At 38.3% G+C, this 288,358-nt stretch overlaps 1 protein-coding gene and 1 pseudogene across 7 annotated transcripts; one reads left to right on the top strand and one right to left on the bottom strand.

Moving 5' to 3' along the window:
• Nucleotides 1-19,886: 19,886 nt before the first annotated feature.
• On the bottom strand, nucleotides 19,887-214,643 carry PRR16 (proline rich 16). 7 transcript variants are annotated; one of them, XM_059175788.1, is made up of 3 exons: nucleotides 213,780-213,886; nucleotides 170,667-170,774; nucleotides 19,887-25,930 (listed from the first exon to the last, which is right to left on the bottom strand). In XM_059175788.1, exon 3 carries the CDS (start codon nucleotides 25,877-25,879, stop codon nucleotides 25,175-25,177), a length of 705 nt encoding a protein of 234 aa, XP_059031771.1. In that variant the 5' UTR covers nucleotides 25,880-25,930; nucleotides 170,667-170,774; nucleotides 213,780-213,886; the 3' UTR covers nucleotides 19,887-25,174. The 7 variants fall into 7 exon arrangements, with proteins under 7 accessions (XP_059031771.1, XP_059031770.1, XP_059031773.1 ...); XM_059175787.1 differs by lacking the exon at nucleotides 170,667-170,774 and adding an exon at nucleotides 41,371-41,478 and having other exon boundaries at nucleotides 213,780-213,836; XM_059175784.1 differs by lacking the exon at nucleotides 170,667-170,774 and adding an exon at nucleotides 214,533-214,643 and having other exon boundaries at nucleotides 19,902-25,930; nucleotides 213,780-213,941.
• On the top strand, nucleotides 188,797-190,224 carry LOC131831498 (small ribosomal subunit protein eS27-like; annotated as a pseudogene).
• Nucleotides 214,644-288,358: the final 73,715 nt, after the last annotated feature.

Here is a 288,358-nt window from a genome sequence, read left to right on the forward strand (position 1 = left end):
AAGGTGAAAAATTTACAAAAATATCTAATGCATAAGACTTTATAGGATTTCTGAAATAGTAATGGCAGTATCAACTCCCAGTGTTCAAGGTTCTAGCAAGTCTAATGTATTACAAAGATGATGGGTTGAATCCACAGGGCATTTATCTTTTGTCTTATTAGCAACAAATTTCTAGACTAAAGAAGGAAAAAAGCAGAATATTCAATCTCTGCTGCTTCATATTTGCAGTACTGAATGTAAGGCACAAGTTAAATATAAAAAGAAATCTAACTTACCATTTCTATCTTGATTTAGATATGAAAGGATAAAACATTAAAAGTTGCCTATAAAGTTCCCTCCCTGACATTCAAATTTAATGAATACTCTCTTGATTCTTAATAGTGTGGTTCAATTTTCAAATGAAGAGCCCAGAGTCGCGGAGAGCACCAGGTGAGGAAGGATATTACACCAAGTTCTTCACAAAGGAAGTACTGCACACTGCTCATTTCAGGTTCTTTTCCTGTCAAATATTATCATCTTTCTCGATTATTACGAAGCAGAAAAAGCCTATTTATGTGACAGACAGCATTGAAATTTTGTTTGTAGCCAGAGGCTAACTAGAAAATTGAAAATACACAGGTGTAAGAAACAGCTTTCTGATTTCTATGCAAATATATCTGTCCCACATGAGTTTATTAATCAAATCATTATTTTTGTCAGGTTCCCTCAGAATCCATGAGTTCCCTCAGAAGTTTTCAAAATAAATGATCAAAGATAACCAGAAAAAAAAAAAGTCAGGAAGAATGATTTGACCAGAAATAAAATATACAAAACTACACTATTCCCCTCAAGAAAACATTTTCCTCCAGCTAAAAATATAAACAAGAATCTGTCAATAGTTATAACTCTCTTATTTTACCTGAAAAGGGAAGGAGCTAACAAATAATTAAAACCTGACTCACTGATTCTATGACAGGAAAGCTATTCAAAATTATTGGTGCAGAAAAACCACTTTTAGTAAGGTATTCATTACTGCATTATAATAAAACACTTTACTATCAGAAAAATTGTCAAACGATGAGGGATATGGCACAGAAATTGCTGGTAGACTGTAAATTTGCTGAGGACATGAACCACACTCATCTTCCTCAACTTCAGTTCTTATCATGTTGCCTGATAATAAAGAACTTTCTCAGGAATCTTGACTCATTAACTCACTTGTCTATTGTCCTTATTCATCCAACAATCAAGTATCAAGCCTTATATCCTCCCACAAATCATGCTCTGCCGTTGGTGATTCAAGGGACCATGAGAAGGAATTTTGTCTTCAAGAAGTTATCATTGGTGCTGCAGTTGGGGAAGGAAGGAGGAAAAAGACACAAATGGTAAGATGAAGTGTTCATGGTCTTCAGGTAACTGACGGTGGTTTATGGAGTAGACAGTGAAAACCAGGTTGTCGTTGTTTTGCCGATGGAAATAAAGAGAACAATAATAAAAGTTAAGAGCAAAAATGGTGGAATTCACTTAGATTCAACCATCAAAAGGAAGTCGATGATGATGATGCCTGAGAAGACTGGTCGCACAGAGGGGAAGACAAACTCCTGCCCGTCGCAAAGCTAGGAAAGGGGAGGGATTCGAGGAGCTGGATGAAAAAGGGGCCCAAGAAATATCTGAACAAATGTTGCAAGGATGTGAGAAAACATGAAGGCTTCTAAGTGTTACCATTTGTGATGGGCATTTCTTCATGCTGGAATACTTCCAGAGTTGCTTTTTTTTTTTTTTTCTTTTTCCCAGATTTGATTTTTACTAGGTTCTCCTGCTCTTTCTTTTTGATTTGTGGTAGAGATGCAGATGAAAGGTTGTGGAGGCTGACTGATTGCCACTGCTAAGACCTAGAGTCAGCTCAATGTTTGGAACACCATGCAGGAAGTTCTCATGGTGCACTGTGGCTGGAGGGGAGCAAGATGGCAGTGGGCTCTGCTCTCCAGAGAGAAAGAAGGCCTGTGTCAATCAAGCAGCACTTGAGAAACACTTCCTTGTTATCCTATTTACTTTTTATCTGAAAATGGCTTGGAAGGGGCAACAGGAGTCAATTTCAAAAAATAGTGCATTTTCTGGAATGGTGACAGGCAAAGAATCGTAAAGAGAAAACCAACATGTTTGATTCACTTTGATTTTCATACACTTTTTTGTTTTTTTTTGCTTTGGTATATTTTTAACACGATAAGAAGAATATGGTAGCATGCAATGACCTGGTATTTGCTCAGAAATGAAAATTGCAGAACATGTCTATAAAGGGTTTATGAATATACAACATTCCTCAATAGCAATCATATTAAATATTCTATGCAATATTATCATAAATATGAATATATTCATTTAATTTTCACTTATGAATGCATTTGAGAAACATTCATTTATAGTTTAGTCATTACCCAATTATGTCATAAATGGAGTTACATGCATGTGGAGGTTTCTGTATTTTTCAGTGAGTCACAAAGGACATAAATATGAAATATTGAAACCAAAGCAGCTTCTAAGGGCTCTTCCTCAGAGCTTTGTGTACTTACAATAAAGTCCTATAATTTCTTTTAAAGGCAGGGCATGTGGAGTTCAAAAGTTTAACAAGACTGTAGCTTTCAGAATGTTAGACACAGCAAACCAATATAATTCCTATACCCCACAGCCTAAGTCAATTCAGACAAAAAATAAATATTTTTATCAGACCATTTCGTTTCTCAGAGACTAAATCAGTTTCAATTACGTATTTTACAGTCTGTACTGCTGTGTTTGACTTTAATAAAAATTCTAACAAGTTGTTCAATATTCTTCATCAAGTATAATAATGACACATACCATTTATTTCTTGGGCCATTTTTTTAGTGGATTGAATATTGGGATTTAATATAATATTAGACATATTTAGCACAAAGAAAAAAACTGATTGCCTGAAAAAGCAAGACATTCAGTCAGAAAATTACTCTTTATAATTGTGTTGTAATCATAATATATGTGAACCAAGTCCTTGGGGCACTAGGAAGATTCATGGATCTTGAAAATGTATCAAATTTTTAGCCCAAAGGCAGTTTTTGCATGGAATTTGGGCTTTTGTATAGGACAACTGCTTAGGAAAAGCCTAGTTGTTAAAGTCAAGGTATGTTCAAGTGCTTTTATATCACTCTAAATACATTCCTACGTCTTCTAGTATTATATATATACTTACATGTTACAATTTTCATATTATCCGTATCTTAGGAATTCAATTATTTATCTCCAAATTATATCACATGAAGAAAAGAGAAAGAAAGAAAGAAAGAAAGAAAGAAAGAAAGAAAGAAAGAGAGGGAAGGAGGAGGGAGGGAGGGAAGGAAGGAAAAGAAAGGGGATGCACCATCAGTACGGTTGAGAGGAGAAAAAGCTACTGAATAGAAAGCCCAGCAACAAGCTCTGACTCACTGTAGGGCTGTGGCAATGTGAGTAAACCACTGAATGTCTTCTGGATTCTGATTTTCCATCCATAATATCAAAGGTGTAATTATATGGGTTTTAAGTTCAGAAATTCAAAGATTTAAGATTCTGAATTCCCATTTCCCACTTATATCACTCAGTTGATACTGAGGTGGGAGGAAACAGATAAAAACAAGGAAGCAGAGAAGTAAAATAGTTGTAACTATGGAAGGCAGAAGAGTATCTCCCCAAAGATGTCCGCATCCTGATTCCAGGACTATATTACATCATTATATCATATTATTATATTACACCATATTGCTTTTATACTTTTTTAAATGGAGAGCTACAAAGATTATGAAATTAATGCTGAGTCTTTTTATATTTAATATTTCTTGCTTATGTTATAAAAGGATAATTACTCTATATATCTGAAAGCATATGTAGGTGGGTCAGGACATTCTTTCTCTAGCTCATGAAAGCCAAGTTGTAATGTATGGAGTATGTATAGGTTGTAGGTACCTTTATGTAATGAGGTTAAATAATGTATTTTAAGAGGGAAGCTGAGTGGCTCAGTCAAGTTTGTGCCTGACTCTTGATTTCAGTTCAAGTCATGATCTCAGTGTCAAGAGATTAAGCCCACCATCAAGCTTCTAGCTCAGTGTGGAGTCAGCTTAGATTTCTCTCTCCTTTTTTATTTATTTTCAGCATAACAGTATTCATTATTTTTTCACCACACCCCAGTGCTCCATGCAGTCTGTGCCCTCTATAATACCCACCACCTGGTAGCTCAACCTCCCACCCCACGCCACTTCAAACCCCTCAGATTGTTTTTTAGAGTCCATTGTCTCTCATGGTTCATGTCTCCTTCCAATTTCCCCCAACTCCCTTCTCCTAACTCCCCATGTCCTCCATGCTCTTTGTTATGCTCTCTCTATCCCTCTCTCAAATAAATATTTTTTAAAAAGAAGAAGGTATTTTCAAGAGCCTGGAAATAGCCCAACCAGGACTAATCCATGGAACACTGACATAGAGTCAAAAGCTCATCATTATGGTAAAAGAAAGGAAAAGAAGGGGTGCCTGGGTAGCTCAATCAATTGGGCATCTGCCTTTGGCTCAGGTCATGATCCCAGGGTCCTGGGATAGAGCTCCTTGTCAGGCTCCCTGCTCAGTAGGAATTCTGCTTCTCCCCCTCACTATTTTTCTGTGCTCTCTCTCTCAAATAAAAATAAGTCAAGCAGAGAGAGTCAATTATATGGTTTCACTTATTTGTGGAGCATAACAAATAGCATGAAGGACATGGGGAGATAGAGAGGAGAAGGGAGTTGGGGGAAATTGGAAGGGGAGGTGAACCATGAGAGACTATGGACTCTGAAAAACAATCTGAGAGTTTTGAAGGGGCGGAGGGTGGGAGGTTGGGGTAGCAGGTGGTGGGTATTAGAGAGGGCACGGATTGCATGGAGCACTGGGTGTGGTGCAAAAATAATGAATACTGTTATGCTGAAAATAAATTTTAAAAAAATCTTAAAGAAAAAAGAAAAGAAGCAACAGTGGAATGTACATGTGGGTGAATGAAGGTTGACAATTTAGCAAGTTTTCTCTCACTTCAGCCACAAGAGGGACTCCATGGAGTGATACCCCTGACCTCAGTCTACAAGTCCCTCATTTTTCCATAAGCAAAGAAACTTGAATGGTCTTCAGGTGAATTTGGAAGAGGGAATGATCACACTCAGGTCAGCTCCCTCCTCTTTTAAGGTACGTCTCCTCAGAGCAGGTATTCTTATGCCCTGGGTCCTGAGCGCTACAGAATCTGCACCTGAAACAGAAGCAGGCCTTTGTCCCAACTGCTTCAGACTTGGGAGCTGAGTTTTTGCAATCCCAAAGAGATAAATCTATGGGACCACAGGTCCAGACCTCCACTCTAGCTTTGATTAGTAATAAACGTAACCTACTGATATCTTTACACTGGACCTTTGCATATATCTCACATGGTTCCTAACACAAGTAAGAGGAGCAGTATTCATCGTGTACCCTAAACCCTAACAAACAGCACTTTTCCTTTCTCCATGCATGTACTCAGTCTTCATTCAACCAGAATGGGAGCACTTGCAAGAGACAGACATCCCAGTGAGAGCAAACAGTGAGAAACAGGTTAGCAAGTAAGTAAAATAATTGTTGTTGTGGTAGGCAGGATAACGGCCCTCCAAAAATATTGACATCCTGATTGCAGGCATCTATGAATATGTCAGGTTACATGGAAAAAGGGGAATCAAGATGGCAGCTGAAATAGAAATTGCTCATCAACCCCCTTGAGATGGGAAATCATTCTAGATTAACCAGGTGGGCCCAATGTAATCACGTGACCCCACTAAATAAAAAAGAAGAGAAGAGATGAGAAAAGAGTCAGGGTCAAATTTGTACTACGTGAGAGACTTACCCAGCCATTGCTGGCTTGGACGATGAAGGGGTCATGAACCAAGGAATGTAGGCCACCTCTTAAACTTGGGAAGGACCTAGGAATTTGTCTCTGGAGCATCCACAAAGGAGTACAGCCCTGCTGACTTCTTGACTTTAGACCAATGAAACCCACTTCAGATTTCTGAGTACAGGAGTTATAATTCCTTTGTGTTTTAAGCCACTGAGTTTGTATGTGCTCGGGCAGCAATGGAAAATGAATACAGTAGTCACTAATGCTGTGGATATATCTGTTCTTTTCATGAGATTGGACATCCTGGGAGGTGGGCAATGTTTCCTGCACTTCATGTGATTATGACATTGGTATGATTATGAAGATATGGGGACAGATGAAAACCATGTGGATTTTGGAGCAGATGGGCTAGTGAGGAGTCAACCCAAGGAAGTGATATATATCCAAGGAAGTGATATCCCATCCCTCTGTAGTTCATCAAATGGCAGTCTGTTTACTTTTGAAAGTTTATTCTTGAAAATTCTGAAATCCTATAGTTCATTTGAGGGAATCCTTGCAAAGAATAAAGCTATACAAGGAAATGTAAACCATAAATCTTCCTTCCAAAACACACACTGCAAAACTTCATTGGAAAGATCTTGTTATTTATCTATCATTATGTCTGGAAGAACCTGCAATTCAGACTCTACTATTGCAAGAGAAACAGTGTTCTTATTTCAAGATAACTGTGATATTTCTAAATTTCTATTTGCTTTCAGCAGGACAAACATTTTATAAGTTCAAAACCCTTCAGTATATCAACTTATAGCAAAGTATTGAATTTGAGAACAAGCCACTACCAAAATGCAGGCTGCTTAAAGTAGGCTACTCTCCTTTTGAAACATCAAGCTAAAATCAAAGGGCTCTACTTCGAAATTTTGTGTTAATAATTAATTTAAGGTTAATTTAAAGTTGCTTATTTGTAGTAAAACCTTTGTCAGAAAGAGATAGTCATATATAATGAGATACCATTATGAGGATTTTTTAAAGGAACACCAAAGGCTCAAAATAAATGTGAAAGATATTTGGAACAATGATCAAATTTTTCCCCCAAAAATCTCACTGGAAATACTAACATCATTTGCAAATGATCAGTTAAGGATAGCCTGAGGATACCATTACAACTACAGGATAATTTAAACTAAATGTGTTTGATAATGTCCCTGTCCCTTCCTTAATTCTGCATTCTATTTCCCCAAACTTTAAAAAAAATTTTAATTGTGCTTGTTCATTTCATCTAATTCTGGGGTTCTTTTGAAATAGACATGCTTCATATAAACCCACAATCATCTTCCTCTAGGGGTTTACAGTCCTTGAAAATGGCTCTTTGTACCTCATAAAATTACAAGTGTCCCCTTTACACTTCCCATTTTATCTGCTCAACAACAGTAATAGCATTTTTTGAAATAATAGCATTTTTAATTTCTTTTATCTGAGGGTTACCAGAACACTGGCAATATTCAAGTAAAGATGTTTTTAAGATAATGTCACTCCAAGTATCCTAAGGAAACCATTTCTTCATAATTAAAATCCAACCAGGAGTTCATTAGTACTATTATAAAAGAAAATGACTCTTTTTCATAGAAGAAACCATGTCATCACCGTTCTATGGGAAAGGTGAAATAACTGATAGCCATGATGAGAGCACTTGATTGGAATTTTCTAAGCTTTTGATGCATTTATTGTCCAAAATGCAGGGGTGGTATTTTTGTCTTCCATCTAAGATTGAAACCAAGGAAGAATGGACACTTTTTGCTATGGTACACTCATGACCAGAAAAGGTGAAGGTATGAGAGATTTCACTGAGGGGAAAAGAGCTGTCTTCCACTGTCACCCAAAACCCTGACAAAATAGATAGCTGTCATTGGATAAATTGTAAATCAAGACTAAAGTTATTAAGTGAAAATATTAAATATTCTCAGGGATGCTGATCCCATGCAGAGAAACTGCAGTGTTTTCTTTCATTCAAGCTAAAAACACATCAGTAGGCTACTGGGAAGAAGACGTGAGTCTCTCTGGGCCATTGGTTTATGACCTGCCATGAGAATCGGAGCCTAGGGACGATTTCCGGGCCACCAAGCCTTATCGGGAAATGCCACAGAACGGCCCCTTTACCCTTGGGAGCCCCTGAAAAACAGTTTCTTACTTGTTTCTCTCAAGATTTGAGTGAAAACAACTCCCTTTATTAAGAGTTGTTTCCTTTCATTTCCTTCCTTTTTCCTCCTTATCGAGAAAGGTGTTTACTCCTAAGTATTACCCATGGTTTTCAAAGTAAGAGGCAAAACTAGAAATTTCCGCAAGCTCTTTCACAAACATCCTAAGAGAATTACTTGCAGCCCTTAAGAAGCCTTTATTAGAAACGCAGAACAACAGGCAGGCATATGAAGAGGATTTTCCTTAAAGTCACGGCTGCTTTCAGCCCATAAGATGCTCAGACTGGTGAAAACAATAGAACATGAGCATACAATAGTTTAGATGAACAAACCTCTCAGAGATCAGTATTTCCCTATAGGAGTTGGGGATCATCAGGTAATTATTTAAGAATGCACTTTTGGGAAATTCCTACCTGCCCAGTGTTCTCTTGCCTGGCACTCTGACAAGGCTGAACAGTGTGCTGGGAAATACACAGGTTTTCGTGGAGATGAGAATTAGGGTCGAGTCACAGGTCTTAATGCTTAACACCTGGGAGACCCAAGGCAAATAAACAAGCTCCACTCTCTTGTTGCAATAACAAGAGAAATAAACATTTACCTTAAAGGCAATCAAGATGGCCATAACTTCCCCTCAGCCTGAGGAAACTTTTGACAGGTTTCTTCCTGACTACCAGATTCCCAACCCCTCTTCGGAGAGCTTTCACTTTAGACAGCTTTCAGTTATAAAATAAGCTCATTCTCTGCCCTTCAAGATGGGAATCTTCTTTCAGTCTCCTGCCAGTATTTGTTTTTTTTAAGATTTTATTTATTTATTTGACAAAGAGAGATCTCAAGTAGGTGGAGAAGCAGGCGGAGAGAGAGGAGGAAGCAGGCTCCCTACTGAGCGGAGAGCCCAACCTGGGACTCCATCCTAGAACCCTGGGATCATGACCTGAGCAAAAGTCAGAGGCTTTAACCCACTGAGCCACACGGGTGTCTCAGGCTCCAGTCTTACCATTCAGGCATGTCTTTCTCAAATTGGAGCCATCCTCAGGAATCATGACCAAGAATGATGCCACCTGTGCCCTTTTCTTTGCATCTCTGGAGGCAGGGAGTGGGGAGTCTAATTTCAATAAGCACCAAACAGCCAAAACAGACAGTCTGATCATATCAACCATCATCCCCAGGTGAAGGTCCCCCGCCAGCTCACCACAGCAATGAACACTCTTCTGCCTTTTCAGTTGGGGCGAGTTCAGTCTTTTCCCTTATTGCTAGAGTCTTGACCCTAACTGCACTTGTCTTGAACAAAGTCACTCATGCCTACTGAACCTATCTGGTGCAGTATTTCTTTGATAAGAGTCATTATAAAGATGAAATAATACAGCATATGTAAAATACCCAATGTGGTTGCTTAGTAGATGTTACCTTTTCCCTCTCCCTTTCAAATCACACAAACCTGAGGAGAGGTCCCTGAAAATCCCAAATGTCTCCTTTCAGAGATTAGTATACTGTTACGATAGTGTAAAAAACTAAAAAAAAAAAAAAAAAAAAAAAAAAGAAAAAAAAGAAAAAAAATCCCGTGTGTGTGTTTTAATGGAAGTTAGACTCAAGTCATCTAACAGCAACTTCTATTTCCAGCGTTTGCCCAATGGCTCGAATGGCCCACAGTTTAGCACCAATAACAAAGATGGGGCCTTGACAGGTACATACTGGTCAGAGGACTGGAAAGGTCTCCAGTCTCAACACAGAGCCATTAACACCCCATGTAGAAAGGGCACATCAGTTTCCAAAGCCAAACCTCAAGTTTTGTCTTCAGGAACGAATAAAATCATGAAGCGAGAACACTGAAGTGTCATCACATCAGAAGGCCTGCTGACGACATGCTCAGCGATATCAAATGTAACTTCAAAGTATATTTTACTCTAAATGTGCTCCCAAGTTAAACCGAAGAGCTCTTTATTCCAAGTTGCTGAGTTAGAAAAGAATAAAATACGAGTCACTTTTGGTTCGATTTTCAAAAATAGGAAAATGGTCTTCTCTCTTTTGATTCTTCACTGGGATCATCACTCCTAAGACTGCTGAGAGCAATTTTTTATACTCACTTTAATTAATCACATTCCTCTGAACTTTGCTACATCACTGTTAAAGGGGAATACTAAAAGAAACAGTGTATATTTTTAAATGAAAGTGCTTTCTCAAAGATGCTTCTTCTGTTATGTAATAAGCAATCAAGGACATACCGAGATCTTCTCTGTTGGAATACTTCTCTCTGTTGGAATAATAATTTAGTATTTTTAGATTGAGATGTTTTACAACTGTTTTCTATCCACATCAACCTATCCAGGCTTCAGTTCAAATTTATTAATGGCAATATTAATTTCTAGGAGTAATTCATTATCAGAGGAGCAGAAAAGAACATTGTGAATTATTTATAGTTATGGATATCTTATTTATCATTTTTTAAAAGATTTATTTATTTGAGAGAGAGAAAGCAAATGAGTGGAAGGGGAGGGGCAGAAGGAGAGGTAGAGAATCTCAAGCAGACTCCCTACTGAGCACGGAACCCAACACAGGGTTCGATCCCACGACCCTGAGATCATGACCTGAGCTGAAATCAAGAGCCAGATGCTCCACTGACTGAACCACCCAGGCATTTCGATATCTTTAATATTTAATATACAATTTGAGTACTTCTAATGATATGGTCTTACTTATGTCCTGAACATTAAAAAGAAAAAAAAATTAATCTTTACTTCCTTAGCCAAAGAGCACAAAAAGGAAAAAAGAAAAATTTCTAATTTGTTCAAACTAGTCTGGAAAATAGAAGCAGATGATAAAAGATGAACACAATTAATAGAATATATAATTTACAAAGAAGTTATAAAGAATATTTTCTAAACGTTGAAGATTGACTCCTACTTCCTTCACATAAAAATGAAATAGACACTTGACATTTGTTTAATGTATGTGTGGAAAGTATTAAAATAATTTATTACAATTGATGTGTACTGTAGAGAAATAGAAATGAGGGAGGTCATAAGAGTATAAGATTTCAGGCAATGTCAGAATATTTGATACTTTATCTTAAAGATACCATCAGCAATCTGAATAACAGCTGGCCAATAATGAATTATTGTCCTAAAATTAGAGTAATATTCTATATTTGTAAATAGTTGAGCATTATTGGCCTAAGCATGTTACCAACACTTAAGCAATATTCTTAAAATGCACACAAATCAACTTTTGGTTTTTGTCACAATTTAATATAAAATTAACTTTTCACTTCTTTAAATAGATGTTGACCCAGGGAATCACAGAAACTTGGAGAGGTAAGCTAATACACAAAACACACATATTCCCCACTTTAAATTTACCTTTAAGGAATCTCTAGCTCAGGAATTAATTACCTTTTTTTTAATGCCAATTAACTGAAACAAGATTTTAATGCTCCACTTAAGCTCTCTAAAATGGAGCACTGGGTGTGGTGCATAAACAATGAATTTTGGAACACTGAAAAAAAATTAAATAAAAAAATAATAAAGTGTAGAATTCTAAATATATTCCTGTCTCTTGTTCATATGGTAAAGAGAATCTGTAAGTACTGATTTCATACTATTGCCATTAGGATGAAATAAGGAATACCAGATGTAGCAATTTTGGTACCATTTTTTTTTGTTGTTTACTATGATTCAGTGGTTTTTAACTATACGGAAATCCTAGAGTTACCTGAGTAGTTTTTAATATCTGATGTTTGGGCCTCCGATGGGGAGATTCTGATTTCATTGGTCCAGGATGGGCCTCAGCATCTGAACCTTCCCAGGGGACTCTGATGTCTCGTCAGCACAGACAGCCACACTCGCACATCTAGCCAAGCGAGGGAATATCCTGAGTTCTAAAATATTCCTCTGCACAGTGGTGCTCTACTTTCCATACCATAAAATGCTAAGAATTTTTAGAACATATATTCTCAGATTTCATCATCACTCCATCTGGAAAAGAAAACCAGGTTCTCCTTGGTGCAATTAGCACACCTCTTTTACAGGAACCTTGCACTCTTTCAGATTTGCAACATGTCCCTAGGCCAAAGCAGGAGAGGAAAAAAACAAAACCCAAAAAACAAAAAAACCTCAAGCCACTGAAGCCCATTTCCTGTCTTCATCGAAATCTTGCCCCCGTGACTATCCATTTCCAAGATCCAAGATCAGGTGAAAACTTCTCACAGTGCTATCTCCCCCAGAATCGATGAGTCTCTTACCCTTTTCCACCACCTCCCTTAGGTTTTGCTTCTCTTTGTTAAGAAACTTTTCTCCTAGGAAGTTCAGAAAGGTCTATTAGAGCCTATGTTCCTATATTACTTCTGTGCTTAAATTTTGGTGGGAAAAAAAATTTCTGTTTGCTTAAACTTTGATATATTGTCAGTATCTAAGTCATTATAGGAAAGTTCCATGACAACTTCAGGTAATATTTATGTGGAATCTTAACAAACAAACAAAAACACCCAAATTCATGGATACAGAGAACAGATTTGTGTTTTCTATAGACCGGGGCTGAGGAGAAATGAGTGAAGGGGTCAAAAGGTAAAATAATAATAATAAATTATAAAAGTTATTTTTTAATAAAAGGGAGAAATAAATGAAGGGAAAAGGAAAGTAAAGAAAAGGAAGGAAGGGCAGGGAGGTAGGAAGAGAGGAAGGAAGGAAGGAAAGAAAGAGAAAGGAATGAAGGGAGGGAAAGAAAGACAATTAGATTATGGTCCAAGTCCTAGAGAGAGTCACACCCTAGTACAGCAAAGAGCCATATAAAAACTAATTGTTAAAATAACAGAGTATTCATAACAATATAATTTAAAGATTTATTTATTTGACAGACAGCAGTTACAAGTAGGCAGAGAGGCAGGCAGAGAGAGGAGGAAGCAGGCTCCCCGCTGAGCAGAGAGCCCGATGTGGGGCTCGATCCCAGGACCCCGACATCATGACTTGAGCCGAAGGCAGAGGCCTAACCCACTGAGCCACCCAGGCGCCCCTCATAACAATATAATTAAAAAAAAAAAAAAAAAACCCTCTGAGGGAATAAACAATACTGAAAAAAAAGAAAAGGAAAGAAAAGTTTCTAAGATACCTTGAGGTAATATATACTGCCAAATCCAACCCCATTGCCCTGTTCTCTAAAAGATGAGTGTGTATAAAGTAATCAGCAGCTTTTTATAACCGCCCATAGGTTACAAGAACTACAAGAGTATCTTCCCTCATTTCATAGGTTAGGAAATTTATTATGACTAACCTTTATAACTGTAAGCTCAGTAAATGTCACACTTTAAAACTATCAATGAGGAACCTCACACAACTGAACCAAGAATATAAAAATAGCCTTTTCAGATATCTCTTCAATCTGCCCAAACACTGTAAGGGACAATGCAATAGAAGAAGCTGTGAGACTAGGACATAATCAATACAACACTTCACACCTTAGTGTGAAGTTCAATCAGTGAATTCAGTCCACAGATACATATTGAGATGGCTGTTTCTTTATCATAGGAATTTAATCAAGCGCTGGGGAAAGAATGTTGCCTACTCCTGGTTCACATCATAAGTAACTCTCCCAGAAATAAAACCTCAGGTTTAGGTTAGCTAGTCTTGGGAAACACACTTGATGTAAGTACTGGACTAAACCAGGGCACCTTGGCAGCTCAGCTGGTTGAGCACCAGACCTTTGGGTTTTGACTCAGGTCGTGATCTCAGGGTCCTGAAACAAAGTTCCATTTCTGGCTAGAGGCTCAGCAGGGAGTCGCTTGAAATGCCCCCCGCCCCTCCCCCACGTGTGTGCATTCTCTCTCTCTCTCTCTCTCGAATAATTAAATAAACCTTCAAAAAAGAAAGAAGATGAGAATACTGGGCAAAACCATGAAACAACAAAATTTCTGAATTTTCTCAATGGAAATAAAAGTCATGTTAACTTTGTATCTTGAATCCAGTAAGTAGAGACGATTTAGGGTGGTTTAAGGACAATATCCTGGACAGAATTCGAGATGCAAACGGTGATTTGCCTCTTTTGTCTTTGAATCTGGCACTGCGGTCCTTGCCAGCAGGGAGCATTCATTCCTGTCCCCATTGCATCATCCTAGCGACTTGGAGTGAGCTTGGGGCGAGGTGGATCTTAAATGCGTGTAATTGAAAGACTAAATATAAACCCAACTGAAAGCCTCATTCTCATGGGAACATTTATAGGCAGCATTGCCTCTCCCAAATCCGTCTTTTCAGCTATCTACATCTTGAGAGGGAAAAGTGGCTTTTCCTGATGCTGTTAGTCAAAGTAGAGTGTACCTTCAAATTAAAAAAATAAAAATGGGTGGGGGGTCGATCTCAAGCAGACTCCCTGCTGAGCCTCTAGCCAGTAATGGAGCTTTGTTTCAGGATCCTGAGTTCATGAATTGAGTCAAAACCCAAGGGTCTGGTGCTCAACCAGCTGAGCTGCCCACGTGCCCTGGTTTTGTCCAGTATTTACATGAAATAGACAAGTGGTGCGTTATACAATCTTTGTTGAAATGCTAAAAAGGACAACTAAACCTTCACGAATTCACTTAAGGGCATAACCTTCATTTTCTCCCTTGTATGCATGCCTTCATTTAAGTTCAAGATTTTGATTGCTCTTCATTTCAATTTCCTTTTCATTTCCCTTCCTTCCTGCTGCCTAGCGCTTTCTGCATATGTGACAGTACTTCACGTATTACCTCACATTTTCTTGGTTGTTCTTCTCTGCCAAGACTCTGATTCTCACACACCAATATGCACCAATCTGTCTTCTCCTGGAAACTGCTTGTTTTAAGTTAATGGGAATAAATTTTAGGGGTGCCTGGGTGGCTCAGTCGGTTAAGCATCTGACTCTTGATTTTGACTCAGGTCATGATCTCACTGTTGTGGGATCAAGCCAGCTTCCAGCTCTGTGCTTAGCACGAAGTCTGCTCGCCCTTCTTCCTCTCCCTCCACCCTACCCTGCTCCCACTCACTCCTGTGCTCTTACACTTTCTCTCTCTCTCTCTCTCTCTCTCTCTCTCGCTTAAATAAATAAATAAATAAAATCTTTTAAAAAAGGAATACATCTTGTATCAAAAGATATAACTTACATTTCTGTAAGTTAAAAAGAGAAAACTTACATTTCTGTACATGAGTTTATTTGTCTTACTGAGAGGTCAATTTCCTAACCTAATCAGTGATGGGTCTTTAAGTTTCTTCTATTTTAATACTGTACGTTATTTTTTTGCCAGTGAGAGCAGATACCATAACTACCTTTGCATAATTCTGTTAATTTAAGAGAAGACATACACTTGATATTTATTTACTAGTTAATTACTAATTTAATTCCTATTTTTTTCATATATATCTTTCTGTTTTCCTTTTTGGATTTTTACCTATGTTGTACCCATTCTACCATTGCGGTGGTGTTAAAATTTTTATTTTTTTTTTTTTATTTGATGAATTGATTGGCTGATTGATGAGGAAAGGATTCAGCTAAATGGTGGGAATCTATGGAGCAAGATTTATAAAACCAAAATAGCAAGGAGCAATTATTTCAGGCTCAGGGTACACGGCAAGGAGAAGGTGTGGCAATAGGAAATGAGTAATTCATGTCAGGGTTCCAGTCCTGGAGACCTCTTAGTTGGAGCAGTCCTATCAGTGTTGGGCTCCCTGGACTGCGAGGTTGTAAAAGTAGCCTTAGAAAGGTTTTTGCTAGAACTGCCAGGCCCACTTAGCAATTTTAAATGGCAGGTTGTCCCGGGCTTTCGCAATTTCTGGGCTGAGATGAAATGATGAAAAAAAAATCTTTCTGTTGGATATCTGCCAAATCAAGTGGACATTCAGGTGAAATGTCAAGTGACCAGGAAGGTAACAAATGAAACATTGAAACTGAGGTGCTAACAGCCTCTCTGAATAGAGTGTCACTGGGAATAAATTACTAAAGGAAAAAAAAAAAAAGACAGCTGGCAAAAGATCCAAATTACTTAGATAAAAGGAACAATGGAGAAGCAGAAGTTAAATACAGCTGAAAATTGGAGATATGATGCTCCGATTTATTGGGAAGTGATATAGAGGAGCTATTTTTAGTATTCTCTGTAATGCTAACTAAGTCTACTTAGAAATCTATTTAAAAAAAGAATGTCAAATCTATAAATAACTTATCAAACTCACCACTCAAAGAAAAAATAATCCAATTAAGAAATGGGCAGAAGACATGAATAGACTTTCTGCAAAGATATCCAAATGGCCAACAGTTACCAGGAAAAGTGCTCCACATCACACAGCATCAGGAAAAACAAATCAAAACCACAATGAGATATCACCTCACACCAGTCAGAATGGCTAAAATTAACCACTCAGGAAATGACAGATGTTGGTGAGGATGCAGAGAAAGGGGACCCCTCCTACACTGTTGGAGGGAATGCAAGCTGGTGCAGCCACTCTGAAGAATAGTATGGACCTCCCTCAAAAAATTGAAAATAGAGCTACCCTATGACTCAGTAATTGCACTACTGGGTATTTACCCCAAAGATACAAATGTAGTGATCCGAAGGGACACTTGCACCCAAAAGTTTATAGCAGCAATGTCCACAATAGCCAAACTATAGAAAGAGCCCAGATGTCCATCGACTGATGAATGGATAAAGAAGATGTGGTATGTACACACACACACACACACACACACACACACACACACACACTATGCAGCCATCAAAAATGAAATTTTGCTGTTCTGCATTGACCTGGATGGAACTAGAGGGTATTAAGTTGAATGAAATAAGTTAATCAGAGAAAGACAATTATCCTGTGATCTCACTTTTATGCGGAGCACTGAGTATAAGACACTGACCTTTAACTCTGAAACTAATAATACATTATATGTTAATTAATTGAATTAATTGAATCTAAATTTAAAAAATAAAAATTAAAAAAAAAAAACAACTTGAGAAGAAAAAGGCAAACCAAGTTTGGCTCTGTCAAATAAATAAATAAATAGAAAAAAATTTTAAAAACCAGAATGGTAGCAGTGTATTTCAAATATCAATCGGAATACAGTCATCATTATTTGTCTCCGTACAACTATGAAGTTTTAAAAAGGAGGTAAAGTACATCCAACTATCTTGTTTTTGTCCTGAAGAGTTTGAATTGGTAGAAGTTCCAGATGATAATTGTGGACTTTTATTAGCAATATTTTTTTATTTATACTTAATCCATTAATTGCTATGATCAAAAACTTTGGTTCTTAGTCATTCTGAAAGGTATACCTCATCGAAACACGCACTCTAATACATCAGACTTCGTTTAAGGAAAAACAAAAGTTAATGCTTTCTCAGATTTTAATAATATTGATAAATGATATGTTTAACCACAAACATACCTTCTCTTTTTAAGCAAAAGCCTGATGATTTAATATCCTAGTCGAACAAACATTTTTCAAAGATTTATAAAGGCCTAATGGTATTAGACTTTAATTAGCTTGACAAATTATATTCTAAATGAATTTACTCATGTGCTATTAAATATTATCATAAAAAATTAAAACAAAGCTACACTTGTCAAAACAATTTAATAAAATGTGCTTTCTGTTGTAGTCACCTAGGATTTCCGTCATGTTCAGTTTCTGACTTGCTAATTCACAAAACTTAATAAATCAAAAATGAGACTTCTACATATGAACTGGCAAAGTTCTAAGAAAATCATTAGTTTCCTTGATCACAGTAAACATGAAATCATCTAAGTAGAATAATTACTGTATAAATGACCTGACTAAAATATCATTAGCATGAATGCAGGCAAATACAAATCAGTCTACCAGCTTAACAAGGAGCAGAGGAATTAGACAAGAAGTATCACAAGGACAGACATTTGTTTGAGGTTTTACTGTTCGTAAGGTACTTTCACATTTGTTCAGTTAGGAGGGCCTTAGGACGGCAGGTTGGAAGGTGGGATTCTTTAGAGGAGAAACAGAGAAAGATATTCGAGAATGGGGACGTCGTGGGGGATGGTCAGGCGTGTCAATGTGACTACAGCAGAAAGGAATTGTGTGAAAGGAGCAATGTGGGCAACGAGTAGAGCTCCAGGACCACGTGAAGGGACGGACGAAAGAAAGCAAGGAAAAGGCACATCCCTTCTATTTGGGGGACTGCAAGAGAGACAGGAACTAAGGAGTTGGAGTTGAGACAAATAAATGACATTTGCAAAGAAGGAGGTCGAACACTTTGGTAACTCTGCCTATTCTGTAGCTTTTCACAACCTGAAGCCACCTGTCGGTGGGGCTTTGTCTGTTTTACATTTCAGCCTTGCTGCCTATCAAAGAGCTTAAGAATGTGGTCCTGTTGTCTTACAAGTTCATTTGCAAATGGCGGTATCCTCTTGTTGATATTATCATCCTTGCCCCTCAGAAGTAAAAACAGGATTAGGTGAGCCCCTAAGATCCAAAGAAAAGAGGATAAAGATTCAAGAGCCCTGGGGCATCGAAAAGAGGGACACCATTATCTCCATTTGAAAGCAAGCCCGAGACCCAGCTTTGCAATTTGACCCAGACCGCTTGGGAGCGGGGGGGGGGGGGGGGGGGGGGGGGGGGGGGGCGGGGATTGAGACTCCAATCCAGACGTTCTGCCTTCGAGTTTACATTTTTATCCTAAACGAATAGTATGAATTCGGCATAAATGAATAGTATACATATTGTCGTAATTTATACCATCAGTGACCTAAATTTCTGTAGTACAGTTTTCCTATTTCTTTAACCTGTCTTGGATGACTAAGTGTCTTCAGATTAGGTTTATCTATTCTCCTAGGGATAATTATTCATATAGCCACCTAATTTACTAAGAAAAGATCTTTAGAAATTTGACTACTGAAAAGTCAGTGCGTGATCTAAAAGGCTCCACTACAAACTGTAAGTAGATGAGCAGCCTCAGATAGAGCGCAGATGCGGTAGCTGAAGACAATAGGGCTCACTTACCTCTCATCTCAGAAAATGTTGTCAATTCCCTCCACTAAGGCTTTAGTTGTTAAATTCACTTCTTTTCTCTCCATCTTTGTTTAAAATCAGATGTCATCCTAATTTATGAGGACACTAAATGAACATCAAGTGATTCGAAAGGAAAAGGAGTGTCTATAATAATCTGTAATCTATTCAAATTAGACACCAAAAAATTACCTCTTAGGAATGGTGGTAAGCATGACTTGTACCCATGGATAGGCAGCTCTCCTTTCCTTTCTAGGGCACATGGGGACTTGACCAATGACATGTACAGCGGCTAAGGTAAACGCACAGGGAAGACTCCAGTAACCCCATCCTCTGTTGACCAGATGGTGGTTCTACACATCCAGCACAGCCCATATTGCCAAATGACTACCTGGAGAGTCTCCTGGACTCAAGATGAACTTAGAGTGAACAAGAAATAATTCAGGTCCCTCTAAGATACTAGAGTTTTTTGCTCCCACGCCATGGCCTACACTATCTTGACTTATACAGAAATACACTTGTGTTTTTCTCATGGGCCACCTTTTGACAGCTTCAGACTAGTTCCAGTGACATGGTGACCTTCACCTGCACAGGTGACCCATGCACAATGCAAGGCTTATGCTCTAGGCAGTTCTGAAAGGTGGTGGAGAACTGGGCCATGGGGGCTAAGTGCCTGCTTTACAATTCTGTCTTGGCCACTTCTCGGCTCTACCATGTTGGGCAGCCCCTTTCTGGTACCACAGTTTCATTTGCAAAATGTAGTTTATAACAGTGTCTGTGACATTGGGTTGCTATGGGGGAAAAGGGCGGTATGAAGGAAAAATAATATACACAAAACACAGAAGAATGGCACAAAGTCAGTCCTTGACAAGGATTAGATAGGATGTATCTTGTCAAGATCAACCCTAAACCACCGCAGGGCCCATGATTGTTTTATTTAGCCGGTCCAAAATTCCCTGTGGGGGTCAGGAGAATTGACAACTACATTATCAAACAGTGGAAAATCATATTTTTAGTATAGTAACAAGAGGATGGAAAGTCTTTTACTAAAGAGAGCTCTAATGCACTGGTCCTTTAGTGGTTCTCCAGAATGGATCAATTGCTATTTTTAGCTTAGGGGTCAATATTAATAGATGAAATTCACAAAAGAAATACCAGTAATGAAAGTGACACATTCAGGGTCAAAAGGCATTAATACTATGGAATCAGAACCTCTTAGGCAAAGAAACTAAAATAATAGACAGCCTTTGAACTTAAAGGGGGAAAAAAACCCCCTGAAAGGTGAAGTTGCTGGTATAATCCATAAGAAAATGAGACTGGCATTATTCAGCAGCTCATTCACTTTAGATGGTTCCTAAATTGCCTGAAATCCCTTTTATATTCTGCAAAGATCAAACATATTAAGAATGCCAAAATAACGTTAGGTAACCCCTTTCAGACGTCAAAATAACTACTCAGAATAAAAGAAAGATTTGCAAAGTTCAGGACTATGAAGAACACAATTAAGTAGCAACTTTACGGGGGAAAATTATGGGGAGTCAAGGTGTTTAAAAAAAAAAAACATAAAACAAAACAAAACAAAACAAAAACCACAAATGCCAGCCCAGTCACTTACCCAGGGGTTGATTTTGATTTTGGCAAAATACTGAAACTGAGGTCCTGGATTCCTTCACTTGTAGATCAGGGTAATATCTATTTTTTACATTCATAGGGGAACTTGGAGGAACTCTAACATATGCAGAGTTTCAGAAAAATAGTTAATAATATTAGCTTACCTATCCTTGATCAATCTAGAAGTCAATGTGATAAGCAAGATTTCCACCTTGTTTTCCCATGGCCTGTGCACAAGTCTATACCACATGTTGATTTAACAGGGAGGGTTATTTGCAGGGCTTATGTTCCACTTTAGTTTTCCCCAAAAGACTGGAATGATAGATCCAAGGGCTTCACAAAAATGACACCCTTCATCATTGCTGCTCCAAGACGAGGTGGCTAACAGTGGTTTTATGTTCCACACTGTTGTGTACCCTAATGGGCATCACATCTGCCATTATTTCAGAATTGAGCAACTTGAAGGATTCTAAAACTCCCACATGCTTAGCCGAAACATTTAAATGCACCATCCCACTTATGGACTGACCTGGAAAATGTCATGTGATTCAGTGATAGCGTCTAGTAAGTGTCAGATTCTGTGCACTTTATCTAATTTCGTGATGTGTTTTTTTTTTTTTTTTTTTCGTGATGTAGGTTTTTAATGCAACTTTATTCTCGTAAATCATTTCCTCACTTAGAAATCATCAGTACATACCAAAGTACATTACACTGCAAACTCCTGCTACAGATGTGGGTGTACTTTAGAGCAAAAGGTGCTACCAACAGAGTCAGGAGAAAGAACGGAACTGGGACAAGTAGAAGACTTGACGTTGCAGTCGTGCATGTATTCCACGGAAAAAGTTCAGTCCAGACAGTGACTCATGACTTGATTACATCATTCCCAGCGCGAATGCATGTGAACCTACTCAGGCTTTTCTTCACAGAGCATCCAAAAAGAACTACATAATTAGAATCTGTAGATAAAAGGTCTTGCATAGTTTCAAAGACGGTGCATAGCTACTGCTCTTGGTAATGCTAAAGGCAACTATTGGTCTGTCCAAAGAAAGTCCTATAATACAGTGCCCTATTCCTTTATTCATTAAATAATTAGATGCAGACATAATTCAAACACAAGAATTTTTAGGTTAATTAAACCACTTCAGTTAATACCACTCATTTTTTCCCCTAGAATGATGTTAAGCTAATGAGGGAAGGTATGAATATAATAACAACAAATTGAAAGAGTGGGGATTTTTTCTTTCTGCATGCCCAGTATTTCTGAGCAGATACTTTAAATTTAACTTAAGCATATCCTAAAAAGAATATCAGTTTTATCTCCTTCTATAACTGCTGTCACTGCTAGGGGACGGAAGAAAACTTTGGTCAGTTTTTCTTTTCTTTTCGCCTTTCAACAGACAAGATACAATAACCTCCCATTCCCCAAATGGGATCATCGTTGTTTAAACTAGCAAGAGAAATGCTTTCCTTTTCCAATTTAATTAAGAGATGCTACTCAAAAAAAAAAAAAGTCCACGTTCTACCTTTCACTCAAATGAATGTTGCCACAGGCAGCCTTATCCTTGAACATTTTGTAGGAACATTTTGGACATTTTGTAGGAACATCACCTTCCAAAGAGGATAGAGGCTAACTCAGTGGTGCTCACTCTGCTTGGTCATGTAAGTCTTCAAATGCACAGTGGGAAAAAGAACTGTCCCAAAGGGTTTGCTTTGGGATATTTGGGAAGAGCAACCATGAACCATGTTTTACAATAATTTAATGGCCGATGTACAGAGCCTGCATTAGATAATTAGAATTTTGAAAGCCATGTTGGCTGATGACAGAAGTGGCAAGGCCACCTGCAACACTTTAATTTTAAAGTTTATTATGTTGCCCTCAGTTAGTTGCATTCCCTGTTTTACAAGTTTATGTCTATTTAAAAACATACGTTCCGGTGAATGTTTCAAAGTGATCTGCCAGGGAAAAAGAAAGCAAAATGAAAAGAACCTTATTGACCCAATGTATTTCAAACCTTAATGGAAGAAGAAAAAAATGAAATAATGGAATAAATAAACTTAAAAGAAAGTCCCAACACTGATATAATCTAACATTGAATCTGAGTATTTAATAAACCAATAAGAGAAGTTCATCCCCTCTTAATTCTTTTAGGTTAGGATTTAACTTGGCCTTTTAGGCCAAAAGCTGCTTGGACAAGTATTGAATGAGAACAGGTACTGCCATTTTTAGCAATGTCAACAATGACGCTTAAAAAGATGGTTGTTCGTGGGGCACCTTTGACTCTACTTTGAGAATGGGAGATGAATTTGAGCCTCACAGGTTGTGACTAAGCACCTGGTTCAAGGTCCTTCTTCCGTCGGCTTGAATTAGTCAGCTTATTCAACCCACTTCATTGTAATTGAGTTACTTGCTCTGTGAGTGATTTGTGGTCGCTAGGAAGTTCTTACCTTGAGATCCAGACTGGCTCCCCGACATTGACAGGGGTCAACATTTCAAACGAAAAGCTAATTATTAGGTCATGGTAACTTGCTGTGAAAGGAAGATGAGATGAAGGGAGAAAGCTGCGTGTCTTCCAAGACTGTTCGTGATACCATATGGTCTGACACTGGCTGCACATTTGAATGAAAGTCATTACTAAAATCTAGAAAATGATGAAAGTTTGGGTTTCTTAATAAGTCTAAATGAATGCATGAAAAAATTAAGAATATATTAGCTTGGTATTAGGAAAGTCAATTCTGTGTTTACTTGGGTCAGATTTATTAAATATGGTTATCACATAATTAATATATTTGAGATTGTGGCTCTTCTCTATTATTGGTCTTATTCTGTAACTTTCTGAAAAAAAAAAAAAGGATTTATAGTGCTTGCGTTATCTTCACAGCCAATACACACAGGAACGAAATCATGCTGAGTAAATTTGTAACATGACATCTCTGTTTTTTCACTCTTTTAATTATTCCTTCAAAAAGTCATTTTCCCTCTGTTATTCTGCCTAAAGGACATTACCATTTTTTAATAAGAAGTTGTTGAAAAACAGTATTCCAGATTACCATCATATGGCTTGAAAAAGGCAACAAAGAAACAAGACAGCCTCCTTGTAGCAACAAAAATTAAACTTTTGAGATCAAAAGCCAAATAGTCCCAAAATTATAGTATCTTTTTTTTATTAAGCTGTTCAATAAACCAAATTTCACCAAAGAGAACTCCCTCTCCTCTTGCCAATTAATGAACAACTTTTGTTCAGTATGCACTTGTCATCACGATTCTAGGACAGATGAACTCCTCTCTAGTTCCAAAACAAAATACGCAATCTGTCCAAATCACAGTAGTTGGGAAGTGAACTTGATCCACGGGTGGGTAAGTGACATAAGCTGGCAAGTTAGCCTTAAGAGAAGGACCTTTGTAAGATGTTAGGAGGAAAGGATGTCTTCTCTTGCTTCTATACAATAACAAAGATCCCTGGCATATTTCAACTGTGAGGGGAAACAGCGTTAAGGCTGATACTAAGAATGTCCTATTCCAGAAGCATCTTTATTTTCCGCTATGATTCTCTTATAAATGGGAATTCCCTTGGGGAGGCAGAGAACTTGCTGTTGAAGGAGGCAGATCATCCCACTGCTTCAGTGTTCTGGTTTATGGTGTGACTGGGGGGGACGCGGAGTGTGAGGAGGATCTCAAGGGTTTGGCCATGTATTGGGTCAATGAGACCTTCAATATATGGCCTTGGCGTACCACAAGGCATAACATGATAATGTGGAAATACTACTTATGACCTGATAATGATATTTGATTTAGAAACTGCTGCTGGATACTCACTGTAATCTTCTCCAAACTTTTTCAGAGTAGCTACCCATTTTGATGAATATTCACACAGGATTCAATGAACCACTGCTTCATTTCCGCTCTGAGGAACGCGTGCTTTTGCCATTAGGTACTGTCGTTTATTGACGTATGATATTTCCACAGACAAAAATCTTTCATTACATATATAGGGGAAACATATAATCATTATTGGATAGTATAGAAAATAAACTTTTTGGTACTGTTCTCGGCATTTCATAATGTAAAACTAGTGACAAACATCTTTAGAAAAAATAATAAAATAGTCCTTCGGTATTAAAATTTCTTCCTAAAAAGCATCAGGCCAAAGTTAGGAGGGTGACATGTTATTAGTGCATAGATGAGTTAGGCATGAATAAAATGAATCTAATTCCACCTCTGATGGTAAATCAAACCATTTGAAATCTACAGGCCACTGTTTCTCCGAGGTCGGGTGCAAGAAACAAAAAACGCAGCTTTTTCATGGTTCTGTGGTTTCTGATGTTGCAACTGTTTTAAACACCGTGTACCCGGGATATAAATGACATAGTGCATACTTACCAGGTGGTTTTTATGCCACTTTGCTGAATGCAGGATTAATATATTTGGGCTTTTTATTGCTTGAGTAGAAAGTGCTCATTACTTATTATTTTATGTTTATAGTATAGAAATTAAAAAACAAAAACAAAAACAAACAAACAAACAAAAAAAACGAAAAGGTTTTGGAAATGGCATACATCACACTGTTGTAGTGGTTGATTTCCTCAAGATCGTCTTCTGTGGTTTTGGTGCAGTGGGAGGAGGCACAGTTGCAGGTCTGAGAGGGGGGAAGCTGTTACTGTGGCTTATTCCCAGCCCCCCGTTTTCCAGCGGAAAAGGAGGGAGGTGGGGCGGAGGAGGGAGGGGAGGGCCTGGGTGAGGAAACTTCCCCGGTGGGTGGACAGGTTCGCTGTGTAAATGGACCTCCCTGTTTTTTATGTTATACCGGGCGTCACAGTCGGGACAATAGCCATGGTACTGCACTTTTTCATTAAACCGAACTCGTTCCCGAGGCCCTGCCTGGGGACACCTGTCTTTGTCAGGTCTGTGCGTCAGAGGCTGCACGGGAGCCTTGTCCAAGGTACTGGGGGGTAGGCAGCAGATGTCTCCGTTTGGAATTTTGTTCGGTGCCCCGGGGAAGCCTCCGTTTCGCAGGAGAGTGCCATTGGTCTTCAGGGTATTGGCCACAGGCACCCCTCTCGGGGGGTCTTCACACTTGACCGGGGTCAACCGCGGGGGAGGCGGCGGAGGGTTTGGCTTTCTCAGGACGGTGAGGATCGCAGACGGGTGCGCTGGGGGTTTGATGAGGGGTGCGTTGGCCTGCACTTTGATCTTCTCGATGCTGGAGGCGGTCGTGCCACTGGAGCTACTGTTCAGGGTGTCTGTTTTGGAGCTGTCGGTCATCTCATCCTCCAGCTGGAGGTCGGAGGTCAGGGTATCAATCTGGTCAACCACCTGGTGGAAAGGACAAGGTAACTGCGTTAACAATGACCCAGAGCCAAACAGACCAGGAACAATGTCTCCCTGTTGAGCTGGAAATCTGCTCAGGGAACCTTGACTCACACTACATCCTTGACTCCATGGTTGGAAAGTGTTTCCATTCCATACATTGACAGAATGGCCTCGAGAGGTGTGTGGACTATTTGATAACCTAATGTTGTCATGTACCTAGATCATAATATACGAATTACATATACCTTCTCTTTCTGGCTCTGCTGAACCCACCAAAGATAAGACCCTGATACAGAAACAGAAATGATTTTTTAAAAACAAGGGGTGGTGGCTTTCCCTAGGGGCTCAGCCTGTAGAAAACTACAAGAGAACATTAATCTCACGTGAAAAATGAGAAAAGCCAAATACTCTGCAACACCCTAACTTTTCTTTCTTTTTTTTTAATTAAGATTTTATTTATTTATTTGACAGAAATCACTACAGAAAGGCAGGCAGAAAGAGAGAGGAGAAAGCAGGCTCCCCGCTGAGCAGAAAGCCCGATGTGGGGCTCAATTACAGGACCCTGGGATCATGACTTGAGCCAAAGGCAGAGGTTTTAACCCACTACTGAGCTACCCAGGCACCCCAACTCTAACTTTTCTTGAGATGATCAGAGAATGGAGAATCGCAAGGATACCCACCCAGCTGAGCTGCAAAAAGTCTCCAGGCCTCTGAGGATAGAAAGGGCACATGACTTGCACCTTTGGCAAGTCATAGGGAATAGACAGCCTCCACCAAAGTGAGGAAACAGCTAGAACTTTAATCAATAAATATGACAATTTAGAATTCCCAGGAGCCTAGGCACAATGCTGTCTGTCCTCACTCATGTTTCTGTTCCGTGAGCCTCTGCTGTTGGGTGCTGAGGAGTGCAGGGCAGAGAATGGAATGAATAAGTCTGGGGGAGACTCCACCCTCCACCCCACCCCATCCCTGGGCACATAGGCATAAAACCCCAGGGACTTCCCAGATCTTCATCCTTTATAAAACACAACGTGTAAGCTTTAAGGGAATGGCAACAGTCTCCTGCTTCTGAGAAAGGGGAGAAGCCGCAGCTGTCTGATTTTGGGGAAAGGGGCAGAAAATTCTCTTGGCCCCAAGAACTTGCACAGCAGATGTCTGCCATCACTTGGGAGAGGGATCCGAGTCACAGCATCTCAAGATCTGTTGCAGACACCAGGCAGAGGCGGGGAATCCAGTGTGGCTGGCCCTAATGAAGGAGAATAGATGAGAAGGAGGGAGATAGGACTGAAGAGTCATGATGCTAAAGCTGCTCATGGAAGGACGCTGGCATCACCCCTAACAGGCTTGCCTGAGGGTCTCTGTCCTGTTCATCATGGCCAGGAGGCAGCTTGCTGGAAGGAAGCAAGCCTCAGCTCAAATGCTGGATATCAGAACACACTCATTCACCCTCCCTCAGGCAGAGATCTTGCAGACCATGCTCAAGGTTGCCAAAAAGTCACGATTACCCATATACAAAGAAGGGAAAGTAACAGATCATTTTAAAACAGTTTATTTATCTATAGTCCTTTCATTTCACGTTTCCATATGCAGATTTGTCTCTCCGTCTTCAGGTCTCAGTGTGTTCCACTGTGAAGCTGGCTCTTTGACACATGGTGGCAGAATTGGACTCAAAATGAAAACATTATCGGCATCCAGAATGGTAGGGAGGATGGAGAGATTTTACTTCTTGCTCATGAGGGTCTTAAGGGATTGCTTCTTGCTACTGTCACCAGAGCTCAGCCTTCTAATTTCAGCATTATATATATATAAAACCCACTTCTCTGCATTTCTTTGAGCCACCATTATTTACCACAGGGTCCCTCTTTCAATTCTGTTGTGTCAGTGATTTTCTAAAACAGAAATGTGCTCTTGGCATCAACTCCCTGCTCAAAACCTTTCAGTGCCTGTTCATTTCTCCTGTGATAAAGATCAATTCTTAACACCGTCTCCAAAGTCGTGTATAGTTTCCCTCAGTGTTGAGCTGGTAAATGTTTAAAACTGGTTCTTAGAGGTGTAAGGGAGTTTTGATTCAAAAAGTTTGCCAATTTCTTTGGTGTAAACTCCCACGGTGATCAATTTCAAGTTAGCGAATATGACATCACTGCATTTGAGATTGAGAAGAAATGTTCACTGACATAGCAGCAGAGATGCTTCTACAGGCCAGTAGAATCAGTAAAAATAAACTCAGGGGCACAGATAATGGTAGAATGTAGTAAAATGATTAAGAATGACTGAGAACAATTAGAAAGCCTTGTATTTAATGTAATTTACTTAATATGAGTATATATATATATATATATATATATACACACACACACACACATATATATATACAAATTTAATTTTTTTCAATTCAATTAACATACAGCAAATCATTGGTTTCAGAAGTAGAGTTCAGTGATTCTATAGTTTGGTTTTTGATAATGGTTATTTAGCAGCAGGCTCACACAAAATTTCTGAAAATAGAACAATTGGCCCTTTTTAGCCAGACCCAGTCAGCACATTACTTTCTCTCCTCAAATGACTCTCCATCCTCAGCTCTAATAAATTTCCCTTTGCTCTTCTGTTCTCAAACTTCCTGGTTCTTCTTATAGACCCTCAGAATTGTCAATCTGTTTCCTGCCATAGGACATTTTCACATACCAATTTTTCTTCTTGAAATGCTTTGACGCCTCCTCTTTGTTGACTTAAAGCCTTAGCTCAGGAGTCCCTCATGACCTCAGCCTTCCCTGTTCTCCAGCAATTTCCCATGTGGGTCAGGTGAAATTGTTAAATATTCACAGGGAACTTTATTTCTTTCACTGAAAGCATTTGCATACGTTGTGATTGTTTAGAGAGTAGGAAAAGTCCTGGAATAGTCTTTCCCCTCTATACTCTCATTTCGGTGAGATCAGAGACCATGTTTGTTGGTACTACTGTGACATAAAGTCCTAAAGTGGTGAATGACAATTAAAAGGGGCTCAATAAATATTTGTTAAATAAATGCACTGAAGGCTACTTTTTTAGTTTGAGAGTGAACAACAAAAAAAACACAAACAAAAAAGAATGAATGAAAACGTGTTCTTTCTCATTTGAGTTTTGAAGTTGTTACTTTGCAAAGTCACATCTGATCAGTTATTCTAGAATAAAATAGGGAGAAAGAGATTTATCCAGAAATGATCTAGTCTGATGGAACAGTCTAGAGCTCTAGCCCAGACATCCTAGAAATTAAAGTGGGAGGACACAGGAAGAATGTGAGAGATGGGGGATGGTCCAGGCTCACCTTACTGTGCACGATCTCACCTGGAGAGACTCTTTACCCTGAGCCTTATATCACATTACATATCTACAGGGAAGAAGAGAAAGCTGGTCCACTCTCAAGGGAGGGAGGCTGCTGCTCAGAGACGAATCAGTATTGCCTGGACCTCCCATGCAGTTCTATAGCTGCTGGTGGGTTTTAGTCTCCTTGTTGTTATTTCCCAAGTGCCTAGTAAATGAAAAACTAAAACAGACAAAATACAGTTGACCCTTACATGACACAATGCTTAGGGGTGCTGCTTCTACTATGCAAAGCTATATCTCTGTTGAACCCCCAAAACTTAACCACTAACTGTTCACTGGACTGTTCACTGATAATAGAAAGAGTTGACGAACATCAATTGTGTATGCTGTATGCATTATCTCCTGTACTATTACCATAAAGAAAACTAAAGAAAAGAAAATGCTATTAAGGAAATCATAAGGAAGAGAAAGTACCTTACAGTATTGTATTTTTAGAAAGATATCTGCATATAAGTGGACCTCCAGAGTTCAGACTTGTGGACTTTATAAAGGTCAACTGAAAAGTCCTCGTGGAGGAGGGAATCCAGTGGAAGGACCTGGTATGAATTAGATACTCAAACCAATAACTGTAAAAGTACACATTTTCTAGGAGCTCTGAATAACAGACCGAGATACTGTAAGAGGAGAATAAAAACAGCCCATCAAAAAGTCAGCAAAAATCATACTAAAGATTTATACACAAAACTACAACTTTTGGAAAGCTGTAATTTGGTAGAATGTTGCTAAGAAAACATCATGGAAAACCAAAAACCATTAAAAGTATAAAAATTTCACCAAACCACCATCCAACTAATGAAAGAGGATATAGTTACTTTTATTCCTGAAAATAATCAATTTAATCAGAGCCTTTCAGTATGCCCATTAGTTTCTTTGGATGGGCATTTGTTTCTTTTGATATTTCACGGATACTAGTCAGGCATATAAAAATTATGAAATTTACAAAATCATTTGGGATAACCACAAAAAACAATTATTCATAACAGACAAATAAAGACTTTATAGAAAGAAAAAAAAAGTCAGCAAAACCTCTCTGAAGTATGAATGGCTCTTAAATGGTAGAAGAGGAGTGATTCCAAAGGCTGCTCAGGGAAGGGCCTGATAAAGTTCTTCTGACAGAAGACAGAGCCTGAGCACAAGCCACAGGAAGGTGACTCTGGGCTGAAGGGCACCGTGAGAGGTCAGGCTGTGAGACGGTCCTGCTAAGTGCTGATCAAGTACCACAGAGTCCTAGAGAGTTCCAGAAGGGAGAGAAGCCCTGTTCAAAGAGATGATAAATTGCTATTTTTCAGAATGGAAGCATCATCTAATGAGAGAAGCACACAGAGCTCCAAACAGGAAAATATAAATAAACACACACCCAGACATGCTGTCATAAGAGCACAGAACAAGAAAAAGTGTAGATGCCCCAAACGTACCAAAATGGCATGTTAATGATTTCTTGTTAAAGTTACATGGGACCCAGCTGGTGCAAGGACACTCACACCCTCCTGAGCCTCCTAGAAGCACAAAATAAATATTTTGTATGAAAAGTACCCTCCATGCACTAAGGAAGATAAAGGTGATGTTATCACCAGAGATAGGAATTTTAAAGCCAAGAAAACTATAGGAACAAAACTTGTTCTTTTTAAAAATACATATATTTTATTTATTTAAGAGAGAGAAAGAGACAGAGATCGTGAGAGAGACCATGAGCAGGAAGGAGAGGGAGAAGCAGGCTCCCAGCTGAGCAGGGAGCCTGATACGGGGCTTGATCTCAGAACCCCAGGATCATGACCTAAGCCAAAGGCAGATGCCCAACTGACTGAGTCATCCAGGAGCCCTCTTGTTACTTTTTTACTCATCTACTACCTCAGCCCAAATTCTGCTTAGAATTCCTTACTAATTAGAGTTCCCAAGCCTTTGTTTTCTTTATCCTGTCAATTCCTCACTAATTTATTTTCTCTTTGTCTAAAATGTACAAAAACTGCCTGCCTTGGTCATTGGTTTGGATCTCAGTTACATTATTGGACCTCCATGCATAGATAATAAAACTTTGGGTTTTTTCTCCTGTTACTCTGTCCCATGTCAATTTAATTCCTCAACCAGCTAGAAGAACCCCGGGAAAAAAAGAAGGAATGTCTCCTTCTCCTACAAAAGTAATGATAGGAGTTTTACAGCAATAAAACAAGGGACACCAAGTGTGTATTGAGCAACAAAAATTAGGATGACAGATTTGCAAACAAGCAATATAAGTCTGAAGAAAATTTAAGAGTATGTTTCATAATGAAAGAAATTAACAAAATATAATCGAATTCTTCTGTAAATGTGAGGGTGAAATCAACATTGTCATATATAAAGACTGGGAGAGTGTACTTTTTACAGCTAAGTGTTGAAGGTACGGATAAATGACAAATCAGAAAAAGGTAAAAAACCAGAAGAAAGGGCTAGCATACAAGGAGCATAGATGAGCAAAGAAATCATAAAATAATAAAAATGTGTATTGGTTACAAAACAATAATGTACTGATGACTAATTGGAGAGATGAGAAAAACATGAAAGTCAGATAGTAGGAAAAATGACATCTGATTGGGAAACAATCAGAGTTAAAACATTTTAAGGTCACTGTATTTTTTTGTGTGTAAAAAATCAGTAGCAATGTGATATTGATTATGGCTCATTAAGTCAAGAATGCATGTGAAAAAATTTTAGGGCCATTACTGAATTAAGAGACAAACTTATAATTTCCAAAATAATATAAAGTTTAAAGACTGAGTAAGAAAAATTTGGTAAGGGGCGCCTGGGTGGCTCAGTGGGTTAAAGCCTCTGCCTTCGGCTCAGGTCATGATCCCAGGGTTCTGGGATTGAGCCCCACATTGGGCTCTCTGCTTGGCGGGGAGCCTGCTTCCTCCTCTCTCTCTGCCGGACTCTCTGCTGCTTGTGACCTCTGTCTGTCAAATAAATAAATAAAATCTTTAAAAAAAAAGGGGGGGGGGAGAGTGGGGTTATGGACAGTGGGGAGGGTATGTGCTTTGGTGAGTGCTGTGAAGTGTGTAAACCTGGTGATTCACAGACCTGTACCCCTGGGGATAAAAATATATTATATGTTTATAAAAAATAAAAAGTAAAAAAATTTAAAAAAAAAGAAAAAAAGAAAAATTTGGCAACTTTTAAATTTTAAAAAGGCAGAAAATAAGAAAAAACAAAACAAAAATATCATAGCAAACAGAAAAGAAACTACATAAGAGAAAAAATAACCCCAAATATATTAGTAATCACAACAAACATGATTACAATACTTTATTCAAAAAAGGACACTGAAACATTCATATAAATGGACACAAATAAGATACAGCAGGCAAATATTCTAATGAAACCTGATGCAGCTCCATAAACACTAAGCAAAAAGGTCTACCTAAATTTTTCTTCATCAAAACAGTATTGTTTCTGTACTAATGGAGGCAAAATACAAAGACTGAGACAGGGACGCCTGAGTGACTCAGTCAGTTAAGTGTCTGCCTTTGGCTCAGGGCACGATCCCAGGGTTCTGGAATTGAGTCCCACATCAGGCTCCCTGCTCAGTGGGGAGTCTGCTTGTCCTTCTGCCTGCTGTTCCCCCTGGTTGTGCTCTCTCTCTCTTTTGCTTGCATTCTCTCTCTCAAAAATCTTTAAAACAACGAATGAAACAAAATTTGGAGATTACACACACACACACACACACACACACACTCAGAAGAATGTTGTAAAAAAGTAACTGACACAAGCAGAATGCCTCATTTCCACTCAATCTCATGAGTAATCAAGGAAGGGCAAAGTGAAGACAGATGCAATAGCATTTCATTCTAAAAAGTGATTCAAAACAAGACAGTCTGATCATTCCAACTGATGATGATGATGTGGATAATTGGGGAGTATGTACATTGCTAAAGGCAATATACACTCAGTCTATTAGAAAAGTTCTGACAATGTCCTATAAAGTAGACAGGGGACATTCTCTATGGTACAGGTATTTTAGGAAAAAAGCCTACCCTACTCTAGAGAAACTCAAACAGATGTGCACAGGGTTGAAAAAGCATAGGAATGTTCTTTGCAGGTTGTTTGTTATCTCATAGCAAAAAACTGGAACCCTAAATATCGGTTGGTAAGTACTTGGGTATGCAAAACAAAAAGTAGTTCAAAGGAAGTAACCAGAACTACATGTATCAATAGGGATAAATCTAAAAAAACCGAAAGTTGAGTATAACAAAGTTAAAACACAACTACTCAGTTTGCCTTTACTGTTGATATATAGAAACAAGGGTACTTTATGTTACAGAATATGGAAATAAATAATACACATCAAATTTAGGCAAGAAGGAAGGGGAGTGGATGTTGAAAGGCAGCTACCGTATGGCTAAGATACTTTATTTCTTTTTAAAATTGATGCAAAGTAATTAGGAGAAAAGGTTGACATTGGTTAAGTCTGGGTTATAGTTTTACATTAGTTTATTTATTTTCTGTCCTGTGTGAATCATTTTATAACTTGAAAATAAAATAAATATTTAACACTAGTTAAATAAAGTTAGAAAGAAAGGAAAGAAGTGATTCTTGCAGCTGCCATGTGGAGAACATATTGAAAGGTGCTGAAGTTTATTTACTTGGCTAGTTAGACTCTATCTCAGCCAAGTGAGAGATGAATAAATTAGCCAGACAAGGAATACACTGTGTCCTTATAATTACATTTCAGTGTTTAGCTGAAACTCTTTCAAAGTACCATGTTGCAACTAAAGGAATCATAACCACAGTCAAGATGGAATTAAATGGAAAACAAAATGAAAGAAAATAGGTCTAGGGGGACAGAGTGTTTGCAGATATCTGGGGGTGAGAAGAAGCATGACATTAATCCTAAGTCTGAGAACATGCACACCTAACATTAGAAGCAAGGGAGAAATGTATCTCTCGAATATGAAACTGAGCCATCTGTCTAATTGTGGCTGCTCATGTCTAGAGGGGAATCTGCTCATGGAATGCAAGCAAAGAGAGATTTAAAGAAAGGACAAGAACAGGAGATGTGTTTGATGATTTTCAGAGGTTTTTGTTAGGATCACATACAAGGGAGCTGTGGATCAACTGTGAAATAATTAAGAATAATAATTGTGATTTAGGAATCACACGAGCTCCAGGTTTTCATACCTGGGGAGTATCCTTCAAAATTTTCATAAAAGAGAGGCAGATTTGGCAGAAATGACATGGTTTTATGATCTAAGCTGTTTGTGGAAATCCAAAATTCATTATTAATTCTATAAATATTAAACTATAAAGAACAAAAAACAGAGACAATGTAGGGTTATCATTAGAGTGAAAGTCAGGTCAAACAGACTGACCTAGAATTAAAAAAATAATAATAAATAAGAGCTCTTTGTCCTATGTTCTCATGTGGCAATGTCTATTTTATTATTACAATCGCCTTAATATGTTGGAATTATCTATTTATACGTGTTCCCCTCAGACCAGGATCATGGATTTTCACCTTAGTTTCCTGGACGGAAGCAGTGATTGCAAGAGTACATGCTCTAATAGGTTGAGAGAGCCAAGTGGACAAAAGTAGACTTTGAGAGAAAAGACGTATCTCAACCTCACTTCCATCCCTCCCCAGCTTTTCCAACTCGGGTCTGATTTTCAAAGTGTTCACACTCACCAATTCCAGGTGGTGCAGAAAGGCACAAAGGAATGGATGAAATAGAGAAAGGGCAGGTGGAAATAAGGCATGGGTGACACCTGGTAAGCTCTCCCCCCATGTTCTTGACTTTTTGAGCCTAGCTCCACAGCTTGGGGTAGAGAACATTTCAGACACTCTCCAAAACAGGGAAGCCAGTTTAAGTCTATATTTATCTTCCACTATTTGTCTATGTCAACAGCTGTACATGTATTTAGAATGTTCCTAAACCCTGATGATCTTGTTTAAGTAAAAACCACACAATATATATAGTTCAATTGCCTTAAAAACAAAGAAAACTCTCTCTCTGCTTGAGGGAATCTTCCTCTAGAGTCTCCTTAGTAATAATTTGCAACTATAAGAACGGCAGCTTCAAACTTAGTGGAAGGAAAGAAAGAATTTAGCCCTGACTTACATCTGTATAAAAAAAGTTTGTGAAATCTTCTAAGGTCTTTAATATTGATTTATCAGAGCCACCACCTTTTGAATATGTGGAATCAACTATAAAGATCTAAGAAGAGAAATGAATGGGAGCCATAGGAATTTTTCCCAAGAGAGAGAGCTGAGAACACCCCCTCCTCATAGCTCCCAGACTATGGTTAGTGGCTGAGCCCCAGTGCGGGCAGACCCAAGAGCTCTGGCTAGCAGCAGCACAGTATACAGGACAGCAACTGGCAGACCCAGCCAGATCCTCCCTGAAAGACATGAATCAGAGAGGAGCGGAGTCACCAGTGGGGCTCTTCCAGCATGAGGACAAGTGGCCAATATCCTTGGCCTTCTGTTCATAACTCACATACTTCCTATCTATTTTGGATATTATACCAATTTTTGAAGACCTAATTTATACTCATCTATGTATCTATTACGTATGCTACCGACCTATTGGTAGCATTAAAGTAAGTAGTTCATCATAGATCATACAACTTTCTGTCCCATTGCTAGAATACAGGGTTTGTTATACACTGCCTCTGAATGGCTCTGCACAAATAATTCTTGTAATCATTTTGTGAATGTGCTTGTATTAAAAAAATAATAATAATATGTGGAAACACTGAGATCATTCCACAAATTTGGTTAACTCTGCTTTGGAACTTGTTTATCTTGAAAAAAAAAAAATCTGTAAGAGCTTTAAAAAAAAAAATCTCAGGAGTTACTCAGGCTTCTCTTGATATTTGAAAACACCCAAAGACCAGTATGGAACAGTTGCTCAGGGGGTAAACACTAAATGCTTGCTTCCCAAGAGATGACTAGAATAGTCTTGGGTTCCAGAAGCTGTCTCTGTATTTCTACACCAACTGTTCATCCTTAACGTTATTTCTTACAGACCTAGCCAACTGGCTGCTGCTTTAGTTCCCTGATATCCCAAACACCATACTAATATTTTTGTATTAGCTCATGCTTCTGCATTCTCCTTGTCCTTGGTGCATCTGAGAGAGTACCATGCTGGCCCTGGAATATTCTAGGACAGATAAGGCCGTACCTTGAAGCCATCAGAGACTCAAGCTCTGCTTAGATTTCTGCTCTGCTGTGCCAAGTGTGTGACTTACATTTCATGTCCAACTTCAGAGCTGGACTTCTAGCTATCACATAAGCATTTCAAGGGGAAGAACAGAAAAGGTGAGCAAAGGCATATAACTATGGCTGTTTAGCAGTCCATCGCCTTAACCACTCGGCCACCTCGTCCCAGATTAACTATGGCTGTTTAAAGAGGTGTTTCGGGAGCGATGCATTTGGTTTGCTTACATTTCACCAGCCAAAATTAAGTTTCCTAGAGGCAAGGAGGCTGGGGAATGGAGGCTTTTATATGGGGCTCAATGCACCTAGTGAATAGCAATGATTCTATAGAGCAAAAAGGGAGGAAAAATATTTCAAGTCAAATAGTAACCTCTGAAACACATACACACACCACACAAACAAACAAAATCATATGCATCTAACTATTCTTGTTAGGAAGTACATGGGAACAATAAACTTCCTTAAAAATGTTTAATTTTTTGAAACTTTTTAAAGTACTGGGGTTGATTTCATGACCAATCATGACCTGAGACAAAGCCCAAAGCAAGAAGCTTAACTGACTGAGCCACCCAGGCATTACTTTTGAAACTTTTGCAGACAGCACACAGTATATTTTGGGGAAGTATTGTGTTGTTTGCTTTTGTCATATACATAAAAGAGGCAATGGATATTCTGTTCTCTGGAAGCAACCAAGATGAAAAAGAAAAACAAACAGCACCATCATTCATGTCAAGCCTCATCAACAGAATAGCAAGATAAAGCTATACTGTAATCTGTCTTGCTTTCTGTGTATTCAACTGGTTTTGACAAATATCTCTTGTGCAAATACTATTCATCTGTTATTACAGGAGACAGTGAGAATTACAAAAAATGTTTCTAGTTTAATAGGGACTGATCACACGTACTTAGTGTCTTCCTCTCCAAATCATAGTTAAATGACAGTAAAGGGGAACGACAGTAATAAATTCTGAAAATTTTCCCAAAGTGGGGCATACATGGATCAGAGATTTTATAAATACTGGGATGAATTAATAAAAAGGTGGAAAAAGCACTGATGGAATCCCAGAAGGATTTCAAACTTGAAAGTGGGATACAGAGAGGGTGGGAGTGAGAATCAATGCAAAAAATAGAGTGTGAAGTTGTTGATTGACTATAATTCACAGTGGAAAACACTGTGTCAAATGGCCTCATGTTCTCTGAAGGGCAGCAAGATTAGCAGCATGGCAGAAAAAGTGAGATTTTACCTATAAGGAAATTGAACAACTGAGATTATAGCTATAAGGGAACTCAACAATATTTCTGGATAAATAGAAGGCTGAGTCAATCGTGAAGATGAAGCTGCCATTATTGGTGAACCAAAGAGACCTTTGCAATAAATCTAATTAGTGTATTACAGAGGGTTGAGAATGTCTTACAGTTATAAAATAAGACCATACAGCTATTTACTTTTAAAAGTAGAGGATGTCAGAGAAATATTTGGAATATAAAGCATAAGTATTAAATTAAAAGAAAAATAATAGGAAGGCTGGAAGATACAATCTAAGAAAGATTCCCAACCATAAAGCAAGATTTTCTCTTAAAGGAAAATACAAGAGAAAAGTTAGGACACAGAGAGCAAGACGATCAGCCCTGGACCTCCAACTGATTGAGGAGTTCCAGAACAATGGAGGGGAAATGTAGGATGGCAATGTTCAAAGAAACAATAAAAGAAAAAATTTCATAGTTGATAATACAAAGGGAGCTTCAGATGGAAAACACCATCTGAGGTCTAATCAGGGAAAAACAAAGTCAATCACCCACCAGATAAACCCAAGACACCCAGAAAGAAGTGAAAATCAAATAAACATCACAGTTTCTCCAGGACAAATGAATAACCAAAAACATTTTTACCAGTAACTTCAATGGTTCTGGCTAAAGTGATTTCAATCCCATTCCTACACTTGGCTAAATTACCATCTCAATGTAAATGAAAATTGAAATATTTTTGGATATTAGGGACAAGAACAGTGTATATATCCCTTGTAGCTGTTCTTCGAAAGTGAAGGACATACTGTAACACAGTAAAATGGAATCCGAGACAGGAAGAATTAGAGCCAAGAAACATTGTAACACAGAAGTGTGAAAGCAAATAAAAGAACTTATGAATAACACTCATATCACAGACCTACAAAGCAATTCTTCTTCTTTTTTTTTTTTTTTTAAAGATTTTATTTATTTATTTGACAGAGAGAGATTACATGTAGGCAGAGAGGCAGGCAGAGAGAGAGAGGAGGAAGCAGGCTCCCCGCTGAGCAGACAGCCCGATGCGGGACTCGATCCCAGGACCGTGAGACCATGACCTGAGCCGAAGGCAGCGGCTTAACCCACTGAGCCACCCAGGCGCCCCTTCTTTTTTTTTTTAAAGATTTATTTATTTATTTATTTTAGGGAGCTGAGGGGCAGAGGGAGGGAGAGTCTTAAGCAGACTCTGTGTTAAGCATCCAGCCTGGCCTGGAGCTGGATCCACAATCCTGAAATCATGACCTGAGCTGAAACCAAGAGTCCAAGGCTTAACAGACTGTACCACCCTGGTGTCGCTAAAAAGCAATTACTTTAAAGTAACACAGGGAATCAGAAAGCTCCAAGAAAAAAATAATAATGAGTTCCATTCAACAGGTCATATAACTGGAAATTTGTAACACAGTACTGAACCGGGGAAGAAATAAACTTGACAGTGTGGTTGATAACAATGGTGTGCGAGATGAGAATTCACTCATATCTTCAATTGAATTCATTTCTGGGAGGTTCGGGTTTAGAGACACACGTTTAAATTCATTTCTTTATGAGTTCGTTAACATTGTTTCATTCTATTTTTACTATTGAGATACTTGTTATTGATGGATCTCTTCAACGTATGGAAAAAGACAAAAGATTAATTCTTCATCTTCCATAAATATGAGTCAAATGACGTGAGGTGAAGTTTTAAAAAAGGTGTTGGGGATATTACTTAGATAGCTGACTAATGAGAAAATAAAGACAAGAAGGGACATCTGGGTGGCTCAGTCGGTTAAGCACCCCACTCTTGATTTTGCACCAGGTCATGATTGCACGGTCATGAGATCGAGCCCCACATCGAAGTCCATGCTCAGTGCTGAGTCTACTTGATAATCTCTTTTTTCTTCTCCTCTGCCCCTTCCCTGCTTGCACACATGTGCCTTCTCTCTTTCACTCAAATACATAAATAAGATCTTAAAAACAAAAGAAGAACATAAAGATGAGTAGCTAAAAGGGGTTTTGTCTTGAGAAAGGACTAGACACTGGAGAGAGATGATAAAGAAGGAAGGGCCACCAAGGGCTCAGCTGGTGAAGCGCCTGACATCTCAGCTCAGGTCTTAAGCTCAGGGTCCTGAGTTCAAGCCTGGAGCTGGGCTCTGTGCTGGGTATGGAAGCTAGTTTGAAAAGAAAAAAAGGATAGAGGAATGAGAATCATACTGGTATGTCCTTATAAAGAATGTGATTTGGAGATGGGAACAAAAGTATGTATAACTAGCTTGATGATGGTTAAAATAATACCCAAGAAAATCAGAGATAAAGGATGAGCTGGACCTTATTTATTCGCATGTAGGCTAATAATTACGGTACATTGTGTGTGTGTGTGTGTGTGTGTGTGTGTGTGTGTGGTGGTAAAAGGATCTGCAAGTCCAGGAAAGCAGGAGTGATCTACTCTTTCCAAGCGGGTTGGTTGGTAGCATTGGTCAGAGATCATTTCAAGCCAGGTGACACCTGAGAGAAGTGTTGAATGGTAAAATAAAATAAGGAGGAAAAGTCATTTCTGGCAGAGGCATGAAATTATGAAACACTTTTATTTTTAATGTGTTTGTAAAGAATAAAGTAGGAATGGGCGAGCAGGTGGCTCAGTTCATTAAGCCTCTGCCTTCGGTTCAGGTCATGATCCCAGGGTCCTGGGATTGAGCCCCAGGGTGGGTGGCCCACTCCCTGCTCTGCTTCTCCCTCTCCCTCTGCTTGTGCGCTCTCTCTCTGACAAATAAATAAATAAATCTTAAAAAAAAAATGTAGGAAATGACGAGTGAATAGGACAGAAGGCTGAAAATAGATAAAGACCAGGTTCTGGGTAGGGGGGGTGCCCAGTAGGCCATGTTAAGAAGTTTAGATGCTGTAAATTGCAATTTTTAAACATGAGTCATCGGAAGGGTGAGATTTAAGGCATCACCAAAAAAGTGCATGAAGTTAGTGCTTTGACAGAGAGGTGCAGATGGGACACTCATGTTATACTAGGTTCATTTCCTTTAAGTCATAGTACTTAATAGTACTTTATAGTCATAGTACTGATAGTATACAGATAGCCTCGGTCTAGCTATAAAATTTAACTCCAGATACGATTTGTCCAAAATGTTAATGGGCCCTGGCGGCTTTGGAAAATCACAAAAGTTTCAACAGGTTATGTTACTTGAAGCACTAAACAATCCAAAATTTTTAACTCCACACTTTGCAAAATCAAGACGTTTCAATTTTTTTTTTAAACTCGTAACACGAAACTACCTGGTTTCATTGAAATCAATTCCACATAGAATCCTGAGCATTTCTGAGATGCTCCTGAAGGAAGTAGAAATTCCTGAAATTATTATACAGGCATACTTTGTTTTATTATTTTGATCTGCTTTATTGCAGAGTCTAGATGCCATTAGGAGGGAAAGAGCGAGAGAACTAGCATTAGGAGTGGAGCCTGAATGTGGGACTGAATTGTTACCATTTTGGGATAAAACTTGAGTGGATGAGGCATTGCTTCTTAGGGATGAGCGGAGAAAGTGGTTCCTTGAGATGGAATCTGCTCCTGGGAAAGATGGCATGGAGATTGTTGAAATGACGACAAATGAGTTAGAATATGACACACACTTACTTGATAGGGCAACGGCAGGGTCTGAGAGGATTGTGTCCAATTTGGAAAGAAGTCCTGGTGTGGGGAAAAGGCTATCAAACAGCATCACGTGCTGCAGAAGAAGCATTTCTGAAAGGAAGAGGCAATCTATGTGGCAAACATCATTGCTGTCTTATGAAAGGAACTGCCACAGTCACCCCAGACTTCAGCTGTCACCACCCTGAGCAGCCATCCCCATGGAGGCAGGACCCTCCAACAGCAAAGAGATGATGATTCACTGAAAGCATTTTTTAGCAATAAAATATTTTTTAATTAAGGCATATGAACATTGTTTTTTTAAAGACATCATGCTATTGAACATTTCAGAGACTATAGTAGAGTGTCAACGTAACTTTTATAAGCACTAGGAAACCAAAAAATTCATTTGACTCACTTTATGGGGACAGTTGCCTTATTATTGTGGTCTGGAAAGGAGCCCACAATATCTCCGAGGTGTACACAGTTTCTAATGGTCACACACCATCTAAATGCTTATTCTTTAGAATGAACATAAAACAATTATGAACGAAGGGAGAAAGTACCATTAAAGCACAGCTTAGCTTCCTATAATTGAAATGTACTATGTGGGCTCCAAGTCCCACATTGACATGTCTATCAGTTTTTTACTCACCTATCAGGTGTGGTGTTTACAACTTTTCTTTCCCCTGTAGCAAACATTACCCACAGATTATAACACCTGAAATGCCTCTGCTCACTTTAATTTCTGTTTTTTATAAGGTATCTTGGTATTTTAACAGGCAACATGCTTCTACTGAGGCTGCTTGTAAAGTGTGGAAAAGGAAACATTCCTCATCATTGTTGCTTTAGTGGCTTAATAGTTGTAAAAGACTCATCTGTACACTTTCTAAGGACACACTTCAATATGATTCCATTACGTTAATAATATTCGGAGGGGGGCTGTAGCTCATGATAATGCAAGTGCAACTTCAACACCAGCTTACACTTCTCAATCCCTCTCTCTTTTTGTATTTGTAGAAGTGTAAATGAAATAAACCTCTAGTTGTGCATTATATTCCCTACTGATGTTAAAGCAGCTCAATAAAATTATATATATATATATATATATATATTTTTTTTTTTTTTTTTTTTTTTTTTTTTCCTGTCAGCATCATGAGTAAGATTGTACAAACAAAACTGCCCGAGTCAATTCATTCTTCTATTTAATCTATTCTCTGCATTGCGGTCAGACAGAGCTTTTGAAAAATATGTATACATTTGTTACATGTATTTACATGACATGAATGATTAAGCCTTAATTGTTCTTAAGATCGAGGTCAGATAATTTACAAGGCCATAATATCCCTCAGATCTGGGTCCTGTTTTCCACACCTGCAGGCTCCTATGTCACTTTCCTCTCTGTGCTCTTTTTATTTATTCCAGTGCTTCAAAGAAGCTAAGCTCCTATCTCTGGGTCTTTTTTTATTTTGGGGGAGACAGAGATGGGGGATGGGAAGGGGCAGAGGGAGATAGAGAGAATCTAAAGCAGGTTCCATGCCCAGCATGGAGCCTGACGAGGGCTTGATGTCACAACCCTGAGATCATGACCTGAACTGAAACTAAGAGTCGGATGCTACCCAGAAGCCCCTCTCTGGGTCTTTGTAGAAGTCATTCATAGAGAATCCATAAATCTACATAGAAGTCTACCTAGACATGGTCATTCTTCACTGTTTCCTCCCATAACACAAACACAATCACATGTACACACGCTCTGTTTCACACACAGCGCCTATCCTTCAAACACCAGTCCCCATATCTCCTCTTCCAAGAATTCTTCCAGAATGTTCTCATGGTCCCTACCAAAGCCCAAGAGCACCTCCACGTATGTGTCACAGCACATATCACACTAATATAGTGACTGAATGCAATCAGCCCTTTCATGTCTGTCTCCTTGGTGAGATTTTAAGCTCCCAGGGGGCAGGGTATCCTGTGTCTTTGTCTGGGACTGACATATATGTTGAATTAAAAAATAATAAACATTTTAAAAATCAAATGAAAAATACTGTAACAAAACATTTTTAAGTTAGTTACCTATTGCTTACAGTTTGGTGCTTGTTTATAAACTTTGGGGGTAATGAATTTTGGTTGTAAATAAACTGTATTCATGAGATTCCTAATTTCCCTCTCTCTAATATATACATTATTATATTAAATATATTTAATAATAATAGAATAACATATGTAACATATATTACATGTCCATATAATATATATGCACAACATATACATGCATGGTTTAAAAATATACTTTCAGACATAGCTCTCGTGGAGAGAAGGCACCACAATGATACATTAAAATAAACTTGTAAGATTTCTAAAGCATTTCATTTATCAAGACCTCTTAAGAAATACTGACATATACATTAAAGTGGCATTCTGACATAGGTGTTTACTTTATACATCTCAGATATTGAGCTAAACGTTTGGTAAATAACATAAAGGAAGAAGAAATCAGTGAATTAGATTTTTATTTAATCTAAATTACCTTAGAATCCATGGAGAATATGAAATTACTTGTCAAAAACATCAGAAAAAAAAACTCTGTTACTCCTTTCCATGATATCTCAAGAATATACTTACACTATAAAAATAAGAACATGTATCAAACACTCAATATAATAGTACTAGAAATATTGATATTGATAATACTATTTGATTTGAAGATGAGATATTTGGATGTCATTTTAATGTGGACTCTTACTAGTTATACAACAGTGAAAGCGAGTCTTTCCTTTCTGGCATTAGTTCTCAACTTTGTCAATTAAGAAAAAAAAAAAAGAAGAAGAAGAAAGAGAGAGAGAGAGAGAGATAGAAACTGTCTGTGGCATCTGTGATACATGCTATAACATAGGTATGTATAAAATATTTTGACAGCAGATAGGAAAGAACAATTAATTCCACCATGGAGGGAGGGAGAAACAATGTCAGGGAGGGTCCTGGTGGTAGGAAACATTTAAGATGGACCTTGAAGGATAAGGTAAAAAAAAAAAAAAAAGTGGAAGAGCATTTAAAGAACAATAAAATGCAATTTAAGGAAGGAGGGATGCATGCTCGCTTCAGCAGCACATATACTAAGGAAGGAGGGATGGTTTGAAAAATAAATGGAGATTTCCAAGATCAGAACATCATCCAATTTTCCCCCCTCTCTCTTTTTTCTTCTGGAAAACAGCATGGAGTTTCCTCAGAGAGTTGAAAATAGAGCTATCCTACGACCCACCAACTGCACTACTGGGTATTTACCCTAAAGATACAAACATAGTGATCCGAAAGGGCATCTGCACCCAAATGTTTATAGCAGCAATGTCCACAATAGCCAAACTATGGAAAGAACCTAGATGTTCATCAACAGATGAATGGATCAAGAAGATGTGGTGTATATAAACACAATGGAATACTATGCGGCCATCAAAATACCCCAAATCTTGCCATTTGCAACGATGTGCATGGAACTAGAGGGTGTTACGATAAGCAAAATAAGTCAACCAGAGAAAGACAATTATCATATGATCTCTCTGATATGAGGAATTTGAAAGGCAGGGTCGGGGGTCATTGGGGTAAGGGAAGGATAAATGAAACAAGATGGGATCAGGAGGGAGATAAACCATAAGAGACTCTTGATCTCAGGAAACAAACTGAGGGTTGCTGGAGGGAAGAGGGGGTGGGAGGGAGAGGGTGGCTGGGTGATGGACATCGGGTTGGGTATGTGCTATGGTGAGTGCTGTGAATTGTGTAAGACTGATGATTCACAGACCTGTGCCCCTGAAACAAATAATATATTATATGTTAATTTAAAAAAAAAAACTAAAGAAAGAAAGTCATATAGCAGACTACAAAGGGTATATGGGATGGATGAGTGTGTGTGTGTGTGTGTGTGTGTGTACATGTGCTCCCTGGGGGTCCATGAAGGGGCAGTTTAAGAAGGGAGAACATGTGTAAAGACAGAAAAGGAAAAAGAAAAAGATGAAAAAGTGCTAGAATGCTTAACCATCTTCACTATCATGCTAAATACTGTGAGTCTGACTTGTGTCTGGAAAAAAAAAATTGGCAAGGTTTGAACAGAAAAGTGATGTGAGCATCTATGATTTTATGGAGCCTTGAGGAAGTAGAAAGATGCTTCCATAAAGCAAGTCATTAAAAAAGATGATTCTTGTCCTAAGCAAACTTAGGGATAATTACAGAAAACGATGCAAATGGGAAGGTTATATTACATTATTTTTGCATTAGTGAAAACATGTGAAAATCTCTACAGCTCATCTTTTTAGAATATCTTTCCCAACTTGAAAATAGCCAGTCTAACTCAATTAGGATGAGAGCATGCTTAGCACAAACATACGGAGGGACATTATCCTCAGTTTAATAAAGGTATGCAAGCATTATGATATCTCCCTCTGTGCCTAAGTTCCAAAAATCTTAATGGAGTAAGGCGAGTTGTATTTTACAATATAATACCTGCGTGTCTGATTTAATGGAATCAGAATACATGAAATGAAAGAGAAAGACGGAATTTAAAATTTGGGATTCTTTTCGAATTGGCTTCCCAAGCATCTGTCTTTATTGTCACAGGGCCCCAGAGATATTTTAGAAAAATAAATTACATATAATTTGAAAAACAATGAAGATTTTCACCAAGGTGAGATAGCAGCCTCTTAAATGTGCTAGGTCTTTGAAAATTGATCTTTCATGGCTCTCACTCTGTTGAAAATTCCCTGAAAGACTTCAGAATGATTTTTTTTTCTTTATGAGAACAGAGATTTCAGAACATTTGTAGCTAAAGTTATTCCTATGGGTTAGTTAGTTCTAACAAAACTGTTGGCAAAGGTAATATAAATATACAAGTTCTACATATGGTATTTGGATAAGCAAAATGTAGAATATTTTTCTAGCACTTGTAGAATGTTAAGGCACTGAGCACAGGAAAACTGTAAATCTTTTCTCACCTGTGAATTTGCATTATTGACTACTCTTCACTTATTAAAATATGAAACATTGCCTTTTCTGCAGTTTCAAATATTACATATTTTACTTACAGGATAAGATAAGATATCAGGATATCAGATATCAGATAAGATATTAGGATAAAATTTCTGCATACTATGCATATCATTATGATATATATTATATAGTATATACACATTTGAAACTTTGTAATTATACAGTTAAAATCTGGAAGCCATAAAAACTTGTTTATCCTCACAATAATCTTACTGATTGAAAAAAAAAAAAAAAAAGCAAAGCCCTCTAGTGGTGAAAACTACACACAGTTCCATGACAAGTCCTCAAATTCTCTATTACTATTTTAAAAAATAATTAATTAACGTATTTGTTACATTGTTAGTATAAAACCCACTTTTTTTCAAAGTAAGACTTTTTCTTTTCCCGAGGTCTAACTGAATCAAAAAGTGGAACAACTGTGCCATTTAATTTAATTTCTTTCTTTTTGTTAAAAATTAATTTATTTAAGATTTTATTTATTTATTTGACAGGCAGAGAGAGAGAGGAGGAAGCAGGCTCCCTGCTGAGCACAGAACCAAATGCGGGGGTCGATCCCTGAGATCATGACCTGGGCTGAAGGCAGAGGCTTTAACCCACTGAGGCACCCAGGTGCCCCCATTCAAGTTAATTTCATTAAGAAAGGGATTTTTAAAAATATTCTAAATAACATGAAAATTATGAGTGTATAAACCACATGTTCTGAAATGTCAAGATCTAATATGTGGAGGATGATGTGTGTGGATTTTAGAATATATGATTAATATATGATTTTCATATATGTGAACCAATAATTAGGGAATGATGACTAAATCTTTTGGGTAACTTGTAATATCTAGCCATTCAACTTTTTTTTTTCTTCAGAAGACTAGGGCTAAACATTAACAGAACTATACAAGGAATGTTCATGAAGTAACAGAGCAAAAGCAGGCATGTATATGTACTACAATAAAGAGGGAAATATGGTGGATAGTGGCAGATACCACCGTATAAAGGGGACAGGCAAAGAAGGCCTTGTATTGGCCTTTTCTTCTCCTTTCTTTCTTTCTTTCCTTCTTTCTTCCTTTCTTTCAGATTTTATTTATTTGAGAGAGACAGCATGAGTCGGGTTGGGGGGAAGAGGGAGGGAAGGCAGAAGGGGGAAAGGTGAAGAGAGATGGAGAAGCAAGACTCCGCAGGGACACGGAGCTGGATCCCAGGACCCTGCGATCATGACCTGACCTAAAGTCAGATGCTTAACCCACTGAGTTACCCCTGCTTTGTCCTTTTCTAAAGACTTCTAGAGAAGCTAGAAAGACTGATTTATATGTGAAATTTACAGATTTTTCAAGCATTGGTGCCATTAAAAAGAAAAAAAAAATGACCATGCAGGTTGAGCCAAATCTGTACACAGGCATAATTCACCACACACATCACCATTTTGAGACCTCGGGCTCAACAGACCCCATGTTCTTACATGAACGCACCACAGGGTTACGCTCCTTTCATACAAATGAAAAAAATATTTTGGACAAATCTTCCTCAAAATTAAAATACCCGAATTAGCCTTTCTCAAATAATAAATAAACACAGGGCATCCTACTTGCCTGACGGTCATTGTCTCTCTTAAAATATTTTTTCTCAACCCTGTCCTGCCTCCTCACATGTAGTAAGATGTGCCCAGAGAGTCACACTTGCCAGGACTGTGGCATCAATATCTTACCATACAAGGATTTGTCTAGTTTCTGATATATGCGCTGTTCTAACAGATACACTACTGAATATTGTTACTGTTTAAAGCGAGTTAATTTCCCAACATCCATATTTACTAGTGGTAAACCAAAATTACCCTCAGTCCACCTCAGAATAAGATGTGACACTGAGGTGTCACTGCATGTTCCAAGAAACTTTCCTATTACAAGCTGCTTTAAACAATTGCTTAACAAACAGGGTCGGTGTGGGGCTAGTTAGCTTTGACTCAACCGTCAAAAACAACAGTCATTATCTGATTCTCCAAAGTAGACTGGGTATACACTACAGTTATGTGAATGCAGGTGTAAAAGAGAGCTGAGTTTCTGAGCTAGGAGAAGAGTGAGGTTTTAATGCTGAAAAGTCAGAAAATACTGATTTTCTAATCAGTGTTTTTCTTCCTAAGCTCCTCAGAGCACTCCTTTCCCTTAAACTCCAAATGCTCTGGCATGAGCCCTTGAGGTCAAGAACAAAACCTACTACTTAAGACAGCATGATAGATAGGATCTCCAGGAAGCAATTCAAAGGAAAAGTTTCTGGGTAATAACACCAAATGATGGTAGGAGGTGTGCCTTGAATGAAAATGTAAATGAAATGACTTCTCATTGTTTTACTTTTTATACCCTGATCAACTTTTTCCATCTTTTTAGCCGGCATGTGTGCATTCCTTTTATTCATAAAATTGGAGGCCGCCGTGAAAAGTGAGCTAAGTAGACTCTCCTTCCGCAGTCTCAGATAAAACAATGAACAGCAAAAAGCACTGAAGAGCCGAAACAGGAGAACAAAAGCGGTGCCCTTCACAGTCCCAAATTGGAAAGGCATCAGAGAAAGAAAAAGAGGGTTTTACCTTGGGTCCTTACGGATCCTTAGATTTGCAGTCCTGCCTTGGGATGAAGTAACAAAGCGAAGTAAAAAAAGTCCTCATATTTTCATAAATAAATTTGAAAGCATTATGTGGACAGGGACTGAGGGAGGGCTCCAAAGTATGGGGAGGACTGCAGAAGAGCAGACGATAGAACAAGGGAAGTGAACAAGGGGCTGGGGGGTGGGGGTGGAGGCAGAAGCCCTGGGACCATGTGCAACTGAAGCATCAGCAGGACACAGAAACACCTTTCCCACAGGCCTGTGATAACCCTGAATGCGGCAGGAGAGTGAACTGGAACATAACATCATGGATCCTAAAAAAGGAAAGCAGTAAATCCTGATTCCTCTCCATCCCCACCTCTGCTGCATCTCCCCCATGCCTTCAAGCTATGGAATTGTGGTGAGGATATGAAAGAAGCTCGCCTTCCCACCTCGGGGCTTGCCTGAGAAAATAAGTCGGACTGAGACATGACAGGAACACTGCGGAGGGGTTTGGTGGGGAGGAGTCACCCACATTGCTTGAAGCCCAAGGCAAGTTCCAAACAGAGCTGTTCAAGCTAAGCAAGATGAAAAAAAAAAAAAAAATTGGCATGGAAACCCTGTAAACGCTATTGTGGCAAGGGCTGGGGGAAGAGAAGAAACACGGAACACTCGCAGAAAAAGGTAATGAATTCCACTGGGAGGAAATAGAAGAAAATGTGTCCTGAATGTTTTGTGCTAAAGAAATACCTCATAAGATAAACCTACTCCATTATCTAGAGCAAGATCTCTGTCTACCTCTACAGATACATAGCAACCAATGTGAAGACATAGAGATGTAGATACATACAGAATAAAAGAGAAGAGAAATTGAAGCCAAAGAAACAAACTGAGTTCTGAAATACCATCGTGACCAAATTCATAAATGAAATGGAAACAGAAAGAGAAAAGATGTTACTGAAACTAAATTACTGACCAGGATAAAAAGACTTGGAAGTCCAAGTTTAAATACAGAATTTTTGGACTACTCAGCATTCTTCATCAGGGTGTGGCAGTGAAGAAGGACAAGCTTCTGGCCCCCAAACTCCAACCATGGCCCATCATTCTCCTTTTCCCATTTCAGTCTTCCTTACACCATGAGGGGCCTCAAAAGCATTTAATGTTGATACCCTAACCCATACTTCCAAGCTTTGGCTCTTTATAGTCTCTGCAAACAGTCACTTTTGGCCATTCCTTGGGCCCCAATGTACCAGGGATCTGGTCTTCTCTCAGAAAGAAAGATCATGACTGGAAGCTACCACAAGTCTTCAGACATTTTGGAGTTGATAGCTGGGAATGGCAAGTTCTAGGGTCCTGGGGTGTGATCTAGATACAGGATATGATCTAGATACATACACAAGCTGGACTTGGATGCTGGGTCCCAAAAGGCAGCAAGGGGAGGCTGAACAGGTGCCCTCAAACACAATGTCCAAAGCAAGCACCTCACTTGATGAGTTCTGAAGTCAGTATTGATTGCAGAAATTAGAGAGGAAACAATAGTAATAGAGAGGGGGAAAATGCAAAGTGGATATCCATCGTAGGGAATGTTGGTTTTCCTAATAGGCTTCACTATTATAAAACAGAAAAAACCCAATGTATTCAAAAGGCTAATTTCTCTGACAGAAAGGAGCTAGTTTGTTTAAACCACACAATGTGCATCCGTAATACCTGTTGGTTAGCAATTGCCACTAAGAAATAACCAGCACTTCAAGGACAGGCAGCCGGGCAGAAGGGGCAAGTTAAGTTCAAGTGAGAAAAATCAAGCTGGTATCAGAACTTCCCCAGATCAATATCAAATGATGGAAGACGGAACAGCAATGTGTATAAAGTTCTGGGAGGGACAAAGTGTCACCCACGAACCTCCTCCCCAGCCGAACTGCTGCGTGGTATGAGGACAACAGACTGAACTTCTTTACCCTCAAGAACCAAAATATCAAACAGCAAAATTCACCAACCCAGAAGATGACAGGAAAAGACATGAGAAAAGGATCAGAGCAATACTCGGCGGCCAGGTCCACACATCCTGAAGGAGAAAATACATTACCAGAGCATTTGTAAAATTATCCGTCAAGTAGAGAGACAACAGAGTGGCAAGCAGCTAAGAACACAAAGACCACAGGATCTCTTGAACACTTCTTTAAAAGCAAACATACAAATAAAAACAAGCAAAAATTGCTTGACAATATACTTGACAACACAGGATCTCATTAAACATGGAAAAGGATTTCAAGTCCACTTTTGTTTTTTATTTTTTATTTTTTTAATTTTGAAGATTTTATTTATTTGTTTATTTATTTATTTATTTGAGAGAGCACAAGTCAGGGGTGCTGGCAGAGGGGAAGGGAGAAGCACACTCTCTGCTGAGCAGGAAGCCTGACACAGGGTTTGATCCCAGAACTCTGGGATCATGATCCAAGTCGAAGATAGTTGCTCAAAACTGACAGAGACACCCAGGCGCCCCCACTTTTGCTTTTTATATTTCCTAATCATCAAGCAACAACATTAGAATTTAAACTAAATTCGTTAATTATGCCACTTATGTGAATTTTAAAATATGCACGTGAGACTATGTATCGTCATGAGGATCCACGCAGGAAAAGTTCCAAAGCATGCACAGGGAGATAGGTAGCAACTTCAAGAGGAAAGAGGAGGTTCGGTTGGGAGCAAGGGACTCAGAGGTTTTGTGGTTCCTTTGCAGTTTAAACAGGGAAAAGCAAATTCCAAGGCAGACAGAGCAAACCAGAATATCTATTAAATCTGTTTCACTGGTACTATGCGTTTTATTGTTTTCTGTAGTCTTCCATATGTTTCGAAGTGTTCAAAATTAAAAATGTTTTCAAATGCAAAGCCTACAAAGTATTTTAATTTGCCTTACCATGTAGCAGCTCTGAACATTTTTAATATATACTATGTGATGTTATCAATACATGCGTTCTATGTCAAGAAAACAAAGAAACAGAAAGAGAATCATGGCAACCTTCTTTAGCAATGATGCCTGTCAGTCAAAGAGTTGTAAAATATGTTTCCACTAAATCATGTTATTTAAAATGTGTTGCAAACAACAAATACTATTCATAAAGACACACGGTTTCAAATTCAGAAATAACTACAATAAATATATTTGGGAATCAGAAGAAAGTTGATGCATTTACTCTAAAATGTTTATTTTGTCTAAAGCAATGGACATATTTATACTGTCCTTAAGTAGAGCTTCATAATTTGAAGTTAAGTCTCGTAATGGGGGAACTCATCCAGGATCTAGGCTTTACATTTGAGATTGCTAAGGAGACATTCTATGACATGAATAAGTAGAATCTGACTTGGGAATATGTTTGACAACACGGATGTAGTGACAGGGAGACATGTGTGTTACCTCAGCTCCTTGACTGACTAAGAGCCTGTGAAGATGCACTGGGTAGGAAATCTGTCATCTGCTTAACATCGAATGATCTGTCTGTTAAATTGCAAAGCTTCTGCTAGACAATGTGGTTGGACGTCTTGTGAGATGAGAAAGAGACCAGCAAATACATCTTCAGATTGAATATGAAAAGTTTTTGAAATTGATTTAATTATTGTACTCATCTGAACAATTCTAGTACTTTTGGAAGACAGTGGAGTGGTGGACATAGGTATTTCTGCTTTCCCTCATCTTTAACTGGTGCTTTCTGGGCTTTGCACACGTTATGGGCTCCATGGAGAATGCAACTTCAGAGCATGTCTTTGGCCATCCTTGGAAAACTGTTACAACAGCTTCAGAAATACCCAAATCCTATAAGCCTAGGTGTGGCTAAAGTTGCTAAACTATGCTAAACTACACAGCCACTGATTTCTCAGCAGGGCACAGGGAATGCCTTCCATTCTGAAATCACATATTGTTCCAGAAAACAAAAATGTGTAAGGGAATTCTGTAGTTGAATCTATAGAGAGAAAAATGGAATTTAAATCTATTAATATCTCAATTTCATAGGAGGGCCCATAGGTCGAGAATTTTTGGAGACAAAAAATAATGGATGACCAGTATTTCCAGGAGGGTACTCAAAGAAACAATGGTTGGTATTGAGGTAGCATGCTGATAGAGGCAAGAAGAAAACTCTCCTAATGAAATCCAAATTTCCTCCCCATAGAGAACAATATTATTCCTTAATAGTTAATTCTTAGTGGCTAAATCCAATAGACAAAAGAGCAAAAAGCAGAGGAATTGGGGGGAATTTATTAAGGGTGAAGGAACATTAACACCTGTCCTGTTTCCCTCCTAGCAGAGTCCTAGATGTTCATCTCCTCCTTCCTCTCTTGGGAATGTGAAATGAATGGAAGAGTTTGGAAAGACCAAATATACAGTTGTTCCTTTTGGCTTTCTCCAGCGAGTTAGTTACATGCAGAGTGTGTTCTCTGCATGTAACTAACACACTTGTTCAGCTCCAAGTGCAAGGAAGGCATCTCCTGGCCTCCACTGTGTGGGGTAGAGCTGGTAAGTACAGGGATTCAGGACTCGGACTAATGGATGCTTTCAGGCAGTGGTGCACTGTTAAATGGTTAACAACCAGATCTTCAGGAGGAAAATGGTCCCCGCTATATGTCATTAACTAAATTCTGTGGTGTGCATCCTTCCACCACAGGTCTTTGTAAGCTACCAACATGATGTCCCTGAGCATGGAACTGGGAAGGTATGTGAACAACGAACTCTCACAGCTCCTAGGAGTTGGCTCTGGCACACCACTGCACTGAAGTCTCATTCTTCAAGCGGCCTTTTATCAGTAACTGAAGTATTTTAGCTTCAAACTGCTTACGCTGAATTTCTCAATTGGTTTAAAGCCTGGGTTGGCAAGAGGAGTGCTAAGTATTTGTCTCCCTCAAACAGTAAAATATACAGAGGTCTCATACAGGGACCATTTCTAATGTACCTTTCAGCTCTGTGAGTAATAGAATAATTGAACCCTGGGAAATAGCAAATGAAAATGTATGAATACAATTGATTTGATGATGGTGCGGAGATATTTCCTTATACATAAAATAGTCTACATATGCAATCTTTATTCAAGTAATAATACAGGCTCTTTGTTTCAAAAAATCATTTGGCTACTACAAAGGTAAATGTAGATTGTTCTCATAGAACAAAAATATAAAGTCCTTCTATTATTAATCTCAAATATTTCTACTGAAATTTTTTGGATGTGCTTTCTTCACAAACATATGGTAAACTCATAATAAAGACTTAATGAAATAAATTCCCAAATAGTTTAGTATTGAAACATCAAGCACAAAAATATCTCATATGTATGATATGTCAACAACTGACTATTTAAGTTGATTCTATTTATTTATATTAGACACATATTAGACACAAAAATTACCTAAGTGGTTATTTTCAAAATGATAAAAAGCTACTTTGGTAAGGTATATATAAAAGTCAACCTAAACATGTCCCTTTTAGATCTTATTTGTAGTCACAGTTAATTACTGGATTTCAGATGTTGAGTTCTGTACTCACAATTATTTTTTCCCCTATTCTGGTGTATTTGATATATAAACTCCCCCCCTTTCCACCCCCAAATCATTACTACCATTAGAAATTCTTCTACTTTCTTTGGAGCTCAATGTGATGAGAAGGTATTAAAAACAAAACAAAACAAAACACAGTTGTTGTTTTTTTTCATATAATTGCTACCACCATTCAACTTCACATCTATTAAGGGCGGCTATAAGAAGTGAACAGATAATTGAGCCAGACGAACAAACACATAACTTTTAGTTACACAATTAAGTTTCCTCAGGTGACTTCTTCTTCCATGATGCAGAGGTAGTATAGTAGGAGATTTCCAGTCAGCAGAAATTAAAGTACAATAAAACTGTAATTGTGTGGTAAGTAAGATCCAAGAGTTCATTCCTGTAGGAGTTGGTCATGATACTAGAAGGACAGCCACACAAAATCATGAAGTGCCAGTTGAAGGTTGGTGCCCCCTGGGGGCAGCTGTGCCCTCTGTCTCAACTGTGGACTGGGGGCAGAGGCTGGATTTCAAGACTTGTTGGGACTTCCTAGATAACAACAGTAATTTGGGAATCTCCTGATTAGCAGGCACCTGTGTCATCCCTCATCCACAGAGTTGGTAAGGATGAATACTAAGGCCATGAGGACTTCCCTTGACTTGCCTGGTTCCCCAAGTGAGGGTCTCATTCTTCTTTCCATCTTCAGCCTCCTCCTCATTTGATCACCTTCATTTAAATATATGCATTGGGCTGACGATGAAAACCAACTTTCAATCACTATCATCCAAATTTGCATTATCATGGGGCATGTAACTGCATGGTTTTATTGCATTATGTTTGATTCTAGGGTATTCTAATAGATAATCTCACAGACCATTTCCCTGAGTTTTCAGATTATAAATTAAATTAAGAAGTGCTAGGGGGGAAAATGAAGCATTAAATGGATCCTCAAGTATTTCTAAACTACTTCTTCTACCTTCCTTCCTCTAATTTTTTTTTTTTTTTTTGCTAATTTGTGTGAAAGTGTCTATGTATGTCCACCTCCTTCCATACTTTCTTTACACACTAAACTATTATTCAGTACCATAAAAATCTTTTTTAAGAATTTCAATTTCGGAACTCAAGAAAAACCATCCATTGAAAATTCCTGTCAACAAAATTAATTTCTCATCCTCTGATAATGGGTACAATTCAATTTTATGGACTTAATGTCAACAGGCCAGCATATACAATCATTAGTAGAAACTGAACATTTTTGTCATTAAGTATCACATTATTAAACACTCATCATTGCCACAGCCCAAAGTTACCATGAGCAATAAATGAGCAAGTTAAGGGGAAATGCTGGTAGATTGTATATTGATGAAAAATAAAGGAAAATGTGAACAATAAGAAGCACATCTCTTTTGCTTTTTGAAGTTTCTGAAATTTTCCTGTCCTTCTATCAGCCTTTTGTCTATGTTTAGGCTCCACTGATGGATGGCTCAATATATTTTGGTATGTTTTTCACCTTTTATTTTTTTACTGGCAGTGGCATCTTCAACACCTGTGCCTTCATCATCATGGGTCTCAAAGGGAATGCAAAAGTTCACAAACAAAGGCAGGCACCTTGCTTATAAATATAAATATTACTCAAACTTATCATTAAAATACCATTTTTCACTGAGAAAATAGCAAAAGTGAAATTTTTTTTTTTTTTTAACAAGATGGCCTTGGCAAGCATGTAACCTAAATGAGCTATTCGATTTAGATAGTTTGGTGGACAATGTTTTATCTTCTTAAATTTTTTTAAAGATTTTATTTAAAATCTTTAAATTTTATCACAGAGAGAGGGAGAGCACAGAGGAAGAGAGACTAAGAGAAGCAGACTCCCCACTGAGCAGGGAGCCCAATATGGGGCTCAATCCTAGGACTCTGGGATCCAGTGGCTTAACCCACTGAGCCAGCCGGGTGCCCTTGGTGAACAATGTTTTAAGAGAATATAGAGAGGCTGCTTGGTCTCAGGATGAACAACTTACACACAGACTTCTGCGTGCATTTATGTTACCTACCTGGGGCACCATAAAAACCTTTGTGGGGAGCATATAATAGGCTACTTCCAGTGGATAACTGGGTAATTTTAAATTAATCAAAGTGAAAAGTAAACACACCATTCGCCCTCAACACTATAACTGGGACTCACATTAACTGTCCGTATGTATCTATATACACATTTTCTTTCTCATGTTCACTAAAGTACTATTTGTAATATAGGTACATACATGTCAACAGAGATACACTCCCATCAGGAATATAAGAATGCTAATCTACATATCATTTGTTAAAACACTGTGCATAAAAGGCAGGAAAAAACAAAAACAAATTCTCACCAACTAAAACAAAATAAGATGAAAATACCAAACAAAATAGAATGCTCATCAATAGGGAACTGGAGTATACGTAGCACAGCTCTTTAAAAAAACTAATAAAGGAAGGTTTGCATGTGCTGATAAGCCTGACATAAAAAATTAAGAACCTGTATTATTAAACAAGAACAAAAATATGGGACAGTGTATACAGTGAGATCACGGTTCTTCTGAAAAGCCTTTAGGAATATTCTAAGTTGGAGACTAATGTATCCTTTTTACAATTCAAATGCAGTGAGCTTTTCCTTTAGCCTTTGGATGGATTCACTATGATTGAACACCAGATGAAGTAACTAGCTTGCATTTAAATTCCATGCTATATACATATATACATATATAGACATATATATGAGAATAATAATGCAAATGTGTACATTTATAAATACTAGAATCACACTCAATTCAAAGGGATTCTTATACAACTTTGGGGAGCACAGGGATCACTGGGACTTGATTCTTATCAATAGACAAGAATTTTTTCCCCTATTCTTGAACCCCTTGACAGTGAGCCGACACAATAGTTACACCCGCTGCCTAATATCCTTTGTTATGCTAAATCTACATACCTAGTTAAATTCCATTAAGTTGAAGAACTTACATTGGAAATCCTCTGCAAATAATACTCCCGTGTTTTAAAAAAAGAAGGGGTGTGTATGTGTATGTGTGTGTATGCAGGGAGGTTTTGGAGAAGAATACGCAATTCCTCAGAGACAGTAGGACTTACCACATTCTCAGATTTGGGAATATAAAGAAAAGTATACTTTTTTGGTATATCTTTTTGTATGTAAATGTGTACCATGTGTATGTGCCATTTAAATTAAAAAAAAAAAAAAAACCATAGTATACACCCTTAGAGAAACAAAGCTTCTCTACCAATCTCAGAGGACCAAATTCCTCTAAGATTATGGAGCCGTGTCTCATGTCAAGAGTACTGCTCACCATCTATCTGACTCAGGCCTTGATGTAGGGTGACCGCATTCCACAAATAATTATAAATCAAATGTACAACCCTGCGGATAAAAGCCCAAAATCAATTCAGTCATTTAATGTCACTGGTACGGATGTCCTCTCTTCAGCCTTTCTAGACCCCTGGGACATGTCAGACTCCTCATACTTAGGTGCTTCTCCTGGTTGCTGAATCACTCAGATAGTTGCTAATTTCATGTCACTTTATCCTTGATGTCACAGCTAGAGTGACCTTTCTGAAATGGGGACTTCCTGGCTTAAACCTCCTCAGGGGCCCTCCCCCACAGTCTAGATAAAATCTAAACTCTTAAACGAGACTGTGAATTGTCCCCTAACAAACCCCCTTCTCTTCCTCAGCAAAAGAATACTGAACTAAGAAAATAAGCAGGACACGGGCCACCCTCTCCCAAAAGTCTGCATTTCCTAGGCTCTTGTGTAACCAGTAGATGCGATGTACAATGAAGGTCTAGCCGATGGAAGGTAAAGTGTACAACTTCCGGGAAACATCCTTAGGGGAGGAGATTTTGATTTTACTCTCCCGTATGCTCCCTGGAATGCTGACATGATGGTGGGCTGGCCATCTTGGATCACAGAGTAGCAGGTGTGCTGGACCACCTACCTCACATGAGAGAAAAGTAGACTTCCAACTCATTTAAACTCCTGCTATTTTGATAATGAATCCCTCAGAGTTGAATCCTAATTTGAATGAATATAAAACACGTTATATGATCTGATCTTTCAACTTCCTCTTTTACTACTCCTACGATTGCCTCTATACAGTGGCTATGTCTAATTGGCACTTCCCAGAGCACATCATGCTATTTGTTACTTCTGTGTATTAGTATATGATGGCTCATTTGTCTGAGAGAGTCTGCTCCTACCTCTACCCCTTTGCATGGAAACTGGAAAATGGACGTATTAGAAGACCAAAATAGTCTTTTTATCCCCCCAGTACCTAACACATTGTAGTATGGCTGTAGAAAAGATCAGAACAAATTTAGAGCTGAAGAAAATCTCCTTAACCTTCTCCTACCCGCACTGGCCCAGGAGGGGAAAAAGAGAGAAAATGGACTTAGAAAGAATACAATGCAGAGAAAAAGTAACCTCACATATAAGTATCTTCAGAGAGAGACAGAGAATATACTGCATCCACTAAAAAAGAATGCTGTCCTATGAAAATATGTAATAAAAAATAAGAAAGAGCTTCCACGTAGTTAACATTTTATTACCCTATTTAAAACTCCAGTAAAAGGGACAGAGGATAAAGCCCAGAAAGCAGGACAGAATGACTGAAAATGGAAAATAGGAAAGAGAAAGATGAAAATATTGGTATATTAACCTAAAACACCCCATAGTTCATTTCTAGAAAGGTAGATTTCAGAAAGAGAGAAGAAAGGAATGAGGAGAATTATCAGAAACATTATACACGAACACATCTCAAAAAGTCAATGATCTTTAGTGTGAACTTACTGGATTATACATGTATTCATTCTTTAACTCATGAGTACCAGTCATCTTTACTGACCACATACCTCCTCTGAGAACATAGGCCAGCCACTGGAGAGCAAAAGATGAGTAAGATAATGTTTCTGCCTCCATGACCTTATTCTATAGAAGAAAACAGGCATATAAAATGGTAGTTGCATACAATGACAGTAAGAACAACCACAAAAGTCTGTGAGAGCTCTGCACGGGGACGAGAGAAGTCCCTAATCCATCCCAGACTCAGTTTGGAATTTCACAAAGTGATACTTCCATGTGACCATTTATGGGTTAATACTACATTTTTTTAACTTTTGATATTCTTTTAAATCATTCCCATAAAGTGAATTTTGGTGTTTAAGACTAAAAAAAAAAAAAAACTTCGATAATCTATGTATCCCAAAAGCCATTGGGCAAAACCAAATAACACCACTGCTTTTTAATTTTTATTGAAGGATAACATATGTAGAGAGACAAGCATAAAAATCCTAAGAAAAGCTCAACGAATGGTTTCCAAGGTAAACACACCCATGTGACCCACACGGAGACCAAGGATCTAATACTGCTCCCACTCGGGGAGATGCCTCAGGGTCCCTTCTAGTCACTTTCTTCTCCCAAGTGAAACTATCTTCAGGACTCCTAATAGCAGAGATTAGTTCTATCCTTGAACTTATTAAAATTGAAATCTTATCTCATATGCACTCTGTGTCTTACATCTTCAGCTGAATATTTAGTATGAGAAGCGTCTTTTTTAAAGACTTAAAAACATTTAAACATTTTTTAAATTAAATATTTTAATAAAATGTCAGTTTTATTTTAAATAAACTTTTTTTAAGGAAAATTTTTAAAATGACTGAATTTTTGTAAAAACAATAGTACAAAGAGTTGCCATATAACCTCACACTCAGTTACCCCTATTACTAGAATCTCGTATTCCTGTGGTAGGTACATTCACCAAAATTAATGAACTGATATCGAAACATAATTATTAAGTAAAGCTTACATTGTACTGGGATTTCCTCAGTTGCTCCTTCGTGTCCTTTTTCTGTCCCAGGGTCCCATCTAAGATCCATTATATCTTGTCATCATGTCTCCTTAGGCTCTCTTGGTTGCTAGTTTCTCAGAATTCCCTTGTGCTTCATGACCTTGCCAGTTTTGAGGATTACTGGTCAGGCATTTTGTGAAAAGGTGGCTTAACTGGATCTTGCCTGATGTTTTTCTCATGGTTAGATTCAGGAAATGTATTTGGGTGAAGAAGACCAAAGAGGTCAAGTGCCATTCTCATCGCATGACATTGAGGGTATGTCCTATCAGCACTGACTTCCCATGCTTGATTTTGAGCTAAAGCACATGGCTTCAAGTAGTGCCTGTCAGGTTTCTTCACTATAAAGTTACCCCTCACCTCCTGTTTTCCCTCCTCCTTTCATACCATACTTTCTGGAATCAAGTAACACATCCCAGGAAATAACAAGTTTATATGATTCCAAAGTACAAATCATAACTACTATAATACTATCGTAACTACTATAATATAGAATATAATAATATAGAATCTTGCATGAAAGTGACATTTACAATGGATCCAATTTATGATATCCACAGAGTATCAGCCCAAAAAACAGTGACACCACTGTAAATAGTTTTTTTTCCCACAAAATTATTTAAATTGACTGTCAAATAACTTGATCTTACTATTAATGTACATATATGGAAAGAGTCTTAGATAGATTCTAAAGAGGCCAACTGAAAACTAGAAAGCATTGTACAAAAATCATTTGGAAATCTGGCTTAGCCAAATTTTGAATGATTTGTTCACTTTTCTTTCTCTTTGCATGTATAGGCTTGGTTACAGGGTTTCTAAAGAAAATTTCCAAAAATTTACACCATATAGTATTAAGGGTTGATATTGCAAATACAGAAGAGTGCTGAGGGGATTTTTTTCATAGAAGATTAAGGTAGATCACATAATTTATTAACAAGTGCTTTATGAAGCTATATTCAATAAATGTTATCACCATTTGTAAGTCTAATGAGAAGTATGCCTAAATAATGTCTTAACTATTTCCTTAGTGTCATATAGAAAATATATTATTTATTTAACATTGCAAAAAATAACACAGCATATTTTGCTTACATGGTATTGCAATAACCTATCTTCAGTCTTATAATGACATTCAGTAATCTAAACTACCTGCCAAATAACCATAGGTTAGAATTATATCTGTTCATGTTATCCTTTTTTTAAATTTTAAATATTTTATTTATTTATTTATTTATTTGAGAGGGAGTAGGAACTGGTGAGGGAGGGGCTAATGGAAAGGGAGAATTGGACTCCCCACTGAGTAGGGAGCCTAATGCGGGGCTGGATCCCAGGACCTTGAGATCATGACCTGAGCCAAAAGCGGACATTCTCTCTCTTATTTTTTTTTTTTTAAAGATTTTATTTATTTATTTGGCAGAGAGAGATCACAAGTAGGCAGAGAGGCAGGTGGGGTTGGGGGAAGCAGGCTCCCTACTGAGTAGAGAGCCCGATGCTGGGCTCGATCCCAGGACCATGAGATCATGACCTGAGCTGAAGGCAGAGGCTTAACTCACTGAGCCACCCAGGAGCCCCCAAAAGCAGATTCTTAAACTACTGGGCCACCTGGGTACCTCTGTTCACATTACTCTTAAACCAAGTATCTAACTTTGTTTTTTTTTTTTTTTAAAGATTTTATTTATTTATTTGACAGACAGAGATCACAAGTAGGCAGAGAGGCAGAGAGAGAGAGAGGAGGAAGCAGGCCCCACGCTGAGCAGAGAGCCAGATTCGGGCCTTGATCCCAGGACCCTGGGATCATGACCTGAGCCGAAGGCAGAGGCTTTAACCCACTGAGTCACCCAGGTGCCCCTATCTATCCTTTTTGACTGAAGTTTCAAAATAAGGTACTGGCTTATAGTCAGTAGTAATAGAAATGACAATGATTTTCAAAACTGATTCTATATTTCTCATCTATTCTTGAGGCAAAATGACCTTGATCTTCATGCTAACTTTGAATCACATGGTCTGCTTTGACTCATGCCCCATAAATATGAACGATCAATGTAAATTAGCAAGAAATATATTGCAATCTTCCTAGAAAAACTCATACTACTGAAATTCCATTATTAAAACTAATACACTAAACTTAAAAAGAGCGGGAGAAAACGTATTGAGACAGAGCTAAAATTTTCCCCAGATAGTTTATTTTCTACATGACTCAAAACAGATCTTTAAATCCATCCCAGGGGTGTGCTGAAGCAGTTTATTAATGGCTTATAAGAGCCATTTGTTGAATTTTCTGGAATTTGTGAATCTATTGTTAAAGTCATTACTAAAAATCAAATTATATAAACTGACAATATAATCATATTAAGAACGAAGGTTATGAATATTCAAACCCATCACTTCCTAACATTTTACTATTACGCATGTTCTTCAGCTCATTCACATCTAGTGTATATGCAAGACATTCTACATACAGTGTGCTACTGTGCACCATTTCCCAATTCCACACTCGGTGACACCAGGCCAGAAGCTTGAAATAAGCTACAGGGGTAGTATTTAGACCACAAAAATAAGAAAATGTTACAAACCTGGGCTCTGCCTCCCCATTTCAGAGAGCTGATTGTTAATATTTACTAACATACCACTGACCAAGCCATGTCTAACCCTTCGCCTTGCCAATTCTATCCCCTGCTCCAAAAGAAATCTTAACATTGGTTCTCTTTAAAGGCACTCGTTTTGGGGAAACTTCCAGCCGTGTATATAATACTGATTCACTTAAAGATAATAAAGACTTAAATTCTTTTGAAAAAAGAATTTCAACTAAAAAAACAAGAAAAATTGGGGTGCCGGAGTGGCTCAGTGGGTTAAAGCCTCTGCCTTCGGATCAGGTCATGATCCCAGAGTCCTGGGATCGAGCCCCAAATCAGGCTCTCTGCTGAGTGGGGACCCTGCTTCCTCCTCTCTCTCCACCTGCCTCTCTGCCTACTTGTGATCTCTGTCTGTCAAATAAATAAATAAATAAATCTAAAAAAATTTTGAAAAAATTTAAAAAATGAGAAAAATAGAAAAGCAATGTGATTCCAAGCGAGCAACACATTCGTAAGAAGAAAGTTCCTAAGTGAGTTCAACCAACCCTGAAACTTGTATGTGACGTTAATAAGTTTTGAATGTAAGAGAAGATGGTAGAGCCTATAGGTGATATAAACAGTTTCATCTTGGTACCACCATTTACACTAGGAACATACTTAATATCTCCAAGACTCGAATCATTGTTTAACAACAACAACAACAAAAAAAAAAAACAGAGGGGCACCTGGGTGGCACAGTGGGTTAAAGCCTCTGCCTTCAGCCCAGGTCATGATCTCAAGATCCTGGGATTGAGCCCCGAAGCATCAGGCTCTCTGCTCAGCAGGGAGCCTGCTTCCCCCCCTCTCTCTCTGCCTGCCTCTCTGCCTACTTGTGATTTCTATCTGTCAAATAAACAAATAAAATCTTAAAAAAAAAAGATGTTTTGAAGAGTAAGAGGAGATAATAAATGTGAAGTTACCACAGATGTTCCATAAACATTAGCTGTTTTTATGCTGTACACTTAGGTCCAGCAAGGGATCACCATTGTGACCAAAGAAAGCTCGGTTTCATAAACGCTCAATGAATACTATGTAGATGAGCCTTTTCTATACCCTGCTTGTATACATGCATGGAATATTAGCATACCAAAGCTCAGAGAAGACCAACGTATAAGGAACCTGAATAAAGAGTTAGCAGTGTTCCTAAAATTTCTCATATTTTACCCATCTTCCCATTTTGGTAACTTGTAAGCCGTTCCTCTCCAAAATGCTGTTATCTAATAATGTAATAAGTCCTGTCACTTCTACCTCTGTGGGAAAGCTAAATATGCATTTACTGCTGTTTCATTTCCCTGAGAGCCCCTAAATCTGGATCTCAACCTTTCCCCTCCACAAATAGAAGCATATAACCTGGTAATTTCCTATTACTTGTAAACAGTCATTTTTTTGGTGTGAAGTATTTTAGGAAACAACATTAAAATGAAGTACGACATTCAGATAATTTTACAAAAGCCTATGCTAGATTGTACAGGATTTGAAAGGATTATATAAGCTGTTATGGAAGGTTCAGAAGTCATCCAAAAGCAATTAGAGGTTTTAAAAACTGTCCTTATGAGACTGGAATTATTAGGGACTGGATTTATTAAAGAAACAAGATGAAGTGTTGATATCACAATAGACTTCAATAAGTTAAGACTTAGCAGCAATCAGAGGAATTGGTTAAATGGAATCTGTCAAGCCACAGACCAAAAAAAAAAAAAAAAAAAAAAAAAAAGCAGGATTACTCAAAAAAAAAATTCTTGGCAGACACTGATATTCATCACCCAAACATAAAATGACTCAGACTCAGTTTCTAAAAATTTCTTTTTTGGGGGGAAATTTCCTCAAAAATTGAGATTTTCATGTATCTCCAGTATTTAATTGTCATCTAGTTGAAAGCAGGAGGAAACACTGGAAGGCACCACAAAATTATTTCTGGTCCTACAAATCCATGGTGAAACCCAAGACACATACCAGGCAGTAGGTGAATACACGTGGGGCAAAGCTCATCAATGTAGTCAATATTTCTTTCTAAAATGTCTCATCCTATGCCTTTTCTGTCATAGTCCTATTCTGATTTTTTATTTTAAGTTTCTCCTGAGGTTCCTGTGAATTTTCTTTGTTTCAGAAAGCATTTCATACACATTTTATTACTGTTACTGTCTTTCTGTTCAACGTCAGGCATTGAACGTTGGCAGTGTCCTATATTTCCTATATTTTCCTATATACCAGCCTCGGAGATCTGCAACCAAGTCCTTAGCCGAGAAGAACGCTGCCTGTTCTTACCACATGTTCTGTCTCCGCAGCCCACATCCCTGCAAATAAAAGTAAAGAATGCAAAACAAAATGTAATGCCCGCTTCTGATATTTATAGTGGCAGTGTCATGTTTCTCTTGGTGTTCCCAATACCCCATCTCAGGGTGTTGCCCTGCCCTTACTTACATTTTATTTATCTTTTTCTAAAGATTTTATTTATTTATTTGAGAGAGAGAGGGAGAGAGCACAAGCTGGGTGAGGAACAGAGGGAGAAGCAGATTCCCCACAGAGCAGGAAGCTTCACATGGGGCTTGATCCCAGGACCCTGGGATCATGACCTGAGCCGAAGGCAGAGACGCTTAAATGACTGAGCCACCCAGGCATCCCCCTCTGACTTACATTTTAATAAGCCATCTCAATTCCCATCTTTAATATTCTAGACATGCATTTATCACAGTTTTGTTCCTCTGTTCACCCCGGATCAGTATCTCAGTAGCTTCTCGATCACTGACACAGCCTCTGGCCAGTGCTGTACTCACTCTGTCCCCGGTGGTAAATCGAATAGATCATCACCAAGTTTCTCTTGCAAAAGTTAGAGCTCTTACTGTATCACCAACCAACTCTGAAATGTTCTCTTCTCCTTAAGGATCACTAAGAAGAATCCACGCATTGTATCCTCTGCCTACCATCCCAGTGTAGTTTCTCACTCTTCGACTAGACTCACCCTAAGCTTCAGGCAGGTGGCTGAGCTTTCCTGACTTAGGACCTGGCTAATGATGTTCCCTATCTGGAATGTCCTCCTCTCCACAGCTGAAAATTCTCCGCGTTCCCTAAGGCTATGCGTCCATTCTCTGATCCATTTAACAGAGAGGGACATATTGATCAATATCAATAGATGGTCATGTTTTCTGTTCTTACAAAGTTCCAGTATGGAAGCAATGACAGAAAATAAACAAATAACCTTATATATACATCATTGGCTGCCTTTGTGATGGGTGTAATGATGGAAAAGTTAGTAGTAACATTTTTAAATAATGTGGCAGAAATATTTTTGCCTTTCTCTTCACCTATCCCGCACAACCACAAAGGGATCATACTTGTTCTTCATACTGATAAACTCCTTGTCATTTCTCCATGTCAGTAACACCTCAGTAATATTTCTGTAATATGTATCACTCTCTGGTCTGTATAATATTGACTTGTGATCTCACCTTATCTTCCTATTTGGGGAAATGTAACTCCTGAAGACCTATTCCACTCCAACCATGGGTTTAAAGCAGTCTTACAGTCCCTTCACTGGACTACTGAGCCATATCTAGAAAAAAATTTTTTTTTTTCCTCTGTCTTAAGACAGATAACCACAAGATTACAGAGTATGGGTTTTTTTTTTTTTTTCTTTTTCTTTTTTCTTCTTCTGGTCATTGATATTCAAGATGTAATGTCTGGAAGTATTGCAGATATTAGTCATCAGAGTGAGCATAATACCAGAACCAAGGATGACAGAATGGAACAATAAAAGAACCTCAGCCCATGATGATACCTCTGGGCCACTGATCTCACCAGTCCTGCGGTACCCACAGACATACCTACCTCTAAACCCCTTATTAAGTTGACTTGAGAATGTCCCCTTCTGTCGAAGCCAGTTATCTGCAGCAAATACTGACATATTACATTACCAGATCACAAACACTTTGAGGATGAGGCATGTATATTTTTTCCTCCATTATTTCTATATTATCTATTTTTGCTCATAGTACCTGGTCAAAAACAGTAGTTTGGGCCATTAAAGTTGCATTTTAACTAAAACATTTTTCATTTATATTTTCTCTGTCTCCCTGTCTCCCTCTTTCTTCCTCCTCCTTCCCTCTTTCTGTGTGTGTACGTGTGTGTGTGTGTGTGTGTGTGTGTCCAACTTTTTAAACCAATACATAGTTATGGGCTTAAATTCCAAGCTACATTAGAATGGGCTTCCTATGATGCTGTAACACACAGGTTGATACTTAGGGTGATATGAAAAGACAAAGAGGAAAGTATTCAATTTCATGATTCTTTCCTTTAGTAAAAAAGGATTCATATCTTGTCTACATAGCGAGGCCATAAACACAGCCAAGTAATCTACAATTTTAAAGAGAAGAGAAAATGTACGGTTGTCAGAAAAGTTGGAAAATACCAAATACCCTCCAAAGATGACAAGACATACAAGTGTTGGCGGGACACCTAGTCAGAAGAAAGCCACAAGAATAAATATTTTATTTCAGTTAACAGCTGGCTTTAGAGGAACAGGTTGTTGAGATGAATCTTTTAACTGTAAATGCAGGTCACGTAAGAAGGCATTCTATCAAAGGTCCCATTTCAAGTTATTTAAATTCCTGTATGGTTTACGAGCTCACAAAGCAAACCAACTGAAGTATATAAGCCAGTGGTGTTATTTCACTGTTTGGAATACCCTCACTGACAATGTTCTATGTGACAAAAACAGGCACCATTCATTACTCAAAGAAAAGGACTGGAGTGCCTTTCCAAATGCCAGGTCAAATGAAAAATATGACCACACCATTAAAAATGAGGTAGGCTTGGCCCTCAGCTCAAAAGTTTATGAAATCTTTTGACCCAAGAGGCAATACTAAATGAAAATATAAATGTGATTCAATTTTCTGTGGACTTAAGTGTTAAAGCAATGGCTTGCTGTCAGACATGGCGGGAAGCTCTGTCCACTCACCCTGTTGGCATTAACCTGTGCCATGCATCTGCCCTACACGTCTTTAACTCCCATTGGATACTTTTATTGAGAATATGAACAAAATTAGGGGTGCTTGGGTGGCTTAGTGGGTTAAGCCTCTGCCTTCGGCTCAGGTCATGATCCCAGGGTCTGGGATCAAGTACCTCATCAGGCTCTCTGCTCAGCGGGGAGCCTGCTTCTCCTTCTCTCTGCCTGTCTCTCTGCTTACTTGTCATCTCTCTCTCTCTCTCTCTCTCTCTCCGTGTGTCAAATAAATAAATAAATAAAATCTTTTAAAAATACTTTAAGAAAGAATATGAACAAAATTAAACTTTATTTGTTAAAATATTGGTATTTGACATTTTCCAAGCTCTTTGTACTTAGAATATTAGGGCATTTCCTTTTGCCTTTTTTTTTCCATGGTAGCCCAGTTACACACATCAGAGCTTTTCGGAGGACCAGTGTTCTATATGCTGGAGTCAAATACAGATAATAGCCAGCATTTACTGAAGGCTTATTGTATGCCTGGACTTAAATGCAACACGTTATGTACATCATTGAAGTGGATGTTTATTCTGAGGAAGTTATCATTCCTCCCTGCCCAGGAGTGTAAACTAGAGATTACAGAAGTTAAATCACTGGCCCACGTACTTGTATGGCTGTTAAGAGAATGTACAGATTTGGAATGCAGCTCTCCTTCCTGATCCCATCTTGTTTCATTTATTCTTTTCCTACCCCCCAAGCCCCGCACGTTACCTCTCAACTTCCTCATGTCAGGGAAATCATACGATAATTTAGACTAGTGATTTTTAAGCTGCCATTCTGCCCTGCAGACACACTGAGGTACCTTAGGTCACCCAGCAAGCTATGATGGTAAGAACCTTTCCGAGATCACTGCTCTATGTTCCTGTCTCATACAATAAACATCACATCGAATCAGCTCCATGCACTTGAGCTAGTGCATAAAATACCATTTGAGAGAGGAGTCTGCCCAGTAAAAACGGGCTTGAAAATTACTGTTATGGGAAATAAGCCAACACTGAAGAACTTTTAACAGGGAAACAACAAGTTCAGACTTGTAGGTAAAAATATCCAAAGGGCCATGCGGTGCCAGACAGAGCTGAGGCTAATGAGGAAGGATGCTGTTCCCATTGTCTAGGAGAGATATGGTGATAATGCGAAGGAACTAAAGAACAAAGGAAAGGATAAACTGTGAAGATGTCTAGGAGGTAGGACAGGCAGTACTTGGTGGTTGATGAGATGTGAAGTATAAGAAAAAAGGAAGGTTTTGGAGGGTACCAACATTTCTGGCTAGAACGTACCCATGGGGACCACATGGCATACCTAACAAGGAAAGAAGGGACATGTCTGGGGACCAGAAGGGTTCAGTACTCACATACTGAGTTTGGGGCTCTGGGGACAACCAGATAAATGTAATCAACAGGCAAAGGATCTCATCTTTACAGCCTCAGGTAAATGCTCTGCTCAGTTTGGCGATGGAGAGTGAAGCTGCCTAGGGATAATTTGTCCCCAGCATGTTTTTTAGAGACAACAGTAACATTTTCTTATAATTGTTCATTTGAAGGAACTAAGGTCAATGAGAAGAGAAGAAAGCCTGAGGTATCCCTACCAAGGAAGGGCAAATCTAGAGGTGTGGAGAGTGTTCCATTTTCTCTCTATGAGCATGAAGAGTGCACTTATGGGCAGGCACTGTTGCTTGAGGATTGTTCCAGACTTCCTGCAGACAGTGTGAAACTCTGACAATATCCTGGGAAGGGGGGGCTCTCCCTTATCACAAAAGGTTGGAGAGCTTCGTGAAAGAAAAGGAGAGGAAAAAACATTTGTTTCCCTGCCCTATGCACTCTTTTTTTTTAAAAAACATTTTTATTTATTTGACAGAGAGAGAGAGATATCACAAGTAGGCAGAGAGGCAGGCAGAGAGAAGGGGGGGAAGCAGGCTCCCTGCTGAGCAGAAAGCCCAATGTGGGGTTTGATCCCAGGACCCTGAGATCATGACCTGAGCCGAAGGCAGAGGCTTAACCCACTGAGCCACCCAGGTGCCCCCCTATGCACTTTTTTAAAACTACAGAGCACTTCCATATTCTGTTGCTGCTTATTCAATGGCATGACAATTATTGGTTTTATCTGTGTCAGCCATTAATCTGTTCGCTCCGACAGGATCATTTCAAACTGGGTCCGAGTTTTGTTTAACTTCTCGCCCTTGGCCTTGACTTGTTGCTTGTTTTTTGCTATGTTTCTGCTCCTCTTCCACCTCCACCCTTCCTTACTCTGCTCCTTTTGCCTTGCAATGGCATCTTTCTACAAATTTTAGGCAATGGCTACTTCTCTCACTCACTGCCTCCACGTTCTGCAGGAAGTCAGCTAAATCACTGACGACCAGCTCGCGGGACTGCCAATTGCCAAATGGCAAAAAGAAACACGCTGAAGCCATAGGCAAGTTCAAACTTCAGGATTACAGCCTCGCCTGGGACACAGGAGCAGAGACGAGCTGGGTCTTGCTCTGTTTAGTCTTGATTTTTTTTTTTTTTTGAGAATATTAAGGTCATTTGATCATACTATCAGTCTACATTTTTTAAAAAATAAGTTTCACTTTATTTTTTTTTAAGATTTTATCCATTTATTTGACAGAGATCACAGGTAGACTGAGAGGCAGGCAGAGAGAGAGAGAGGAGGAAGCAGGCTCCCTGCTGAGCAGAGAGGCTGATGCGGGGCTTGATCCCAGGACCCTGGGATCATGACCTGAGCAGAAGGCAGAGGCTTTAACCCACTGAGCCACCCAGGCACCTCTATCAGTCTACTTTTTAATGAAGATGAAAGAGTTGGCCAAAAGTTATCCTGTGAGGAAAAGAGCAGGACAATCCATGCTCTGCCTCTAGCCCCGATGTAATGCTTCATTCCCAGGAACGTGCAACCATTTTAAATGTAATCCCAGTTCTTTATCCGTGTATGAATGGTTAGCGTGTAAATAAGACACAATCTTTCCTAAGAATATACTGCCTTCGAAATTGTGATTGATTGTGCTGGCGATGAGTTACAAGGTCTTGGTGCAGCATGAGAACGACTCTTGTCATGAAACCTGTATGGGTGCCTGTCTCATGTTTTCTTTTCATATGGTGTCAACTGTGTTAATGCCATCCGTGTAAAAACCCTTGTAGTTTCTGTATGTCACAAATTTTAATTTGGTGGTGTTGATTTAAAATGGCAATGAGACTATTTTTAGGTGAAGAAGGAAGATCAGAAAAGCAACCATCATTTTGGGGCACTGACTTTTGAGGCTATGCAAAGCTTTGTCCAGTCAAACTAGAGAACAGAATATAATCTACACTGATATATCATGCAAGGAATTAAAATGTTCTTCCTGATCATCAGACTGTATTTCCATTTTTTATAATCTTCTTGTTATAAAACTGATTATAATTAAGATTTATTTCTTTCCAAACAATTATATGATTTAAACAAACTATAGGACCCAAAAGCCTCAAGTAATATTAAAACAACAAAAATACACTAATTCAATCTAAAAACCTTTATTAAATATCAAATATTGGTTAATAGGTAATCATTAGGTATAAGATAACTTATACCTAATGATATAAGATACACTAATTCAATCTAAAAACCTTTATTAAATATCAAATATTGGTTAATAGGTAATCATTAGGTATAAGATAACTAAGCACCAAAATATAAGTTACTTACTACATATGGTACATATGCTGAATTAAGTCACCGGATATTGGAATTCAAAATAAAATCTTTTGTTTTTTTCAAAAATAACAAACTAAGATTTTAGTGATTTCAGAGCTCCCTGAAGTTAACTGCACAGACAAGGCTTCAGTTCTACAAAATACTGGCCTCTAAAATAACATCCTTCAGTAGGATTGGAATATTTGCCAGTGATCAGATAATTCATTTAATTAGGGTCATATTATAAAATGAAGAGTGGAAGGCTTTGCCTCTTTTCTTCTTAAACCAATAAACAGAGAGATAGAAAGAGAGGTAGAGATATTTCTAAAATAATTATCACACCACAAGCTGTGTGTGTTGAAATGTGCATGTGAAAAAGCTCATGTATTCCTGTGTATGTATACTAGGGTGTAGGTATGTATGTGTGTTTGTGAGTGCAGAGTAATAATTGACAGCTAGACTGGGGAGGTTATAAGCCCCAGCTTTACTACATCCTATCTACGTAACTCTGAGAAGAAGCTTAAGTTTTCAGAGAGTCTGCCCTTTAAATGGGATTAGAACAGAATTTCATGGACTATTAGATTTAAATGAATAAATTAATGGAAAATCTTGAAACAGTGCCGGGTTCACAGTGTTATTATCTTATAGATTACTGATATCAAAATTCTTCTAGCTTTTATATATGTCATAAATTATCCTGAAAAAACACTGGGTCAAATACAATGTTTGGAGAGATTCTGGATATATATACGCTTAAAAATATCTTAATTACTAATAACTGCATGAATGACCTTGCTGAAATAAGCTATCTGTGATATCATTTCTCTATTTTAGAAAAAGCTGGCTATGATGCCTGCCAACACTGGAGGAGGAGATCAAGAAGAATTAATGAATATAGCTAAAACTTCTAATAAGGAGGATTATATAATAATATTACAGTACCTTAATATTAATATTTCCTTTGCCTTTATGTGTTACTTTGCATGCATTTCAAAGCAAACCAACAACAAAACTGCTAAATCAGGGTTCCTTTTAAGAGAGATCTTTTTTTAAAGTGTGTGGGAGAGAGTGAGCTGAAAGCAGCAAAAAATAGGAAAACATAAAGGCAGAGGAAGTAGATTCATCTAATAAGAGGAAAAAAAATCAAGGAAAAGCAACACTCAAATGGAAAATTATTTTCTTTCCAATCTATTTCTTTTCATGCTCAGCAGAAAAGAAGTAATCCAGGTTTATATTATGCATGTACATATAAAATTAGGGCTCTTAATATGCCCCAGAACCATGAACTTTAAAACACCAGCTCTTTGGTGATGAAGAAAGAGGAGCTTGTGTCTATTTTGAGTCCAGTGAATTCCCTCTGCAGTTTTAGTTTTCAATAAATCTTCACTATTAGTTTATTCTATGATCATTGGCTTCTTTATGGTAAGCATCCAGTCCAAACATAAAAAATACGTTTATTGGTGGGTGAGTCCTGAACATTTAGGGAGAACATATACAATAAAGGGATATGGGAGACTTCTGTTCCTACAATATACTAGACTAGAGAGACCAGAAAGCCTGAAACATCTCTAAAATGCATATTTAGACTTGCTCAAAAAGGAAAGGGACTGTCCAGAAAGCTAGTCGAGAAACAAACCTTGTGCTGAAGAAGAGGGGGCTATCTGTATGGGTAATCAAGGGGTTTGAGGCTTGACGCTCCACGTGGACCACAGATAATAAAGTAGCAACAACTGCATCAGAACAGGGTCTTGCAAGAGCTGTACCCTCCTGAAGGTGGAGCCAAGGAAACAAATAAATATGTCTACTTTATGTAGAATATAAGGATGTAGTTCTGCACTGTGGGTTCAGGGAAAACAAAGTGCAGGTTTGAATTCTTTTTTTAATTAACTTTAAAAATTTTTTTACTTAGACTTGGGATTCAAACTTATGGAATTTGCATACAATAGCAATTCCAAGCCAGGAAATTATAAAAGTATATCTAGCCATGAGCTAGTGATGGCATAGAAGCCTCTGGAAGAAATGGAGGCAAGTCAGATCTTAGGGTACTTTGAAGATTTAGATAACTTTATAATAAAGAAATGAGAATACATATAAAGAAGCAACCCACTATGACTGAGTGTTGGTACAGAGAGCAACCAAAAGATATAGAAATGTAAGAGCTCAAAATAATAACAAAAATTATGCTGAGAGAAATGAGTCAAGCAGAGAGAGTCAATTATCATATGGTTTCACTTACTTGTGGAGCATAAGGAATAACAGAGGACACTGGGAGATGGGGAAGAGAAGGGAGTTGGGGAATATTGGAGGGGGAGACAAACCATGAGAGACTGGACTCTGAGAAACAAACTGAGGGTTTTGGAGAGGCGGTGGGTATTAAGGAGGGCACGTACTGCATGGAGCAATAATTCAACAATGAATTCAACCATGAATTCTGGAACACTGAAAAAATTAAACAAAAAAAAATTAAAAAAGTATGAAATAAATATGTTGAAAGTGACTAAAGATATAAATTTAAAAAAATAAACATTGAAAAAGACATTGGGTATAAATGTAACTAAACATATAAGCAAGCTAAACATCAAATTAGACATAGCTGAAGGGGAAAGTAGTGAACTAGAAAACAGAGAAGGAAGTAGAGTGCAGTAATATAAAGATTGTGAAATTATTAAAAAGTGGCTAGGAGATAAGGATGATACAGTAAGAAGATGATACATTTTTAAAAATTGATGTAGATGATAAAGAGGATATCTTTTTAAAATTTATTTTACAGAATTTTATTTTACATAACTTATTTTCCAGAATTTTCCAGAAAGATCTCGTAGGCACACAAGTGAGTGGGAAGAGGGGCAGTGGGTAGAGAACCTGAAGCCAATTCTGAGCTGAGCAGGAGGCCTGACGTGGGACTCAACTCCATGAAAGTGAGATTGTGACCTGTGCCAAAGCCAAGGGCTGGACTCTTAACTGGTGGAGCCATCTGAGTGCCCCCAAAGGGAACAGCATTTAACAGGAGTTCTGAGACAGAGAGGGAGCAAGGGAGGGAGGGAGGAAGAGATGAGAGAATGAAGAAAAAAAAAAAAAGGAAAACAGGAACACGTTAGTATTTAAAGAAAGAATGGCCGGGAATTCTCCAGAATTGATGAAAAACGTGAATCTTTGCACATGAGGGAAAAAAATGAGATGTGAATGTGATTAAAAAAAGAAAACTCCACATCTGAGGGCTGTCATAATGGATTGACCAAGGACCAAGGAACAGAGAAGCTCTTGAAAGCAACCAAAATGAAAAAACAGATGAACTGCTACATGATAATAGTTATGACAACAGCTGAATGCAAATGACTGGATGCTACAGGAGACATCAGAAGATCATGCACTGATATTATTAAAAGGCTGAGTTGAAATGACTCTTTACTTTGAATCATCTGTCCAGTAAATCTAAAATGTAGGATCAAATACATATTTTTCAAAGCAAAAACAAAGAGAGGCTTCTACTAGTTCCCCTTATCTAAAAAAAAAACTAAAGGATGTATTTTGGGAATAAATAAACTGAACCAGAAATGAGTGTGAAGTAATGGTGAGCAAAGAAATGGGGAAACATATCAGTAAAGCTAAATAAAAATGTAAGTATAAAGTGACAGTAAGTATAAAATGACTGCTTTAAGGCATTTAAGAAAGATGAAACTAAATATGGGATAGTAAGGTAGTGAGAAGAATTAAAACATTCTAAGATCCCTTTACTGGTCAAGAGGCATATAGGAATACTGTGTATGCACATTAAATTTGCATTTTAGAAATAGGCACTTGAAGAAATCAGGCAGACATGTTAAAAATTGAGTACAGTCTCTAAAAAAAGCAGAAAAAATGTATTTCAAAAAATTTGAGGGAATATATTTCAACATATTTATTATGCTTAAAGTTGGGGATCTTTAATGTTCATTGTTGAATTCCCTTAAGCATAACATTATTATGCTTAATTTTGGATGGCGAAGACCGAGATACAATTTCCTTCAACAAAGTAAGAGTCAAAGGTCTGCTTTATCCTACAGAAATCTAATTCCTCTGCCCTACATTTTATATCTTTTCCCCTTTACTGCCTTGGCGGGGGGCCTGATGTTCAGCCTTCCAGGGAACCATCTATCTTCTCATGGAAGGAACATAAATTCACAAGAAACATAAATTCACAAGATAACAGAACAATTGAAGAAATGGTTATAGGATCCGCGTCACTGTTAAAAGGAAAAACACTCAGAAGACTAAGAACAACAGAAGAGAAGGCAATTAAGCCATGTAATTGTGACTAAGAATAGGTCAGGAGATACTGTTTAAAATGAAACAAGAAAACACACTAAGGGGTCTTTTTATTTCTTTCAGACAGGGACTAAAGAGGGAGAGAATGGATTTGGGAAATCCATTCCTTTTGAAAAATCCATCTCTAGCCGTAAATTGTTGAGTCCATGAAAAAGAGACGGAGATCTGAGGCTTTTCAGAGTCAGGGAATGCCAACTCAGCCTAGTCCTGGGGGAAGAATCTCTTGGAGGCATGTCAGAGCCTAATTCCACCTTTCGTCAGTGGTGTCGCTCTTTTATTTTGATGCCTGAAGACCCAGCACAAATCGCGAAATAATCTATAATATGTCCCTAATTTTTTTTCACAAAGCTTGAAGCCCAGGAATGAAAAATGATGCACTTAGGAAAATTATCTTTAAATAGGTATAGTTTCTGTGGGATCATACTTTTCTCCATCTGCCCAGGTAAGATGCCTGCTAATGCACAGCAAAAGCTATTATAATGCATCAGTACAGAATCTTAGTTTCAATTCTTATTGCTGGCAGTTCCAACTTACGACAAGATGTTAAGAGAGTCTTTTAAAATGATAGTCATGAAATTGCTTAAGAACCTAGTTACCATATCCACCCTGGCTCTACCAAAGTCATCAATCTGCATTTATTAAATACCTATTATTTCAAACAATGAGTAGAGAGTACTGGAATCATTTATGGGTTATACATGACTAGGATTCAGGGCAGCTGAGTTCTAGACCTAATTAACTCTCTATATGCCTCTGTTGTCTAATCTGCAAAGCAGGGGAAATGAAAATCAAATGCCCTGTATACCTCACAAAATAGAAATGAGTAAAAAAATCAATGGATAGAACATAATAATATTGGGCCACTGACTAAAGAAGTATATCAATGACCCACCCAGGGTAAAGACAGCAAGTTCCTCTCCACAGGAATCGAATATCGTAGTGCAACTTCCATTTCAAGATTTTTATTTAAGAGACAAGCTTTAAATGAGGTAAAGAAACCTAATTTATTTCCAAAGTCAGATGCACAGTTCATCACATCAAAGGGAAACTGTGTATGGCTGAACTCTAAAGAAACAAAACTTTCTATTGTATTGCCAACTTGTTTTGAGGCTAACTATAAAGAAATGACTTTTTAATCTTTTGTTCTACAAATTATGGGGAAGGGGCAGAGAAATGTAAAAATTATAATGTTATCAACTTTTGAACTTGATTTTCAGTCTGTTCATCTTTCTCACTAAACTATGGACTAAAATACTCAGTCTCTGGGCTATGATTAAGTTTATTTGTTTACTTTTTAAAATTAAACAGCTTCACTGAGGAATAATTTGCATATGAGAAAATTCACCCATTAAGTGTACAATTCTTTCCTAGGAAATTATTTTCAGGAAATTTGTGTAAACTTCAACATGATCTAGCTGTAGGACAGGTATCACCCTTCAAAAAGACCTCTCCTGCTTATTTATTTGCAGTCAACCCTACTACAACACCTAGTTCCAGGTCTACTTTCCAGCTCTATGGATTTGTTTTTTATGGATGTTTCATATAAATGGAATCATATACTGTGTGGTTTTTATATCTGACTTCTTTTACTTGGCATAATGTTTTTGAGATTCTTGCTTATTGTACCATGTATGAGGAGTTGGTTAATTTTTATTGCTGAATAATATTCTCTTGCATGGCTCTGTCATATTTTGTTCATCCAATCATCAGTTAATGGACATTTAGACTATTTCCATTTTTTGGCTATTATGAATAATGCTGTTATGGACATCGTGACCTAATTTCATGTACTGTAATACCTGTAATTATACCTGTAATACACACATAAACACACACACGGGTATACCTATCTGTAGCTTTTATTCAGCCTTGGGGAAATTGGTGTAGAGATATAAAAACCATAAATTTAGACTTTTCAAATGCTCTGTGATTCTTCTCTAAGGTTGTGAGGTGAAAAGAAACAGAATTGTTAAGAGGTTAACAGTATGGAGTCTGCAGCTGTATTCCTTAGGTTAGTAAGCCAGCTTAGTATCATGTTAATTCAAAGTTAGACACGTCATTAGCTTCTTTGGTTTTCTTCACTGTAGAATGGGGATAATGACAGCCCTCTCTTTTAAAGATTCATTTATTTTAGAGAGTAAGAGAGTGCAAGTCCGGGAGGGGCAGAGAGAGAGGGAGACAAGCAGACTCCATGCTGAGCAGGGAGCCAACTTGATCCCACTACCTTGAGTTCATGACCTGAGCTGAAACCAAGAGTCAGACACGTAACTTACTGGGCCACACAGGTCCCCTGACAAGGCCTATTTTATTAGCTTATAGTAAGGGTTTGATGATGAACACACTTTGTGCAGTGCTCACTAGATGTTAACTATTATAATTACAGCTATGTACCAAACCATTATGGAAATAATTTTTAAGAGTTTAGTAGTGCTATTCAAACAAGATGTTTAGAAGACATCTGAATCTATTTGCCCACTATTGCAACTACTCCTCCTGCTTTAACACAAACTGCTATGAAACACAAACATATGTTTTTCTATGAAGGGCAGCAAAATACCTATTTTCCTGTCTGGCCATCCCCAGAGTCATGGGCTGGGGTAGAGTCTCTAATAACTGCTAGCCAAATTACATCAAAATGAAAATCTTCTGCATAGCAAAGGAAACCATCAGCAAAACAAAAAGACAATCTACTGAATGGGAGAAGATATTTGCAAATGATATCTGATAAGGGGTTAATATCCCAAATATATAAAAAACTTAGATGGTCAACAACAAAAAACTCCCACACAATGGGCTGAGGACCTGTGTAGATACCTCTTCAAAGAAGATAGATGTACAGATGACCAACACACACATGAGGAAATGCACAACCTTACTAGTCATCAGGGAAATGCAAATCCAGGAAGGAAGGAAGCAATCAAAGAAGGGGGGAAGGGGGGAAGGATAGAAACATCCCTGGATCCAGAGACAAAGTAGCAGAACTGAATTTCTATCATGAAAATTCTTCCTGCTAATACGTCTTTTTGAGTATGACACTAGACACACCACAGAAGGAAATAGAACGGAAAATAAATAGAAAAGCAAGGATGTAGCTTCCTCAACTTAATTGATTGATGTATTAATAGTGCCAGGAATGAGCCAGGAATAATTCTTAATCCTTTAAAAACAGTAACTCATTTAATCTTCATCACACCCTATGAAGGAGTGTCCATTACTTCCAATTTCAGATGAGATAGCTGAGGCACAGAGAGGCTGAGTGATGTGACCAGTGTCACACAGCTTGTCAGTACAGACCAGATTAAAGAGCTCCACGGTGCAGCTGGCAACACTGTGCTTTGCTACGTATTTTACTGGAAGACAGAAATGTCCAACTGAAGACATATTCCCAGAAAAGAAAAGTAGAAGCCTACTCAGTTTTTTGTTCTGTACACAGACCAATTTCCTTTAATCATACTATTTGATTTACTTTAAGCCGCAGGAAAAGACTTCTTTCAAAGATGAGTGAAATAAGAAAGGTCTAAATTATACCCTACTTTCAGTTTTATCTTAAATTCCGTTATCCATTTTATATAAATGTAATACTGTAAAAGCAAGCTTTTCAAGTTAGTAGATGAGATTCTTCATAAGCCAGAAAGGATCCCAAACTTCACCATAAGAAGATTCTCTCTCTGACCAGTAACTTTTTCACTATCTGTGAACTGAGAGAGCAGCAGACGCCCCCCCAACAAGGGGAAAAACATTTCCAATTTTGAAAAATCTTGCCCAATTTATGTCTTTCTTCGAAGATCATGGTGCATATGAACACTTAAAACTTTTTAATTATGTAGGCATTAAGTACACACTTGTATTAGAACCTCCAGAAAAACGGAAGGTAGCCTTATATTAACATTTTTTTAAAAGATTTTATTTACTTATTTGGCAGACAGATCACAAGTAGGCAGAGAGGCAGGCAGAGGGGAAGAGGGAAGCAGGCTCCCTGCTGAGCAGAGAACGCGATATGGGGCTCAATCCCAGAACCCTGAGATCATGACCTGAGCCGAAGGCAGAGGCTTTAACCCACTGAGCCACCCAGGAGCCCCCTATATTAACATTTTAAAGGCTTTGCAAAGTCCCAATGTATAGAAACCTGATTAAATTTGCTTAATGGAGCATCTCTCAAAATGTTAAAATAATGCCATCTGCTATTCCCCAATGGAAGATCTCTGACCTATACTGGAAAACACTGTTCTAGACAACTAACCGATCTATAACAGATTAATGTGATTATTTCTTATTTTTCTAATGAAAACTTAAACTAATGAAATCTTTTTAAAACAGATTTTATTAATTTATTTGACAGAGAGAGAGAGCCAGCGAGCACAAGTGGGGGGAAAGGCAGAGGAAGAAGGAGAAGCAAGATCCCTGCTGAGCAGGGAGCCTGATTTGGGGCTCAAACCCAGGACCCTGGGATCATGACCTGAGCTGAAGGTAGAGGCTTAACCAACTGAGCCACCCAGGCGCCCTCAGGCAATCTTTGGGAAAGATGCATTATGGGAAAGATGACAGTTAATAATACTTGAAAACATGAATAATTGCAAAGATGAGACTAAATAGAGTAATATTCGTTAACATTGTCAGGGGTTTCTCATGCTCTGGACGTTAAGTGTTCTACATGGATTATCTCATTTAATGTCCAAAACAACCTTAAAAGGCAAGCATGCAATTACTGATTCTTGTCCAACGCGCATACTTAAAAGATGTGAAGCTGGAATTCAAAAGCACGCATTTTAAATCCAGAATTCATATTCCAATCATTAAGCTGAACTGCCTTCCACCATGTCATAAGCAATCCTATCATTTACACATACAGAACCCCTTTTAATAGGAATCAGCTAGGGAGTAGGTAATTATTACATAGAACTACCAAGGAAAATCTAAGAATGGTGAGAGGATTTATTCACCATAATTTATGTCAACTCCTGATATATTTGTTACAATAGAACCCTTCCATTTGTGTATGTCTCTTTTTCAAGTTACTAAGGAGTCTGATGATTGGAACACTTTTTTTTCTGCTTCCCGCTCCTAAAATAACTGCAGCGACAGCACATTTCCAAATAGTGTTATATTCTGTAAATACTTGAAAATAAAAATTAAAAAAAAAAACACCAAAAAATAAACAGATCTGCAGTCAGAGCACTATTTCATCTTACCTTTCATTTTTTCCTTTGGAAGGATTATTCATACATTAATCCCTAATTGCAACACACAAAATTGTTGTGTTTGTGAGTGAACAGTATGCATTTTTTATTGTTTTCTCCCTACTGCAATGCTTTCAAAGCGCTAACATTAAGTTTCTGCAAATCAAATTCTATTTTGACATACAGGCTTTTAAAGGAGCAAAAAGAAAATCATGCAAAAAGCACGTGACTTAAAGATTGCAAAAAGTTACTAAAATATGGAGAGCCGACTTCCAAAAAATGTACACTTTTCATGATTTGTGCTCAGAAGATGATATCAAAGTCATGAGTAAGGCATCTCTTCAGCTCTCTGAAGAGTATTTATTTCTTGGCGACCTTTTAAAGCCTTGGAAAGTAGAAAAACAAGGAACAAACGGATCTGTAGACTTTTTTTTTCTTCTTTCATTCCATACATACTTATTGGGCCATTCCTTTGCTAGGTGTTCAGGATTCAGGAGTGAAAAGAACAGGTCCATTCCTTTAAAGAACTCATATCCAGCAGGGAGGAGATAGTCAACAAATAAGAAAACAAGCACACGAATGAGATATCACAGAGTGGTAAGCACCATGAGGAAAAGTACAAAGCGTACCATGAGAGAACTGGGTGCCAAAAGGCAAAGTATGTGATAGGGAGTGACAAAGACACATATGGACAGTGACAGCCCAGTCAGCAAAGTTGCTTCTGAGAAAGGTAACACAGCAACAGACACTGTAAGGGGAGAAGGCGCCAGACATCAAGAGGAAAAACCTAGAAGCAGAATTGAATGTGGGAATTCCAAAGGACCCCCAAAATAGCTTATACAAGATAGAGTGGCAGGTGGGGGCATCTGAGTGACAGGTGAGTTCTGGGGTCAGCAGAGGCCGCAATGGACTGAAGGAGACAATGGGGAGACATGGTTTTCAACACGGGATGACATTCATTCTCTTCTCTTTCAATCCCTACTTTGGGGGCTCTGAGGAAAACGGGTTACAGGACGGCAAGGGAGGAAGCAGGTCTGGTTAGGAATCATGTAGCGACCATCTGAGGAAAGGAGGAGAGCAGTGAAAGACGGTGAAGAGGAGGATTCAAGACACATTCTGAAGACAGACCTGACCCACTTTTCTAGAGCACTGGGCACGCAAGGTGAGTACAAGGGAGGCAATAAGAATGATCCTGAGAGTTCTGAGCCAGGTAGTTGGTGGGGTTCTGGGGTGATTTACTGACATTGAGCAAACTGAAGGGAGAATGAGTGGAGGGGCTGGGTATGGATTCTGAAGTTCCGCTTTAGACATGTTTCCTTTGAGATGCCTACGAAACACTCAGTGGAGATGAGGCATGGGCTCTGGGACGAGGTCAGGCCACAGCTGTCTGTGAGTCTCAGAAGCACTCACACGGACCTGTTGATGAGCTCTGAAGGACTAGCTGAGGTCAGCACGGGGGTGGAGAGGAGGAGAGAAGTCGGAAGGGAGCTCTCAGACGGAATATTGGACCCACCAACATCTAGAGGTTGAGGAAGTAGAGGATTCAGCAAAAAGCATTATGGAGGGGTGGCCCATCAGAGTGGAATTGCAAATGTATCGGTGCTATAACAGGACCCTGACACGGTAGGACCTACTACAAAGATAACCAAAGACGAGTGCACTCTGGCTTTTTATTACCTACGGCTTTGCATTAATTCCCAAGTCCACTGACCAGTATCAGAGAAGTACTGGCTTGCTGAGTAAGGCTGAATGTAAACAGCACTTCTCTAGAAGAATTTCTACAGTGTTGTGATTTCACAACAAAACCAAGCAAGTCCCTCGCCTAAGCGTGGTTTCCTGCACGTTATCAATCACTGCACACATCTGTGGAAAATGGCGGCATAACCACGAAGCTGAGCTCTGCCCTCCCCCCCACCCCGGCTGCAGGGGGCTTTGCTGCCACATGCCCCACAATTCCCCACTGTCACCACATTGGAGGATATTCTTTGTGATGAAAAGATTCAAGAGAAATTTCATCCACTGTTTTGTTACAGAACTGCACAATCCTGCAAAACTCTTCCTCGAGATTTCTCATAGTTTTCTTTTCATTTCACTAACTGAAAGAGGAGACTTGGCCATGGCTGTGAAGATGGCAGAGATCACAAGCAGGCAGAGAGGCAGGTGGCAGGGAGGGGAAGCAGGCTCCCCGTCAAGCAGAGAGCCCTATGTGGGGCTCGATCCCAGGACCCCAGGACCACGACCTGAGCTAAAGGCAGAGGCTTTAACCCACTGAGCCACCCAGGCACCCCTTGATTTCAATTTTTAAGCCTCATGCATTTTAGTTTCTCTCTACTGCCACTATTCATCCTCATTCCCTGGACTCAACTTATGACTTTGTAACCTCTCTCTGATGTGCTTCCAGCTCACTTATCTTACCTTGATTTTTTTTTAAATTTTATTTTTCTCCTACAATCTGAACCTATCAAGGGCAGAACCCTTAGTAGTCTCCACATCTCTTATTTCTCCCATCACACCCAGTTCAAAGCACATTTTCACTAATTGTTGAGTATATGCATGAATTAAATCATCTACTCTATTAGGTCAAACTGTACCTTTTCAGTTTAACAGAAATGTAATAAAGATATCAAAGGAATGTTTTCTTATATTAAATAACACACTGAGGAGAAAGTTTCCTATTGCTGAGACTCATCAGCCTCCCAAATTTCCCCACATCTCTTTAAATTGGATAGGTAATTTTAATCAGTGTGCAAGTATAATAATAACCACCATTTTGAGTGACAACCGCTATTCAATTGACCTAAGATTCCAGCCCTCCCTCCTCCCCCGGCAACTACCCGTGTGGTTAAACTCAATAGCAACATGTTGCCTTTTTCTTTTGTTCAGTGTGGCAAATACTTTTTGAGAAGTTTATAATTCTTATAAGCATTATGCAAAGGCACTGCAAATTCCATACCACTAATTTTTACTAGTCAACTTTGTAACTATTTCAACAGTGAGATCTCTGGTTTTAAGGAACTAAACTCAGCTGACATAGTTCAATACTAGACCTGAATTTGTTTTCTAGAAAACTATAAATGAGTTTGAGAGGGTCTATCATTGTCTGATAAGTGCAACAGAAATCTAAAGCGTAAAAATACTTCACTGGAGAACAAATGCATTGTCTGATTAGAGACTATCAAGACTTTATTCTGATGCAAAATGTTGAGCCTACAGTGCACTACTTTTCCTGTAAAAAACGTCCTGCCAAACAGAATACGTGGAAATTAGGTCCCGAATTCTCTGGTCCACTAGGTCAGCTGATGGCCTTAGGAAATCCACATTGAATAAATGACTCCCAAAATATTAATCATGAGTTAATATTAGAGCTAGCATTTACATGTAAGAAATCTTCAGGTTTAGTCTTACATTATCTTCCCCATGGAATTTGATCTCGGATATGTCATGCAGCTTTATTGTGAAATCACATTATTTATAAAAAGGAAAGTGAATTAAAAAAAAGCAATTCTACATATTTCTCCATGGGCTTGTCTATCAATGTAGATATAGACAGGTTTTTAACCTTTTATTTTCCTTATTTAGTCAACAATGTACCCTGACTTTCAATTCAGTATATTTTTATATTTACATAGTATCAATAAATCCTAGTTTACTTACTTCTAAGTTGAATTTGATTGACAAGGTAAGTCTAGCTAAATCCCAAATAACATTCGCTCTTGTTTTATAAGTAAGGCACATTAAAATGAAGATAATTTATGGCACAGGTCATAACTCTTAAAAACCAGTATAACTGTTATGGCTTCAAAATTGAATTTTTTTTTTTCACTAATTACATTATTGGATTCATTGTACATCAATAGAGAAAGTTTTTGTAACAGCTTCTCAACTACAAAACCTACTCTGAGGAATTCATTTCAAATAGCGTATTCCCCGAGGCATGATGAAAGGATGTAACTGATTAAAGAAAAATAGTCATCGGAAACATGACAAATATCACCAATATTCGACATTACCAGACATCTTTTGTTTTTGGTTTTAGATATAATAAATTTACTCCTCCAATTCAATAGTTAATTGACCATGGTATCTTTCAAATTTTATCTAGTGTGAAAAAATTTGGCTTTCGAATTTAACACAAATGATAAGTAGAGTCCTATATAGATAGAAATATCAAAATTAAACTATTATTCCAGAAGCATCAGGGCTTAATAAGGAATAAACCCATATTCTTCTCTATATAGAAAAGTACTGGTAGACTTTGATGGTGGGAAAATAAAAATTTGCAACACAAAACATTGTGGACCTTGACTCTACATGTTTTCACTTCATTAAAAATTCACAGCTGTTAAGAGTAATGATCCTTCCTGTGGTCACAGATGGTATAGCCGACTATCCCTGAAATATGAATGAGTTCCACATAACACAAATCAACCTTTCAGGGAAAAAATGAGCATAAGTCAGTATTTCCTTCTAAATAATCATATTTTTAAGTAATTTTTATTTTTTTTAATGTTCAAATTGACTAGTTGTTTATAGTCAATATATATAAAGAGAAATTATGGAAGTGTAAGCTAGCTCTGCTCACAGGAAGTGTAGGTATGCTAACACAAACTCATTAACCCTGGCATCTTGGAAGTTAAATCTTGGTTACAAACACACTGTAAGTGTTCCTTAAAAAAAACCTTTGGAGCCCTACAAAGCAAGCATTGCTTAATTTCATGGTATTATTATATGTATTTTCCTCTTTGGAATTTAAACATAAGACAAACTAAAAATATGATAATTTAAATGGTGATAACTTGTGTTTCGATTGTTAATTTTTATTTAAGATCATTATTTCATAACTTTAGTATTCAAATGTCTACTTGTCAATCTCAGCTTCCATACATATTTCAAATAACAAATGATATACTGGGCTTGTATATTTCTTAGAGATGCTGGTATGTGTTGTCCAAATCCCAGCACCCATCATGTCAAGGTGGGGCCGACCTTCTCAGGCACTTCCTGGTGCCCTGTTGTCACTGTCTACCCATAGCACTGTTACCCTGGGTCAACATGTGGAGAGGTGAGAGTAAGTTATGGAGCTTCTGTTAAAAAAAAAATTAGAGAACTCTTACAACTAGTGTATTGACTCCAGACTTTCCAAAGCACACTGAACTGAACAGGTACAGGAGACGATGAATGGAGGGGAAGGCATTAGTCAGCCTATGAAGGAATAGGCCGGAGCAGTGGAGAAGGACGGGTGAACGGAAGAGAGGAGGAGGTACCATGGGAAGCATGTGTATGGAGTTAACACATGTGAAGGACTGCATCATGTGGCTGGAAACATAGGAACTGGAGGAGAGATCAAGCAATCAAATGCTCCAGATCTTTTCAATGAAAAACCCACCTGTTCTTCCTAAGAACATGATGCAATATAGCAAGTCAGTGGTAAGTCTCCTGAAATGAACACTTATTTGTTTGTCAATACTATTTTAATTCCACTGTCCAATGTGTCATTAACATACACAAATAAGCACAGAGCCAGTTATCAGGAAGAGAAGGAGCAGTTAGTCAACCCCTGGACATTGACAGTAGTGTAGTGGCATACAGGAGCTTCTGGAAACCAGACAGCAGTCCACAAATGCTTGAAAGGATGCCTTGTCTTAGGAAACCAAGGCTAGCTGTGTGACTGAACCAACCTCAGACAAACCTACCCCTGAACACGTTAACACAGCACTACACTAAATCTGAGTGACAGAGGAATGTAGAGCAAAGGCTATGTGATCTCAGGGCCGTGCTACTATAAAAATTCTAAGTCCCAGAGGGTAGTGAACATAGAGTCCATGGCCTTGAGGTCTAAATAAAGACTTTGTGGTCCATAAGGTCACATCCAATCCAGAGATACTAGATCACTGGTCCCCAAGTATGTGGTCCTCACTTCGGCCATAAGCCTTTGGTAGCATGTTCCCCAAACACTGAGGTTGCTGTACTTGGACCTTATTCATATTACGTGATCACAAGAGGACACAAGCTATGTCATTCCATCTGCCCAATCATTCACTCACTCTGTCACTAACGACCTACAGAGCCCCATACTTTGTCCGTACTAGCAATGAAGAGAAAGCTGAGAAGGATCCTTCCTTCAAGGCACTCCAAAGAACCAGCGTGGGGCAGGGAATGGAGAAACAATTTTCTCACCATGATTTTCTCAGCACCCTGCTGCTTCCCATTCTATACTTGATATATATTTTTTTATCAACAATAACCTTGAGTATTTATTTAATAGTAGAGGAAACGCAAAATCATACATGTGAATAAGCTCAAGGCAGTTAACTTCATCATTCATCTTCATGATGAATACTCATTCATGAAATTCTCACTGAGCACCAGTTAAGTGCCAGGGGCCCTTGAGGTTTTTGGGAGTGAAACACCCAGAATCCCTGACCACATTTTTATTACATACATGTGCATTACAGGAAACATTTCTGCTAATAAGGAATTATAAAATTTGAATGCAAAAAATGCTAATTTAAAAAATAACTCAACGGATTATTTTATGCAGGCAATCTTCGTCACTCAGTATTAAACAATTTTATGGCTCACACTTTTAATAAAGTTAACAAATAGGAACAGCAGTCAAAATTTCTAACCACATTTCACATTAAATCTACACTGAATACTCCTCTAAGAATTGTGACAAGAATCAGAGATTCATGAACTTACAGTGGAAAGGCGAAGAAATGGTAAAAATGAGGCTGTCTATATTAATCTATCTGATGGAATTTATGTTCCTCTTTATTCCCCCTCCTCCCAAAAATCTTTCACATAAAAAAGACACTAAAATAAAGGCCTGAGGAAGGGGATGTAGACTTCTCTGTTGAACACTACTGTTTCATTCTTCAAACCAAGACACGGAGAGTGTTTGAAATATGGCACCCATAGCCAGACTCACTAGCTATGCGCCCCAGGCAACGTACTAACTTGCCTCTCCTTTCTTATCTCTGAAAGGGAGGTTAAAAATAAATGAGCAAATAAACAAACAAATAATTGTACTAGCTTCATAGGGTCAATGAAGGAATTATATGAGCTAAAACGTGGAAAGGAGAAACACTTCTTCAAGCCCATTACTGTTTACTCTCATTTCTGTTATTAAACCGGAAAAGCACAGCAGGAGCAATGCATGTCGGGGTCTCCACTGACAGAAGTTCTCTTAAAGAAAGAATTTGGATCTGAACGCTAGAACCTTCTCATTAACCTCTGTGTCAAATATTCTCCAGGCCACCCAGTAATGGACCACCCTGCTGTGTTTGGGTGCCTTTATGTCCCTCCTCATCGCAACGTCCAATTGTTGAACTCCAAGTTCACTGCTGGAATGCCCTGGCTTCATAGTGCCTACCACTTTTTCTATTTCTTCCATTCTGACAGTATAGATCGTGTTCGCCTGTTTGGCAGACAGGGCCTGGCTTTCCACAGTGGAAAAAACTGTTACCAAACCATTCCAGCCATAACTTGTGATCTTATTCAGCAATACAACTTTTCTGCCAACTACAAACTCCACAATTCCTTCCTTCACCACCCTCCCCACAATGCCCTGTCATCCTGCCATGTATTTTAGACAGAGTCTCAGACGATGCTAAAACCAAAATAAAAAAGTTTCAAAATTATCTGGTCAGTGCTTGAAGGAAGTCATGAAATCACACTTCCATTATCCAGAGTATTACTACTGATTCTAGAAGGACACTGTCTGAAATCTATGCTTGGAATCAGCTACTGGGAAATTACAGAAGATCATTTGAATTTGTGAGAGGGGAAAGCACCAAACATGAATTCTTGACAAATGTGCATTTACATTTTTGGCCTTTGTAGAACTAATCAACATCCATAATCTGTTTCAATAACTCTGTCCTGAGTATTTGCTTATCCTTCCAACAAGATGCCAAAAAGAAAACCCAAACTAAAACAAACAAAAAACCTAACCAACCAAACAAACAAAAAAACCCACAGCAGAACTGAACATTGATTAGGTTTCACACTGAGCTTGCCACATTATCTTGTCTCCTTTTGATCAACAAGATACATTTGTAAAATGTGTCACAGGCACAGGGTCATGGTCTGGTAATGGAAGAGAAAGACATCTCTGTATTAGGCAATCACATTTATCTAGGAATCAAATATACACCCATACCCAGGAGCTACAAATGTCCATCAATTGAATCCATGTGTGCTAGGATGCTTTGCAAAGGAAAGCCCAATTCAAATTCTAATCAGTATCCAAGGGGCCTCACTGAAAGTTCCTGTAGGGAAGTGATAACCTCTAACTCATCTTTAGAATACTAGCATCTGAGAATCGAAGAAGATCTGTTTATGGCTGCACAAACTTAATTAATGCTCAGCTCTTAGGTTAAGCAGCAGAGAACTATTGGACTCTCAGTCAAGATTTCTTAAAGGACTCATGTGTCTGGATATAAAGAACTGAATTGCAGGGTTCAGTCTCACTGTTAGTGGCCATCACCGACATGATAAATGACTGCCTTAAAGAAAAAGTATTTATCAAAAATCAGCATATCACTGTGCTGTTGAAATTGCACCAATACACACAGAAAGACCTACAGTATAAATATATTTTAAAAAATGAATTTAGGGGCACCTGAGTAGATCATTTGGTTGAGCATCTGCCTTCAGCTTGGGTCATGATCCCAGGGTCCTGGGATCGAGTTCTGCATCGGGCTCCCTGCTCAGCGGGGAGCCTGCTTCTCCTTCTGCCTGTGGCTCTCACTGCTTGTGCATACATACTCCTTCTAAAACTCTCTCTCTCTCCCCCTGACAAATAAGTAAATAAAATATGAAAAATAAATAAATACATACATATATATGGAATTTAATTCTGTGATAGATCATACATGTAGAGCAGTCATAGAAAGGAACTAAAACTTTCAAATTTTCGATAATTATCAGTTATTTTGTCTGAAATGGAAGGTAAAATGGATGATTTAAATAGCTTTCATGTAAATGATGCAGAAACATCTACAAGGGATTTAAGTAATGAATTTCAGTAATAAAAGGCTTATAGAATTACTGAAAAAATATAGAGCATGACCTTCCATAGGGCAATTAAACATCTAAGATTTATATTTCAAGATTTATTTATTTAAGATTATTTATTTATTTATTTGACAGAGAGAGATCACAAGTAGATGGAGAGGCAGGCAGAGAGAGAGAGAGAAAGAGAGGGAAGCAGGCTCCCTGCTGAGCAGAGAGCCCGATGTGGAACTCAATCCCACGACCCTGAGACCATGACCTGAGCCGAAGGCAGTGGCTTTAACCCGCTGAGCCACCCAGGCGCCCTATATTTCAAGATTTAAAAGAAAGAGAAAAATAGCAAAAAAATTTACAAAATTCAAATTGAAACCAATTTCAAATTGAAACTAAATTAGTTTCAATTTGAATTTTATAAATTCAAATTCAAAATTTAAATTCAAAAGAAAGACAATGATGAAATCTGACTATAAAATCGAATATATCTCATTTATAGCACACCAATACTAGCTCTAATTGCACATTCGATGATTATTCAGAAAACCTGCAATTATGCAAAATGTGATTCTTATTTTAAAATTCAAGCTTAATCACTAGGTTTCTTTCACAGTATTTAGACTTGGGCAAGATGTACTCTAACCAGGATCCATGTATAAATTCCTTATGTGTCCCTTAATTTCTGCTGAACTACTAAGTAGATGTTTTTGCCCATCATTTTTAGAATGTACGCACAACGCTCATGTCCTTGGCCAATAAGAATTTCAACTGTGGAAAAGACAGGGAACTCATCACTGATCCCTCATTTCAAGAAAATGGAAATGTGAATTTTCAGGACCAAAATATGATCAAATCACTGGAGAGTTCCATTTCAAATAAACACAGGCATTAACACCCATACTAAAAAAGATTGTAAGGTTTTGTGAAAGTAACAGAGGAACAATATTATATACATGCCTCATTGGATAATGCAATAGAACAATTGTATGCATTTGTGTTTTAGAACACAAAATAGTATATTTTCAAAAGAATCAAATCAAATAATGTATATATGGAAGCTTTCTTTTACAGCTTTAGAGTGTTTTTGACCATAATTAATATTGACCTGAAAATTAAAAACTCATATTGCCGTATCAGATAGTCAGAGTTTAAATAAGAGTGTAGCACTGAAATAGAATAGTTCAAGGAAGGTGAATTTTTGAACTAGTTAGTCTCATGGTACCAGGGAATTTATTCAGCTGGCTAGAGAAGACATGGACAGTGATGGACAAAACGTCCTTTACCATAAATCTATACAGTAAATGGTAAGGAACGGTTTTTCCTACAGGAAAAAAAATTTGATAAAATACATGGTCTTTCAGTCTTTCTTTCATGCCTATATTACTGTTATTTTAATCTTGAAACTTTTCATTGTCTGAAAGCCTGAATAATGGCACTTCATCCTGTAGTTATCCTATCTGTTTCCACATGATTTGACAAATATCCCTGAATAATTTGAAAAGAGAGTCCAAGTGATGCAACTTGATGAAGAATATCCCTTCTTATAGGAAGGAAAGCACATATTTTTGGAAGATATGATCTCAGGATGAAGAGTCAGCTCTTTTTTGAATATGAGGAATTTCAAGGATTAATTTGCTTCTCAGAATACGGAGGCCAGTGAGAGAGATCCTCCTTTTGACAACTTTCTGATTCCAGGAGTACAATGAGCATGAAGAAGAACTCAGTTTGCAATCCAAAGCTCCACCAAAAATGGGTTAATCTCATTTAGTTTTCTGTGGGTCAAACATAATAACAGAACCTCGGATTAGAGCATGAATTAAAAAAAAAAAAAAAAAAAAAAAAACAACCCAGATGAAATACTATCTAGAGGTTTAAGAAGGCATAAAAATGATCACAATATACATTTTTGGGGGCGGGGCTGAAGGAAAGGGAGAAAAATCATCTCCAGAAGATTACCCATTTGGCATGTAGAGCCCACCATGGGGCTTGATCTCACAACCCTGAGATTATGAACTGAGCTGAAATCAGGATCCAGAGGCTCAACTGATTGAGCCACCCAGGAGCCTCAATCACCCAGGAGCCCTTACTTCTTTAAACAACAACAAAAAAAAACCAAAAAGTACTTTTTAAGGAAATGCAGCTTTATAATTGAAAATAGGTTAGTAAAATCTGGCCTCATAGAAACATCCCCATAATTAATAGCTTAAAATGATTTTTTTCAGTACATAAAATCAAGAATTAGTACTCCAGCCATTTTTTCCCCTAACTACTAACGTGCTTATAAAACTTGAACCATTCAGCAGTAAATAAAACCTCGAAGACAAGTCGACAGTTTTGATTTCGTTTTGTTTTCCCCACTTGTTGGACAGCTTTCCATTAACTAGTCTTTATTTCTGCTCCACTTAGTATGTTAATATAATTATCATTAATTCTGAATATTAGTGCTGGTTTCAACATTTCTACACAAGAAGGGCTCAGAGGCAGAATCTAATTGGAAAGCTAGGCCAGGGTCCTAGTCTAAGAAAGCTGTTTTGCATACGGAAAACCTTATTTTTCATTAAAACATAGGTCCCTTCCCGGGGGATGAGGGTAAGGTTAACATGGAGATTACAGAGCGAAAGTTCAATCTTACTGCATCCTTGCCCTTCCAAAAGCCTCTAGTCATGACTTCTTATCCGTTTAGGTTCAGAGTGAAACCACTGGACATATTTCAAGGAAACATAAGGGAAGGCTTCAACCAAAACAGGCCTGCAGCAGAGTGTCGCAGCGAGAACGGCTCCAAGATGAGCCACCCAACTGAAGGACGAGTTGAAGAAAAAGAATTAGTGATGGAAAGACATTGAACAGTAGGTCTCTAAGTGTAAGGTTTGTTACTGTTGATTTACTTTTTTTATTCTCACGGGAAGAGGGATTCGGAAAGGATCAGAATGGCTGAGGATGCGTCAAATTTAAAAAATTTTCTGAGGCATATAAGTGGCTCAGTCCATTAAGCCTCTGACTCTACATTTTGGCTCAGGTCATGATCTCAGGGTCATGAGATCAAGCCTGAGGTGTGGAGCTCTGCACACAGCACAGAGTCTGCTTGGGATTCTCTCTCCCTCTGCCCCTACCAACACCCCCTTGGGTAATGCTCCTTCTCTCTCTCACTCTAAAGTAAACAAATAAAATCCTAACATTTTTTTCCTTGTTTCCTGTAAAATAAATTTTCCAGAATATAAGAAAAAATACATATATGAGTAATAAACCTCAGGAAAATAAGACAAATAGAAGAAAACAAAACAAACACCACAATAAAATTCCGTGCTGGTAGGACTGACAGAGGTTGGAGGAAATCGTTAATGTGCCTTGAGCAGTGGGAAGCATGGGTAAAACATCATTACCTCTGTGAAGCAAACTCTTAAAAGGGACTTTGAGGGATGCCTGGGTGGCTCAGTCAGCATGGCATCTGCCTTCAGCTCAGGTCATGATCTCAGGGTCCTGGGATCGAGTCCCACATCCGGCTCCTTGCTCAGTAGGGAGCCTGCTTCCCCCTATGCCGGCTACTCCCTATGCCGGCTACTCCCCTTGCTTGTGCATTCTTTCTTGTCTGACAAATAAATAAACAAAATCTTTAAAAAATTAAAAATAAAAGTGACTTTGAAACGAAGACAGACAGTGAGCGTGTTAAGAGACTGGGAGGAAGCACAGGCCAAGGGTCTCTCTACAGCAGCATCTGCAATCTCATCATAGCTCTTACCCAGCTCACGGGAGCCAACCAAACCGTGTAAATCCCCAACTAATATTCCTTTGTAGAATAATAAAGGAACCACAGATCTATTTCGAAAAGTTAAAAGAATAACAAGTTTTAGGTTCTTCCTTTGGGGGCTAATAAAACACAAATAATGATTGCCTGTCACATGACATCATGACATCTGAAATATGTCAAAAGAAACACAAAACCAAACCAAACCAAACCCTGGGAACCTTCCGCTTTTTGTTTAAAGGTAGAAAGGGATTTCTGTGTTTGAAAATTGAAAAGCTAAGGTATACTTTTCACGACTGGTTACCTGAACAAAGTTGCTATAAATCATGGGTATACTGTGCTGCTTCAAAGACCTTCTTGAAATGATTGAACCAAGCATCACTATTTACAGGTCCAGAAGAGGCAGCAATAAAATATAATTTACTGATATTCTGAAATTTCTTTATTTTTTAAAGATTTTTTTGTAATTTTATTTTTTTTCAGTGTTCCAAGATTCATTGTTTATGCACCACACTCAATGCTCCATGTAATACCCTTAATACCCACCACCAGGCTCACCCAACCCCTCACCCCTACCCCTCCAAAACCCTCAGCTTGCTTCTCAGAGTCCATAGTCTCTCATGGTTTGTCTCCCCCTCCGATTTCCCCCAACTCACTTCTCCTCTCCATCTCCCAATGCCCTCCATATTATTCTTTATGCTCCACAAGTAAGTGAAACCAGTAACTGCACTTAAGATGGTTTCCTTGATTCTAAGATTTGCAAGTCTTACTATTACATGTTGGGGCATTTTTCTGTTTTCCTTCAGGGAGGGATCCTCTATGCCTCTAGGATGTGAATGCTTTTTTCATTCTCCAGATTAGGGAAGTTTTCAGCTATGATTTCCTCAAGTATATCTTCTAGTGTTCTCTCTCTCTCTCCATCCCTCAGGGATCCCAATAATTCTGACATTGGAATGTTTCATGGTGTCATTTATTTCTCTAATTCTGTTTTCATGGATTTTAAGCTGTTTGTTCCAGGCCTTTTCCTGTTCCTTCTTTTCTATCAGTTTGTCTTCTAGATCACTAATACATTCTTCTGCCTCATTTACACTAGCTCTTAGAGTATCTAGGTTAGATTGGATCTCATTGACAACATTTTTCTGCCAGATCAGCTCATTTTTGCCCTTAGAGAAGCTACCTTGCCATTAATAATTTTCTCTATCCTAGCTATTGTCTGCATAACTGTTATCCTTAAGTCTACTCCAGCATCTTGCCATTAGTTCTGTGGCAGAGGTCACAGTCTCTGAGTCTTCCCTATGTTGGGGGGTTCCTCCTCTGAGTCATTCTGTTGAGGGGTGGTTGAGGGAATGCAGAGTCTAAACTACTGACCACAATCTAAGCCAGATGCACCTGTTTGTTTGTTTGTTTGTTTGTTTTTTTAGAAACGTAAGGGTTCCTGGCCTCTTGTTCTTTCACTCTGTCCTCTGCAGAGAGGCTCCTGCCATGCTATTACTGAGGCAACCCTGTCCAAACAGGGTTTGGACAGGGTTGCCCTGTCCCCTGTGGCAGTGGGATGGGTTCAGTGAAAACTGATTTTTGGGGGGGCTCTTGTTCTCTGATGGCTTTCCCTGGTGGCTTTCTATGTCTTTTCCAAGAGTCAGAGCAGAAGTGACTGTGTCCAAACCTCTGTCTCAGAACAGAGGGATAACAGTCTGTTCTTCAGTGAGCTCTCCAGGCCACACTGTCTCCGTTTCTGTCTGTGATGCTAAAAACTGCAACGTACTGGGTTGTGAGCCTCAGAACAGCACTCCCAGCCCTTGCTTCCAGGTCCAGGCACGTTTCTACCCTTTGTGCTTCTAAAACTGTCAGCCACCCCCAGTTTGCATACACCACCTCCGTAGCTCCAAGCTTCAGTCTGGGGGCTGCCCTAAAGTCCTTTCCCTGCTCCCATCAGTCTGTGAGTCTTTGCCCAGGCCCCAGTGCAGGAGGATCTTGCTTCCCTCCCTCTTCCGTTTATCTTCCAATATCTGCCTGCAGAATCAGGGCTCCCTGCTTCATTCCTCGAGACCAACTGCCTGACATATTCTATTTGTAGAGATCCAGATATATCTTCTTACATCTCAGGCTGATTTTGTGGGTGTTCAAAATAGTCTTGCTAGTAGATATCCAGCTCAGTTGAGGGGACCAATAGATATAGGGTCCCCTAATCCAACATCATCTTTGTGACTCCCATTTCCTACATTTTTGAAATTATTTAACATAGCCCTGGAATGTTTGCTTGACTAAATACCTAGAGCCAATAATACATAATCTTTGGTAGAGAAGATGGAATGGTGTACAATGTTTCCTAAAAGCATCACATTGATGGTTAATAAAGTGACTTCATGTGGATAAATGAAAAAAACTTAAATTTCATAGTTCTGTTTTTAATATGATAAGAGAAAATATAAATAGCTTGTCAAATCAGTAATAGAAGTCTTCCTTTTAGTTTTGTTTAAGATTTATTTATTTTAGAGAAAGGGAGAGAGAAATACAGAGATAGGGACAGGCAGAGAGACAGAGAAAGGGAGACATGGGGGGAGGGGCAGAGGGAGGAAAGAGAATCCCAAGCATGGAGACTGACACAGGATGGGAAAAAGGACTCGATCCTATAACCCTGAAATCATGACCTGGGCCAAAATCAAAAGTCAGAATGTACTGAGCCATGCAGGTGCCTTGACTTTTCTACATTTTAATGGACAGTGCTAAGGAGGCAAAGCCAAATAATTGCTGACACTTATGAACAAAGCCATTCTTAACTCTGATGAGAAACTTCTCAAATTTTCACAATGGCTGCCAATCTTTAGCCCTGTGATGCGGATCTCAACCAGAGAAAGTGCTTAACAAAATATTTTTATGTATCCTATTAAGTAATAACCATTATTATGAAAATCTAAAACTAATTATTAGCTGAGATACAGAAATGTACCGTATCATTGAAAAAAAATAAATTATGGTCCTCTAAGAATGAATCACATAGACAGTGGACAGCAAATAAAAAGATAAGAAATAATGCATAGAATAGTTTTATGTCAAATTCTTTTGAAATAAACCACTGCAAAAGGTTATGGTTTCATCATTCAATGAAAAACCCTGTCTTTTTAATGTCACAATAAATAAAAAAATCTTCTTTATTCTGATTCATACACTTCATATAAATGAAATATATCAGTTGATGCAATATATATCAAACAAAACAAAAACAAATTGGCTGGTCCTGAATATAGCATTTTATAACTTAGTGACATCAACTGTCAGTTCACTCAAGAGTATTTACTGAGCATTCACTGCAGAGAACACTGCTCCAGGAGTTATTCTGCATTTCATTCCCCAGGCCTACAAATATATTTTTCACATTAATAAATAGACTATTTTCATTTGAAATTTATGTTTGGAAGAGAGTGTTGCAGAAGCAGCATATAAACTTCAACCAAGGTAAGTGTGTTACCAAAATTTATGGAAGAGGAGTATGACATCATCATTATGTATGACAAAACTGTAACACAGTATAATACCTTGATGAAGCTAGTCTGTCTTCTCAGACACACTAATGATGAAAATGATAGATGTCCAAAATACCACATAAAGATTTAAGCAATGGTATTGCATAACAAATCAAGAGTAGAATAGTAATCCTAGGGGTTTTCTCTTTTGCACACCAAAGGGAAACACAAGCTACTCTTGCAAAGCTGTTTTACAGTATCTCTTAGGAAATATACCATTTTGACACTCACTTTTTTTCTCCTCTTAAAGATTCAAGATAAGAAATTTCAAATGCTTCTATGCAATTATATTTACAACACTATTAATCTCTGTGAGTTTACTATTTTAAAATTGAAAGCTGAAAGCAACCAACACAATTTATATACCCAAGCCACTTAGACTATCCATGTGATTATGGTACAAGAGGAAGGTCTTATATAGGTAATTAGGAAAAAAAAAAAAAAAAAGAAAACGAACACATAAAGTACTTGATTGACCCCCCAAAACATTTATTTATTTATTTGTTTATTTATTTATTTTAAAGATTTTACTTATTTATTTGACAGACAGAGATCACAAGTAGGCAGAGGCAGACAGAAAGTGAGAGGAGGAAGCAGGCTCCTCGCTGAGCAGAGAGCCCGATGCGGGGCTCGATCCCAGGACCCTGGGATCATGACCTGAGCTGAAGGCACAAGCTTTAACCCACTGAGCCACCCAGGTGCCCTGACCCCCAAAACATTTATTGTATTTATTAAATTAGCTAAATAAAAATCAACTTACATTTTATTATATAATATGCAGATAATTTATAATGCACTGAGAGTTCTAAGAAACCTGTAAAATAGAGATAGGTTGTCCATTGTTAAAAATCAAGCCAGGGCTGTATTTATGAAAATATTTATACAGTCACAGGTGAAAGAAGGGAAATATGTATGATAAATGTATGTGTTCTCTGTAAATCAAGGATGTGCCATAAAAAGAAAACCGGCAATGCCATTATTGAGAACAGTTTGGAATACTATTAGATTAAATCTAAAGAATACAAAATAGGTACCAGATGAAGATCAGAGAAGCTTTTTTTTTTTCTTTTTTTTTTTAAGGATTTTATTTATTTATTATTAGACAGAGATCACAAGTAGGCAGAGAGGCAGGTAGAGAGAGAGGAGGAAGCAGGCTCCCTGCTGAACAGAGAGCCCGATGCGGGGCTTGATCCCAGGGCCCTGGGATCATGACCTGAGCCGAAGGCAGAGGCTTTAACCCACTGAGCCACCCAGGCGCCCCAGATCAGAGAAGCTTTAATCATGGTGACTACTAGGTCTCAGAACGGTGATGAAAAATCATGAATACACATTTATATATATTCATATTTATTCACAGTAGTAAGAATAATGCCTCATCTTTATTGAATGCTCATGGTGAGCCAGCCACTTGAATTCACAGTCCAGGTGTCCTTCAACTTTCACTAAACCATTTACGAATTTTTCCTTCTCCATTTCACTGTAGTAGAAACTGGAACTCTGGGAGGTCACACATCTAGAAACAAGCTCACAGTGATAGAAATCTGGGTCTGTCTGACCTCAAAGTCACCCAGCGACGGGTCCCACATCAATCTCAGCTGCTAAGAATTCTAGATACGTCGCTGCCTCTCACAAGTCAGCAGCTTTCTGGAGAAAGTAACACTTCCTAAAACTTTAACATGGAATCAATTACTACAAAATGAACATAAAAATATTATCCATAATTACAGAGTAAGTGTAAAATAAAATCTCTAGTAAGAAAATCATACTGACAGGGGCACCTAGGTGGTGGAGTCGGTTAAGCTTCCAACTCTTGGTTTTGGCTCAGGTCACGATCCCAGGGTCCTGGGATTGAGCCCTGCATTGGGCTCTGCACTTAGTGGGGAGGCTGCCTTAGATATTCTCTCTCTCTCCCTCTCCTTCTGCCCCTCCTGGTTTTGCTGTCTTTTTCTCTCTCTAAAATAAATAAAATCTTAAAAAGAAGGAAAAGAAAGAAAGAAACTTGTCCTGACCGAATACTGTAGAAAACAGGTAGACAGGCAAAGCCCTCTCTAGTGGCTATTTCTCAGGGAGACAAGTCAGGTGCACAAATGACTTCTGGACATAGAAAGACCACAAGGGTACAGCAAGACCGGCAGGGGCTCTCAGAGGGAGGGAGTGGAAGAGAAGGAATTAAGAACCCGAGCTGGACCTGTAGGGACTGAGCTGAGAAGAGGTTGGGAAATGAGGTCTTGGTGACAGAACACCTGAACTTGTCACTTATCTTTTGATTATCTTCTGTTGAGATGGAAACATTCTTACAATGGTTTCTGAAAATCATGTCCTAGATGGGGAACAAAACAAGCTGAAATGAGCACTGGGAGCTTAAAGTGTGGGCATTACATTAAGTGCTCTTCTCACACACACAAAAAATAATGTAAGGGGCACCTGGGTGGCTCAGTCGGTCAAGCGTCTGCCTATGGCTCAGGTCATGGGATCGAGTCCTGCATTGGGCTCCCTTCTCAGTGGGGAGTCTGCTTCCTCCTCTTTGTGTTCTCTCTCTCTCTCTCAAATAATAAAGCCTTTAAAAAATAATATAAAAGGTAAATACCCAGTAGTGCAATTGCTGGGTCATAGGGCAGTTCTATTTTCAACATTTTGAGGAACCTCCATGCTGTTTTCCAGAGTGGCTGCACCAGCTTGCATTCCCACCAACAGTGTAGGAGGGCTCCCCTTTCTCCGCATCCTCGCCAGCATCTCATCTGTCATTTCCTGACTTGTTGATTTTAAAGATACAAATGTAGTGATCCAAAGGGGCACGTGCACCCGAATGTTTATAGCAGCAATGTCCACAATAGCCAAACTATGGAAAGAACCTAGATGTCCATCAACAGATGAATGGATCAAGAAGATGTGGTATATATACACAATGGAATACTATGCAGCCATCAAAAGAAATGAAATCTTGCCATTTGTGACAACATGGATGGAACTAGAGCGTATCATGCTTAGCGAAATAAGTCAAGCAGAGAAAGACAACTATCATATGATCTCCCTGATATGAGGAAGTGGTGATGCAACATGGGGGCTTAAGTGGGTAGGAGAAGAATCAATGAAACAAGATGGGATTGGGAGGGAGACAAACCATAAGTGACTCTTAATCTCACAAAACAAACTGAGGGTTGCTGGGGGGAGGGGGTTTGGGAGAAGGGGGTGGGATTATGGACATTGGGGAAGGTATGTGCTTTGGTGAGTACTTTGAAGTGTGTAAACCTGGTGATTCACAGACCTGTACCCCAGGGGATAAAAATATATGTTTATAAAAAATAAAAAATTAAAAAAAATAATATAAAAGGAGGGCAGGAGAAAAGTTCTGGAAGAGACAAATATGTTTATGGCATTGTCTGTGGATGGACTCACAGATAATGTATGTATCTCCCGACTCAGTAAGTTACATATATTAAAAGTGTGTGTCTTTCTGTATGGCAATCATAGCTCAGTGAAATGTTTAAAAAATACTAGCTGAGGATTCTAGATAAAAAATTAATTTAAGTAAATCAACTATGAATCACAGAAATGATTTGCAACAGAAAAGGAAGGCAAAACTGTTCTCAGTTCTAAGCTACTTTCTGGGCAGGCAAATTTGGAGCCAATCCCTTTTGGGCTGTGGACTTTCAACAGGTTAATCTAAAGAGCACTGCCCTAAATCCACAGACTCAGATTAAGCTTGTGGGACATGACAACAAAGCCTGCATTGGGTTGGACATTTCTCTCTACCTTGAGAATTTATGAGCTCTACCCTTGGGCTGGGCTAGGTTACATCAAATACTATTAGATTCTAAGAATGGGAAAGTAGGTCGAAGTTCTTGTTAAAGACAGTGGCTTTTGTAAAGGAATTCAAGTAGGAGCCAGTAAGAAACAGTCAGAAAATTAGCCTTGTCCCAGGTTAAATGGAACACAGATTTTTTTTCTTAAGGCAGAGAGTACATTTCATAAAGTGTCTTTAAATTAAATAGTTAAAAAAAAATTAAAAATCAAGCTAATAAGCTTAATTTTTATTCTTTATTAAAATAAAAGGCTTACTCATTTAACCTTTATAACAACCATATAAAGTAGGTTTTCTTATTATCCTTATTTTACTGAAGATAATAATGAAGCCCAGAGAGGCTAAGTAATTTAAGGTCACATTGCTGGAACATGGTAGAGCCAAGATTCTAATCAAGGAAGTTTACTGGGACTTTTCTCCCATGATTTTTTTAAAAGAAAGTAAAAAAAGGGGGGAGGCGAGAATGAAGAATGGGTATCTTAAACCCAGACTGAGTTGTTAAACAGATTACATTTCAAAAATGTGATGATTGGCACACATCAATTTAAAATCTATTTTTGTATTTTATTTCTCTATATAGAGAGTAAACTCCAAGGTAATAGGGATCCCAGAACAGAAGGTAAAGTGTTAACAATTCCCTGAAATATATAAACTCAGCTGGAAATACTACCTTGATGTGTTGAATAATATAGCTGACATTCTTAATGGGATGTAAGTATTAGGGGAGACAAACACATATTAGGCTTTATTTTTAACCAAACGAAAAACCATCTTCCTTCATCCTCTCATATCAGCAAAACTTTCTCACACCATTGTGTAGTGATGTAGGCTACTCATTTTATTGACTTAAAATTTCACTAGTGAAAAATCAGGCTTACTTCAAGGAGAAAATGTATTTCCCTCAAGCCTAGAAGTAAAACTGACATGTCAGTCTTGTTTTTATGCAGCATTTTGAAGTCCATGGATTTTTTTTAAACTGTTTTAACAACTGAACCTTTTATTTCCCATGGGGGGCAAGGGTAAAATACATGGCTGTTTTGTTTTACAGAACACTTTTGAGAGATTAAGGACAACAGGGGGGCCAGTCTGGTGAGGGGGCAAGTCCAGAGACTTGGATTCCAATGAGACTCTGTCCTGATGGAAATGGCCTCAGGTCTCTGAATCTTAGTTTCTCAACCACACTACTTTTCTCATGGGATCACAGGAAAGATTAAGTAAGATAACATGAAAGTAGCTTTCAGAGGATCTTCTGAAAAGCAGGCTCTTTGTTGTTGTTGTTGTTGTTTTGGAATTGTATCTGTTTATTTGAGAGAGAAAGCGAGAGAGAGAGAGAGAGAGAGAGACAGCATGAGTGGGGTGAGGGGCAGACTCCCCGCTGAGCAGAGAGCCTGATTTGGGGCTGGATGCCAGGGCCCCTGGGATCATGACCTGAGCTGAAGGCAGACACTCACTCGACTGAGCCACTCACATGGCCCTAAAATGTAGGCTCTTAATGAGCAGACAGCTACTATTTTAGAAGAAACTACCTTTATTTAAACATGTGATTTGAAGTCAGAATCAGAACTATTACTCCTGGTTGTATAAATTGCTAAATTTTGATCATGGGTTATTCAAAACTCATCCAAAATACATTTTACCCTGTTATAAAACGCAGATAATTTATTCTGTGCCTGTCTAAAAAAAAATTGCTGGAGCATCAAATCAGACACTGCATGTTGAATAGAAAAGTAGTATCTATGTAGTAGAGCAAATTCCAAATAGCGTTCATAAAAACTTTTTAAAATTCAAGAATTAGAGTAAGAAAAAAGAATTAGAGTATGAAAAATTTTTAGCAATTAAGTTTTCTGTCTATTAATCAATGATGATACGTTTCACAGCCCAACTTATTACCCTGTGCTTAATTAAAATTATATGGCTACTACACGACCTCTAATTTCTGACTCTTGAAGTTTACAATTTTTGATATCCTCCTGCAAAAACTGCTGATGCAGGCTCTAAGTCAGAACTCAAAAAAGTGAAGTCACTGCTCGTGCGTAGTTCAGGCAATGCCCTTTAAGAATAAACTCTTTCTGTATGTCCCAGATGCTACTTACTTCTGCTAGTCTCAACTCCCAGCACATCCCACCTTGTCCTATAATTTATAATGAGTACCTTGAGGCATTATGCCTCCATTCAAGTGCTTTTCCCTCTGCCTAGAAGACCTCCCTTTCTCTGACCTTGGGAGAGGGCACTTCACATCATGTAGTGAGATGGCCTATTTGCATGCCTTCTTTCTTTTAGATATGTTCTTGAGCAGGGAAGACCTTGCATATCGTGGCACTTTCATTGTAGCAAACAATGGTTGACCCACAACAGACACTGAATGTGTTACATGGGGTCACATTCAAAGAGTCAAGACAATCTCTGAAACTTCCAATGAATCCCTAGCATACCTGGGACCTCCTGGGTCAAATGTCTATATGATACCAAGTGCTGTGTCAGTGTGTCTGAGAACCTGGCTGGATGTTGGCACCTGGTGGAGAGCCTAGAGGGAGGGTGCCCAGCATGTAGGAGGCGGTTTCCATTCAAACAACAAACAACAGAATTCCAAAGCATCTACCAACATCCAGGGCTTTCTTCGTGCCTGGCAACTAATCTTCGCTTTGGCAGAACAACAGGACCAAATATCATGAGATTTACCAACAGTTGTAATGCCATTCTTGACACAGTTATTACATCCTGGACCCCGCTGTTTTATTTTCAGATCTGTTTCCAGTCAAAGTCCACAAAGAAAATTCCCTGTTTCTCAGTACAAATGCTCACCACAATGTAGATACTAAAGAGACAAAATAAAGTCTCCCCTTGCGAGTTGCCCTCACCCTTGCCATTTTAATAAAATACCTCCAGGAGACAAATGTGACTCATTGCTTCCTACCTGGTTTGCCAGGCTCTGGGAATTTTTAGAACCCTCAGATGGAATGGCAGATTGCATTTTCTGCAATGGCCGATACATACACACACACACACACACACACACACACACACACCCCTTCCCACACTTTCTATTGAAATGTGTTGGCAATCTTCCAGTGAAATGAGGTGAGGTCTACGTTCCCTCCTCCTAAAATCTGGGTGGACCTTTACACCTGCCTCAATCAATAATATGCAGAAGAAACAGGGCTGTGTCACTTCTGAGGCTAGATAAGAAAAAGCAAATGACCTCAGACTGGCTCACCTTCTATCTTGAGACACACGCTCCTGGAACCCAGCCACTATGTTGTGAGGAATCCCAGGCTACATGAAGAGGCCCCACATGGGCCTGCAAGCCAGGAGCCATAGCAAGGCCCACCACCAGCTCTGTGAGGGAATGAGAAGATACACCCACCCTCTAGTATTTGTGTCTTCTAGCTGATATCCCCTGAGACCATGACAGATAATAGATGATCACTGCTATTTGAAGCCACCAAGTTTTGGAATGATTTCTTACGCAGTAATGAATAATCAAAATAGACTTGGCAGGCTTTGGAATATCAATTTGCAACTAGATTTAAGGCAGTCTGAGATCTCACGCTCTTTGGGCAATTTTTTTTTTTTTTTTTTATTGCAAGACAATCTGCAAATAACCATTCTGAATTTCCTATTTCTGTAGCAAAAATTATACTATTTTGGAAGAAATAAGAAAATAATTCTGAAAATATGGAATCCCTTCACTGATAAAAAATTACAGATTGTTTTTAAAGCCCTCCATAATCTTTCCCTATGTTTTTAAATATATTTCTCCGAAAAGGTATGAAGAGCATACTTTTGTTATTATTGTTGGGTTTTTTAAATTTGAGAAAGAAAGTCCATGAGTGAGGGGTGGGAAGAGAAGTAGAGAGGGAGGCAAGAGAGAGAATCTCAAGCAGACTCTGTGCTGAGCGGAGAGCCCAACACAGGGCTCAATCCAAGGACCCTGAGATCATGACCTGAGCTGAACCCAAGAGTCAGACACCTAACCGACTGAACCAACCAAGTGCCCCTGTTATTGTTGCTTTAATACTTCTTTCTTTTTGTTTTAAATGAAATGTAAATTCTCTTTGGCCCCAAATGCACAACACTGTGAACCCAAGGCACCTCTATCCCATATTATCTTACAATGAGGTCCTGATGGAGTTCTCTGAATTTAAGTTTATCTCTATAACCCCTTGAATCCATTGAAATTACATGACTCATAAAAATACTTCTCTGAAATCTACTTTTGTCTACTCAGTTTTCATTCTTAGAAGTCCCTCCGGCCTGTCATTAGACCCAGGGCTCACTTTAAGCCCTTCTTGGACCAGTTACCCACCCATACGCATGTCCAAAGATATTCTACCAGCCTTCACAGAATACCCCACTTGGAAGATCTCCCTCTAAACTGCCAACTAATCTATTCCTCAAGTCGACGTAAGTCTATCTCCCCTGTGCACCTTTATTTACCTTTTCATATATGCTTCAGTTTTCCCATCCAGAAAACGAGACTAAAAGTGGTCTCTAGCTCCTGACATTGCTAAGAATTGATTAAAAATAAAGGCACTCAGTGGGCCCAGGTACACACATAATTATCATGATACTTACATCTTCTCTTAATGTTATTCAAGATATTTTGAGCAGGTTCTTTGTCTCCGACCAGCCTTGTGTGAGGCCAATGACATAACATTCATTGTATGTGTTGATCTGTAGTTGGAGAAGGTCAGCCTATTAAACCTTTAATTTACTTACTGACATTAATCATATTCAAATTCAAGGGCTGCCTACAATTTAAAACACAGACATAAAAGTAGAAAAATAATTGTCTTTTAATATTTCAAGTAGGATTTATTAATTTTGACAAAATGCATGCAAATTCAGGAAGCCAAGCTATGACCAGAACCTCATCTACTAAAACATAATTTCAGTGAACAATCTCTTTCCCAAGAAAGTTGAAGCCCTATCTCTTAGTTTAAAGAGGTATAAGGCACTCCCCACCCCCCAACCTCTCCAAATAAAGCTTTGGCAATCTCTCAGGACTCAGAAGGATTGATGTCAATGAATGATTCTGACAACCAGGTCTAGCTTGGGATTTAAAGTAATAAATATTATGAATGGAAGCCTACGTAGCCTGAAGGTAATAAAGGATGACTTAAAATAAAAAATTGTTGAACGGTGATGCCTGGGTGGTCCAGTTGGTTAAGCGTCTGCCTTTGGCTCAGGTCATGATTCCACAGTCCTGGGATCAAGCCCTGTATCAAGGCTCCCTGTTCAGAGGGAGACTGCTTCTCTTTCTCCCTCTGCCTACCACCTCCCATGCTCGTGCTCTCTTTCTGGCAAATAAATAAAATCTTAAAAAAAAAAAAAATGTTGATGAACACAGTGCTTGCTATGTTGAAAAAGTAAATCTTCATTTAAATATTTCTGGTCTGTATTGTTAAAAGGCTTTCTTAGGAAGGTTAAGGAAGAATTTAAAAAACAAAACACAGGGGTGACTGGGTGGTTCAGTAGGTTAAAGCCTCTGCCTCTGGCTCAGGTCATGATCTCAGGGTCCTGGGATCGAGCTCCCGCATCAGGCTCTCTGCTCAGTGGGGAGCCTGTCTCCCCCCACTCTCTGCCTGCCTCTCTGCCTGCTTGTGATCTTCCTCTCTCTCTGTCAATAAATAAATAAAGTCCTTAAAAAAAAATCAATGCTATACTCCACAGTGGCAATAATTAATAATACTGCATTGCATATTTAAAAGTCACCAAGAGAGGAGATCTTAAAAGTTCTCATCACAAGAAAAAAATTCTGCAACTCTATATGGTGATGGATGTTAATAAGACTTATTGTGGTGATCAGTTAGCAATATATAAAAACATGGAGTCATTATGGTGAATGCCCGAAGCTCATATAATATTGTACATCAATTATACTTAAATTAAAAAATGATAAATAATTTATTGCAAGGAAAGTTACAATGTCAGGCTGAAAAAGGCTTACTATAATACACCATCTTTAAAATAAATATTCTGTCACGAATGAACTATTTAAAAAGTTTCCTACAAAATGGATATTCAGAGGTAAGTGATTAATCCTAAATTGGGAAAAAGGTCTATGAATACTGATGTTCACACTTGTATTATGTATCACAGTGAACAACTGAATGTCCCCAGATGGAAATACAGTTAATTAAATTATGGCTCATTTTTTTAATGTGGTATTATACAACATTAAATTGTTTACAAAGATTTATAGCACCTCAGAAAATACTGAAAGCATAATGTTTAGTAAGAAAATAAAATAACTAAAGCCCATACATCACAGCACCATGAGGAAACAAATGGACACTCAGCATAAAACATTGACTGGCAGTGTAAGAGGTTCCTTGGGTGTGGGCGTCTAGCTGACTTTTTGCTTTTACATTTTCTGTTATTTTACCAAATATTTTATAATGGAAGACATATCTTCTATAATGAAATATTTTACAATTAATTCTCTCATTCTCTTCTTATCCTGTCTTCCCCCCTTCCCCTTATTCTTCTCTTTTCAATTACAGATCAGCCTACCAATGGAGAGTTTGTCCCCATGGTCACCTGAGTGGCTCAGTCCGTTCGGGTCAGGTCATGAGCTCAGGGTTGTAAGATTGGGCCCCATGTGGGGCTCTGTGCTCTGTGCTCAGTGGGGAATCTTCTTGAGATTCTCTCTCTCCCTCTGCCTCTGCCCAACCCCCACACAATGTAATAAATAACTAAATCTTTAAAAAATAAAAAAGAGTCTGGTCTCCAGATTCCAAAAGAACTGGGTTTAAGTTATGTCCCAGGCACTTTCCAATAGTGGGAACTTCTCTGAGTTAGTAACTCCTTAAGTTTCTCCATTTATAAGAATTAGTATAATAATAGCATCTCCATCTCTGAGTTCTGGAAAATAAAATAAGAAGAATAGAAATACTGCTCTCAGCATTGTGCCTGCCACATGGTCATCGGTCAATAGCCGAGAAATGATACTTTGCACTTTACGGCTCACCTTTCCCCCTTCTGTGTCTTTCTTTGCCTCATGTAAGGGAAGTTCAGTATTGTTAAGAGAGGCAGAAGGCACAGCAAACATTACCTAACCAAAGCAAACATCTGTGTGTTCTTTAATGTTGCACTGACTTGTGCAAGATTTGCAAAAATCCCAGGAAGCAATGATCATGACATGGTGTTTCCCAAAAATATCAGGAGGATGTCAGTGTTTCAAAAAAGAAGAAACCCACACAAATAAAAATTAGCTTGAATTGGTGTTATTTTTTTGCTCCTATTGTATTTCACCAAAACTGAACTCATGTGCTAATCAAGTTACTGTCCATGGGGAGGATGGATGGGGCTAAAGTCATCCTCTCGTGCTTAATAAAACAGTGTCTCTCAAGCTTCTACATTTTTTAGAGTTTACAGCCTTTTACCTTCTATATATACGAACACTGCAGGGCTTTAAACAGGATATTTGAGATGAAAATATAAAAATGTTCTGGTTTGGATTTCTTTCTTAAAATTTTAAAGTACATTCTTGGGACACATATTACTTTTGTCCATACACGTTGCTATATATAGTTATACATGAATCATATCAGTGTGACCCCACAATGATATGCAATTACCCATTCTGAACCATTTCCTGGAATTCACCCATGCTTAAATTTTTTTTTTAAAGATTATGTCAGTATGCAAAAACCAAATCTTTTGAAAAATACTTTCTGGGGCTGCCTGAATGGCTCAGTCAGTTAAGTGTCTTCCTTCAGCTCAGGTCATGATCCCAGGGTCCTGGGATTGAGCCCCACAAGAGGCTCCCTGCTCAGCGGGAAGTCTGCTTCTCCCTCTCCTTCTGTTACTCTCTCTCTCTCTCTCTCTCTCTATGTCAAATATATAAATGAAAGCTTAAAAAAAAAAGGTTGCTGTATTAGTCAACAGAACAAATGGATGCATAGAAAGAGAGAAATCAAGAGACAGATTGTAAGGGGTTAGTTTAGGAGGTGAATGAAGCCAGTTAAGTCCCAAGATCTTGTGGTCAGCAAGTTAGTGATCCAGGAAATCCAACAAGGTTGTTCCATTCCCAGTCCAAAGGCCTGAGAACCAGCAATGGCACAGGCTCCAATCCAAAAGCTGTAAGACTCAAGACCAAAGAAAAGCCAATATTTCAGTTCAAGTTTGAAGATGGGAAAAAAAACAAAAAACAAACAAACAAACAAAGCAATCAATATCCACTCATAGTCCCTGTTTTTTAAAAATTTAGTGAGAAGTTTCTGATTTTTCCAGGTAAAAATACAAGAACAAAATAGTAGCATGATTAAAGAATTTTAGCTCAATTTAGGATAGTAATTGCCCAAGGGTCATAGAAATGGGTGGGCATCTTCTTACTATCAGAAGTGATATTTTTCATTAAAAAAAAAAGTTAAGCTTTTTGTCTTGGAAGAGTCAATCTCAAGCAATTTATTAGTTTCAAATATTTTCCCCTGCATTTATTTTTTTTAATCTTTAGGAATACATTTAGTTGTTGTGTATCATACATACAGAAGACCTGTCGCAGCATTTGGAATTCACAGAGAACACACTTAATGACATCAGCAGATACCTGAAGAAACACTATGAACAGCACGCCAGAAGAGAACCTTACCCCTCTCTCACTTACTAGCTCTCCAAAAAAAATAATCATTCTTCTTTTTTTTTTAAGATTTTACTTATTATTTGTCAGAGAGCGTGAGCGAGCATTTGCATAAACAAGGGGAGAGGGAGAAGCGGGCTCCCCACTCAGTAAGGAGCCTGATACAGGACTCGATCCCAGGACCCTGGGATGACAACCTGAGCCAAAGGCAGATGCTTTACCGACTGAGCCACCCAGGCATCCCTATTCTTTCTAATTCCACAGATCCATTTTACCTCTTTTCAATTTTTTATAACTGAATCATCTTTCATGTCAGGCTTATTCTGTTCAACACAGGGAGTGGAATGTTATGAATTCATAAGATCAATCCATACTTTTGCATAAACTTTATTCTTTCTGCTATGTAGTATTTCATCATATGAATATATTACATATGAATATATTACACTTGTCCATTTTATTACTGATGCGTGAGAGGGTTACTGCCACTTTGAGGTGATTTTAAATACTCCTGCTATAACATTATTTTACATGTCTTTCAGTAAATATATGAACTGGTTCATTTTGTTATATCCCTAGAAATATAATTTCTCTATTTTAGTGTATATATTATGTTCTGCTTTAGTAGGCTCCAGGCACGGTTTTCGGACCAGCCATAACAATTTATTCTTCTACCAATAACATATGAGAGTTCCAGTACTTTCATATGCTCACCAGCATCCCATATTGTCTGTTTTCTTTTTTCATTTTCATCATTGTGCTGCATGTTTAGAAATATTGCAAAGTGGGTTTAATTTGCACTTCTCTCTGACTAATGAAACTGAGTAGTTTTTCATATGTATTTTGGTCTTTTTTTTTCTTTATTTTTTAAAAGATTGTATTTATTCATTTGAGAGAGAGAGAGAGAGAGAGAAAGGGAGAGAAAGCAAGCACAAGCAGGGAGGGAGTGGCAGAAGTACTGGGAGAAACAAACTTTCTGCTGAGCAAGGAAGAGCCTGATGTGGGGCTCCATCCCAGCACCCTGGGATCATGACCTGAGCCAAGGCAGATATATCCACACTTAACCGACTGAGCCACCCGGGAGACCCATTTTTTTTTTTTTTTTGGTCTTTTAGATAAATTCTTGTTAAATGGACATTCACATCAGTTGTGCTCGCCCCCTCCAGTGTTGTCTTTTTTATACCTACTGATTTGCTGAAACTAGCTGTATATTCTGGAAATAAGAACTCAAATACACCCATTACATTTCTCCTCTTTGTCTGTGCTTTTTCCTTTCCCTCTCTTGTGACTTTTTAAAGTAAACAGCAGGTCAATTTCATTTAGCCTGCTTGGTTGATATTCTTCTATTACAGCTATAACTTTCTGTATCTCTAAAAATTCTTCACTTACTACAAAGGTATGAAGACATTCTATTTTTTTTTCTTGAAAGTTAGAGTTTTATCTTTCATTTTTAGAGCTAGAATGATGCCAACATTGATTATTTTAATCATAGGAAGTTTCAAATTTAATTTATTATGTCTCATCTATATACTCAATTGGCATGGCATTACTTATTAGAAAACAAACAAACAATGCATCCATTCCCTACAGCTGCAAACATTTGAGTACTAAATTTAGCTTTGTTAATGCACAAGCACAAAGTAGCAAGTGTTATGGATAATTCTGGGAACAAGTTATTACCTACAAACTAACAATTACTGCTTATAATCTCACCACATTCCCAATTCTGTGATTTTACTTGCTTCTCAGAGAATAAGGAGTTTGAGATCTTTTACTCACAGCATCAATACTGTATACAATAGTAACTGGAATATTGTAGGTGTTCGATAAATATTTCTTGAGTGAAGTGGTTTCACATTTTTCTAACTGTACTGGAATCTTCATTTATTAAAAAAAAACAGCGAAATATTGGTTTTCATTATATATATCCAAATTCAAAATAGTTAATGAATATCACTGTACTTTAACCTGAAAAGATACAGTTCATGAAAGAAGTACACTAAATTCCAAATCTGGGAATTGATAAAACTAACAAGTTTCCTTTGCCACAACAACTTCAACAGTTAAGACTGGTTCCATAAAAGAAATGACTATTCAGGGAATTTAAGGATTTCTATTTGAAAGCATCAACTTTTTGCCCTGGAATTGTGTTTCAAGGCATACCTAGTTTCACTACGCTTCACTTTACCACACTTTGCAGATCTTGTGTTTTTCACATATTGAAGGTTTGGGGAAACCCTGTGGGCAGCAAGTGCCATTTTTCCAACAGTGCTTACTCTGTGCCTCTGGGTCCCATGTTGGTAATACTAAAAATATTTAGAATGTTTTAATTATTATTATATTTGTTATGGTGATCTGTGATCAGTGATTATGACTTGCTAAAAGCTCAGATGGTGGTTAGCATTTTTTAGCACTCAATTATCTTTTAATTAAGGTATCCACATTGTATATTTAGACATAATGCCACTGAACACTTAACAGATACAGTATTATCAGATTATAGATACTTAATAGATACAATGCAAGTGTAACTATTATATGCACTGGGAAACCGAAAAATTCATTTGACTTGCTTCACTGGGATGGCCGACAATATCTCTAAGGTATACCCTACTTTACTTTCTTTTTTACATTTCAGTCTCTTAGCTAAACTTTTTTTTTTTTTTTAAAGCTTAGATTCTTTTTTTTTTTTTTTTAAGATTTTATTTATTTATTTGACAGAGAGAGATCACAAGTAGGCAGAGAAGCAGGCAGAGAGAGAGAGGAGGAAGCAGGCTTCCTGCTGAGCAGAGAGCCCGATGCGGGACTCGATCCCAGGACCCTGAGATCATGACCTGAGCCGAAGGCAGCAGCTTAACTCACTGAGCCATCCAGGCGCCCTCTTAGCTAAACTTTTGACAATGAATCAATCTATGGTGCTTTTACACACAGAAAAGAATGTTATTTTTCAAAAGGTCTAATTTATATCAAAACTATTAGTTTTCCATGAGAAGAGTTCCTATCACCGTTCTAAAACAGAAAACTGAATTTGAGAAACAAAAACAAAAATTTGAGAAACAAAAGAATTTGAGAAACAAAACAGAGGATCATAGGGGAAGAGAGGAAAAAAAGAAACAAGGAGAAATGAGAGAGGGAGACAAACCAAAAGAGACAAACTGGAAACAAACTGAGGTTGCTGCAGTGGAATGGGAGGGATAGGCTGGATGATGGACACTGGAGAGGGTATGTGTTATGGTGAGCGTTGTGTTTTGCGTAAGACTGATGAATCACAGGCCTGTACCCCTGAAACAAATAATACATATATGTTCATTTAAAAAAAAAAGATGACAGGTTGAATATTTATTGGGGGGCAAAAGCTAGGACACCAAGTCTATCTACCCGTTGTGACTTACAAGGCTAGAATAGTAAAACAAAACAAAACTAGAATAATAAAAACAGTAGAAAAAGTAGAATAATAAAACAACAAAAAAACTTCTTTTGGGTACAGTTCTTTCATAAATTATCTTAATTTTGTGTGAATGTACAGCCACTTGGCCAGAAAAGTAAATGTCTTCTATCAGCAAATGTGGTTGAGGCACAACCGCAGTACTAGCGTGTAGACAGAGATGGCGATAGAGAGCATCATAAATTGGATTCCACTCTACAGAATGCTAAGACTTTAGGGGCTTTGGAGAGTTTTCAAAACAGAAGGAATTCTGAATTTGGAACATCTCAAGTTGCCTAAATCAAAGTTCATGTCATGTTTTCCTTATGCTCTGGATTACTAAACAACTGTCTAAAATCCAAACAGTTCGTTCTGAATTTTTCAAACTGAACAATCCTATAATATTAATCCCATGTTTATGATTACTTGAAAAAGAAAGAAAAAAGACCACATGCTTTGCAGTATGGTTTCAGCATACCTTTTGATGTACGAACTTGTTTCACAGAATTGTAAATTGGTAGATAGTGAGTATCAATAGCCTTAGATTCCTAATTGTACTTCTCTGGGTGAAATAATTTCAAAATGAAAAGAAATTGAGGGGCACCTGGGTGGGCCAGTGGGTTAAGCCTCTGCCTTCAGCTCAGATCATGATCCCAGGGTCCTGAGATTGAGCCCCGCATCGGGGTCTCTGCTCAGTGGAGATCCTGCTTCCCCCTGTCTCTCTGCCTGCTTGTGATCTCTCTCTGTGTCAAATAAATAAATAAAATCATAAAAAAAAAAAAAGAAAAGAAATTGAATGAAAATTATCTTTTGTGATTTAACAGATAGGAAAGCGAGAACCTAACATTTTGTTAAAAAATAATAGTTTCAGGGACACCTGGGTGGCTCAGTGGGTTAAGCCGCTACCTTTGGCTCAGGTCATGATCTCGGGGTCCTGGGATCGAGTTCCGCATCGGGCTCTCCACTCAGCAGGGAGCCTGCTTCCTCCTCTCTCTCTGCCTGCCTCTCTATCTACTTGTGATCTCTCTCTGTCAAATAAATAAATAAAATCTTTAAAAAAAAATAATAGTTTCAGGATTCTCTTGCCATTATTTACCTGTCAATTTAACATAAACATAAATATATTTCGAAAATCAGGTAACACTTTTTACTTCTTGAATCCTGTATACATTTCTCTAAGTTCTGCTGTTTTCAGTTTAAAAACAGAGGGTGTATTTGAATTGATAATAATTTCTTTTGCAGTGGTGTTGCAGAGGGGATGGTACCATCATTAACATCATGGCTGTCAATATCACCCAGGGAGTAGTAGTGAATTCCTCCACTCCAGTGAGTTCCTACCTGTAGAGCTCATGTCCTCCAAACTCACTGTGCTACTAAACTTTTACTAAATTGGTCTAAGAGAACATTGTAGCCTTGCCACAGTGAAATCAACAGCTCAAATAACAATGCCTTCAGAGACAAGGAGGGGAATAACGCTAAGACATCAAATAACGGTAAGAGCTATGGCCAGCTGGGAAGTAGAAGCCCAAAGGCTTTCAAATTCCATTTTTTCCCTCATAGATTTGAAATTAGAATTTATTCCTCTTGCCATTTTGACATAATGGTGAGAAAATTTTGCCACACAATCATTTAAACTCAAAGTGGAAAAAGCTTCTGTACGCAAGGGAGACAAACAGAAACATATTCAATGGCCAGAAACAATTCTTAGCCAACATTCTTTAAGTCACAAACTTCATGCCACAGACATCAGCTTCAGCAAGTGTCCTTAAGTTGAGACAAATGCCTGGGGCCCTCCATTTGCCTGTTCAGACAAAGAGGCCAAGACTGAGAATAGAGGCATTTCATTCTGGCAGACAAGAGGAAAACAAGACAGTGGATTATGGATTTTGCCCATGCTAGCTTTTCTCATTTTTTTTTCCCTCCCTTGGGGCCATTCTTATAGGTTTTGGTTCCTATGACTCAAACAAATGGCTCCTGGAAGTTTCATCAATGGATTTTAGACTCCAGAGTAATACTCAAGTTTCAGTCCTCACCTATGTAATTAGCAGTGTATAACCCAATTTGATCATTCCTCGTCCTTCAGAAGTTTTACTAGGCTACTAAGATATCATTTTCCCTTGGTTCTTCTACTTCATGACTGACCCACTCTTTTTTGCTTCTTTGCTAGTTCCCCCTCGTTTCAGTAATTGTTAATATTTAAACTTCTCTTAGGCTCAGTAATTAGATTTCTCCTCTTCTCCACCTACTCTCCTCCCTAAATGAAGCTCATTGAGGCCCATTAATTTAAATATCATCTATATGCAAATAGCCTCTGCTCAGTCCTTTCTCCTGAACTCCAGAGTCATGGATCTGACAACCTGCTTGATATGTCCATTTGGGTGTCTACCTGGCAATTCAAGTTTACCATGTGCTTTCCACAGTTTTTCCTATTTTGGTAAATGGCAACTCCATCCCTCCAGGTATCTAGATAAAAGGTCATGGTGCCAAACTTGATTCTTCTTTTTCTTTCAAAGGCACATCTAATCCATTAGCCAGCCCTAGAGGCTACACACTTAACATTTTAACTAGAATTTAGCCACTTCTTGCAATCTATACCTCTTGTACAATGGCAGGTTATATATGGTCACAAATTCTTTGAGCATCCACCTACCAAGAGATAAAGTTTAAACCCTGGCATTCTGATGGGCTCTGTGCCAACTCTTAACACATAGAATAGGACAGAAGTGATGCTGCTCCACTTTCTAGATGCAGGTCTAGAGACACTGGCAGCTACCACTTTTGGTCTATTAAGATACTTGTTCTTGGAGTTGTAATCCACTAAGTAAGGAGTTAGAATAACATAGAATAACATACTGGGAAGGCCATGTGGAAAAGTTCTGAAGCTACAGGGAGGGAGAGAGCGATTCACTGATCCCAGCCTTCTTCCTTCTGAGGTATCGAGCATGCATCAGAAGGGATCTTGGATCCCTCAGGGAAGTTGCGGACCAAGTACCTTGACATGACCCTTGCTTGCTCCTCCTGAAGCAGAACTCACCAACTGCAGGCCCTGCTTACATGCTTGACCCACAGAAATGGGACACATTATAAAGTGGTTGTTTTTTATAACCCACTAAGGGTGGGGTAATTTGTTCCAAAGGAATGGATAGCTAGAACAATCATGCTTTCCCAAGGAACCATCGCTCTTCTCTTGAATGACTTCAAAGCCTTTTAACTGATCTCTGACCTTCATGATTCCAAGCTTGGCCTTCGTACTTTTTCTTTACAAAGAAGTCATAGTAACTCTTCTAAAAATACTGTTATCACTCATTTCCTCAAAGCCTATGGATTTCTATCTGTTGGAGGTTAATGACTAGACCTTACAATACATTGATAGCCCTATGTTATCTGAACCTCTTCTGCCGTTCTGACTTGACATCCTATCACGCGTCCCTATACCCGCTGCCCTTCAGCCCCTTTGGCTTCTCTGAAGTTGCTGGGACACACCAAGCATGCTCCCATTGCATTAACTACTGCATTTGCATTTACTCTCCCCTCTGCCCAGAAGAGTTTTCATCCCTTGTCACCCACATGGCCCCCTCTTTTACTTCCATCCATTCGCTGGGTAAATGCCAACTTCTAAGAGACGACAGTGATGAGCATCACCTATTAAATAGCATCCCAACATTCAAACTCCAGCAAACTCTATTGCATCTCACTGATTTTTCTCTCCCAAACCATATGACATAGCCATTTATAGTAACTATTTACCTTGTTTGTTTACATTCTGTCTCATTCCTTAGTGTATAATTTTTTTTTACACTGGCATTATTCTTCAAAACATCTGATTTTAAAAACCTAGTTGTCCTTAAGTTTCCAAAAAGAGGATCATGTTTATAATCTTTGGGAATCCATTTTTTCACTGAATAATTTCTTACTAAGATTTATCCACATCATTGGATTTTGCTACACATTATTCATTTTGCCTCTGGTATTATTTTGTGAATACACAATAAATTACTCACTTCCTCTTATACCCATTCACATTTAGATGGTTTTCAAAATTGCTTCTGTAATGTTTGCTACTATGAAGATTACTGTACATGTGTCTATGCATGTGTTCAAGAGTTTCCACAGGTAAAATATCTACCAGTATAGGGACTAGCTGGTAGGTTATTTGAATGCCATGCTTTTCCATTGCTCTTTGTACTGGGTCATGTTTCATGTTTTTACTGAAAACCATCTGAGTTTCCTTAGTCCCTATGTTATACATCTGGACCAATATATTTAACTATACAAGATGTCTAGTGGTTGCCTTTTCAGCATCTTTACTTCCTTTTTTCCACCAACAGTATCCTAACTTTCCCTTGATAAACTCACATTTCCATTTTCAGCAGTTATGATGGGTTTGGCAAAGCCAGCCCTAGGAATGAAACTGACTGGCAGAAACCATTCAATACACCACAGTCATGCATTCAAAGACAGCCAGGTAAGCCATTTAGAGACATTTACTGGAGCTTCTGGGAGGAAGACTTTTATTTCTCTTCTATGGAACTGACAACAGATGTGTTCTCATCTCCCGGATGGAAGTTATAAGACTCGTAACCTGGAAATGGAACAAACCCTGGAGACACAGGGTCAAGAAAAAACAAGAGAGGAATCAGGTCCTAGTCACACCTTCAGATCCTCATAAGCCATATCTAAAGTGAATCCTCTACCTGGAATTTTATACTTTCTGATTCAATAACTCCTACCACTTTATTTTTTCTTTAACTGGAGTTTCTGTTACAGGTCTCATGGAAGCCATAATACATCCCTAATTTTAACTCCAATAGTTCTTTTTTTCTTTTTTAAGATTTATTTATTTGTCAGAGAGAGAGAGAGGGAGCACAAGCAAGGGGAGGTGCAGAAGGAGAAGCAGGCTCCCTGCTGAGCAGGGAGCCAGATGTGGGGCTTGATCCCAGGACTCCGGGATCATGACCTGAACCAACTGAGCCACCCTGGTGCCCCTCCAATAGTTCTTTTGCATTAACCTTTCACCCAGCTATTCCCAGACATTTGCTTATTTATTTATTTTGCCCATCACTCCCCTGGCATTTATTATTTATTTCCTACATCCCATCTAGTAAATTCCTGCACTTCAGAGCCCAGCTTCATTCCCATCTCTTGCATAAACCCTTTCCTGATCATGCTGGGACTTCACAGGACCCCACAGCACATTTCTGCTTCCCTTTATGGGGTGATGTTCTATTTTCCCCACCTTTTTTAGAGTCTTATGTTCCAACAGATATCTCCTGCTGTGCTGTAGGATGCTTCTTGCCTTGTCCAACTCATAAGCTTACTGAGTTCAAGGACCACGAGTTGTATGCCATTATCTCATCCAAGACCGTAAATCCTTATTAAATGAACACACCCTGTAAAGCATGTCTGTGCCTTCTCCATTCTCTTGCACTTCCTCAGTTTCGAAGACACAAGATTCTGTGTTGAATGGAAAGCCCCATTTACTGTTAAAACTAAAACAATCAATTTGCCATAACCCTTGCCTACTACATGTCCCTCCCCACTGTGTTACCCTGGAGGCTCTAATACTCTGTGCACCACTCAAGAGATTTTATGGGTATGAAATCTGCAAGCTTAGAAGAGAGTACCTTTTTTAAAAAATAAAGTGCCTTAACGCTCATGGAAGATAAAGAAAACAATTGGTTAAAGTAAGTATTTCATGAGCATATAACAGAAAATCTTAGAACAGCTAGCAAATGTGTATTTATAGTTATTTGTTCATGTATTTATTAATGAGCGGGGAGGGGCAGAGGAAGAGGGAAAGAGAGAACCTTAATTAGGCTCCCTGCGGAGTGCAGAGCTGGACCAGTCTCATGACCCTGAGATCAGGAGCTGAGCCGAAATCAAGAGTCAACAATTAACCCACTGAGAGACCCAGGTGCCCTTAACACATGTTTATAAACATGTATGAATAGAAGGAAAAACAATCTCTAAAAGCAGGATAGGGAAGAGAAGGATGTATGGAATGGGGGTGTCAAAACATGAGTGAAATGAATGAATCTCACTTGACCCAGAGGGAGAAATTAAAAACCAAACCAAACAAACAAACAAAAACCAAACAACTCCATGACTTGACAGAGCATACAGGGCACCTTAGTATCAAAGCTTTGGAGAAGTCGCTGGCGATTCCATTGTTTGTTTGTCAGGAGCCGGTGATGACAGCGTCCCAAAACATTTCACAGTTTTTGTAAAATTTGCTAAATTCATTTCACAAAACTTCTACTCAGATGGTTGTGACAACTTAACCTAGTATATCAAGACAGTTAATGTCTAAAAACTGTGCCAAAAAAGTATCAGAATAGCTTAAAAAAAAAAAAAAAAGTAAAGAAAAAGGTTTGTGGTGTTGTATGATCTATCACTGCTGAAGAACATGTAATTCTCACTTTTATATTACCCAGCTCCCTACAAAAATGAAAAGTGCTATGGCCTATATGCCATGCTGTACAACAATAAATCCACAAATATTGAACAGTATTTCCTATTCTGAACTGGTTCCCTTGATTAGGTGGTAGAGAACATGAGGAGACTGAGGGAGACTATTTGGTCCTTTATGTTCTTTTTTATATAGAACGTTAAAAAGGCATTCTTACCCCCAGATGATTGTATTCTGTTTTCTTTCCAGAAAGATCCTTCCCAAATGTCTCATATCCCTGATCAGAGCCCATGACAGAAACTTCATCTCTTGCCCTCTGGGACTGTGATTCCCCACTAATTGTATGAGTGTGTCACCCCCTAAGGAGTTCTAAAAAGTATATCTTGCCTGGGCTTTGATCCAGAATCTCCCTGAGTGGGACCTGGAGACCTACATTTTTTGGAAAGTCAGCTGATTAGGGTCATGTACAAGCATGCGCAGCCCTTGCCACCCCTGCACTGCCTGCCTCCAACTGCACTGGTATCTCTGGATTCCCCCGCTCTCCTAAAAGATGACGGATATGCCAACAAGCAGTTACCTCCTCAGGGCACAAAGCCTATAATCATTTTTCCAGCAGGGAGTGGCGATCCATGTACAACCAAAGAAACAATGCAAGGCCCTGGTAAATTCACTTAAATCAAAGCTTGTGTCAGATCGTGTTAGGAATCTGCCTTGTACCCATATGAAACTCACAAGACTGCCGTAATTCTGTAGCCTCCTCCAGAAGACAATGGTGAACCATGGTGGAGAGGGGTGGAAAGGAGAGAGGGTCTGGACAAGATAGGGCCTGGGCCAATGTGACAGATCATTTATCCCACAGACTGTCCTCTAGAAGGCAGTTACGTATCTCAATAACTGTCCACTAGACTCTGTGAACACAGTCTACTCCAGACAAGTGCGATGGCAAGCACAGAGGTAGAAAGATTCACTGAAAAGCAAATGCAAGGTCTAGTCCCTCAGGTAAGAGGCTGTACTACACAGGCTGTCTTAGACTGTTTGCACTGCTATGACAAAACACCACAGCCTGGGAGACTCACACATCAAAAAAACATATATTGCTCACACTTCTGGAGGCTCTGAAGGCCAGCCAACACACCTGCTGGTTTGCAAATGGCCTTCTATCTTCCTATATAGCCTCATGTGGCCGAGAGGAAAAAGAACAGGCTCTCTGGTTTCTTCTTATAAGGGTAATGATCTCATCATGAGGAGCCCATTCTGGTGACCTCATCTAAACCTAACTGCCTCTCAAAGTCCTTACCTCCTAATACCGCCGTCTTGGGAGTCAGGGCTTTCACACAGGAATTTGGGGGTACATAAAACATTTGGCCCATTACAGGGCCCTAGGCAAACAGATGAGATCTCAGAAAAAAAGACTGGGTTTGAATTCTGCAGTGTAAGTCTGCAGTACCAATGGGTAGACCCAGGAGTGCCCTTAGAATCCTAAAGGGCACACACAAAGTATCTGGCTTAGGACAAGAGATTTATTCCTCTCCACCAATTTATAAGGTATAAGAGCTAAAAAAGCAGAACACACACTCATCTGATAAGCATGAAGCATGAAACACAAACTGCTGAAAAAGCAGTTGACTTAAAAATTATGCAGGAGCTGAGTATGCCTTAGGAACAGAAAGAAAAATAACTGATAGAACTCCATGAGACATATAAGAAAATCACTTAAAAAAAAAAAAAAACCAATTTAAGAGTAATATATCAAAGACCAGAGTGAAGCCTAGGCACAGCAGGATGCTGGCTAAGTTCAGGTAAAATGTGTCTTCCTGACTGTATTCATAGAAACTTGCTTCTAGAATATGCATGGGAAGCAATTCAAAAAACTATTAAGGGCTCCTGCTTCCCAGAAGAAGGAGTGAGAGGCAGGGAGACAGAGAAGAGTCTCACTGCAAAGTGAACGCCCTTTTGAAAATTAAACTTTACAGAATGTTTATCTACAGACTATTTAGACTTATACAGTGTTTACCTATAAACTATTTAAAAGTGAATGGACTTAAGAAGACACAGGGAGGAGTATTCTAATTTCTCACATTTTTATTTACACAGAGAGAATCTTATTTTGAAGTTAGTGATCAAAACCCTTCCATCAGCGGGCAGCATACACCTCTGCAAAAGATGTTTTTCTAAAGACTTGTAGGGCCAAGAAATTCTTGACTGTTGGTGAACACAAACACCAGAAAGAAATATGTAATACTCAGTAAGATACAAAAGCCACGTCAATCAAGCTATTGTTTTGGTGACATCCGTTGGAATGGGGAGGGTAGTCACCGGCCCAGTCAACCATGACTTGTTTATACGTTTAACACAGAATGTGCCTAAATCAGCCCTGTCAAAATTTAGGGGGTAAAACTATTCAGGATAAATTGCAATGTCAAAATACTGTGAAAGAAATCCATTTGTGATGCCATTGCAAAGTTAATTGCATTTAAAATAAGCCTAATATTCAAAACAATGAAATAGAATGGTACTTTAGAGGTATCTGTTTTTTTTTTTTTCTATTTCCTTTCTTTCTTTTCTTTAAATTATTATATTCAGTTAGCCAACATACAGAGGTATCTGGTTTTGACATGTAACTACTAAGGCTTATAATGCATGTGAAAATTAATAACTGTATTTCTTAGCCAGTACTCCTCCATCTCACAGATCCTTAGGTGGCAAGCATTATTTATTTTTATTCTATGTGTAAGGCCAGAAATTTGCTAAGGATCTCACAGGTAGGAAGTGGCAGAGAAAGAAATCACAGTCCGGCTTTATTTCAAACACTTATGATCTTTCCAGATCATGTGGTGATGAATGACATACCCAATCATACATAGCAGAACAAGCTCTTTCTGAAACTACTAGTTTTGAAATGGTTCTCTGTATTTAGGCAAGGCTAATCAGATTATCAAGTCTTGAATGGACTAGTTTCCACATTTAAGAGTACAGAAACTAAGAATGTCATTCTGTCTTAATGCACATTTAATTACACCAATTTAACACTCTGTTTTTCAAGGTTGTACCTCACTTTAATATTTTTTTAAAATCCTTCATCATGGAACATTACATCAAAAACTAATGATGTACTGTATGGTGACTAACATAATATAATAAAAATTAATAAATAAAACACATTTAAAAGAAGACATCCCAAAATCAATCAATAAACAAACAAATAAATAAATAAATCCTTTGCCCCCAGTTAATTTCTAATACATCACATATGAAGAAAGTGAAAAACAGCCAGCATTTTAGTACAGAACACATGTATTTAAGTGGATCACCAATATATTAGCTTCCCAGAAAATGTTACAGCCCATTATGTCACTGAATACATCTGGAGCTTTCAACTGAGGATTACTAACACAAGCCAATAAAAATGTTTGTGTTAATTGGTATTGTAGTGTGCTGTAACCCGAAGATAACCAAAACCAAAATTACCAAAGTATCAAGTGAAGCCTACATATTTTACTGATGTCATCATTGAGTATACATTGAGCCTACATATTTTACTGATGTCATCATTTATCTCATTCATATAAAGTGAGCACTAGAGTTCCTTAAAGAGTTTATGTAAAAAAACTGGAAGATACTAATATTTAGTATCACTTGTTAAAGGGATTTATATATGGGTTTTAAAAAATCATCACTACCCAATTGTTTCCCAGAAGGATAAGACTAATCTTGACTTAAAATCATAGATAGATGAGATCATACTCAAAGTTACATATGGAACTAACATTAGAGCCTAGTGACAAGATACCTATTTTGTTTTAAATTTTCCTACATCAAAAACACAGAAGTGGAGTTAATATCCTATTTGTAATCTGTCCAAAAGTCTGTTATCTTTCCACACTACATATCATTTTTATAAATAAAGAATTTACTTCCAAGTTATCATACCAATTTACATCTTCCAACCTTTAGGTGGAAAAAAAAAATCTCAGGGCCATTATTCTGTTTTGTGGAAGAATGGATTACTCATGTTACTTTATTTTCAGCTTTACTAATTATAATTGACAAAATCGGAACATATTTAAGTGTACAACATGATGACTCGGTGTGGACACAATATAAAACATTTCCACAATCCAGTTAATTAGCATACAGAAAAGATTATTTTAAACAATGATTTTAAAAACTTCTGATTTTTAAATTATAAACTCCAAATAACATGGAATTGCTTAAATAACTTTAAGTTAAAAAAAATGCTGATATGATGAAATACCTCATTTCTAATGAAAAGCTCCCATACTTTGTAGTTGACCTCTAACCAACACCCATACCCTGATCCTTATGAACTTGAAATGTTTTCTAATATCAGCAGGTACCATGCAGAATGAGTTCCTAAATGATTCTTCTGAAGTACAAGTACAAGAATACTAACTTTGGAAAACATGTTACCCATTTCAAAGGATGCTAAATAATTTCAAATTGTCATAATCTAGTTATCAAGATACGGTTTATATTTCTTCTAGTAATATTTAATGAATCTAAATGTAATTACATATTACAATCCCTGTTGAAGAATGCCAAAGAAACCATAGGAATCATAATTATATACAATCAAACCCTTGATTTTGCATAAGAAAATGAATATCCAGCACTGCCAGAAATTTGCCCCAAGTATTAGTTTTGGCACTGACTTTTTTTTTTTTTTATTTGACACTAAAAGTACAGGCAACAAAAGTATAAAGTGGAACCGTATCATACTAAAATGCTTCCTTAAGATTATTTGAGGGAGAGAAAGCAAGAGAAAGAATACGAGCAGAGGAAGGGAGGGGCTGAGGGAGAAGCAGACCCCCTGCTGAATGGGAAGCCCAATGTGGGACTGCATCCAGGACCCTGAGATCATGACCTGAACGGACGGCAGAAGCTTAACTGACTGAGCCAGCCAGGCGTCCCTAGACTAAAATGTTTTTGTATAGCAAAGAAGATTTGAACAAAATATAAAAGCAGTATATGCCATGAGAGAAAATATTTGCAAAACCTATATCTAAGAAGGGGCTAATATTCAAAATATGTAAGGAACTTAAATAACCCAATAGCAAAAAACCAAATAAGTGGATTAGAATATAGGCAGAATGCCTGACAAACAATTCTTCAAAAAGGATGCTCAAATGGCCAACAGGTATATGAAAAGATGTTCCACATGACTAATTATCAGGGAAAAGCAAACCACAATGATCTATTATTTCACACTCACTGGGATGACTAGTATCAAAAAATAGCAGGTGTTAGCAAGAATGCAGAAGAAAGGCAACTCTTGTTACTTGTTGGTCAGGATATAAATTGGTACAATGATTTCATTTTGTTTATTTATTTGACAGAGAAAGACACAGTGAGAGCAGGAATACAAGCAGAGGGAGTGGGAGAGGGAGAAATAAGCTTCCCTCTGAGCAGGGAGCCCGATGCGGGGCTCGATCCCAGGACCCTGAGATCATGACCTGAGCCAAAGGCAGAGGCTTAACAACTGAGCCACCCAGGAATCCCTAAATTTGTACAATGAATGGAGATCATGACCTGAGCCAAAGGCAGATGCTTAACAACTGAGCCACCTAGGAATCCCTAAATAAATTTGTACCATGAATGAATGATTCCTCAGAAAAGCAAAAATAGAACTTCCATTTGATTGAGCAACCCCATTTTTGGGTATACTGAAATGAAGTAAAGCCGGTATCTTGAACAGATATTTGCAACTGCCATATTCACTGCAGCCTTATTTAGAGTTGCCAAAATAGGTAAACACGGTAAGTACCCATCAACAATTGAATGGATAAAGAAAATATGATAGATAGATATAAATATATATAAATATTTATATACATACACACAGCCAATGAAATATTAGCCTTTAAAAGAAAGGAAATCCTGGGGATCCTGGGTGGCTTAGTCGGTTAAGTGTCTATCTTCAGCTCAGGTCATGACCTCTGGGTCCTGGGACCCAGCCTGAATTGTCAAGTTGTCTGGTTCCCAGCTTAGCAGGGAGTCTGCTTCTTCTTCTTCTCCTCTCCCTCTGCCCCCTCTCCCCCCAGCTCTTACACATACTTTCTCTCCCAAATAAATACATAAAATCTTTAAAAATATATAAATAAAATAAAAGGAAGGAAATCCTGCCAGTTGCAAAAACACAGTTGAACCTGGAGCACATTACACTAAGTAAAATAAACCAGGCAAAGTCAGACAATTACTACATAATCTCAATTACATATGGATTAAAAAAAAGGGGCGGGGGGAAGAGAGTAGAAGGGTGGTTAACAGGGACTGGGGGCTCGAAAAAAGGCAGATATTGGTCAGAGGTATAAACTTCTAGTTATATTACGAAGAGTTTCTAGGGACCCCTGGGGGCTCAGTTGATTAAGCCACTGCCTCCGGCTCAGGTCAAGATCCCAGAGTCCCAGGATCGAGTCCCGCATCAGGCTCCCAGCTCCATGGGGAGGCTACTTCTCCCTCTGACCATCTCCCCTCTCATGTTTTGTCTCACTCTCTCTCTCTCAAATAAATAAATAAAATCTTAAATAAATAAATAGATAGGTAGGTAGATAGATTGATTCTAGAGACCAAAAGTGGAGTATCAGGACTATGGTTAATAAAAAATGTCTTGTACACTAACCATTTGTTGACATGGATCTTTTTTTTTTTTTTTTAAAGATTTTATTTATTTATTTGACAGAGAGAGATCACAAGCAGGCAGAGAGGTAGGCAGCGAGAGGAGGAAGCAGGCTCCCTGCTGAGCAGAGAGTCCCATGCGGGGCTCGATCCCAGGACCCTGAGATCATGACCTGAGCCGAAGGCAGTGGCTCAACCCACTGAGCCACCCAGGCGCCCCTGTTGACATGGATCTTAAGTGTTCTCACTTACATACACAAAGGGGTAACTAATGAGATGATGGATATGTAAATGTCTGTACCCATGGTAATCATTTCACAATGTGTGTACGTATCAAAAGGGCACATTGTACACCTTAAATATATGTATCTTTACTTTACTTTACTAGTCAGTCACATCTCAATAAAGGGAGTGGGAGAAAAATGTACCAGGTGGCAGAGTCATTTATTTGGAGCCAGGTGTCCTGAAACCCAGTCCTTGTTTCTTTTCATCATATCAGGGTGACAGTAATGATAATGTAAAGTAATTTGCAAAAGAAAAGAAAAGAAAAGAATAAAAAAGCAGAGACACAGTAAAATCAAATGTCATGTAAGTATAACAAAACGGTATAAGGAGGAATTGGGAAGTACATATGTAATTTTTATATATATATAATCCAGAACTACACTGACTCTGGGTGAGCTGTTTACTCAGTCTTCTCTTTGGCCTTCAAAACATATGCTTTTTTATATGCAAAAGGAGATGTGAAAATGGAAATTAAGACACATTTCTATGCTAATACCATCTAAATTGGAATTCCATTCCATCCTGAGTCATACAATGGTATTGGTGAAGAGTTTGGTGATTCTGTTCAAAGAATATGATATAGCTGACATACAGTTCCTGCCCATGGAAGCAAGAGCTCACCATTTAAAAAAGGAAAATCAATTTTCTAGATGGAAACACAATTGTGACAATGGTCAGAATTACATTTCAGAAGCTAAAATTTTGTCATCCCACATAGGAAAGAAAGTGACTGAGAAATTCAAACTGATGAAACCTTAAAAGGTTATCTGCCAGATTACATCTATGATTTGGAAAATCCAGGAAGTTATTCATTTTATAGATAAAATGTTAGAAACGTTTGTGGGCTGAAGCTTCCCGTCTCCATCATATTCACATATTGAAGCCTTAACTCCTAGTGTGAGGGTATTTAGAGTGGAAACTTTGGGAAGTAATTAGATTTAGATGACACAGAGGAAATAGCATCTAACTGACCATTTGTAATGCCACCAATCTTTAAACAAGTGTGATGAGATTGGTTTTTAGGACATATACACTATATTTTGGTTATCACTGCTCTTTCTAATGGCTTCAGATCGTGGTTTAAAAATAAGTCTACGTAGCATTTTGTAAGAGTAAAAAATCTATATATGCATCTCACGTAATATCTTATTTTTTTGCTAAAAAAAAGAAAATTATTTGCCCCTTGGGAATCTGTTATCTTCTTCATGCTTCGTGGCAACTGAAGACATTGCAGGAAAAGCAAGAAACAAGGCAGAAGAACTAAACTATACTTTTAGGTACATTAAATAAACAGATTTGTCTTGGACCAACCAGCTGAAATCTCTGTTCTATCTACAAAGGGAGAGTAATAATCTGAGGTCAGAGTCACCCGGTCCATTCCCTGCAATGTGGGAGCCCAGAGGGCTGGACACGTTTAATCAAGACAAGGAAGATGATGAGTTGAAGAAGCAGGCTCACAACACAGATTTCCTTATCTGAATTCTAATTTGGCATTCACCATCAACATGCAGTGGCAGGCTTTAAAAAATCAATGAGAAATTTGTGCTAAAGAACTTCTTAAGGCATGGCATGCAATGAAAATGAAAGCTAAGGTTACAACGATAATTTCTTTAAGAGTCTTCCGCAAAATTTACATTACCCTAAGATTCAATCTGTCTACGCTGAGAAAGTTGTAGAAGAAATCTGCACGCGGATTATTTCTATGAGGATGGCCCAAGATCAAGAAACATGGCTTAGTTTTTTGCATAAAAAGATACTAGTTTCTGAATGACAAGAATTTCCTAAAATTATTTCTAACTAAAAAAACCCTAAACCACCAATTTTGCAGAACAAGCCATTGCTAGCTATACCAAATCCGCATGGAAGTGGAAAACAGATTTCTTATTTGCAAGTTCATCTTAAGTGATATAAATGGCATGGATTCTGAGTGGTAAAAAGATAAATTCTGTGGTTAAGTACATGCCTTACAATTTCCAGTTTACTCCAGCCCTATTACAAAAGTCAACATCACCGCCCAAAATAATAGATATGCCTATTGTCTTGGTTCTCTTTATAATTCTTTGGTATTTTACAGGTCATATTAATGTTACACCCAGCAACTAGCAATAAGAAAGAATAAAGCATCCAGTTCCCCAGGCAGTCACTTGAAGGAATATAATGACACTAAGAAAAGAGTGTTTACCATTAGTCCCCACTGACATCTTTAATCACGTAACAACAGAAGCCACTGGAAGCTTGTAAAAGACGTAAACTGAATTTCTAATCAGTATAAACTTCAGAGGCTCATGAGGTCTTACTGAAATAGTCTACCTCTTGCATTATAGTCTGCTGTTACTATGAAAGCCACATGTCACTTGGAGTCCCCAAATGCCATAGGTAATTATGAATCAGGATCTAAGAGGATGCCTGAGACCTACTTTTGTTTACAGCTCCATCAGCAAGAAAGTTCTCCTTTGGTTTTACATGAGTAAGTAAATCTAACAGATACTCTTGATATTCTGCACCGAACCCCTGTTGGAAACAGGGGATCATTCCTCTGATCAAATATATTTGAATATTTAATATATTTGAATATTTATTATGTACATAAGGTGTGAGGCTAGCAAAAGAGAACCTGTTCAACCAAGTCAGATCTTCGCTCTGGTGAGCCAAGCAGCCCTTCCCGGATGGCTAATGCCTTTCCACATACTCCTTCATGGACATTAATTCCCCATCAACAACAATTTCTCTTCTCTACTTTTCATATCCTACATTTACGTGAATTCACAGGTTTTACTTGCTGACCACATAAACCTAGAGTAAAATTAAACAACCAGTCAACAGGCACATAGTTTAGTGAGTCAAGGACCCAACACTTTAACCCAAGATCATTGGATAGTCATGCATTCATTCAGCTTCCTTTTGGAAAAAGGAAACAGTCTGGTCTCAGACTCAGACTCAGGTCATGATCTCAGGGTCCTGTGATCGAGCCCTGCATCAGGCTCTCTGCTCAGCTGGGAGCCAGCTTCCCCCTCTCTCTCCACCTGCCTCTCTGCCTACTTGTGATCTCTCTCTGTCAAATAAATAAATAAAATCCTAATAAATAAATAAATAAATGCCCCAAACACTGCCTAGTTCAAACTGGTGTTTTTCAAGGTCAGCTGTAAATTAACCACAAGGAAGAAAAGAAATGAGGGTCATGAAGAATTAGGACAAATAATGGAGGAATACCTCTGAACAAGATATTGTGCTGGGTACATACTCAAGTATTAAATCAATTAACCCCCCCCATATTGTTCCTATCTCCACACATGGAGAAATTACCCTCTTAAGAGAAGGACCAGGGTGTAAATCAAGGCCTGTGAGACTCAAACAAGCTACATTTTCAAATAGCTGTGTCTGCTGTATACAGTGAGATACGTTAGAGCCTTCTGGTCGACCCATCAACACAAGGGATGTGGAAGCACCTCTGCCTCTCGTCAGAGTGGAAGGGAAACCTAAGTGCTTTCTAAAATTTCCTTATTTCATCCTCATTCCCCACCAGACCCAGAACCTTCCTGTAGCATGTACCTGCAAAATAATCAAACCCACCCTTTGACATTTACTTTTTCATCTTCGTAGTTTTTCTTTCCCATTGTCAGGGTGGCCAAATCATGTCATTCTACCCAACCTCTCTGAAAACCTAAGAGATTTGCTATTCAAACCTAATGACCAACTCTATTATATCTCGAGAAATTCTAGAATGTCTTGAGCTTCATGTCTGGAGTTGGTATTAAGCAGGAAAAGAAGACTGTGTTCTTGATCTTCTTCTGGCGATGATGACATATAGGTCTGTGGAATAGCCTGGGCATACCTCGTTTTCCGGGAAGCATTTTTAGGAACTGCATCCCCTCTCCATTCTCCCCAGCACAGGCATGCTTCCTCACTTCAGCTGGTTTACTTGGACTCATCTGGAAGTTCCTTCTCACAGGAAAGTCTGTTCTTATTTTCCTGACCTTTGCCAAATCCCCCTGATCATCATTCTTTTCAGGGCCGATGACTGCTGCTTTACATTCGTTTTTATGAGGGATTATATAATTCTAGTCCTAGGGGAGGGATAGAAACTACAGGAGGATAAGGATTTATCTGTTTGTATTCAATACAGTCTCCCCAAATGCCTAGCAATGTTCCTATGCATAGTAGGTGCTCCATAAGTATTTTTAATTGATTAATTTGCAAATTAATCACCTAGGGTTAAGGCCAGACAAACACCTAGCCCTGAACACAATAAAGTCTACCAGATTTGAAACTTAGTTAATTGGGCCAATACCCCATCCCCAGCTATGTTAGCCATGCTCTGTCTTGGCTGCTATGTCCTTACTGATATGTCATTTTTCTCAACACCTAGAATACAAAGGTATATTTTAAAGAATCAGTAAGTACATATTCAGAATCTTCCAACCCAAGAGATGCTAGAGAAATACAAAGAAATACAGATCATGCTTCCTCCTCTCAAAAAATTCATCATGGGGGCACCTGGGTGGATCAGTGGGTTAAGCCTCTGCCTTTGGTCATGATCAGGTCATGATCCCAGGGTCCTGGGATTGAGCCCCATGTCGGGCTCACTGATCAGCGGGGAGCCTGCTTCCCCCAACACCCACTCTCTCTGCCTGCCTCTCTGCCTACTTGTGATCTCCATCTGTCAAGTAAATAAATAAAATCTTAAAAAAAAAAATTCGTCATGTAGTTGACTGACTAATGTGTGGAAAGAAATCTGGGGAAGTGGGAAAGTTGCAACATTAATGCATGGGTAATGAAGAGAGAGGTCACTGAAGGCCAGCGGTATGAGAGACGCCTCAGGGTGGACTAGGGGCTAGAGTCCAATGCTCAGCCTGAAATACACAGGAGGGAGATGAAGAGGAGGTGCTCTCAGGGAGAACACTACCTCTTCTGAAGGAAGGGAAAGAAGCCTGCTTGACGCCTTCAGAGGATGGAAAAATAGTGACTGCATTTCCATTAAGTAGGGAGATGAGGGAATAAAGAAGTCTGAAACTTCAGGTGATGGGGAGACCACAATGAGCCACTTCCAATTCTTTTTATTGTTTACTTGATTTTTGTATTATTATGTTCAATTAGCCAGCATATAATTCTTAAGAGTGGAAAGACATGCTGGAAGAATTTCTATTTTAGGAAGATTTTTATAACAAGTTTATTTTTCAAGGAACAAAAGTAGAAAAACGTGCAAATGTAGGCAATTGGAGGTTGAGGAAAGGAGTCAATACATTCTTCTAGAACGGTAACGAATGTGTATATAGGTGTACATGTGAGCGTGGGCATGCACACGCATGTGTGTGTCTATGTGGAGAGAGGACTTAGTTTTTTTGTTGTTCTTTTTTTTTAACATCCAGGCTCCATGTTCTCAGCACTCAGATATCAGTACATTTAAACTTGGTTCAGTACACTGAAATCTAATTTGTGGAACCTCACCAAAAGCAGAGAGCATGGCGGTCATGCAGCTGTTTCTATCGCTGTCTGGGTCCTAATTCTTTAGTCACCTCTTGGCCAATGGCAAGTGAGATGCCACTGCAGTGTGATATTACATCAGTCCATGGAAGGATAACATGTGTCAAGCCCTCGCTTGTTCCCAGCTCTACCGATAAAAGATAATTCCAGGACAACAGCAAAAGAAAAAGCAGAAGGCTTGAAGGTCAATTATAACATTTGACCCTTTAAATTGAAGTTTCTCTGTCAGAGCACAGATGGTCTGAAATGACTGACCTGTTATTTTTCTATAGACTTCACAATTTTTCTTTAAAACAACTCCGATTCAACTCAAGCGATACATTCTCCTTTGACCAGCAATGAAAAGTGCACAATACTTTATTTTCTCATTTTTCCCTGTTTATTATTAACTGCTTAACTCCCAAGCCCCCTTCACTGAATTTGCTTTAAAAAGCTGTAACTGAGGGATGAGTAACCTTTAGAGAGAAAATTGTAAAAGAGATGAACTTAATAGAATCAAGACAAGGGGTGCCTGGGTGGCTCAGTGGATTAAGCCTCTGCCTTGGGCTCAGGTCATGATCTCAGCGTCCTGGGATTGAGCCCCACATCGGGCTCTCTGCTCAGCAGGGAGCCTTCTTCTCCCTCTCTCTGTCTGTCTGTCTCTCTGCCTACTTGTGAGCTCTGTCAAATAAATAAATAAAATCTCAAAAAAAATAGAATCAAGACAAAACACTCTTGTATCTATACCTATAAAATAATGGGCTACACATAACTCAGGTGAGCATTGTTGAATACTAAGAACATTAATGTATTTACAGTTGGTCACTTAGAATGAGGGGCAGTTTAAGGAACAAAGTGAGTAAGAACATCAACCATGTATATCTACCTGCAACATCTGAAAACAGGATCACACAATCCTCACTTCCTTTTCTGAAATCAAGATTCACGATTTGAAAAATGCCCTTTGCCTTCCTCAGGATCTCCTCAGACTAATCATCATCGTTACCAGCACACAGGAGTTGAGGAGACCCAACCTAAATCAACAGTCCATTATATGCATTCATCGAAAGCTCTGCTGTTTCTATTCTCATTAGCCTGTACTGTTTTTTCCATATTACCGAAGTAAGATTCTATGAAAAGTAAAAGAAATAAATTTAAAATTTTAAATTAAAAAAAAAATAAAATTTCTGGAGCATCTGGGTGGCTCAGTAAGTTGAGAGTCTGAAGCTTAGTTTTGACTTAGGTCAGAATCTCACAGTCGTGGGGTCTAGCCCTGGGTCGTGCTCTCTGCTCAGCTTGGAGTCATCTTCAGATTCTCAATCTCTCTCTATCTCAAATAAATAAATAAATAAATAAATGAAATCTTAAAAAAAAAAAAAGAAATAAAATTTACTATCTATTGCTTGTGTATGTGCGTGTTTTTGTAAAAAATGGTATATATGCTCATAGTGCCTTTTAATGGATTTTTAAAGAAACAGAATCAATTATTATATCCATTTAGAGATGCAGATTCACTTGCCCTTTTTTGAATGTTTGCAAGTCTCACAGCATGAAGGGAATAATTACTTGTAGAAATTTTTTAAATAATTTCAGATAGGCAGGCACTTCGCTTGTGACGTACATTCTCCTCTTTAAAGTCCTATGCCAGATCACAAAAATTAAATTTTGTTTTTATTCATTATGTTCTTGTAGATAATGCCAAAAGATAATTAATATTATTAAAAAATGAAAACTGCATCCTAATGAGGATGATTTGCCTTCCCAAGAAACACACGTCCAAGAATATTAGTCGAGATTTAAAGAGGATTCACCAGCTCTTTATTTTTCTTCTAAGGACAGACTAGTGGAGCCTCTGAGTTTAGACAGAATCAGCCACCCAGTGAAGAGGACGGGGTGAGCTATCCTGTTTACTGCCTCGCTTGGTAAGTAAGATTATTTCTGAAGAATTTCCATATTGTCCCCACCTTTATTTTTTCCTTTATATTTTCCCAGGAATGAAAAAATACCCAAGGATCTGTGAGGTTTTTTTTTTGCCAGTCTTGGAAAATGATAATGGTGTGAGCTCCTTAGACACTGCCAGGCCCCTGCATTGGGAGGATTTGATGATAGGATCATCCCCAAGGCTCTTAAGAGCACCAAATCCTAACCACTAGACCACCAGGGAGCTCAAGGCTCTTGAGAAGTGAGCAGAAATCTCTAGCCCAATGCTTAGTCACCTATCCCCTCCTCCCCTGGACTTTCTGTTCAATAAATGAGGCAGTGAGAGTTGGGTAATCATAGCATCTGTTTTCCTTAAGTTAAATATTGATGTGTAGGCACGACTCTAAAGTATTTAATAATCAGTAGGTCATACTAACCAGCCAGAAGGAGCAGGGACCTGAGCCCGGGGACAGCCTTCCTCTGATTCCTACCATGCCAATCAATCATCTTCTAGTTTCTGAATCATGGAGAACCGATGGATGCACTGGGAGGAACTCTAGGTGGTAGGTGGGGTGAGGCCAGAGAGCCTAGGTCCAATCCGTAACTATATTCCAACCTACACAAAAATATTTTAGGATTTCCACAATCCAACCAGCATATCTTTGCCATTGTGTACTCCTGAAATTAGCCATATTTAGATGCATGAGCTTCTCCTCTATATTCCAAGGAGGGTGGAAACTTAATTTTTGGCAGGCTTGCAAGTAAATCTTTTTTAGTTACATATGGAGGCAATGTAACACGGCAGTTAGGAATAGGGGCTGTACCACTGACTGTACAACACTGTTACTAACTCCAGCCTCCTCGATTCATAAAATGGAAATGATAAGAATACTTCTAGGAGCACTCTGAGAATTGATGGAGTGATTTATAAAAAGCACTTTGCATGGCAGGTGCTCAATAAATGCTGGTAAATGTCTACTTCGATAGTAGAACGTATCTTTGTCTAACTACACTGTCACGATCGGTAGGAAATAGAGCCTCCAGTCTATTTTAAGTTACCTAAAAAGAAATTGGCATGAATATATCTTACTTTTCAAGCTGTTGGGGGAATGATGTATGCCTTCAGATTAAGTTTGGGCATTGAAGAACAAATGTATTTTTGTAAGGGCTAAATTTAAAAAAGGTCAAAAAAAAAAGTGGTACCCGGTATCTTTTAATTTTATTTTTAATGAGGGAAATTATTTATTAGGAGCAGTGAGATATGGTGGTGATGTTCCATGATTCACTGACAAAATAAATGGTTTCAGGATATTTCTCCACAGACATGAATAAAAACTTAAATATATCATGCAGCATTTTTTAAAAGGATTTCATGTGGGAAGCACTATATGACATCTTATTTTTATAAGGAAGTTTAATAATTTTTTTGCCAATATTTTCTCTTAAAAATAAGACCCAATGGCTTGAAGGATAAAGAAGCACATGGTAATATTTTTCAGCCTCCTTTAGGACATCATGAATGTCACTGCCATTTACCAGTTGTCTATTATAAAATTATGAGATGTTAGAGCCAAAAGAATTGTTCTCAATGAGCTTGATGGTAAGTGAGGAGCATTGATTAATTCCAAATAAAATGTCTAATAATAATATTCCTCTCAAGGAGAGAGTCCAACATATAAAAACACCTATAAGGATTATCATCAACAACTTGTAATTTTCATTACAACATTTTAAATTTTCATTTAAAATGGATTTTTATTCACCATGAAACAATTAAAACATTTAGAAGAGCCACGATGCTTGTGGACACAGCTATGTGCATATGAGTAAGCATGAAGACAGGCCATCTGTAGGCAATTAAAAGGAAGAAAATTATCTCTTTTACCAAAAAAAGTTGTGATGTTCAAATTTAAGTTTCCTAAATAGCCTATCTCTGCCCCTTTTTTCCAATCTTTTCTGCTTAGCTGGTCTTAGGGGCACTATTATTTCCTGCTCTACTGATCAGTTGAGACAGAGAAATCCCACATTCTCAATAGGCAACACATTTTTCACGTTGGTTATGGAATGTCCCTAAAGATATCAAGTTGAGGAAATCATGTCTGAGATATTTCAGATCTCAGAGATCAAGGTGGAAAAAAATCACATGTAGGAAATAGTACTGCTATCCAAACTTTTCAGAGGAACAGTGACAAGGAAGTCAGTCCACTGAGGGGTCATGATAATGAGTTAATTGAACTGGGACTGCTCTTTTCATGAAATGAAATATAAAATAATTGAACAGAATAGAAAACATGCTATATAGAGTAAAATAGAAAACACAATTGTATCATATATATTAATTAAATTTTGTTCCAGTTTCATATATCCCCACACATGCAGACACCACACACATACGTGTGTACTATGTTGTGATGAAAAAGGCATTTCTTGGGGCATCTGGGTGACTCAGTCATTAAGCATCTGCCTTTGGCTCAAGTCATGATCCCAGGGACCTGGGATCAAGCCCCACATTGGGCTCTCTGCTCAGCCGGGAACCTGCTTCTCCCTCTCGCACTCCCCCTACTTGTGTCTCCTCTCTCACTGTGCCTCTGTCAAGTAAATAAATAAAACCTTTAAAAAAAAAAAAGGCATTTATTTCTTACTATTGCAATGGGCCAAAGTGTTTGAAAGCCACTGAAATGGAACAGAAATCAGAAACTGGTAAGTATCAGTCAACTAAATATTTAATTTAGCTCACAGAGTGGCTTCTTGGACATTGGATCCATTGTTAATATTTAGAGATTGCAAGAGTTCACATAAAAAGCTGTTTGTGTAAGTTCCTTTGAAAGATCAGAAGACCGGGGCGCCTGGGTGGCTCAGTGGGTTAAGCCGCTGCCTTCGGCTCGGGTCATGATCTCAGGGTCCTGGGATCGAGCCCCGCATTGGGCTCTCTGCTCAGCAGGGGGCCTGCTTCCTCCTCTCTCTCTCTCTCTGCCTGCCTCTCTGCCTACTTGTGATCTCTCTCTGTCAAATAAATAAATAAAATCTTTAAAAAAAAAAAAAAAAAAAAAAAAAAAAGAAAGATCAGAAGACCTAACGTCCCTTAGGGACACAGTCCCTGGAGCTGAGACTTCACTGCATCACTATAAAGAACATGGGCTGTCCGGGTCATCAGGGTTCCTCACTCCTCCTCTGGCTCTGCTCTGTACTTGCCAGACAACTTCAGGTATTTGAACTTGACACCACTGGTCTACACTTGTGCTCTGACAATGATCACAGAGGTTCGGGGGCTGTTAAAGTTTGACCTGGATCCTCTCATGGCCTGACAGACACTGGGTCTAGACTGAATCTGGTCATAAAAGAAATAATTAGAAAATTGTCCATCTGCAAAGCCAACATGTGCCTTAGAGGTCTTTACTGTAAATGTTTCATTTCACAGATGAGAAAACTGAGACCCAAAGAGAACAAGCATACTGCCAAAAGTCCCAGCATTAAGAGGTCCGCAGTCTAAGTTTTCACTTTTATCTGGATGCCCCTTCGTGGGTCCCATGAGTTGAGTAATTTTCAGAAACGCAAGGTGGTTTTAAGGCTATGGTGGCATACTTATATGACGTGTAAATGATCTACAGACAATGTAGATATTGGTAGAAATAAAGTACTGGAAATAAACATTGTTTTCATATTGTATTTTGTTCACATCCGTTCCCTTATTTACCTACGGTATCCAAGTGTGTATCAGTTGAAGAAATGCAATGGGTGTGGGTCAATGACTGTATAGCATACATTCTAAAATACGAATGACCCAGGTTAATTCCTCAATTTTGACAAATATATCATGGTGATAAAAGATGTTAACATGGGGGGAAATTAGGTGAAGGATTATGGAACTCTCTGCACAGTATTTGCAACTTCTTTGTAAATCTAAAATGACTTCTAAAATAAAAGTTCTGTTTAAAAATATTGAAAAACCATGAATAAAGATGTTATGAGAATGCCATATTCCTTAATAGTAAACACAGAAAAGGATAAATTTATCTTGAAGAAAACATTCCTTTGTCAAAAAAAAAAAAAAAAAAAAACCAACCAAAAAAAAACCAACTACTCCAGCATAACTGTCACCACTCAAAACCTTGCAACAGGCTGGCCCGAGGCTTCTAACAAGGTCATGGCTCTAAACAGGTCCAAATGTAACTCCCACCTTGAACTACATTGCCCACCTTAAGACATATAATACACACAAAAAAATAGTTTTAACTGATAAAGAGGTGTGCTTTTCAGACATTCTCTGTAACACCCTAGAGAGAAGAAATACTAGATTTAAAAAAAAAAAAAAGATTTTATTTATTTATTTGACAGAGATCACAAGTAGGCAGAGAGGCAGGCAGAGCTGGGGAGGGGAAAACAGGCTCCCTGCTGAGCAGAGAGCCCGATGTAGGGCTCTATCCCAGGACCCTGAGATCATGACCTGAGCTGGAGGCAGAGGCTTTAACCCACAGAGCCACCCAGGTGCCCCTAGATTTGATTTTAATGGCATAGACCTGAGAAGATGTATTGCTTATTTTTATTCTTTGGCTTTAATGAATACTTGAGTATAATTTTTCAAAAAAAAAAAAAAAAAAAAAAAAAGAACGAAGGGGTAGGGGGAAGCTTGCCAATGGATTCAGGGAATGTTCAGAAGAAAAGGAAGAGGCAAGGACATCCTGGGGGAAATGCCTTTAAAGTTGAACAATGTCCACCTTCCAAAATAGCCCACTTGGGCCCTCAAATTTGTGTGACCCCATTTATCTTGGAAGGAACTCTCCCATGTCTGGATCAATTATTACCAAAGATAGATGTTTATTTAAAAAAAAAAAACAAACGATGGGGTCATGAGTGTATCTCATCACTTGAACCTGAGAATGCCCTTAAGGAGACGTGTCGAAGCCCCGTGTCTGCTGTGGCAGAAGGTACTGTGGAATTGCTTGCCGTCAGTTCTTAGGAGGGGAATGCAGTCTAGTGTGCAGTTGTCTACACTGCTCAAAAAAATCCAATGCACAGGATGAGCAATGATGCAGAGCTGGAAAGGAGAGGAAAATCTCCAGGCTTTCAAACAAACAAAAAAAAATGTTACCTATTGCTACATCTGTGTCTAAACCAAGCTACTATTGCTCTGTCTCAAATACTAAAGCAGCTCACTGTAAGACCTCAAAAGACATGCTTTATATATTAATAAATAAATGTATAGTTATATCACATTCTATTTGCATTTGTCTGGATGACAGTTAGGACACATGCTTATGTTCATGACTCTGTAGCACATGCCTACACAGAAGGGATGTCCCATCTGGCTGGGAGACAATGAAGCACCGATAACACAATGTATAACTTAGAGGTATATTATGAGAAATGTTACAAAGGGATAGTGGTATGGGGTAGTACAAATTTATCCTGGAGTCTGCAAATGACTGAATTTCATTAAGGTGAGTTCTGAAGGCCAGAGAAGAGTTAGTGAGGGAATACCAAAGCGGAGGGGAAAGAGAAGGGAGTCCAAGTCCCTTGTCCAAGAAGGGAGTCCAAGTCCAAGACCCCACATCCAAGCAGTACGTCCAAGGTCCAAGGCAAGAAGGAGCATGACAATTTCAAGGGGCAGAAAACAGGCTCCCATGACCAGAACACTGGCTGTCCGCGGGCACAAGGGGCACAGTGAACCTGGAGGACAAAGACATGGGCCAGGTCACAGAAGTCTAACAGGACTGACACCGAAATCCAACTGTGATCCTCAGAGACCTGAATTTTCTGGAAAAGGCAAGCCCAGCTCTGTAAAGTGTGTTATGAAGCAAAGTGACAGGCATACGTGGGTGGTTCAGCTGGTTAAGCATCTGTCTTCAGTTCAAGTTATGATCCCAGGGTGCTGGGATCAAGTCCCACATAGAGCTCCCTGCTCAGTGGGGAGTCTGCTTCTCCCTCTCCTCCCTACTAGTGCCTTTTGTCTCTTTTTCTCAAATAAATAAACACAATCTTAAAAAAAAAAAAAAAAAAAGACTTCCTGTCTTGGCCTAAAGACAAGTCTTCAAAGAAGCAAAAAATACAGTGGGTGAATATTCTTGGCTCATTCAAGAAAACGACACTTTAATTAATGTCTTCTCTGCCCAGGGAACCATCACAATATGAAACCCTTTTAGGTTCACCAAAATGGAAACTGGTTTCAAAAAACAAAAAAACAAAAAAACAAAACAAAACAAAACAAAAAAACCACGGCCAGCTATACACAGGTATGAGTGTCTGTCCAAGTAGCCCTTTTGGAGGGACAGGCATTCCTGTCCCTTTGGTTGATCCCGTATTAACCAAAGAGATATTTTGAAACAACAAAGAGCTCTGAAAGTGACCCAGTTAACTCTCTCAGTACTATGTATGTTAGCCACTCATCAAAAAAGAAAAAAGAAAGAAAAAAAAAGAAACAAACAAACAAACAAACTCTCACATATGTAAAATTTTTTCATAATAATTTTTGGAAGAAATAGCGAAAATAAAATACTCTAGAGACTTCATCTGCCTGAAGCTGATATTTAATTGTTGTTAAAAAAATTAACCATCCAATTACATTATAGTGAACTGATCATTTCAATGCTCAATCAATGAATGATACAAGAATCTCAGGTCTTACAATGCTCTTTTTGCCTTAAAATAGTAGCTAAAGTTTTGTCAGAGAAAACAGAAGTCTTAGATGGTTATTCACAAAACAATGTCTAAACTGAAATCACTTTGAATAACAGGTGGTCATTGTGTCTTGTTTCTTGGTTCTTTTGTTATTATTATAATCTTAATTAAATATTTGGCTGGATGTAGAATATGTTGAAAGGGCCAAAAAAAAGAAGATACTATGTAAAAACACATAGAGTGACTTTGTTTTACCAAAATCATGATTATTTTGAAACCTTTCTTCCTTCAATAGGAAATATTCATGAGAACCTGCAACGTTCTTCTCTTCATGTTGTAGAAAGAGCCTGGAAGCTGCCTGCCAGAAATTGCACAAAATACTAGAAACCATACTGAGCTGGTCTTTCCTGTTTTCTTGGGAGCCCAGGTAGAGGAGGAAAAAAAAGCCTCTGCTGCCCTTGGGGTCAACTGCTCCCGATTTAGTCATATTCTTTCACACCAGTTTTCTTTCTCTCTATTTCACTTCACCCACTTTTTCTCAATCTTCCTCCAGGGAACAAACTCGTATTATAAATGCTAAGTAAGCAGCCAAGGCTTTCTTTCTAAGCAGGTGGTACAAATTCAAAGAGCTCCAAGAATGGCTGGAACCTCTGGGAATAGAATAGTGAGGTCACTTGGAGGACTGAGCTCTCAGAGGAACCTGGGATTATTTGGGAGCTTTGAGAAAAGTCTGGAAGCAAGGACAATTTTCTATTGTATCTGCAATTGTAACCCATTAAAACAAAGGCTGAGGATCCTTTCTGTTTTCAAAAGCACCCTATGTGGATCTGTACCTTCTTCTTCTTTTTTTTTCTGATGAATTTAAATCACTAAGCAGTTATCAAACTTTTAGCAGTGGAAGACTTTATTCAACCCATTAAATCTCCACTAAAAGTGACATTATAATAGTTTATATTAATGTTTACAAGTTCAAAACTGTCATATGTATACCCAATAAATGGAAGGGATGTATATTTAACAATGCAAAATCTTACAGTTGAGTTTGATATATGATGGCTATTATCATAAACAGATTACTTGGGGATTTCATTTTAGTTGCAGAGCAGTGACAAAATCCGAATTCACATAGAAATAGGGCCAAAATTGCCATGTCTTCTCAAGAACTTCTCTTAAACCTCTGACTATTCATCAATTAGACTAATTCAGTAGCTTGAAATAGGGGTAGCAGAAATTCCTTGTTCAGACTGGAAATGGAACGTTAATAATCTCTTTCTTGCATTTCCTAAATAGTAAATATTAAACATGGATGGAATCAATGAACAGACAACTCAGGCAGTCTTAATCTCCTTTGTTGAGCAGGAAGTATGCTTTAAAGTGGATTTCAAAATTACGGCATGTTAAAAATACCATTTTAAAAAAACATCTGAGATGTACAAGCGACCATTTATGGTTAAAAATCATACACAAGTTCCAAAACAATTCATTTCAGGCTGAGTTTTTAAGTGCAGCCACTTGGCACATCACTATAGCTGAAGAATCAGTAATGAAAGTAACTATGATCTTTACCTTGGCCAAATTCAGCTCATTCTGTCTAGTAACAGCTGGGGTGAGGTCAGGGGACCTTCTAATTTAATAATAGCTACAAATATCATGGATAAAATGGAGTTTTTAGGATGGAATGGGTAATGCTTCTGTAATACTTGCTACAGCAGCCTCTGAGTTTTGCCTGATATGCAACGTGTATGCTATAGAATTTGAGAAATTCGATATGGATAAAACTAGATAAAGGATAAAACTGGACCCTTCTAATAAGGAATACATTTTCTGGAAGTGCCAAATAAATGCCCAGAGATGGTAGGGAAATTTTTATTCCAAGAATCAATTTGGTAAAACAAATGAAACACCCTGGTGATCTCCAGCACATTCAAATTTTGTTAATTAATAAATGTGTGTTATCCTAGAGCTTTCAAGTGATTAATTTCTTAAAATTAACTTTGAACCAAAAAATTATTTCTTCTTCAAGTATACCGTGGTTTTAAGGAACATAAGTAGAAAACCCCTCACCTAATTAAATCTTAACAGATAAGGACAATTATCTTGGTTGATGGGAGGCAAACAACAGCAAGTGCTAGCATTAAAACTTAATTCATCAGTGACCAGTAAGGGCAGTGGTTGATCTAAAAAAAATGTAAACATGAACACCTTGCACACCCGTCAAAATCACATCCCTTCAAAGAGCATGTTTCTTTCCACTGATTCATGGGTGTTTTGTTCAAACTAAACAAATGTATATGCATGTATATGTATACTTATTTCGGATTTTTTTTTTCTAAAAAGGAAGACATTTCATCCATACAACCCTCTGAACAAAATAAGTCAGGTATTTAACTGGGAAAATAAAGTGACTTTGTAAAGTGCATCGTATAATATAAATTATGTGTGATAGTATGCTGCTAAAAAGGAGAGGACCACAACCAGTGTTAATGAGATCAGGGTATCATTGACATTAAATACCCCACTAAGGGGACGCCTGGGTGGCTCAGTTGGTTAAGCAGCTGCCTTCGGCTCAGGTCATGATTCCAGGGTCCTGGGATCGAGTCCCACATTGGGCTCCCTGCTCGGCAGGGAGCCTGCTTCTCCCTCTTCACTCTCTCTCCCTCTGTCTCTGACAAATAAATAAAATCTTAAAAAAAAAAAAACTAAAATAAATAAATAAATAAATAAATACGCCACTAAGGAGATTCAAACAAAATTCTTTCCTGATACAAGAAGGTCATACACACAAAGTTATTTGCTTTTGCCCACTGTCACATTTTTTTTTTTTCTAGAGAGGGAGGGAGGGGTGAGGAAGGGCAGAGGGAAAAGGAAAGAGAGAATTTTAAGCTGGCTCCACTCCCAGGACGGAGCTCAATCTCACAACCCTGAGATCATGACCTGAGCCTAAATCGAGAGTTGGATGCTTAACTGAATGAGCCCCCCATCTGCCCCCCAACTGTCACAACTTTATAACTAAACATCAGCAAGGGATGCTGTGATATTTTGTAAACAATGGTATATCACTTAATGAAAGTAAACAACCATTATGGTTAGAGACAAAGCACGGACAATTGGTGAAATGTGACAAAGGGTACAGGCTAGACAGTCACAGTGTGTAAGTGTTAATTTCTTCATCTTGAGAACTGTACTACGATTACTTAAGTGAACATCCTTGTTTTATAGGAAATAGACAAGATATTGAGAAATAAAGGGGCACCATGTATGTAAATTACCCTCAATGATTTCAGAAAACACTTATAAGGTAAGAGAAAGAATAATAAAGCAAGTATGGTAAAATGTTATGAACTGGGGAATCCGGGTACATGAGAATTCTGAGTACCAGATGGGTAAATTCTCTGTGACTGAAGTTCTTTCAAAACAAAAAAGGTTTTGGGCTCCTGGGTGGCTCAGATGGTTAAGCATCTGCCTTTGGCTCGGGTCGTGATCCCAGGGTCGGGGATGGAGGCCCACATCGGGATCTCTGCTCAGTGGGGAGCCTACTTCTCCCTCTGCCTCTTTTTGTCTCTCATGAATAAATAAAATCTTTTTAGAAAAAAACAAAAAAAACAAAACAAAAAAGATTTTACACAACCAGCTTACAAAGAGAGATCTGTAATGTTACTGTGGACTGTGAAAAGAGGAACAAAGTAGCAGATATGGCACTCCATGGAGCTTTTATCTATGTACATTATACACACATGGATATAAAGTATACCCACATGTCTGACACACAAATAAAATAAATCCAATGTGAAATAAATAGAAACAATCACTTTGAATTCCAAATTCATTAGAGTCTGGTTCATTACATTCTTTATATCCATGGCTGTTACTCAACACAATATATAACCTTTAAAAATAATTGTGCCTGGGGCGCCTGGGTGGCTCAGTGGGTTAAGCCTCTGCCTTCAGCCCAGGTCATGATCTCAGGGTCCTGAGATCCAGCCCAGCATCAGGCTCTCTGCTCAGTGGGGAGCCTGCTTCCCTTCCTTTCTCTCTGCCTGCCTCTCTGCCTACTTGTGATCTCTGTCTGTCAAATAAATAAATAAAGTCTTAAAAAAAAAAAATCAGAAACACAAGACAACAGCATTGGACAACCAGTGCTGAATGCCTTTGGCCTCAGTCCTTGACCCTCTTCTCTGTATCACTTACTGAGTGACTCCATCAGTTTTCATGGTTTTAACTACCACCAGTTTGCCAACAGCACCCAAATTTATATTTCCAGTTTGGACTCCTTGCACAAACTCCTAAATATCTTAGATAATTGTTTATTAAAAATTTGTCTGGATTTCTATTAAGTACCTTGAGCTCCATCCGTCAAAATACTGAACTCCTGATATCTCTCCACACCTCTCTCTCCCCAAAGCCTTCCTCATTCAAGGGAGGTAACCCCAAATAAACTGGCCAAAAAACAAACAAACCTGAATTCATCTATGACTACTGTTTTGCTATTATGACTCATGTCCAATCTGCCAGAACACTTTGTTAGTTTTACTTTCAAACCATATCCAGTATCTAGCCACTTCTGACTACCTCTATGGCCACCTGGCTGGTCCAAGCCATAATAACATCATCTGCCACCCAAACTACTGCAACAGCCTAATTGTCTCTTTCTGCCCACACCATTCTACAGGCTATTTTCAACACAAACATTAAGATGATCCTTTAAAAACATCATTCAGATTATGTGCTCCTCTGCTCAAATGTCCACATTGGTCTCTGATTTCACTCAGAGATGTGGATGACCATACCCAATGGCCAGGTTCTCATTGCCTTTCTGATTTTATCTTCTAATGTCCTTCTACTCCCACTGCCCCAGCCACAAATGCTTCCTTGAATGTACCAGCCAGGCATGGGTCTGCTTTGGAAACTGCCCTGGCTGCCTACACCAGCTGAAATATTTTTTTTCTATAGATACTCACATGGACAATTTTTTCACCCCCTTGAATTTTTTCACTATGTTCCCATCACACCCTCACAATAACTAATCTATCCAAAAGAGCAACCTATCCCAACCTCTATCCTGGCACTCCAGAACCCCGTTACACCAGTCCATCTTTTCTTTTCCACAGAACTCATCACTTTCTAATATACTATACAACTTATTGATTTATTATATCTATTGTTTAATGCCCATCTCCCCTTTTAAAACTTAAGCTCCAACAGAGTGAGGATCTTTGCTTCGTTTACTAACATACACCCGAATCTCTGCAACAATGCCCAGCACATAACAGGCACTCGATAAATAGTTATTGAATTAAATTAAATTGAAAATAAGAGAAAACTTAATAGGGTTATAGATGATCAAGTTGTTTTTGGAATTCCTAGATTTGATACCTTGGGTTGTATACATGAGGAAGAGGGGAATATATGTAAAAATTATTGCATGGAAATCTAGTAGGTTACTCAAAATGGGCAGCAATAGGAAATACTTGGTCACATTAGTCTAGTGGCTTCCATCTAGGACCATAGGTTCAGTGGCAGAAGACTCCTGAGGCAGGCAGTTAAAGATGAAGGTAAGTAAAAAATCAGGAAAGTAACCATTTGCCTGAGACCTAAGGTACATTGTTCTGAGTTAGAATGATCTGGAAACACCAGAAACATTAGGGAGACATTACCCCAGCCCACTCATTCTGGAAATTTTATTTTTATGCAAGAAAAAGTTTTGGGAATGATGTTTACAAAATACAATAACTTTTTTCCTGGGGAATAGGCTCTGGAGTGGGTTTTTGCTTGTGTGTCCTTTCTCTAGTATATGGATTTCTTGTCCCAAAAATTCTTATAAAATTAAAAGTTAATTATCCCAGAAAATAAGAGTTCTACTAAAAGCCTAAATACATTTCCTTATAAAAAATAAAAGCTAATATTCTTGAAAGATAACACTGGATATGTTATATTTCTTCTAAGTTCCTTGAATGTAATATTATATATTATGTTTTTAACCTCTGAGGCACAATAACTTGAATGGTACCCAGTACCAGAGTAATCCACCATTATTTTCCATTCCTATAAAGTCTGATCTCATATAAGATTTAACAAAGAATCTTCTTATTCATTTTATTATACCCATAAAAAGCCAAAAATGTACTTCAAAAGCATTGTGGATAGATTTTATGAAGAACTTACATGTAAGTAATAAACACAGAAAATATTTCCAAACCATGGTGTATTATCTTTATCCAAAATGACATATCTGCAAGATCATAATGAGATTTATATGTAATCTTGACCAGAGTGAGGAGACTGGGTAAGACAGTGTTTCTGGATCCCAACCAATAGGATTTTATGACTTGGGGACCATATTATATAATCATATAAATTTTATTCTCATCATCTCTGTTGATATAAAATTCATTCCATGATTTTTTTTTAACTATGAGAGAACACAAGGATACTCAAAAAGGAAACTTCTAATAGATTTTTTTTTTATAATTAGCTCTTCAATTAGCTCACTGTTAACAAGTTGACTATGGATGTCTTCAACTCATTAGAAGCCAGTTAACAACTCTTACATTACTGTCTCATCAACTTACTGTACAATGGCTGAGCAGTCACAGCAGTAAATTAATTATGCTTTGTAGCATATTTATGCATTTAAATATGTATGCATAACTGAGTATTTATAATTTTGCATTATGCTCAGAAGATACTACTTTTCTTTTTTAAAGATTTTATTTATGGGGCACCTGGGGGGCTCAGTGAGTTGAGCCTCTGCCTTTGGCACAGATCATGATCTCAGGGATCTGGGATCAAGCCCCGCATTGGGTTCTCTGCTCAGCGGGAAGCCTGCTTCTCCCTCTCCCTCTGTCTGCCTCTCTGCCTACTTGTGACCTCTTTCTCTCTGTCAAATAAATGAATAAAATCTTTAAAAATAATAAATATTTTATTTACTTATTTGACAGAAAACACAAGCAGGGGGAGCAGCAGAGGGAGAAGGAGAAGTAGATATCCCCTGCTGAGCAGGGAGACCAATGTGGGGCTCGTTTCCAGGACCCCAGGATCAGGACCTGAGTGGAAGGGAGCTGCTTAACTGATTGAGCCACCCAGGTGCACCAATACTACTTTTTTGTTGTTGTTGTTGGATATTCTCTTAGGTTCTTTACCAAATGAGTGTCAGTTTAGAGAGTTCTGAAGCATTATTCAGACAGAGGCACTAAGCAAGCTGCCAGAATAAATATACAAACAAGAAGGCATAAATCAAAAGAAGCAAACTACTTCATAGAGGACAATACTCAAGTGAAGCGGCTACAGGAATGACCTGCTAGTAAGCACACATGTTCAGTGATTGGTTTATTGTATTTGGGAATGACTGATACTATGAATGGAAAGCTTCACACCAGCCACATTCTTCTAGACCTCCGTCTGCTATACAAGACCTTCTCACTCACTACAACCCATCCCCCCCTACTGCATTTTGGTCATAAAGGTCCAAGCTCCCTGGAGTCTTGCAGGTGGAGGAAGAGGCCAAGGAACCCCCTAAAAATATTCTCTTAAAGGTCTAAAACCCTCCCTCCAAACAACTACTTCCATAACAAAATTGAGATAAAATAATGTCAATCTATCATTTGCCATCAAACTACCACTGCTCAAGACAAAAAGGTTCTTGTATTCTCACCTGACAGTTTTCCTTCCTTCAAAGGGGAATAGAAAACTTGAACTCTAAGTTTTTAAACCTCCTCATTATTCTAGCCAGTATACTGAGGATACAGCAAAAATGGAGCTGAGCAAGGAGAATGTGTGATAGAGTAGAAGGAGGAGGCTGTCTGTTTATTTCTGTTAACCTTCAATTATTTTTCACCAAATGTATGTCTATTCCTACTTTCTTTGCACTAAGCTATGTACTGCATGGAATTGTGCAGGTAAAATTCTAATTGAGATTTCACAATGTTGGCCAAAACCTTCTACCATTTTAGTATATGGATTCTATGAAGTTCTCTGGCTCAGATGGGAAAACAAAAACTTCCATCCTGAGTCCTGCCAAGGCGACTCTTCCTCATTATTCAAATCCCTCTTCTTCTAAGGTTGTCCCTTTCCCCTCCTTTCAAATTCCACCCTGCCCTCCATTTCCCACACCCCCTCCCCCACATCCCCTCACCTCATCTCACCCAAAATCAAATGCTTCTCAACCTTGCCACAAGGCACTGTTTTGCTACCATGGCGTTATCCTGGAACGAGTCTTCTGCTGGTCTCACTGCTCAATATTTTAAAAACTATTATTTATTAAGAAAAATGGAAGGAAAAGAAAAAAGAGGAACACAAAGGAGAAAGGAATGAAGAAATAGAGAGGAATTACAAAAGAGAAAGTGCAGGGAGACATAATGAAAATGAAGGAAGGAAAAAAGCAGACAGGAGAAGTCACAGGAAAAAGGAAACGCAGTCGGCAGAGAATTACCTTGGTTCGCGGATACCTAGGGATCACTCTAGAGTAGACATTGTGTGAACTGCCTTCCATGCAGTATTTAAGTTAAGAAAAGAAAAATATATATATATGGATATATACATATATATGTATATATGTATACACACACACACACACACACACACACATGCTTGATACACTACAGGAAAAAATATTTTAAGAAATGCAAGCTTCTTAAAAATACAAAATAAATATATCATGATGTATAATGTATTCTTCCTTTCCTCATTTCATCCAAGCACGTAAAACTCCATTTTGTATTATTTGTATTTAGTTTAAAAGGTTAATATCAAAAAGAAAGCAAGCCTGTAATACTGTGTGCAATTTTCTGGTATTACAATGGAGTGATTTTTATCTAGTTATGTGCTCTTAAAAGATGTATCACCATGGTAACTAGATCCTTTGACAATTATTCTATTTTAGTGCAAACCAATACAAAGGGGTTAAAAATATCTTGGTCTTGAAGCCTGAGATTTACAGTCACTCTGAAAGTTTATCCTTTCCTCCTTTCTCATGTTTAGGAGAATGTTTAAGAATATTTCTCTGTCTTCTTCCGCCTCGCATCAAACTGATTTGAGCAGGAGTAGTTCTCAAACATGAAAGTTAATGTACTTTCTGACAGTAAACTCCCAACAGGAATTTTTGCACTTAATTCCAATGGATAAATATTGCTTATATAACTTAATGTTAAGCACTTATTGTGCCTGCCAATTTCAGAGAGAAAAATTAGGATGTTTGTCTCAAAGAGAGATTATTTTAGAAAACAAGGTAGCATCTGATATGTCCTCACGATGCATCATTTCCGTACATATAATGTGAGAGATGATATTTCTATTCAAGCTAAATCGTCATCCAGGGAAATGAGTTCCATGACTCAAATGAGTCTCATGATTCCCATGAGTCCCTTCCCAAGAAGTAAGGGTCAACCTTACCTCTTTCCACAAGGCTTTGTGGCTTTTTCTAGCCTCACAATAATGTCCGAACTCTTTAGGGTTTGGGGGAAATCAATACTATCCACTTTCCTGTATTCCTCATGAGCATGTCCATTGTCATCTGGTGTGTGGGTGGTTGGAGGGAAGACCTGTCAACTGTCTCCAGACGGCAGCCTCTGCCTGTCTCCAATATTTTCCTACCACCCTCAAACTTCTGAGGAAAGAACCTGGTCCCATGCCCTCCTTGAATGAACTTTGCATAAGTCATCTCTGGACCTGCTATCTCCACCACACCCTCTTTGTAGCTCTTGCCTTCCCAGGCTGCATGCACACGCTGGATGGGATCCCTTCTGTATTAGGTCTCTAAGGCTTGGCTGGAAACCCAGATGCCTTCACTGAGCCAGATTCCCTAACTGATTTAGGGACTCCTTGTATTTCCTCTGAGGTTACACAGTTTTCCCATTTTCTCCTTTTCTATGGGCTCACAATTCAGGCTCTTTCCTCTACTCCATCCCGTGAGTATGGCAAAGTTGCCACAGATGGCCAATGTCCTGATTCCCATAAAACGATGTGGCTACATTCACCATCCAGCAGCACTAAAATGAAGGCCATTCGAGAGCAACATCAACTCTACCACACTGGAACTGGCTCTTCTCAACCACCATTCTCTGAAATCATGCTTTTGGCTCTCCACAGGGCTGACTTAGTACAAAAAGCTGTGGGTATTTTTGCCCCTATTGGTCTCACATTTGGGTTCTTTCTTCGGATATCGCCCCTCCATTACACCTAAAATCTGGAATTTTCCACAGTGGCAGCAGGGAAGGGATACTCTACCTGGTCGGGTACACAGGATGCTCACCATGGCATGGCCGGAGGAGTTCAGTTTCCATCACTATTAAGGCTTCTGCATGCCTTTCCTATCTGATTTTTATATAAATGATATTCATGAAGTAAATGAGTTTGGATTTTTTTTTTAAAATCATTTAACAAAGGGTTCTGTGAAACATCTGTGGATTTCCCTTCGTTTCTTCATATTGTTTCCACACTGGGCATAAAGGAGAGAGTAATTTTTTATTCTCGTCTGTTTTCACTTCCAGGCTACTGTGTTCCTCGAACCGAGAAAATAAAACAAGCATCCCTCAGCGCTGCCTTTGATGTCTTTTTCCTCCCTTCTGTCAAAATGGCCCCAACATCTGAGAACACACACATGAGAAGGTATGTGTCAACCCAGTCCTACCCTCTTAGTGGGAAGTTCAGGCAAATGTAAGAAAGAGAAGGATTGCTCAGTTTCAGATTCTAGAGCCTTCTTCCGGAAACCAGGGAACTTATGGCACAATCCCAAGTTTTGTTTCCAATTGTGTTCTATGTCTAACTATGTCCATACACTATTACAGCTGTACTTCTCACTTCATGACTCAAAATTAGCTGGAGGCAACTCAAACTGTTACTTGCTAACATTTAATTTGATGAGAATCTCTCATGGCTCTTTTGTTTCCTTATTCATTTAAGACAGGGGTCAGCACACCGCAGCCTGTGAGCTAAACCCAGCCTGAAATCCAAATCCAGCTTGCCATCTGCTTCTGTACAGACCATAAGCTAGGAATGGTTTTCACCAATGAAAGCAATCTTCTTGATCATAAGGAACAATGACTTTGAACCATGATTACGGAAAATGTGATTCTGCCACCCCTCTCCCCGCACTGCCAAAAAAAAAAACAAAAAAAAGAATTCAACTTCTCATCTGTGGACCCATATTACAAAAACTTGTACTCAATTATATTTTGAATTTCATCAGTAAAATTTGTGAAAATGTGCTTGTTGTAGAAGCATCTATGTTACATTCTTGATTTGGACTCTGAGCCTACAGAGCCTAAAGGAGGCTCTTCACAGAAGACGTTTGCTGATCCCAGTTTTAAAGGGACAGAGCTGGAGATGGTCTATGGCATGCGAAGGAAAACCTCCACAGTAGTTAATTAATGCAAGAACTCTAGACTCTAGACATTTCACTATATATATTCACTATACACACACACACACACACACACACACATATTTTTCAGGCTAAGCTATACACACACACACACATATATATTTGTATATTTATACATGCATATTTGTGTTTCTGCTTGTTGCAATGCATACTAATTAAATGTTGTAAGTGGTAGATTTTCCATCCTCATTTTCTTGCTAAAATAAGTATTACCATTTTCAAATGAGTATTCATTACTTGAACTGATTGCACATTTCCAAAGTATTAGACTTGATGACCTTCACAAACCATATGAGGTAGACATTATTCCTGTTTACCAAAGGTTACAAAATAGAGGTCATGGAAGGCTAACCAGCTTACATAAGACACAGAGCTAGTATGAGGCCCAGCTGACTTTGACTCTGAACTCGGTCACAGTAACGTACTGTGTGTGCTCCTGTTTACCTTCTCCTGGGAATTTCCTTTAACCACCTCCAGCTTCTGCATGTACTATAGGCAGCAAGTCACTGCTGTTCCCTCCACCACTCTGACCCCATTCAGAAGCAGTCACACTGGCACGGAGATTTAGGAGTGTAGCAATATCCATGTCCCAATGCTAATTTGAACTTCCGGTCCACTGACCTTGTTTAAATCACAAAGTCCAGCCTGGAACTCTGGACAGAGGCGAAGAGCCAAGTGAGAATGGCCAATGAACTGCAAACAGGCTGCCAGAGCCAACAGGCTTGACTTGCTTTCCTGAAATTAGGAGCTCTGATCAAGGGTGCGAGGGGAGCTGACTGATTGCAACTTCTACTTCGGTACTAACCTAAATAAGCTTTAACCCTGGGAGCCGTTACCCATCAAAGTGAAAATCTATATAGAGTTACAGAAAGTCCAAATGAAGTGATCAGGAAAGGCAATGTAGTAACAGTAGGGAACCCTGGATTAACAATTCACTTCTACCATTAATTCACTTCTACCATTAATTCACTTCTACCCACTGAGGGGCACTGGCTTCATTTCACATAACCAGGAGTTTGTGATTTGGTGACAATTTTTACATAGATGATTACTCAAGTTTCTTCCAACTCTATGTTCCCATGATTTTAGGGCTCTAAAATACATCTGGGTAGTGACACAATTTAGACAGGAGTGCTGTCTGAATGGTGGACCGATATGATCAAATTATTCTGATACTATCTGATCAGATCACATATTAATGATTTTCTTCCAAGGCTCCTCTGGAATAGTCAGGACAGTCTGCTACATCGATTTCACTGAAAACCTAGATTTAGGCTGGAAATGCTTCTCAACTCTTGGAAAATAATTACTCCATAGTCTTTGGACTGTTACACTGCTGAGATCAGATGGTTCTAACTTTTTAAGGATTAACCACTTAGTGTGCTTACAGATTGTGCTGTTTTATGATCACTCATCTCTAGTAGGGAGCTGACTTGGTATAGGCAGCAGTGCCCATATTTCCAAAGATGTGCCCAACCCAGGGCTTAACACACAACAGAGCTTGCAACATGTATACCATGAGATGAATAAATAAAACTGTAATTGTTATAGCTGTAATAATTCATGTTATTTCCTGGACTGGCTGCCTTAGGAGCAAATACATAAGGCACAGAAATGTATTCCAAAAGTCAAAAAGGGAAAGAAAGGCATGTAATTATATTTGAAGAACATAAATGCTTTTGAAGACGTGCAGATCTGAAAGGAGTTGTATAAATGGATTGAAGAATAACAAGGAACTGGGGTGGCCTGATTTGGGTTCTCACTGGGAATGGTGAACTTGGGTAAGACCTGGTGTGTGAAGGAGAGAAATTCTGCAAAGCTCAGATTAGTGACAAGAAGATGACCGCAGGATCTAATGTTATTATCCAGGACAACAAAGGCTCTGGGAATTACATAACATTTTCTTCGCAGTTCAGTTCCCTGAACGGATGACCTCCCACTCCCAACAGAAAGAGTAGGTCTGGAAATGGAGATCTGACTGTCCTCCAGGCCCATCCATCTGGAGAATGAATTAAATCAGATTTCTCTTCAGATCTACCTTAATCTATCATGTTATTGCATGGGGAAATGCTTGTCCGAAAATGTTCTTTCTTCTTTTTATACACCTGAAATTCTTCAAACAAGGAGCAAAGCTTCTCATTACCTAATAAATCATCCTTTGCCTCATTTAAAAAAAAAAAAAAAAAAAAGCTTATACCTAACATCTATTGCACCAATGTGACCAATTGAATTGCACAGTGAGTCTTTGTCAAGGCTTATTTCTCAAAGTGCACTATTGAACTATAAGGATGGACACACAGCTTCTTTGTGTGTGCCCATTTTGTCTACTTATTCATGGGTGCAGATTTAGCAAGACAATGGTCCTTACAATACCTAGCAGAATTTTCTGCCCGGTAGTTACTAGAATAATGTGGCACTGTCATTGCTGCTGAGGAAAAATCATACGTTCTTAAATTAGGTCAGAACTGCATATTCATAGGTGCCCATGTAACTGAAGAGTTTGAAGTGGAACATCTACTTAGTAAATGTATTTATTTATAATTAGTCATATTCCAGAAAGAAATGAAGATGGCTTACAAAGATTCTTAAAGTATAGCAAGGGAGCACACATTAAAAGGAGGAAAGAATGGTTGAGTTACAATTTGTATTTATGAATTAATTTAAATTATTAAGGTCTAGACACAGAAGAAGCGGCAGAAGTAGGGAGTTATAATAGGACCATGTGGTAGAGCATGAGTCATTAAGCTTGCAAAGAGAGGGCAGTGTGAAGAATTTGAAGACAACCTGATTTAGTGTATTTCAACATATAATGGAGTCCTCTCACATGCACCAATCACTTTGCAGTAGACGAAGAACGTTAAACTCATTTGTTTTCTTATCTTGGTCAGTCTACATTGGAAATGAGGAAATAAAGTCTAGTAAGAAAGAGTGACATACCATGATAAGTTGCCTTGTATAAATGATAATACAGAATATTTTCAGGAAGACTTATGGACTGGTTGGGGTACCTGGGTGGCTCAGTGGGTTAAGCCACTGCCTGCGGCTCAGGTCATGATCTCAGGGTCCTGGGATCAAGTCCCGCATCGGGCTCTCTGCTCAGCAGGGAGCCTGCTTCCTCCTCTCTCTCTCTCTGCCTGCCTCTCTGCCTACTTGTAATCTCTCTCTGTCAAATAAATAAATAAATAATCTTTAAAAAAAATAAAAAAGACTTATGGACTGGTAAAGCAGAATTAGAGAATCTTTTAAAGGCAGTCTACATAACCCACTGATAAATGACATACCTCCAAGTTATCAAATATTTGATATACCACTTTCAATATTAGGTTAAACCACATAGAATTGGCATTTTGTAGGTTAAAAATGGTTAAACATCAGACATTTCAGATGTTCAACCTCATAGTTTGGAGACCAGTGAAAACCAAGTGTGAGATGGATCTTCCAAAGCACCAAAATCTGTTCACCCTCACTTAATTTTGTAGCTTGCACATGAGACATGTGATGTTTTTACCATGGAAGAAATACAAATAAAAACACACTAATTATCCTTATAAGGCCTTTTCAGAACAGTAATTCTACAACAACCAATATTAGATTCCAGTACTATGCCTTCTATAGAGATTTTTTGGGGGGGGATGGATATCGACAACTATTCCTTAGAGAAGGGTTAAAACTCAAATCTGGCACAGAGGTCAGCTTAACTACTGGAATCCTTATTCACATAGGCTATGTTATATTATTAGCAGGTTACATAAAGGTCTATGTCTCAGTTTCCTTATCTGCAAGTTGAAAATAATGCTGCCACTTTCTCTCACATCAAATCTATATAACTGAGCAATTATATCTTTCTATTTTGACTTTTGAAAAAGTTAGATCCAAGCTGGAAGCTCGATTTCAGGAACCAGGTTGGCCCTTGTGGTCTACATATTAATATTCTTTTCTTTGATTTTCAGTTATTATTTATTTATATTTCTCTTGTATTTAATGATCTATTTCTTCTTTATCTCACCTTTAGGAGATAGAATTTTTGTCTTTTTTTTGTTTTTTAAGTAAGGAGATGTTTGTTTTTTGTTTTTTGTTTTTAGAGAGAGGGAGAACACGCATGAAGGAAAGGGACGAAGGGAGAGGAAGAGAGAGAATCTTAAGCAGGCTCCCCACTTAGCATGGAGCCAGATGTGGGCTCGATCTCATGACCCTGAGATCACGACTTGAGCCAAAATCAAGAGTCAGAAGCTTGAATGACTGAGCTATGCAGGAGCCCCAAGGAGATAACATTTTTAACATTACCTAAAATCTTTGTGGTACAAGTTGGGTTAAAACATAACCAATAAGTGAATACATGAATAATACACATTTTGAAAATGTTGACTGAGGGTGATTTCCATCAAGAAATACGTGTTATGCTACTTTAAAATGCATATAAATTGAAGCATGATAAAGCACTGACTACAGGGGGTAATAACTGTAGCAAATTATAAAGTGCTAAGAAAAAAATTCAATTGAAAATAAATGTTAAATCATAAAATATTAATGATTTTTATGTTCAATAAATGTTGCTGCAAATTAAAGGAAATTAAACAGTATGAAGCGAATAAGCCATACTCATTGATGTCAATAATAAATGGTGGATAACTATGATATTCCCAAGTACAAATGAATTTATTCCATGTGTCTGTGCTATGCAAAGTTCATGTATTCAATTCAAAGCAGCATTTGCCGCACTGGTAAATGCACATTAATAACAAGGACTATCAAAAAAACTCATCAGTCCTACATGCTGTAACTGAGTTACTCTATTGAAATATATCAATTATAGAGGCAAATATACCTAAAAAACTTCTACATATTTTTATCACCCCAACACAGAGCTAATGGTTAATTAGATCACAGCCATAAATAAATGAAATGGTAAGATGCATTATTTGCTAGAAATGCACAAGCTATGAAGTCTACCTCTATAAGAAAGAAACAAATACATGAAAGACTTAAAAGCAAATTGTTCAAGTTGCTCTTTTGAAGTTAATTTAGAATAAGAGAGGCTGGGATTCATGCTTTCTGATTCAAAATTAAATCAAAGGCAGATAAGAAGTTCAACATTTTACCACAAAAATATGTCTCATAAAGACAGGCACTGTAATTTGTGATTGGGGTCTGGGCTGTGTGTGTGCACCCAGGCACATAGAAACAAAGCATGCACATTGCATTCAAGCTATAGTGGTAACAACAACAAATCCAGAAATCTACAGAATAACAAAACCTAAAGACATGTTCTTTCTGATTATTCTAAGAAAAGTGAATGATCCCAGCCCATACACATTTTAGCTAAGATCTTAACATACTATGAAGACAGGAAAAGAAGTCTCCTTCAGACAACCTGTTGTTTGTTTCCTCTGTCCTTAAACTCAGTTCTTAGTTATTGCATTTTTCCCCTTCCTTCCCCTCAATAAAACTATAAATTTAGGTTAGGCAAGATGGCGGAGGAATAGCAGACTGCTATGGTGTCAGATCCCAGGAGTTCAACTAGATAGTTATCAAATCATTCTGAACACCTACAGACCCAACAGGAGATAGAAGAGAAGAGCAGAAATTCTAAGAAGAGAAAGCTGACCAGTTTCTGGAAGGTCGGACATGTGGAGAAGTGAATCTGAAGCGATAGGAACATAGACCACAGGGGGCGGGGTGGGCTTCCAGCAAGTGGTAGAGCAGCAGAGCACAAAACTGGAACATTTAAAAGTCAGTTCCACAGAGTGGCATCGCTCCAGAGGCTAAGCAGAGGGTGGAGCCCTCATGGGGACAGTGTGGTCTCAGGACCGTTGGAGTAACAGAAAGACCAGGGGAGTCTGAGTGTGGCAGAGTTCCCAGGTACCAGAGTGGGGAAGCCAGCTGCAGAGATGGAGCCAAGGAGTGAGCTCTCAGGTTGGGATAACCTTAAACCGTGATCTGAGGCACAATCAGGCCACAGCTCCTTGAGCAGGGACCCACAAGTGTCAGATCTGGGAGACTCACCTTCCTTCTGGGAGGAGCAGCAGGAGCACCCAGCAGGAATCTGCTGGGTTTGGAGACTGCAAACAGAGCCATGCACCAGAGACAGAAACGCTCGGTCACACTCCCAGTGAGCGTGGAACATGGCTGGAGACCAGGGAGACAAGAGTGACTGACTGCTTTTCTCTGAGGGTGCACTGAGGAGTGGGGCCCCAAGCTCTTGGCTCCTCCAGGCTGGAGACTGGGAGACCACCATTTTCATTCCTGTCCTCCAAAGCTGTACAAAAAGCATTCAGGGAACAAAAGCTCCAAGACCAAAACCACACAGATTACTTAGCCCGGACCCTGGCAAGGGCAGTGCAATTCTGCCTCGGACAAAGACACTTGAGAATCACTAGCAACAGGCCTCTCACCCAGAGGATTAGATTGAGCCAAGACCAAGCTCATCCATGAATGAGAGCTGCGGAACTTTAGAGCTAAGGGAAAGCAACACATAGAATTTAGTGATCCTTTAGTCTTTAGTGATTCGTTAGTGATTCTTTAGTCTTTTAGTCTTGTAAATTTAATCTTTTTTAAATTTTATTGTTTTTCTTATTCTATTTTTTAAACTTTTCTTATTTCCTCTTTTAACATTTTTTAACTAGTTTATCTTAACAATACCTTTCTAAAAAAAAAAACCTTTTTAAACCGTCATTGTTATGATCATACTTTATCCCTTCATTGTATTTAAGCTTATTTTTTGTATACATATAGGTTTTTCTTTCTAAAAAATTTTAGGATACAATTTTCTTCAAATAAATCGAAATATACTCTAAATCTAGCACATGGCTCCATTCTAGTCTCCAGCCTGATCACAATCTCTTTTTTTTTCTTTTTCCAACCAACTTATCAATTCCTTTTTTGAATTTTTTTTAAATTTTCATCTTTACAACCATATTCTATCCCTTCATTGTGTTTACCTTTATTTTGTATATATATAAGTTTTTCTTTCTTTAAAATTTTGGGAGGTAGTTTATTCTAAGAAACAAAAATACACCCAAAATCAAGTTGGTGGCTCTGTTCTATTCACCAGTCTAATATATATTTTAATTTTTTTATTTTTATTTCTCCTCCCCCCCAGTTTTGAGTCTCTTCTGATTTGGTTAGTGTACATTTTTCCGGGGTCTTTGCCAGAGAACAGTATTTTATTCTCTTGTAGTATTTTATTCTCTCTCTGGATAAAATGACAAGGCAGAAAAACTCATGACAAAAAACAAACAAACAAACAAAAAACAAGAGGCAGTACCAAAGGCTAGGGACCTAATAAATATGGACATAGGTAATATGTCAGATCTAGAGTTCAGAATGATGATTCTCAAGGTGCTAGCTGGGCTCAAAAAAGGCATGGAAGATATAGAGAAACCCTTTCTGGAGAAATAAAATCCCTTTCTGGAGAAATAAAAGAACTAAAATCTAACCAAGTTGAAATCAAAAAAGCTATTAATGAGGTACAATAAAAAAAAGGAGGCTCTTACTGCTAGGATAAATGAGGCAGAAGAGACAATTAGTGATATAGAAGACCAAATGTTGGAGAATAAAGAAGCTGAACAAAAAAGAGACAAACAACTACTGGACCATGAAGGGAAAATTGGGAAGATAAGTGATACTGTAAGATGACACAAGATTAGAATAACTGGGATTCCAGAAGAAGAAGAAGAAGAAACAGGGGCAGAAGGTATATTGGAGCAAATTACAGTAGAGAATTTCCCTAATATAGCAAAGGCAACAAGCACCAAAATTCAGGAGGCACAGAGATCAAAATCAATAAAAATAGGTCCACACCCCATCATCTAACAGTAAAACTTACAAGTCTTAGTGACAAAGAAAAAATCCTGAAAACAGCTCAGGACAAGAAGTCTGTAACATACAATGGTAAAAATATTAGATTGGCAGCAGACTTATCCACAGAGACCTGGCAGGCCAGAAAGAACTGGCATGATATATTGAGAGCCCTAAATGAGAAAAATACTATAGAGAATACTATATCCAGCTAGGCTGTCACTGAAAATATAAGGAGAGATAAAAAGCTTCCAGGACAAACAAAAATGAAAAGAATTTGCAAACACCAAATTAGCCCTTCAGGAAATATTGAAAGGGGTCCTCTAAGCAAAGAGAGACCCTAAAAGTAGTAGATCAGAAAGGAACAGAGACAAAATACAGTTAACAGTCACCTTACAAGCAATACAATGGCACTAAATTAATATCTTTTAATAGTTACCCTGAATGTAAATAGGCTAAATGCCCCAATCAAAACACACAGGATATCAGAATGGATAAAAAACCAAAACCCCCTGGGGTGCCCGGGTGGCTCAGTGGGTTAATCCTCTGTCTTTGGCTCAGGTCATGATCTCAGGGTTCTGGGATTGAGCCCCACATCAGGCTTTCTGCTAGCAGGGAGCCTGCCCCCCTCCCCGCCTGCTTGTGATCTCTGTGTGTCAAATAAATAAATAAAATCTAAAAAACAAAAAAACAAAAAAAAAACTAAAACAAAACAAACCCATCAATACACTATCTACAAGAAACTCATTTTAGACCCAAAGACACCTCCATATTTAAAGTGAGGGGATGGCAAACAATTTACCATGCTAATGGACATCAGAAGAAAGCAGGAGTGGCAATCCTTCTATCAGATAAATTGGATTTTAAGTCAAAGACTATAATAAGAGATGAGGAAGGACATTTATCATATTCAAAGGGTCTGTCCAACAAGATCTAACAATTTTAAATATCTATGCCCCTGATGTGGGAACAGCCAATTATATAAACCAATTAATAACAAAATTAGAGAAACACATTGACAATAATACAGTAATAGTAGGGGACTTTAACACTCCCCTCACTGAAATGGACAGATCATCCAAACAAAACATCAACAAGGAAATAAAGGCCTTAAATGACACACTGAACCAGAAGGACATCACAGATATATTTAGAACATTCCATCCCAAACCAACAGAATACACATTCTTCTCTAGTGTACATGGAACATTCTCCAGAATAGATCACATCCTGGGTCACAAATCAGCTCTCAACCAGTACTAAAAGACTGGGATCATTCCCAACATATTTTCAAAACTGTAAATTTAATTCTGGATGCTGTCTACAAACTCCCTTTCAGAACAGAAGCATAAAACGCCCAGATACATGTTAAGAATTTACAGCTGAGTCCTTTCCAGGAATCGCCTTAAACCAAAGGAACTCTCCTGTTCCCTTAGGTGACACATTCTCTCCTGGAATCACCCCCTACTCAAGGTCTGGCTGACGTGGGGGTAACAAAGGCTCTGGTCTCACATCGGACCTCTGTGAAGGGTTACAGCAAGTTCAGTGCTTCCGATGCAACTGGGTGAAACCACTCCTACAAAGACAGTGTCTTTCAACGTCTCCCTCTGCTGAATCCTGCTTCTGCTCTACCTTAATAGATGTCTCCAGAGGCACTTCCCAATGAGCCTCTTTTACACCAGTCATCATCTCCCGAGAAATATTATCTATGATATCATGCAGGAAAAAAAAGGTTGCTACCATTCAGTTTAAGAGAAATGAAGCAAAAGTGTAACTAGAATAATCTTTAAGAATTTGGGTGGGGAAAGGCTAAGAAGACACAAAACTCCCAGTGGAGAAATAAGAACTTCAAGGTTTTAAACAAAGGATTGACCTTTTATAGTTTATGACTAATTTTCAAATGTAACACATCCATGACAACTTACAGAAGATGTTCAGTTGAGGAAAATAATAATAAACTGAAATGATGAAATAGTTACCCAAATCAAAGGAGACCACATGTTAATATACTACATGTAGTAAAATACTTAATGTTTCAGTTGTTGTGAGAGTATGGGACCCAATAAACTACGTTCGGGTTCAACCTAAGTTCTTTTCAAGGGAAGAAGTCATCGATCTGCAGGGACCCTCTGCCTCACTTCCTTTTTATTCTGATTTTACTACAATTTCAGGAACAGGACCGAACGCTCTGGGCAAAATGGTAATAAAATATTGGACATCGTCATTCAAAAATAGAAAAACTGATGCTTTTTCATAAGCTTTATAACAATGTTCAGGACTAGCTATATCTAGAAAAGATTCAGAAAAGAACAATAGAAAATATTAGTTTGGGGGTACCTGGGTGGCTCAGTGGGTTAAGCCTCTGCCTTTGGCTCAGGTCATGATCCCAGGGTCCTGGGATCGAGCCCCATATTGGGCTCTCTGCTCAGTGGGGAGCCTTCTCCTCCCTCTCTCTCTCTGCCTGCCTCTCTGCCCACTTGTGATCTCTGTCAAATACATAAATAAAATCTTTAAAAAAAAAAAAAAAGAAAATATTAGTTTGCAGAAGCATCTATAGAAGAGTGAATTAAAAAGATTAGGTATCTTCAATATAAAAAGGCAAAGATGGAAATGATGTAACTGGGTATTAAAAAATAAAACCCCAAAATAAAAAAATGCATTATTTTTCAGCAATTCTTCAGCATACCAATTCCCCTAATAGGTCACGCCCTCCTACCTCAGCATTCTGTATTTAGTTGGATCATATCTTATAGCATTCAAAGGCTCTGGTGTCTCTTTTCTTCCATCATAAAAGACTCCCTTCAGCTTTAAAAAAAAGAACTATAATGCATCCTGTCTCCATGTTCTCTGTGTCTATCCAAAAGAACCTAATCAAATCTGACTGCCGAGTCCCATGCCCGAAGAAACTGCTCCCAGGACAGTTACTAGTTACCTCAGTGCTACAAAAACCAGGGGGTAATTCCAGGTTACCTCACTTCACTTCTTAGCAGCAACTGAGGAAGACCCCTTTTTTTTTCTGAAAAATATGAGGCTTTTGTCCCATCGAATGCATTTCTTCCTAACCTGCTGGCAGCTCCTTTTCCTTCTGGTCACTTCATTCCAACCTTTGCTCATTCATTCACTCCTTTGGCAAGAATGGAGTCTGGAGATGCAATAGGGAGCAATATGGGATACAGCTCCTGCTCTCCCAGAGTCCTTGTCACCCTCTCTGACTTCACATGATTTGAGTCTTCCCTGCTATCAAGATGGCGATGTACATAACTTTTCCCTAGTTGGGCAACGATGCAGATGTCTTCTATAGCAATGCTTTCAAATTTATTTTTTCCTCTTCTTGGAAAAGGTTTGCCCCAGTTAGCCCATCCTGAAAACAGCCTCCATGCCACTGCCTCAGAAACTTGCTCTTAATTCCTGTGTCAGTCGGTATATACTCTTCCTTCATGGCAACCCACTCTTTCCTTCCATAATCATTGTAATCTGTAATGACAGAGCTGCTGGGTTTGTTGGTTTGTCTGGGGGTCCAGAAAGTTAAGAATCCTGCTTATTTTGTCATTTACCTAGACCTTTAAAGGCACAGTGAAATTCCCGGCACTTTTTTCTCTTTAAAATAAAAAAAAACCTAAACCAAGGAAAGAAACAGCTTCCATTTCATTGTTGGTACAAGATATGGTTTAAGGGGAGAAATGCAAACAGGTGTCTAAGAGATTGAAGTTCATCAACGAAAGAATCGTGATTAACTTTTGCTGAAGTTACTATCAGAAAAGGCAAGTAGGTTTTTTTTTTTTTTTTTCATAGCACAATACTGGACCATATACACCCAAAATTAGGCAAGAAAAATCCAAACCCAGGCAATCTATCTACAGATCCAGTTGCTCCAATAGACCCAATAGGGCTACCCATCCATCACTGTATGGACATAGCACTTCTTCCCCAGCCAAGATACTGTATTCCATTTGCAAGCACACTAATCTATGATAGAGAATCTCAGAACTTTAAAGCTAACAAAGATCTTATAGATCTCAGAGAGAAGACACCCAGGAAAGTCACACAGAGAGTGGTGGCAGACAAGGTACCGGAACTCAGGTCTCCTGGTCCTCATAAGAGAGCTCGACCACTACACAATGGCCCTCCCTTTTGGAAATAAAGAAGGAGACAAATAGAAAACCAACTTTCACCTACAAATGCTCTTCCATTACCCACAAAATATTAACTATGAATATTCTAAAGTACTTCTGCTCTTTAGGAAAAAGAGCAATCTTTAAAAACTTCTAGCTACTTTTTTTAAAAGAAAGACAATCTATGAAATTGCAAATCTTTTCAAGGACCCTGGAGATTTCTCAGGATATTTTTTTCAACACAGAAAAATTTTTTCCTTCCATTTATGTATTAGAAAAAAGAAAAGAGAACTATATTTTGCAATGGGACCCCACTTATATATGTGAAAAAAATGTTGATGTGTGGAAAAGAATACAAACCAAAGTCTTAAGAGTCTTAAGAGTTATGGAGGAAAGTTTGTGGGAGTGGGTGGGGGGCCCAGAAAAAAGGGAGGGGGGCACTGCACTCATGGATGGTAGAGAATGTTTCTGCTCCAACTGGAATGTTCTGATTTCTCTTAAAGGAAAATGAATGGAATTCATCCATTGTTCATGTAACTATAATAAGATAAATAACATAACAAAATTAATGTTTTGAAACAAACAAAAACTCTTTCCAAAAGGATGCAGGTCAAGCAAATTAGCCTATGTTCACTGTCATAATAGTTTTCTCCCAGACTTTTCCAGCACAGTAGTGTAAAAGTACTTGGTGCCAAAGATTTCTTGCCACCAATTTTTTACTCTGCCTCAGGGAAATCCCAAAGAAGCCTTCTCTTTGGATTGCATTTACCTCGGGAGGATTTCTCGCAGAGTTTGCTAACAATAGAAATCATTCTTGGTTAGGATACAGACCCAGCGGGGTATTCAAAATGCCACAGGCTACTCAGTGGTCCTGCCTGGCAAAGCCTGCTGGTAGGTACCACATGAGCCATATGGAAATTGCTAAAATGGGAAATAAAGCAGCAGGTTGTGAAGGCACCAGCTTCCCTGGCCATGGCAGAATTAGCATTCGTCTATGATGCAAAGCCTTCCTGCCTCTGAAATGCCCACTATACATGGAGTATCACCAGTCCATGGCGAGATACTGAATGGGATTTTGATATATCCTGCCGATTTCCTTTTTACTTCTTTGACTGGTGCCTGACATACCACATTTTGAAAGAAGAAAGTGTAAAAAGAAAAGAACCTACAGAGCCCATACCTTGCTCAGCAGAAGCAATGTTCTATAGACACCAATGCTGTGATAATTTTGAAGTGCGATAATTGCCAATATATACGTACCTCCTTCCTGAGAGAGAATATTGAAAGACTTTTTTTTTTTTTTTTTTACTTTCTAACATAAAAATTCTCCAATTCGAGCTGTAATGGAAAAACAATGTAGGGTAAACAGCTGTACTAATAAGAGAGACCTATTGGAAAAGGAAAAATCACTGCCAGAATATTCTCAATAAGGAGAAAAGACACCATCATTGACACTTGACAGGTGTTTTAGGTCAGCCTCTCTCCAGAGAGCACTGAAGAAAGAAATGCTATCAATATTTTTATATATATATAATATATATATATTATATATATAAAATATCTGTAATATATTATGTATTATAATTAATTAATGCAATATAATTAGAATATAGTAATATAATATAATATAATATAATATTAAAAGCTCCCCCTTCTCCACAGGTTTATGTCCCACTTTCAGTTACATCAAGTCAGCTGTTGTCTGAAGAAGAGGATCCTCCTTCTGACATCAGATCAGAAGGTCAATGGTAGTCACACCACAGCTCCATCACAACGTCTTCGTCAGTCTCCTCACTTCCTCTCATCACCTCACCTTATCACACAGAGGTATTTCGTCAGTACATGTCATCATAAGAGGAAGGGTGAGTACAGGGCCTTAAGATATTTTAAGACAGAGACCACATCCACATAATTTTGTTATCATATATTACTATAATTGCTCTATTTTCTTACCAGTCATGATTGTTACTCTCTTACTATGCCTCATTTATAAATTAAATTTGGATCACAAAGTAGGTATGTGTAGAAAAAGAAGAAAAAAAAAACAAAACCAGTAGATAGGGGGTTCAGTACTATTCATGGTTTCAGACCTCCAAGGGGGGGCTTGGAACATATTCCCCAGGGATAAGTGGGGATGACTGTTCCTTCCAACTGAAGAAAAGCAAAGTAATCTCAGAATATCTCAATGCTATAAAAATAATGAATGTGGGATCTTTGCCTAATCCCCAATCACACAAGATGCACTGTATTCCTCTTTCCAGGGATGAATTTTCTGTAACACATTGCTTATAGCTGATTGTGAGAAGCATGTTGTGTTTACAAAGGAAACGAGAATGCACATACATGTGGAGACTGTGTCAAAAACTGATACACTATACCATGAGGCTTTTTTTTTTTTTTTTGGAGTGACTAAGTGGATAAAGACTTTTAAAAGAACAATGATCAGTAGGGACAGTACCCCTGAGGCTGTGTAAGCCAAGCAATTTCCTAAGAAAGGTGTCATGCTCAGCGACATTACACAGGCCTTCTGTCACCCACTATCGTCAGCAGGATCACATCACCAGAATTATCAATCACACAGCACTTTTCCCATTACGTTACAGAGGAGATTATTTTACGATGGCACTTCATCTGAAAATAGAATAGGACATTTAATGTTTATCTTTCTACATAAATAAAGGAGAAGGTTTACAGGAATATTAAGGAGTCCCTGGAATATATGAGGGGACAGATGATACACTTCATATATACATCTTTGGCAGGTAAAGAACATGCATCAATATTCCTTTATCACAGGTTTTATAAGAGCCTTCAGTTCCATACAGAACTAAATTGAACCCTTAGACTGAGTGACTGTGCAATCATTGTGAATGCCGCTTGTCACAAGGGCACAGAGAATCAGTACATCCTTAGGCTGGAAACTTAGACTCATCTCATCATCATTCATTTATAAAATACTTACTGAGCACCTACTATACACCAGAAGTGCTACTAAATACTAGTCATATTATTTTATAAGAAACAGATGTTCTCACTGACCTTGTGTTGCTTAAAAAAACAGGTAAATATAAAAGTCTAAAGAGTGACAAGTTCTATGAAAAGTTCTAAGAAAAAGGAGAACACAGTGATATAGTAGAGAATATTAGGAAGGGGAGCACAAGGCCAGCACTCAAGGTCTGAGAATGAATGAGTCAGGTGAAGAACAGGACAGTCAAGACTCCGGGTAGAGGAAGCAGGTATTGAAGACTTTGAGCCTACAGAGTATGAACCTTTGGGAATTGGAGGGGAATCAGTGTGGCTACGTTATAATGAGCAAAGAACAGAAAAGTCTGGGATGATGTTAAAAAGGTATGGCCGTGGGGCGCCTGGGTGGCTCAGTGGGCTAAGCCACTGCCTTCGGCTCGGGTCATGATCTCAGGGTCCTGGGATCGAGTCCCACATCGGGCTCTCTGCTCAGCAGGGGCCTGCTTGCCTTCCTCTCTCTCTGCCTGCCTCTCTGCCTACTTGTGATTTCTCTCTGTCAAATAAATAAATAAAATTCTAAAAAAAATAAAAAATAAAAAAATAAATAAAAAGGTATGGCCGTGAGGAAAAGACTACATTTTCAGTTTACTGAGAAGTCACTGAAAGGATATAAGCAGAAGGACCTGATCTGATTTAAGTCTTAAGCAGGCTCTTTGGAGAGTGTCTATAGACAACTCAATGTTGCCTACATCTCAATGTACTGTGCCGTCTCAATGTCATCCTAAGCTTTTTTCTCAGCTACCAGAATCCGACCTCCTCTAAAATGAAATTCATCCATGCCTTCCAAATATGTGGGAGGAACATCCAGGAGAAGAGTCCCAGAGGAAGGGGTTTTCCATACACCAAATTCTACCAGAGATACCCCAGCCTTACTGGCAGCTCCCCACTCCAAACTCAGGACTCCTGGTTCTCTTTGCTAAGTATAGAGACACAGCCAGGCAACTGCGATCTTCTACGGATTGGGTCCTGGGGAGCCCTCACAACCTCGATGCTCAGAAAACTGGACAAAAAACAGGAAGTTCTGCCTCCTAGAAAGGGAATGGACAAAGGATGCAGGAGGGAAGGAGACCTGTACCCTGAACACTATCCTCTGCCTGGGGGTGAGGGAGAACTGGTCAATCACGGTGCCAGTCATGATGGTGTACTAGATATCTCTGGGAGCCTACAATGGTAGCAGATGCCTGGATCTAGAGCAGTGCTGAAATTCAACATAGCTGTGATGGGTGAAGTTGTTGAACCACCATTAACCTCTTTCCTCTCAGGTGTCCATTTTTTTTTTAACTTCAAAATACAATTTTATTAGATTGAGGTAATAGGATCTAAAATATAAAACACTGAAATTCACCTACTTAATTAATTTTTGGTGCTAGAATATTTAAAGTATATAAAATTAGCAAATATTTTTTCCATTGTATAGTAATATAATTGTATGAAAGTTATCTACATCTTTAAAAAATCAAAATCTCAGCTCTTTATCAGTTTTGTTTTAAATAATCTTATAGTTTTATTTTCAATTTTTAAAATATTTTTGTAACTTTTAACTATTTTGTGATATTATATCTTAAATGATCCAATATGATATCATATAGCATTTTTTTTCATTTTATTTTATTTTATTTTATTTCTTTTCAGTGTTCCTTAACCACACTAATAAAGCATTACCTAACTGCTGTGGTGAATAAGACTGAATAATTTAACTGTGGGATTGGGGACTTCAGACAGATTTCTCTTGCACCAAGGCTTTTAAAAACAATGGTTGTTCATTTTCCTATAAGACCTCTAGAAGTGGGGGAAGGGGGCACCTGGGTAGCTCAGTTGGTTAAGCATCTGCCTTTAGCTCAGGTCATGATCCCAGGGTCCTAGGATTGAGCCCCACATCAGGCTCCCTACTCAGCGGGAAGCCTGCTTGTGTTCCCTCTCTCGCTGTCTCTCTGTCAAATAGATAAATAAAATAAAATTGATGGGAATAGCACATCATCAGTGATTCCTCTAGGTTTTGGAGTGTGTGTGTGTCTTGTTATGGGACACGAACCTGTGTCAAAAACAATGTTCTTACTTCTCTGCTGTCTAACTCACATTTCGAAGGACTGTGATTATTTTCTACAGGATGAAAGTAAAATCTAAAAGTCTAACTGCCCCTTAACACCAGGAAATTCCCAAATAAATGCATTAAGTGAGTAGAAAGTTGTCCCAGATCTGACTTCTCTAAATATTGAACTAACCTAATATAGGCAGTGAGGGAAGGGGAAGGGTGACAGAGAGAAATTCTACCAAGAACTTAGAAATAAGAGGGATAAGGTTTCCCTCTGAAAATTGAATTATAAAATCACCATATAATGGGTTAGAGAGAGATAAGGTGAGTTATTTTGAAGAGCTAGAAATGGCCCAGACATGAAAAAGTGGTTATCATCAATAATAATGAGGCAGCAATGGAAGCTGAGAAAAATGTAGAAAATGAACATTCTCTCAGAGGCCTGGTCCAAGGGAAGGAACGCTTTGGCCCAAAGATGTGTTCTCTCTGGTCCCAGAGATAAATAAAGCCTTCTATGCATGAATTAACTTACCTTAGATTGATGCCATTTAATCTAAACTGATTCCATGAAATCTGTACAGTCTTTTAATTATATTCTGGTTTCCCAAGTTCTCTGCCTTTAGGGAAAAAAAAAAATCATCTAGGGGCGCCTGGGTGGCTCAGTGGGTTAAAGCCTCTGCCTTCGGCTCAGGTCATGATCCCAGAGTCCTGGGATCGAGCCCCGCATAGGGCTCTCTGCTCCGCAGGGAGCCTGCTTCCTCCCCTCTCTCTCTGCCTGCCTCTCTGTCTACTTGTGATCTCTGTCTGTCAAATAAATAAATAAAATCTTTAAAAAAAAAAAAATCATCTAGCCAAAAGATGACGGCCCCTCTGGTAGTACTATTTCTCATTATATATTAATATGCTGGCATTCTGCTTTTATTCATTAGTTTATAGGAACCTGTTGGGGGGAATCCTAAGAGACAGATTCACATTCAGTGTGCCCATAAGTCAGGTTTCTGAAACAGGAAGGCTGAAAACCAGACCATATCTCGTAATCTCATACTATGCACTCCTCCCCATGACATTAGTATCTCCAAGTAAGTAGAAACAGGCAACCCCCACATTTCAGTGATGAGATAGATAACTAAAGGCCCGGGGTCCTTCATGGCAGAACAGGGCCTGGAATCTGGGTGTCCTGATTCCTTGTCCATGTCGCATCAAAGATATATGTGACACACTAATTATCCATTCAGTCTGTCTAAATTCTAGGGTTTGGGATGAATAGAAATCCTCTAGGTATTCCCATCTGGGACCATGCTAGATAGAAGTCATTGATCTAATTAGTTGATTGAGCTAATTAGTTGATTTTTCAGTGACCCCCATCACCACCTAATGCATCCTTTCTCCTTTATCTGCCATGTATAAGCATGCTTATCACAGTTAAAAAAACAAAAAACAAAAACAAAAAACAAAACAACAACAACAACAACAAAACAAAAACAAACTAGTGACTTCATACCACACCTATCATCCAATATGTGGGTAGAGATAGCATTTCATAGGACATGATCCTTTTCTGCAAGTGATAGGAAGTGCAAAATAATCCCTCAAAGATAGCAGGCTCTGTTGCACAATGATAAGCATGCCAGACAGTAATTTTTCATCTTAGCAATTTCAACCGAGGAGCAGTTTCAACTGTCAAGACCTATCCATTTCTCATATTTCCATTATGAACTGTATTCCAACATACATTAACAAGCTCCTATGTAACAAGCTGAATGTTATTATTTACCGTTTAAGTAGCTTTCTGAGAACACAAAGCATGGTGCCAATCATGAGTGTTTTGCTCGTAATACCATCTCTGTGGAAGCAGGCATAAATCATTCTTCTGCTTTAACAGCTGAAAAATGAGCACCAAGTCAGAGTAAGTTAATGACAAAACACTTTAAATAATAAGCCCAGCTAGAATAAAACAGGTATTTATCCAGTTTGGGCTATTTTACTGTAAGGTCTTTTCAACATTTTCATAGATTGGCTCTTCTGGAAACTTTTTTTGCAGGGGGGTTGGTGGGGGGGAGAGGTGGTGGCTGGTGGAAGCCTTATTGATGCACTGATTCAAATACTGACACGTCAGAAGGGCAGAAGGGAATCAGTCATCCTGACACAGCAGAAGAAATATCCTGGTAAAAGCACTTAAAGTCTTGGTAGACTCGTGGATTAAATATTGCTCCATGCTGATATAAAATTCAGCAATGAAGTTTGGTTAAGTCTTCCCTGCGCGTGCACATTTTTGATGGAACAGGTATGATGAAAGCTGAACCGCCCTGCTAGTCACCTGACAACGGTGGTTCACGTGAATTTCCACCCACTCTAACTCAATACTCTAGGGAAACACTCCGGTTCCATTAACACTGAAAGAGGACAAAAATTCAACAGCTATCAGGAGCAGAAAATTGATAGCTCTTCTTTTCAAATTTAAACCTGCCCCCTCCACCTCCAAGTAATGTCTAGATGCTACTGCAGTTAACTATGAAGAATGAGGAAGAGAAGTGTCAATAGACAGACAAAGCCTCTGTGGGGGAGCCCTTCTCAGCCATCATTCCCTCCAGATTACCTCACTCTGAGAAAATAGAGTCTTGGCAACCAGCATCCTTCCCCCTTGCCCTCCCCCACAACCCTGCATGTGACTGCATCAACTGAAAAATTGCAGTAGCCCGGAATGACTTGCCATCCATCTTCTGGTGTTCTTAACGGGCCCTTTTCCCTCTCACATGATCCCAAAAGCATATGGTTGTAAACAGTCCTACAGATGGATGCGGAAAACTCTAACAGAAGCCAAGGGGACAATCTGGCCCACAGATGTACGATTACACCATCGTGGGCCTGTGCTGCTCATAAACCATGCGAGTTAAAGTATTTACAAGATGAATACAAGAAACACAAAACACACATGAACGTAAAAGACAAGGATTTACTACAAGACTGCATTTTGTTAGCTAATTGGGAATTCACTATCTAGAGTCACAGGTAACATAAACAGAAGAGGCTGTGTAAGCTACTGCTTATATCAGAGCAAGCTAGGGCCATCAGCATAGGTTTCCAGCTTCACCAATTTTGTTTTATTAAGCAAATGATCACCACCAGCCAACACGACCCAAATGAATTTACAAATTATACAGAACAAAATATTTATAGTAATGAATAGTTAAATTCAGACAATGACAACCCTGGCACTTCCTATGCCTTTATGGATTCACAGGCGGCATTTATAAATGTTCAACGTAGTCACTGTTTGAAAAGCAGATCCTGATAACACAGTAGCTTTGTCCCCAAATTAATGCTTTAAAACCTAAGATGATGTGGAGTGCCTGGGTGGCTCAAGCAGTTAAGCATCTGCCTTTGGCTCAGATCATGATCCCGGGGTCCTGGGATGGAGCCCCACATCGGGCTCTCTGCTCAGTGGGGAGTCTGATTCTCCTTCTCCCTCTGCTCCTCTCCCTACTGTGTGTATTCCAATACCTGCTCTCTGTCTCTCCCAAATAAATCAGATAAATAAATAAAACATAAGATGATCCTTGTATATGGAAAAAAGATCCAAAGCACAACACGAAAGTGTTTGCAGAGGGGTGTTACCCACATACCGTGCTGCTAAGTAAAAACAGTTTTATAATGTTAGGTATATTCTGCACATATCAGAGAAGTGTGAGGGGAAGGATAATACCATTGTTCTAAAGCCTTCCCTTTCTACTGTAATTTCTAAAGGATTGAGGCTTCTTGGATTATCAACTGTCTGAGGGAAGTGGATTTTATCACATTGTAGCAGACTGCTATTAGGAATGCAAACTGTCATTAGTCTCCACATAGTCTCCTTTAAATTGAAAAATGTGTTAAGTTGCACATAAAAAAATACTAATAAATAACACTGCACACAGAAATAACTTAGCACACAGAAAGCCCAATTTTAAGCACTCCAGAGCTGAAGCCACAACTACCAAGAAGTCTGGAATGAATACTCCAGATGTCACCCATCTCAGTGTGACTTTTTATCCTGACAGCTCAGAAGGGCAACTGTGTCCTGGGGCATTTTATCCCTATTCCAGACAACACCAAGGGGAGGAAGGGAGGAAAAAGGAGAGTGGTATGTGCAGCTGTTTACTACCTTTTAAAACATTTCCTAAAAGCATTACCAATGACTTGCATTCAGAATTCCACTACTTAACGGTGTCACATTTGAGTAAAAGAGGCTGAAAAGTATCATTATTCTGGGGCAGGGGCACCTTAGCACTTCCAACAATACTGGCATTCTTTTTTTTTTTTTTCTTTTAAGAATTTTATTTATTTATTTATTTGAAAGAGAATGGGAGAGAGAGTGGTCACGAGCAGGGGAGGAGTTAAGAGAGAGGGAGAAGCAGACTCTGCTGAACCAGAAGCCTGAAGTGGGATATGAACCCAGGACCCTGGGATCATGACCTGAGCCAAAGGCAGACACTTAACTGACTGAGCCACCAGGCCTCCCATCCTGGGATTCTGACATGAAAGCAGAGAGAGGGAATATTCAGGAGGGAGGTAACCAGCTGTATCTGCTACTGATACGAATACATTGTTTGGTGTCCAGTTGTTTCTATATACAAACACAACAGGAAATAGTTTGGAAAGTTCTGGAAAATGGTATCTGGCAGGGATGGCTACTCTCTGAATCGCTAAGCTCCTGCTGCTCCTCCTGCAGAGTCATTTCAGAATGACTCTGAAAGGCTGTTAACTATTGTACCTTCTCCTTTCTCCCACCATGCCTCCTCCATTTGAAATAAAGACTATAAAAGAACTAGCGCTTTATGGTAGGATGCTGATCCTGAGGGAATTCTTACTTCTGGAAGAAGAGCAAACTAAATTGTTGAGATATGGCAACTATTTGCATGCAGTCACACATGGGCCAAATTTGATAACTGGAAGGTTTTCCAAACCAAAAAACACTACTCATAAATTAGGAACGATAATCAATGAAAAGTTTGCTTTGTAACTGAAGCAAGTATTTTCTAGATATAATGTCATCAAACGTTATAAATCTTAACGAAATAAATCTTAATGTCCATTTTAGCTTTGGCAGATACGGGCATATACATATAACATAAAAATGCCTTAGTGTAAATCTTCAAGAGTAAATGTGGAGTATTTTCTCAGGAAGGTGTGACATATTCTAGAAAGAGGGCATCTTTATGCATTTAGTTTCTTCAGGGTTTCTGGATATAGCCTCAAAAAACCAAAAAATGGCATAGAAGTTAAATCATTCCATGATCAGATTGAAAAGGAGGAGTTGGTTGGCTAAATTTGAAAATCAAAGGGTCCCTCTTTGGGATTTCTTTGGCCTGGCATGACCACTGAGAGAAAGTTGTAATGAGTAGGATGGCAGATATCAAAATTAATCTCCAACGCCATGGCAGGTGTCTTCTTCTGAGGCCAGAAAGCTAAAATCCTCACCTTTCCAGCCTCCTTGCTTGCCCTGGGACCCAAGTGTATCCAATGAGATGGAACAGAAAGGGAAACTTTTTAAAGGAATAGACAGCTGGTAAGCTCTTCTGAGCCCTCTTGGGACTTTTGTTCTTCTCCCTTCTTTCTACCGGAAAACCGATGCAATGCTGGATGTACAGCAGCTGTTTTATCACCACAAGGGGAGATTACATGACATGGGTAAAAAGTTAGAAAGACAGAAGAGGCCTGATTGCTTCATGACACTGTGAATATGTTGCTTTTGCCCTGGACTGCCTGCTCCAGAATTCATTGTTACATAAGAAAAATCACTGTCATAAATTTTAGCCACTATTAATCAGGTTTTCTATAATTTAAAACTTGAACAGAGTCCTAACTTATACAAACTAGTTCAGCTTACAGCATGCGTGTGTTCAGTGACCATCAGTCCATGTCTCTGACAGAGACTTTTAAACATTATTTAGAAATATCGTAACAAAACATATTTCAATGTTTTAATTTTTGTCTTTAGGGATTTCTTCTAAAATAAGATTGTATGTGTCCTTTCCTTGTAAGGTGGAATAAAAATGTAAATGAACCTAAAAGGTAACTTTTATCAAAATTCCAAATTGAAATGGAGATACATAGTTGGTGACTCAAAAAGAATGCATATGAAAATACTCAATAGTCTCCATATATTGTGTTTGTCTGTTTCTTCATTTGCTTTTAAAGTATCATTGCTGTGACATCAGTATTTTTAAGTTTTCAAGGCAAGGAAACTTTTATTCTTCTGTCAAGTGATATGACTTTGTGAGGACATAAAACAATCTTACGTGTGACTTCACAAAAAGGGAAGTGTATTTTCATTTACATATATGTACATGGATACATAAAACAGACATATATACATTTTCAGAAGAGAGGTGGCAAATTTAAAAGTAGATATTGTATCAGTTTAAGGTAGACATGCAAATAATTTATGAATAAGGTTGATGTACAGCTTTTGAGACTTAGTCAAAGTGAAAAGACAACAACAAAAAAAGAGAGAGAGAAAAGACAACAGAAGGTTTCAACCTATTTAAAACTTACTCTTCAGCAATCTGTTCAAAGAAAAATGGAAAATCCCATGCCAGTTTTTGCATTAAAATAATTGACATTTAAACAACTGCTAAATGCATGAAATCTCTGTCCTCCAGTGATGGAGAGTCTGATAATCCTTCACGATGAACACTCTCAAAGTAAAATTTGAGACCCATGCTTGGAATTTTAGCTGCATTTACTCAAACCCTCTCTCCATCTGATAAGTGAGGTACAAAGAAGCCCATCTGAGAAATCCATTTATGACTGGACACCTTGTCCAGGCAGGAAGCAAAAGCCATATTCAGACAGGTGTAAAGTAACCAACTCCCTGTTAGAGTTCTTATCCAGAACTTGGACTGTTTTCATTACATTTGCTTTGGAGCACTTAATAACCAAATGCATTACAAATTGTTCCTTTATTAAGGGGCCCAGCAGTAATTCTTTAGACATTTAAGTTTTCGGTTCAAATACTTATAAGAAGCCTCATTAAGTTTCTATTATCTGCAACTCATTTCTAATAGTCAGAAAAGTATTTGGAAAGGCAGAAGAAAAAGAGCAGGAGGGGAGAAAGGAAAGAGGATTAAATTAATCAGGTGGAATTCTTTTTAGCATTATTCTTGACACTACTGTAACACAGCTTGATTCTCCAGATTACATTCCAAACATGTACAGAAAAAATAACACCAAAGTGAGGGAATTTCTTAGAATGCAGAGAGGTGCTACCATAAAAGCTGCCAAAGTCAAGCACGAGTAACCCTGCCTTCTAGCATCAATTCTGTCTTCCTGTTCCCCTTGGTTAGTGGAATCAAATCCTTAAAGATGCAGAACATTTCTTTGCCTAAAGATTTGTGACAATCGGCCCTGAGGGGTTCAACATGACAATGGAGGTAATCCCTGAGCGGATGACTCTCTGGCAGTTGCATTCAATATGCCTCAGAAGCAGCATGAAAAGGACACAGGCATTGCCATCTCCTTCACTCTTGGCTTCAGAGAGATTCCCCATGGCTGACAAGGACTGCACCATTGCTGTGCAGCAAAGAACTGGCTTGATGCCCTCTTCTGAATCCCTGCATGAGCTCCTCTCTATGGACCACATCATCGTTTTCTTCCAGAGACTGCCCTTCTTAGACCAAATGGTCACTGCCCCATCAACCAAATGAGGAGGGACTCCCTGATCTCTTTGTTAATCGAAAGTACCTATCAAAGACTGAAGCACAAGAGTTTCTTTTCAACCTATCAGATTGATACATGACACATCGACACAATTTCTTCACTAACTCCTCAGCTTTGTAGATAAGAAATGTCTGGTAGGAACTCAAAGAAATTCTCACCGACCCTTTTGGTTCGTCTCCATGAGGATGTAATATGCTGTAAGACTCCAAATGCACATCTCCTGATTCTGGTGTGTTGCCACTGACACTTCCAATGTGAGATGATGCAAGGTGTGTGGGCTGTTAATGTCCAGCAGAATCAGCACCATGGCCAGAGCAGAGGGAAGAAGAGGGTGTACAAGGCCTGAACCTTTACCAAATATCTGTCTCCAACACGTGGAATATTTTACAGTTTCTTCTCCCCAAGAAGTGTAAATCTTACCAGAGTAATAATAACTAGTCCCAGCTCTTTGAGGTTACCTGAATCTCTCTGCCCTCTTCTTTCACCATACTCCAAAAATATAGTAATCAGTTTCCGGATTTCCCCTGCAATGACCCTGTGACTACTGTTATTTCTATTAGAGTATTCTATATCAGCAAACTCATTTTTCCTACCCCTAAAATTAGACCATGTAAGACTATGTGACTTCTTGAAAATTGTAAAAGAATAGAACTGTATTAATTAAAAAAAAAAAAAACTTTAAATGCTTATAATTTGCATCATTTTAAAGCAAATATTTTCCTATGGTCTACATTTTCTCTCCTTTTCCCTCATTTCATCAAACACAAAATACTTGAGTCCCTAGAGTCTGATTCATTTTATTATTTTTACGACATTTACAAAAAGGCTCAGTACTGATATTTTGTAATTTATTCTTAAACTTTATTAGATTTATTGGTGGAATTTGATGTCTTCGAGATTAAATGAATGTGAAACAACTGACTTTTTACAACTAGGGGACCCCTAGTATTTTATTTTTGTGCTTCAACATAACATGGGATTGTGAACCAGGAAAATATTTTTTAAATGAAAGGATAAACTAACCATTTCACTAGTTAGTATGAGAAGGTTTTTGAATGGCCAGAGTCTCCTTTGCCTCTTAAAGCAGATTGTTTGAATAAGAATAAACTATTTTTTTCCAGACAATACACTCTACAATAAACTCACAAATCATTGGTGCTAGGAGAAAACTTACCATTCATTTTATTAGGTTGAACCAGAAATAGCCAGTAGAGAACTATTTCGACCAACAAAAACAGGAACATCATATGTTTCAACAAATAAAGAGAAAACTGCCTCCGGAGGGATTAACAGATTTGCCAAAGGTCAGTAACAAAGCTGGACTCTAAACCAAGACCAGCAGATTCCGCACCAGGTGGCCCTTGCACTTTAAGTACACAGAGCCTCTTAACACATCAGTTATTTTTTTATTACAATTTCTTTTTTCTTCCATTTAAAACATTCCTGTCACAGACACAGGGAAGAATTAAGGGGATTTTGTGCCTAAGGAATAACAAAGACAAAAAGAAGAATATGTAACCCTTGACTAGCTACTACCTTATAGGGTTTAAATGTTACAATTTTGATACATGTTATTGAAAACAAAGTTTATTGCACTTCTTTTCCTGGAAAAGTTGTCAACCCTAGAAGACAAATAAAAGCAGACTCATGAAGAAAATTAAGAATAAACATAGACAAAGGAACAGGAAACTGAGACAGATACTTTGAGACACACTCTTATTTCAGTTTTTCTCAGTTTCTGGTTATTTCCTTAAAACAGATTCTCTGAAGTGAAATTCCAGGGACACAGGGTTTGCACTGCTTCTGAGAGATACTAAAAAAGTGTCCTCTAGACTTCTTATTCCAATTTAGATCTTTATTAGCTTTGTTTTGAAAATGTCTGACTACCTCCTGCCTTCCACAGTAATTTTTCATATGTATACCAGCCTATTCTTTTATTTTATGAAACACTAGATCACATTCTCTAACATTTTTTTATTTGAATGGTTCCATTCATTTCTATGAATGAGACCTGAACCAATATACAGAAATATCATCTTAACATAAATACCCTTCAAATTGTAGAGAATATACTGTTTATTAATCATGTCACCTCAAAGGACTAAGTGCAAATAGGGGAGGGTAGCAAATAATTACTTCTTCATCATACCATCATTAACTATACTTATTTTTAATAAGTTAATCTTTGCTTATGGAGATCCAGTTGGGTGTGTGTCCATGCATGTGTATGTGACTTAATATTTCTAATCCATGCTTTTTCTCTAGACAAAAGAAATATCTAGCATGTAGTTAAACTTTTTTTTAAAAGGTTTTATTTATTTATTTGAACAGACAGATCACAAATAGGCAGAGGCAGGCAGAAAGAGAAGGGGAAGCAGGCTCCCCAGTGAGCAGAGAGCCTGATGCGAGGCTCTATCCCAGGACTCTGAGACCATGACCTGAGCCGAAGGCAGAAGCTTACCTTGCTGAGCAACCCAGATGTCCTAGTTAAACTTTTGATGGATAGAACATCTTTCCCCAATACTAGCACAAACCTATTACCACTTAAAAGTAAGTGGTAGAATTCAGAAGCAAAATGCAATTAATTTAATTCATGTCATTAAATGAAGTGTGTTGCTCACAAATAATAAAGCCAATTCTGAAGATTCTTTATTTATTAATTTTATACATTTCTACCTTTCTATGGACTTTCACATTTACTCTATATGCTCAGGAAGAATCCTTTATATTATTTCAGTTGACAAGTTTAACAGTTCTGTCATTTGAAATTAAATGTCTCTTCCCTGAATTCAGAACTATTCACTTTGTGTTTCCATCATCTTACATACTATAGTTGCTTACTTTGTTTTTTAAGGATTCTTGGCTATTATGTAGGAATAAATCATAAGATCAAAATAATAAGATCAAAAATAAGCACAAGGGAGTCTTATCCAAAACATGAATTTCTAATCAACCTGTAACATAAACAGAAAAAAGAAGGATATAAAATTTATAGAAGTGAGCATTACATGAATTTACTTTATTTGGCACAGCCCATTGGAAGGCCACTTCTGAAAGACCACTTCTTTTAATAACAAAAAATAAGAATACTACATGATCTTTACTATAATTTCTATATTTGTATTTTCTTTAATGAGAGTTACAGAAAATACAAAATTCTTCAGAGAGACTCAGTTTTCCATGTGGTGTTTCTGTTATCTAATCATAAACAGGCAAGAAATTAAGAATTAATGCTTCTCTTTGGTGACTGCCTTATTGAGATTCGTGATTTAAATGTTAACATTTTAGCCAAAAAAGTTTAATTATTATAGTATGTCTATACTATCACAAATATAGAATTTGCTTAATGTTCCTGTTTAAAAGCAAATGGTATCAAGGCTTCTGCTTCCAAAGACATGGGGTAGATGTACTTTATTACTCCCATGAAGTACATCTAAAATCCCTGCACATTACATACAAAATGAACATAATAGACCTCTAAAAGGAAAAGAGAAAAACAACTAGGGACCCAGGGGGAGAAAAATCCAAGGGAAAAAAATGTGGGGAGTCCCATGAATTTTCTTTTTGTATTATATATTTGTGACTTGTTGCTGAAGGAGCCAGCAAGCTGGTAATATGAAGGGATGTAGACTAAAAATTAAGGCCCAAAAGAAAGTTTTCTCTGTCTAGCCAAATAACCAGGAAAAGTACAGCCTCCCAGGACAGGAAAATTGTACTCCAACCAAATACCACAGAAAAATTGGGGACCCACTCCCATCTAGAGCAGCAAAGACCAAGTAGGGAGTCAAGACTCCCATCTTTCAGACCCTCTATAGAGGCACTCCAGAAAAGGAGACTATGGAGAGAACCTGAACTTTCATACCCAAAGGATAGTAAAAACTACTCCTCCCCTTCCTATAGCTTTCTTTCCTTCCCTTGGGTATCGACAGACAAGAGTACAGCAAGTGGATTTGTACCTATTCTAGCGGTAATGATGTACTACATTCACCTCACAGACTCTCACTACATAATACCCAAAAGGTCCCAGTTTTAGTTGGGAATCACTCATTATCCCAAGAAACAGAAATTTTCCAAAGTAAATTAAAAAAAAAAAAAAAAAAAAGACAGTCAATAGATATAAATATCTTGATAAAAATACCAGAGAAAGATTTTAGAGAAGCCATCGCACACACACACAAAAAAAAAACTTCAGTAAATAATTATGAGTATACTTGAAACAAATATGAATATACTTGAAATACAAAAAATATGAATATACTTGAAACAAATAAAAAAAGTAGAATGACTCAGCAAAGAAATCAAAGTATAAAGAACAGGCAAAGATAAGTTTTAGTGGCGAAAATACAATAATCAGAAGTTTTAAATTCTGATTATTGTATTTTAAAAACTCAGTGAATAGGCTCAACAAAAGAATGGAGGGGACAAATGAAAGAGACAGTGAATTTATTTGGACATTACAAATTAGATTGAACAATACAGAAATAATCCAATCTGGAAAACAGTGAAAATAGACTGAGAATAGCAATAGCAACAACAAGAACAAGAGACTCAGGGATCTACAAGGACTTAACCAAAGGACTTAATCATTTCACTGGAGAAAGACAGGTTTACAAAAAAAGTACTCAAAGAAATTGTCCCTTATTTGTCAAAAGACATATACCTTCAGGTTCAGGAAAATGAGCAAACTTCAAACAAGATAAATTCAATAAAGAAATATGAAGCAAGATATATCAAAGCCAACTTTCTGAAAACTAAAAACAAAGAAAAATAATGAAATTACTGAAAGAGAAATAATACCTTATCTATCTTTTCTCCTTATTTAGAAGAAAAGTAATATGAATGATAGCAAATTTCATGTCAGAAGCTATGGAGATAAAAAGGAAGTGGAACAACATTTTTTAAGTGCGGAAAGTAAATAACTGTTTATGCAGAATTCTATAGCCAATGAAAATATTCCTACAGAATGAAAGATAAATAAGACATTCTCAGATGAAGGAAAGCTAAGAGAATTAGTCATGAGAAAACTTTTTCTAATAGAAGGACTAAAGGATGTTCTGTAAATATAAAGGAAATAATTAAAAAAGAAAAAAAAAATTTCTGGAAGGAAAAAGGAACAGAGTAAACAAAAACACTGGTAAATACAATAGATACTGCTTTGCTCTTCAGTTTTCTTTATCATGTTTGGTGGTAAAATAAAAAAGTTTAAGGTAGTCCAAAATAGTTCTAAATATATGAAGAGAAGATATTTAAGGCAAATACTATGAGGAACAGTGAAAGGACATAAAGTGAGGTAAATTTTCTATACTGTACTCAAATCAGTAAAATGACAACACCCATAGACTGTGATAAACTATGTATACATAAAGTAAAACCTAGAACTGCTACTAAAAAAGCTACATAAAGGGACGCCTGGGTGGCTCAGTTGGTTAAGCAGCTGCCTTCGGCTCAGGTCATGATCCCAGCGTCCTGGGATCGAGTCCCACATCAGGCTCCTTGCTCAGCAGGGAGCCTGCTTCTCCCTCTGCCTCTGCCTGCCATTCTGTCTGCCTGTGCTCGCTCTCTCCTCCTCTCTCTCTCTGATAAATAAATAAAATCTTAAAAAAAAAAAGCTACATAAAGATATAAACATAAAAACACTATAGACAAATCAAAATGAAATTCTAAAAATGTTCAAATAATATACAAGGAGTTAGGGGTAAAAACAGAGGAATGAAAAGCAAAGAGAACAAACAGGAGACAAAACAAAGACAACAGATTTAAGCCTTAACATGTCAATAATCATGTTAAATGTAAATGGTCTAAGTACATCAATTAAAAGAAAGAGATCAGTATTGTGAATGATACAATTATATACTGCCTACAAGAAATTTACTTTAAATATAATTATATAGGCAGATAGAAAAGATGGAAAAAGATATACCATGCAGGCAGCAATAAAAAAAAAAAGCAAGAGTAGCTACATTAATATCAGATCAAACAGTACTTAGAGAAAAACATGTATCATAAAAAGGAAATTATTATGTACTAGTAAAAAGATCAATCCACCAAGAAAATAGAACAACTCCAAGAATGCACCAAAACTAAGACAAAATTACAGTTATAGTTGGAGACTTCAAAACCTTTCTCCTGAAATTGCTAGTGCAACTAGACATAAAATTAGAAGGATATAAAAGAACTCAACAATACCATCAACATTAACATTTACCATTAACATTTACAGAACACTCCACACAATGGCAGGATGCATATTTCTTCAATTGCGTATGTAATATATACCAAAGTATACTATATTTTGGGCCATAAATGAAAGGCTTAACTAATTAGCAGAACTGAAATCATACAGAGTGTACTCTCTGACCTCAGAAGAAATCAAACTAGAAATCAATCACAAAAAGAAAACGTGAAAATCTCCAAATACTCAGAAACTAAACAACACACTTCTTAACAACCCATGGGTCAAAGAAGAGGTTTCAAGAGTAATTAAAAAGTAAACTGAACTCAGTGAAAATGAAATAAAAAATGTCAATATATGTGAGACACAGCTATTACAGAGCTGAGAGGGAAGTATGTAGTACTACAAGCTTACAACAGAGAAAAATGAAAAATCTGACATAAATAATCTAAATTCTTATCTCAAGAAACTAGAAAAAAAGAACAAAATACAAGATTAAAGAAGTTAATTTTAGTACAAGATAAAAGAAGTGAATAATAAATATAAGAGTGGGAATAAATGAAATTAAAACCAGAAAAATAACATAGAAAAATCAATGAAATCAGGTGATTCTTTGAAAAGATCAAAACTGACAAACCTCAAACTTCTAAGGAGTGACAAAAACAACAACAAGAAGAAGAAACAATACAAATTTTCAGTATTAGGAATGGAAGTGGAGCTATCACTACAGTTCCTGCTGATATCAAAGCAATAAAAAAATTATAAACAACTCTACAGACATAATTTTGACAGTTTACATGAAATTAGTAGTCTTTGAAAAATACAAATGACCTCATCTTACTCAATGTAAAACAGATAATTTGAATAATCCCATAACCTATGAGGAAACTTATTATTATTACTTATTTATTTGACAGACAGAGATCACAAGCAGGCAGAGAGAGAGAGAGACAAAGAGAGAGGAGGAGGAAGCAGGTTCCCCACTGAGCAGAGAGTCCAATGTGGGGCTCGATCCCAGGACCCTGGGATCATGACCTGAGCCAAGGCAGATGCTTAACCAACTGAGCCACCCAGGAGCCCCTTAAATAATAATTGTAAAGCTCCTAAGAAGGAAAATCTCCAAGCTCAGATGGAGAATTCTATCAAACATTTAAAACTATTAACATAAATGCAATACAATCTTCCAGAAAATAAAAGATGTGAGAACGCTTCACACTTCATTTTATAAAGCTAATCTTACTCCATTGTCAACATCGATCAAAGACAACAGGAAAATAAAACTATATACTGATATCCCTCATGACTATAGAAACAAATATCCTTAACAATGTATTAGCAAATAAAATTCATGTATATATATAAATTATACGCCATAGTCAAATGGTGTTCATTTCAGTAATGGGGGACTGGTTTACTCCACCATATTAAAAGGCTTAAAAAAAAAAAATCACATGATTATATCAATCAATGCAATTTAAACAAATTCAGCATCCATTTATGAAAAAAACTCTCAAAAAAAAAAAAAAAGAATATAAGGAAACTTCCATAAGTTCATATTAAAAAAACCTACAGCTAAGATTTTACTGACTGGTAAAAAAATGAATATATTCTCCCTGACAATGGGCACAAAGAAGGACAATCACTCTCCTTATTTTTTGTGTGTAATTACTGGAGGGTCCAGTCAGTGAAGTAAGGAAATAAAAGGAAATAAAAGGCATGCAGATAAAAAAGACAGAAATAAAACGGTCCTTATTTTCAAATAACATAATTGTCCAAAAACGCTAGAGAATCCGAAAATAAACTGAAAAAGAAATTTCCTAGAAATGATAAATGTGTTCATCAAAATCATAGGATAAAAAATACATATACAAAAGAGAAATTACATCCTTATATACTAGCAATAAACAGGTGGACACTGAAATTTAAAACATAATAGATACCATCTATGATCACTCAAAAAATAGGTAGTAATCTAAACAAACATGTATATGTCTATATCCAGAAAACCACAAAATATTAATATGGAAAATTAACTAAGATATAAATAAATAAATAAACAAGTTATTTTTGTTTTATTTTGTTTGGTTTTTTAAACTTTTTTTTGTTTAAAGGTTTTATTTATTTATTTGACAGACAGAGATCACAAGTAGGCAGAGAGGCAGGCAGAGAGAGAGAGAGGGAAGCAGGATCCCTGCTGAGCAGAGAGCCTGATGTGGGACTCCATTCCAGGAGCCTGAGATCATGAGCTGAGCTGAAGGCAGCAGCTTAATCCACTGAGCCACCCAGGCACCCTGTATATACAAGTTTTTGTATGAACATAAATTTTTATTTCTCTTAGGCAAATGCCTAAGAGTGCATTTGCTAGATTGTTTGTCAGTAGCATGTTTAATTTTATAGAACTGTCATTTTTCCAGAACTGCTTTATGATTCGTGGTCCCACCAGCAATGTATGAGTGATCCAGTTTCTCTATATCATGTTCATTGATTGGAAGACTCAACTTTAAAAGGTCATCAATTCTCCCCAAACTGTTATTCAAGTTTGATACAGTTCCTATCAAAGTCTCAGCAAAATATTTTAAGTAAAGATTGACAAGAATATTCTAAAATTTATAAAGAAATCATAGAAATTAGAATGGTTAAAACAACTTGGAAAAAGAACAAAGGGGGAAAGAACCAGTCTACCCAACATCAGCCCTTATTATAGTTGGAATAATCAACATTGTATGATATCAGCAGAGGAAGAGACACTAGACCACTGGAACAGAACTGAGAATCTAGAAGCAGTACCAGAGAAATATGTTTAAATGATTTCTTGGAAAAATGCAAAAGCAATTTAATGGAAGACAGCCTTTTCAATAAATTGTGCCAGCAAGTGGACATCTATAGATAAAGCAATAAACCTCAATTTCCATTTAATTTTTAATTAACTAATTAATTTTAATTTTCATATCTTATAGAGAAATTAACTCAAAATATATCACAGACTTAAATGTAAACTGCAAAAACATGAAATTTTAAGAAAAAATAAGAGGAAAAACTTCAGAATTTAGGGCTAGGGAAAGAATAGCAGGATCTATGAAATTTTAAAAAACTGCTAAATTGAACTTCATCAAATTTTAAAACTTTGCCCCAAGAAAGGCCCTGTGAAGAGGATGAAAATATAAGCTACAAACTGAGAAAATATATTAGCAAACCACATATCTGACAGAGGACAAGTACCTAGAATACATAAAGAATTTTTAAAACTTAGAGTAAAAAAATAAGTAATCCAATTCAAAAATGGACAAAAAAAAAAAAAACGGACACATTTTACCAAAAATAATATATGCCTAGAGAATTAGCAAATGAAAAGATGCTCTATATAATAAGCCATCATGGAAAAGACAAATTAAACAAGAACCATATGATACTCTATATAGATGCTGAAAAAGCATTTGACAAAGTACAGCATCCCTTCCTGATCAAAACTCTTCAAAGTGTAGGGATAGAGGGCACATACCTCAATATCATCAAAGCCATCTATGAAAAACCCACCGCAAATATCATTCTCAATGGAGAAAAACTGAAAGCTTTTCCGCTAAGGTCAGGAACACGGCAGGGATGTCCATTATCACCACTGCTATTCGACATAGTACTAGAAGTCCTAGCCTCAGCAATTAGACAACAAAAGGAAATTAAAGGCATCCAAATCGGCAAAGAAGAAGTCAAATTATCACTCTTCGCAGATGATATGATACTATATGTGGAAAACCCAAAAGACTCCACTCCAAAACTGCTAGAACTTGTACAGGAATTCAGTAAAGTGTCAGGATATAAAATCAATGCACAGAAATCAGTTGAATTTCTCTACACCAACAGCAAGACAGAAGAAAGGGAAATTAAGGAGTCAATCCCATTTACAATTGCACCCCAAACCATAAGATACCTAGGAATAAACCTAACCAAAGAGACACAGAATCTATACTCAGAAAACTATAAAGTACTCATGAAAGAAATTGAGGAAGACACAAAGAAATGGAAAAATGTTCCATGCTCCTGGATTGGAAGAATAAATATTGTGAAAATGTCTATGCTACCTAAAGCAATCTACACATTTAATGCAATTCCTATCAAAGTACCATCCATCTTTTTCAAAGAAATGGAACAAATAATTCTAAAATTTATATGGAACCAGAAAAGACCTCGAATAGCCAAAGGGATATTGAAAAAGAAAGCCAACGTTGGTGGCATCACAATTCCGGACTTCAAGCTCTATTACAAAGCTGTCATCATCAAGACAGCATGGTACTGGCACAAAAACAGACACATAGATCAATGGAACAGAATAGAGAGCCCAGAAAGAGACCCTCAACTCTATGGTCAACTAATCTTCGACAAAGCAGGAAAGACTGTCCAATGGAAAAAAGACAGCCTCTTCAATAAATTGTGCTGGGAAAACTGGACAGCCACATGCAGAAAAAGGAAATTGGACCATTTCCTTACACCACACACAAAAATAGACTCAAAATGGATGAAGGACCTCAGTGTGAGAAAGGAATCCATCAAAATCCTTGAGGAGAACACAGGCAGCAACTCTTCGACCTCAACTGCAGCAACATCTTCCTAGGAACATCGCCAAAGGCAAGGGAAGCAAGGGCAAAAATGAACTATTGGGATTTCATCAAGATCAGAAGCCTTTGCACAGCAAAGGAAACAGTTAACAAAACCAAAAGACAACTGACAGAATGGGAGAAGATATTTGCGAACGACATATCAGATAAAGGACTAGTGTCCAAAATCTATAAATAATTTAGCAAACTCAACACCCAAAGAACAAATAATCCAATCAAGAAATGGGCAGAGGACATGAACAGACATTTCTGCAAAGAAGACATCCAGATGGCCAACAGACACATGAAAAAGTGCTCCATATCACTCGGCATCAGGGAAATACAAATCAAAACCACAATGCGATATCACCTCACACCAGTCAGAATGGCTAAAATCAACAAGTCAGGAAATGACAGATGCTGGCGAGGATGCGGAGAAAGGGGAACCCTCCTACACTGTTGGTGGGAATGCAAGCTGGTGCAACCTCTCTGGAAAACAGCATGGAGGTTCCTCAAAATGTTGAAAATAGAACTGCCCTATGACCCAGCAATTGCACTATTGGGTATTTACCCTAAAGATACAAACGTAGTGATCCAAAGGGGCACGTGCACCCGAATGTTTATAGCAGCAATGTCCACAATAGCCAAACTATGGAAAGAACCTAGATGTCCATCAACAGATGAATGGATCAAGAAGATGTGGTATATATACACAATGGAATACTATGCAGCCATCAAAAGAAATGAAATCTTGCCATTTGTGACAACATGGATGGAACTAGAGCGTATCATGCTTAGCGAAATAAGTCAAGCAGAGAAAGACAACTATCATATGATCTCCCTGATATGAGGAAGTGGTGATGCAACATGAGGCCTTAGGTGGGTACGAGAAGAATAAATGAAACAAGATGGGATTGGGAGGGAGACAAACCATAAGTGACTCTTAATCTCACAAAACAAACTGAGGGTTGCTGGGGGGAGGGGGTTTGGGAGAAGGGGGTGGGCTTATGGACATTGGGGAGGGTATGTGCTTTGGTGAGTGCTTTGAAGTGTGTAAACCTGGTGATTCACAGACCTGTACCCCTGGTGATAAAAATATATGTTTATAAAAAATAAAAAATTATATATATAAAAAAAAAACACACCACACTAAAAAGTCACTAAACACCAATCAAAATGGCAAAGATAAAAATTGGGACAACATCAAATGCTGGTGGGGATCAAGGGAAATAGAGGAACTGGATCACTCATATATTGCTGGTGGGACCACGAATGGTAAAGCAATTCTGGAAAACTGACAGTTCTATAAAATTAAACATGCTACTGACATACAATCTAGCAAACGCACTCTTAGGCATTTGCCTAAGAGAAATAAAAATTTATGTTCATACAAAAACTTGTATATACAAGGTGCCTGGGTGGCTCAGTGGATTAAGCTGCTGCCTTTGGCTCAAGTCATGATCTCACGCTCCTGGAATGGAGTCCCACATCAGGCTCTCTGCTCAGCAGGGATCCTGCTTCCCTCTCTCTCTCTCTGCCTGCCTCTCTGCCTACTTGTGATCTCTGTCTGTCAAATAAATAAATAAAACCTTTAAACAAAAAAAGTTTAAAAAAACAAACAAAATAAAACAAAAATAACTTGTATATACATATTTACAGCAGCTTTTTTTCTTTATGATAGCTCGAAACTAGAAACAGCTCAGACATTCTTCAATGGGTGCGTGGTTAAATGAGGTATGGAAGATACATCTTTACCACAGACTATTAGTCAGCAATAAAAAGAAACAAACTATAATTAACCTTTGAAAAATAAGGGTGTGAATAGCATGGGTCCACTTACACACAGATTTCCTTTTTTTTTTTTACAGCATAGTACTGTAAAGGTATTTGTTTTTCTTTGGGATTATCTTAACAACATTTTCTTTTCTCTAGCTTATTTTATTCTAAGAATACAGTATGTAATAGGTAACATACAAAACATGAGTTAATCAGCTGTTTATGCTATCAGCAAGGCTTCAGGTCAATGGTAGGCTACTGCTAGTTAAGTTTTTAAGAAGTCAAATTATATGTAGACTTTTGACTGGATGGGGGATCAGTAGCCCTAACCTACTAGTTGTTTAAGGATCAACTGTATTGATATAAAAAAAAAAAAAAACTGAATGGTCTTAGGAGAATTATGATTTACAGGAAAAATGCCAATCCCAAAAGGTAATATTTGGCGCGAGTCCAGTTATGTAGCGATCTATGGTAAAATGGTAAACAGTAGAAATGGAGAACAAAACGAGTGATTGGCAGGAGTTCGGGGGCAGGTGGGAGCAGTAGAGAAGTGTGTGGGGCTATAAAAAGCCCATATGGAGAGATCTTTGTGGTGATGGAACTATTTCATATCTTGACTATATCAATGTCAATAATCTGGTCATGATATTGCACTAGACTTAGTCAAGTCTTAGGACTTCAATTACCACTGAAGCAAACTGGGTAAAAGTACATGAGATATCTCTGAATTATTTTTTACACCACATGCAAATCCAAAATTATCACAAAACAAAAAGCTTAAGTGAAAATAAATGGCTTTTTGATGGTGATGACCTTCCCACAAGAATATGCTTTCAAAAAGGACCTCCTCCACCCCTCCCTAGAAGAGGAGAAGAGAAAACACAAAAGCAGCACCTAGTGTGAGCCCCAGTTCCTACTCTGTGGATGTGAACTGCCCAGGATGCTATGAAAACATGACCAACTTCAGCCACACCCAAGCAGTAGTTATGTGTGTTGTCTGGTCTACTGTCCTCTGCCAGCCTCCAGCAGAAAGAGAAAGGCTTACAGAAGGAGGATCCTACAGAAGGAGCACTAAAAGCACCCTGAATCAAAGATGACTGGGATTTCCCATTCCAATAAACACATTTTAGATTTTTAATTTTTTTAAAGATTTTATTTATTTATTTGAGAGAGAGAGAGACCAAGAGAATGTGGGGGGGAGGGGCAGAGGGAGAAGCAGACTCCCCACTGAGCAGGGAGCCCAATGTTGGACTTGATACCAGAACCCTGGAGATCATGACCCGAAGGCAGATGCTTAGCTGACTGAGTCACCCAGGTGCCCATATTTTAGATTTTTTAAAAAAGTTACTTATTGAAGACTCTGGTAAAACAGCACATAAAGAAAAAGTGTAACAGTTAAGGGATAAAGTGCTCGTAACACAATCAATAGGCTTTTTGTTTATTTCAACTAAAAAAATCAAACAAACAAAAACCAACAATCATTCCAAAAATGAACCTTAGAAAACTGAACACAGTGTATTCTTCACATATGAATTAAAAACAAAGGTGAATAAAGAGATTGCACACTATGACTTATTAATTTCATTTTCATTTTTTATAGTACCATGTACACTTAGGAATTGTGTCATTCCAACTCACTGACTGGAATCAGATGTTCCTATGGGATTTTGCTATCAAGGCTTTCTGATCTTGAAAGTAACACCATTCCCTTATACTTGTATACACTGTAAAGAAAGAAAATTAATAAAAATAAAAATAAAGAGTATGTGCCCTTAGGTCTTATATCTAAGATAATACAAAATATGTAAGAAGAGAAAATACTCTTCAGTATTTCTATTTGAGAGAGAGAGTGCACAGCAGGGAGGGTCAGAGGGAGAGAGAGTCCCAGGCAGACCTCAGCTGAGTGTGGAGCCCAATTCCAGGCTCCACCTCAGGACCCTGAGATCAAGACCTGAGTCAAAACCAAGTGTTAGATGCCCATCTGACTGCGTCATCCAGGGACCTCTCTTTAGTATCTCTAATGTATTTTCAAGCAAAGAGATTTCCAAGAAAACTAATCACAGAACCTAATCATTTTCCACTCTTTGTGAGTGATTTCTCATGCTAAACTCAATGTAAGAGTAGAAAGCATTAAAAACTCATTTTAGACTAGTTTATACCAACATATATAAAAGGTGCACTATTTCACTGCAGTTGGTCTGTACTTTGCATGATAGATCATTTCTCTCATTTCACAGAACTTTAGGAAACCCAAAGCAGGCACAGATAGCAGGCGTTACAAGCTTGTAACAATCCTGTTAATGCCTGCTTTACGTTGGCGTTCGCCATCATTCAAAGTGCATCTTCAACAAACGTATGATGAAAAGTGCACCTAATTACGTGCATGGTCCTTTTATAATTTTTGGCTAATAAAATGCCTCAAACTGACGATAATCAGTATTTATCTTAATACTTTTTTGGGAACTATGGAAAAACAATTTAAGGAAAAGTGTGAAGCAAATTGTTACAAAAGTGCAGTTATTACACAAGATCCGAAGAAACATTTTTAAACCTACTCTTCTAAATGGGCTAAAAATTATCCTAAAATAGAACAGTTTAGCAAGTTAATTAAGATTTCATTGTAACTGCAAATTAGTAGATGTGCGTAACTGCCATGTTATTAAAAGAGAAAATGAGAAATAAAAATCTATATGACATATTTTATTCAAGAAATTCAAAACAGCATTATAGTATTGTTTTCTAATCTGTATCGACAGAATTGAAGATGAATTCTGACAGTCTCCTATTTCTGCTTACAGTTTTAAGGAATGAAACTTCATGGTTCTTTACATTGAACACTTGAAATTAAAAGCCATTTAAAATGTCTTATGTATTTGCCTGTCTTCTTAAAACAGAGTATGCTACTGGTAATGTAACTTTATTTGGAGAACTTGAATAGTTGTGGACTCGAGATGTTTTCTCTTACTAAAAATATGGTTCATTGTTGTTGTGCATTTGCTCATTTTTTAATAGGCATTCTGGGTTTTTCCTAATTGTTGGGCTTTATGTTTCTGTTTCACACTAGCACTGGTTTACAAGTCTCCAGTGGGAAAAGAAAACCTGCAACCCATTCTAATTTGGTAGCTATAACCAGCTATGGGCTGAAAACAATCGCATGTTAATATTTTGGGCCAACTAAGAACAAGCTGGAATTGACTGAAAGAAAATAAATGTTTTAGTGCATGATCTCCGCATAAATTAGTTAAGAATCACTTAAGTCAATTACATGCATTTCTTTTCTCTCTTAATTTCAGGCCATCAGTTATGCTCTGGCACTTGAGGTTGTCAGAAATTTGCTTTCACAAAAAGCTAAATGGTGTATTATGGTTGTATTTAAGTTTTATTGACAAGTACAATCGAAAGTGATGTGTCCGTGAATTTATTGTAGGGTAAAGATTCCATTGAATGTGAGCTTCTTCTTTTCATGACACATCCCACCATTTAGTCAATCTATTCAATCAAAAAGAGTGTTTTCTAAAATTGCACCACAGAATACTAGTCCTGACAGATGGTCTCCAAAAAGCACAATCCTCACTCCAATAAGTTTAGGAAATAGTGCTGAATAGATTGAGTATGATAAGTCTTCCCTATATGCAAGAATCTGTGTGTGTGTGTGTGTGTGTGTGTGTGTGTGTGTGTGTGAAACTTAGCCAATGAAATACACATTCCATAAACCCTATATTGAAAAACAAGCATCTGAAAAGGGACAAATTGTGGCCAAGACAACAGTGGGTTCATTAAATCCCAACTGACTTTCTTCATCATGGGTTTATAAGAAGACTTCACTTCCCTTGCATTTAGGTTTTTACTTCAGTTCCATTTGCATAGGCAATCTGGGCCACTTGCAGATGAAATGTAGTAAGTTCTCCTTTCATTCTTTTTTTTGCCTGGAAACCACTGAAATAATGCACCGAGACAGCAGGATTACGAAAGCCTGGGTCCCTAAGCAGTTTGCACCCCCTACCCCAACTTGCATAGGACAGTGCAGTGTGTTGGACAAATAAACCTTTGTTGAGTTCACTGACATTTCAGGGTTAATTTGTTATTGCTGTATAACTTAACCTATCTTAACCAATACAAGAGTTGGATTCTGAAATAACAAGAGCAATGCAAAGAGACTTGATAGACGTTGATAGACTTGATAGACTTGATAGACTTATAGATGTTCAGACATGGAAAATTTCTTATTCACTCTTTATCTCTACATCTACTTGTCAAGAAACAAAGATTATGTTTTACTTTCATAGATATTCATTAAATATCCTTGCTAGGCTACTATGTGATAGGCACTGCTCTAAACTAAGAGGGTAAAGTAAGATAAAATAAACATAAGGCTCTTACTCTCCTACAGCACACGTTGGATTGAAAGGAAGAAAATGCCCAGTGGGAAATACATTCATTAAGAAAAAAGTGGCAATTTTCTTATTAGATAATTATACCTGTAATTTCCATTCCCCTGCTAAATTTCATTTTAAAATATACTAAAATTACAGCAGTTATGGCAACAAAAAAAAATGAGCCATTACTCACATTTTGTTAGAATGACAGATCGGGTATTAAATCAAATATGGATATTTCTTGGTTCTCTTTAGTAATGGAAACCTATTTGAGTGTAATCATTAAACTATTTCAAAAATTTATTTTGGAAAAGAGTTATTCTAGGCAAATTGAAATAAATTTCACTTAATTCCATAAATTTAAACTTCTCTTTATCACTAGCCAAATTCTGTTCGCTGAAGCAACACCCCTGCTAAAACGATTTTCTGAAATTTGAAGAAACATCTCATTTCCAAATTACAGTCCTAGCCATGTTAATGCATCACTTCCCACCTGTATTACACAAGTAATATGCTTTCTATAATTTATAGGAACAATATTAATATACTATTATTTTTAATCTTTACTTTCAAAAAACAAAATCTCAAAGACTTCCTATAGAATTTTATAATGCATACCTGTGTACTAAATACTTCTCCTAAACTAATAATGGAACCAGTATCTGTAATGATACATTTTAAGATGCTGGTAAATTGTGGATTCTTTTATTTTTAAAGATTTTTTTAAAAATTTTATTTATTCGGCAGAGATCACAAGTAGGCAGAGAGGCAGACAGAGAGAGAGGGGAAGCAGGCTCCCTGCTGAGCAGAGAGCAGATGCCAGGCTTGATCCCAGAACCCTGAGGTCATGAACTGAGTCAAGGTCAGAGGCTTAACCCATTGAGCCACCCAGGTGCCCCTGGTAAATTGAAGGGGGTGGGATTATGGACATTGGGGAGGGTATGTGCTTTGGTGAGTGCTGTGAAGTGTATAAACCTGGTGATTCACAGACCTGTACCCCTGGGGATAAAAATATGTTTATAAAAAATAAAAAATTAATAATTCAAAAAAAAATTAACGAACATCAAAGAGAATTAAGTCAGCCAAAGTGCTATCTATCATGTACTTCATGGTCTGAAAGTACTTGAGGTCAATGCCAAGTGGAGGAGTACTACACAGGGTGGTGTAGAGGAGGCCTTTTGAAGACATAAATTTAATCACCTCTCATACATTTACTGTTGGTAACATAATAAAATAAGACCATTTTATAATTGCAAATGAGATCAAAGTTTATGACTAAAAAGTACTCAGTTGGTTTACCTTTCCTCATAATTTAAAACAAAAAATAAAATAAATAAAGCAATTATCACTTTGTGTCAAATTAGTAAATAACAGCCTATTTTCAGGTTCACTAAATACTATAACATAGTGATCTAACTCTAAGCAACATGAGCTTATTGTTACATTTTCCATTCAACATAGCCCTTGTCTCGTTTCTCTTTTCTTTCTACAATTCTATTGAGGTATCAGTGCTTGTTCAGTAAATCTAATTTTCTTTATCAGTTTTCCTGAGGAAAGAAGATACATGATCAGGAACTAATAAGAACAGCATATGGTTAGAAACACTTCAAATCTAAGAAGGAGCTAAATATGAAAATAAAGGAATTTACACTGTTAGGTAATATTAAATTATCAATATATAAGGTATGACTTCTTTTTAGTAGAATGACAAAAAGAAAGGTGTTATGGCTAGAATTTGGGTAGTTTTTCAATAACTATACCTCCCCTAACCCCCACCAAAAATATCCTAGAAGTGTTATTGGTCAACCCAATATTCAATATGAAGAATATGAGAACCCAGGTAACCTAAGAGGCTGTCGGTGAGTAACAGAATTAATTAGATATTATGAGCATTAGTGACTTCAGGAAGGAGGTGGTACACACTATCTGTAGTCCAACAATCCCAAAGAGGTGTGTTGTACCATATTATTCTCCTTATTTTAAAAACATTTAAGTCCCCAACAGCACACAAGGTAGCCTGTTATGAATAAGGTTTACGTACTGAACAGAAATTCCATGGAGTACATAGAAATTAAAAAATAGTATCTCTAGGAGTGCCTGGATGGCTCAGTCATTAAGTGTCTGCCTTTGGAGGTGCCTGGGTGGCTCAGTGGGTTAAGCCTCTGCCTTTGGCTCAGGTCATGATCCTGGGGTCCTGGGATTGAGCCCCACATCAGGCTCTCTGCTCAGCAGGAAGCATGCTTCCCTTCCTCTCTCTCTGCCTGCCTCTTGGCCTACTTGTGATCTCTCTCTGTCAAGTAAATAAATAAAAATCTAAAAAAAAAAAAAAAAGTGTCTGCCTTTGTCTCAGGTCATGATCCCAGAGTCCTAGGATCGAGTCCTGCATCAGGCTCCCTATGCAGTGGGGAGTCTGCTTCTCCCTTGCCTGCCTTTCCCCTTGCCTGTGTGCACTCTCTCTCTGTCAAGTAAATAAAATCTTAAAAAAAAAAAAGAAAGAAAGAAAGAAAATAGTATCTCTAGGAGTCATTAAAAAAATAACTTTCTGTTTTTCTATGTCGTGAGATGATGAGCAACTGTGAGCTCAAAAGTAGCATCAAAGTAGTTTAAAGTGAGCATCAAAGTAATTTAAAGACTGTAGGGGATTAATCAAATATAAATAACATAATTTTATGATGTTGGGAAAAATTAACTTTCAGTAATAGTCTCTAATTTTTAAAAATTGATAAATACTAATATTTAACTTCACAATTAAAAGTGTCTTTTTTATATATACCAAGCAATTATTAATATTCTATATTAAATGACAATAATATATATTAATTCTTTTTACTTATTTGTTATTCCTAGGGATATCCTGGTTATTTCTTAAGATAGTTTGAAAACAATGCATTTAAATCATGCTTCAAAATGGCAAAGAAAAATTATGTCAGTTATTTAAATATTTTAACTTCTATGTTGAAACACATTTCTCTAGTTATATAGTTTTTTTCACTTCATATATATTTAGCATGTGAAAAAGTTTCTGTTCAAATCCAAACTGTCTGACTAAAATCCAGATTTCAGTTTTAAAATTGAAGAAAAATTTGTAATATGGTATTGTGTTTAAAGCCAGAAGCCAAGGGGTGCCTGGGTGGCTCAGTCACTTAAGTGTTGGACTCTTAATTTCAGCTCACGTCATGATCTCAGTGCCGTGGGATTAAGCCCCATGTCAGGCTCCACACACAGCATGGAATTGCTAGAGTCTCTTCCTCTGCCCCTCCCCCCCACACACACTCTCTCAACTAAATAAACAGAATCTTAAAAAAAAAAAAAATGAAGACAGTTGAAGCTAAGAACTCCAATATTCTCTCTTACTGAAGTGGACAGATTAAAAATATGCATACCAAAAGACAGAGATGACCAGATCCCTACAGGAAAGGGGGGAAAGAGACTATGTTTTTCATATAGTAAGTCAAAAGTTCAGTAACCAGACAATATTATCTCCTGAGCAACATAACAATAACATCAGGTTAAAAAGGCCCTCTTTCTATATTAATATCTGTTCTTTAGTACTCAATAGGCTAATTTTGAGTACTCATATTTTTTGAACACTAGAGGGAGTACATAAAAGGAAAAGAAGCCAAATACTGATGCTACCTAGTTCTTCAATGCTTTACATAGTATTGTGTCGTTGCAACAAAATGCTTGCTTACTTCTTACAGATATGGTGGAATAATTAAAACGTTTCGAACAGTATCCAATATCCCTTTTATATGTCATTTTCCAGTTAATTTAAAATTTATGCCTGTTGGCAAGAAAGTTACATAATAGTTAAGAAATAGCAAAACAAAACAACGTGAATGCATTTTTAAAAAAGATTTTATTTATTTATTTGTTGGACAGAGATCACAAGTAGGCAGAGAGGCAGGCGGTGGGGGGGGGAGGAGGCTCCCCGCTGAGCAGAGACACCCCCCGCCCCCCGATGCGGGGCTCCATCCCAGGACCCTGAGATCGTGACCTGAGCCAAAGACAGAGGCTTTAACCCACTGAACCACCCAGGTGCCCCAAAGTGAATGCATTTTAAAGTAGACATTCATTTTCCTTATTTTAGTCTACATATTCCATTAAAGAGAGTAAAATTATATCTTAAGCGCTTTGAAGAGTTTAAAATGACATGCCTGAGCCTAAGGGAATAATGGACACTTTCAAATCAGCACCAGACTTTTGTCTCAAGGTGAAGCCCTGAGGTTATGCTGCATTTAGGGTTTATATAGACAGGCTGTCTCTAGAATTTCCATATGGGATGGATAACATGGGAACTGATGGTTGGGGGACCAGAAACATGAGGACTTAATGAATTAATATTTTTTAAACACTCTGCCTCACACACAGTAAGCATTCAATGTATCAGATATTACAGAGAGAGCCTTTGTTCATTTCAAAGAATAAGAATATGGTTTGAGTTCAATGAAATGCATTCAATGAAGGTAACTACATAATGAAATTGAAGTAGGGGAAACAAGCCCTCCCTACAGGCAACCCACACACTAAAAGCATGTGTAATAGGAAGATTAAAAAATCCACACAGAAAGTGTTTCATAAACATCTACTATATGCTCCTTCTTGGTAACTAGGAGCTATGCAGTAGAAAGTAAAGGTGATCGTTTGACCCTTAAGAACATCGATGGAACAGGAGTTGGAAGAGATCCAGTCATTCATTCATTTGTTTAATGAGCCCATCTCACATGACGACCACTGCCCTAGGAACTTGAGATGCCTAAGGGAATAAAATAAAGATCACAGACCTCCAGAAGCTGACATTCTATAGGTAGAATACATACAAATAATAAGCAGTAGAAATAAATTGTTCAGTGCTACAGAAGCTGCTAAGTATTAAGAAAGGGAGAAAAGCCTTAACAGGGAAAGAAGGATAAAGAATGGTGGACCATATAAACACAGACAGAGTTGCCAGGAGACGCTACGGTAGGTGACAATGGAGTACATCCTGAGTGAGGTTCAAGGGTCAGAACAGAAGTGGAGTGCTGTGAACATGGGCATGGCACAGCACGATTACTGTGGCCGAAGCAAGAAGAGTCAGAAAGAAAGCAGAGAGAAAGGAAGCGGGAGGGTAACAGGTGAGGAAGGAAATGTTGTGAGCCTCAGAACCATGGTACATACTGTGACTCTGAGTGACATGGGAAGTCACTAAGGGGATTTGAGAAGGGTGATGTGCTGTGGCTTGACCCTGACTGTGAGTGGGAAAAGGGCTGAAGGAGGCCAAAGAGAATAGTCAGGAAGTCTTCTGTAGCAATCCAATGGAGAGGGGATGTTGGCTTAGACAATGGTGGCAGAAGGCAAGAAGAATCAGTCAGATTCTGGAAACATTTTAAAGACAGAACTGACCAGACTTTCCAATGAACTATAGACGATGCATGAGAGCATGAGATGTTAATGATTCCAAGGTCTGGAAGGATGGAAACACCATCCACTGATACAGGAAAGACTATAAGGTATTAGGTTTTGAGGGACGAAGGAGATCATGGTTCAGTTTTGGGCATGAGAAGTGTAAGATGTCTTTCAGACAGCCAAGTAGAGATATGTCTTCTGGGGAGAAGACCTCAGAAGAAATGTCTGGGCTGATGACCTAGATCTGGAAGTCATGGACCTACCCGTGGAATAAAACCATAAGACTGAACATGAACACCAAGATGAAGAGTGTAAATTTTTTTTTTTCCAAAAGAGAATCAAAGTTTGAGTTTAGACACCTGAGAGGAGGAAGGAATAAAGGTAAGAGAGGAAAAGAAATCAGGTGAGAAAAGCATAGTAGTCTTCAAACTGAGTGAAGAAAGATTATTAGGGATGTGCAAACTCTGCCAAGGGATTAAATAAATGAGGTCTTGAAATCAACTATGATTAAATAAGGAGTCGTTGAGGTTACAGCATATGTTCTGATTGGAGTGCTTTTATAAAAGGATAGGTAATAGGTGGTGACAGTAGAGACAACTCTCAGGGGTTCTGTAAAGGAGAGCTTGGAAGTAGGAAGGTAATTTTCAGGCAAAGTTGGGTCAAGAGAGGATTTTGCTATTATCTCCATTTTCATCTGTCTACTGATGGGCACCGTATGCGCCAGAGTGAAAAAGGGAAGGTACAGAAGAGACGGGGAGGTCTGCCAGTGATTTTCTCGAGTAAACGATAAAGGACAGGCTCTCCTGCATATGCAGAATGACTGACTTTCAGCCCTTAGTACCTTTAATAAGTATTATGGGGAGATGGGTCCTCAAATTCAAATTCCTCATCGGATAACAAGAATGAGACTTGAAAAATGTCTTATTGAGATGACATGTTTAGTAGCTAACAGAGAAAGGATACTAGATGTCTTTAAGAAGGCACAAATAAGGAATAGTTGTTAAGCAACAGAAGTAAATGCCAAGCAGAGGCACAGTGATGAAAAAGAGGACTATGGAATGCAAGGCGGGATAAAAAACGGAGATGGTGTCAACGTCGTCAGGGATGGTCTCTGGGTTATTCACTGAAGGGAAAACAAAGATAAAGTCAAAGAGGAAAAATGGGACTCTGGATGTAAGCTGGGAGGCTGGGTTTGTTCATCTGACATTTTAAGTATCAGGAGGATAGTATATGATCTTTTAGGTGGGGGAGTGGCCCAAAGAAAGCAGTGCATTAAGAAGATTAATCTGGCTGTGTTTAGAGAATGAATCTGCAGAGAACAAAGGAGTTAGCTGTAGGGCTATTAAAACATCTTCAGTGAAGTTTATGGCAAAGGGATTATGGAGGTGGCTGTGGGAAGAAGAAGGCAGCCAGTCTGAAATCCCTTTTAGGGCTTTTCTGATAAGGCAAGACTTATCAGTGATGTTTTGCTCTTGCTGCATCCTGCACTTTTCTTTCTGAGTCCTTACTGCTCCTTCATATATATGATTTCTGCCTGTATTTGAACGATGTGCCCACACTAGCATGTAAGTTCCCGATGAGAGGAGCCATGCTTGCTTTTTCATTTAACTGGCCTTGCAGAAAGTAGGCGTTTAAAGAAAATGGCTGAATAACTGAAGATGATATGGGGCATATCAAAGAAGCTGATAAGAAAGCAAAAGGAAAGAGACGACAATGAAAAAATGTGGAAGACAGGAAGACAGGAGAAAGAAGGAACATACAAGAAAGAGGAAAGTGACAGATGAAGTAGAGAAAGGAAAGGAGGGAGAAGAAAAACAGAGGACCCTGAAGTTAAAAACACAGAAAACAGAAGAGCTACTATGTTGCCACTGGGAACTGGGAAGCTGATTATGGACCATAGTTTACAGGGAGAAATATTCAGTCTAACTCTACCACGTGCCCTCCATATTGGTGACCCTCTCTGTCTTAGCTCCCCTCTATAGAGAGCAACCTTATAATAACTTCACAGGTTAACCAATGGGTGCAATCCCCTGAGTTAATTTAGAACAGCTCCTGGTGTTCTAAATGATGAACTGATGTCCGTCATGTTCAGCATCACCATCACGGTCTTTCTTCAATAGCTTCAACGGCTTCAACAGCTGACACACCGTTTGAACCTCTCCTATCTCCTATCTCTACACAAGATGCAGGATGCACAAGAGGAGGATAAGACAGATTGGCAGGGGAGACGAAGAGCACTTTCCTTCCAGCTGAGGCTGCCGCTGCCGCTGACCCCACTCGGGAACCATGAGGAACATGAACATAGTCACTTAGCCGTGGCCACCGCCATTGCCTCTGCGGAGTCTCCCTTGTTTCCCCCGAATACTAAAACAGACCTGCACTTAAATTCCTTGACATGTGTCGGTTTGACTTTCCATTGTGAAAAACGGCAAAGGAGATAGGAGAAGGGCTGAATGGAAATGAGAAGGTGCCTTTTCAAAGTAGGTTTAGTAAAGGAAAATAGAATTGGATAAATGTAGGGGAAAAACACCAGTAATGGTTGGTTTAAAGAGAGAGAAATACTGAGATAGAAAAGAAACATAAAATCCCAATGCTTGATGGATAAACACCAAATAAAGGCATAAGTAAATAGAATGGTGGGTGAAGAAAGCACTATTAAGTTGCACAGAGCCATGGTTCTTGACCACAATGAGTCCCCTCTCTCCTAGGGAACACCTGGCAATGTTTAGAGACATTTTTAGTTCTCAAACTGACATTCTCAGTGGCTACTGGCATCTAGTTAGTAGACACCAGGGATGCTGCTGAAGATCCTACAATGCACAGGACAGCCTTCAACAACAGAATTTTCCGCCCAAAGAGCCATGTTTGAGAAAGCCTCAGCTAGAGAGTAAAAGGTAGAGAAGAAAAGATGGAAACAGATCGGACCCTGTCATTCCTCTGTTCAAAACTGCAAAGCCTGCATCTTTTTTTTTTTAACAATTTTTTTGAATTTATTTATTTTGAGAGAGAGAGAACAAGCATGAATGGGGGATAAGGGACAGAGGGAAAAGCAGAGTCCCCGCTGAGCAGGGATCCCAATGCGGGGCCTGATCCCAGGGTCCCAGGATCACGACCTGAGCTGAAGGCAGATGCTTAACCCTAAGACTGAGACCCCCAGGCACCCATGTTACTCTAGGAGTTATGATCCTTAGACATGTCTCCTCATGCCCCCCGGGACCCCTACTCATCCTTCCTGCCTCACTGGCCTCTTGGCTATTCTGCAAACACGCGGGACACTGCTGTTCCCTCTACCTGGAAAAGTGCTCTCCTAGACACCCATACAGGACCCTCATTCACCTTCCAGCTTTTCTCTGATATTGCCATGTCTCTTTCTCCGCCAGGCTTATTCCAGACCATCCTAGTCACAGTGGTACCTCCTCCCCATGACCATGTCCCCCATTAGAATCTTCTATTGTGTTCTAGCACGTTCTAGGATTTGACATAATTTGACAATTACTATGTTGGTCTGTTTTCCTCATCTCCATCCCACCCACTGTGTCAGCTCCATGAGGAATTTTGTTGGCCCTGCTGCTAGGAAAGTGCCTGGCATACAGTAGGCTCCCAACAATTACTTGCTGAGTAAATGAATAAAGAGGCTCAGACAAATTCAAAGAATAGTAGCAACAATTACAGATACACTAAAGTGCTCACTCTATTCATGGGAACTGTTTTAAGGGCTTCACATATAGGTAGCCTTTGAATCTCTATAACTAGTCTATAACTAGTCTACGATGTAGGTAGAATATTCATTCCATTGCCATTTTAAGGAAGAAGTGAAGTCAGAGAGAGGTTAAGAAACATGTCCAACATTGCAAAGCAGAGCAATATGAAATGGTCCAGCTGAGAACCCGCCCTTTAAACGATGCCACCCTCTTTGGCAACAGAGCCTTAGAATTTTTCTATTACTAAAAGAAAAAGTAAGTCTAAATTATTTGTCAGGAACATCCAGCTTAGCCAATCAAGGAATAATCAAACTTACTCTTTATTCTACCCAACAACTGAACAGATACAAACTTATCATTGCTATGTGACCTTTAAGATTCCAAGTTAATTTCCAATTATGTATAGCTTGATCACTGTCATGGAAAGTAAAAAGCCATAGTTGCCTAGATATCTTTTTCAGCGAATGTCAGTTTTTAGCAGGTTCAAGGAAGTTAAATTAAAATGTAGAAATCATATACTAACCAAGGCTTGGTTGTCACAATGAATGTAAAACAGTAATGATTAATTTTAACAAATCTTAAAGAGAACAAGACCCGGTCACTAATGGTTTTCAACCATGTCCTTATTTCTTGGGTAACAGACGTGTCTGGTGTTGGCAGTTTGTGTTTTTATGATATGTTAGCATCGTATGTAAGAGCACTGGGTGTGGTGCATAAACAATGAATCTTGGAACACTGAAACAATAAAATAAAATAAAATAAAATAAAGAATGCCATAATGGGGAATAACAAAGCAAGAAATGTCTGAGTTTCAAAGGCCTGCCCTCATGTTCGTCTGATGTATCATTCCAGGCGTTAGCATATGTTTTACAAAGCAAATTTTCTAAGCACCGAGAAATCAATTAAAATGGAAAGCAACATGAATTTCCTCCCATATTTGCATTCTCTGGGTAACATTATGGCCCTTTACACATTCCACATTGCCTTAGAGAGCCTTCTTTCTCCTCCATAGAAGGGGCTCCCTACAACAGATGACTTCCTTCAGGGCCAGGTCCTTGAGCTGATTCATGATTGTGTCCTTTATGGTCTTTAGCACAGGGTCCTACATGTACCAAGAATTCAATAAATCTTTCTTATTTTGTGAATTAATGTCATGCGGGAAAATGTGAAAGCAAACAAGGAAAAATGCTGTTCTGGGAAAAGTTTTAAGAAAAGCATATGCTTAATTTACAATAGGTTCTGAAAATATTTTGTTCTATGGATGATGTACTCAAACACTTACTATCTAAAAAAAAAAAATAAAATGTGGGGCGCCTGGGTGGCTCAATCGGTTGAGCGTCTGCCTTTGGCTCAGGTCATGATCCCAAGGTCCTGGAGTCGAGTCCCCATTTGAGTCCTCTATCAGGCTTCTTACTTGGTGAGGAGCCTGTTTCTCCTTCTTCCTGCCTCTTCCCCTGCTTGTGCTCTATCTCTCTCTCTGACAAATGAATTTAAAAAAAGTCTTTAAAAAAAATATGAGAGTTAGCCTTTAGATACATGGGCATTCAATAGTGTGGCAACAGTAGTAAAGTGTTAGTGTGTGTCTGTGTGTGTGTGTAGCAGAAGGAAACTGCTGATGAACTATCCACTGGGCCCCACCACAAGCATAAAAGGCATAAAATTTTCCGGGCGGAAGGAGAGAGAGACTCTTAAACAGACCCCAACCCAGCGCAGACCTGGACACAGGGCTCCATCTCATGATCCTGAGATCATGACCCTGAGATCATGACCTGAGCCTAAAGCAAGAGTTGGACACTTAACCGACTGAGCCACCCAGGCACCCCCTCTTTTTTTTCCTTTTTGTAGAGGCAGGTCTTGTAATCTTGACTATTAAGGAGCTGGGTTTAAAATAACTACCTGAAAATTAAAAACCAAAACAAAACACAAACAGTCATTTGTTTTGTCTCTTTTCCTGTGTTATTCTTACCTCCCCAAGATTCTCTAAGTTATTTGCAAAACCTTATTTTCATATGAGCTGTTGTTCCAGGAGAAATATCCATGATTGTGTCAAACTTTCAAAGGGCTCTGTGATAATGGAGGAAAAAATTAAGAACCATTGCTGCTAGGAAGTAATTGATCTGAGAGAGAGAGAGAGAATAAATATAATAATATATATTTATTTATATATATTTATATATAATAAATGATATATTTATATTTATAATATAATATATAAATAAATATAATACATATCTATATATTTTACTTGGTATTTTTCTGCAGCATGAATATAGTTGGAAATTTTAGGATAAGATTTGATACTAGGCAAGAGGCAAAGAAATGCCAACATATCTGTTCGCTTTTGTGTAGTACTGGAGAAGAAAATCTGTTGGAAATCATCAAATTTGCTTTCTCCAAGCAAGTATGGCATATTACCTGAGAACCTATTTATAGTGTGCCAAACACTCTAGTAACTGACTCATTGGGCACAGGTATGTAATGTATCTCCACACACTATTCTACAAGTAAACATTTATCCCAAACACCAACTTGAAGTGTCATTTACAAAGGAAGAGGGAAGACAAAGACCATAAATATAAATTTTGCCTGAACAATGGTATCGTTTTTACCTAAAGTGGGGCTTAAAAGCCGAATTCCTTTGGAATCTGCATGTCCTTCCATCTTCAAAAACAAAAAAATATATATATAGCAAATAAAGCAATATGTGTCCTGAGTTGACAGGACACCTTGTGAGCCTGCTTTGGCCATTACTTAGATATGTCCCTTACCTCCTTTTAATTAATGTCACCTCTGTCTCTTAGTAAGAAGTGTTTAGTCTGGGTTCTCAGGTCTTATGGGAAATGTTAGTCTAAAGCACTTCATCCTAAGGAACTAACTTTGCTTAGAAAGAAAATATTTCTATCCGTATTATGCTGGAAAAACAAAGATTTTAGAAAAAGGTTGTTTTGTGTATCGCCTTTTTGTACGTGGGAAGAGGCATTGCCTGAAAATTGCTATCACTGAAATCAATATGAGAAATCTGTATATAAAAATACACATGACCTTGTTAGTCATCTCAAAAAGTTTGTTTCTGGTAGAGAGTTCAACAAGCTTTTCTCTTCATCAGTCATCGCATAAAGCCATGAAACCCCAAACATCTCCAAAAACGTAGCAACAATTTGGTAACATCAAAAGAAATTGTTACCGAGACAATTTGGTAACATCAAAAGAAAATAAGGTTCTCAAATTCTTTTAAATTCATTTAAAGCAGATGTATACAATACTAAATATCACCAAGTACCCATTTTAGCTGTTCCTTTATTTGCTGTTGTCATATAAAAATGCTAAGTAATGCTGTCATTAACATTTTTTTGAATACTAAATAGGTCAAAAGTAATCCTGTAGCACCTATTTATTTGGACAACGCAAATTTCAAGGTCTAACTGACTCATTAATTCTGCCTTGAGACTGATGTCGAAAACTCTGAGTGTAACCCAGGGAAAACAATGACTATTACCACAAAATAATAATAAACCACAAAACAAAATTAAAAAGATTTATTAGCCTCATATAAAATTTAAAAAAGAGTGTCTGGTATATGAATGGATAAAGAAGATGTGGCATACACAGGTAATGGAATATTACTCAGCCATAAAAAGGATGAAACCTTGACATTTGCAAGGACATGGATAGAGCTAGAGAGTATAAGGCTAAGTGAAATGTCAGTTACAGCCAAACAAATACCATATGATTTCACTCACATGTGGAATTTAAGAAACAGAATAGGGGCGCCTGGGTGGCTCAGTGGGTTAAAGCCTCTGCCTTCGGCTCAGGTCATGATCCCAGGGTTCTGGGATTGAGCCTCGTATTGGGCTCTCTGCTTGGCAGGGAGCCTGCTTCCCTCTCTCTCTCCGCCTGCCTCTCTGCCTACTTGTGACCTCTGTCTGTCAAATAAATAAATAAAATCTTAAAAAAAAAAAGGTTAAAAAAATAAAAGAAACAGAACAAACGAATGAAGAATATAAACAGAAGAGACAAACAAGAGAATAGACTCTTTCAATACAGAGAACTGGTGGTGGCCAGAGGGGAGGAGGGTGGCGGGATGGAAGAAATAGATCAAGGGGATTAAGAGTTCGCTTATCCTGATCCACACTTAGAAAGGTACAGAATTGTGAATAATTATATTGACCATCTGACATGCATATAACACTGTATGTTAATCATACTTAAAGAAAAAAAAAAAAAGAAACTGTCCACAGATACTGCTGCTGGGAGTAAAAATTTGTATAAACTCCCTGAAAGACTGTTAATATGAATCAAAAACTCTAAAACTCCTACTCTTGACTTCTAAAAAAATGTAAACAACAAAACAAGTTAAGAAAAGTCACCGAACTGAGTGATTCAATTCCTGGACTTTAGTACTAAAATATCTGGCATCAAAGACTTACTTCACTTACAAGTCAAGTGACCTTGGGCAAGTGACTTATCTCCAGCCTCTGTCTTCTTATCTGTAAAACTGTATAACAATATTATCTTTCTCATATGTGTGTTTTGGGCATCAGAAGATTTAATACAAACAACTATACTTAGTGAGTACAAGGCAGACAGTAAAAATCTCTTTTAGCTATTCTTATTGCCAGAGCTACTCTAAAAGTTTTTGTGATACTTAACAGCCACAGAAATTTATAAATTAATAGAATGTCCAACATTAGGTGAACATATAGCAGATCTACATAATCCTTATGATCTACTCCTTAACAAAGGAGAAAATATCCCTGCATATAGTTTAATAATTTTATATGACTTGACCCATGTTAAAAATATGCATACAAAAGGATCCAAAGGAAACACAGCAAAATGTCCAATGTGTCTACTTCCGTTGGGCATTTAGGATAATTTTAATTTTCTCCTGTATAATTTTTAGATTTTTCCAAGCTTTCTCTAGTATTCATATATTCTATTACTTCTGAAATCAGAAAGAAAAAAAAAAGGAAAGGAGTTCTTTAAAAAACTAATACCCATGGGTGTGGGTTTGGGGAAGATTGATTAAGTAGAACATGGAGGATTTTTAGGACAATAAACATACCCTGTAAGATACCATGATGATGGATACATGTCCTCATGCATTTTCCCAAACCTGTAGAATGTACAACACTAACAGTGAGCCATATTATCAACTATGGATTTGGGAGGATTACAATATATCAATATAGACTCATCAGTTGGAATAAATGTACCACTCTAGTGGGAAATGTTGATAATGCGGGGCGGGGGGGACGCAGCGCATGTGTGGAGATAGAAGGTATTTGGGAAATCTCTGTGCCTTCACTTCAATGTTTCTGTGAACCTAAATCTGCTCTAAAAAAAAATCTTAGAAAATGAATTAAAATGAATTTAAAAAAAAATTTTAGAGGAAAAAAGTACTATTTGTTGTTTACTCATCTTTTATTTTTAGCTTAACGTCAGTTATGCACATTTAATCAGACTGAATCAGCAGCCTACCAGAATTTTACCCCTCTAATTCTCAAAAATTGCCCAAGAAATTATCCAGGAACTAGATCTACAGAAGGATCTGTGGTTTAATTTGTTTGGGAAAATATGTTTTACTCAAACTTATATTACTCTCTTGCTGCATTTTGATTTACATACCTGAGATCCTTAGAGAAGTAAGGGTAGAAAAACTTAATCCAGGTAACAATGAAACCTAGTTTCATTGGTTTTATTATATATTTACTTCACTATTGGCTAAGGCACATTATCTATTTATTACCTTAAGGCTTTCTGAATTTCCTATCAGCTAATTCCTTGAGTCTTGAATGATTTTAATGCATTGAAAACAGAGACAGTGAAAGATGGTTACTGGTTATCTTTATTTTCTCAGAACCATTCTGCTCCTTCACTAACATGCTAAGCCATCATGCTTAGGACAAGAAAAATTTCAAAAACATTTTGGCATTTGGTAAATATCCTTGAGTTTGAGGATGCAGACTGTTGTATAAAGTAGCAAAAGTACAGCTATTGCAACGATTGAATGAACTGTGAAATTTCATTCATTCCCGACTTTAGAACTTGGGAAATACTCCAGAGATCATTCTCTATAATTTGTTCTAGTAATGAATTTTATATGCATGGACTTATTCACCAAAGAATACTTGGTAGGATTTCCTAAAGCAAGAAACTACAAAACTTCACTCAGCAAAGCCATTTAAAAAGCAGAAAACATTTAAAAACAAACATTTTGCAGTTAATTGTTAATTCTATGACTTCTGTTTTCATCAGTCCCCAAATGGATCATTTCTAGTGGATTTTCAAACATCTCAAAATTAAACTTTTTTTTAAAGATTTTATTTATATATTTGAGAGGGAGAATGAGAGAGAGAGAGAGTGCATGAGAAGGGGGGAGGGTCAGAGGGAGAAGCAGACTCCCCGCTGAGCAGGGAACCCAATGACCTGGGTCAAAAGCAGTCCCTTAAGCAAATGAGTCACCCAGGTTCCCCTCAAAATTAAACTTAAGTTTAATTTATTTCCCTGTATGACCTCATATGAAAGATCATGGGTGTTTACCAATCCACAGGCACAGTACTGACCTAACTTGCCACCTAAGGAGTCTGACCACTGAGTTGATCTCGGGCACAGAAAGAATAATTTATCTTAACTGGGTCCTCTCTGAGAGACATATGTATTCACAAAGCTTAGCAATAAATAAATAAATTTTATATAGACATATAATTTTATACATAGATATACACACACATATACAGATACATGTAATTATATGTATCAAATATTTTAAATTTATTTTTTTTAAACAAAGAAATAATATAGGCATATATTCAACCCATTAGCAGTGTTTACTTCAAGTTGTAAAATGAAACACATGTTCAAAGTTATAATCAGTCAAAACTAAAAGAGAATATAGCTAGAGCAGCAATGAATTTTGTTCCCAAATCAAAGGCTCTTTACTACATATTCCAGTCTCTGTCTAACCAATAAGATCTGTGATACCATATTAAAACTAACATTTGAGGCAAAACAGTTCACCAGTGAGATCTTCCTAAAAGAACAGGTACATTGGTACCCAAAGATATCAGATTATTTGACAACTATTTTTAAAGAGTAATGACTCTTTTTTCTACATTTCTTAATAATAATAATAAAAAAGATATACTCACATCTAATAAACCAGTAATGGCTAATTTCATCCCTAAAACTCTAGAGTTTCATCCCAATTTTTTTTTATGTGCAGAAAAAAGCATCATGGAATAATACTGTATTATTATTGTATGTAACAATGCTATTTCCTGTTAATTTTTTCCCCTCTCTACTCTTCCAATAAAACCCACATCTCAAAGATCTAAAATCTTCTTTTTGACTATTCATCCCCCCAAGGATTTATCCTTCATGAGAAACTCCAATATTCAATTGTAGGACTCGGATATGTGAGGCACTGATTCACTTGTATTAATCATGACAATCTAAGTAAATTGTAAGTTCCTTAAAATTCTTACCTTACCATCATTTTTAAGCTGCTTCTTTTTTCACCAAAGGCTGACTATCTTACTAAGTACATGGCAAATGTCACCGTATAAATCTACATACACTAATTCTTATTCTCAATTCTGTTTTTTATTCTCAAGCCTGTTAGACCAGAGTCAGAGTGGCCACTAAGAAGAATGCCTTTTCACACTATTGATGTTCAAAGACAGGAAAAATGCATCCCAAGCTACTGCTTTGAGTTCACTGGGACCAGAATCTACAACTTGCTCATTTTGGTAGTCATACAAAGATAATATAGTACTTGGCACATTGTAGGCACTGAATAAATATGTTGAATTATACTTCAGGATTTTCCATTATACTACAGAAGATCAAAAGACCCTTACTATTTCTGAAAAGTCATGTTATTTAAGATTTTACTATTTGCTGAGGATAGAATAAAACTGCCCTTAGACTTTGCAAAAATGCTGTTCATCATCTTCCAATATATAATCCAATTGTGAATGATGAAGCAGTGGATAAGTAAATAGCTCATCATAACTCAGTATAATGCGGAGTTTTGTTCTAATTAGTACAATGTTTCTAGCAGCTATTATTATATTCGAATCTACTCCAATACCTGAATATTCTGATGACTCAAGTCCAGAAAACTTCTAAAAAGAAAAAGCCGTTTTGAAATAACCTCAAAGGTCTAAAGCTGTTGGTGCAGAATTTATGCAAAAAAAAAAAAATATTCAAAAAAGGATATTGCATTTTAGAATAGAAGAAGCAAAAAAGAAAAACAAATACCATACAGTGACTAACATAGTGATCTAGTCATAATCAGCTTTTAAAAAATTTCTAATTTCTGCTCCAAGTTAATAAGAACTGTCTACTAATTTATGTCAAGATATGGCATGGCCTAAGGGCACAGCATTGCCAATAAAGGAATTAGAATTCTAAGTATAACAGTTTATGTTTTTAATACATAGCAGTGGCAAGCTGACAGAATACTGAATGTAACAATTGATGAAGAGTGAGGTTCAGAGCTGCAAGTCATAGCTACAGAGACCAACAAGTTCTGTGATTTTACAAAGTTTTAAGTTACCCCTCCATTCAAAACTCCATCAAAGGCATGTTCAATCACATGTGCAGTACTATCTTAAAAAGATAAATGCTGGACAACTGCAAGATGTCATAAGTTAAACATGCCCTACAAATACTTTTCTCAAAATAACTATCATTCACATTATATAAAAGGCCAGAGTTCTGAGATTTGGCCTTAGTAGACACAAGGCCATGTGCAAACCCAGGACAATGATAGCCTCAAGAAAGTAATTAGCAACAGCATCACAGCCTTTATCATTCATAAATTTCACTCTCGGGGTAAGATTTTTCCACAAACAGGCCCTGGCAGCCAATCAAAGATCCCAAAGCATTTAAGTCAAAATTTTATCTCTCAATCTGTCCAGAAGATAGATCCTTTCATTTACTTGGTTGTACATTATTTACGTTTCCCCATACGTTTTGTAAATGACCTGTTTTTGTTTTTGCCCTTAGGGAAGGCTCAAATAAAAGAAGACAAAGAAAATTAAAAAAGGTGAGAGATCTGCATATTTCCTGACTGACCTCTTCGTGATTCTAATGAAGAGCCCTAGGGGAGGTTAAAAGTTTTCACCCTATATCTACCTGGTCTCCAGATGTCTACAAGATAATGAGCCCCAGCAGAACCAGGACTCTGCAGTTTCTCCTTATTTATTCTGTCTAAAATAGACAGTGGAGTGACACATCATAATATAAGGAAGTATGTGCCCACAGAGGCAGAGTTTTGACTGCCTTTCTCTTAATTTCAGCCTCTTCCCCAAGACAACAAACACCTTACTTTGCTGATGTAGGCTTGCCACATCCCCCACCGGTAGAAACCTCAACTACTATAAAGCACAGTTCTGCCAAGGGGAGCAAGCCCAAATTTGCTCATTTTTTAAAACGCCATAATCTTTCAGATGGAAACACAGCCTGCCAAAGATGTCAAATAAAAGAATAACAAAGAAGAAACGAACAGCATCTTTAGACTTGAATTGCAATGCACAGCCTCGCCATCTGTCAACCAGTTGTGAAGCAATGATCCCATGGATGCCCTGTGCTCACGGACAAGTTAGATCCTTGCACCCATCATCTGTGTCAGTCCCCACTCTCAGGACCTCAGTGGTAATTACGTTCTGTCTCTGGAACAACCTGCAAAAATGGCATGAGCCACTGGCAAACCCAACCCTGCCACTGAATGGGCCATTTTCACAGGTTTGCATTTGGTAACAAATGCGGAGCTCGGTTCCTAGAGGGGATAGGAAATCCGGGGAGTAGGGGAGTTGGGCTGGGGAAGGTGGGGGTGGAAAGGGGACCCTTTCTTAGCGTTTGTATGGGAAACTGGACAGAGGAGGGTCATCTCCAGAGGCCAGGCGGCCAATCCACCCCCCAGTCTCCTCCTCCTTGGCCTCAGAAAACAGGAATACAATTTTGGACCTCGAGTATGTACCACTCCTTCCCTTCCCCGCCGCGGCCACCACCTTAGAAGTTACAGGCTTCGCTCTCGCACAACTGCGGGTGCGGACTCCCTGACCGAGAGCCAAACCAGCCAGCCTTCGCGAGCGGGAACCGCGGGCTCTCGGACTCCGCCACCAGCTCCGCGACGCCACCCGCTGCCGGCGGGGCAGGCTCGCGGGAGACCCCACCTCTCCCACCCGGCCCTCCTCCCCCCCACACCCCCGCCGCCGGGAGCAGCAGCCTGACTTACGCAGCCTCAACCCCGGCACCGCCTTGGCTTCCTCGGATCCCAATCACAGGGGTAGGGGTGGGAGGGCACACGTGGAACGAGGGTCAGGGTGAGGGGAGGGGGGAGCGGGAAAGAACGAGACAGTCCGGTTCCCAAGAGCCAGGACTCAAGTGGCAAGACCCTGCTGCACGCCCACCACACACACGAACGCGCTCACCGACGCGCCCCAGGTTCAATGCCAAGTGTCTACAAGATGGGAGGCAGGAAGGAGGTGGGGTGGAGGGAAGGCCCGGAGTTACTGGGAGCGGCATTCGGAGAGCTGAGGATGCTTCAGGAACTGCCAAAGTGAGGAAGTCCCAGACCCCCACCGTCTCCATCCCCAAGTCTCGGCTCCCCTGCCTGCCGCCCGGGTCTTCTTCTTTCTAGCCGGGCTCCAGAGGCGGGGAGGCGAGTCGGAGCCAAGCTTCCCCTGGGCTGCCCTCCCCGGCCTGGCCCAGGGCCCGGAACCCGGCCCCCCTCCAGCCCGGGCTTGGGGAGATTGCCAGGCAAGGAGCGACTTGCCAATGGACTCTGGGGAAGCAAGAGGGCACGACAGGAGCATTTTGCACGCTCTGGCCCGGCTGCTCATTTCTTCCTCTGTCGACACACCCCCAGTGTGCCCCCTTCCCGGACATTACACGCACACACAAACCGAGACACGCACGCGTTCGCCCTTCCCACCGTCCCAGGTCCATCGATTAAAACACTAGTTGATTTCCTCCTGATTAAAAAGAAAAAAAGGAAAAAAAAAAAAAAAAGTGCAACAACTGTTCTCCGGAGTCGCCCGAGCAAAGAAAGTCCGTCTGCGGGCGTCTTTCTATAGTTTTCCAGGAGTTAAGAAAACGGGCGGTCTCCAGTGAAAACGGGACCGGAACCCCGAGGGGGCGAAAGGTGACGAACTCCTTCCCCACCCCCGCGCCTCTCACCTCCTTAAGTTCCTTGGCCACGTCCTTCAGGTCGCCCAGGACTAATTCCAGGTCCTCCACGATGATCTTGATCTGCTCCTTCACCTTGGTTTTGGAGGCTGCCGGCGGTCCCTCGGCTGGAGAGGACGAGGAGGGGGTCCCCTTGGACTTGGCTGACATTCTCTGGGGGCAGGCGAGGCAGGTCAGCACTGGCGGGCGAGCGGAGGCTGCTGCGCGCCCCCGTCCCTGGCGCTGCTGCGGCCGCCGCGATCCCCCCACATCCTGGACGCTCCTTGGGCAGCGGCGGGTGGCTGCGCTCGGCGCTCGGCAGGGCGGCCGCACCGTGGTGCTGCCATCAACTCCCCGAGACGCGGCGCTCGGCGCGGGGCTGCAGACGGGCGAGCAGCGCGCCTGCGCCTCCTCCCGCCGCCGCCCGCCGCTCTCGCGCACACACGCGCTCGCTCCCCGCCCGGCGCGCCCGGGGCTGCCAGCTGCAGTCCCCGCCGCCCGGCCCTCCGGGAGCCCTGGCCCCGCACCTGGACGCCCGCGCGCTCCGCGCCCTGCCCAACCCCGGCCTCGAACCTGAGCTGCCCTCGTCTCCGCAGCCCGAGGTGGGCTTTCTCACGGCTAGCCCCGCTGGCTTCCTTCTCGCCCGCGGGCAGAGCCATGGAGCCCCGGCACACTTTGTGACAACGTGCAGAGAACCACAGTAGGGCCGGCAGTTGGATTTGGGGGCGGGGGGGAGGGGGTAGAAAAGCTACCCTAGGTGTTTACCCAGGACCAGAGTGTGTTCGGAAGGCCTCCAGTCATACTCCTGGTGACCTGCGAGTTAAACAGAGGTGTGTCTACTTCTGCAGGAGAGAGGGAGAGATGTGCATAAGTGATGAGCCCTCGCCCCCGGAATAATGAAATTCAACCAATACTCTTGAAAGAGTTTGCCTAATCCTGCTGATTCCACAAAACTAACAGCGGATTTATTAATTTCAAGTCTTCACACCAAAAATTCCCCGGGGAGACTGTCTGAGTCATCTTGGCTGTACTTATCTGGGACAGCTCCTCTTTTCTTTTTTTTTTTTTTAAACTGTTTTCGTGACCTGTGCCCCTGTGTGTTTTGAGTGGAGCGGGGAGGGAATAAGCTGTCCGCATCTCTTCTTAGGGGAGTTGAATAAGAAGAGTGCCTACAACTTTTCTTTTTTTTCATCAGTTCTTTAAAAAAAAAAAAAAAAAAAAATCTCCATTTCAAACATTTTGCTACTAAATAGGAAATAACTTTCTGACTGTTCTGTCAAAAGGACCCAGGGAGGGGAGTTAATAGGAAGCCTTCAGTTTCATTCTCAGTAGGTGGCTCCCATTCTCATTAGCTAAAGTTTTAATTTCCTTAGTAAAAAACCCATGGGCTATTAGCTACTGACCTGGCAGGAAGGCTGTACTTTATTGTCTTCAGCACACACTACTCCGAATCATTATTTTAATAGGCTTCCCCTCTTCATCATGCCTTCCCAGGGCCCTTGCTTCTTCCTCCTCACACCCCAGCTGGCTCCAACAAGCTTCTGGAGTTGAAGAAAATCTTGACAGTTCTTCTGAGTTCCTTAAGCCCACCAAGGTCAGTCAGTGTTAATTCTGAACAATTTATCTTGACAAAATCACTGGAAGTCATATATGAAATATGAAAAAAAAAAAAGAGGCAACAGAAGAAAACAGAAATTTAGATATGGTGTCAAAACAGTAACAGCATTGAAAAATACATTGAAAAATCAGGGGACAAAGAAGAAAGCAGAGGCTACTGGGGAACAATTAAAATAAAGAAAGAATAAAGAAACAAATGTGCAGTAAGCAAATTGGAGAGGAGAAAAAAAGAAGAAATACTTAAAAGTGTTAAATAAGTAATATGTTTAAGGTTTCTGAGTTGGGGAAAATAGATTTGTTTTTTCTAAATTCCTTTACTTCTGCAGGTTCTTTATATTATGTAGATATAACAGTCAAAATAATTATATCAGCTTTACAAACTATCCCACTGAAAATTTCTAATTTTTATTGAGACTATTATTTCATATGTGAATAAAGATAAATGGTCAGAAATCGCAGGAGACTATATGAGGAAAAAAGAAAAAGTGCTTTTCCTCTAGATTTGAATGTTTGACTCTCAGTAGTAGGCAAGTAAATCCAAAAGTCCCCCAAACTCAAAGAATAATTATTTTAGGCAAGAATATTGGAGGAGAAGAAAGGAAGTGGTATTTTCCCTCCCACTGACAAAATAATACTCTTGTTATGTAAGAATATATCCATGCTACTCTGAATCACCTTCACTAAAGATATGAAAAAAAAATCTGTTGTCCTATGATATCCATTGCTATTAATGAACAAAACTCTTCTGGCTCAGAACTGAATCATAATTATTGCTCTGAAACACACCATTCACATCCATATCAGTTTATTCTTAAATAATGGCGGCCCTCTATTTATGTCTATATTGGAACACAGCATGGAGTGAACTGAAAGGGGAAAAGTTAAAACTGACTTCCAAACCCAAACGAAAAAGCTTATAGGACCCAAGCAGTTGTGGCTACCACTATCTTCCAGTTATTAAGCAGGTATGGGTAAAATATTTCTAAAGAAGAAATTTTACATAGTTAAAAAATAGGGAAAGAAAGCAGAAGAAAATGACATACACACAAGAAGGACACAAACATATTTATATATAAATATTTTCTGTGTGTGTGTGTGTGTATTCTATTTACTTTCTACTTTTTATTTTTAACCCTTATGGAAAAAAAATAATTCATTGCTTTGGCCCATCCTGGACTGTCAAAATTTCATATATGATGTTTTAAAGCCAAATTACAGAGACCACAGAGCAGAAGTGACACATAGTAAAATTTCTGACAAATCTGTCCATAAATTTGTTTATGTATAAGCACTAGCTACAAATGGGTACATACTCAAACCCCATCACTTATAAATGTAGACACAAAAACATACTTCTAAAAAAACGTAAGGTCTTATTCACAGAAGTGATTGTACACCCAGCATTTTATTCTGTGTCTTTATGTTTTCTGAGATTTGCAGCAAGAAGGATTGGATAATTATAGGAGATCATCTAGTGGTTGTTTTTTTAGTTACAAGCACTTATCAGTATTCTTGGGCGTGTGTGTGTGTGTGTGTGTGTGTGTAATCTATTGCAATTGATCCCTAATAATTGATGTGCAGGAAATGTTATGACACTGACATAATTCTGAATTCATTAGGAGTTCAAGAATATTCCCAAAATACTTTGTCCCATTTTGGTGCAGTGGCTCTTATTGATTTATTACCTTAACAATGCTCATTGATTCTCAAAGAACAGATGATAGGCATCACATAACATCACTCCTAATGAGACTTCTGGTTTTCTTTTTTTTCTTTCATATGAATTTATTTTTGTTTGTAAAATCTAATAAAGTTATTAGAGATCTTTGAAAAGATGAAGGAACTAGAACTAGAACTCCGTGTTGACCCATACTTCTCCTGGAGTGGTCTCTATTTATTTGGAGAAGAGTCTTCTTCTTTTCAACTGCTTTTGGCATGACCTCTAGCTTCAACTGATAAGCGCACATTGGTTTACAAAATGTGATCTGAGAATATAAGTGGAAATGTTCTACGAAGAACCGTGTCTCTTGCAAGACACTTGCTCAATAAATACCAGAGAAGAAAATAAAATACTGAATGAAGTGTTGTCTGTCTTTATGTGTTTTGAGATTAATTTAATTCAACAAATAACTTTTTAAATGGCTGCTCTAGGCAAGAATCCACACTACGGAGGAGCAACTAGGTTTAGCCAGACATAGTCCTAGTAGGAACAATTAGGTAATTCCACACAGGACTCAAATATAAAAACTGAGATTACCTCAGAGTATCTCATCTTGCCCTGTTTCCAAACTGTGATCAGTTAATTTCACTTGATCTCCGAAGTCATTATATAGTTGGCTTTTGTTTTGTTTTTATGTTTTTTACTTTTTATCCATGTGACAGAAACTGAACTTTGCCTAACGCAACAAAGGAAATTGTTTCAGAGCCAAACCAAAGAAAAGTTAAAGACAGGAATATCTTCACCTAGGATTGCAGCCAGAAATTCTAAGATCATTGGCACTACTTCTTTCTGTCCTTGTATCCCTCCGCCTTTTTGTGGATTGTTACTTTCTCTTAAGCTTATTTCTATATAAGGTTAAAATGGGGTCCCTGGTAAATCCAGGCTCCCATCTTCACAACGTGGCAACTAGAAAAGAAAAAGACCATCACAGCAAGCTTCCGGGAGAAGATTCTGACAGGGCTAGCGCAGGGTATGGACACCTCAGCCCATTGACATTACCGGGTAGGGTGTAAAGCTAAGAGCAGGGTTGTGCCATTCTTACAGAAAAGGCATGCATTTGTATACTTATTACTATGATTTTCCAGCAGGTGGCAGTAAAACAAGTTATTCCACCAAAGCCTGTCTAGTATGATAATTTTCTTACACAGAAGTAAAGTGTTTTGGGGGCACCTGGGTGGTGGTACAGTGGGTGAAGTGCTTGCCTTGGGCTCAAGTCATGATCCCAGGATCCGGGGATCCAACCCAGCACTGGGCTCCCTGATCAGCATGGAATCTGCTTGAGATTCTCATTCTCTCTCTCTCTCTCTCTACCCCTCTTCCGCTCTCTCTCATAAATAAGTAAACTGTTTTAAAAATAATAATAATAAAAAAGAAGTAAAGTGTTTTCAAGAAGCAAAATCATTTACAGATTCACAGAAAGAAAGACACCGTAGGAGTTAGCAAGGCGTGGGTGAGGAAACTGGGGTGAGGATGTTTAATGACTGGCCCAACTTGGATCAAGTTGCCTGCACCGGTGCCCTATTTCACCATCAAAAGAGGAGACGTGCCCCTGGGAATATAAAAACAATAGGTACCCCCCATATAGACCGCAACGGGATCACATAACTTCTTTCTGACACTTAGAGATTAATATCTTTTCATCGTTCTTGCTTCTGGAAGCCAGCTTCACTCAAGTCTGCCTTTGGGCATTCGGTTTACTCATACCAAGAACCCTTCATCCAGCCCCATCTCAGGGTTCCAGCCTGGAAGACCTCAGCGGCCCAGAGCTGCTCAGCTGCCCCAGAACACGTGCAAGCAATCCTGACACAATTATTCCCTTTACCCGTTTTTAGGAATTTCCACTCATCCTGAATCCCTGGGACCGGTGCTTGACATCCCATTCTGCCTCTCAGCTTCAAACTTCTGGGCCAAGTGAAGAGAGAACCTGAGACTATCGGTAGTCTGGGACTCTTACAGATGTGCCAAAGAGGTGTTTTTAGAACTTGGCCACCTGCCACTGTGCACCATTTAACAGCTTAGCCACCCCTTTCCCTAGAAGGTGATTCAACTACAACCAACACAAACTTGATCATTGCATAGAAAACAATACACCGTACTAGCCCCAAGATCATTGAGAATTCTACTCCATCGTTCATGCACCCAATTAATTTTCATAAGTACTTGGTGATAGCTATTGCTGTACGTTTCAGGGTACTTAGTTTTTTGTCTTAGTTTTTGCTCCCCCCACCCCAAGAAAGCAAGTGAGAGTAAGCCGAGAGGAATTACTGGTTTTCATAAAATCAAGGTGGACAGAGAAGTTGGCAGCTGCTGTACCCCTCCCTCTATTTATGGAATATTCTGGCCTTCAGGAAAATAAAGCGGGGTCCTTCCAGGTACAAGATGGTCAGCAAGGTCATCCACTGTGTATGGCCAGTTAGAATATGAAGTTTTAGCTCCTCATCTGAAAATTGGCATGGGATGACCCAGCTCTGCAAAGAGTCTAGGCATTCTGCATAATGCTGAGTATAAGGACTTAGACACTCTGCCAATCTGAGCTAGTGGACCTTGATACAATAATTGGGGTCCATAAAGAAGCTACTACTCTAATCGGTGTGCTGCTTGTACTTTTTAATCCCACTTGCTTAGTGCAAGTCCATGAGCTTTGGCCCAAGCCTCAACTCAAGCTTCAAATAATATTGTTGTAGATTGAATGTTTGTGTCCCCAATGCATTCCTAAGCTGAAGGCTCACCCCCCAGTGTGATGGTGTTTGGAGATGGGGCCTTTGGGAGGTAGCTAGACTTAAATTAGTTCGTGAAAGTGGGGCCTCAGAATAACATTACTGGCTTTATTTTTTTTTTAAAGATTTTATTTATTTATTCTGGGGGGCAGGGAGAAATAGCATAGTGGGGGAGAGGGAGAAACTCAAGCAGACTCTGCTCTGAGCATGGAGCCCGACAAGGGGCTCACTCCCACCACTGTGAGATCGTGACCTGAGCCAAAGGCAAGAATCAGCCTCTTAACCCACTGTGCCACCAAGGTGCCCCGGAATTAGTGGCTTTATAAAGAGGGGAAGAGAAAGAGGTCTCCTTTAGGAGTGTGCACCAAGGAAAGGCCATGTGAGGCCACCGTGGGAAGACAGACATCTGCAAGCCAGGGAGCGAGTCCTCCCTAGGAACTGAATTGGCCGCCACCCTGATTTGGGATTTCCTCACTTCCAAAACGGTGAGAAAAGAAGTATCAGTTCTTTAAGTCACTTAGCTTATAGTATTTTGTTATGGAAGCTCAGACGAAGATAGATTTTGTTTTGTTTAGTTTTTCCAGCTTTAGTGAGATATGCAACATATAACGCTATGTAAGTTTAGAACGTACAGTGTGGTGGTTTGAAAGATGTCGTAAAACAAAGGCCACTGACCACCTTCATCCTTTCTCATAATTACCATTTCTTTCTTGCAGTGAAAACATTTACAATCTTCTCTTTGGGAAACTTTCAAGAGTGTAATACAGTGTCGTGAGCTACAGTCTCTACGCTGCACCATTACATCCCCAGAACTTGCTCATCTTATAACGGAAAGTCGGCACCCTTTGCCCAACATCTCCCCTTTTTCACCATGCTCCACCACTAGTAACCACCACTCTACTGTCTCTTTCTACAGGTTCAGCTGTTAAAGGTTCCACATTTAATTAATACCACACAGTTTCTGTCTTTGTCTGACTTAGTTCAGGATTGACCCAACTTGTCACAAATGGTAGCATTTGATTCTTTATCATGGCTGAATAAAACTCCACTGAGAGAGAGAAAGAGAGAGAGAGAGACATCTTCTTTACTCATTCGTTTGTTGAATAACACTTGGGTTGTTTCCATATCTTAGCTATGGTAAATATGGGAAAGTGTGGATTAGTCTTTGAAATCCTGATTTCATTTCCTTTGGATATATTTCCAGAAGTGGGATAACTGAGTCAAATCATAGTTGAAGACGGATGTTGATACTGAGAAAGAGGACAGAGCTGGAAAAAAAATATGTAAAAATGTGAAAGCAGCTTTGGAGCTGGGTGACGGGAGGAGGCTAGAGGGGTTTTGGGGTTCATGTTAGAACTGCGGATATTAGGGCGGTTCTGGTGGGAATCGAGAAAGAAGAGAGTTAAAAAGCAAGGCTCCATCCTCTTAGAGAGTGTACAATATTCGTGCACAGCATGTTTATGGAAATACGGACATGATGGGTCATTCTGGCGAGTCTCAGAACATCGTAATGGAAACTGGAGGAGGGGCAGCTAGGTGGCTCAGTCAGTTATCCGACCCAGGTATGAGCCCATGGTTCTGGGATCAAGTCCCACATCGGACTCCCTGCTCAGCGGGGAGCCTGTTTCTCCCTCTCCCTTTGCCCCTAGCTCTGCTTGTGCTCACGTTCTTTTTCTCACTCTCATTCTCAAATAAATAAATAAAATCTTAAAAAAATAAAAAAGGAAACTAGGAAAGGCGATCCTTGTTATAAAGGGGCAAAGGACTTCTTTGAATCCTTTTGGTACTCTTCCTGTTTTGTAGAGGGAGAGTTTAGGAGCGATGCAAGTGGATATTTAATAGAGGAGATTTTTAAGCAAAACATCAAAGGAACAGTTGCTTCCTCCTGGTTGCTTACAGTGTAACGCAAGGAGAGAGAGATGAACTGAAGGAGGAATTATTCAGTAAAAAGGAACCGGGACTTCAACATTAAGAAAACTATAAGCTTGACCATTTTGCAAAAATAAATAATAAATAAGCACATTCCAAAGAAAAGACCAAAGGTACAGCGAGGCTGATATAAATTGAACGCACCCACTTTGAACTGAAAGGGATGGAGATGGGACGAAGTAAGGGAAGTCTGTCTGACTTGTGAGATCCTATAGGATTGGGTCATAGCATTATTAGGGCATGAACTTGTCCTCTCCTCCAAGTAAGGGGAAGAAGGACCAAAGGCAATTCAGAATTCATCCAGGGCACCATCTTGGTTTTAACAGACTGGATAGGGTTCAACCAAAGACTTGGGGATGAGTCCCTCTCACAAAGCCAGAGGGCCAGGCAGCCCATGGCCTTAGGGGTGTCATGCCCCCCAGCAGAGCCACAGAGGTGGGATGACTGCCCCTGCAGGCCTCTAGGGCGGAGCACTGAACCAAAAAGGATTGGTATATTGTCGAGCTTTAACATCTGATGAAATTTGCCCTACTAGATATGTATGGAACTTGCTGGGGACCCATCTCTATTTCCTTGCATTCCTCCCTTTTGGAATAGGAATGTCCGTCCTATGGCTGTCCCACCACCATATGTTGGAAGCACAGTAACCATGTGTCTGGTTTCAAAAAGTTCACATCTAAAGAGCAGTTCTGCTTCAGGATGAATTATGCATCCGGTTTCACCCATACCTGATCCCGATGATACTGGAATAAGACTTTGGACTTGAGTCTGTAGGGCTCATCCTGGGACAAGTTAAGATTTGGGGGGCTGCTGGGATGGAATGAATGTGTTTTGCATGTGAGGAGATCAATCTGGGGGGGCCTGAAGCCCAGTGTTATTGACTCAATGTTTGTTGTTCCCTCAAAATTCCTATGTTTGAACCCTAAGCCCAGTGTTATTTGGAGATGGGGGCCTTTGGGAGGTAACTGGGGTTACCTGCGGTCATGAGAAAGGGCCTTCATGACAGGATTAGGGACCGCCCTTTAAGAAGAAGCCCTCTCTCAATACTTCTCTGTCTCTCACCCTTCCCTTCTTCCCCTTCCCCTCACCTCCTCACCTCCCTCTCTCTTTCTCTGCCTCTCTCTGCAGAGGCACCAAGGACAGGCCCTTTCTTGTCAGGAAGCGGCACGAAGGCAGCCAGGCATCTGCAAGCCAAGAAGAGAATTCTCACTAGGAGCCAAATCTGCTGGCATCCCAATCTCCAACTTGTCAACCTCCAAAACTACAAGAAAATGAATCTCCGTTGTTTAAGCCATCCAGCCTCTGGTATGTTGTGATGGCAGGGAGAGCTCTCTGAGATAGGTATTACCCCCCTAGGAGGAGTTCTATCATTACATGAAGAGGGTGTCATCTCTTAGAGAGTGTGTGAGTTAAACCGTAGAGTCTGGTGAGTAAACACAGTATGTATGCGCACAATGCTCTCTGGGATTTTGCAATTCACAAGCTCTGAAGTTGAAGGTTAAAGTCCTCTGAAATGGACAGAAATGGGTAGGGAGAGAGAGAGAAAGGCAGTCAGTAATCCAGTTAAGATGTTTGCCTTGGACGCCCAGTGGGTAGAGCCTCAGGGCATACACTAGGGAGGAATAATGAGGCTGGATTGGAAATAATCCATAGACCTTTCAGGAGTGAGAAGGCGATATCAGCTACAGGCTCTGGCAACTGATTTGAGACATTGGTGTAAAAGACGTCAAGTTGGATTTTAAGATTTTGAGTCTACGTCATTTGTAAGAGTTCATTCTAATAGGTTTTGAAATATACTTAAAAGTCATGCCTAATCTGGGAATGATGCATTTTTCTGGGCTGAAGAAAAAATAAACTAGAGGAGTGTTTCACCGAAGAGAAAACCAAGTGGTCATCTGTGTTATTTTCCTGCAGAGTTCAGGTGTGTACATAAACGATAATACCATTTAAAGACCAGATATTATTATCAGAGTTCATGTGTCAGAATAGTCAACATCATAAAATAAGCAGGTGTTTGCATCCTAATGTAAAACACTCATTACAGTGACATTTTAGAGAATCTTAGAATTTCAGGATTAGAAATGACTTTAGAAACCATATAATCCAAATCTTTTAATCTTACTGATATAGACAATGAGTTCAGAGAGATTACCCAGAATTAAGAAGTGACTGGAATCAGACTTCCTGACACTTGGTCACACATGGACCCTTGAATGATACAAATAGGTCAAGGGAATATTAGCTGTCCCAAAACTAACTCTTTTTGAAAGCACTATGTAATCATGAGATATGGTAAGAACCATCTCTCCTATGTTAAAAGCTCCTACATCTTGAGGCCTGTGGGCAATCTCTAGTACTTTTTTAAAAAATTATTTATTTATTTATTTGACAGACAGAGATCAGAAGTAGGCAAAGAGGCAGGCAGAGAGAGAGGAAGAAAAGCAGGCTCCCCGCTGAACAGAGAGCCCGATGCGGGGCTCGATTCCAGGGTCCTGGGATCATGAACCAAAGGCAGATCCTCTAACCCACCGAGCTACCCAAGTGCCCCTATCTCTAGTACTTTAAAAGTCTTGATGACCATATCCTTTGAAAGACAGCAGGGATCAGAAAAAGGAAGCATCAATACTACAAGTTCTAGAAAAGCTATATAGGAGATATCCAAGGACAGTACCAGAATAAGATAGAAAAGAAACTGTTAACTTGGTAATACAGAAAAATAATTAGTACATAACTTCATAACATAGATTTCTTAATGTTATATTTCACAAAAATTGAATATATGTGTATAGGATGGCAACATAGAAAATATTTTTAACCATCTGTCACTACTGAAATTTGATCAAAGTCTTGATATATCTGCTATTTTAATAATATTGGCTTTAATTTAATTAAATTTTTCTCAATATCCTTTTCCATACTTATAAGCTGTTTTATTTCTTTTACAGTAACTTCTAATTCTTTGATAAGTATGTTTTAATTTTTTTTTTTTTTTTTTTCGGAGAGAGAAAGAGAGAGGTGGGGGCAAGGGCAGAGGGAAAAGGAGAGTCTGAAGCAGACTCCACGCTGAGCAGAGCCAGGCATGGGGTTCAAGCTCTTGACCCTGAGATCCTGACCTGAGCCAAAAATCAAAAGTGGGATGCTTCATTGACCGAGCCACCCAGGTGCCCCTCTAATTCTCTGAAACCATTTTCAACCAGCATGTATTTGTAAATGCTACAATTAAAAGGGAAGAATGCTCCGTGTTGATCACTTTAAGACAGTGTCTTTATTCCATAGTGACATTTCAGCATAATGCCTTCTACATTCTGTTTCACATAATTTTTGTAAAACCTTTTGAATTTTAGAATGTATAAAGTCCTATCAGACGGTGTTTCTGCTGTGCTTAGCCCCAGCTCAACTAGCAGGTTAGCAGGGCATCTGAAAATGGCTCAGCCCCTTCCCACGTAGCACAGTGGGACAGCAGAGCGTTCCCTCATTCCATTAAATGCCACTCATATCAACTGTCCAGATGTCTAAAAGGCTCCCTAGAGAGTTTCCTTTAAAGACCACTTTGCCGTGGGGTTTTTAGGATCTAATAGAAGGAAAAATCTCTATCTCTTATTTGGGGTTTTCAAAGAACTGGTACAAAGTGTTACTCTGTCTCGATTACTCTTTCTAAACAATAAAGCAGCAGGAGGTGGTGGAAACTGAGTAGATCTGAAATTTAGACCTTTGGTTTGAAACTCTTATCCTGTCCCTAGCTCTGTGATCTTAGACACTGAAACGCCACCAGTGTGCTTACAGTAACTATTTCCAAAAGTGAATTGAGAATCAACAGAGATAATTATGTGGAAACGTTTTATAAACTGTGAATTACTGAACAACTGTTAGTCACTGTTACTCTTTTTTGTTTGTTCTGATTGATTTTCTCTTTGCGTCAAGGAACGTGCCACCTCCCTTGATCCAGGACTTGGCTGCTTTCCAGAATTGCCTGATTAAGTAAACTCCTCTACAACAACAATTTTTCAAAGTATATTCTAACAGTTTCAATTAAAAAAAAAATTGAAGCACGGTGTACTATGTACCCCTCTTACATACGATGAAGGTAAATATCAGGATATGAAAGTCTGAAACGTCTCACCTGTTTTAGTTTCCAGACTTGATTTGACTATGGAATCCTATGCTTTCTATGTCTGGTCCCTCCCTTCTCTTGCTTTTTCTTTTAACATAACACCTTTTAATTGTTCTGCTTCAAGAATTTCATGGAACATAGTTTAGTAAGATCTGTTCCAAAAGCTTCGAATGATGATTACACTCGATCATGTTTTGCTTTTCCTAAGAACTGATTCTATACAGTGTGATTATTCAGTATAGGAGGACTTTATCAGAAATCCTGTTCTGTGTTTCTGGAGTATTTTACGCTCATGTATTTTTTCAAATAACAAATTTTGTTCTGTTATTCTTTTCATGCTGTATTTGTATAGATCCCTACTATTTTCCAACCACTGCCTAATGTCTCATCATCTCCCTCAAGGCCCAGTATCAAGCAATAAAACTGGAGTGGGGAAGTACCCTTATCCTCACTTTAAGGTTAGGAGCCTTACTTGAGATCACACAACTGTTGTGGGACGACCAGCAGCACAAAGCAAGTGTCCTCATTCTTGCTCACTGAGCTTTCTCCTACAGTGCAGAGCTTCCTGACTCCTCGTCTTTCATACCATGCACCTCCAATCCTCTTTGCTGTCTTCCAGTGCCAAAAACTAGTGTATTTTCTGCTTTTGGTCAGATACGTAAAGGGGAGAATTTGCTTATTTTTAGCTGCCTGATAACTGAACTCAATCTTTATTCTTTACAGTCTTTGGGAATGTGGGGCTGGAGCGGGGGTTGGGAGGGTTCTCTTTCATTAGAATTACTTAAGAGAAATTTCCCATTCTCAAGTTCAGACCAAGATTTACTTTAGAAACCTCCAAGATTGTGGTTATGTCAGATTTTTTAAGCATTAGACTGAATCCACTCAAAGGTTCGGGTTCATAATTCCACAGCGAAGAACAGTCTGTGCTATAAACAATGGGACTTTCCCTGCCACAAGGACACGGCAATGTTTCCTATGCAAGAAAAGCAATTGTTCAAGTGTTGCCCATCTGGAGCCATAAAAGGGCTCAGAATACACTAATGCAACCGAGAAAACAAAAGGGAAAGCTTTTTGCCATGTACTTTTCCCCATGCCTTTGACATGTTGGCAGCTCAGTAACATTCTTGACATTTCTGTGCTGTTCGGAGCAGCAGCACACGAACAGAAAAGTGTGACTTAGACTCCACTGGCATGTCATCAGGCTCCAGCACAAGGTAACATTCAGTTGGCTCCTCTTGAGATAAGCTGAATGCCAGGTAATTTATAGCCAAGCGAACCGAATGGTCGGGATGGTGTGAAAACCGCGCCGGGTACCAAATTCTGCAATAATGTCGCCACTGGACTCCATTTGCTCCTGCCCCAGGATTTTTACTTATTTATTGTTTTACGAGGTGCAGCCTACAAATCAATAAGTTATGCAGTATTGATTCCCGTCGGGGGTATAAGCGATTTCTCATTTACTTGACAACACGTATGTTTCCAGGCTTGGAAACTGTGGGAAGATAGAGGGTTTCCCTAAATCCAGTCACCAATTACACATTATAAAATTAATTTCATACGATCCTTTCGATTTTTGACCCAATACGTACATTAAAATCTTTTCGGTCAATTTTGGAAGCCTAACTCAAGTAAAGTTGTGAAATTAAAACAGAGCTCCCCCGTGACTTTCTACCTTGCTGATTCTGCTGCCGGAATTGTGCTGGCAGGTGAGGGATAGAGAGGTGACGAATGGAGCGGAGCCTGATGAGGCGGTCACCGGCAAGAGATCGCATTAATGAAACCAGACAAACTGTCCACTAGTTTTGAAGTGATCTATTCCTGGGAGACTTACCTGCCTGGATAGCATCTACACGTTCCTTTGTTGTCTGCCTTCTCCACTGGTTCCGATGATGGGGACAAGAGGAAGAATTTTTTTTTTTTTTAAGATTTTATTTATCTATTTGAGACACAGTAATAGAGAGAGACAGAGTATGAGTCTGAACAGAGGGAGGGGCAGAGGCGGAGGGAGAAGCAGACTCCCCGCTGAGTAAGGAGTCTGATGTAGGGTTTGATCCCAGGACCCCGAGACCATGACTTGAGCCAACAGCTGCAGCTTAACCAAATGTGCTGCCCATGTGTCCTAAGAGGAAGAATATTTCGTTAGCATATTGCCTGCAGGGTTGGCTGGGTCCCCAAGTCACAGTCTTTGACAAAATCCTGCCTGGGTTCTGTTTATTCAATTCTCCCCACATTTCCCTTCAGACCTTGGCTGTTCCTCATATTCTGTACCATTGCTTTGTGTCATACACTACTTTTCCACTGTCCCTATGTGGAAGTGCCATGTTTTACCTCTCCCTGCCTTATTATATTATACCAGTCATGTCTGTTCACATATGAATGGCCCACCAGTAGGGGTCCCACTTGCAAGACTTTTTACAAACACTGTGTAGGAAGTCTTTCCCTCTAGGAGAAGAGTGAACTAGGGTCCCAGACTTGGTCCCAAGCTGATAGTCATTGCAGGAAAATAATGCGTGCATGTGTTTTACAATATAGGGTATATCTTCTGGCTCATTCTCCCACCCACATACCCATCCTGGAATATGACTGCATTCATATCCAGTTTATTTAATAAATTACTTACAAACAGTAGAATTTTGGTGAATTTAAATGATCAAAGTAACGCATTTCTACAGATGCCTAAAATTTCGTATTTTTCTCTTAGTTTTCTTTCTTTAACTCTCACATTTAAATCGTGCAGATAAGTTTCCCATCATACACACCTGGTTCATATTCTCCTTCTATGCTATTAGACATATTTAGACACCATTATTGTCCGTACTGTGCCAACTGTTTTTTCTACAAGAAAGAACAGGCAGATAAAAGGGATCAGGCAACACAATGATAGTTGGAAATAAATATTTTAAAAAATGCTGTTGAATTATGTTTAACTCCCATGGTTATGTCTTTTATACAAGAATAGTGAACTGCACTGCTGATTAACTTGAAAAGAACACACTAAAATTGTTTAATATGTTAATTATTTTAGAAACTCCGTTAGATACTCAAGTTTCTTTCCCTGCTGTGCTGGCTTATTCTTTCTATTCAAGTGTTCTCATCTCAGTATTTTATAATGGCAGATGCAACTCAACATTGTACAGTATCTCACAGCATTTGCATTTTTCTGTAGAGTTTTACACCATTAGACCTCTCCAGTCTCCATGATAGATTCATAAAATGAAAGACTTCAAAGACATGTGGGAAGGGTTTTCACTGGGGGATGGAGCAGGTGGAGTGTAGCTGACTATATTCCCAAGAAGTGCTCTCAGGGTATTTGGTGAGTGTGAGTGTCTGTCCCTTGGGAAAAGATAGCTGAAGTTAACACTACTTTAAATATCTCAAAATGCAATTAGCTGATTGTGCTTTGAATTTTTTTTTTTTTCGTCCCTGGTGTTTGATGATTCTGCCTCCCTAAATTTTCTTTTCAAAATTAGATGCCAGACCACTAACAAAAATATGGAACAAAAGCAATCTTCATCACTGTTGAACATTTCTTCTTTGTGTGATCAGGACACAGCTATGCCCACCTGCATGGGTCCTCTTCTCTGCAGAGGCTGTGACTGATGGATAACAGAGCAACTATGGAAGAGGACATAAAAGTGGGGGCAAACTGAACCCCAGGCAGGAGGGTACAGCCCTCAGATGTCAAATTAACTGAGCCAGGAAAAGACCAAGATGTAGCTCTGCATGCTAGAAATTGTATGTTTTCACATGATGTCTACTTCTCTAAGTTTGATATATAAGAAGACTGCAGAGGGTAAAATAAGACCATCTCTTAAGGCAGAAATACACCAACTTAAGTGCCAAGAATGAGCCAGGACTCACATATCACGATGTGCTTTCTGGTTATAGCTGAATGGAATGTGGAAAGAACAGGGCAACTGATAGTCTGTGATTGCTGGCAAACACTGAGATGGGGAGCCTATCTTCTCAAATAAGGATGGGGAACAGCAGCAGCAGAGTGAGAGAGAGAGAGAGAAAGAGAGGGAGAGAGAGAGAGAGCGCGCGCATGCACCAAAGAATAGGGGGACTTACTAAATGCTGCAAAACAAGTAAAACAAAAATTAATTTGGAAAATACTAAAGAGGATGCTTGAAGAAATAATTTAAGGAAGAAACCAGAGGAAATGCTTTTATAAAAGAAACCCATTTAGATATATCAATGAGAAACAAGAAAATATGGCACCTGTGGAACAAGAGCAGAAAAGCATGACAAGAACAGGTTGAGAAGTCAGTTAATATACTTCATCTTTGACTATTTCTGGAATATGTATAAAATGTATTAAGCTCTTAGTCCACTTTCTATAAAGTAAGATAGTATTTGGTGTATTATCTGATCAAAAAACAATACATTCAGAAGCCAATAAAAGCTTTAAAAGATGTTATGAAATGACCAAAAGTATTTTTATAAATTAAAAAAAAAGTATTCTTATAAATAACTGTCAAATCCCATTAATATAATACTTAGTAAATGATGAGATCACTAGGCTCTGAGCCCAATGAAGCCATGAAATACTTGTCTTATTCACCACTGTATACGAGTGTGGGCATGTTTGGTACAGACTCAATAAACGTTATTATTCTAAGTTGGGTTCCATATTAGGAGAGCCTGAGACAGAGATTCTTGACTGAGAGAGTACTCCCAAGGGGAGCATGGAAGGATGTGAGGAAGGCAGAGGTGTGTAAAGAAAACATGCAATAACAAAATACTACAGACTTGGTGGTTTAAATGCCAGACATTTGTTTCTCCATCCAGAGGCTGGGAAGTCCAAGATCAAGATGCCAGAAGGGTAAATCCATTCTGAGACTCTTCTCTTGGCTTGTAGGTGGCCCACATCTCACTCTGTACTTACAGGGAAAGACAGAGAGCAAAGGAGTGAGCCTCTCCAGAGTGTCTTCTTATAAGTGCAGTAACCCCATTATGAGGACCCTAATCCGCCCTATGATGCCATCTAACTCTAATTATATTCCAAAAGCCTTATCTCCAAATACCATCACAGTGGAACTTAGGGCTTCAACATAGGAACTGCAAGAGGGACACAACCATTCAGTCCATGACACAGTTTCAGAAGACTGGCCTCTTACTATGACCTAGTCTGGTCCCACCAAGATCTCTTAAACACAAACTGCACCACCAAGGCTACATATATGAAATAGATATTCTTGGTTGCCTCTGAGGACACCATGTTTTAGGAGTCATCTCCAAAAATGAGCCAGCTGTCAGAGGTCTCAAGGCTGCCATTTTGACTCAGATGCGCTGTCTGGTCATGACACCAACGTTAAGTGATGCTCCCTGACCTTGGCTATTCTGGGATATTCTCAACCTCATTAAGTGACAGAATTATCCACTGTCAATCCTGTCATACAGAGGACTGCCATTATTGAGGTACTCAAGAATGCTGGTGTGCACCAGCACATCCTTTGTTGCTTTGGCATTCTCAACTGGAGTCTCTTCCAATTTTATCTAACAGATTCATTCCAACACCTGCTCTTCTCCGAGGCTGTGGAACCATTCTTATACACTCTCCCATAGCTGTTCTGCCATCTCTAACTCACACAAGGTGGGCCATCGCTTTTTGCAATTTTCTAAGAGTGGTCTGAGAAGCATAGGAAGATCATCTCCAAAGGCCTGTGCCCAGAGGTTAATTCCTGAGGCATGAAACTTGTGCTTCAAGTTTTTGTCTCTTATTAAAACTCTCTCTTATCCATAATTGTCCCTTCTGGTTCAGTACCTTTAGTGTCCACTCACAGGGCTACTCTCCAATTCTTTTTGGCATATATGAAGCATGTCATATTAGCCAGGTCTGATAGTTCCTTTCGTAAAACATTCATCTCTTTGCTTCACATAATGAACTTTTCCATTTTCAAGTCATGCTCAGATTGGACAAAATTATTGGTATGGTGGCAGAACACCTGGGTAGCTCAGTGGGTTAAGCAGCTGCCTTTGGCTCAGGTCATGACCCCAGGGTCCTGGGATTGAGTCCCACATCAGGCTCCTCCCTCAGTAGGGAGCCTGCTTCTCTCCACCTCTGCCTGCCACTCTGCCTGCTTGTTCGCACTCTCTCTCTCTCTGATAAATAAATAAATAAATAAATAAAATCTTAAAAAAAAAAATTATTGGTATGGTGGCAAGGATGGTAGTTGAGGGATAATCCTGAATAGGTCAAGACTGTCCCGAAGAGTAACTGCCACACTTCCATCTTCGAACAAGGGTGACCATTTTTCTCTAATAAAGCCGAGTACACTAAGTCCACAAGACTTGAGGGCTCAGGAGAATCTCGGAGTTGGTATATTTCAACTGCCTCTACCTCTATATAACCATCCTTAGTCTCATGCACCCACCCTTCCTATCAAGGCCCTCACTTTGGCATATATATAAAATTTATTTATTTCTGACTGAATGCTAGGCATCTGCAAAGTCCTCAAGAAGTTTGCTACATTCTCTAAGAAAACCATGCCTGGAACATATTCCAACTCCATATCTTTTAATCCAGTTCATTATAACAGAAACTTATGAGCACCAATTATGTACAAAGCATCTCACAGAATACTCACTACCTTCTCTTACTTATTTTGTGTTAATCGATGTGGCACTGTCCTCACATCCATACCCCCATGTAAAAACCATGTAGCTAAAAGTGTTGTCCTCAGTGAACTCTCCCTATTTCTACACCTTTAAGTAAGGGCCAATTACAAAGTTCCTTGTCCAAACAGACTAAAAATTCCAGTGGTCAGTTTGCTGCTGAGTAGCCTGTTCTGTTTGGATAATGGGAGTAATGAAGAAATAATAAATAATTAATGGAGTAATGAAGAAATAATGAAGGAGCAATGAAGAAATAATAAATCTAGATTGTTGGTTTGGATAAAAGAAATAATAAAACGTTGGTGGGAGGTTATTAGAGTGGGTTTTAAAGAGAATATCCCAGGAAATTGTGAATGACTGCTGTCCCCTTGCTCCTTAGAGATCACCATAGAAATTTAGACCATCTTCTCCACTCAACAGCTTAGATAATAAGAGGTTGATGGAAAGTCTGGGGTATGGCAGAACAAGAAAAATATAATATCTGTCATGTCCTTACTATGTACTCTGCTCAGTGCTTGAAATGCATTAGTTCATGCCATCCTTCTAAACACCCTAAGTTCCATGATGTTTATCCCCAAGTACAGATGAGAACACTGAGGTAAAAGAACTTAACTACATGTGGAAGTTCAGCACAAGAAGTAGCAGAGTTCTGAATTAACCCCAAGGCTGAAGGACTGCGAATTCAGTAGCCTTACCTACTACTTTAACTCAAAGTTAAAAAAACAAAAACAAGGGTGCCTGGCTGGCTCGGTCGGTTAAACATCGCCTTCAGCTCAGGTCATGATCTCAGGGTCCTGGGATGGAGTCCCTCATTGGACTCCTTGTTCAGCAGGGAGCCTGCTTCTCCCTCTCCCTCTACTCCTCCCCACTGCTTGTGCTCTCTCTCTCAAATAAATAAATAAAATCTTAAAAAAAATAGAAACAAAAACTAAAAGCAGGAACTCCATTATCTGTCATGCATCTATAAACTGGAATGTTTCTATCCCTTCTTGGTCTCAATTTTTCACCTGTACAATGAAAACATTTTATTTTATGAATTCTAATAAAATTTCCACCTGCAATATTTCATATATCCAATCGATTGTTTACTTGGTGACCTCGCATCAGGTGTCCAGAAATGTTAAAGTACACCACTCAAAGACCTGGGTGGTATAAATTCAAATAATTTACTTGTCTTGCATTACTTTGTTTTTCATAGGAGATTTTACCAGGAGACAAAAATAAGCCATCACCTGTGTTCTTTGCTTCTTTCCTTGAACACCTTGCACCAAATATTATAGATACACACACACACACATATATATATATATAGCTATCTATATATCTGTATATCTATATATAGATATCTATCTATAAATCTATATATATCTGTGTATTGTAATATCTGTAATATAGATATATCTATATCTATATCTATCTATCTTTCTGTGTCTATAGATATATCTATATCTATCTATCTATATATATCTATGTCTATCTATCTATCTATATATATCTCCAAGAGTTGGGCCTCATCTTTCTTACCCTAATAAATGTTTTCTCTATTCTAGACACAGAGAATACTTATTAAAAACACTCCATATTTATGCAATTGACAAACTGTTTTTCTCATTTTCTTTCCAGCTCTTTAATAATGAAACAATGAAAAAAGGGTCTGGAATGTTTCCTCTGATGGCTGAAATCTATTACTTGGGCCATAAAGTTGATGTCAGGAAAACACAGGATCTTTTATGATCACGCATTTTTACATCCCAGAAGCTATAAATGTTTCCCACAAAAGTCTTAAAATACTTTTCCTACTCTATTCTTTGTGTTTCTAGCAGCCTTACACACTCTACATGTCAGAAATGATTACTCTCACCATGATTCTCTGTTGTGTACGGATATAACTCATTTTATTAATTACTTAGTATGTGTTTTCTCATACACTGTGCCATCTTATGAGTATGCATAGATTTAATATCTGCGCATTTTCATTTTCCCACTTTCATTTTAAAATAGACATATTTTGCTCCTTGTTCTCTTGAAAAAACTAATGCCAGAAAAGAAATCTACACTGAATTCATCGACACTGAATTAGTTTGTGTCTTACTGGCCATGGGCTGGCTCTGTCGGAAATCAGTCCACGGGGTACTTACAGAGTCAGTTGCACTGGTTATTTGTTACTTCACTAATCCCTTTTCTGTGCTTTTCACCCTCACTCTGTTCTACATCACAGGGAACACCATTTTTCCTGCCAGCTAGCTTCTCTTGCCAACTAGCTTCTTGGCAGGTTTAGGCAAAGGTGAAAACAGGGAGGTGAGAATAAGAGAAATCAGAGTCTTTCTTCCTCTCTTATGGGATGGTTAGACACTGTGGCAACATCTTTGGCAGTGGCTGCATCTCCTGAGCTCCTGTAGAACAGGCCCCACCTAGCCCCGCTGCACCCCAACCACTAATGACCATGGTTCTAACTCCCCTCACACAGCCCAACTTTTGGATCTGGTATTACTACCCCTTCCTTCTGCACCATCTGCTCCCAGACTACTCGTGCTTCCAGCTGTTATTAATCTTGGGTTGGCCTCATTATCCCGGAATGATTCACCAGCAACTCCATCACTATGCCAACAATTCCTTGAATTTTACTCTCTCTTTTTAAAAGACTTACTACTGTTTCTCTCTCTCTTTTTCTTTCTTTCTTCCTTTGGTTTGGTCTTATAGATTCACCCACACTTGCTCATTTCCCATTCTTTCACCCAGACTTTTTACATATCAGATTTGTGCAAGGGAATGTAAGGGTGGGAGCCCACTTGGAAGTAAGATGCACATTTCTTCCCATCCTTTCTGGAAAATTACACTCCGGGAGAAAAGACAGATATTGTATACTAAGTTGTAGATATGATACATAGTGTAAGGAAATTATCTGATATTATGGCATCAACTAACAAGAGAAAGTAAGCCAACAAGAAGGGTCAGGAGAGAACTTATTTTAAAAAATATATTCTATCTAGGGGCCCCTAGGTGGCTCAGTGGGTTAAGCCTCTGCCTTTGGCTCAGGTCACAGTCTCAGGGTCCTGGGATAGAGCCCCGCATCGGGCTCTCTGCTCACCAGGGAGTCTGCTTCCCCCCCCTCTCTCCACCTGCCTCTCTGCCTCCTTGTGATCTCTCTTTCAAATAAAAAAAAAAAAATCATACACACACACACACACACACACACACACACATTCTAACTTCATTTCCCATTACAAACAAACACACCCACATATATATTCTAACTTCATTTCCCATTTTACAAATAATCTATAAAATCTAAAAAAAAAAAATAAAAAATAAAATAAAATCTTCATCAGCATTTGCCTTGAGCATATCGAGATATGAGGACAAGCAATGTGGAGGGGAAGGAGGCTTCCTCTATTATGCATATTCTTCTATAACCTTTGAGTAATGTGCTAACGGCAGGCAATGCATATTCAAAAACATCATTTAAAATTACCTATAAATTGGGGCACCTGGGTGTCTCAGTGGGTTAAAGCCTCTGCCTTTAGCTCAGGTCATAATCTCAGGGTCCTGGGATAGAGCTCCACATCGGGCTCTCTGTTCGGCAGGGAGCCTGCTTCCCCCTCTCTCTGCCTGATTCTCTGCCTACTTGTGATCTCTCTCTCTCAAATAAATAAACAAAATCTTTAAAAAATTAAAATAAAAAAATAAAATTACCTATAAATATCGGAGGGGTGCCCAGGTGACACAGTCTGTTAAGCAACTAACTCTTGGTTTTGACTCAGGTCATGATCTCAGAGTCCTGAGATTAAGCCCTGAGTCAGGCTCCCCACTCAGCAGGGAGTCTGCTTGATATTTTCTCTTCCTTTTGTGCTCCTCCTGCTCAAGCTCACTCTCTCTAAAATAAAGAAATAAATCTTTTTTAAAAAAAATAAGTATGAAGTGAATTAAGTGAATACTTTTTCCTGATTTAAATATATATCCAAAGAGTCACATGACAATTCACTATGGTTTTAGAGATTCTCTGGCTAGTAGAATGTCCCCTATCAGGATGAGGGTGACACAAAATATTTCAAGTATTTCAGCAATAAATGTGAGTGTATGTTAGATAACCAATGATCCCAAATGTTTAAATAATAAAGGACTATGGAAGGGCCAGTTGTCTCTGTAATCCTTCATTCAGAACCTCCTACGTCCGCACTAAAGACCACAGGGTTTTGGGACACCTGGGTGGCTCAGTGGGTTAAGCCTCTGCCTTTGGCTCAGGTCATGATTCCAGGGTCTGGGGATCAAACCCTGCATCAGGCTCCCTGCTCAGTAGGACACCTGCTTCCCCTACTCTTTCTCTCTGCCTGCCTCTCTGCCTATTTGTGATCTCTGTCAAATAAATAAATAAAATCTTTGAAAAAAAAAAAACATTCGGGTGCACGTTCCCCTTTGGATCACTACGTTTGTATCTTTAGGGTAAATACCCAATAGTGCAATTGTTGGGTCATAGGGTAGTTCTATTTTCAACATTTTGAGGAACCTCCATGCTGTTTTCCAGAGTGGCTGCACCAGCTTGCATTCCCACCAACAGTGGAGGAGGGTTCCCCTTTCTCCGCATCCTCGCCAGCATCTGTCATTTCCTGACTTGTTGATTTTAGCCATTCTGACTGGTGTGAGGTGATATCTCATTGTGGTTTTGATTTGTATTTCCCTGATGCCGAGTGATATGGAGCACTTTTTCATGTGTCTGAATGTTTATAGCAGCAATGTCCACAATAGCCAAACTATGGAAAGAACCTAGATGTCCATCAACAGATGAATGGATCAAGAAGATGTGGTATATATACATAATGGAATACTATGCAGCCATCAAAAGAAATGAAATCTTGCCATTTGCGACAACATGGATGGAACTAGAGCGTATCATGCTTAGTGAAATAAGTCAAGCAGAGAAAGACAACTATCATATGATCTCCCTGATATGAGGAAGTGGTGATGCAACATGGGGGCTTAAGTGGGTAGGAGAAGAATAAATGAAACAAGATGGGATTGGGAGGGAGACAAACCATAAGTGACTCTTAATCTCACAAAACAAACTGAGGGTTGCTGGGGGGAGGGGGTTTGGGAGAAGGGGGTGGGATTATGGACATTGGGGAGGATATGTGCTTTGGTGAGTGCTGTGAAGTGTGTAAACCTGGTGATTCACAGACCTGTACCCCTGGGGATAAAAAATATATGTTTATAAAAAATAAAAAAAAAAATAAAAAAAAGACTACAGGGTTTGCATGTGCAAATGTAAGTATTTAAACCTGTCCCCATATTTCACCTTGCCCTTTATTTAGCTTGGAAAGACCACCTTAGGTTAAAGCTCTTGTGACTTGTTTTAGTACTTTCTTATTTTTTGTGTGTTCAATATGATCAAAAATATTTATAAATCATATAGTATTTCCCTGATACTGTGTCTGGCTCTGAGGATGATACATAAATAGAATATATATCTTCTCCTTTAGGAATTTTTTTGTCTGAGAGATGCAGATACACGAGTAAGTGCTTATAATACCATATGATAGATCCCAAGAGGGAGGGTAACATAGTTATGGGAGCCCAGTAGAAAGGCATCCAGCTAGGCTTGGAAAATCATGGAATGCTCACCAGAGGATATAAGAACTAACTGGAAGAGGAATCAAAAGTTTCCATCAGTGGGAGTACACAAACTGGAATGTTAACTCCTTTTTTGGGTCACAAGACTGAGAACAAACACAGGTTAATTTTCGAACGAAGCAAAAACAATATGGTACTTAATTTAGGAGATCCAGTTTATAACTGTTATAAAAGACTATAACTTATTTACATGAACTGCTGGACCCCCACCAATGCCACGTAAGGGTGATTGCTAATGAAACAGATTCCACAACATGCCAGCCACAAATACCGTTTTTCTTAGAACTAAGCCATAGGGTTTGTTTTACCCCGAGGACTCCTTATCCCCATAAAGACATTATAATTAGAGTCCTAATTAGTAAAGTTGCTCATTATTCTTAATTAAATTAGACATTAGCCAGACATCAAAAATCACAATACACACCAATTATTTGCCAGAGTAAGTTATTCATATCATTTGCTTTATGCTTAATGTACAGCCAAATGGAAAACAAAACAAAACATAAAAGTACAGCCAAATGTGAACTCCTTCATAGCAGAGTTCCTTGCCTGCCCAGAGGGCTCACTGGCTCCCTTCCCCATGGCTTTGTCTCTGTTGGTTCTGAACTTGACTTTGACTCTCAGGAGCGTTCTCTGCCCTGCTCTTTAAGAGAAAGTCAGGGAGATTCTAACAAACATCGTAGCTCATTAACCATGACCACGCTCCCTCTGACATGATGCAATTCTTTTATTTCATCTCTGTTCATTTCCTGGCCAGGATGGTCACGTGACCATGATTCCAAGTTCCCCTTTCTTTTATTCTTTTAGTAGATGGTGGAGATGCCTTTTTTTTTTTTTTTTTCTGGGAGAGGATGAGGCCATGCAACATGATCTCATTGTCCTTAGTTGTCATTTCACCAATATGAAGATTTTCTCACTTCTACCCTCTCTCAATATAGACAGAAAAACACAGTCACTTCTTTCTAAGTTGAATTCTTTTACCTTGGCTCTTTTTCACAAACAGTATTTTTAACATCAAGCAAATGCTCTTGCTTTGCTGTGCTGCATTTTTCATTTAATATTAATTTTCCCTATCCACTGGCTCCATTGTCTTTGTCTGTAAAGGTACCATTGCCTGCACATTATACAAAAGGCTGTTGCTTGATTCTATCTGTGTATTAGTTTCTCTGTCTTTGTCTCCCTCACACACAAAATACACACACGCGATGGCATGTATAATAAGTATGGATTATACAAATTCTATACAAATGCAGTATAGGGAGGGAGCAAATGGCTGAGAAAAGGTTTTCTAAGACCGAGGTTTGATCTAGGCTCTGGAAGAATCAGTCAGATTTTTCTAGAGCAGCAGTTCTCAAAATTTCTTATCTCAAAACCCTTTTATGTTCTTATAAGTAAGTGAGGATTCCAAAGTGGTTTTGTTTATCTGAATTTTATCTCTCCTCATGCTATAATTTGAAAAAGAAGTTTCTAGGGGTGCTTGGGTAGCTCATTTGGTTACCTGTCGCCCTATGGCTCAGGTCTTGATCCTGGGATTGAGCTCTGGGTCATGTTCCCTGGTCAGCTGGAAGTCTGCTTGTTCAACTCCCTCTGCCTTGCTCATGCTCTCTCTCTGTCTCTCTCTCTCTCTCTCTCAAATAAATAAAATCTTAAAAAAAAGAAATTTACAAAATATTTTAAATTGATTTACAAATAATCATAAAAACCCATTAGATGTCCACATAAAATATATTTTTATAGGAAATAGCCACATTTTCCCTCAAAAGTCAGAAAACCATTGTTTTACAATTTTGCAAATCTCATGTCTGATTTTACAGAATGATGTTAGTTTCTCATATCAGTTCTGCATTAAATCTGTTGCAGAACATTGTTTTGATTGAAGGTGTAGAGAAATTCCTGAATCACAAGTGTATTTATAAATCAAGGAAAGATAATTTCAATAGCCATATAAGATAATTGAGCTTACCCTTCTTTGATATTATACTAACACTCTGACAAGTGGTAAACTCTTACAGGCTAGTTGCGATGTGCAATCTGAAACTGTATTAGTGAATTATTCATACTGTTTCAAGGCACACTGGCCTGTTTTGATATTTTGATATTTTACATGAACCACTGTGCACACTGGTCATTTGAAAAATATTCATTCATAGACTTATGCAGAACTTTCGATTTTTAACACCATTCATTATACAGTGTAAAAATATCCCATGCATTATCAGAACTACCTTTTAAGCACTGAGAAATGGCCAAGCCTACAGTGGCAAATAAAAATTTTTCAGAATTTCAACAGTCATGCCAAATTTCAAATTTTATCTCTGGTAACATATACTATCCATTCTTTTACTTGAAATGATAAGCTCACTTTGCTCATTTTCCAGAGAAGTTCTGCCAAATACCCAATTCTGAATAATTTTAATTTTCAAGTATTCTTTCAAATGCATTTTCATTAAAAAATAAGGTGGTTCATCTCAAAACTCAAACAACTGCACAATGTTTTGGGGATATAACCATTGTATTTTAGTGTCCAGAATAAGTGGTTTATGTATACTTCCCTTTTTGCCACAGAGAATGTTCAAAAGTTGAGTAAGGAGGAACCATGATTTAATAAAAATAATAATTTACTGCCTTTTTAAAAAGATTTTATTTATTCATTTGAGAGTGTGAGAGAGAGAAGGAGCAGGGGGAAAGGCAGAGGGAGAAGCTTCTCCCTTGCTGAGCAGGGAGCCTAATGTGGGGCTTGATCCTGGGACCCTAAGATTGCAACTTGAGCCAAAGGCAGATGCCTAACTGACTGAGCCACACAGGTGCCCCTAATCTTACCTCTTTACTAAAGATATTCCTAAGTAAAATTCTTCCTGCCTCTTACTTGCTCTCTAACTTTAAGTGCTGGCAGTGAAAAATGTAGTAATCACTTGTATAGTTTGGTGCCAATGTTGTGATTGGTGCCAAGTGTATCTATCATTTTATAAAATCTTTAGTAATATCATTGTAAATGTTAGCACAGTTAAGAAAGGCAAGTCGTGTCACAGTATATTTTGGAAATGGTCTTGATCTCCTGGACCTCCTTAAAGTATCCTGGGACCTCCCCCGCCTCCCCACATTCATGAACCAAACTTTGGGAATCGCTGCTGTAGATACAGAAGCTTAAAAGACATCTGGCAGAAAATAATTACCATATACAAAGAGTATAACGAGGGGCGCCTGGGTGGTTTAGTGGGTTAAAGCCTCTGCCTTCGGCTCTGGTCATGATGCCAGGGTCCTGGGATCGAGCCCGGCATCGGGCTCTCTGCTCAGCAGGGAGCCTGCTTCCTCCTGTCTCTCTGCCTGCCTCTCTGCCTACTTGTGATCTCCATCTGTCAAACAAATAAATAAAATCTAAAAAACAAAAAAACCAAAGACTACAACGACACATATTTATCAGCAGTACCTGGTTAACAAGAGCTTATAATTATCCACAATATATTACTCTCTGCTCCCTAAACATGACTTACTCTTTTGGTCTCCATGCTATTGTACACATAAAGGAGTAGGGTAGATGGTAAGATGCCTGGAAAGACAAGTGGAGGACACTGTGTGTTCACTTGTGTTCTGTGCTCCAGTTTGGTGGTAATATCAGCATTATGCTACCTTGGCCTTATGGTTTTTGTCTATGGTTCTTCCAGATCTGTGGAGCTGCAGTGTCCAATGATAGCCATTAGCCTAATGTGGTTATGTAAATTAAAATTAATTAAAATTAAATAGCATTAAAAATTCAGTGCCTCAGTTAAACTAGTCCTGGTCCAGTGCTCAGTGTCACATGTGGCTGCTGGCTATTATTTGATTAATGCAGACATAGAGCATTTCCATCACTGCAGACAGTTCTATTAGCCTGGGCTGGAGTGGAATATCATATTATTTTATCTTCACCATAATTTACTGTGCTCGCCTTATCCTAGTTACCATCATAAGAGGGATTTTGAAACACCTGCTTTATTTGCAGTTCTTAGCTATTTCTTTTTGTTTACTACAAACCCCCATTAGAATACCCTGCCGAGTCAACACATTAAATGCACAATTCCTTGATGTCCTATATTTCCAATGTCCTTTACCTTCAGGCCAGTCTTTAAACAATCCAGAGCTGCTCTATCTCTGAAATGTTGAACTTCACTGTCTCATTCCCTAAATCACATATCCCTAAATTCCAGTTCCTACTTTTTCATTTCTATTTTTTATTCCAAATCTTCAAGAGCAGAGGCTGCCACGGGCCTACCATCAAGTAATTATATCAACATAGTCAAGTTCTACATCAATGTAAGAAGACTCTTCTGGCCTAGACTCTTGGCTAGTGAAAATTCACTCTAGTGAAAATTTCACTCTTGGTGAAAATTCTGGCATGGGTTGAGGGTGACAGCCATCAATAGGACTGATCCAAGCCTAGGTCATATTTCTTGAATGCCTATACTTTGTTCCTTTCTGCACATGTCCCATTTGAATTTCTCTCTACTTTCAACTTCCCCTTTTGAAGCTGGACAAACATCATAGATTTTAAAACATAATCTTGGAGTTTACCAAGGCCTGTTGATCCATTAGCTCCCCATCTTTTTGGATTTGACCATATGTCTTCTACCCCTGGTCTATACCAGAATCTGAGAGCCTGCCCTACCTCCTTCCAACTTGCCCTACCTCCTTCTAACCTATTATTGTACACTGTAATACAGTAATACTGTTGTTGGGTCCGTTATCAAAGGAGTGAGATCGAGACAAAGTTACGCAAAGCCTTATTCTATGCCAAGCATTAGAAGTTAGACTGACTGGCCAGGGCCGCCTCCGAAGAGAGTGACGCCCCTTGGTCTTACAGGCTAGTTTTTATAGGGCACAATCGCAGACATCTGCATATGTGGCTTTGGCTGATTGGATGTCTCCTACCTGTGTGTTTTAGTAACGGTTACCTGGAACCGAAACTAGTAACTGTTGAGGCGTTTATTAAACAACAAAATGGCCTTGTTTTAGGTGTGTGTTTTAGTAACAGTTACCTTGTTTTAGGTGTTGTGTTTTAGTAACAGTTACCTGGAACCGACAGCAGTAACTGCTGAGGCTTTTATTAAACAACAAAATGTCTACCTAGGTAACATGGAGTCACTATGGCTAAGTAGGCCCAGGCAGGCCCAGGGGGTTAACATGTTTTAACATGGAATCGACCCCAACATCCCCCACTTTTCTTTCAAGATTAGTCAATTCTTTGACTTTTTCAAGAATCAGTTAGTGCTGAAATTAGGATGGGATCCACAGGTTTTGTCCGTTTTATTTCAGCAGCAAGATGTTGGAGTCCCTCGGGTCCTCTATAGGATGACAGTAAATGGTCCCCTTCAATGATACTACAAGTTTTTCACTCGGTGGTGGCGTATCCAAACCGTCTTTGGGTTGGTAAGGATGTGGTTCCACCTTTGTCTCCTTCTCAGTGTAGGCAGCTTGGATCCCTGCATGGGCTCTTTTTAAGACATACTGTAGTGCCTGTAGTGACTGGAATACAGACTGATCAGTCATTTTTGTTAGGGTAACTTTTTGTAGCCATGAGCAGAGTGGAGGGAGTCTCCCGAACATTATTTTAAATGGGGTAACCTTGTTTAAGTAGGGTGTTCATGGCACCTTAAGGAGGGCGAAGGGAAGGAGATCCATCCATCCACCGCCAGTTTTCAGAATTAACTCTGTCAAGGTTTCTTTAAGAGTCCGGCTCATTCCCTCTACCTGTCCAGAACTCTGGAGCCAGTAGGCACAGTGTAGTTTTTGATCAGTGCCCACGGCCTTGGCCAATGCCCGTGAGACTGAACTCACAAATGTTGGGCTGTTGTCTGACCCGATCGTAAGAGGCCGCTCAAACCTAGGAATTATTTCTTCCAGTAGTTTTTTGGCTACCATTCCTGCCATTTCTTGTTTGGTGGAAAAAGCCTCTACCCAGCCTGAAAATGTATCTATAAAAACGAACATATACTTGTGTCCATATTTTTCCTGTTTCATCTCTGTAAAATCTACTTCCCAATAAATTCCTGGTTCCCTACCTCTTTCTCTTTTTCCCCTTCCTGTCCTAATTCTTTGCGCATTTACCGCCTGACACTGCGCACATCTATTAACTACATCCTTACTTACATCCAATCGGTCACAAAGTTCTGCCTTTTGTACCTTCCAAATGTATTTCAGATCAGTTCTGTCCTTTCCAAAATTCTCAAAATAGATCTCCTTGTAGCACTGGGGAAAGGGATTTGCTGATCACAACTGTTAAGTCTCCCTAGGAGAGGTGAGACCCCAAACGAATAATTTGGTGTTTAATGGATATATTTCTAAGAGACTTCTAGAAAAGGGAAAGAGGGAATTTTATGTCAGTCATGGTCAACAATTTAAGAAACAACGAGGCTGAAAATTTCTCAAGAATTAGAAGTAAGTTTGGAACCTACAGCCCAGAACTTCCTGAAGCTGTACAGAGAGAAGAAAAAAAGCTATTCCACGCAGCGAGCAGAGCATTTGTCAGGGGGCTGTTGCAGAAGTTCAGTGCATGATGGTAGGCAGCTGGGAATGATGGTAATAGCTTTGTGGAGCACAGCAGCTGTCTCAGAGGGAACAACAGCCTTGCAATGAAACTCCCTAGTTTCTTCCAGTACACAAAAACTTGCTGACTCTCTGCACAAGTTCCCGGCATACAACTTCCTGACCAACGCAAGGGAAGACTGTGCCCAGAGTAACATCCTTTTCCCAGCACCCAATCCCACTTAGGCACAGAGGAATTCGTGGTTGGAACAGCAGGTCGTGGACTATTCCTGCAACACCTCGTTCTCTGAGAGGTGTCGGGGCAATCAGGAGTAAGACAAGGCTGTAGGAAGACATCCAGGAAATTATTCTTGTCTCTTAAACTATTCACCTTCTTATGAGACCAAAGGGAGAAGTTCCAACAGTTCAGACATTAGAGCTGCTATAGTCCTGACTTCGTCTTAACACTGGTCCTGTGCTGGTGGTCTGGGGATATGAATTTTACATTGTTATTTCTGGATTTAAAAAAAAAAAAAAACTGTTCTGTTAAAAAGACTCCATGAGGACAGGCATATGTCTTAATAATAACTGCACACCTTCTGACAGAATTTCTGGGTTTGTGATTTCTAAGTCTAAGAATATCGTTTCTTCTGAGAGTATACTAACACAGAGAAACCAAGTTAGTAATTAGTTCTTTTAGCATATATTTTATATTTCCCTCTCTCCCTATTTTTAATGCAGGACTCTGTTTTTGGCCAGTCCCCCTGGTTTTAGCTCCACATAATTTCCGATAGAGTACTTGGAGATTTTGAGATTTTTTTTGTGGGTTCTTCAGGACAAACTGCTTTCCTTCTCTTTTGCATGTCTCTCCAAAGGTATACTCTGGTTTTAACTCTCTCAGCTCTGCTAAGTCACATAGCTCCCTTCTATGAGGCTGTCCCTGCTCCAGTTCTTTTTTCTTTTCATGTGATAAAGCCATTGAAAAAACTCACTCACTGTCATTTGGTTCAATATTTGAAGAGAGATCACATACACACCGTGGCCCATCAGGGAGCTAATTTCAAAGCAGAGGAGAAGTGGGCTGTTGCAGAGGAAGGATCTGAAAAAGAGGGAAAGCTGCCTGGGGCTCACAGGGAGCATGCCGATGAGGAGTTAAGAGAAGAGAAAGGATACGGAAAGAGGCTGCTAAAAAAAAAATAAACCATCTGCTTTGCCATTTTGTCTTGGTTTGGTCCTAATGCCAGGTGTCCATTCTAGTGCCAGGCAGGATCCTGGTTGGCTCAGCGAGAGATCTGGGTTAATGGAGGGCACCCTCCTCGGCTGCCTCTAGTGCTCAAAGCAGAAGACCTCTTTGGCGTCACCGCATTCTCCTAATGTGATCTCAGGCCCTTGTATAATCTGGGGAGGTAGCTGGGTCCTTCTTTAACCACAGAACCCTTAGGCAACCACGTCAAACCGACAGTTATCCTAGATGAACTGGCAGGGCCAGAAGGCTCCAAGAAGGAAAAGTATGATGGTGTCCTTAGATGAGAAGAATGACAAATACGACAAATGGAATTTAGAGCAGCAATTCTCTAAGTGAGCTCCAAGCAACATTACCTCAGTAGATGCTCCTTAAAAGAAAAAAAAAAAAAAAAGAAAGAAAGAGAAAAGAGTTTTGGATCAGTTCCCGTAAAGGCCTTTCACACCGAAAGAAGTCAAGTTTATCCCCCGTGTGCATACCAAAATAAGCACATTAGACTGTGGGATAAATGCCAATAAGCCCAACAAAATTCTGATTTTCCCTGGTGTTTTTTCTCTCCCAATCTGCTGGTGTCCCAAACATGTATTTTATCTGTCTCATGGTTAATGGTGACTCTGGCACAGGTTCTAGAGTTCAATAATTTGGGGGAAGTGATGCATTTCCTCTGGAAGGTCCATAATGTGTGTGAGTGCATTGAAGAGTCTGACAGCTCACTGGAGAGAAAAATGTGCAGGTTCAACACACTGTTTCCAGATCGTGTTTGACCACAGCACCCATTTTTGACAGGGTATCTTTTAGTATTCTCCTGAACTAATGGTCTGCAGAACGTATTAGGAGGCCATTGTTGAAGGATGAGAGGACTCAAAGTTGGACAAGGAAGGCATCTGGCCCACACAAGCCCCATCGTGTCCAACATTCTGCACAAAGAGACATGATGGCACCGAGGATTAATCTTTCAAGGCATCTGTTCTTTTAATGTGGAACATAAATCCCAGCCATCTAAATATACTTCTTGCTTTTTCCAGATAAAATATTTTCTGTACCTAACTGGAGTGTAACAGTATTGGTGCTATTTTAATTGCCACTTGATATCATCTCAGAAGCAGCTGGCTATGTTTTGACTGTGATAGAATTGACAGAAGTTGTGTATGGGTAATGCAATTTGTAATTCTCTAAAGTTTTGATTTGTGTGTGTGTGTGTGTGTGTTTCCTTAAAAGCACCACGTACCTCAACAAATGATAGATCACCCAAGAGATTTGAGAGTCTAACAATCTGGTGTGGACTGGATAAAGAGAAAGTAAAATTAAATTATTTCGAAACTGAAAGGTACCTCCCCCAAAACTAAAAGTAAAAATTTTCCTTTGCTTAATAATATGACAGACAGAACTACACGGCCTTTGAAAATCCTAATTGTCAAAATGTGCCCATCATAACTCAATGTACCTCAAATACAAAGAAATATGTACCTCTTATAGACACAATGAATATAACAGATGATCTAATAAAGCAATACCATTTTGGAGGATGAACTCAACTGCTTTATATAATAATCACTTACAGTAACAGGGAGGTCAGAAATGAGAGCACCAAACAATGCTAATGGAAATATATTTTGAGCTATTTTTTCTAGTTTAATTTGTGGATATGTTGACCTATCCCTCTTCTTCCATTCCTCCTTGTTACCAAAAGCATGCATTAAAAGAAGGCTGAGAGTCAGGATACAATCTATGACAGAGACAAAAACACAGCTGACTTGCCCAAATGAGAATTATAATATTAGCAAAATGCTTGTCCAAATAAGTTAATGAAACTACATACAATAGATCGTTTCACAGTGCATATGGTACAAAAAAGTTCTTCCTATTTCTCATCCTGTCTTTAACATCAGAGCTAGATGAACATTAGGAAATTTAAATCACTGTGTCTTATAGGCAACAGAAGACTTTGTCCGTGATTATAAAAACAGTGTTACTATGAATAAAAATTTTCTCTTAAGTGTTTACTATGTATAATAACCTTAGTTAAACTCATTTGTTAAATTAGGCTTTATTTTTCATAGAAAGTTGTGGATCACAGCAAAACAGGGCAAAATGCACAGAAATTCCTGTATACTTCCTGCCCCCACACAGGCATAGCCTCCATGCTATCAATACGCTCAACGAGAGTGGCACATTCGGTAAAATGGGTAAACCCACAATGATACACCATAATCACCAGAGTCCCTGTTTCACACTGTGGTTTACTCATGATGTTGTACATTCTGTGTTATTGAAAATTGCATAATGGCATGTGTCCACTCTTCTAATATCACAGAAAGTAGTTCCACTGCATTTCCCACAACCCCTAGCAAACACTGATCTTTTTACTCTCACCATAGTTTTTTACATTCTCCAGGATATCATATAGTTGGGATACTATTATATGTAGCCTTTTCAGATTGGCTTCTTTCACTTAACAATAGACATTTAAGTTCTTCCATGTTTTTTCATAACTTGGTAGCTTGTTTCTTTTTAGGGATGAATAATATTCCACTGTCTGAAAGTACCATGGTTAATGTATCCATTCACCAACTGAAGGACATCTTGGTTGTTTCCAAGTTTTGGCAATTATAAGTAAGGCATCTATAAGTATTCATGAGTAGGTACTGGTATGGGCATAAGTTTTCAGCTCCTTTGGGTGAATACCAAGGAGCCCAATTGCTGGATTATATCATAAGTGTATATTTATTTAAACAACAATAACAACAAAATGGCTGTCCCGTTTGGCATTCCCACCAGCTGGGAATGCGAGCTCTGTAATTTGACATTCTTGTTTACACTTGGCATTGTCAGTGCTTGGAATTTTGGCCATTCTGATAGGTGTGTGGTGGTATCTCATTTTAATTTCCATTTCCCTGGTGACATATAATGTGGAGATTCTTTTTCTGTGCTTATATGTCATCTGTGTATCTTCTTGGGTAAGGTGCCTTTTAAAATCATTGGCCCATTTATTAATCAGGTTGTAGGTAAACTTTATATGCCTAGAGTTTTAAGTATGAAGACTACCCAAACAATGTCACTGCTGCATGATTCAGTCTCTGGGATTTGTGAAATAGGAGAGGTCATCTATTATTTTTTTCTTAGTTTTGAAAAAAAAAAAAAAAAAAAACCAACCCAACTATCTTAAAATATTGCCTAGAAAATCTCTTCCTTTTAAGCACACACCACTCAACCCTCAGTCCTCAGAGGCTGCTGGGGACTAAGATAGTTTGTTGAAACAGTCTAAAAATGGGAAACTATGTTTCACTTAAACCGTTCTTTCATTCAGTTTTATCATGATTTGGAAAAAATCCCCATACAGGGATAGGTGGAAGGTAAATCTGAATTTTTCTATAAAGATATTTAAAATTATGAAACATATTTCATCAAACCCATTCAATGAAATAGCAACAAACGTTTTAGGGGAGGGGCCCCTGGGTGGATCAATCTGTTGGCTTTTGCCTTCGGCTCAGGTCATGATCTCGGGGTCCTGGGATCCAGTCCTGCATGGTGCTCCCTGCTCAGTACGGGGTCTTCTTCCCCCTCTACCCCTCTTCATTGCTCTTGTGCTTGCTCTCTCTCTCATGTGCACATGTGCAAAAATAAGTAAGTAAATAAATAAATAAATAAAAATAATCTTTAAAAAATTGTTTTGGGGGATAAAAAGTATAAGTTTTGTACTTATCCTAGAGAAAAACATTTACTGGCTAGAACATATAAGAGTCGGGTTTTATATTATGTAATCTAACCCACTGAAAGCCTCTTTTTCTAGAAAAAAATGTTTTACATGTTAAATAATCATACTTTTGAAAATATCAATCCTTATACACACTAAAGTATCTAACATAATATATACAGGGTCTACACTATAAATATTTGTAGATAACGTTATTTTTCAGGATAGCATAATCTTCCTCAAGCAATTTTAAATATACTCTTCTATTAAAGGTGATTGTTATTACATTATCTACCCAAACATTCAATGGAATGCTAGACCTAATAAGCCAAGTAGAGAAAATGTGTATCATAATTCTACCTTTTTCAGATGTTTCCCCAAGAAACCCTCACTTATGATCTTTCTTTGTCTGTTCTTATCATTCTAAATTATTATCAGTTAAGTGGACCTTTTCTAAGGATTCTTAAATTCTTCACAAATACTTCCTAATTTAGCACAGCCCATCTCCTTGCCTCATCATCCCCAGAGACACCACAAAAGTCTCTCCCTAAGAACACTTAGACCTTGCCGAAGTTCTTCTTAGCCTTACAGAGAATTTTCTCACCTGACAGATTTGTACATTTACCTCACTTTCTAATTCACAATCCTGTTTTGCTTACTCCATCTCTTCCTCTCTTGACTACAATTTATAGACTATTGCATTATATCTTCTACATTTATTCTTGTAATAAAGAACTGAATTCCAGGGAGCCTTCGTGACTCAGTTTGTTAAGCAGAAGACTCTTGATAGCAGCTCAGGTTGTCTTCTCAGGGTCTTAGGATTGAGCCCCATATTGGATCCTGTGCTCAGTGGGGATTCTTCTTGAGATTCTCTCCTTGAGATTGCTTCCTTTTCCTCTGCTCCTCCCTCCACATGCTCTCTCTCTCTCTCAAAAATTTTTAAAAATCTTACTAAAAAAAAAAAAAAAGAACTGGACTTCATTTAAAAAACAAAACTAAGCACACCTGACATATAATGTTACATTTGCTTCTGTTGTATAGTGTAACAATTGGATATAGCATAATGATTTGTAGGCTGCTCACCGCAGAGCAACCTACAAATTCAGTGCAATCCCTACCAATAACCAGTAGCATATTCCACAGAACTAGAACAAATGATACAAAATTTGTATTATTGATGACCCCAGATAGCTAAAGCCGTCTTGAGAAAGAACAAAACTGGAGGTATCACAATTCCAGATTTTAAGATACACTACAATGCTGCAGGGATCAAAACGGGACAGTACTAGCACCAAAACAGACACACAGATCAATAGAACAGAATAGGAAGCCCAGTCATAAAACTGTGCTTACAGGGTTGATTACTCTGTACACCATTTTTATGTTTGATCTCACAGCTTTTAATATCTCACCTATCTTCCTATGGCCCCACAGAGGGCAAGCTTGATGAGTCCCCGTGTGCCACTCATCTTGTGAGGTCAGGGGCCAACCCATTTGCAGACTCCCCACCCAAGCATGTGGACTTTTGCCTGGACCCACCTCCAAGCCACCACAAGGACCCTCTCTTTGCTTTGTTCTTGGGTTACTCCCTGCAGAGTTTCAACACTTCACCATAGGAAGTCCTTTAGAGGTTTATTGCATGAGTAATCAATTTGATTTTATATTTCTGGGTCTGTGTAAGTTGTTTGTCCTGATAACTATTATAAATTCTGGCGGTGGGGGGGGCAGGTGGAATTTATAGGAGGAGACACTAGTTACCCACATAAAACAATTCCTATGCATTTTTTATAGCAATAAATCTCATCCTTGTCACTAATACTTTTCATTCAGAATGTTAAAAGTGCCTTACTTTCATTGTGCCCAAGGTGGATATTTATGTAGTGTGTGTGTGTGTGTGTGTGTGTGTGTGTGTGTGTGTGTGTGTATAGGCATAATATATATAATTATATGTGTAAATATATAAGTAATGTCTCTATCTACACAAATGTTCTCTGTCTTGATGTGAAAACCACTAGCAGCAAAAAGCGCCGTCTTTGTTTCTGTGATTCATTTTAGTTTCGAGGTAAATGAATTTAATTAAAATAGAAATAGGGGTGCCTGTGTGGCTCAGCCGATTAAGTGTCTGACTCTTGATTTTGACACAGGTCATGATCTCAGAGTCATGAGATGGAGCCCCACATTGGGCTCATGCTTAGCGCAGAGTCTGCTTGATGTTCTCTCTCTTCCTCTCCCTCCACCCCTCAACAGCTTTTTCTCTCTCTGTCTTAAATAAATAGATAAATCTTTTAAAAAATAAAATAGAAGTAAGAACTGGAGGGACAATTTCTCTACAGTCTAAAGACTCATATTGTGTTTTATATTTTACTGCCCAATAGTGTAGCTTGGTAATATAAAACTTATTTATGTTCAGTTTGTTTTAAATCCTGTCTTAGCACATACACAGGCTTCAAGTTCTAATCCTTCATTCAGGTTATTCTTTTCAAGCTTCCTTTCCTAACTTGGGTTTCCAGATGTGCTAATACCTGATGGGCATAGCTCTGTGTGGATTAGCAGCCAATTCTTTAACCTTACCACAAAGTTTTTTAACCTCACGTCTTTGTACTGAGTTACTGTGACTTACAAACTACGTCCTGTGAAAAAATATCCTTTTACTGTTAGACTTCATGTCAGTCACACATTATTGCAAACATCTGGAATAGAGGAGAAAAGACTTGGATTCTTTCCCCAAAATGCCTTAAAGACCAAGCAAAAGGATTCCATAGTCAAACTAACAACATGAAAGTACAATGGAGAAAGGAATAAAAACACTGAGGTTATTTTGGGAGATGGGAGTAAAACCAAGTATGTGACGAACCTGTCAGTTTTTCCATCTATCTTCCTTTAGGGATGACACAGTCATTTTTCTTTTGGCAATAGTTTCTCTGGTATTTTTCACATTTACGCAATTCTAACAAGCGTTTTACACAGAGGCAACATCCAACTCAGATGGTGATCAAATGGCCATGGGATGAATATAAACGCTCCAGAGCCAAATACAAAAGTTAAAAATGATGTTGGTACCATAGTCTTGCCACTAGTGTCTTTCTTGAATTTGTTTAACACCATTTGCACTTCCTGTCTAGTCACTTCCTTTTTATTTACTTTCCTAGAACTTTCTCCAAAATACATCCGATAATCCTGTGACTTACCTAGTTATCTCAGAACCCTGAGTGCTCTCAGCACACTTTGATAAATCTTCAAAATGCAAATGAAAGCTGCAGACAAGTGAAAAAGAATTCTAATCTATAAAAATATAGACTTCATTGATTTTACATGTGTTGAAATATTTTATAGCTTCTAAATTAGCTGAAATAGGTGATCTAAACTTTCAAGGGAAGAAGTTTTGATTATGACTTATAGAACAAACATGCTCATAAAGAATACAATAGGTAATCTCTTTAGGAGAGACTAGTGTGTCAATGAATTTACTAGCCAAAAATGACAATTTTACATAACCATTAACTTCACAAAAAAAGTAGAGAGGAAATGCATTCTGCTTATACAAGAACGGTCTTAGAAAGGTTGAAGGTTACTTTTGCCCATTAGCACCTTTCTATCCTATCCTTAAGGGCCTGATGGAAAGACTGTGACACTCTGATGGCATCCTCATGTCAACGATTCCCTTTTCTCTGTAAAGGGAAAGACCCATACCCAAGAGATCCATTGACTCTTAACTGGCACGAGACTTCTTTTCCATCCTCTGAAGCTTACTCCCTTAAAAACTGCCAAAATGAGCCAGTTAGAGATATTATCCAAGGAATTTGAAAATTGGGCAATGTAACATCAAGACATTTATTGGAACAGAATTACATTGACAGCCACTCCCTAAAGAGAAGATACATGCATCCTGTTGACATGAACACAAAAGTCCTCATTTAATCATTCTGTTGGCTTCACTTACCCAGTTATTCCCATGATTCCTATTCTCTACCCCAGCTCTTTTTCCAAATAAACTGTCTTGTTATTGTTGGTAATTTGCCCAGAGGTGGTTTCTGTCACCTGTCGATAAAAAGGAAACTTAAATTATACAGATATTGATAACGGGCAGTGAATTGTACACAACAGATATTCAGGGACATGTGGAATATATATGTGTGTGTGTGTGTATTTGTGTTTAAAATCCATTAATTAACATATAGTGTATTATTAGATTCAGAGGCAGAGTTCAGTAATTCATTAGTTGTAGATAACCCAGTGCTCATCACATCATGCACCCCGCTGAAAGTCATCACCCTGTTACCCCATACTCCCAACCGGGACACACAGACTATTTAGAACAGAATGCCATGTCAAGAAAGACTGGAATGTATTTAGTCCTTCTCTTATTTTAGGATGGCAATCAGCTCATGGAACATGGGGCCAGAACAACTGAATTGGATTATTTCCTGTGATCCTGGGGCCATAACCTCAGTGAGGTAGAAACTCTGAAGAACTGGACAAAAGTTACTGCAGAAAATTTAGAGCAACTATCATGGGTCCAGAGAAACATGATTTTTTATAGCAGTAGATAACATAAAACAAAAGATTCAGAATCAGATGTAAAATTCTGGACTAAGTCATGGAATAAAATCCAAAATCCTGCGGGGTGCTAAAAATAAATATACTCTTTCCAGAAACAGAACTTTATGGCATTACAGCTTCTGTCGTGTTCTGGAAGTGCAATGGTAGAACTTTAAGTAGTGCGCCTTTATTATCTACGTCATCTAGAAGAAGAGATGGACCAGCCAGTAGCTAATGGTGTGGCGTAATGATCAGGGTTTCACGTGACAGATGGAGGGTTAATGGCAACGTGACTAGAGAAAGAGTATGTGGATCAACTTTTCAGGATAGTTTCTGAACTTGAATATTCTCTAGATGTTCTCCAAAAGAGCCCCTCAAGGAAAGAGTTCAACAAATTAAAGAAGATGACCCATTTGTGAATATTAGTTAATCTTCTTTGCCAATGTTCAGTGATCCTGAAAAAGCTGCCATGGGCTAGGGAAGTAGACTGTGCATGGGCACAATGACACAGAATGCCTTGAACAAGGTCAAGTCTACCATAACTAATGATCCTGTCATTACTGCTGGGACCCCACTTGGCTGTTGAATGCACATTTTTAGAAAATCAACTAGCCCTGATATTCCTTTATAGTAACATGCATCAAGGTAAGAGGCAAGTGTTGGTGGCCAATAGATTCTATTAGATCCCTTCCATCATGAAATGAACAGTAATTTTCTTCTTATTCTGAATAACACTATGACACTTATTCTGAATTTACTTCTGACAGAATCACCTTTTGTGGACTTACCAAATTCCCTATGTATGATGATGATATTCCACACAATTATGCATGGGCATAGTAAACACACTTAATGAGGAAATAAATAAGTTAAGAGGCACATGTGTTTGAGATTAACTAGTATTTTCGTGCCTTCAATATTGGGAAGTACTGGAAGAGAATGCTTTATTGAAGTCTCACCAGTGGCTTCACATAAAGATGAAAATTTATGAATTTGGGAGCTATCTTGCAAGATGTTGTATATGTGTTTTACTCTGGGCTGTGGTAGACTCAAGGTTTATTTATTCAGAGAAGGTGTTGTTTTCACCAATTCTCTTGTATATTATGAATGACTCACTCACTCCCTATTCCAAACCACTTCTCATGTGCAGGGGACAGAATAATAAAGTCTTTTTTTTCCCCCAGACTCCCTTGCAGCTAAGGCTCAGGATGTTATCACTGCTTTGTCCATCAGATGTACACACACAGGACTTTAATTCAGAATCGGTTTTGTGAGAATGGGATGTAGATTATGCTGGTTGTATTGTGGCAGAATGAGAACACGCTTGGAAGCAGCAGCTCGTGTGATGGCTCATTGAAACGAGAGCAGTCTGAGTATAGCAGAATTGGAAGCATCTTTGGAGAGGCTCATTCCTCAAGTCTCAAGTAAGAGTTGTTACTTCAGCTCTGCCAGTATTTTAAAAGCTGTCTAAACTCCTTAATGTTTACCTTCCCACTGAAACTAACCAAACTGGATTCCTTTGTTTTCAACTAAAAACCAGGACTGATAATAACTGGAAACTAAAGCTATCATCTGACCATGTTGGACCACTAATGTCATGGGAGCAGGTAGAAAATAAGGTCACAGTGTCTGGACTAAGAGCTCTGGAATCTCAAAGGAAATACATTTGGTTGTAAATATTTTAGGATGCTAGAACAAATGGAACCAGGCAGAACTCTAAGTTGATAAGATACCTGAAGAATAAAAATGTACACCACTCTATTTGGCAAAGTGTCCAGAAACACTGGCTAAAGAGCTGAGAAGTGAAAGACATGGATATTAGTATGAGAACAGAACAAAGACCAGCTACTGCACAGGCAATATCCCTGCGATGAGTCTTGAGGGCTCTATTTTTTCCTCCATTTCCCTCTTTGTATTGTACACTATTACTACATTTGGTGTTTTTCAAACACGTGTCTGTGTTTTAAGTGTGTATGTGCTTCACAGGATAATTTAAAAAATAAAATAAAAATTTAAAAACATTCTAATTAGGCTGCTCTTGGTTCAATTAAACTTCTACAGTATTAAACTAGCTCAACAGAAAAGTAGAAAAAGACGAATGACAAAAATTACTTGTTACTGATTATAAACTGATTATAAACTGATTATAAACCAGTCTATACTTTTCTAATGAGAAAACTGGGCTCAAAATAGGTAAAGAGGGTACAAAAGATAGAGGTATTTGATTTTCTACCTATATCCCTTTTTAAAGGTTAGCATTAGCTAGGAGAAAGTTCTCATTGCAAGGAAGACTATAGTGACATCTACATCATCCTTAATAGGCAAATAAACGCTCCTTTCATTTAAATGGATTATACCATCCCATTCCTTCTAACCACTAAACTCTCTCAAACCCTGACATGTTGTCCTTGATAGGAAACAGTTGCAATAAATGACTTCCTATATTAATATTACACCTGAGTGATCTCCTTTGTAGATACTGTTTTTTCTATTTTGTCCTGCCAGGTACACTTATGAGAGACAATAAAATACTCTGATGGTAATTTTGTAGAATGTTATTTTTATTCTCTGAGTTTTTTTCTTAACTCCTACTACTAAACACTAACAAGAAAACAAGAAGAAAAAATTAAAAACTAGGAAAATAGTTCTTTATAAAAATTCCCTTATTATCCTTTATACTTTAAAATATTTATTTTCCATGACTAGCTTGTTTCACTGATGAATTACATGAACTTTTAAGGAAAAGTAATATCAATAATAATATCAGTATTATGCAAACTTTTATGCAAAGATATTTTAAGAAAGAAAATCACAGACTAAAAACCATCATAGAGAATGAGGCAAAAAATCCTTAACAAAATGTTAGTGAATTGCAAGCAGGGAAGGGGCAAAGGGAGAGGAAAGAGGGAGAATCCCCAAGAAGGCTCCCTGCTGGGTGAGGAGCCCGAGGTGGGGCTCAATCCCAGGACCCTGAGATCATGATCTGTGCTGAAATCAAGAGACACATACTCAACCGAATGAGCCACCCAGGGGCCCTGGTAGTATAATCTTATGAATATATTAAAAACCAAAGAACTGTTTAAAAAATTAGTGAATTAAACACAGCAATATATAAAATGTATAACATATCACAACCAAATGGGGTTTGCTCAAGGAAAGAAAGATTAGTGTAATACTTAAAAATTAATTATTTGCCACATTTACAGAACAATGTAGAAAAATATCAAGCCTTTAAGATCAACTCCCATTTATAATACATAAAAGAAACTCTCAGTGTATTGGCATAAGAAGAACTTCCTCAGTCCAATAACATGTATCTATGAAAATTTATAGTCATCAACATAGTTACTAGCCAGTACAATGAGATAAGAAAAAGAAATAAAAGAAGGTTGAAAGGAAGAAATTGCCTTTATTCATAACCAATAATTATATGCATTAAAAACTCTAAGAAATCACCCAAATCTACTAGAACTAAGCAAATTTAACACATTACTGTATAGAAGGTCAAGAGTCCAAAATAAATTGTTGTTCCATATATAAGCAAGAAGCAATTCAAAGTAAAATATAGAACACATTTACAATAGCATAAAAAACTAACATATTTAACTTAATTTAACATGAAGTAATTTAACATGAGATATGCAAGATCCCCATACTGAAATCTACAGAACATTATTTAGTGAATTAAATAATACCTTATACATAGAGTGATGTAATATTTTCATGGATTGGAAGACAATAATATGCTAAGATATAAAATTAATGCATAGATTTAATATAATCACAATAAAAATTCCAACAGTGGGTTTTTTTCTTAGAAATTTACAAATTTTAAATTTCTAAAATTTGTATGAAAAATACAAAAGATTTTGAAATAAAAAAAACACTCTTGGAATAAAGAATGAGTTTACCAGAGCTATATAATGGTATCTAAAAAATTATGCAAAGGCCAAAGTAATCAAGAACCTGGGGTAATAATATAAAGCTGGATCAATGAAATGGGAGAGGAAGTGCACAAAGGGCCCACACATATACAAAGTCAGTTAAATAGGAAAAGCAAAGCCTCTTCAAACAGTGGTGCTGGAATTACTGATAAAAATAAGTCACTTATTTATGAGAACTGCTGTTTAACAATGTATCTTAATTCACTATTGCTGAACTTTAAAGCAAGACAAGAATTAACAAAATCTCAGAAAACATCTACTGGTCTACTTCTATTTGAAATATAAAGGCCAAAATATGAATCCAATCTTAGCCATGTGCTGGGTTGCTGTCAATGAATGAATTACATGACATCTGTCTCCAATTTTTTTATTTACTATAATTATTTGTTATTTATCATAAGTAAGTATACATTATAAAACTATCAGGCCTTAAGTAAGTGCTCAGTATACAATGATGGTCATAATAAAACAGTCTTGATTCTCAAGGATTTTCAATATATAGTGTTTAAAAGGTGAAATACATAGTCATTAAATAAAAACACAAACATATGATGACCTATTTTTGTAACATAATACGAGTTGCATGATTTTTAATATATTCCTGTTGGAATGGATCTCCTCTCAATATGTCAGTATAACTCCTTCCCATCAACTATGAAAGAAGCTATAATTGTACTTGGAAAATATAATGGTTCCTCATTAGATTGCGGATGACGATCAGCTTTTTCAATGAAGTCAGGAAATCACAGTTGGGCTGAGATTGGAAGGTTGGAAGGAATTACTTCTTTACCATGAGTAAAGACAGAGATTCTAGTTTCAGGAACAAGTGGAAACATGCTGAAGTGGATGAGAATTTTGTGTGTTTGAGGAGCTATCTATGGCTTTATATCTGTGTGTATCTGAAGAACCAGCCAGTCAGTCTAAGAGCGTGAAGGTAGAGACATCATTACCCAGTTCCCACAGAGCTCTGAGGCTGGAGTTTATCCCCAGTGCACCACAGTAGGTTTCTGAAAGGTTCTGAACAACACTGGTGCTACTTGATATACTCTAGATTTGTAAAAAGCCAATGTCTCCTCTCAGTGGGAGAATGAACAAAGAATAATCCGTAGATTTTTAGGTATGGAAGGAAGTGACAGTTGTCCCATTCAGTTCAGTGCTGGGGGCAAATGGGCGTTCTGGCCCTTGGGAAGACCATTTCGCTTCTCAGAGAGAACACAGGGCACAGAATACTTCCGAGCACAGAGTTTCTTTGAAGCACTCTTAAACGTGCAGATAATTGATTCATCGTGGCTCTTGGCTCTACAGCTTACCATAGGGAAAAACATATTCTGACTTGAACCATTTGAACGAGAGGCAAACCACCTCTACCACAAGATGACTTCAGCATAACTCCTGTTGAGCACAGGACTCAGAGCAGTGTAGCCCCCTCTGGGGTCTGTAAAGGACGGGCTTGGTGCAAATATACATTTTAAACTGGCCAAAATGAAATGGTGGAGGGGGTTATCCTAACACTAGTTCTCCCTTGAAGGTTATCTTCCAAGACAAGCTAGTATTTAAAGTTAATGCCTACTTACTATTTCCGATAGTAATTAGAAGGTGGGCTAGATGAGAAGCCTACTCAACACCTTGAAAGGCTGGAAACTGTCCTATACTATTAGCATTCTTAATCATTTACAAGTATTTCATGATACAGACTCTGAAGAAGCAACGAGAGCCTACGATTTTAAGTTAAGGCAGTCTAGTTGTTGAAATAAACTTTCCATGGGTGAAAAGCTCATGTAAACACTGAAAACAAAGCCTGTGCTATTTGCTGATTTCATTCCTTACTAACACAACAGTGCATGACAAGAACGCTTCACTTGTAACTTTGCTAGAAACTTCCTTCCCATTCATCCACACCCTAACATGCAATTTGAGAAGACATTACAGCACTTTACAAGGCTAATAGACTAGCTTTACCTTGGGGACTGTAATTCAAATCCCTGTTGAAAAATCCCACCTCTGATTTCATCTACGGCTTCTCAGTGTACAATTTAACTTCTTCAGGCTTCCATTCTGCTTTGGTGATCAAAGTAGTATTTTAGAGGTGTAAAACTTATGTTCCCACTTCTTCGCTTAAGTTGCAAGGAAGCTGGTATCCAACACCTTCAGGATAGGATATAACTTCTTTAATGTGGTAACAACAACACAAGCAAACCTTCTGGTTCCTCACATTTCAGTTTTTTTTTTTTTTCTTGCCATGTAGACTGAGCTCCGGATTTTAAACAGTTCGACTGAATATGCTGTGATGTAACATCGCTGTGACAAATGTCAATGTTGGGACCTGTCTGAGAAGGATTTTGTTTTGTCCTCCTGACTTCCTTCCAACCCAACTTGACTTAGAGTAGATGACTGTGTTTTAACTAACTCCATGTCATTCCTTCCTGTGAGATTCTGAGTGACATAAACAGATTTCTTAAGAGATACCACTCGATTCTTATTTGTTGAATGGCTACGTTAAAGGATGAATGAAATACACGTTCATCCAGTTATATAGTTTAGGATTAGGTACTTTGGTTAAATGAAAATGGAATATGAATTAGTAGTGATGTAGCTCTCTAAACAACCTATAATATTCAAGATTAACATCGTATCAGAAGAACCTACAGCATCTACATTTCAGGAAATAATCAATAGTCATTCTGGTCTGTGGAGTCATTTAAAACCTTTTATTTAATGACTCCAGATCTGAATAGCATAACTAACAAAGGATGTGAAGAAAGTGAGAGTGAAATGAAACACCAAATTATATATAATACATAACAAGAAACTGTAGATGTAAAATAAAACAAAAATTAAGATTTTTGTGGTTTAAAAGATATTTTTACACAGTACACAGTAAGGATTGGATAATACTGTATCACACAACAATGTACACGCCACCAGCATAAGAAACAGTATATTAGCAATACTAATGAGGTCCTTAGCAAATCCCTTTCTACAAATAAGTAAAAACTTCCTGTTATATGGAAATAGGATACAGGTAACTGCTTCTTTTTCTCCACTTCTTATATCATTTATTTTTTTCTTATTATCTCCCTAAAGTAGTTAGAATGAATAGAATTTTTTTAAAGATTTTATTTATTTATTTGACAGACAGAGATCACAAGTAGATAGAGAGGCAGACAGAGAGAGAGGAAGAAGCAGGCTCCCTGCTGCGCAAAGAGCCCAATATAGGGCTTGATCCCAGGATCCTGGGATCATGACCTGAGCTGAAGGCAGAGGCCTTAACCCACTGAGCTACCCAGGTGCCCCTGAATAGAATATTTTTTGAGATGATGGTAAGTATCCTTATCTTATTTCTGATGTCAACAGAAATTACTCCAGCATTTCACCAGTATTAATATTTCCTGAAGTTTTTCAGACACTAGGATATATTCAGTTAAGAAAATTTCCTTCAACTTCTGGTTTGACTTTTTATTATAAATATGTGGTGAATTTTTATATAATGATTTTTAATCTATTGTGCAGATCTTAAGGTTTTTCTCCTCTAATTGGTCAATGTTAAAAACATCTTTGTTTTAATTATACTAGTTTAAAATGTACTATTTTTGGAGTACCTTGGGGACTAAGTTGGTTAAATGTCTGTCATCTTTGGCTTGGGTCATGATCCCATCCTGAGACTGAGCCCCACGCTGGGCGTCCTGCTCAGTTGGAGTCTGCTTCTCCCTCTCCTTCTGCCCCTCCCCCTGCTCTTGTGACCTCTCTGGCTCTCAAATGAAATCTTTTAAAAATAAAATAAAATGTATAACTTTCTACATATTGGTGAATTCAGTTTGCTGGTATTACTCTTTTCTTTTGTTTCAAAAGTAAGATTGACATAAAATTTCTCTTTTTCTTTCTGAACGTATGTGAAATTTGTATCAAGAATATATTAGCTTAGGGACGCCTGGGTGGTTCAGTTGGTTGGACGACTGCCTTTGGCTCAGGTCATGATCCCGGGGTCCCGAGATCGAGTCCCGCATCGGGCTCCCAGCTCCACGGGGAGTCTGCTTCTCTCTCTGACCTTCTCCTCACTCATGTTCTCTCTCACTGTCTCTCTCTCAAATAAATAAATAAAATCTTTAAAAAAAAAAAAAAAGAATATATTAGCTTCATAAATTCACTGAGGAATGTATTGGTTGTATACTACAGCTATAACAAATTACCACAAACTTAATGGCTTAAAACAATGCAAATTTATTACCTTACAGTTCTACAGGTTAGAAGTCTGACATGGGTCTCACTGGGCTACTATAAAGATGCCAACAGGATTGTAGGAGTTTTTGGCTTTTAAGAGACTATACATTTCCTTGTTTTTTGAGGTGCTAGTGGCTACGTTCCTTTGGCTCAGAGCTCCTTCTTCCAACTTCAAAGCCAGTCATGCTTTTTTAGAACCTGCTTTCCCTGCCATATCTCTGTGACACTCTTTCTTCTGCCTCCCCTAAGGACCCTGGAGATTACACTGGGTCCCTCTAGATAATCTAGGCTATTTAAGGTCTTAGTTCATCTGCAAATTCCCGTTTGCTGTGTTAAGTAATGTGTTTACAAGTCCTTTGACCAGGATGCAGATATCTTTGGGGAATAATCATTCTCCTTACAAGATGTACTCCTATTTTTGCTTTTTGTGGAGGAATCTTGGGCATCGAAATGATAATTCCTTGCACATTTGGTAAAATTTTATGTGTATCAAGAGGATGGGTGCATCTCCTGTGGATGAGAAGATTTTAAAATAATGAGCTAATTTCTTCCATGAGAACAAACACATTGATATTTCTTGAATAGGTTTTGATTAATTCCAGGAAATATTGAGTTAACCTATATTACAAAGAGAGAATTATTACCATAATGTTTTCTTGTTCTTTTACCACCTTTCAAAATGTATACTTATTCAGGGCACCCAGATGGTTCAGTCAGTTAAGTGTCCACCTTCGTCACAGGTCATGATCCCAGGGTCTTGGGATTGAGTCTTGAATCGGGCTCTCTGCTTAGGGGAGGGCCTGCTTCTCCCTCTCTCAATCCCCCTGCTTATATTCTCTATATCAAATAAATAAAATCTTTTAGAAAAAAATGTATACTTTCTCTGAATTAAAATTCTTTTTTTAATGAGTTCTGATCACCTGAAAAAATTCTGCATTTTATTAGTCTTTTCATTGGAAAGAGAAGATCTTAGGCTTGTTGGAGGTGTATCTGTCTTAATCTCACTGATTTATAAACCTCATGTAATTATGTCTTCTCTTTTCATTGGAGTTATTTTATTATTTTGTTTTCTTTTTAAAAGATATTATTTATTTATTGGTCAGAGAAAGGGAGAGTGCACAAGCAGGGAGAACAGCAGGAAGAGGGAGAAGTAAGCTCCCCACTGAACAAGGAGCTTGGTGTGGGACTTGATTCCAGGACCCTGGGATCATGACCTGAGCAGAAGGCAGAGACTTAAACCACTGAGCCCCCCCAGGTGCTCCTATTATTTTGTTCTCATTTTGAAACTCCTAAGTTAGATGTTTAGTCCATTTACTTATATAAAATAAACACATTCAAGGTAATAAAATTCCTTCTACTATTTTTAGCTACATTCTACAAGTGTGACATGTAGAAATTTCTTTAATGTTCAATTAAAAGTAGTTTTATTTTTTTACATCGTTTTCTTCTTTAAATGATTAGGTATTTAAAGTGTACTTTTAAAATTCTAAATGTTTGCTATTTTAATCAACTTTTTTGTTATTGAGTTAAAATATAATTATAATGTGCTCAAATGTGGACTATAATACTGGATTTTAAGAACTGTAGTTTTCAGGCTGAAACATAGTCAACTAGGTAAAATGCAGTGTGTAGGTTGGAAAAGAAAGTGTAATAGCTGTTAAATGAAGTCATACACATATGAAGTTTATATATATAATTCAATATATGCACAGAAATAATGCCTTTGATATTATTTATATATTATGCATTAAAAATACACACACATTTATATGGTTCATAACTATTTTTTAATTTAATTTAGAACTTGCTTGATAGTTCCCCTTTGCTGTTGGATTTGTTCACTCTATTGGTAAGCTGTGTATTTGTGTTAATAGATAAATCAAATCTGTAATTAGTATGTCTATCTGATAGACTAAGGCATCTTATCATTATAATTTAAACGTACTGAAAATTTCTTTTTTTTTTTTTTTTTTTTTTTTGCCTGAAGTGTATTTTGTCTGGTTCTAGAATAGTATCTTGGTGGTTTTTTAGGCAGTCTTTGCCTACTGTATGCTTTTCTATTATTTTTTTCTCTGTGTGCCCCCCAACCCTGGCTTTACTGAGATACAACTGATATAAAACACTGTGTAAGTTTAAGGTGGGCATCACGTTTTGTTGCACTCATATATTGCAAAATGATTACTACCATAACATTAACTTACACCTCCAACACATCACATAATTACCATTTGCGGGGGAGGGATTTGAGAAAATTTAACTTACTCTCTTAGCAACTTTCAAGTATGAAATACAGTGTAATTAACCATGATAACCCGCATACACATTAGATCCCTAAAATTTGTTTATCTGGTGTATAGAAGTCTGTATCCTCTGGCTAACATTTCCCTATTTCCCCCATCCTTCAGCCCCTAGTAAACACCATTACCATTCTACTCTCAACTTCTATGAATTCAACTTTCTTAGATTCCATATATAAGTGAAACCGTGCAGCATTTGTCTTTTTCTGTCTGACTTATTTCACTTAGAATAATGCCCTCAAGGTCCATGGACAGACTTCCTTCCTTCTCGCAGCTAAATAATATTTCACTATGGAAACATACAAGCACATACCTTCTTTATCCATTCATCTGTTGACAGACACTGAGGCTGTTTCTGTAGTTTGGCTGTTGTGAATAATGTTTCAATGAACATCAGAGTGCAGATCTATCTTCAAGATACTGTTATCACTTCTTTTGGAAATATGCCCAGAAGTACCATTGCTAGATCATAATGCGGTTTGTAATTTTTGGGGCCAACTCCATGCCGTTTCCCTGGTGGCTATCCCAACTTACATTCCCACCAACTAGGTATCTATGCTAGGATGTTCCCTTTTCTCCACATCCTCACCAATACATTGCCGTTCTAGTAATTACCATTCTAAAAGGGGTGAGATGAAATCACATGGTGGTTTTGATATCCATTTCCCTGGTGATTAATGATGTTGACCAAGCCCCTTTCTGTCTACCTATTGGTCATTTAAATATCTTCTTTGGAAAAGTATCTGTTCAGTTCCTCTTTCCATTTTTTGTAACTGAGCAGCTCGTTTCTGTTTGTGTGTGTGTGTTTGTTTTGCTGTTGAGTTATAGGAGTTTTTTATATATTTTAGATATTAACCTATTTTATCATCCATGTGATTTACAAGTATCTTTGCCGGTGCCATAGGTTTCCTTTTAATTTTGTTGTTTCCTTGCTGTTAAGTAGCTTTTATAGCTTGACATAGTCCAGTTATCTATTTTTGAAATCAGGAAGCATAATATCTCCAGCTTTGTTACCCTTTCTCACCTTTGCTTTGGCTATCCAGGTTATTTTGTGGTTTCATATAAATTTTAAAATTGATTTTTCATTTTTTGGAATGTGCCTTTGGAATTGGAATTTAATTTCCTTTTGTTGTCTGATTGCTGAGGCTAGGACTTCTAGTACTATGTTGAATAGCAGTGGTGATAATGGACATCCCTGCCGTATTCCTGACCTTAGCGGAAAAGCTGTCAATTTGGGAATGATACTTGCAGTGGGTTTTTTATAGATGGCTTTGATAATATTGAGGTATGTGACCTCTATCCCTACACCTTGAAGAGCTTTGATTAGGAAGGGATGCTGTACTTTGTCAAATGCTTTTTCAGCATCTATTGAGAGTATCATATGGTTCTTGTTCTTTCTTTTATTGATGTGTTGTATCACATTGATTGATTTGTGGATGTTGAACCAACCCTGCAGCCCTGGAATAAATCCCACTCAATCGTGGTGAATGATCCTTTTAATGTACTGTTGAATCCTATTGGCTAGTATTTTGGTGAGAATTTTCACATCTGTGTTCATCAAGGATATTGGTCTGTAGTTCTCTTTTTTGATGGGATCCTTGTCTGGTTTTGGGATCAAGGTGATGCTGGCCTCATCAAATGAGTTTGGAAGTTTTCCTTCCATTTATATCTTTTGGAACAGTTTCAGGAGAATAGGAATTAGTTCTTCTTTAAATGTTTGGTAGAATTCCCCTGGGAAGCCATCTGGCCCTGAGTTTTTGTTTGTTTGGAGATATTTGATGACTGTTTCAATCTCCTTACTAGTTATGGGTCTGTTCAGGTTTTCTATTTCTTCCTGGTTCAGTTGTGATAGTTTATATTTCTCTAGGAATGCATCCATTTCTTCCAGATTGTCAAATTTGTTGGCATGGAGTTGCTCATAGTACGTTCTTATAATTGTTTGTATTTCTTTGGTGTTGGTTGTGATCTCTCCTCTTTTATTCATGATTTTATTTATTTGGGTCCTTTCTATTTTCTTTTTGATAAGTCTGGCCAGGGGTTTATCAATCTTATTAATTCTTTCAAAGAACCAGCTCCTAGTGTCGTTGATTTGTTCTATTGGTTTTGGCTCTGATCTTGATGATTTCTCTTTTCCTGCTGGGTTTAGGGTTTCTTTCTTGTTCTTTCTCCAGCTCCTTTAAGTGTAGGGTTAGGTTGTGTATTGAGACCTTTCTTGTTTCTTGAGAAAGGCTTGTAACGCTATATATCTTCCTCTCAGGACTGCCTTTGTTGTGTCCCACAGATTTTGAACCGTTTTGTTTTCATTAGCATTTGTTTCCATGATTTTTTCAATTCTTCTTTAATTTCCTGGTTGACCCATTCATTTTAGAAGGATACTGTTTAGTCTCCATGTATTTGGGTTCTTTCCAAATTTCTTCTTGTGATTGTGTTCTAGCTTCAGAGCACTGTGGTCTGAAAATATGCAGGGAATGTTCCCAATCTTTTGATACCAGTTGAGACCTGATTTAGGACTGAGGATGTGATCTATTCTGGAGAATGTTCCATGTGCACTAGAGAAGAATGTGTATTCTGTTCCTTTGGGATGAAATGTTCTGAATATATCTGTGATGCCCATCTGGTCCAGTGTGTCATTTAAAGCCTTTATTTCCTTGTTGATCTTTTGCTTGGATGATCTGTCCATTTCAGTGAGGGGAGTGTTAAAGTCCCCTACTATTATTGTATTATTGTTAATGTGTTTCTTTGATTTTGTTATTAATTGGTTTATATAGTTGGCTGCTACCACGTTAGGGGCATAAATATTTAAAATTGTTAGATCTTCTTATTAGACAGACTCTTTGAGTATGATAGAGTGTCCTTCCTCATCTCTTATTATAGTGTTTGGCTTAAAATCTAATTGATCTGATATAAGGATTGCCACCCCAGCTTTCTTCTGATGTCCATTAGCATGGTGGATTGTTTTCCATACCCTCACTTTAAATCTGGAGGTGTCTTCTGGTCTAAAATGAGTTTCTTATAGGCAACATATTGATGGGTTTTGTTTTTTTACCCATTCTGGTACCCTGTGCCTTTTGATTGGGGCATTTAGCCCATTAACATTCAGGGTAACTATTGAGAGATATGAATGTAGTGCCATTGTATTGCCTGTAAGGTGACTATATTGTCTCTGTTCCTTTCTGATCTACCACTTCTAGGCTCTCTCTTTGCTTAGAGGACCCCTTTCAATATTTCCTGTAAAGCTGGTTTGGTGTTTGCAAATTCTTTCAGTTTTTGTTTGTCCTGGAAGCTTTTTATCTCTCCTGTTTTCAATGATAGCCTAGCTGGATATAGTATTCTTGGCTGCATGTTTTTCTCGTTTAGTGCTCTGAATATATCATGCCAGCTCTTTCTGGCCTGCCAGGTCTCTGTGGATAAGTCTGCTGTCAATCTAATATTTTTACCATTGTATGTTACAGACATCTTTTCCTGGGCTGCTTTCAGGATTTTCTCTTTGTCACTAAGACTTGTAGATTTTACTATGAGGTGATGAGTTGTGAACCCATTCTTGTTGATTTTGAGGGGGGTTCCTACACCTCCTGGATTTTGATGCTTGTTCCCTTTGCCATATTAGGGAAATTCTCTCCAATAATTCTCTCCAATATACCTTCTGCTCCCCTCTCTCTTTCTTCTTCTTCTGGAATCCCAATTATTCTAATGTTGTTTCGTCTTATGGTGTCACTTATCTCTCGAATTCTCCCCTCATGTTCCAGTAGCTGTTTGTCCCTCTTTTGCTCAGCTTCTTTATTCTATGTCATTTGGTCTTCTATGTCACTAATTCTTTCTTCTGCCTCATTTGTCCTAGCAGTGAGAGCCTCCATTTTTTATTGCACCTCATTAATACTTTTTTTGTTTCAACTTGGTTATATTTTAGTTCTTTTATTTCTCCAGAGAGGGTTTTTATATCTCCCGAGAGGGTTTCCCTAATATCTTCCATGCCTTTTTCGAGTCCATCTAGAACCTTCAGAATCATCATTCTGAACTCTAGATCTGACAGATTACCAATGTCTATATTGTTCTTTTTTTTTTTTTTTTGGTGAATTTTTCCGCCTCATCATTTTGTACAGATAAGAGTATGTGAAGGAGCAAGTAAAATACTAAAAGGGTGGCAAAGACTCCAGGAAAATATGCTTTAACCAATCAGAAGAGACCCCAAATCGTGTTGGGGAGGGGGGGAGAAAGGGGATATAAAGAGGTTCAGAATAAAAAAGAAAGAAACAAAAAAAGAAAACAAGTAAAGAAATAATATAAAAAAGAATATATATATATATATATATATATGTATTAGATAAACTTGTTTAAAAACGTTAAAAAAGATAAAATTTAAAAAAGATTTAGCAGAAGAAGAGAGACAAAAAATTGAAAAAGAAAAAAACAATTCAATTAACTGCAAGACTATCTGATATGGGAATCGCTACTCCAGCCTTCTTTTGAGACCCATTGGCATGAAAGATGCTTCTCCGTCCCTTCATTTTCATTCTGGGTGTATTTTTAGGTTTAAAATGGGTCTCTTGTAGACAACATATGGATGGGTCCTGTCGTTTTACCCAATCTGCAACCCTGTGCCGTTTTATGGGCGCATTTAGGCCATTCACATTGAGAGTGATTATTGATAGATACGTTTTTATTTACATCGAGTTACCTTTGAAGTCTTTCTTTCTGTAGACTGTCTCTATATTTCTGTTCAATGCTATTCTTAGGATTTTTCCTCTTTTATAGAACCCCCTTAAATTTTTCCTGGAGTGTTGGCTTGGTGGTTGCATAGTCTTTTAAGCCTTGCTGGTCTTGGAAACTCTTGATCTCTCCATCCATTTTGAATGTCAGTCTTGCTGGATAAAGTATTCTTGGCTACATGTTCTTCTCATTTAGTGCCCTGAATATATCTTCCCAGCCTTTTCTGGCTTGCCAGGTCTCTGTGGACAGGTATGAGGTCATTCTGATGGGCTTCCCTCTGTAAGTAAGGAGCCTCTTTGCCCTGGCAGCTTTCAAGAGATTATACCTACAATTATAATTCCTCAATTTGACTATCAGGTGTTGTGATTTTTTTTTTTGGAATGTATAATCTTGGATGGAGACCGTTCAGCCTCTAGTACATGAATGCTGGTTCCATTTTCGAGATTGGTAAAATTTTCATGAAGGACTTGTTCCACTATATCTTCTAGACTTCTTTATTTCTCCTCCCCTTCAGGGATTCCAATAATTCTGACGTTGGAACATTTCATGGCATCACTTATTTCCCTGATTCTGTTTTCGTGGTTTCTAAGCTGTTTGTTCCAGGCTTCCTCCTGATCCTTTCTCTCTATCTGTTTTTCCTCCAGATCACTGATTCTATCTTCTGTCTCAGTTACCCTAGCTTTGAGAGAGTTTAGATTAGATTGGAACTCATTGAGACAATTGTGAACCTCCTCCCTGGTAGCTTTAAGCTCTGCCCTAACATTGTGAGCATCCTGTCTGGTCGCTTTCAGTTCAGCACTAATAAATTCCGTTTGATCATCCATGGCTTTCTCCAACCTAGCTATTGCCTGGATGACTGTTAGCCTGAATTCTCTTTCCGACATATTGTCTATGTTGATAGTCATTAGCTCTGTTGCAGAAGGTCCATCCTCTGTATTTTTCTTCTGTTGGGCATTCCTCCTCTTAGTCATTTTGGTGGGAGATGACTGAACAGATGTAGCTGGATATATCAACCGTTGTGCAGTCTAGGTGCACCCTGGAACACTTCTGAGCAATCAGGATTCCCCACCCGAAGGAGAGACAAAAGAAAAAGAAAAAGAAAGAATAGAGGAAAAAGAGAGAGAGAGAGACTGGAAAGAAAGGGAAGATGAAAGAGAAGGTTCATCTCAGATGGGCCCCAAGGTAAGATTTATGAAGTAGACAAACAAAAACAGACAAACAAAAAGACTGATACAAGTATATGACAAGAGAAAAAAAATATATATGCAAATAAAGGAAGAACCTCGTCAAAAAGAACCCCAAGTGTAAGATTTATATGCTATCAGGACAAACACAAAAACACAGAAACACTGGTGGAAGAAGAAGATGGGAGAGTGGTTATAAATTCTCAGTGTGTGTGAGGAAGGTTGTTTTGATTTTTCCTGGATGTATCTTGATATCTTTGTTAAAGGACTCAAATTTCCTAAGATAAAGGGGATTAAAAATTGGTTTACCTATAGGGGTAGTATTGATTGGGGAAAGGGGATTACCTTGAAGTTTAACTCTATATGAATATTAGAGGATAAAAATAAAAAGGAATAAACGAGACTAAACTAAAATTTAAAAAAAGGAGTTCAAAAAATAAAATTGCAAAAGAAAAACATAGGTGTATGTATCAAAAAGTTCAGGTTAGTAGGGTATTATGGAATTTGATGTACTGTACAGCTTGCTGTGATGGTAAATAGGTTAAAAAAAATTACCTATGTGTAAAAAAAAAAATGAACCAGAATAGTGGGAATGAGTGTAAAATAAAAATTTTCCTATGAAGTAGTGGTTGTTCTCTTGTAGTCCTTTTTGGTTTTTTTCTCTTTTTTTTTCTTTCTTTCTTGGTTTGTTTTCTGGGGGAGGGGCCTGCCATGTGGGTTGTCAGTCAATGATGTTTCCTGAGTTAAGTCCTCCCGCCCCCCTCAAGGGGGTGGGCTCTGAGGAAACTGTTTTTTTTTCAGGCTTTTGTTCTCTGGTCGTTTTTATGTTCGTTCACTTTTTTTCCTCTCACCTTGACCACTTTTGATGGTTTTTGTAGTTTTAGAGGAAAACAAACTGCACCCTGATCTCCCTCTCAGAGAGAAGCCTCAGTCTGGGTGCAGAGCCTAAATAAGTTCCCCCTTGGCTGTTGGCAGAGCAGGTTCCAAGTTGCAAACCCTGGGGATGCAGGATCTTTTGCTTGTACCCAAAGCCAAGGCAGTGGCGGCTGTCTAGGAGCTCCCAACCGTCCGAGAGGTTCCAAGCAGCAATCGCACACTGAGATTTTCCCGCTGGCCCAGGCTGGGAGTGCCTGATCTTGCTGGATCTAAGAGTGCCCGGCTTGCGCGCACCTCTTTCAGGGGCGGCTATGGGTCACGAGCGCATTTCAGGTACTGAGAACGGGGTGCAGGTCCGAAGGCACCAGGCTGGGCTTTTGCGCACCTCTGTCAGGGGAGAGTTTGGGGCGCATGGCTTAGGCTCTGAAACAATGGCGCGGGTCAAAGAGCGCCGACTGGGCCTTTGTAACTCTCTCAGGGGAGCATAAGGGACGTGCGCAAGCGTATCTCGGGCTTTGTAGCAGGGCTCGCGCGTTCTGCCCACCAGCGTGGCTCCCATCCCCTCACAGGAGCCAGAACCCACGCATTCTTGGGTGCGCTGGCAGCTTAGGGACCAAGACCTGGTTTCTCCGCTGCACTCTCTCTGGCTCAGCACCAGGGGAGGCTATCCTGGGACCAAGGACTTAAGCCCCTGTCCCTAGCTGCCCTGATTCCCACAATTTCCCCCCACGATCCTTTGCTCTTTTGAAGTGCTTTCAACCAAGTCTCCAAGTTAATGCTGGTCCCCAGACGCAGGGCACTCTTGCTCGTATTGGGGTATTACTTTCCAACTGGTCGCCTCTGGTGGCTCCCTCCCCCTTTTGTTTATCTTCTGATATCAGTTCTTTGGTGGGTAATCAGCTCACTTTGGGGTACAGGCTGAAAAGGCACCTCCTCCTACTTCCCGGCCATCTTGCCCCCCCCCCCCCCCCCCAATTAACTGCAAGACTAAAGAATCATGGGGAGAAAGCCATGAGTTCCGTGCTTTGCTTTCTCCTCCTCTGGAATTCCGCTGCTCTCCTTGTATTGAAACTGCACTCCTTGGTAGGTGAACTTGGTCTCGGCTGGATTTCTTGTTGATCTTCTGGGGGAGGGGCCTGTTGTAGTGATTCTCAAGTGTCTTTGCCCCAGGCGGAATTGCACCACCCTTACCAGGGGCCAGGCTGAGTAATCCGCTCAAGTTTGCTTTCACAAGCTTTTGTTCCCTGAATGCTTTCCATAGAGTTCTGGAGGACTACAGGAAGGAAGATGGTGGCTTCCCAGTCTCCGGCCTAGAGGAGCGGAGAGCTCGCGGCCCCACTCCTCAGTGCACCCTCAGAGAACTGCACCTAATATCTCCCGTCTCCCTGACCTCCAGCCGAGCTCCAAGCTCACCCAGCCTGCGGCCGGTTCAAGGTAACCCCGAGCTGGGAGCTCACTCCTTGGCTCTGTCTCTGTAGCCGGCTTCCCCATTCTAATACCTGCAAGCTCTGCGACACTCAGACACTCCTGATCCTTCTGTGACCCTGCGGGACCTGAGGCCACACTGACCCCACGTGGGCTTCACCCTGGTTTAGCCTCTGGAGCAATGTTCCTCAGCAAAACAGACTTTTAAAAGTCCTGATTTTGTGCTCCATTGCTCCGCCGCTTGCCGGGAGCTGGCCCCTCCTCCCGCGGTCTATCTTCCCGTTGCTTTGGATTCACTTCTCTGCCAGTCCTACCTTTCAGAAAGTGGTTGATTTTCTGTTTCTAGAATTGCTGTTCTTCTTCTCTTCGATCTCCTGTTGGATTTGTAGGTGTTTTCAATGTTTAGATAAGTTATCTAGCTGATTTCCTGCTACCTGATGTAGTCTCAGCCTGCTGCGTCTCCGCCATTGTGACTCCTCCCCCTCCTTTATTTCGATTTCAGACATTGTTATTAGTGTTTAGATACAAATGATTTTCGTATCTTGCTTTTGTATCTTGAACTTACTGAATTTGTTCATTGGTTCTAAAATATTTTGGTGGACTCTTCAGAGTTTTCTATGAATAATATCATGTCATCTGCAAATAGATTTTTTACTTCTTTTTTTTCAAATTTGGATGCCTTTTATTGCTTTTTATTTCCTGGATGCTCTGACCAGTACTTCAGTACTATGTTGAATACGAGTGGTGATAGTTTGTACTTTTGTCTTATTCCTGATCTTAGAGGAAAAGCTTTCAACCCTTCATTGCTGGGTATAATGTTAGTTGTAGGCTTGTTGTACATGGTCTTTCTTGTATTGAGGTATGTTCCGCATATATAACCCATTTGATGAATATTTTTTTCATGGAAAGATGTTGTATTTTCGTCAACAACATGCTTCATCTACATTTACTTAGTAAATGTATGATTTGATCTACATTTACTGAGTAAATGTATGATTTTGGCCATCATTCTGTTAGTGTGGGATATCACATTTGTTGGTGTGTTTGTGTTTGAAACAATCCTTGTGTCCCAAGGATAAATCCCATTTAACTACAGTGTATGATCCTTTTAATGAGTTGTTAAATTTGGTTTGCAAACAATTTGTTGAGAATGTTTCCTTCTGTATTTTTCAAGGATTTTGATCTGTAGTTTTCTTATCTTGGAGTGGCCTTATTTGATTTTGGTATCAGGGTAATTTCTTGCCTTGTAAATAAGTTCAGATATCTCCCTCTCATTTAAATTTTTTTTTTTTTTTGAAGAGTCTGAGATGGGACATTATTTTTCTTTAAATGCTTTTTTAAAATTCACCTATGAAACTGTCTGGCCCTGAGCTTTTTGGTGTTGGGATGTTTTATAACTGTTATCTCCTTTCTCATTATTGGTCTGTTCAGACCTTCTATTTCTTCATGATTCAGTGTTGATAAACTGTGTTTTCCTAGGAATTTATTCATTTTTCCAGATTATCCAATTTGTTGACAATTAAGTGCTCATAGTAGTCTTTTATAATGCTATGTATTTCTGTGGTGAGTTGTAGTATCTTTTATTTCAGATTTTACTTATTTGAGTTTTCTCTCTTTCTCTTGGTCTAGCTAAAAGTTTGCCAACTTTATCTTTTCAAAACAACAAGCACTTAGTTTCACTGATATTTTCTATCATTTTCTGGTGTCTATTTCATTTATTTCTGCTCCAGTCTTTGTAACATCCTTCCTTCTGTTAATCTGCTCTCAATTGTTTTTCTTTTCTAGTTCCTATAAAGTTATGTTGTTTAGAGGTGTTTCTTATTTCTTGATGTATGCATTTATCTATAAACTTTGCTCTAAAACTGCTTTTAACACTCATTAAATTTTGTGTTACCCATTTTTATCCTTTTTCCTTGCATGTCTGTATCTTAAGCCTTTTCTTATTTGAATAATAAAAATATTATTTTATTATCTAACATAACTTACTAGTTCCATAGAACTTGCTAGAACTTGTGTTGGAACACCATACTACCTATCCCCAGAGATCTGTGAGAATAAACCCTACAGTAATAAAACATGAGTTGCAGACAATTGGTTTGAACGTCCCAATAAAAAGCAAAAATATAAATAAATAAAAATAAATAAATAAATAAATAAATAGAAAACACCACAAAACACACAAAAAAAACAAGAAACAAAAACACACAAAAGGCATTTTTGTATTTTTAGCATCCAATAGGTTTTACAACATCCTATAAGTTTTAGTATGCATGTTGTGTTTCCATTTTTGTTTCAAAATTTAAAAAAAAAAAACATTCTTCTGTGACCTGTTAGCTGTTCAAGATTAAATTGCATAATTTCCACACATTTGCAAATCACCCAGCTTTTTCCCCTATTACTGATTTCTAGCTTCATAACATTACGGTCAGAGAAGATTCAGTATGATTGCAATCTTACTAAATTTGCTGAGACTTGGCTTGTTACCTGACATATGATCTGTCCTTGAAAATGTTTTGTGTGTTCTTTGGAACTAAGAATATACATTCTGCTGCTGTTAGATGGAATGTTCTGTTGATGGCTTTTAAGTCCATTTGGTCTAAATTATGTTTCAAGTCCAATGTTTCTTTGTTGATTTTCTCTGATTGATCTATCCATTGTTAAAAGTGGGGTATCAAGACTATCAGTTATTATTGTATTCTCTGATTATTATTATTATATCTCTGTCAGATATGTATTTGCCTTATATATTTAAGTGCTACAATGTTGGGTATATATATACTTATGATTGTTATGTCTTATTGTTGAATTGGCCATTATATCATTATATAATGAACTTCTTTGTTTCTTATTACTGTTTTTGGCTGGCAGTCTACTTTGTCTGATATAAGTATAGGTACCGCTGATCACTTTTGGTTTCCACTTACACAGAATATCTTCTTCCATCCCTTCACTTTGAGGCTATGTGTGTCCTTGACCTTAAAGCTGAAGTTAATCTCTTGTAGGAAACATATAACTGGATCTTTTTATTTATTTTTTTAAATCCACCAAGCCATTCTATGTCTTTTGATCAGAGAGTTTAATCCAGTTACATTTAAAGTAATTCTTGGCAAGTAAGGACTTATTAACATCATCTTATTCATTGTTTTTAGCTGTTTGTAATTCCCCTTTTCCTTTGTTCCTCTCTTCTTGGTTTCTTTTGTGATTGATTATTTTCTGTGGTGGTATTCTTTGGCTCCGTCCTCTTATCTTTTGTGAATCTACTATAAGTCTTGTTTTGTGGGTATCAAGAAGATTACTAAAAACCTCTAGATATAACAGTCTATTTTATACTGATAGCTTTGACAGTATACAAAAACTATATTCTTTTACTTTTCCTATTTGTGTTCTTAATATCACAATTTACTTCTTTTTTTATACTATGTACTCATTAATTATAGTACCTCTAATTATTTTTAATACAGTTATACTTTAACCTTATACTATAGTTTAGTATCTAATACATCACCATATTATAGTATTAGAATATTCTGAATCTGATTATATATTTATCTTTACCAGGTGTGTTTTATATTTTCAAATATCTTCATGCTACTAATAAGCATCCTTTCATTTCAGACTGAAGGACTCCATTCAGGGCTTTTTGTAAGACAGTCTAATAGTGTTGAACTCTCTCAGCTTTTGCTTGTTTGAAAAGTCTTATTTCTCTTTCATTTCAGAAGGCTAACTTTTCTGGATAGAATATTTGTTGTCAACAGATTTTTTTTTTCAGCATTTTGAATATATTATTCTATTTTCTCCTAGCCTGTGAGGTTTCTTTGGAGAAATTCACTGATAGCTTAATGTGAGTACCACTATAATTTACAATTTTTTAAACCTTTTTTCCTTTTAAGCTACTTTTCTGTCTTTAACTGTTGACAGGTTTATTTGAATGTGTCTTGAAAAAGATTTTTTTAAGTTTATTTTTGGTGGCCTATGGACTCACAAACTTTGACAACTACATCTCTTCCCAGATTTGGGAAGCTCTCAGCTATTATTTCTTTAAACAGGTTTTTGCCCCCTTCTCCTTATCTTCTCCCTCTCAATTCATAAACTGATCCTTTTGGTGGTATCCAACAGATCACATAGGCTTTCTTCATTCATCTTTTCCTCCTTGTTATCATCTGATGATATTACTTCAGAATTCCTGTCTTTATTCCACAGATTCTTCTGCTTAATCCATTCTATTGTCGATACTCTATTGTACTTTTCATTAATTGTATGTTACAGCTCCAGAATTTCTGTCTGGTTCTTTTTTATATTTATCTTTGTTAAACTTTTTTCCATTTTGTTCAGATATTTCTTCCCAAATTTACTGAATTGTCTTTGTGTGTTTTCTTATAGCCCATTGAGTTTCCTTAAAACAGCTATTTTGAATCTTTTATTTGGTAAATTACAGCTCTTTGTGTCCTGGGTCTCAGTTGCCAGAAAGTTGTTGAAATCCTTTGGTGGTGCCATGTTACCTTGATTTTTCATGTTCTTTGAAGTAGCAGTCACCTCCTCCAATATTTACTGCCTTTGAGAGGAAAAAAACCCTTCAATCACCCCTGATATTCTGAGGCTATCTCAGATCTTCTGTAGGTATACATGCCTCATACTTCTTGCTCCCTCTTATTGCAGAAAATCTTAGCTATGTAGGCCCTCTTTGGATGTTACAGTGCACCAAGCCAAGTGCTGACAGCTTCTCTTTTGTTTTCTCATATGTGGTGCCAAAGCTGAAATTTGTGGTCTCTTTCTGGTCTGCAGATTTGACCAAATTTCTGTGTATGCTCACTACTCATCTGCCAAAGCCCACTTCTGCTGCTGTGGAACTCCACATGGACAGCTGGCCCTACTGTGCAGTGTGGATGGGAGTGAAGCAAGCAGAGCACTGGGATGCCCGTGGACCAGTTGAAGGGATCATGAGTGAGGCATTTCCAATAGTTTATGGGTGGGCTTCTTGATGGAATCCACAATGCAGTGGATTGGATGGAATACACAATACAAGAATCCACAATGTTCTCCAGGAGTTCTAGCTACCACTGTTCCTGCATCCTTCTGTTTCCCAGTCATGTAGCTCACAGCTCGGTACTCTGTGTTGTGTGAGAGACAAATCAGGCACTTTGGAAGCATCCCATGCAGTTCAGAAAGCTGGATGTTCACTCTTACACTCTCCCTTTCCCCCATGGGATAAATCATGAGCCAAGGAAAATGTTTCTTGGCACTAAGATGTGGTGCCTTGCAGGAAGAGTGATATGGGTAACATAAAACTGTTTCTCTTATTCACTCACTCCAATGGATCCACATATGTATTTATTTACTCCAGTAACATGCTGGAATGTCTCCTCTGGAAACCCAGACTTCTACAAAGGTTCTCTTGTCCATGAGTGAGTGCCTAAATTAGTGTTCTCTGAAGCCCCATGGCTGAGAGGGGCTAGAGCTGCTTTCAGAAACTACTGCAGAGTCCACAGCTGGGAGCCAGTTCTCCCTGCATGTGACTGATGCACAGATGAGCAAGACTCCTCTTGGTTCCCTTATTATATGGCGCTGGATCCCACACTTGCCTCAAAGACACTTTTATGCATGGATGCTGAAATTTTATTGTTGAGGAGTAGAACACAGACAAGGGACATCTTAGGCCACCATGATGCTGACATCATTCCTCTTTTAAATTATACTTCCATTTTTTATTTTTAATTATATTTTAATTATGTTTTCTATATATAACACATATCTGAATTTTATCAATTTGGTCAATGAATATCTTCATTTTTGTTTGTTTTCACCTACAAATCTCTTTCCTTCATATGTATTACAATTACAGATATGTATGATTGATTTCTCTCTTTTGTTTTGAGCTTTTTTGTCCTACTTTGCTTATATCATTTGTTTTTATTTTGCTTTTATTCAAGATCGATTTTTAAACAAATTCCATTTCCTCCCCGTATCTTCTGAAAGTTGCATACATTTCAATTATTTTAGTGGCTGCCATTCTACTTTTACCAGACATACATAATTCAAAGATTAATCAGAATCTTTTCTATTCTACCTAAGGAATATTTGAAATCACTTCAACTCCAATCAACATCCTTTTTTGGGCTTATATTTTATATTATATAAATAAAATAAATACTATATATATATAGTATTTATTTATTTATTTAAATTTGTATTATATAATTGCCCACAATGTTACTATCAGTATTTTTAACTTCCCAAATTAGATAATAATATTGATATGCATATTTTCCCAGACACATACCAGTTTCTTTGTTCACTATTGTTTCTTGCATTTCTGTCCTTCCTTCCTGAATAAATATTTCTCACTATTCTTTGTAATAAGGTCCGCTGTTGATAAGCTATCTCCATTTCTATGTGTCTGAAAATTACAAATTGCAGCACTTCTCTGCAGGAAGCCAAGTGCTCTTAGTTTTCTTTAGAGGCACAGTCTGTGGTGTAAGCAGCCTTATCATTTGGCCATTTTGGTCAAGCACATTGAAGGGTGGTTGAAGAGTCTGTACCTGAGAGAAATGGTAGGTAAATGGCACTAGACAAATCACAGTACTCCTTTTTAGCTCACAATTTATTCTGGGGCTATACAGTTGAGACTAACTGCCCTGCCATGAAATATCAGGGGAGTGTGTGTGTGACCTCAACTGCCATCATGAACTGGGTGGTTTCTGATCTACCAGGCCATAAATTCTGGTATAACCAGGATCACCCCATATCATTTGGAGTTGATGTGGCATAGCCATGAATGAATAAATTCTGAAACAGATGGCTCACATTCTCAGTGTCCTCCTGCTTTATTGGCCATCCTCCCTCAGACAACGTTAACCTCATTTGCAGTTTTCTAGTCTAAAGAGGAGGAAAGAAAAACAAACTTAGGTTGGAAATGGTTTTAGAGAGTATAGCTGCTTTTGTTTGAAGGGGACCACTAAGATGTTCCAGGCTTACCCTGGCGTGGTCCTGAGGATAACAAAGTATAGAAAAATTTCCTTGCAGGCAGAAAGTACTTTTTCCTTGTAGGAAATAATATTTTTAAAGTATAGCTGGCATTTAAACATAAGAGAATCACTGAAACCATTTTTTCAGGATGGTCAGGGACTTGGAAGACTGAGTAGAGAGTAGAGAACTGGTAAAAACTTGGAGAATTTTCCTCTTGGAATGAGATCAGTCTAGGAGGAATTCTGTTCTATGTGCGTCCTCATCCAGCTGCTGAATATGCAGTTAATGATTAAACTTATGAAATAAACTATTACATGGCTACCAATCAGCCTTTCCCCCAACTACCCCCAGATTCGCTTAACAATTACTAACAAGTGCCTATGGTAGAAAGAATGGATGTGATGCATAGATATAAAAATACAGGCTGGCTTTTACCAAAGATGGGTTTTTTTCCCCACCAGTTTTGCCTGACTGAATGGTAACAATATCTAAGCTTCAATGAGGCTGAATAACTGAGTAACAAATCACCCGATGGCAGATAAGGTATATCCCTGACAGAGGGAAATTTGTTTTTATTGGAATAAACACATTTTGTGTATAATTTTGACATTTTTTGCTCATGGCCCTTCTAAAAGAAGCAGTATCTATATTCTTATGAAATGTCTTAGCACTACATTACTCCACCTAATCTTTCTGATCAAGAAATTCATATTCTTATAAAAGACATAAGGCCATGGGGCTTGTGTCCATGGGCTTTGTTAGTTTTGGCATGTACCTTATCACTTATAAATCACCTGAATTATAGACCCCTAGAAAGGAATAATAAAGGCAAATACATTCCTTGCTAAGAGATCCATCTTTCAATGTTTTGGAATCATCCTCTGGGAGCTAGTATATACTCTGAGTCAGCAATTAATGTATGGCTCTGTTTCCTTCTTTGCCCAACCCAGACTATGTGGGTCTAGAAACATTGTTAGGCACTGAAACAAGACTGACCCCTCTCACTATCACAACAAAGAACTCCCTCACAATGCTGATTGCCCTGTAACCAATTCCTTCATGCCCAAACTGGCTATAGCGGATTCTGTTGTATATAAATAAGACCCCTGGCAGATATGGGTGTTAATATTACTTATACAAAGTATACTGAGTACATGTTTTTGGAATCTGGGAATGGGATTCTACTAAACCTAAAAAACATACAATATGAAAACTGTTCTACAGTCAGTGTGACTCACTGGTCAAAGAAAAAAATCTATTATTAGAAATTGTGAGTACAAATCCAGTGACTAGATGATTACCTTGAGTCTTAATTTTATCATTTTGCCTCAGTTTCCTTACAGAGTTGGAAGAATGTTCATTTTCAACATGTTTGTAAGAGAACTGGATTGTGAATTTCTCATATGCAAGGACCATGACCTTCATATTTGGTTAGATCCAGCACCTACCATGATATCTGACACATTATCAATAAATAGTTGTTCAGTTAAATTACAAAGTTTATGTGCTATGTTCATGTTAATTACTCATATTAATAAAGTCAGAGTTTCAAAATACCTTCATAATATTCATTTATCTAATTTTAAGTATCTAGATACAGACAGAGTCTTTCTTGTATACAGGCAACACAATGTCTACGGTTTTCTTGAGCTAAGGTCATTAATAAACTTATTTGGAAACAGTATGCCCAGAAATGTGTGTTAGCTAGAGCTTACTATGAGTCATAAATCTATAACATCAACAAGAAATTCTGCATAAGGAAAGAGCTGTGGAGAAACAGGTTTAGACTTGGGGAAGGAAAGTTGAGAAAAACAAGCAACAGCCAGAGAAGGAATTTATGGGATGATTAACCTGTCAAAGGAGATATATTTATTAAGTTATTTTCCATTTGGAGTTTGGTTTAAACAATTTTCTCTCCTTCCTTGAACATGACATGTACAATTTGGGAAAATCTACACATCTCACTAATGACTTGGTAGTGAATTTAGCTGCAGAGAGCCATGATGAAAAGCCAAGTCTTGTTTCAAGGTTGGGAGAGAAAGAGGCCCTTTAAGGGATGATACTCACATAGAGAGTATATATTCAAATTGTTGTTTATGAGCGGCTTCCATAAAACCTGCTATATAAGTAGATGCAGATTTCCTTTTTTTAAAATTTTTTATTTTTTATAAACATATATTTTTATCCCCAGGGGTACAGGTCTGTGAATCACCAGGTTTACATACTTCACAGCACTCACCAAAGCACACACCCTCCCCAATGTCCATAATCCCATCCCCTTCTCCCAAACCCCCTCCCCCCAGCAACCCTCAGTTTGTTTTGTGAGATTAAGAGTCACTTATGGTTTGTCTCCCTCCCAATCCCATCTTGTTTCATTGATTCTTCTCCTACCCACTTAAGCCCCCCATGTTGCATCACCACTTCCTCATATCAGGGAGATCATATGATAGTTGTCTTTCTCTGCTTGACTTATTTCACTAAGCATGATATGCTCTAGTTCCATCCATGTTGTCGCCAACGGCAAGATTTCATTTCTTTTGATGGCTGCATAGTATTCCATTGTGTATGTATACCACAAGTAGATGCAGATTTCTAATTAATATGGCCATATGGGAGTTTACATTTTATATTCACTGAGTATACAACAGGGTATTTAGAGCTTTTATTATATTTATATTAAAATATCTTCAGTGTATAACACTGTGTTAATACTAATTTGTTTGTTCGTTCGTTCATTCCATTCGTTCATTCATTTATTCAGTTTCTTATACCATCTTTACTGGGATGCCCAATTCACATACTGTAAAATTCACCCCCCTTTTTTTAAAGGGGGAAGGACAGAGCAAGAGGAAGAGAATCTTAAGCAGCCTCCATGCCAGAACAGAACCCAAAGCAGGGCTTGATCTCACAACCCTAAAATCATGACATGAGCCAAAATCAAGAGTCAGACACATAACAGACTGTTCCAGACAGTTCCAAATTTACCCTTTTAAAGTAGACAATTAAATGTTTTTTACTATATTCTCAGAATTGTCAACCATTACTACAAATTGAGAACATTTCTGTCCCTTGAAAAAGAAATTTCAAATCCACTGCTTCCCCCCAACTCCCATCCCTTACCAACCACTAATCTAATTTCTGACTTTATAGATTTGCCTATTCTGGACACTTCATATAAATGGAATCATACAATATGTGATTATTTGTCACTGGCTTTTTTCACTTAGCAAAATGTTTTCAAAGATCATCCACTTGTACTTTATATCAGAACTTCATTTCTTCTTATTGACAAATAATATTCCTTTTTATGAATATGTAACATTTATCTATTCTTAGGCCAATAGACATTTGGGTTGTCCCCACTTTGGGTGATTATGAATAATGCTGTTATGAATATTCATGTACAAGTTTCTGCATAGATAAATGTTTTCACTCTCTTGGATAAAATTATCAGGTCATCTGCTTCCTTTGTGCTCAAATTTTTGAGGAACTTCTATATTGTTTTCCAAAGTGGTTGCATAGTTTTATATTATACCAGCAATGTTTGAGAATTCCAATTTCTCCACATCATCAACAGTACTTGTTATTGTCTTCTTTTGATTATACCCATGAATGTGGGAGTGAAATGGTATCTTGTTGTGGTTTTGATGTGGATTTCACTAGTGACTAATGATGTTAAGCAACTTTTCATATCCTTTTTGACCATTCACATTATCTTATGGGAAAAATGTCTTGTCAATCCTTTTCATCTCTAATTATTTGTGTTTTATTATTGAATTATAAGAATTTTTTAATATATTCTAGATACAAGTCTTCCATCAGAGATATGATTTAGAAATATCCTCTTTCATTCTGTGAGTTGCCTATTTACTGTCCTGCTTGTATCATTTGAAGGATAAAACATTTTTTTAAAATTTTGATTTAACTCATGTGATCTATTTTCTTTCTCTCTCGCTCTTTTGCTTTTACTTTTACTACCACACATAAGAAACCATAAACTCATTCAGAGTAAAGTTTACCCTTATATTTCCTTCTAAGGTGTTTATAGGTTTAACTCTTATATTTAAGTTTGTGATCCAACTTAATTTTTGTCTATGGCATGAGGTAGAAGTTCAACCTCATTTTTTGCATATGGATATTCTGCTGTCTTTGCACCATTTATTGAAAAAAAAAAATTCTCTATTTAATTGCTTGGCACCCTTGTCAATTGACCATAAATCTAAGACTTTCTTTCTGGACTCTCACTTCTGTTCAGTAGATTTAACCTCAAGTGAGCATGATATTCTCTTATCACTGAAGCTTTGTAGTAAATTTTCAAATAGGAAACCATGAGCATTCCAACTTTATTCTTTCAAGATCCTTTTGGTTCTTCTAGACCTCTACCATTTTTTTTTTTTAAAGATTTTATTTATTTATTTGACAGAGAGAGATCACAAGTAGACAGAGAGGCAGGCAGAGAGAGAGAGAGGAGGAAACAGGCTCCCTGCTGAGCAGAGAGCCCGATGCGGGACTCGATCCCAGGACCCTGAGATCATGACCTGAGCCAAAGGCAGCGGCTTAACTCACTGAGCCACCCAGGCGCCCTAGACCTCTACCATTTTTATAAAAGTTTTATCTCCAGATTATCCACTACTGCAAAAGAAAAAAAAAGTTAGAATTTTGATAGGAATTACAATGAATCTTTAGACCAGTTTGGCAAATACTTGCAACTTAACAATACTAAGAATTATAATCCATGAACATGGATGTCTTTCCATTTACTTAGATCTTCTTCTATTTCTTTTTCTTTTTTAAAAGATTTTATTTATTTGACACACAGAGCGAGAAATCACAAGTAGGCAGAGATGCAGGCAGAGAGAGAGGGGGAAGCAGAGTCCCTGCTGAGCAGAGAGCCCCATGTGGGGCTTGATCCCAAGACCCTGGGATCATGACCTGAGCTGAAGGCAGAGGCTTAACCCACTGTGCCACCCAGGTGCCCTATCTTCTTCTATTTCTTTAAACAATGTTTTGTAGTTTCAATGTACTAGTGTTGAATTTCTTTTAACTTCACTATTTTGTTCTTTTCGATGCTATTACAAATGTAATAGTTTTCTTAACTTACTCTTTTTTCATTACTAGTATTTAGACATACTTATTTTTCATACATTCATCTTTTATCCCAAAATACTGTTAAACTCATTTATTAGTTCTAATGCTTTTTAATGGATTATTTATAATTTCTATGATTATGTTTATACCATATGCAAAGTGAACTAATTTTTCTTCTTCCATTTCATTCAGGATGCTTTTCATTTCTTTTTCTTGCCTAATTAACCCATCTAGGATCTCTTATACAATTTTAAACAGAATGGTCAGAAGTAGCTATCTTGGCTTGCTCTTGATACTAAGTGAGAATCATTCAGGGTTTTTTTTTTTAGCATTTTGTGGTTGAGGGTTTTTGGTTTTTTTTTTGTTTGTTTGTTTGTTTGTTTGTTTTGTAGATATGCTTTATTGGATTGAAGAAGTTACCCTCTATTCCTAGTTTGTTGAACATCTTTACCATGAAAGAGTATTAGATCTTATAAGATTCTTTTTCTGTACCTTTTGAGATAATTATTTGTTGTTTGTGCTTAATTCTAATAATATGGTGTATTACTTTGGATTTTAACTTTTCAGCCAACTTTGCATTCCTGCAATAAATCCCATTTGGTCATAGTATGAAATCCATTTTATGTATTGTTGGATTTGGTTTTCTAGTTTGTTTTGGTTTTACTATCTTTTTTTTTTTTTTAAAGAATTTATTTTTTATTTGACAGACAGAGATCACAAGTAGGCAGAAAGGCAGGCAAAGAGAGAGTAAGGGAAGCAGGCTCCCTGCTGAGCAGAGAGCCTGATGTGACGCTTGATCCCAGGACCCTGGAATCATGACCTGAGCTGAAGGCAGAGGTTTTAACCCACTGAGCCACCCAAGCATCCCTGGTTTTACTACTTTTTTTTAACTAATTAAACTGAGTAGTAAATGACAGTTACTCTGCTAGACAATAAGGATGGGAATGTAATCAAAATCATACATAATTCCTTCCATCATGAGCTCCTAGTTTAGCCAGGGAGAAAGACTTTATTCAAATAGTCACACAAATTCTTACTAGTAACCAATTAAAACCAACATTATAAACAGAAGAAACATGGCTCTAGGTGAGCCTATAACAAAGGAAAAAAACTGACTGAAATGTGGTGTTCTTTTTTCCATAATTTGAAGGATATTTAGGTACTAACTAGGAAATGGAGGAGAGGGAAGTGTTCTAGAAAGAGGAATAGTGTATTTGAGAAACTGGGGAGTGTGGGAGATTCCACAAAGACAGTCATTTTGAGAGAGGTCTGGAAACATCTTGATAAGACCTACATTATCCAAGTCCTTGTAGGCCATGTTCATATTTTTCAATATTACTCCAAGAGCAATAAGCAGCCAGTGACAAGTTTTAAGCAAGTGAAGTGACATTATTAGATTTTCAGTTTTAAAAGATAGCTCTGGGGCACCTGGGTGGCTCAGTGGGTTGGGCCGCTGCCTTCGGCTCAGGTCATGATCTCAGGGTCCTGGGATCGAGTCCCGCATCGGGCTCTCTGCTCGGCGGGGAGCCTGCTTCCTCCTCTCTCTCTCTGCCTGCCTCTCTGCCTACTTGTGATCTCTCTCTGTCAAATAAAGAAATAAAATCTTAAAAAAAAATAAAAAAAAATAAGATAGCTCTGACTGCTTTGTGGAGAATGGACTGAACAGAAGACATAATGATTGTCTAGAAGTTAATCAAGGGGCCAATGATTCAAGGGGCCAAGTGGTCCAGCTGAAAGATGCTGGCTGGCACATTGGCAAAGACTGGTGGCAGAGGAGTTCCAGGTAAAAGGAACTATGAAATTAAGATGAAATTTTACCTCCGGCTTTTTTTTTTTTTTTAATTACTACGAATTATAAAATCATGTAACTCAATTCTTCACACTTTATTCTTTATGCTATTGTAAAATCCATAATTTTCACAAAATGCTCATACCCGAATTACTGAGATCTTAGAGCTTTATGTCCTAAGGGGATAATGTAAGTTAAAAACAGGAAATATAGAATCATTTAAAAATTCATATAAATAATTGTAGAGCACCAAAACATCTGTGCCAAGCTCACCTATCAATGTTCAAATGTTCTGATAAGGTAAATGGAGAATGAAAAACATCTTTCAAGTTCATCTGAAGGAAAAATACTCTCAAATTAATCTAATATTTTCTAAAACACATATATGCTAGTAAGATAATTAATAGAATTTTTATACTTCTGCTCTGAAAGTATTGTGCATTAGATTTCTACTGTTTAAACATTAGTTAGTACTCCTATTATCAAAGTGAATTTTTGTATTTTGTTGGGGTTTTTTGTTTTGTTTTGTTTTGTTATATAACATTGCTGGTACAAATTTCAATAAGCAAGAAATTAATTTTCATGTCACAAATTCTGGTTTCTACTATTTTCATTTTACAGAATCACATTTGCAATGATGAAAGCTCTAATTTGCACAAAAGAGCAATGGAAAATTAATTTAAAACCACATTTGGTTGCACATATGTTAGGAATAAAATTGTTGTTTTAAATGGCTTAATTAGAACAGTTTGTCATACTTAGTGGAAACTGGTATAATGGCATTATTTTAACTACTAAGTTGTGGCAGAAATTGAAAGAGTATGAGAGACACTCTTTTGAAGCTTTGTACTTTCATGTTTTTCAGAATCATTCTATCTGTCTCATTATCTGCAAGGTACTTGTCACTATAAAACTGAGTTACTCAAAAGGATGTGAGACTAGAGCATAGAGAGAATTCATTCTGAGTAAAATAACATCTATTTCAACATTTAGTGCATGCAAACCCTTTTTATCTCTGAACATGATAACAGTCTGAAGAGAGTGAGATTTTAATAGTGAATTTCCTATTCAAAGCTAAATTAATTAGCTACATGCCTGCCGATGGACGGAAGAGTAGGCACATTGCCAAAGATGAAAAGAAACGCACAGCTTAGGTTGAAGCGAGGGTCACAATTTCCAGACACACAGTCACACCTCACCCTTCTGTGTCTCCTCTTACTCTATGCACAGTTAATATTCTGACCAAATGAGACCATCTAAATCTTTCTCAGATATCTCCCCTATTTTCCTGATTTGGTTTCAGGGGAAGTCAGCGGTCTCAACACCTCAGCAAATCTTATATCCACATCCTTCCCAAGCCTCAAGTAGTAGTTGTTCCAATGTCTTAAACTACCCGTGGAGGTCTCTTTGCCCCTCCCCCCACTCCTCATTCCTGTAAATGAGGAAGATTATCTTCCTCCAGTCACTTACACACGTAGCTAGCTCAGGTACTTCGTGAGATTATACACTCCCTTGAGGTTAATTCCTTCTCATCTTCGGATTTTACCTCTCTCTTTGGCTCAGACAGTTCTTGGCACATAGAGCAGTACTGCCAAAATGAATTGCCTTCACAGAGTTATGGGTAGGCTCAGGCTTACGCCGCACAGAACAACTGAGGGAGTGACTCATGGATCCAACAGAGGGAGAAGAGCCTGCTGCTCTGGGTTTTTAATGGTGCCCTGGGGATGCATTTGGAGAAATATTTCCTTGTACAGCAAAGTTTCTTATATGTCAAAAGAAAAAATAGGAA

This window comes from Mustela lutreola, chromosome 5 (genome assembly GCF_030435805.1).
Source record: "Mustela lutreola isolate mMusLut2 chromosome 5, mMusLut2.pri, whole genome shotgun sequence".
Classification (NCBI taxonomy): Eukaryota; Metazoa; Chordata; class Mammalia; order Carnivora; family Mustelidae; genus Mustela; species Mustela lutreola.

Excerpts from the sequence above, each read along its gene's own strand:
- PRR16 (XM_059175784.1), bottom strand. The coding sequence starts at position 214,568 with ATGACTGGAGGCCTTCCGAACACACTCTGGTCCTGG. Across the intron at positions 213,942-214,532 it reads CGAACACACTCTGGTCCTGG|AGAATGTCAGCCAAGTCCAA; the intron begins GTAAACACCTAG and ends GCCTGCCCCCAG. Across the intron at positions 25,931-213,779 it reads TGGCCAAGGAACTTAAGGAG|GTGGTTGACCAGATTGATAC; the intron begins GTGAGAGGCGCG and ends CCTTTCCACCAG.